Below are 261832 nucleotides of genomic sequence, written 5' to 3' on the forward strand. Positions count from 1 at the left end.
TATCAGTTAGCACACTTTACATACATCTGCTAATCTATCTTGATGTCCAGCCAGCTATAAAAATAGCATGCAGGGTTTTCTTTGTGCCAGTTTCCCATCAGCACTACACCCAATGAAGTTCATGGAGTTTAACCATTGACTTTACTGACAGTAGGATCAGGGCCATACACACAGATGTGTCTCTTTCCTCATTCTTGACCAGCAGCAGCAAGATTCTGACCACTACAGTTGACCATGTGGACCTATTCTTCTGAGGCAAATTTTCTTCTGGCATAGTTTTTCACATAGTAAATGAAACTAAGACCACTTTCTTTGAAGGCCCAATATCTAATTTGTAAGAATGAAGGAATTTGATTGCAGGCAGCTATGATAACAAAATGACACTAAACTATCCTGTGGGCACTGTGTAAGGAGCAGCTGAATGTTTACCTGATCTTTTTAGAAGCTCTCTCATCAGTTATATATAGAGCCCTACCAGTTTCACGGCTGTGAAACACGTGTCACAGACAATGATTCAATGAAATGAGCCCTTTCCCATGAAATCTGATCTCCCCTGTGCTGCTGGGAGCACTCCAGCCAAGGGGCTCCAAGCTGCCAGTCCCAGACAGGTTGGGGAGGGACAGGTCTTGTCCTTGCCCTGCACCGCTGCTCTCTCTGAGTGGGGGAGGGGAAAGAGATGAGACCCACCTCTGAGTGCCTCCCCCTTCTGCAGAAAGCTCTGGGGCTGGGCCTTGGGTTCCATTCTCAGCTCAGCCATTAACCTGCTATGTAACTTTAAGTCACTTAATCTCCACTGTCCCTCCCACTCCTTGGGTCACCTATTGTGAACTCTTCAGGGCAGAGATATTCTTTCAGCTACGTGTTTGTACAACACCTGGCACAATGGGATTCCCCACTCTCAGCCTGTGTCCATGCTAGACTTCTGCCAGCATAGTTAAGACAGTCAGGAGTGTGAAGAGGTATGCCCTCGTGTAAACAGAGTCATATCAGCAAAACTGCACTTTTACCCACATAGTTTGCTTTGTTCAGAGGTGGTGGAATAAGCTATACCAATAAAAGCACAGGTTTGCCAATATAAGCTGCCGCCACACCCCAAGCACTTTGCTGGTATTGAATATTGGTTTTTCTATACTAGCAAAGCACTCCTAGTGTACGCGTGGCTTCAGCAGAGGCCTGTAGGTGCTACCATAATAATAATTACTACAAATAAATCAAAATATTGCTTCCAGGAGCTGAGCCTCTCTGCCCCTTGTGCAATGCAGAGACCCCTAGCCATAACTGCTTTAAAGGGAAGACAGACAGCTGAATGATGGTGAGGATACTACAGCCACCTTTCCTCTCCCTAAGCCAAGTTGTGAGGTTTGCTATGGGCACACAGCAGAAGGGATCATTTGTTCCATACACTTAGGACATTTTCTACACAGCACCCACATTTCAAGTTTAAATACTCTAACATTTCTCTCTTTTTTTTCTATTTAATTAAATAAAGAGGGAGATTGTTTCTCAGTGAGAGAAGGACAGCATGGCCTGGAGCAGATGCTCTCCAAGCAGCCCTGTCAATACATTCAGCCCTGACTTGCAACAAACCTGCTTCACGTGTTTCTTTCCTTCCATTTGGCTTTTCCAGAAATTAATTGCAGAAAGAAATTGCAAAGATTATGAGAACATTGGTAAATGGAAAGCAAATGAACTCAAAAAACTTGAACAAAGGACTACACTCAGGAAATTTGTGGTTAAATCTGTAAAACTGAAGGCCAAAGTTATAACTAAACTAGATAAGTTAACAGAAGGTAGGTCCATCAATGGCTGTTAGCCAAGATGGCCAGGGATGCAACCCCATGTTGGAGGTTTAGTGTCCCTAAACCTCCAACTGCCAGAAGCTGGGACAGGACGACAGGGGATGGATCACTTGAAATTGTCCTGTTCTGTTCCTTCCCTCTGAAGCATCTGACACTGGCCACTATCAGAAAAAAAAAACCTGGGCTGGATGGACCATTCGTCTGATCCAGTATAGTCGTTCTTATATCATGACAACTCATATGCTCTTAAAGAGAGTCACTATCACTTTAGGATTTTTCCATTGCTCTGTTTTATGCACTGTGGAAGTGACAACTTGGTAGTTTACCGATGTCCTAGGTCAGGTGCTAATATTGCAGATGCTATTTAGAGCATCTTGTAGATCTACACATTCCTATACAATGGCCCTGCTATATCCTTATGTCCTTGAATAATTAGTTTTGTATAATAGCATGAAGGACCAAGTTTTGCAGCAGACCCCTGATTCCACAGGGAGTTCCCTGACTTCCACGACACTCCATAGGTTTAGGGTGTCCATGTGAGTAAATTCTGATGCAGCACCATAGCCCATGGTTGTAATTTGGCCAAGACACCAGGTCTCATAAATTGGTATCAGGTTGGAAGTTAACACATAGGGCATATATGCATAAGGTACCATGGTACGTATTTTATTTGACAGGATAATATTATAGCCGCTATCTCAGCAAAGCTAACCTTCCTTTGGTGATGTCAATGCAACTAAATGATTGGGCCCAGACCAAAAAGGTATTTAGGTTCCCAATACTCATTGATTTCAAGGGGAATTAGGAGCCTCAATATCTTTGTGGATCTGGGCCCTGCTGCCTTTTCACCACCGAGGGAGCTGAAGCTGTGAAGGCAAGGATCCCAGTGTTAATTAGGTAAAGTTTTTTGTGATTGGTGGGAGGATGAAATGAATACAAGGTCATTTGTTCCATTTATTGTTCCTTTTACACAATTTTAAATGTTTCTCTATTACTCAAAGGCCTGTAAGAGGGGGAACATTGTTATCTGGTTTATTCCAAGCAGACTCACAAGCAATAATCAGCAGGAGGAAAAGAAAGAAAACCCCATTGTCTAATTATTAAAGCCATTCACTAAGCTTGGAAGATGTCAGTTTTCTTAAATAACCTTCATTGTAACAGCAGTGCTATAATTAGGGGGTTCCTATAAGAATCAGAAAGGAAGACAATCACAGATGTTAGTGATAAAAAAATCCTAGGAGATTATCTAGTTCATCTACCAGATCTCCTCACGAAGGGCTTCAAACTGCCTAGAGCAGTGATTGGAATAGAGGAGTATACATACAGCAAGCAAAGAGGTATAGAAGCCAGAAGGACCCTGGCGAAGAGAAGAGAACATTCACTTGGAACCCAGTCAACCTCCCTGCCCCCTCCTCAACCACTGAAATCAATGGGTGGTTTTCCTTGGGCTCTAAAGAAAGCTGAATCTAGTCCAAAGAAACATTGGATCAAATTCACCACTGGTGAAAGAAGAAGCAATTCCACTGAACTCAAAGTGGCACCCGCTTACACCAGTGGTGGATTTCCCCCCGTTTTGGGAGCAAAGGAAAGAGAATCACATAACTAGTGAAAAAGGCAAAGATCATCACTACAGCATTCATCTTGGAGATAAGTCCCCACCTCTCACCAGCTCTTGGGATTTTATCGAGAGTGTGCTGATGTTTGGTGATTCTTAAAACCTCAGCTCCTGGAATCGTCACTGTGAGAGAATGTCAGTTTTCATTTTTAAAAAATAGATTGCTAGCCCTCATGGTTGCAAAGAGGAAAATATGAACCTTAAAGATTCCACCTTCAAAAGTGAAATACTAATTTGAGAGGTTTAATGAAGGGTCCTATTTTTAAGACATTCACATTTTTGGAGGGGCCTTAGTCATGATTTTTAAATGCTTGTGGTTTGCAATTCTGGTCCCCTTTGGCTGGATGCATTACCTGAGAAAATCTAATTTTTTACAGCATATAAGTAATCAATTGAATTAGAGAAGCACATTTTTTTTTAATTTCAAAAGGAAATTTAATCTAAATGAAACAAAAGTTTGTAATCCTATTTCCACACGATACTATGTCTATGAAGACTTCTGCTTCAAGTGAAGACCCCCTTTCCAGCACTCTGCACACTGGATTACAGTAATCTGTGTACTCTCAGAAGTGGAGATCCTCCCGATTTGCATTATAAAATACACCTGATCTTCTAAAGAATATACCCATGCAAATACATATTTAGGCCATTAAGGCATTAGACTGGGATTCAGGAGGTCTGGGTTCAGTTTCCAGCTCTGCCAAAGACTCCCTGTCTGACCTTGGCCAAGTGGATTCATTGAACAGGGATAATACTCCTGTCTGTATTTGTGCCTATCTTGTATTTTTAGATGAAGTTCTTGGAGGCGCAGGGGGGGAGGAGGAAGGAGTTTCTTACTATGTGTATGGACAGCACCCAGCACAACTGGCCTCTTCATATTCCCATAACACAAGTACTAAATATAAATTTGTGTGTCTCTGTTTATGAAAGTGTTTTATTCTTAGATCCAGAATCCAAGCTCCAGAGTCACAAATTACTTTCCAAAAGGAAAAAGAATCCCATGGAGGAAAGTAAATATTGACTTGAAGACATTTCATAAGAATTAACCATGATTTGGAATCATGTTTTTACAATGTCTCAGAACTTTGTTCTCTATCTTTGGAGCAAATGTTTACACAAATAATGATGATGATCTGAGAACAGCATAAAATGCTCCCAGTGTGATACTCCAGAAGCAGGAGGAACTTCTTCAGAGCATTTTTGTATGCACCTCCAACTTGGGAGGGTTTCTTTACACTTGAAACCGACTTATTTACGATTTAATGAAGATTCATTGTACACAAGGCAATATGAGGGAAAGTATTTAGTTTTTTAATTGGAAGATGACTTCTCTCTAAGCACCTGGGGCAGGATTCCATGCTGACTTTCTCAGAGAGGCAGTCCAGAAGACAGTGAAGGTAGATGTGGAGTTGCACCCTTCCGATCCTGCACTGCTCTAGGGGCTGGAGTGGCCTCTGGTATAACTTAGAGATGGGGTTGTCTGATGAGCAACTGAACTGCACAAGATTTCCACAGAACTTGCTCCCAACAAGCCCAGACCCCATTCCTGGCAAATTCCCCTACCCCAGGGCTTAAGAGGAATCCCCAAAGGTCAGCACAGAAAGGCTGAGCCAAGAGTTGAATGCTATCCAGTAGACCATCCTCCTTGGGCAGGGGCTAAAGCAAGGGCCTCAAACTCAAATGACCACGAGGGCCACATGAGGACTAGTACATTGGCCCGAGGGCCACACCACTGACCACCCCAGTCCCCCGCTGCCTCGGCCCTACCCCCCACTCCACCCCTTCTGTGAGGCCTCACCCCTGTCCCACCCCTTCCCTGCCCCCATTCCAACCCCTTCCCTGAAATTACTTTGAGGCAGGGGTGAAAGTAAGTTAGAGGACTTACCAGTACGCTGGAGTCCTGAGCAGGGGGCATGGCCTCAACCAGAAGAGGCCGGGCCTTACATCCCCGGGACCTTTAAATCTTGATTTAAAGGGCCAGGGCTCCAGCTGCAGTAGTGGCAGCTGGAAGCCCGGCGCCCTTTAAATCACTCCCGAACTACCAGCTGCGGAGGCGGCAGAGCCCCAGGCCCTTTAAATCACTGAGGAGCCCTGGGGGCTCCTGGCTGCCACCACTACCCCGGGGCTCTGGGCTCTGGCAGAGCTTTAAAGGGCCCGGGGCTCCACTGTGGTAGCAGCTGCCAGAGCCCCGAGCCCTTTAAATCCCCACCTGAGCCCTGATGCCTGAGCCCTGGGGTAGTGGCAGCCGGGCTCTGTCGGGGATTTAAAGGGCCCCAGGGCTCCAGCCGTCGCTACCACCTCAGCCCTTTAAATCCACTCCGGAGCCCCGCCGCCACTACCCCAGGGCTTTACATTGCTGTCTGGGAAAGCTGGTCCAGGTACAGCGCACCGGGGCGTACCAGCTTGCTTTCACCTCTGCTTTGAGGCCAACCAAATGATTACCACCACCAATTAAGTCACTTTCACAAGCTTGTGCAGCACTGGAGGCTCAGGCCTGCTGGTTTCAGTTACATGGGTGCAGTTCTCTCAGCATGTACCTCATCTACAGCAATATCCCAGCTCCAAGTGTATAGTTCTGAGCACACACTCTCCTAGCCACATACACCTCTTTACACCTAGATGCTGTGGCCAAGATTTTCCAAAGAATGCAAAATTGCAGGTTGCCTCAGCTAGGACCCCTTAAAGGAGGCTGATTTTCAGAGGATGAGGGCTCACTTTGAATACCAGGCCATTGTAAGCTGAGCACCCCACCAAAAAAAAATTACATTGAAAATCTTAGCCTGAGATATTAACAAGCAACTCAAAGGTGAGTTACGTTTATCGTATCTTACACACATGCATGATCCATCTTACCTGAGATGCAGTCATAGGCCAATGACAGAACACCTGCTCCTGACCAGTGCTGCCTGAAGATAATTAGCCTTCAATTTTCACTTGTTACATTTCCACCTGCCCCTTCTTGCAAATCTCAGAATTTGCAGTTTGTTCACATAGCTTGCTTTGAACCCTACCCACCTCCCACACTCACCAGGGAAAGCAATAATTCTGCTAAATAATTAACTCTTCACTTGCTAGCCTTTTCATTTGTGTCTCAGCCAGATTTAGACCACTACAGAACACAGCATGTTCAGAAGTAAGCATGCTGAAGGCACATGGAGCTTTTCCATGACCGTTTCATGATACTCCTTGGTGCCTTTGGAATGTACAGGGATACCTTCTGCATTACCAGAACATGCTATACTCTGTATCTCTTCAAAGTGGCAAATCAAGGGCTTCAGAGGTGCAAACACAACCATCATACAAATTACAAGTAATGCCACCTTGACAATGTAGAAAAATGAATTCATATTCATCTCTCTCAAAGTGGTAAAGACTATTGGGTCCACTATGCACTGTTTATAATATGCTACAGTGAAGGGTTTTTTTTTTATTATTTAAGACAATGATTACCTTGAGTTTGACAGTTTCTAACTTCATTAGAAGTCACAGATGCTGGCATCATTATTCTGATTAGTTACCTTGAATTGCTTTTTAAAAAGAGAATCATCATCAGAAGAAGGAAGTGGCTCTTTGTAGCAGAGCCAGATTTAGAAAACAAACTGGAGCATTAAATGGGGGTGGGGGGGAAGAGAGAGAGACGGGGCATCGGATGCTGGAGAGGAGATGATCCCACCTTCCTGAAACATGTTAAATAGAGGCTATTACATTGAAAGGCAGGAAATGGTGGAGCAGCTGGAGCAAATAACTGCTAATAGATGCTAATGCTTAGCAAGCCAAATGATCCTGTAGCTGCAGAGAAGGATTTATTTATGGTAAATTACCCCTCCTGCTTTCAAAGCCCTCCAACTGGCAGGTGGCTTTAGGGCCACAATAGCACGAGCTGGTGATGTGTGCAATTCGTGTGCATTCTGCCCACTAAGGATAAAGATGATTCTAAGCTTTGGCATTTGTTAATGTTTATGGGCTGACGCTTTGTCACCTGTGCCTCTGTAGTGAGGAATCAGGAAATCTGTGGAAAGCCAGGACAGAGTAATGTAGGAGGAGTGTGGATGCCTTCAGGGAGGCCAGGCAGTACACTGTGCTGTCAATAGCAAAGCCATTCTCCCCACCTTGGAGTTTAATTGCTTTTTCCTTGCACTCAAGGGCCCACTCGACCATGCTGTCTGGCTTCTTCCTGTAGTATGCTGTGGTACTGTCTCTGTAAAATTAGTCATGCACAAACCACCAGAGGGCCTCCCAATGTAAGGGGTCTCTCACATGATGCAGGCACACTCAGGGCCTGCAGGCTCAGAGGGCTGGGAAGTTAGAAGCGTAAATATCTTTGTGGATCTGGGTCAAGCACTGTATCTAATAAAGGGACTTGTGGTTTAAACTCCATATCCCTGGTCTCACTCTGGGTACCTGAAGTACAGAGGCAGCAGTGCACTCACAAAGACGATACTCTTGGCTGCATGAGTGTGCTAAAAGGCCGACCCTTCCACTCCACCAAAGTTGCTGGTGCGAGCCTGCCTCCGCTCTCCCCATTTGTCTCCTACTCTTACTCCCATGGATGGGATTTGGCTTAAGGACAGGCATGGAAGAAGGAAATGCAGGGAGGTCAATGCTGGCAGCTTTGGCAGAATGAAGAGGGTAGGGGATTATTCACATAAGGGATAAGTTACAGGCCAGAGCAGAGCTATGTAGGGTTTGAAAAGACTTGATTCTCATTGGTCTAAAGCTCATTTATGCCACCCTGGTGATTCAAAGTGTTTGTAAAGGCAAAACTGCCCACTGGTGAATACCCAACATAGAAGCTTCCTAGGATGGTCGTGACCAGGCATAGCCAGCTCTATGCCATTTTCCTCTCCCTTTGCACTCCCTGGGGACACATAAGACCTGAGTTCTCTTGTGCTCCTGCAACTGTGGGCTGCTGCAATGGTCCCAAAGGGCTTTAGACAGCTGAGTATAAATTATAGCTGCTCCAGTTTATGCCAGGGGCTTTGCTGGACCATTTCTGCACTACATGTAACTTGGCCTGAATGGAGAATTTGACTCAATAGTTTTAAACCGGAGGCAGGGGAAACAGTGAGCAGTATAGAGAAACAAAAAGGGTGTGCTCTGAGCATTGGGCATGGATTATAATCCTACTGGCCATTTTTTTATATGGGGCCCTAGTAGTGATGGTGGTAATTGACGTGGCAAATGAATATAGCATGGACCAGTGTTTGCATTGTTGGGAAAGAAAGGAAGGATCAGATTTTGCATAATTGTGGAAGAAGAAGCTGCAAGATTTGGACATAGAGGAGACAGAAAAAAGAAAAGGAGTACCCGTGGCACCTTAGAGACTAACAAATTTATTAGAGCATAAGCTTTCGTGAGCTACAGCTCACTTCATCGGATGCATTGAGAGTGTGTGGCACAGGCTGTCAGCATAGTCTGTGTGGTATGTAGATTGTAATGGATTTTTTACCTTCAGTCCTTTCGGTATGATGTCCATCTGTTTGCATTTGGAGAGGAAGATGATGTCTGTCTGTATCTGTGCGAGTTTTTTCATGAAGTTGACAGATTTCCACTCTATATGGCTAAATTCAGTGCCTTGCATAATGACAGGTTTCAGAGTAGCAGCCGTGTTAGTCTGTATTCGCAAAAAGAAAAGGAGTACCCGTGGCACCTTAGAGACTAACAAATTTATTTTTAAAAATAATGCATCCGATGAAGTGAGCTGTAGCTCACGAAAGCTTATGCTCTAATAAATTTGTTAGTCTCTAAGGTGCCACAGGTACTCCTTTTCTTTTTGCGAATACAGACTAACATGGCTGCTACTCTGAAACCTGTCATTATGCAGAGGAGACAGAGAATATGTCAAAAGCTGTGCATGGGCTAGCCTACCTGAGCTAGCTTGAATCCAGCTGGCCTGCCAAATGCTAGCAGTGAAGACAGCACAGCGTGGGCATCAGAGGAAGCTAGTGATCCATGTATGTACTCAGAGTCTGTGCCAGGCTTGTATTACCCACACTGTGCTGTCTTTGTCACTATTGTTAGCCATGGTAGCTGGATGCAAAGTTGGGTAGGCTAGCTGCTGCACAGTTTTGACTGGGTAGACATACCCAAAGATGACCGCTCGGTGGTGAGCCTGGGAAGGTAGTAGGTTTACCAAGTGTGACATGAAGGGGGATAGTGGAGAAGGTGCAGGAGACCATTAATTGGCCCAGCATAGCCACTTATTCATTCCTGTGGTAGGTATATATGCCACCCTGACAATGCAGTGGGGATGGGGGAGTTGTGTCAATACTTTAAGAGTGATCTAAAGAGGGAAAATAAAAAGTTATGACTGTAAGCACCTTTCATAGCTATTTATGTCACAATGAATTACAGTGATTGACTGTCCACCTGCTGGGTGTGAAATAAGAACTGTCGACCTTTAACCATAGCACTGATGTCATTGAGATTGAAATACACAGAAAAAATGTCCATAAAGACTGGAAACTCATTAAGCACAATGTTAAATAATGTGAACAACCATCCTACATGAGCTATGGCTTTGCCTCTCAGAGCATCCAATCAAAAAGCAATATAGCATTCAACCTCTGTTCTCTGGCCGGTAGCTCCTCTCCACATAGGTCTCATCCTCCATATGAAGAGAGATGAGAAAAACAGGAAGAGCTAAGTTCTTGACTCTTACTGTAGTTCTCCGAGAATACATTCCGATTCTGCACCCTGCAGCCCTCTGACACTGGGGCTAGCTCAGAGCACATTCAGCCCTCAGTGTAAGGGCTGCTCTAACTTACATCCGCCTACCCACAACTTCTGTGGAAGAGGCGACTCACTGCTGTGCAACCCTCTCAGCTGGTTATGGCGTAGCAGGCTCTTTCTCAAGTGGCCCCTGCTGATTGCTGCTTTTGCCTGGCAGTGTTCTTTCTTTTCTCCTGACTTGGCCCTCTGTAGATCACACTTTAGTCCAATCCCTTCTAGGATAAAAGAAAGTCCAACACAACCAAGCATCCAATCAGTCTATCACCCTCCATTCTGGGCCCAATGACCCATGCACCATTTTCCTCAGGGCTTCCAGTTGCCTATATCCTCTTCTCAGGGGTTTCATGCCACCCTACCAGAGGCTGGTAGGGGGTTCCCAGGGCTGCTATCTACACTGGGTTCTAGTCCTAGGACAGGAAGTCAAGATTCACTCTGCTTGTCTCCTTGCTACCACCTCCATGGGCTTCTTCCTATTAAAACCTTCCCTGGGTGTTCTCCTCACCTGGCAAGAGCCTTCCTGTTCCCTTCAGCTCCATTCATCTTTCATTATCAGGAGGTAACAGCAGAGTTTCTCCCTACAGCCCCTCTGCTCCAAACCCCCAGTCTCTCCCAGCTGGATTTCACCTTGAATTAGGCCTGGCCAACTCTCCAGGTGCAACCAGGTGGGTTAATTCACCTCTTTCACCGTGTGTGGTTAGGCATCCCATCACAGCCCCAAAGAGCTGTTCCAGCACTCAGTGATAGCCAGGGTCCAGTGGGACTCCAGCAAAACCTGTATGCCAATGGGTGCAGGAGATTAGGTGGCACAGAGTTTCAACAGCTCTATACCAGCCAGATATTCCCACTACATGGGTAAAATCCTGAGGGGGAGCCAGACCTAGGTTTCCAGTTGCTTTGCACCACTGGAGCAGACTCAGGAATAGGGTCCATACATTCTTAGGCCAGACTCCCATGGACCTAACATTTTAAGCTGTTAAACCCAGTAGAGTGCAACAAAAATTGGAAACCTATGGGTCAAGTATTGCTAGTGGGTCCAAAACGCAATCCCTTATTAGCCGCAAACGATGTACTTTCAAAAGGCAACTCCTTTTCAGCCACGTGGCTCACTTTTCATTTATTTTTAAACTGACTTAGTTTCAGCTCCCAGTGTTCAACTTCATTATCCTTCCTTAGCAGAAACCCCAATCATCTTTTATCAAACATATTCCAGAGAAGCAGCCTCAATAACCTTCCCATCAAGACATCTATTAATTCTAGCAATTTGTTTTCAGCCTCTACTAAACAGTGTTGTGGAATTAGTTTTCCCACTGAGCTCACATATACATCTGTAGTCCTCAATCAATTTCATTTTATTTTCTACCTCCTTAGTCAACCTATGTTAGATTTACATGTTTATTTTATTTTATTTTTGGCAGCTCCCGCTTATGTTCTGCCTCTACTCAAGTCACACAGTTGATATTTTCCTGTATTTCACACATCACATTTCTGTATCTCAGTTTAAATTACATCAATATTTTGTATACTGGTAGCACCTAAAAGTCCCCAAGCAAAATTTGACCCCGGTGCATTAAGCATTGTACAAAGAGAGCAATTAACAGTCCTTGCCTCAGAGAGCTTAGAATCCAACAGACATGTCAGATAAAATGTGGCAGGGGAAGTGGAGGCACTGAAAGGCAAAACCTCTTGCCAAGGGTTATACGTGGGAACAGAACTCATGTCTCCTGACTCACAGTCCACTGTCCCATCTGCTAGACCTATACACATCTATACACATCAAAAACCACATCATCATTAAGGCTACGATCTAGTCATGGGTATTTTTAGTAAAAGTCATGGACAGGTCATGGGCAATAAACAAAAATTCATGGCCCGTGACCTGTCCATGACTTTTACTATAAATACCCCTGACTAAATTTGGGGGGGTACTGCTGCTGCAGTGGGCATACCCCAGAGGGGGTTGCTGGGGAGGCGGGACCAGCAGGACCAGCTGCCGGGGGCCCTGGAGCTGCTGCAGTCACCCCGGGAACTGCCGCTCAGGTGGTCAGTAGGGCCAGCAGCCAGTGTGGCTGTCCACGGGGTCAGCTGCTTTGGTGGCTCTGGGATCAGCCACACTGGCTGCTGCAGAAGTCATGGAGGTCGCGGAAAGTCACAGAATCTGTGACTTCCATGACCTCCATGATAGACACAGAGCCTAATCATTATTAAGGCTGCAAAGTCAAGCACTGAAAAGTAAGGAAATACCAGAATTAAGGCAGCATGGGCAAATGATATTCCAGACATTGCCTTGGACCGAAATACGTTTTTAGTTTTTTGTTTCGGTGAAGGGGGATTCAGGAAAGATTACAACCCATATTCAATGGAGACCCCATCTGAAAGAAATCTTTCTTGAAACCCCTATTCTGGCCTTCAAACAACTCCCCAACCTCATCATCAGAAGCAAACTCCCCACAGACCAGGACATACCTACTCAAAAGCAGCAGCAGATCCTGTTAGCACAACAGATATAAAACCTGCAGACATCTCTCCACTGCTACAGTCAGGGCGGTCCCTATGTATATGCAGCATACACAGCTGCGTAGGGCACCATGAAATTTGGGGCACCAAATTGCCCCAGATTTTATGTTGCCCTAGGCAGCTGTGTGCTGCATACGTGGCAGCCCCAGCCCCAGCATATCCCTTGGCCGGCCCCTCCGTGGGCTGCGCCCACTGCAAGGGGCAGGTCCATCCCTAGAGGGGCGTGGGGCCCCAGACAACTCCCTCTGCCCCACCTCTTACCCCGCCCCGCTCCGCCCCAATTCCACCTCTTCCCCCAGCGACCCCGCACTCACCAGCAGTGACGGGAAGCAGAGCAACCCGACTCCAGCCCGCTCTACTCCGCCAGCTCCCAGCCACGTTGCTCCGCTTCCCGCTGCTACCAGTAGTGGGAAGGGGGGACCCCTTCCCCCAAGCCCCGTTCCCTGAGCGACATGGCTGAGGTTGGGGCAAGGGAAGCGGAACGGGCTGCTCCCAGCCCCCCACTAATCCCCTGGGCCACTCTGGGTCTGTGGGGTCCCCAAAAGTGCCCCCCCACAGCTCTTGCCTCCCAGATCCTGGGGGGGGAGGCCTGGGGCCCCACATAGCCCTCCCGTGGCGGGGGGGGGGGCTGCGTAGGGCACCCAAATGGCTAGGGACGGCCCTGGCTACAGTGAACAACACTCCACCACAACATACCTTTCAAGATCCATAGATCCTACACATGCCTATCACAACATGTGGCTTACCTCATCCAGTGTACTAAATGCTCCAACAACAACTAGGTGGGTGAAACCAGACAATCACTACACTTTCAAATGAACTCACACAGCAATGATAAAAGAAAAAAAAACACCCTATCACCTGTGAGTGAATACTTTTCACAAAGTGATCACTCTAAGTCCTCATTTTCAAAGGAAACCTGCACAAAACATTTTCAAAACACAAGACTGGGAGCTTAAATTCATAACTCTGCTAGACACTAAAAGTCATGGACTGAACAGAAATACTGGATTTATGGCTTATTACAACAGCAACCCACTTCCCCTCCTCCCCCTTTTTTTTTGTCCTATGACTGCAGAGGTAGTAATGAGTCACTCAACCTTGAATAGTCCCTTAGAATATGTGCTAACTACCTATGCTAAATGACAGGTTTCAGAGTAGCAGCCCTGTTAGTCTGTATTCGCAAAAAGAAAAGGAGTACTTGTGGCACCTTAGAGACTAACAAATTTATTAGAGCATAAGCTTTCATGAGCTACAGCTCCCAGCTTATGCTCTAATAAATTTGTTAGTCTCTAAGGTGCCACAAGTACTCCTTTTCTTTTTACCTATGCTAAACAATCTGTTCCACCTTGCATTTTCCTGTGATGCCTGGAGTACCTTTCCCAGAGCTGAAGGAGAGCTCTGTGTAGCTCAAAAGCTGGTCTCTCCCATCAACAGAAGTTGATCCAACAAAATATACTATCTTGCCCATGTTGTCTCACTAATTGTCCCAGTGGTGATTTGTGATAAGAGGCAGTGTAGCCTAGTCTTGATATTAGCATGTCTTCATTCAGAAATGCTGACCAAAATTGCGCTAATTCTCCTAGTAAACATATAGTTAGTATGTCTCTGGTTTATTCACCTATCAGAAGGGTTCATGTGAATCACTGGTAGAGGTATATAAGCCATATCCTCCCCTACCGTGTTCCATGTATATCAGAAATAAAGGGCCCGATTCACCATTGTCCTTCACCATGTACAGTAATTTGCATTAGCACATATTCAGCATGGATTGCTATTGCTCTGCAGTTGCTTTTCACACACATTTTGCACTGGAGTAAATGACTTCATGCAGAGGTAAGGAGCCAAAGCCCAGAAAACATGTGCTCCTGTAACTTCAGTGGTGTGGTGCCAGTTTATGTATGCTAAGGATCTGGCCCATCTCATGGCCCATCTCTATTATTGTGACTGACATACACATAGGGCCAGATCTCCAGCCGTTGTAAATCATTATTGCCCCACAGACTTCCACGGAGCCACAATGATTTATCTAGCTGAGACTTTAACAGCATCTATCTGATCCAGACATTTCAGGCCAGAGGTTAAACCCACTGGCATAAGTGCATTCAGAATCAGGCCCATAGCTTCCATATGGAAAAGTATTAGATACTATGTGAGCCATAAAAAATTCAAAATATGTTCAGCTAAACTGATGATCCTAATGCCCTTAAAGATCCCGAGGGCATTTATTTAGTAAGAAAGAATTACTGGAAGCAAAGGAAAGAAACATCTTTGAAATCACAGTACAAAATTCATCCAGAAAATTAGATCAACAGCTAAATGCACGGATGTGCAAATTCTCAAGTGGTCTACTTGATTACAAGTGTCAACAGCATCAAAGTTCAATAGACTATTAATATTTAGGCAGATTGCAAAAGTTCCAAGTATTCATTGCTGCAGCTGACTATATTAGGATGCCATGCCAAAAGCTGAACAATTGGAATCAGAGTACTTTAAACTTCGGGGGAGGGATAGTTCAGTGGTTTGAGCATTGGCCTTCTAAACCCAGGGTTGTGAGTTCAATCCTTGAGGGGGCCATGTGGGATTTGGGGCAAAAATTGGGGATTGGTCCTGCTTTGAGCAGTGGGGCAAAAATTGGGGATTGGTCCTTCTTTGAGCAGGGGGTTGAACTAAAAGACCTCCAGAGGTCCCTTCTAACCCTGGTATTCTAATGAAAGAGAAATGTTTCCAATGAATACAGAATACCTGTTCTGAAAAAGAAATAGTATTAAGACACAGAATCTCTGCATCAGTGGAGCTATATCAATTTAGGGGGGAGGGATAACTCAGTAGTTTGAGCTTTGGTCTGCTAAACCCAGACTTGTGAGTTCAATCCTTGAGGGGGCCATTTAGGGATCTGGGGCAAAAATTGGGGATTGGTCCTGCTCTGAGCAGGGCGTTGGACTAGATGACCTCCTGAGTTCCCTTCCAACCCTGATATTCTATAATTTCTATAAAAAAGGAATAAATAGGGAGATACACACACACACACACACAAATAAAATGATCCTGAAAAAGATAATCTTGGTAAATACTAGACCATTCCACTGGGTTCAACTGATATGAGACACAGAACTAATACTTTAAAAACCAAAGCAAATGCGTTAATCTCTCATCTGGCCCAGTGAAAGACACTACTCAGCACAGTGGCCACTCTGGATTTGATAACTCTAACGACTCAAAAATAAAAATGCGATCAAAGTATATGTTTGAAATACACACACTAAAATAAGAGGTGACATCTCAGCAGTTAGGCTTTCTTCAGCCTGCAGAAAAAAAATAGGAAAAGGTTAATTTCAAGGTTAGAACTAACCTTGTTCTATTTTTTTCCAAAGCCCAAAGCAAAGCTTATGGCCAACATGTCACCTCTAATCTTCTTTACTATCCACACTGTTGGTTTTGTATTAACCTTTTTTCTTAAGTTTTGCAGTCAGAATTCTAATGCAGAGTGGATTGTGTTACTGTGTTAAGCAGCTTTGACTTGATTTTTTTAATCATTAGTCAACCAGGCATAGAGAGTTGCAAATGTTAATGACAATATTTTCACCCACTTACCCACAAGTGATAAAGAAACAAACACAAATAAAAAACAGAGGGAATCACAGCAGATTTGCACTGATGAACCACTTCGGTCATTAGTGAAAAGCGGAGATTAGGACAGTATTGGAGAGAGTGGGCATGACTGTATTTCACAGGGAATAAATAACCTAGGGTACAGTAATTGTGGGCCATGTATCTGAAATGTAAATGCTGTACCACATAACTGCATTTTTCATATAGCTGTTCTTCAGTCTAAAGGAAACATCTGGAGATCAAAAAGTCCTTCAAGTTACAAATATACAAGGAAGGAGAATTGTTTTGGAACTTGATAACAAGTTGTTCATTGGTCATACATCTATTACAGTAAAGTTGCACCTTGTTGCTGATGGCTAAATTCAGAAGCCCTTACTCAGAAAACTCCCTCTGAATTCAAGATTGACCTTCTGTGGGATTTTCCTGAGTAGAGACTGATTAAATAGTAAGTAAAGATCTCAGGATTTGGCCTGGGAATTTACTATGCAATTGCAAACTTATTACAGTGCATACTACAGAGTTTACAGTCATTTTGCTACTGGTTAATAAGATGGATTGAACTTCAGCCCCCAACTCTAAGATTCAGAATAGATCCATTTATTATTAAATTAAGCTTCCCTCCTCAGCTGCCCCTCCTCCTTTCTTCCCTCACTGGTCCAAGACTGAGTTTATTCCAGTCATCTCAGCATATTTCACTCTCCACACCACTTTCCTACCTTCCCAAGAGGTTTTCTGCATTCAATAAGGATTTCCCCAGAGTCCAGGATTCTTTGGATGGGATGACTTTACAATGTGGCTATTTGAGAAACCTAGGGGATGTAAAAAGAACAGGAGTACTTGTAGCATGTTAGAGAGACTAACAAATTTATTTGAACATAAGCTTTCGTGGGCTAAAGCCCACTTCATCAGATGCATTCAGTGGAAAATACAGCGGGAAGATATATACATACATACATACACACAGAGAACATGAAAAAAATAGGGTTGCCATACCAACTCTAACGAAACTAATCAATTAAGGTGGGCTATTATCAGCAGGAGAAAAAAAATCGTTTATAGTGATAATCAGGATGGCCCATTTCAAACAGTTGATAAGAAGGTGTAACAGTATCTCCCCATGCTAATTTTCCCCCTACTGTTACTCATACCTTCTTGTCAACTGTTTGAATGGGCCATCCTGATTATCATTACTAAAGTTTTTTTCTCCTGATGATAATAGCCCACCTTAATCGATTAGTTTCGTTAAGTTGGTATTGCAACCTCATTTTTTTCATGTTCTCTGTATCTATCTATCTACCTACTGTATTTTTCACTGCATGCATCTGATGAAGTGGGCTTTAGCCCACAGAAGCTTATGCTCAAATAAATTTGTTAGTCTCTAAGGGTATGTCTTCACTATCTGCTGGATCGGCGGGCAGCGATCGATCCAGTGGGGTTTGATTTATCGCGTCTAGTCTAGATGCGATAAATCGACCCCTGAACGCTCTCCCGTCGACTCCTGTACTCCAGCGCCACGAGAGGCGCAGGCAGAGTCAACAGGGGAATGGCAGCAGTTGACTCATCGCGGTGAAGACACCACAGTAAGTTGATCTAAGTACGTTGACTTCAGCTACGTTATTCACATAGCTGAAGTTTCATAACTTAGATCGATTCCCCCCCCCCGGTAGACCAGGGCTAAGGTGCCACAAGTACTCTTCATTCGTTTTGTTGATACAGACTAACATGGCTACCACTCTGAAACCTAGGGGATGTAGGCATGCTGGGATTTTGGAAGCATTGGTGAATAGTTTATTGATGCTGAATGATTGCACCAGGGGTAGAAGATGGTGATGCCTGGAGGAGGCTCTTCCCAGACGGAAGTTTCGAAGGATGAATGAGGGTGCACAGCAGAGTCTGCCTGCACTAGAGTAGATCCATGAGAGTGTAGAGCAGGGAAGGATGTCTGCTGCATTGGGAGAAGATGGCCGGGTAGAGCAAGGTTTGTACTGTTGGGCAGAAGATGGTAGGTGAGAGCTATGTGTGGTATATGACTCTAGTACAGTACCTTAACTTCTGACCCAGCTGGCCAGTCTGTCCCTGCTCATGGCTGCAACCCATCTCTAAGTACATTGGAACAAATGTAGGAGCGCTTTAGTGAAGACCCTCCTACCCCAAGGGGACAGCTTCTCCTGTTGGCGTAGTTAATCCACCTCCCTGAGAGCTGTGTTGGCAGGAGAAGCTCTCCCATTGTCATAATGCTGTCTACACAGAGGGTTAGGTCAGTGTAACTATGTATCAGATTAGCAGCCGTGTTAGTCTGTATTCGCAAAAGGAAAAGGAGTCTTGTGGCACCTTAGAGACAATAAATTTGTTAGCTGCTAAGGTGCCACAAGTACTGCTTTTCTTTTTGTAACTATGTAGTTATACCAATATAGGTCTGTAGTGTAGACCTGGCCTAAGAACTGAAAGATTTCAGGAACTGTCCCACTGTATTTCACCTAAGGTTGCATATACACTCTGCATGTTCATGTTAGATATGTTGGTAAACCACTATGTCTGTTGCCTATGTCTGTTTTTTATATCATTCACAGACGTTCCCTCCACCACACCTCATTCATAATGCTGACATACAGAAAAGATAGAAGGTCAGCTTTTAAAAAGGCATTTGCCATTGAACCTTTAGGTATGGCAATATTGTCTTTAACATTCATCACGTCATTTTACATTATGTCATATGGCAGGGCATGCGGTGTCCTATGATGACTCTATACAATACAGCTCTAATGACATAATGCAATGTTTCACATTAGAAATGTACTGCAATACAGTGCAAAATGAGATAAATATTTAGAGATTCAAGCCATTGTCCACATTACTCTTCCTATGGTGGCCCACACAAGATGCAGACTGTACTGCAGATTATTTACTTCAGTCCTTTGCTAATTATTGTGTTTTATGAGGAAGTCAAGAAGAATTCTATTTTGCAAATGCTTCTCATGGCTCCCAGGCCAGGGTATATAAATATAGTCTGGAGACAAAAAACCTAGAGGGCAAAACTGTCAAAAGCAGCATCACTACACTGCTACTAATATAGCCATGCAAGGGGATTGCCCAGAAGCAAATCTGGGCTTCTGTGTGCTGCTGAAGGATTTTATCTTGTGCAATACAATTGAGTGAGAAAAATGATGAAGATCAGAAAAGAACAATATCTTTAGCTACCTAACATCATTCCCATCTTGTACAGAAACTGTTTCCTTGCTGTTCTCATGCAGTCCTCTGGCGAGGCTCTAGTTTGCAGTGGGTATGTGCAGAACTGCTGGTAGATCAGCATAAATGAGTTACTGCATCTCAAGACATAGCAGGCAGGATTCTCCTCTTACTTACAGGGGTGTAAATCAAAAATAGCTCTGTTGAGGTCAACACTACTCTGTTGAGGTACACTATGTGGGAGGAGACTCAGGCCCAGGGAATTCATCTGCCCACAATTAGTTTTACCACATATGCACCAGATAGATGCCACCAATGGATACAGTTGATATGAACCCTCTCTTCAGTGTCCCTGGAAGGACCTATTCAGCTAAAGGAGTTTCCTGGCAATGTAAGCTAAAGCTGCTCCTTTATATTTTTAGAAGGAAAAGGTTTTAAAGATTTCCTTAAAATTATTAGGGACTGGATGGCTCCAAGTCTTCATAACAGGCAACAAAATTCTTCAAACCTGTTAGAGCAGTGGTTCTCAAACTTTTTTTTTCGCGGACCACTTGAAAATTGCTGAGGGTCTCAGCAAACCACCTAATGATCTTTCCAAATGTTAGTTAACTATTGTAAAGCACTTTGGATAAATGCGCTATATCTAAAAAAAAAATTAATAAACATTATTTGTTCTACAAATAAAAGCACACAATTCAAATTTTAATATCAATAGTCTTACCTTTTTAATGCAATGGATGTGCCCTCTCTCCCACACTGTAGCAGCCCCTGAGCTGGGGCTAAGAAGGAGGGGGTCTCTCCCCCGCTACAGCAGCCACAGAGCTGAGGCTAGGAAGGAGGGCCATCTCTCCCTGGCAGCCCTGGATCTGGGGAAAAATCACCTCTTTCTCTGGCCACTGGAGCTCTGCACATCCCAAATTCCCCCCACCCCCTCTTCTCACCCCACTGCCCCCTCCCACCTACTCTTATTCCCCCCAAGGCCACCCACCACCTCATATGTGCATCTTCTCCAGGGTCTAGGCACCTAATTAGTGGAGCCATGCCTGTGCAACTCCACTAATGAGGTGGGTGGCCCTTCATTCTCTTGTGTGCAGCCGCCCAGGCACGCACCTTAGAGGGAACTTTCCGCGGACCATCTGAATGGAGCTCGTGGACCACAGTTTGAGATTCTGTGTTAGAGAATGGCTCAAGTTGAGGATAGGATGACAGTAACTGAAGTTCTCAACAATTAATGGATCTTCCAAGTGAAATGGATTGTTACAGTTCAATTAATAGCAGGCAGGTGTCTCCAACTAAAGACTAGCATTGAAACTGGCATTAAGTTGGCAGTTTCATTAAAGATACCAAGGCTCAAATAGAATTCTGTTTCCATGTCTCTCCCCCGAGAGGTGGGCACTCAACTCAGGGTGGAGGGATGGGGATGTTTAGACCACAGCAACCCATGGAAAGATGGTTCAATGGATAAATAAATGGCTTCAGTCTTCTAGTTTGTCAAACTAACACTTCCACCAATTTCATGATCTGTTTGAGGATTGCTGGGTTTCAACCACTATACTATTTAAAATACATATGAATGGAGGACAATTAGCTACAGCCTACAGCTAAAACTACATTGCACTGTAACCAAACAGGGCATATTTGCATTGAATACTCTCCTGAACCAACCATACAAATAGCCACAGCACACAATTCCTACAGCCTCTGTTTGTGAACCTCACAGAGGTAACAGTGTCACAATGAATACCTGAAGAAGCTACACTGAAAACATGCTTTTCACTGAGTTACAACCACATTGCACCAATTACCCACATTATGTCCCAAACTACCTGTTAAGATGCTGGACCAAAAGCAGCAGTGTGTCATTTATAACATTTACCTGGGTATCTACCATCTGATCAGCAATTTTCCTGTTTTCCTCATGGGAAATACGTAAAGAAAGCAAGCAGGGAGCTTGAATCCAACCTCCCTTCTGTCAGTGTAAATCAGAAATAACTCCCCTGAGCTCAGTGGAGTAAGGGAGTAGGGAGAGGAGAGCTAGGCCCAGGGTCAAAGAATTATTTTATCTGTACCGTGAGCCCTTTTATTTAGCTGCTGTATTATATGTCATCAAAAAACTTTGCTTGAGCCATTTTTTTTTGAAAAAAGAGGCAGTAGCTACAATGTCTTTGCCAGTCATGTCACAGCACAAACATCTTAAAGCTAGTATGAAGGGTTGCCTAGCAACAGCACTAAGCCTGCTGGGATGATCTTGCTCCTGATTCTAACTATTATGTTTTGGAGCCTAAGAATGCTTGTTCTTAATAATAAAGGACACCCTCCCAAGCATACTTTTACACTGTATGCTTTAATTACTGCTTTGCTGGTATAAAAGTCACTCCTTTTCAAAATGTATAACTATTTTGTCAGTGCTCTCAGGAGCAATGTCTAGTGATGGGCCCATGAAAATAACCAGACACCTCAAAATGATCGCTCTCAGTGATGTCATTGCTCCTCCTAAATCCAGATAAGAGTCACTGCTAACAATGAAGCCATTGCTGAGTGTAGCTTCCAAGACCACAGACAAGGGAACAATTAAATATAATCTTTACTTCTGCTTTCTAGAAAGCCAGTCCCAGTATATAGTATCAGACCTATGTCCTACATCTACTGTTTCAGCAGAACAGGGTAAATTATTATTAATTTATTTTTAAATCCTGACTCTCAGACTGCAAAGAACTAAAATGATCAGGCAGTGAACACTAAGGCCAGTCGACGGAGGAAGAACTACTCATATTAGTAAGGATTTCAGGATCTGGAGTATGCTCCTGCGTCCACTGAAGTCAATTGCAATTGCGTTGTCAGTAATATGGCATAGTGTTAGCAGCGTTACAATGAGCATGTGAAACAGTGAACGCATATTCAGATACAGAAAAATCAAACAAAAGGATTTAGCTCACATCTAAACAAGAGGTGGGGACAGAAATAGTCTTTATTCTTTAAGAATGAACAACATTGTTTCTGGCCTAGAAAGCTGTGTATTCAAGTTCCACTGTATTCTTATCAGGATATTACTCCAGATTCAATGGCACAAACACAGTGCCTTCATGAGGAAATTGCTGCTGAGCTGGAGGTATCACTGGGATGAGAAACTGACCACTTCTGCTTGTTTCTGCTGGGAGCTAACAATGCTGCGGACTTTGGGGGAAAATAGAAGACAGAGCTCGTCACAATTTTTCTATTACTGAAAGGTCAATGAAAAAGGTTAACATTTGGAATTTCAACAAAAAGTGCCAACAAAATATTGACCACATCTTTGCATCTTTTTTTGTTGCATGTTTTAGCCAGCTCTGCTAGGTAAAAAACCCAGTAATCATGGCCAACATTCCCCTGGAAAAGCTGCAATTCATTGTTTTGAGCAACCTTGCATATTAAACAGAATTTAGTACAAACCAATTCCCATCTCTGTGGAATAATAATGATAAAAACAATACAATGAGGCATTTGTGAGGATGATGAATTAGTGTCAGCACTGAATACTGGGATGTGGGTTGAGACTCCAGTTCACCACTGCAAGCTCAGCAGTGTATTAGGCAATGTCTTCACTATGAAAAGAGGTGCGTTTTTTACATCAAGACACCTAATGATGTAAAATCCTAACAGAAGGAAGGAACAAGTAGTTTTCCCCTTGACTAGCCACATCATGGGAAACCTTAGGAGGAGGGCATAAAGTTGACCTTGACTCCCTACCTCAGGTAAAATCTACCTGTACTTGTCTCCACTAGGATTTTACATCAAGATAGTTATCTTTATAGAAAGAAAACACACTTTTTTTTTCAGTGAAGAGAGTCTTGATGAGATTGACATTTTCAACTAGTCAAAGGGCTTGTCTATGCAGGGAAGTTAATTTGGATTCAGTTAGGGCATGAATTTAAAGCAGAACAGCTACCCCTGAGTAACTCCTTGTGCTGACACACTTATTCTGGAATAAAAGTGCCTTTTGTGTAGATTAAGCTAGTTCAGAATAAAGCACTCTGATTCTGAAATAAGAAAATCCACAAGGTTAGTCAGGGAGAGTTAACCAGGAATAGCTATTCTGTAATTACTCTCTATGTAGACAAGCCCTTAGTGATCTGTTACAGTACAACCTGAAAAGATCAGACAATTCTCCTCCCTAAGTATAGGATTCCAGTGTCTTTTTAAAGGCTTTTTAGTGTGGTCAGTAGATTACTCCTCAGTCATTGTGCTGGGTGAGTAGTCACCAGACAAGCAGATAAACCAGCACTATCTCTAGGAGATCAGACCATTTTGCTGAAGATAAGACAAGACTGTGTGCCTTTCAGCCTATAAAGGGAAGATGCTCACTATGGAAGCAGCTATGTTGAGGACGAGGCTTTGTGAAGCAGTCAAAGAAATGCTATCAGTACTTCACAGCACACTTTAGAACTCCTGCATTTGCCATGCAGTAGCTCATGGCTGCATATTGCCAGGTTTTCATAATTGGACATCTTTCAAAGGTTTGTACTTGCCACAGGGAGAAAGAGGCCTTCAGGGGTGCCCTCATGACAGAGAGGAAGGTAGTAAAGTTGCCAGGACTTACTGCTTATTGTCAAAATTGATGCTTATTTGGGGGTCACTTGAGAGCTTTACCGCCCCATCCATGGTTAGCATGACAACATTGCTGTCAGTGACTTCTATCAAGTTCTTTGGTGACCCCCCCAAAGAAAATGCACTGGAATTTGATGGAAGCTGGATTTGATTGACAGTTAAACTGTCTGCACTGATGTCATAGCTAGCATCCTGACAGGGATCTAAGTACCCAGTCTTGCAATATGCCAAGTGCCTTCAACTCCCACTGAAATCAAGGGAGCTGAGGCTGGTCACCAGCTTCTTGGAGGAGCTCAGCACCTTGCAGGACTGGATCCTAAAACAGTAACACAACTCCCATCCAGAGCCAAAGCCTGTTTGTCAAATTCAAAGAGAGAAGATGGGTGAGGTAGTATCTTTTATTGGACCACCTTCTGTTGGTGAGAAAGAAGCTTTCGAGCTTCCCAGACCTGAAGAAGAGCTCTGTGTAAGTATGAAAGCTTGTCTCTCTCATCAACAGAAGTTAGTCCAATAAAATATATTACCTCACTCACCTTGTCTCTCTAATATCCTGAAACCAACATGGCTACAACAACACTGCATACATTAAACTCAGTAGTCATTTGTGGTTTAGCTCTTCAGTGGGCTTTGGATCAGGCACATGAAGTGCTACTTATCATCCAACATGACTTGCCAATATGTAATTTGCAGATATCCAACCTGTAGGGTGCTCTGGTTCCATTTGGGGAATGATGAAATATGAGGCAGCTGCATCCTAACCAAAACACATTAAACCCTTTGCTGAGTGGTTCAAGTGGACACAGGTTTCTCATATGCAGCCTGACAGGTTTTTTGAACTACAGTCTCTACAAAGGAAACCATGAATCAGGAAACACAACCCCTTCAGAAAAATAGGGAACAAGGGTGCCAGAAATCAGATTGGAACCAACCAACCTCCTTCCACACTGTGTGCTGGTCTTACCTCACCTAGCGTCAAACTCTGCCATTGCCTCAGTTTCCCTAGCCTGGTTCACTAGTGCTTCCTCCGATGACCCTCTGTTAGGAGTAAGGCCCTGCAGCTGCACCTGATCAGTTTCCTGACAGCCTAATGAGCACAGTTAGACAGCCTGACAGAACAGCCCACCTGACTAACTGAGCAAGATAACAGGCTGGCTCTTAAGCACACCAGCAGCTCACTGGTTACTCAGAGTATTTGCCCATGGCTGCAATAGCTCCTGTGCCTGCTTGTGCCCAGCCCTGCCCCATTCCAGCTAACCACAGAATCATAGAACCATACCTCCTATAACCCCTGGCCAAGATCCAGGATTTGTTGTATCTAAGGCATCTAAGTAGCTTCCATGACTTCCCTAGGCCATCTGTTCTATTGTCACGAAGTTTTTCCTCAGATTTAATCTAAGCGCTGCTACTCTGTAGTTTGAACCCATTGCCTCTTGTCCTGCCCTCAGTTCTGATTCCTGAGTTCAGCTCTGACCCTGGTCTTCGGCATCTGGGCTCCAACCAGTAGGCATGACCACCCATGTCCCAGTTTCTGACATCTGCCACCTTCTGGTCTTTCAGCCACCTGTTCTTGCATGTGTTGATTCTCATGCCTTCTATCAACTTACCCCTCTAGCCACTCCATAAAGTCAATCCCCTTTCCAATGGTTAATGAAGTCCAATACCACAAATCTGATAGTTGGGTACTTCCCCCTAGGACTTCACTTGTCTGAACAGGATGCGCACTCGTTATGTTCTCGCCTTCAGTGCTAGGTAGTCCATTTGCCCTGTTGACCCAGGACCAGAGAAGCGAGACTTCCTCTCCTCCTTGCTCGGTGTCCCAGCCCAGACCCCTAAGCAAACATGTGTGTTAACTTCCTTCCACACTCATCCACAATATTCTGTCTAGGCTGCTTCTTTCTACAGATACAAAGGGAATTAGGAGACCCTGCTGAAGAGCATCAGAGCTCCTTCAGCCACCTTTGTATCATGGTGGAAGGCCTGGTGCATGTTCTCTCTCTCTCACAGGGGAAGAAAAAGACTGGTAAAGACTTCCCCTCTCCATGTTTTCTCAAAAGCATTAGTGGGACAGGTATTAAACATTCCCCTAATGGGAGCTCTGAGCCCACAGACCCTCTAAGATTTCCCAGGAAACAGGCCTTCTTCACAGACACACATTTGGCTCTGGAGTCCACTGTTCCTACTCCAGCATCCAGGGAACATGGCTCCTATTGGCAACTACCTCTCAAACCCCAATGAAATGATGGGGAAGGGAAATATTCCACAAGGGGGCGGGGTGGAATTTCTCACTGCATTAAGTCCCTCGCACACTCCCTGTGGGGCATGGGGTCAGTAAACGTGCATTGCACTTCTCCTATTACCTTCTCTCCTTCTTGCCCCTGGCCAACCCCCAAGAGGACTCTCTAGAGGGTTCAGAGCAGAGGCAGATGGTGCTCACAGAGATGGTTGATTTCCCTCTCTTCCCTTCATAAGCAAAGCGTGAGATCTGCACCTGGAGGGTCCCTTCACCTAAATCCCATGAGGCAATGGGACCTTACGTCCTGTAGAGGCAGGTTCTTAGGCATGAGAATTGCTTTCATGTGCTGGGTGGATATAAACCTGAGGAATGGTAAATAACCACTACACGCTGAGACAAAGATCAGAAGCCTCCTCAGATTTACACTTATAGCTGTTGACATGGCAAACTCAGAGTAGGGGAAAAGACAAGAACAGCATTTCAGTTAAAGGTGCCTTTTTGTTACAGCTGAGAAATTAATTGGTTTGGTGGTTAAACAAAACCAAACAAAAATCTGTAAAAAAAAAAAATTGTTTCAAGTCAAAGATTTTTTGTTTTTTTTTTCCTTGCCAAAACAAAAGCCACAAGAAACATTTCACCTGACCCAAAACAAGATTGGTGTTTGGTTGGTTGGTTTTTTTGCCCATTTCATTTTGTTTTCAGATGTTTTACTCTTTTGTTGTTTTGTTTTTAAAATAATCTAGCAAAATCCCAAAATGAAACATTTTGAAATAAAATGTCATAACATCTCCATTAGAAAAAGTTGAACCAAAATATTAAAAAAAAAATTCCCCCATATCTTTTTGGTCAAAACTATTTGTCGAATTCAACATGAATAGTTTTGGTCAACCAGAAATTGCATTTTTCAGTGACTAAACTATTTGGCTGAAAAATTTCACCCAGCTCTACTTTTTAAAATTGACCCGCTTTCTGCCTCCTGCCCCCAAGTCACTCTTATTCTTTCCCTTGTCCACTTCCAGTGTTTCTCTCAGCCTCTGGTGCCAACAGTAAGAAGAACTATTCAGTGGGACACAGGCAGAGTTATCCATTCCTATTCCTAGCCCTCTCCCTCCTCATTATCTGATCCTCGTACACATCCTGGTTTAAGCACTGAGGCAAGATGTCTTTCCAGTTTTGGAGATGCAGGTGGCAATATCGAGGCCTACATCCAAGTAGATTCCACTGTACAGGAGACTTCATTTAGAAACTGTTCCTCACCGGGAGATTTTTCATTCAGGTTAATTGTGGACAGCAGCATAGCAGCAGCACTGGCTGGTCCTGCAGCTCCCTCAGTTACAGTCTGTGCTGTCTTACTACTCAGTCATGAATTTTGAATGAAATCAACATTGGTTTCTGAAGGGCCAACTGGCTCCAAATATGGCTCCTCTAAATAACAGCAATCAATCAAAACAGAGGTGGGAGGGTTGGTTTGGGTTTTTGTCAGTTTTTCAATGAGGTATTAGAGAAACATACTGTTCATTAGTACTATACACTTGTAAGTGATGTCCTGAAAGGTGAACTGTTCCAAACAGGCCTACGTGTGTAAAGACAGATGAGTTACAGCTGCAGGAGGAGTGTCTGACAGATGTGAGATAGACCTATAGATTTTGTGGTGTACTCACACCTGAATGAGGTGTTGGAATACATTCCCTCAGTAAGCACTGCTTCAGCTTCCCTTAGGGAGTGTTCAGATCAATGGGAGGCCCATCTTGATAGCCCAGCATCACTAGCCTCTCTGTTTCTTTTTCTGTTTGTCTCTGTCAAAATGCAGCCTTCCCTTAAGTGGTATTTTTCAGACCTCCTAGTTCACACTGGGTGCAACTCCACCATGGTAACACAACGTTTCCCTGAGCGTAGACATGGCCCAAGAGGTGCGGCAGTGACAGAACGTGAACACAGAGGGCCAGATTCCGAGCCCTGTTAAAGTTACCTTGTACTCTGGCAGCCAAAGCGGCCTTGAAGCTGGCAGCATGAGCAGGATGGGTCTAGTATAGCGACTTCTACGTTGCCCCTTCCTGACTGCCCCTAGCAGTTCCTGACTGCCCCTATACCTAGCAGATATGACTGGGGAAAAAGGTGTCATGCCTGGCGTTTCCCCATGTGCTCGGGCAATCTCCAGCTGCCAGAACCACCCCTCTCCCCAGAGAACATAATTTAGAACTGCCCTGAAGACCAGATCAATGCGATTTAAAGCACTTATCCCACCCTGAGCTGAACTGGGAGCCAAATATCCATCCCAAGGACCTGACCCAAAGGTCATTTGTAGTGATGATGTAAACACTTGGAAACTGAGATGACACCAACTAATTTTGCATAGGAACAAAACTGCCATCTGATGTGAATAACTTTCAGTTACTACACCCTGGGATTTAATTCTGAACATTAGAAGTATAAGGCTTTACAGCCTATTTGCAATCTCCTCAACCATCCAGTCCACTGTAACCTTTATTTTCAGTCCTGAACAAATCAGGGCAAGCAATAATTACCCAAACTGATTTCCCTTTCCATCATCAAGTGGACTTTGTATTCTCCTTGGATACACACTGCTCCTAGAAAAGCTTATATACTCCTTACCTGAAGTAGATGCCCATTGGGCACACAACCCTTACCACAAGTGAATTAGTTATCCGTGCTGCATGTGTCACCAAAAAGAGTTCTTTTCTACATCAATTCCAAAGTAAGCTGGTGGACAAATTATCACTTTGAACAAATATTTCTATCCAGGCACAAAACATTGTGGAAAAAAGCAAACTTCCAATAAGTAGAAAATAGATGATTGTTGCAAAATGACAGCTTTCACACTGTTTTCCCAAAAAAGGATCCTTAGAGCTTATGTAGTATTAAATAAATTTGCCACTGGTTAAAAATGTAAATTCTTTAAATATATAAAAGCCTAATGAAAAGGCTAACATTTTCCTTTTCCTGCTTCCCACTTTCCCTTTTTATCTCCTTAGAAGAAGGCGTTGATTATAATTACAGTGGAGACTGAAATGTATGCTTGATTTTATATATATATATATATATATATATATATATATATATATATATATATGGGGGGTGAATTGTTTTCTAGCATCAAAAGGTTTTTTTTTTAAATGTACTGAATATATCTGGAATTTAAATGCACACAATTTAGACACACACAGACTTTGGAGATGAAGAAAAGGCTCCTTTGAGATTCCATCACCTCTTTCATGCTCTTGAGATGAAGACTAAAATAATCACATTAAGGGCCCAATCCTGCAGTCCCTGTGCCTACAAAGTTCCTATTTAAGCTGGCCTGCATGGGGACTGCTGTGGGTAATTTTCTGCTTTTCATTGTCATGAACTTGCCAGTTTGACTGCAGGGTGATCAGCTGGTTTCCAAGTGCTACAACGAATGCTCAGTCTCTTTATTACCCTGACAGCATTGTATGAGAGCCCAGCTATTAATGCACTTGCTGCACTGCAAACATCTGACTTGGTACAAGAGCAATTAATTTCTGGCTGAATACTCTTATACTTCCAAATCTAGATCTTATTTTTTTCCTAACATGTCTGATTCAGTTTGTTACTCATGAATGTGAGGCACTAGTAGTACTAGCACAGCCAGTCATTTATTTATGTGGAAGGTGGATTGAGTGGGATCAGCCAGGGAAAATTCAGCCTTCAAACTATCTTCTCCCTACATACAAGGCCTGATTCTCCACTGCCTTCCAGAGTCATGTACTCTGTATTATTCTGATGTTGTGAGAGTGTAGTGAATAGGGCACTGGATTAGGCACAGGAGGTCTGGGTTATGTTCCCAGCTCTACCTCCAAACATGCTGTATAACCTTGGAAGCATCACTTCACCTCTCAGGGCACGTCTCCCAGCCTGGATAGACAGACATGCACTAGCTCTGCTCCTGCTAGCATGCTAAAAATAGCAGTATGGCTGTTGTAGCATGGGCACATCTGTCTACACCGTCTGGGAGGCATGCTCCCAGCTGCACCATAGACATATCTTCAGAGTTTGTGCTGACACAAGGACAACATTCCACTCAAATGCCCCAAGAGGAAATCCCCCCTTTTCATTAGTATTTCTATGCAATGTATTCAGCCAGGAAAAAATGTAAGATGTTTCTGTGAAAATATGCATTTCTGGGAACAAACCTCAGTTATGACACTTACTGTTCCAATCTAGGGCTTATCCTCAGAATACAAAGTGCTAAATGTGGTTTTAAGTTATATACAAAAGAGGAGGATTAGGATGAAGACGCCAAAAAAAGTCTCTTGGAATTCTAACTGTACAAAACACCCCATTTTCAATTTACAAAAATTCTATTCACAGATCATACTACTACTTTTGATTATGCTTTATAATGCAGTGATTAATTACACTAGTTTATAATACAGCATCTATTACTAATTGCAGTGTGGTGTAATTAGACTGTGGTTATAATTTGATACCTATAATTACTACTAGTTCATATAACCAGACATTTAAGTGGATGAATGCATTATTTAGAAGTATTATTCCGTTTGTTTCATAATTAATATATTCTACTACAATTACTCAGTAATAATAATTGTTCACTATGGGGCTTCTTGCACATTACTATGAAGCGTCTGGTTCTGGCCACTGTCAAAGACTTGATACTAGATGGACCACTGATCTGGTAGAGCAGATCCAACATTCCTGTGCTGTACTTTTTGATAAGCATAGCTAGTACAAAATCCTATAACCAGACATTTAACTGCACTTATAGTTTGTGAGTATGGTGTCACTGCAGTATAACTACAGTGTAAATAGTATCCAATGTATTATACACTTGTGCCCCTGCTTTCGCTAGTGGTGGGCTCAAATCAGTTGCCTGGCTCCCAACACACCTCTACTCTGGAGAAGTTCAAATTCAGATTCAAGGTTAGGAGCTCAGGTCTTTCTTTAACCTTTTTATTCAAGCCAGTATGGCAAGAATGTTATTTTAATCTCTATCACACACTAGTCCACTTTTTCTGCAAAGCACTTCATCCAATTTCCTCTGTTTTAAATTATTATTCATTTTTAATCAGATGTATGAGAGCAAATAGTCCAACAATGAAAGACAAGGGTATTGACAACTTCAGCTATATGCACAGTTCTACCTCTTACAATTCATGGCAAAGGAACCTCAAATATTCAAAATGGATCTTGGCTCAGGTCTGAGGTGTGTAGATTTTAAACCTGCAGTGGTTTGGGTTCATTAGAAATGTTTTGCATCTGTGAACTGCACATTGATTTTTGTCTATAAGCATGTTGGGCTTATTTGGATGTCCGCAAACACTCTGAATTTACTGTTCACTCAACTTGGATTTTGACTGGAATAGGTCACCTGAGGGAAGTTACAGGGTATTTTCTAATACTTCTGGTTCTAGTGAACCCTGTAGAAACATATACCCACACATCCTAATGAAAACCCAGCCCTTAGATATTTCCGATGAGCTTCAACAACAGGAAAACCAAGTTCATGCAAACCCAAACTTTAATATTTTAGTGCCTGGTAACACAGAAAACACTTCTGTCATAAAAAATAGTAATTACAGTCATTTTGAACATTTGCCCAGCTCCATATATGTCCCTTCTGTATTAGGGAAAGGAAAATGCCAACTGAGGCAAAATATTCTATAAAATTAACCCAGATACTGGACAGGGATGAAGCATTATTCATTGGGAGATGAGACTACTGACTACACATCAATATTAAAGGGCCTCCTGCTGGAATAAAGGGGCACTACCACACCTGGGGATGAAACTTAGCTTGACAAACAGAGGCTCTTGGGTGGAAACTCTTGATAAAGGATTTTCAAAAAGAAAGAAGATAGTAATTTTATTACTACCTGACACTCTGAAATATTTTAGGAAGATTCTTTTAAAAAACAAACATTTTTAATTTATTTCCCATTAATTTAACTTGAAAATGGATTCTGAAAACATTGCATTGCACACTGAATTCCTTCTCAGTAAGTTCTGGAGTTTGGGCAAAGTAGCATGAAAAGCCAGGCATTGTGATCCTAGCACAACAAGGCATGATGCCAGAGGCATTTATGGAAGAGAGCCTCAAATTTCTACACCCTGGAGTAAAGTGTATATGTCATACAGGGCATGTTTACTTGCTGGCTGGGATGGAGCAGTGCAAGCTCCTAAAACTACACCTTACTTATCCTTGGAATAAAGCACACAAACTAAAAGTAAGACATCCTGACACATTTTTGGAAATTAAGGATTTCTGGGATACATTGAACAAAAGGCAATTTAGAAAATGCTCACCTTGCTGGCTGAGATATGACTTTAGAGAGGCAGAGTGTGATGGAGACACCTTCTGAAGTTGTGGGGGCAAAGAGATCTCAACTTGGAGCAGCTGACTCAGTGTTCTGCATGGCCCCATCCCGCATCTCATTGGTTCTGTGTCCACATGAAAGAATTAGAAATTTTAATATATTAGGCCACACTATCTAATTGCATCTATGATCTTCTTAGATGTGCTGTATGGGCCTGATTTTCAGATTGCAGGCACCAAAATCAATACACAGAAAGTATCATCACAATGCAAACTGCTGGGTTCTTAACACTTTTTGAAAGGCTGGCTGCAATACTGAGTGCTGAGCGCTTGTAAATTTGGCTTCAGTGCCAGCCTTGCAGCAAAATGGTTAGCAGCAGCAGGAGGATTCTATTGTATCCATCACTGCCCACATGTAGAAGTGGTCTGCAGTGCCTATTATCCTCTATCGCTGGCCTGGAGGTGTGACCATTCCTCACTAATCCAAACCAGGCATTTTGCATCTGCTGTTGGACTGAGGGTGCAAAGCTGGCTATGTGCATCTCTAACTGCTTGGTGCTGGGTCACACAAAGTACACAGAAGCGCACATTTTATGGGCGGGGGGTGAGGAAAGGCAAGTGTGCAGTTTGGAGCTGACTGGAATTTAAAATTTCAGTGATGTTTCTTGAAAATAATGTGGCACCTTAGAGACTAACAAATTTATTTGAGCATAAGCTTTTGTGAGCTACAGCTCACTTCATTGGATGCATCTGTAGCTCAAGAAAGCTTATGCTCAAATAAATTTTGGCAGGTTTCAGAGTAGCAGCCGTGTTAGTCTGTATTCGCAAAAAGAAAAGGAGTACTTGTGGCACCTTAGAGAGTAGCAAATTTATTTGACCATAAGCTTTCGTGAGCTACAGCTCACTTCATCGGATGCATTTGGTGGAAAATACAGTGGGGAGATTTATATACACACACAGAGAACATGAAACAATGGGTTTTATCCTTGCTTGTCACCATGAAAGGTTTTCATCCTTTCTCTCCCCCCCCCCGCTGCTGGTGATGGATCATCTTAAGTGATCACTCTCCTTACAGTGTGTATGATAAAACCCATTGTTTCATGTTCTCTGTGTGTGTATATAAATCTCCCCACTGTATTTTCCACCAAATGCATCCGATGAAGTGAGCTGTAGCTCACGAAAGCTTATGCTCAAATAAATTTGTTAGTCTCTAAGGTGCCACAAGGTACAGACTAACACGGCTGCTACTCTGAAACTTGAAAATAATGAAATCAACAATAAATGCAATTTATTATGGAAATCCCTGGGAGTTTAGCCTGAGTTTTAAAAAAAATACACACTGGAAAGAACTCTGCATTTGGTATTGTAATAAATAAGTGTCACATTGATTGAAATTAAACACGTGCTTAAGTGCTTCGCTGGATTGGGGGCAGAGTGTTCAACTCCATGAAGGATGATCTCATCCCAGTACAAAATTGGTTACAAAAACTACTCCAGTCACACAATGTCCAATATCAGACTGAATTTTTATTACTAGCCAATAATTGTATTGCTGGTATTCTCACAAAAGACCTATTGAAACCATATGGTTGGCTTTTCCCCCTTTTAATACACAAGATCCTAAGAAATTTTATCAGTATTGTTAGGGGCTAGGGAGAGGAGAGGAACAAATTGTATGCGAGTGAATGGGCTGAAGTGTCCTTGGAGCAATAAACTCAATCAAATTATAGCTTGCAGGTTCTGTACACTTTCATGCATGATGTCTGAATGAGCAGGCTTCTGTGTAGATTTAGAAGAATGGCAAGAGCTGCTCCTGTTTAGCTGCCAAACAAAGGTTACAACTAAACATCAATTTTTCCTCTTTCTGAAGGCGAAGAAATATAAAGATCCTCCAAGTCAAAGGAAAGTATAGATTATTTGTAACCAAGGCAAGGCAGAGTCAATGGAAGCTTTTTCTATGTAGCTCCTGTTCTATGGAATCCTGTCCAAGCACTGAGCAATCCCAACTTCCCACAGTCCCTTTTGTAGCATGCTAAATGTGTGTATGTGTGGGAGGGAAAATCTTGTAGATACAATCAAAGGTGTTGATTTTCAAGAAGTTCCCCCCCACCCTTCTTGATTTTATTTTGAAAATACTTTCTGCCACCCATTCACTGGTGTGTAGAGGACAGCAGTGGGCTCCCACAGAGACAGTTAGATGGAGACAATATTGAAAGATGATATGGAAGGGGGTGCAACTTTTATGTGGGTGCGGGTGACTGAGTGCCTGTGGGCTTGAGATAAATTTTAGCCCTCTGGAAGGACTCCCATTCATTTCACTGACTTCCAGGGGCTGTAGATCAGACCCTAGTAATCAAAAGGAAGCATGCACTGGCATAGCTTACTTGCTGGACTAGAAGATGATGTAAGATGTCCCAATTTACACTCCCTTAAATTCAGCTCTCAATTTGGCTCTATGTGTCCACTCTTCCAGTGTCTGTATTTGCTTCTTACCTTCTCTAGCTCTGGCTCTAATTCAGTAAAGCACATGTATCTGACTCCAACAGAACTTAAATGTGTGTATAAGTGCTTTGCTGAATAGGGATGCACAGGTAAGCATATGTTTGAGTGCTTTACACAAGTAGTACCCTAATGAGGAGCATATGAAAATAAATAGCTCAACACTTAAATGTGGCTTACAGTGAGAAGTAAAAATAGAGAACCGTATATGTAAACATGTATCTAAATAAAAAGTTTAAAGTCACCTAATGCATTTGATCAGGGCACATTTCCATTTAGCAAACACAAAAGGATGATGTAGCTCAAGAATGCTACATTTCATAGTAAACGGAGTAATATCCCCTTTACTGTTCAGCAACTATACACACACGTTCCACTGCAAAAAATGGCAGGCTTGTACTATAAGACAAAAAACAAAATTCCCAGTCTAAGGACTAAGATAAAAATAATCTTTATTTCTTTTAAGAAAAATCCAGTACAGTATTCCATGTGATTTCATTTCCTGTGAAATCAGCATTGTTAAAGCAGGAAATAAAAGGTTTTTCCATCATTGTAATGGAGGCTCTCTCCCCCAGGAGCACCCCCTGGTGGCCTTATGCAACACTGCAATTATGCCCAGGTCCCTTACCAATGAGGTCCTCTTGATCCAGAGTCAGGTCCTTAGGGTCTCTCCCTTTAGGGCAAGGTCACCACAGAGATCAAACCATAACAACCTTTCCTCAAAACAGGATATAATTCTTTTGATCTACAGCTTCTGCTGCTGCCTGGTAAAGTCTGTCCATTGGAAGGTGGCTTTGCTAATCTCTTCTCTTTCAGAGCCTTTCCCACCTAGGAATGCTCTTCCTTGGTTTCCTTTCCTGGTGAGTTCCCTCACCACCTCCCACTGAGAAGCTTTCGCCCTAGGAGCTCTCTGTGTCCTGGGGACTGTTCCTAGAGAACAGAGGCTCCTGGAGAGAGGGAGACCCCCACTGAGAGTAGCTTCATAGCCAACTTCACTGAGCATGTATAACCCTTTATAAACCCCAGCTCTTCCTTGACTAACTACTTCACAGTCACTCAGTGGGTTAACTACTTCCAGGTCAACCTGAGCTGCCTCATTGCCCCTTGTGGAGCATATCACAGTAGGCTGAGCTCCTGACCCCTTCAGAGGGCCAGCTTTACTCTGACAATCTTCTTTACCACTTTCTGTTTTGGGTTGAAAATTATGTTGCTTTTCAGCAAAGTGGCTGTCCTCTGAAGTAACCTCAGAAATACTAGTTGTGAGTTGAGAAATGGGGTGGGTGAGGTAATCTCTTGTCTTGGACCAACTTCTATTGGTGAAAGAGACAATCTGTCAAACTACACCCAGCTCTTCTTCAGATCTCTCTAATATCCTGGACCCAACACAACTACAACATCACTGCAAACAGTTTTGAGTTAAAGCTTTCTTGATTGCAAAGATTACTTGTGTAATCTATGGATCAAGTCCTGTCATCATTTTTTGGGGACGTGGAAGATCTTAAGAAGCTGATCCAATGCCTTTTGGATTCAACGAAGGACTCCCACGGACATCAATGGGCATTAGATCGGATTCTAAATGTAACAACTGCTTTTCAAAGGAAGAGGGTGAAGACTGCAGAGGCCATACAAGGAAAGTCAACACTCCATATCCCTCATTCTATATGGTGGTGAACAGGCGGCCTTTCCCATTTCCTCTGGTCAAAGATATTTAGACTGGTGGTAGTTGTAATTTTTTTAGGTTCAGCCTAAGTCAAAGGAGAGGACTATGGAAAGGAGACATATTTGAAGAATGATGGTTCCTGGATCTCTATGACCAGGGAGATTTACCAGAAAAACAAAACAAAAAAAAACACATGCTTATCCCTAGGTAAACCAACACCCTCGCCAAATTTTGAAAGCACTGGGCAGCTTAGAGCGTGTGCCTTAATTAGCCAGCCCCTCAGCATGGTGAAGGGAGGGACAGCTTGACAAGAACTGCCCACACATTCTAGGTCTTCAAACACAGAGCTCTGTGGAAAAATGCCAGCCAGCCAACTTTGAAGAGCCCATGCCCTGTGCCTTCCTGAACATGGCATCCTAAGCAGCCTCATGCATCTCTTCTACATGAAGGTTGCCCTAAAGAGTTGTGTGCACACCTGTCACTGTGGTTAATGCTGGATGTAATGCCCAGCCCCCTGGCTGAAAACAGCCTCCTCAGTAAGCACCATAGCTAGGTTTGCCAGCTGCTAAAAAGGCAGGTTTGGTTGTTTTATTTCAACCTGCTTAAATAATACGTAATCATACTGTAGATAAAGTGCAGGCAAGTTATTACTGTAGAGCAGCAGACAGTTCTCTTCCCTTCAGTAAGCCCTATGGAAGACAGGTCTAAGTATAGTGTGCATAGGTCAGTAATTTTCTTCAGCCAGACAATCAAACTGCTTCCAGCCACTTGGGCTCTGAACAGCTGTTCCCTAGCAACTGGGGAGTCAATCCAGGAATATATGCTGTGCTTGCCACTCTCTTCATGCAGCCCAGTCATGGACTCACAGGCTGTATGAGGGCAGAAGACTAGAGTGAGAAGAGTTCACATTCCCAGGAATAAAATATTCCAATGCTCTACTTCTGCTTAGAATTGAAGGTAGGGCATGCGTATCACATACAATTCCAATAGATGAGGATTATAACTGCATCCTCCTTAGGAAAGGTCATTTGACCATCTCTCTAGGCCAGATACCCAGCTGGCTAAAACAAAGCATCATTGGACCAGCTTCTTGGCCCAGTCTAAGGCTGCTTCGCTCTGTAACAGCCACCCTATGAGTGCTACTAGGGGGGAAATCCCTGAGTAGCACAGAATCAGCTGTGACAATTCTATGTCACAGTCGTCCCCCCGACTCCTCCCCACAGTCTGTACTAAATGAGGCTGGGGCCATTTCAGCTCTCAGCTGCCCAAGACCAGGGCCAGAAAGATGGCTTAGATCTTACTGGCTTTCCTCAGTGGCACTGAGCACAAGTTCAGTGAGGCTGAACAGTTGATCCATTCAATGGAGCTAAGGTAGTTTGCACCAGCTGAGAATCTGGCCTTTGATGTCCAAACTAGGCCCCAAAGCACTCAGCTGATCTTTCTACATGTACACATACAGTTACCTTCAACTTGCTCTACTTCTCCCCCACCCCCCAAAAAAGCTGGAGATAAGTTTGCCCTTAAAACAGCCCCATATAGCTCTGATACCCACTTCAGTTTGCTTTGGCAGTAGGGAACCCTGACTGGTCATTTTATAGAGGAGAGAAAAAACTTGAAACAAAAGAGTTAAACACAAATGCCTAGGAGATTATGGCAAAAAGCATCACTCAGCTAGTATGATACTGCAGTTTATCAGCTGATGTAAGTCAGCATGACTTAATTTACACCAGCTGTTGGACAATAATGCAAAACTGCTACAGTTTATAGCAGCATAGAAACCTATCTAATCGTCACTTCCCACCAGAGCAAACAGTAATGAAAGTGTAACTGGAAGACAGAGTGTATGTGTAGCCCCAGTCATATAGGTACAGAACCCCCCTCCTGCCTGCCTCTGCCAAAAAGAGTTATTGGTTTGGTATACTGACACATTAACAATATGATCAAGTATATTCTACTTCAGTATAATTTTATGCTAAACAGTTCCCCTGTACCAGTATACATGGCCATTTGAAGTCTTCATGGAATCTGAGAAAAATTATTAAAGATTATAGTTTTAAAATTTACAGACAATTGGAACAGCTGTACAAGTTGGCATTGTTTTTACATTCCTTATAGACACCATGTCTAGACTGGGCTCTTGTTCAATTCAAGATGATCTTGAAAGCCCTGAATATGGCTATGTATTATTTATATGCAAGTATCTAGCACACAGCTGATGTTGAACCTGGTTTTCAGGGACTGTATCTCACTCTGTAACCCTGATACCACTTAAGTTGGGTTGAGAGTCTCGTTATTAACTTGAACTCCTGCTGACCAACAGGTTTCTTCAGCTAGGGCACAGGCCTTTGGAATTGCCCCTCATGAAATCCAACACAGCCCATGTCCAGCAGTGGCCCTCGGAACAGGATGTAAGGTTCATTTATTTAATTACAAGTTTAACTGACTTGTTTGGTTCTTGGTTTCTGTTGTTTCAAGAAGAATATATAATTTTTGATCTTGGTAATTGTGGCTCTCTTTCCATGGTGAGAGCCACTATAGACATTAGTGGCATAATTTTCTGTTCTTGTTACAGTTGCTAATAAGTAACCTTATTTTATTTTTTCTCTCACATTCCAATTGTCATGACGAATATTTTGCCTAGAACTAAAAATGCATAATTTTGTTTGGCAATTTTAGATGCCATTTTTTCAGAAGTAGCTCTCCATCAAAATGTTGGTAAACTATTTTGACCAATACAAAGCTGATATTTAGTGCGGTTGACTTTGTAATGGATTCTAGCTCTTTAGTAAACCAGCAAATCATTTTGACAAAAGGCTTTCCATCAAACAAGCCATTTTCTAAGAGTTCAATATCATTATTTATGATACCTGCCTAGCAATACTCTTACAGTATTGACAATACCAGCAGGAGAGTATACACACAGACACACACACACACAGACACACACACTTGTTTACTTCATATCCAGGAAAATTCAGAAATAATTTCTTTTCAAATTGCTTATCATTTTTCCAGTATCATCCATCTGGAGAGAATTGGGAAAGTATAAAACATCGCTCAAGCTTTCAGTTTAATTGCCTTAGGAAACAAAACTAATGAAACAAGCATTGGAAATGTGTGGTGGGAAAATGAACATCTCTAGGTTTTAAAATAAGCTCTTAATATTTAAAAACAAACAAACAAACAAACAAACAAACAAACAAACAAACAAACAAACAAGGCACTACAGTCATGGTCCTTGCCACCAAGCTAGAAGGAAGCAAGCTAGAAGCAAAGCTTCTTTCTTTAGTTCAGTGTTTAACTTCAGTGGAACTATGGCAAATTTATACCAGCTGAGGAACTTTCCTTATACCTGAAGTGGGGACAGCAAGTCAGGGGGACAGAGAAAGGATCTGCCTGCGATAGCAAGAGAGGATGAGAAGGGTGGGAGAATATGTCCAACGTTTGTATCATTTATACACACATGCTTATTTTCATGGGCTTCTGGACCAAACTTCCAAGCCTTTTGAAGCTCTGACACATGGATGAGTCAGAAATGATTACTAGCCACCCTAGAAGCATTTAGTTTTTACACCTTAGAAAAACAGAGGGCAATGCTACATTGTAAAAGTGTTGTAAAAATTATTATCTCAAGAGAAAGAGGCTGCAATAAGCTTAGTACAATGATCGTTCAAATGGAAGCATTACATACATTAACTCTGTTTCACATAATAGTGGGTTTTTCCAGGGGATCTCAGGGGTTATCCTTTTTGAAGACTATTCTGATGAGAAGATCTGGAGTGTATACCAACATCCGTGCATGGACATACATCCATGCTAAAACTGTGCTCGGTTAATATGGACCTCCATGCCCTAGTATTCTGCTGTATGTCACTCCTCCCTTACCATCTATGGATGTAATGCTATCAGGTACAAGGGAACCAAAACAATCTTTGTTCTAATACAAAGAAAGATTCATTGTCCATAGCACCAAAAGAAAGGGTTATACAAGAATGGATAAACAAATGTCCAAGAGACCTGGAATTCCTGCTGAAATTCCAAAAGAACTTAGAAACATGACAAAAGAAAGATTCAAGGCACTAACTTACAGAGAAAACTTGGAAGAAACATGCCTTAATGATGGGAAAGATCCACATCCAGTTCCAGTCTCTTCTTCTGATTTCAGTATGTTGCCTTTGAGTTTCTAAGGTTATGTCTATAGCAAAGAAGATAGGGGGTGGGGGAGGGGGGCAGGTTTAACAAGGGCTTTTTGCTGAAAGCTGCTGCAGCAGCAAGAAAAAGAACATTTGTAGAGATATCCATAAAAACTGAGATTAACAAGAGAGCTGCCAGCATGGGAATCTTGTGACTTGAAGTCTTTCCTGCCATCCAACAACTGCTGCCACACCAATTCTGACTTTATTTACCTATATTTGGGTGCTTCTCCAGCATCCAGTAAGAGGTTCCAAATGTGGATGGTTGTTGGAGGAGAGGAGTGGGGACAGCTGCCAACCTAGGTATTTCCTGGATTTGCCTTACAAGGAAAAGGATGTGAGCAATATGTACCCAACTCCAATAGCATATAGGGTTTTGGGGTTTTTTGCATCACTACACTCCTGTATAACCAGCACAAGAAGAGTGGTGTTGGCAAGGGGAAATTTTTGCAGTGATCATTAGGACTGACCACGCTCCTTCTTGGCCAAAAAGCATCTGGAAGGTTGCGCTTTGGTTCCTCTGACTTTAGCTGCCTACCTGTCACAAGTGTTGTGTCAGTGACCAGCTAGCCTATTGGCAATTACCAACTGTCAATGGAAAGAATGTTGCCAAACCAATCACATTGTTTTAGTCAAACCCACTGTGCCTAGCATTTATAGCTGCCTTGATTTGCATGATACACACTACAGAATTCAGAGTAGAATTTACAAGCCTTAAAACAGTTACTTTACAACTGTGGACCTAGTTTACATTGTAGTCCATGGCCCAGCCATCCCATGCCCTACTTCCCAGTGGGAGGTCAGGATTCAGTTCCCCTTCAATCACTTATTCCTCCCACGGGAAAACCCCTTTTCACTTCAGGAGGCAGTGTGGTCTGGGATGAGGATTGTGTCTCATTAAGAGCGTGTAGAAGACATGGCATAATGAGCTTCTAGGCATTCCTGTAATAATAATTTTTGTTTCATTTGTGGACTTAGGATGAGGTTAAAGGAGAGATGGTTACAGGACACCTTGTGAAACAGGTGGTTAAAAACTTTGCAGAGTGTGCAATAAAACGTGCAGAATAAATAAAGCGCAAACATCCTTTTGAAAGGGCTTCTTGGCAACCCTGCTATTTTAGCTATCACACTTCTCCTCTGGAAAATGGAATCTGCTTGCCAGCAGAGCCAGCAGTAACGGAGGTAGGGAGAAAAAAAGGAAATATAGGATTAGAAAATGTATTTCTTTGCTTTTATGCTGCCACTTTGAATCCTCTCACAAATCCTGAAAGCTTGTCTTGCATGTAATGAACTGGATGGATGATAGTTCACCAAGAGTAATGCTTTGAGTCCTTTAAACACATTATTAACAGTTAATGATTTCTAATTAAGGTTGATGTAGCAATTAAATGATTGGCTCTCTTTCAAATAGCAAATCAGGATTTTTGCTTCTCTTCTCCATACGATCAACATAAATTTGGCATGTTGGTTGATGGCTTGACTATTGCGGTGGTAGTGAGAGCATTATTAATGTGCAAAATGGTTCATGGTAGAATCTTAAATTACAGCAGGGATGTATTGATTAAATGAAAATAATTGTTGTTGTTGAAAATGAGCAATGGTAGCTTTCTCGGAGACCTATCACGAGGTAGGTCATTTAATCTCCTGAAGCTAATTGCAATTTGAAGTCTTATTGATTGAGATTCTATACTTCAAATGGCAAAGAAATCATCTATTTGAAAAGGACTTGGAGATGCTGTGACTGTCCCTTAAAGTATAATCCAACTAAATTATACTTTAACTCAAGAATAGAAAATGCAAAATTTTAACAGCGAGGGTAATTATTAGAAAAGCTTAGCAAAGGATGTGGTAAATTCATTGTCATTTGGAGCCTCTAAATCAAGCCAGGATGTTTTTTCAAATATATGCTCTAGTCCAACCACAAGTTATTGAGTTTGATTTCAGAAACTGGGTGAAATCTTCTGTGTGTTTTATGCAGGAGGCCAGACCAGCTGAACATAATGGTCCCAGCTGGACATCTCTATGAACCTAAGAAAAATTACAATGGGGGGGGAGGAGAGAGAGAGAGAGAGAGAGGAAAAAAACCCCACTTTAAATGGTGCTGATGAGGACCAAATAGCTCACGGCTTATAAACACACTATACCTCAGACCATCCCACTGAGGAGGGCTGTGGCATCTCACTAAACAGATGGGAGACCTATTGTATTATTTCAATGGAATATATTGGACGAGAGAGTCAAAAAGTGTCAACATTAAATAGCGTTAAACAAGGTTCAGTGTTTGGCACACCGAAGCCTCAGCCTGCTTAGTACCATGGCAAATGCTAGTAAATACACAAAAGGAAAAACAGTTAAAACCTTTAAAAAGTATAAAGACTTACTTTCAAAACATCCCTTTTCTCTCTAGCTGGAGAGTTTTTAGAAGGAAAATCCCTATTTGACAGTCTTAGCTAGTAATAACTAACACTCTTTTTGGGGAAACAAGAGAAAAGGCTAGTTGAGATGGGCTGAGTCTTAGTTATTGCTCTTGCTGTCAATATGACCCTGTTTCCTAGAAGGCAAAAAAAAAGAGACACACAGAACAGCAAAGACAGAAAATGCAGCTTTTGTCTCTAGTGTTGACTTTCACTGCAGCCTCATTGCTAGAGAAACGCAGGCACAGCAGATGGTCTGATCAGTGACTCCTCGACCTGGCAACTTGTACCAGAATCGGGCTGTGATGAGCATTGCGGAAAGCCTGTGACCAGAAATGTAGCTAAGAAGCGGAGTTGCAAAATATGCAGTTTTGACTGGCTAAGCCAGACTCTTATTAGATAGCACTGGAAAAAGGAGAGAGAGAGAGGTAAGAGAAGACAAGGAAGGAAAAGGACACATTGTGGGAGGGCTCGGGGAAAAGACAGTCTCATGTCCCAGGTGGTGTTTGGGGTTTAGCTGGAGTCAATGGAGGTGATGGCATCTTGTGGGTCCCTATCTCTGGCCGAGTTTGGTCAGGATGATGAAGGCACAATGGGGTCACTGGGGATCCTGAGGTCCCAGAAGACGGTGGGGTGACAGCCATGATAGTAAAGTTTGCTTCTTCCCATTCTGGTCTTTCAGCATTTGGACCCCCCCCCCCCCCCCGCCCAAATTCTCTTTTTGAATAGCCCATCCCTTCCTTATTTTGTCCAAGGAGGTCTAATTTCCAGCACACCAGTGGTGGTTCACTGATTTCTGGTCTCACATTACTGTTTACCAGGCATCATCTGAACACAGTCCTGGAATTATATCAGTAGGCCTTTTTATTTAGCCTAATTCAGTCTGTCTTCCTTTTGCCCCTTTTCTCCATCAACATTTCTTATTAGAAGTTGTTGTGACATTTTATAAATGTTCTAGCAACTGAGCTCACATTTAAGGTAAGTTTGTAGGCCCAGTTATCGCAACAGACCTTACAGCCCTCTAAAAGGCTGCCACATTAATGCTGAGGTGATGCAGAATGTGGAGCTCTTCCATTTGAGTTAGAACTGATGTCATAGGGCACTGTAAGATGCCATCTTCTGGATGAGGAAAACCAAGCTCCTAATTACTTGAGGTCATCAAAGAACCACCACCACCAAGCTTTTAGCATTAGATCTCTAAGCATCTTAAAAGGATGGTCAGTGTCACTATCTCCATTTTACACATGGAGAAACTGAAGCACAGAGGGGAAATTGACGTGCCTAACATTTTCCAAGAACAGAACAGAACCCAGGTCTCTCAAGTGCAAGTCCAATACTTGAACCACTCACCTACGCTACCTCTCAGGCATAAGGACCATTTCACCCAACAGTGAAATACAGCCGTCTCTAGTATAGAGGGTGGGAGCAAAAGAAAAAAAACAAAAACCAACAACAGTGACAGCAACATTATTTGATCAAGTTCTCATGGACAAGGGAACAGTATCTTATCTAGTCATCGCTACAGTAGACAGACAAGATGAGGGGTAGAGCCAGACCTTGGCCTTACATCTCGCATTGCAAAACGTGCCAATGGATTGAAGATGTGGCTTTAGATCTCACATAAAAGATGGTGACATAGCAATTAAAGATACCTGTATATATATACTGCATGTGGGACGTAGAAATTACGTTTGGATTGCTGTATTATGGACATAGGAGTATCACCACAGTTTATCTACTGTCATGCATATGAAGATGGAACTGGATTGATGCACTCCAAAGAATGCCCGTGAGATAACTATATTATATTACTAGCCTCTCATGTGCCCTATTCCCCTTCACACCCAGGTAAATTTGGCACTGGTGAAAGGAGCCAGCTTGGCACATGATGGCTGAAATCATCCATGTGTGTGTAAAGGATAAAATCCCCACCCAACCCCAGAGTCTCAGCAAGAGGCCTATGCATTTAAGGCATCAGGGCTGAAGTGGTGAATTAGTCCCATATAGACCTTCTGCACCGAGTTGAATGTCAGCTAGAGTCTAGTCAGTGCTCTCTACAGCCATGACCCTCTGAGAATCTGATCCCCAATCAGACCTTTACTTTAACTTTGCAAGGGTTCTCATGCTTATCTTCCCATACAAGGCATCACATTCCCTCTCACCACTCATCAACTGGGAAAGTGTGGGAACAACAGTGTCCCACCAAGGATGCCCATGGCCCAGCACATCATGGTATCACATCCATCTTCACCAACTGCACTAGATGAAGGAAGACGTTAAAAAAATGACAAGAAGGAGTTTAAGGGTCAGATCCTCAGCTGATGTAAGTCACTTCATTGCTTTTACTGAAGGCCTGTGTCTGCAGACCTAGCTTTTAATGCTTCAAACTATAAAGAGGGGTCTAAATGCTGTACCTCTACTGCCAGATATTATCTGTCAGGGCAAGCACCCAAGATGTTTCAATTGGGCAAGCTAAGGCAAAAATAAATTAAAGATTGAGATTTTATTTCCATGAGTGACAGGTTATTCAAAGTGTCACAAAAAGTTCAATGTGAAAAAAGGCTTATCCAATTTGATTTCTTAGCTGGAGAGTAGGCCTCATTTGAAACTTAACCAATACAGGGTGTCTTACAAAAACAATGGTAATGCACTGGGCAGTGCATTCCATGAGGTATCTGTGCCTGCAAACCTCTTGCTGCTGAAGCGTTGTATATGCCCTGTAACAAGAATACAGTGACTGAAAATATGGGGCGGGGAGGGGAGGGAAATCAGGCTTAAAACCCTACTTTCTGATCCAACAGCAGGCATTCAGTCCCCAGATTCGCATCGTCTGCAGTTTGACTTCATGCTGCATTACCTCAAGCTGAATAAGCTGCGTCCCATAGCATTTCCAATCGTGCCATAGCAAAGTGACTGAGCAAACCAGTTCCAGTAAAACTGGCCCAAACTTTCCCTTTGTTCTCAAACTCAATTGACCCAGAAACTTGGAGATTCATAAAGATTTGGTTAACTTTTACGGGGGGGGGGGGAATATGAGGAGGAGGCAAATATGGAGTATTTAAATTCCATGCACCTCTTTACTTCCTGGTTTGACCTAGAAATGGGCCCTCTGAACAGGAATGAGTTCGCCCCTGAGAAGTGAAAAGGAGCAGGGAAGGAGATACTGCAAACAAATAGGAGCACCAGTAATATTGACAGGTTGGCACAGGGCATAGAGGCACTGCTGTTCTACAGGTGCAATGCTTTTGAGCTCCCCAGTGACCTTGTCTAGGGAACTAGGAGCAGCAGGTATAGAACAAGTTTCCTCCTATAACTCACATTCCACTGATGAAAAACATCCTTTGCAGATGGTCCCATGGAAAAGACTGTGGACAAACCACACATATTATAATGGAGTATGGAGATTACCATTGTGTCTAGAGGTTGCATTACGCTAAGCACTGTACAAACACAATCCCAAAGAGCTTGCAATCCAAGGCCCAGGTTGAGAGAAGCTCCTGCATGCCTGCACAGAGGAGGAGCAGGTAAGACATCTCCCACCGGCAAGGGCCACTCACAATAACACTGAGGAGTGCAGGGACTGTTTGCTCCTACTCTAAAAAGCGGGCAGGGAGGAGGTGGGGCTTCGCCCCTTCCTTCTCTTGGCTCCATCCAGTGACAGTAGGGCTGGTGGGCTGGGAGGGAGGAGCAGCAGTTTGCCAACCTAACGAGTTGAGCAGATTGCTCACCTTGTGCACAGAGCTGCCCTGAAGAGGTTGTGCCTGCTTGAGGCACAATTACTCCAGTGCTTCTCCTGGGACAGTTGGGCTTCACACAGCGTGGTGTCAGAACCCCTCAAGCTAGCACTAAGTCTTTGCATGGCAGATATGCTATAATACTGTATACAGATGAACCCCCATCAGAGAGACTGCTAAAGTAGTAGATAAAAAGGTATTAATCAGGTATTAATCTGACTATAAATGGAGGCTGCTTATTCATTCATCATTCTTGACCATCAGTTTCCGGCCCACATGCAGTTTACAATAATGCAGTTAAATCTACTGATCAGCCAATACAATCAAGCTTCTAATCAAGAGAGTAATCAGATTGCTCTTGAAATAGACAAACTTCATGTAAGAAATTAACAGGAGAACTTTGTATAGTTTAATCAAACTATGGCACTATTTAGATTTAATGAAAGCTAAAGTCTTTGTAAGTGAGCTTAGCAGACAAAGTCACATTCATTTCCTATTAAACATATGCAAAAAAGGAATTGCCACCCTTTGTGAATATAATAGTAAAACAAGCCAACAAACTCAGGACACTTGCAGTTGCAACATACTGAAACAAGTGACAAATGCACTTCTTAAAAATGCCTGCTGGTGTCAATGCTGCCTCAACTTTGACTCAACTTCTGAGTTAGCAGCAACATGTGCTTATTTCCGAGAAATGAGAACTTTTTACCCCAACTTAGTATTTGAAGGAGTTTATAAAACACAGAGAGTGGCATTGACATTCAATCTAACCAAAAGAATAGCTCCAATAACTGCTCATTTCACACACTGATCACTCATTCCACTTGATTGTTTGCTCCTGATAAACATGAAACAAATTCTACTCAGTGCAGCAATAGGTCTCAAACATTTTGTAGATATAAACAAAACAGAAATGTGATTTAAACAAAATAATGGCACATTTCAATAGCTTGGAAGGAGGACATTCCCAGAACACAGGGTCATCGTATGAAAACCAGAGTGTATATATACTTTTTTTTTTATGATTGGAGGCTGTTTGGAGGGGATGGATTGAGAGAGCAAGTCTCTGCACTTAATACTGTATGAAGGTATTGAGTGCCTGTGCCAGTGAGAAGAAAGCAGATGGATGAAGAGCAGCTGACATAAGGTGGGAGTGGTGACGGTAAGGAAAGAAAAACACTTCAAGGAGCTTCCTAACACACTGTCACCAGCATCGATCTAGGCAATGTGAAGCCTTGGGTTAGATGCACCAGGGCCTTACACTAGTCCTGAACCTCCAGATAGTAGCCCTTGCTATTTCTGCATTTATCTTTCTTCAGCTGGACAGGAGATTGCAGCTGTTCCTCTCAGGTGATGAGCTTCCCATTGAAAACCATGCTTTCAGCCCCTCCACATTCAATTACTGCATCTCACTTTCCCCGGGGCCTGAAGGAAAATGTAATTCAGAGCACCCAACAGCTGCCCTCAATTTATGAAGGCCATCATGAGCTTGTCACTCATTGCTCAGTGCATTCCACTCTCTCCTCATTCATCTCCAGACCCAATTCAAAACTCTAACCCTAATCTACTCAGCCAGGAACGAGCACAGACGTTGCCATCTCAGACACTACCTTCCCCTCAGTGACCACCAAGGTGGCTACTCCTCAAAGGATCATTGCAGCTCGGGCCACTCAGAATAAGGCTCCCATGGACCCAGGTTGGGTTGGTAGGATCCTGGCTATGGAAGGTCAGACTGAGCCCCAGCCTGAGCATATGCAGAACAAATTGCAAGATTCTCCTTTTGACAGGAGCCTTTCCTCCAGTAACAGCATCCTTCCTGCATTCCGTACGTGGGAGGGGGGACTGGGATTCTGCTGCGGGAGAGAGAGGCGATCTCTCCCTTGTACAAGTGATGTGAGGAGGATAGACACGGGTAAGATGGAAAACAAAGTGAGAAATACCTAAAAGCATCCACTTAAATGAATGGAGTGATTTTGTGGAAATTGAGCAGCATTCTTGGCATTTATCAAGGAGCCCATCTATTTATATGCCACTGAGAGAACGCTCATTGATTTTACTGAGATGAGCTTGGTAATGGGATCCAGAGCCTTTCCTCTCGATCACTGGTTCAATTGCAGGTCAGTAATTATCAAAAATTGTCTTCCGATGGCTGTTCAGCTGCTTGGATGAAATAAGTGTTCACTGGACACTGTTGCATCATGCTGAGCCTGCTCAGTGAATAAGCAGAAAATTGCAGTCTTTTGGGTAATCAGTCTGGGATTGTTCCACCAGCAGCAAAGTTCACTATTGAGAATAAAACTGAAATAAAGAGTCACCCCAGCATGCAGAATACCTACTAGCCTGGTATGTTATAGGGCTTACATGAATTCAGAGTATTTTGTCTGTCATTTTGTGGGCTACCCGGGGTCTCTGTTTCACATATTTAGGTAATGAAACTACAAGCCCTGAAGTTGTTTTGGTATAACGGGAAATACACCAGCCAGATAATTATATTTCCCATTACACTCAGCTAAGTATTGGTGTCCCTGGAAGGACACCCATGGTCTCAGAAAAGTTTGATGCAGAGGGTCAGTTCCTAGAGTGCAGCCGGACTGCGCCAAGCATTGATCAAGGATTGATTTCCGAAGAGTGCTTAAAGCTCACTTTTGCATTCCCCTGAACTTGATGCTGCCATTGTGTGCACCATGTTAGAATAATCTGAGGACTTCTCTAGGGAAGTGTTTCATAGGGGCATCTCAGGCATGCCCCTTTTCCTCTATTTATATCTGCTGGGAAAAAGGAAGAGAGAAATGGGGTGAAAAAATCCTAGATAGGCTCCCCATTAGAGGGGAATCCTCTAGTGATGTGGAGTTTAGGGCCAGATTACTCTGGCCTTGGGACTCAAGAGCACCTCCCCCACCCCAAAACATGACAGACTATGTTGTTTAGAGAGAATTCCCCTATTAATTACAATATGACACTTCTGATAATAAAGCCCCTATGACTAAGCCTACAATTCGGTTATGGATTCTGTGACTTTCTGGGGCCTCCGTGACTTCTTTTGGGGCAGGGCCGGAACAGGGGTTGGGTCAGTCCCTCTGGGGCTGGAGCAGCAGCAGTCAGACCCTGCTGCAGTAGCGGGGCTGGAGTAGCCTCAAGCCCCCTGCTCCCCATGGTATTTCTAATAAAAGTCAGGGACAAGTCTCAGGGCTTCCATGAATTTTTGCCCATGACCTGCCTGTGACTTTTACTAAAAATACCCATGACAGAAACGTAGCCTTACCTATGACAAAGGTATCTCTTAATTTAGTTCTGTGATAGATATCAGTTCTATGCCCAGTGTTAACATCTAGAGTAACAGGACTTGGACCTCTCTAGAGGGCAATGCTTCTAAGGTATCTGAAGATGTGTTAGGAATGCATCAAAACAATTTTTGTGACTTGGTTGTTACCTAGAGTTGCTTTTATACTGAAATATTCCCAATTAATAAAAGATTATTAAAGATAAGGGTGCAGTAAAACCCAATTTAGTTTTTGGTTCAAGCAGCTAGGTCAGTTACAGAAAAAATATATTTAATAGAGGACCACTAGCAACACTTTGAATGATAAACCAAACTTTATTCAAAAGGAAAATGATCAGTTATGCAAGCAAGCATGCAATTACCATTTACACAACACTACAATCACACTTACACTCAAAGATGAAATAGATAACTGATGGAGTGAAATGCACCTTATAATCCTGGAACCTAACAGTATCTTTTTGATGTTAATTGGAACTCTCCTGCAATTTAGCAGAACTATGCCATTTATAATAGGAGTAAACATTAAACTGCCCCTTATCAGAATTATATTTCTTCCAGCTCCTTACTAGCTCTTTATATTCCACATGTAAATTGACATCCCATATCCTCCCCATACAGTTAATATAGATAACATTTTAATAAAACATTTCATAATTCTTAAACACTCATTAAAAGCCCTGCAAAAGCCAGTTATAACCAAATCATAGGTTTCAGAGTAGCAGCCGTGTTAGTCTGTATCTGCAAAAAGAAAAGGAGGATTTGTGGCACCTTAGAGACGAACAAATTTATTTGAGCATAAGCTTTTGTGAGCTTCAGCTCACTTCATCAGATCATAGGGTATTCTATGGCTTAGTCCAGTCCTTGTTAACTTCAGTTTTCCCCATCTTATGGTCTCTCACTTAGCTCTAACTTTCTCACACTAGCAACCTCACTATCCCATATTCCTCTACAGTTAGGCTAACTGTAGGCCAAAACCTAATTTCTATTTAAAATTGGCTACAAGAGGTTCAGACACCATGCAAAGATACTAAAGACCACATTTCAATGTGATTTGGGTACCTAACTCCCTTTAGGCTCCTTTGAGAGTCCAGGTTTAGAGGGAGTCACACACCAGACACAAACAGTAATGAAGTCACATTGGCATTTATATTGCCTTTCATTCCAGGATATGTGACTAAGACAGAAATTTTGAGAAAGACCAGGGAATGACTGAAATGTAAATTTGTCATCCTGAAGGGTTCTTTTCAATAAATTAATTTCGCTTTATCATTTCTTTGTGGTTAATAAGGAGCAGATCCAATAACTAGGGCCCTACCAAATTCACAGTCCATTTTGGTAAATTTCACAGTCATAGGAGTTCATAAATTTCATAATTTGAGCTATTTAAGTCTGAAATTTTATGGGGTTGTAATTGTAGGTGTACGGACCCAAAAAGGAGTTGTGGGTTGGTTGCAACGTTATTGTAGGGGACGGGGGTTGTGATACTGCTCCCCTTACTTCTATGCTGCTTCTGGTGGCCGGGACAGCAGGTTTGTATAATTTTTGGTGGTGCCCAGGACAGGTCCAAGTTCCCACCCCCACATCTACCGTGTAAGCCGATATATATTTTTTAAAATAACAAAAAAATGTGAGGGCTCTGGGGTGGGGCTGGGGATGAGGGGTTTGGGAGGGGCTCAGGCAGAGGGTTGGAGTGTGGGGGTGATGGCTGCGGGGTGGGGCCAGGAATAAGGGGTTCATGGTCTGGTATTGCCATCCTTAGTTCTGCGCTGCTGCCTGCAGAGCTGGGCCCTCAGTCAGCAGCCGCTGCTCTCCAGCTGTCCAGCTCTGAAGGTAGCACAGAAGTAAGGGTGGCAATAACCTTGTGACCCTCTGCGCAACTCCCTTTTGAGTCAAGATCCGCCACTATGAGAAATGCTGATCTCCCCTGTGAAATCTGTATAGTATAGGGTAAAAGCACACAAAAGACCAGATTTCATTGGGGGGGAGGGAAGGAGAAAGAGAGACCAGATTTCACAGTCCATGACGCGTTTTTCATGGCTGTTAATTCGGTAGGACCCTACCAATAACAATGGAGACAACAAAGACACAAGAAACAGCAGCCATACGTTTCCTAAAGAATATCTGAGGCTTTGAGAGCATATGCAAGTCCGGCCTGATTTAGTCCTCCTGGCACTGAGGAATACTAAGCCTAATGTGCTGGATACACTTTGATGTCAACAAACTCGAGTAACGTTGTACTTCCAATATACTTTACGTTTCATTTTAGTGACATCCAGTGTCTGGTTAAATGGATCCTGCTTGTGGGATCCCTCAAGATATGGCAGATAAAGTTCAAACACTTTTTATACTTTGAGCTTTTAAAAAATGCTTTGCAAGATCCCTTAGTAACATAGCTTGAGATCAGAAGGAAAAGCAACAAACTAAAATGTTCAGAATTGGGAGCCTGAAGTTATATACTTAAATCCATATTTAGGGCCTTAAATAAATGGCCTGATTTTCAGAGTTGCTGAATACTCAGAGCTACCATTTAGTCACCTGGATTTGCAGAGTGCCAGGCCAATGTCTTACCCACAAGCCTGAGTTGTTTTTTTAGCTATTGTATAGTACAGTTTTTATTATATATGCTTATGTGCAGCTCAGGTTATGTTATAGTATTGGCTTGTTTTATATGTTCATGTCAGATATATATATACACATACATTTTTACTTCAGGGCTCCGATTTCAGTTTTCTGTAGCACATTCTGCTTATTGTACAGCACTATGCTGTCCAATGTCAGTATGTATAATAATAAACACCACAATCTATTTACCAGTGACAGCTCAACTGATGTTCAATTTCCATCACTCTGTGATGATGCGTTTTCCTTCCATTCTGTATCTGGGAAAATAGATATGGCGCAATGTCTTACATTTGATGCTTCACAAACATCTGCTTTGTCATCTTTTATTCTTCCACAAGTCCAGCTAATGACTTCTGGGATGTGAATTTCCAATACAAATGTAATTACTGAAAAAAATGCAAGATTTGCTTTAAAGAAAAAAAAAGTTTTATCAATATCTTACATTTTCAAAAACAAACACTGCCCAGATTTAGACAAATCTAGTTTTGACAAGGTCCCAAAATAACCCATGTCAGACTCAGAACTTACATCTACATAAAGAAGGTTAATGAACCAGGAAAACTGCAGTGCACAGGAAACAAATGACAAATATTGCTCTCAGCTCTTTCTTGTGAGAGTCAGTAGCTGTTGTACGAATGGAGTTCTAAAATAAATAGGACCACATATTTACTGCAGTTGGAACATTCCAAAATGCCAGAAAGTTGTCAATCTGCATGTTGGAGTCAATGTGCAACCTTGTCAAGAGAAATACAGGGTAGATTTGGAGCTTTAAATAGCTTCCATCTTTTACAGTTGTTTATAAGCAGTAATGAAAGGAAGGCCTCTTTATGATTGCAAATCAGGCTCTTTATTCAGAGCTGCACTGTAATTACCATTCCATGTGAAATTTGTAAGGAATACATATTTATGTCTCACAAAGACAAAATATCTTACTCAGAGGTGACAAAACAATTCAGATTAGTTAAAGATTTTCAGGGCCCTGTTCCAAGATTAAATTTGGAAACATTCGGAGATTGTGTGTGTGTGTGGTTTCCATCAAAAATTGATGACTGTAAATGATGCAATGCAGTGTTGATATTTATCCTAGAATATGGTGCACTGCTTGGGAAATGTGCTTATCTAATCAACCACAGAATTCCCAGGGCAAACTCGGAGGGCCTTATTCTGTTTTTAATTGTTATTTACTCAGAGGAATGACCTCACAATGTGTTTTATACAAATTAGCAATGAAACAGAACAGAATAGGGCACCAAAGACCTAATCCAATGCCTGTTCTAGTGGGAGGCATTCGGTTGACTTCAATAGGATTTGGATTAAGCCCCAATACAGGACTTCTGCTTACGGTATATTGCCTAGTGCATTGTCCAACCCAATTGTAAATGGCCAATGTGATGGACCTCCTACAATTTCCCTTGGGAGGCTATATCACAGTCCAATTTTGTTGGAAAGTTGCTGACATTTAGGAATTAAAAGATAAATTTGCTTAGTTTCATTCCATTACACCAGCCATACATACGCGGTGAGTTATATGAGCCCATGGTGCCCATGCTCCACCAATATTTAGGAACCTGGGCCCGGCTCCCTCAATGTTTGGGCTTACAGCGCTTTGGGGGGCCTGATGCTTCAAGGGGACACAGGGACCAGGGTGGCGTAGGGGATTAGCAGGAGGCCTGGCACCAGCAGCAGCAAGCGACCTGGCCCCAGCCCACCCCGCTCCCACTCCACCGGCTCCCGGTGTCACTCGCAGGAGGGGGAAGAAGCCAGAAAGAGGTGGGGCAGGAGTTTGTGGGGGAAGGGGCTTGGGATGGAATGGGGGTGGGGAGGGAGCAAAGCAGGGGCAGGCTGGGCTGGGTCGCTCGCTGCTGCTAAGCCCCCCCGCTAGCCCTCCAGGCCACCTTGGAACCCGAATCCCCTGAAGTGCAGGGCCCCCCAAAGCATGGGGCACTTGCTTGGACCCATTCTGAACACCACCACAACTTGACAAACCTGGAGCCCATGGAGCCATAGCCTGTGCTTGACCCTAAACAATTCATACATACCCCAGCCATCGCTGAAAAAACACAAGAGTCAGCAAAATGAGATACATAACATTCACTTCACTTATAATGGTGCTTTTGGAGCTAAACTGATCCATTGGGTCAGTCTTTGAAACATTTCAAGTTTGACCTAGCGAATCATAACAGCTTTCTCTGAGCTCCCTAACATCGCTGTCTCTAATGACTCTCTGTAAATCGCTATATTCCACTGGGTAATATCGATAGAAACATTTTAGCTTTCAGTTCATGCTAGCCATATAGCTGTGGTAAAGTCAATATTGGCGCTGAGTATGTACAATTAGTTACCGCATAAAAAATTTAGCTGCATTTCAGTGGTGCTTTATGAAGGGGTTACAGTAAGTGGGAATAGGGTGGCAGAGCTCCCCCTCTCCCTTACTTGAGGGAGTGTTCCCTACAACACCCCCTGCTCCTTGGCTGGTGCAGTGAGGGCTCTTGGTTCAAATCTACTTTCCTACCAGGTGTATGTATATGATCTTGCAATAAGAGTCCTCCTGCATGGAGTTCCACGGGTGTTCATGGGACTTGACATACGCACAGGGTCCACCAGTGTGGATCCAATTACAGCACTGGTGCCTTCACTTATAAAGTACTTAGGGATCATTTTGGATAAAACTGCATATATATGATGCACCTATGTTATTTTATATTCCCTATGAAGTATAGAGTTTCTGGGTGCTACAGTTAATTATGTTGAGACATTTAGCACATGTTCATTTTTGACTTATTTGGGGTGGGGAGGGGAAACATCTCCTATAGTCCTAATGAAGGCTTGACCCATTTGACATTCATCACCATTCTTGGTTTGAGCACACACAAGAACTAGCATTTTTTCTGAAGCTGCATGCTATGAAGCCTGAGTTTTAGAACAGGTGAGAAATACCAGACATTCCTCCACCACAATAGTAAGCACAGGTGTTTTCCAGGCAATGCTGATCACCTCACTAATACTTACAAATGCCTCTTTATTGATATGTTAAACACTCTTGAATGTGATAATATTATTGTGGCTTCAAAAATTAATTATGAAAACTACTGCTCCATAACTAAGATGGGTATTAGCTACATTCTGATACAGATCTTCTCCACTGTCATAGACAGCAGGAGGGAATGTGATGATAACAGGAGTATTTCTGCTTTGGAAAAATATCGCATTTTATTTATTTTTTTCCTCTTAACTAAGATCCTGGACTTGATATGCTGTTTAGTTGCAGAATGGAGCAGTTTCTTTGCAAAGAAGCTACATTCTTTATTCGCCTCTTCTATCTAAAGGAGAAAGTACCAGTGTTCTGCTCCACAGAAACGCTGCTAAAATTCTCTATCAGTTTAAAATAAAAGATTCAGAAGCAGTTTCCACCAAAGCTTAGCTGCTCTGAAGGACCTCCAAGAACACATTTTTTGTGCATGTTCATCATCTCTGTCCTTGGTATTTTTACTGGTTTTCGTAAACGTACAAGAATGATTTTATATGAGCGTGTCACCCTGTTCATGCTGAAAATGCCTCTTTAGCAAGGCCATGCCAATCTGATCCTGATGCCTCAATGAGTTGCTGGTGAACAATGATGGATTTTTTTTATACCACATGCTGTCAAGAAGAAAATCTGAACGTAACTCAAGCATGCAGTTTGAAATATGAGAAAGCCTGCTTGCTCTCCCCTCATTCCTGAGTCATTTGTTCAGTGGTAGAGCAAATGATTTTCTGCTGGTCTGTGCTGCCACCTAATGCTATGGAAAACATGCCTTTTGACAATACGGCTCACGCTAATACACCATACATCGGGCACGCAGGGCCGGATTTATACCTTGCACACCCCTAGGTACCCCCAGTAGCTGGGCAACCGGGGGGACCCCAGCTCCAAGCTCCCCCCCCACTCCCTGCAGGGGCTCAGAGCTCCAGGGACCCCACTCGCCACCCATGGTTCGGAGCTCCAGGGGCCCCCTGCCACCAAGCTGTGGGGGGGGCCCGCCACCCACAGCAGCTCAGAGCCTCCCACCAGCCAAGGGGGCTGGGAGCTGTGGGGTACCCCTGCTGCCCACAGCAACTCAGAGCTCTGGGGGCCCCCTGTGGCCTGCAGCAGCCGGGAGCTGTGAGGGACCCCTGCCAGTTTTAGGTGCCCCTCTGCACAGCCCCATCACCACAACTGTCCAGTGCCCCATCCAGACACCTGACTGGCCAGCACCCCACCACACAGACCTCCCCCACAACCCATCCAACTGCCCAACATCCCCCACCCTCTGACTGCCCAGAGACCCCCCACGAGCTCCTTAGCTGAACTCACTGGCTCCACTGGGAGGTGACCTTGTCAGCCGGGCTGTGTGGTGCAGTCTCCCCCTCAGCCAGCCTTGCCCCCGCCGGGACCAGCAAACTTCTAATGTTTAGGTGTCCCTAGAACATCGGTGCCCCTAGGCATGTTCCTACTCTGCCTAATTAGAAATCCGTCCTTGCGGACACGTGTAAGTACTAGAAATAATTGGTGATGGATTTGACTCCAGATTGACCCCTTTAAGCAGCAGGTGTGGAGAATGGCTATACACAGTTGCATAGGGATGTCAGGTTTAGACTGAGCTTAACCAACCATCAAGTGTCCCAGTTTCTCCCCAGAAATGGTGCTGAAAGGATATTGGTCTGGAGGAAATTTCAGTGTCTGCTTCACATGAGAATGGTAATCACTGGTGCACCCCATTCCACACCTGCCTGGAACGGTGTGTCACATCTCTCTTCTGTCAGAAGCTATATTAGTTTTCTTACAACAGATACAAAAAAAACTTCCCAAAAGATAGAAGAGAAGGTGGAGAAAGAAGTGGAGGAGTCTCTGATATGTACAGGGTTTGCCTGGAAATACCAGGAAGAAGGCTCAAGGGAGCTGCAGAGGGGTCCTACAGAGGTGACAACCCTGCCGACTCACTCCTGATTGACCTGGTTGCAAAGCCAGTCTCTGTGTTGGCCAGCCTGACTCCATGCTGGCCATAAGAACTAGCAAAAAAGGGGTCTGGGCTCTTAATCGTGCCCTAAAATTGACTGAGCCATTGACCTCTCTGCTGGGCCTGAGAAAGCTTCCCAGACTGCGTATGCTCATCTCCTGCATGTTCCCAAGAGACATCTGCTCCATTAGGACAGGTAGTTGTCATGGTAAACATGACATGGCTTTAAGGGGTTTCCATTATATGCAGGGCTTACAGTTTGGTTCAATGGCTCTCGGCACCACCACTATAAAAACTGTTCTAACACCCCTGGTTAACCCTTGAGGTGTCACCTACAGCAGAGAGTGGGAGGAGCCATTTTGAAGGACTGAGAGGCCTTAGAGTTCCTTGTGGGGGGGGAAGGGAGGGCGAAGGATATGGAAGGGAGTTGTGGTGATAGATGATGCTGTTGCCTTGGTAGCAACAGTTGCCATTTCACCTAGACAGATGTTTCTTGGGTTGGGTCCCTCAAGACAGGGACGGAGACACAGGAAACAGCTGCTGGTGAAATTGTAGCAGCTGCCAACACAGTTACTGCCATCACAACCTCCCTCCCCACTCACCAAACAAAACAAAACAAAACCCTTGAGGGTGAGCCCCTGCACTTTACTGGTGGGGGTGGGGAGGGGAGACAGGGTGGGCAGGGAGGCAATATTCACTGAGTGCATAGCAACTGAATTCATTCCCCATCTCTCCTCTAAAAAACACAAAAGTGGGGAGAGCCCAGGTTTTAAGCCACAGGACCCTCAACAGACTTAACTGGTGACATGACAAAAACTCATTGATCTAATTTATTCATCAGTCTTAATAGGAGTTATAAATGGGATAATGGCAGGTGTTCCCTATGCTCTGGAATGCATGTTTCTTGGAACTCCTGGTTTGGTTAGTCTGATTGTTTGCTAAATATCAAATGTAAAAATCATAGTTGCTTTTATCTGGCTGCCAGTTATGAGGTGTTGCTTAATACCTTTGCTACCAGATAGGTTACATTCTTGCTCCAATGTCTAGTTTTCACAATTGTTACTTCCTGAGACTCTTGCATTTTTTGCTGGCTAGGATCAATAATTTCCAATACAATACAATCTATTTTAGCATCCCGTCACTCTGCTGACCTTACTAACCCTCTTGGGCTTCAAAATCATTCCACTAAATAGACTAGAGTTTGAGATTCTACACTGCATTATGTGAAAGACAAAATATCACAGTGCAGGAATCAGGGTTTCTCATTTTCTTAACATTCACAACTCTCTTGAGAAGCAGTTAAAGGGACATGTAATTTTACAAAAAAAACCATACTAGTTTACAAAATACTTCCTCAGTTAATAACACCACTCTAGATCGTATGCTGTACCTGCCAATATTTAAACACTAAAATCCAGGGACAACTTCACAAGCAAACCTGCAGTCTGACTGTTGAAAGCACTGAAGATGAGATCAGTGTAAGCTTGTCTCTCTCACCAACAGAGTTGATCCAATAAAAGAGGTTACCTCACCCACCTTGTCTCTCTATTGAAAGCACCGGCATTCTGGTGAATTCTAGGTTGTTTGACATGGCTGTCTTAATTACTGAGCCCTTTGAACTAAAGCATGCAGACGTGGCAAAGGCTTACTCACAAGCTTAACTTTTAAAGACTTATGACTAGTTGTACTGAACCTAATGAAACTACTCATTTCCTGACCATTTATCCCATGTGTAAGTCTTTGTGTAAAGGGCTGTCCCCTTACTAATTGGCTGGGTCAGAGTGGGGCTCAGCTAAGGAGACAGCGGGGGCCCAAGCTGAGCTGGAGAGCAGAGCCGTGCCAGATCCAGAGAGGCCACAAAAGCAGCCCAGGAAGCAGCCCAGGAAGGTCAGAGTTGGAGCAGAGTCACAGAAGCCACCCAGGGAGAGTAGATCCTGTGCTGGGAGCCACAGAACCAGGTGTGGTGAGCAACTGGGGCCAGCCAAGGGGGGAACCTTGGGCAAAGGGCCCAGAGCAGAAAGACACCCCAGCAAGGGTCCTTGCAGGCCAGACTGGGAGAGGGATCTTAAACCAATGGTGGGGCGGGGGAGGGCTGATGCTGGGAAGAAGGGTCTTACCACCCAAAGCCCGGAGGTGTGTGGCCACCACCATTGCAAGTGTCCAACCTGCAGCATCCCTGCAGCATAGCCAGGGCCTGAGAAGGAGGCCTGGGACCTACAAGGAACAGACTGTGAACTGCCCTGACATTCCAGAGACACTGTTTGTGATGTTCCCTGCCACAGAGCAGGGTAATGTTTTCCTTTAACCTTTCCTTGTTCTTTTTTTAAATTAATTGTTTAATTAAACAACTTGTATTTGCTTTAAATTGCATGAAATGATCAGTCGGTAAGGGAAGTGCCCAGAGCAGAGAGAGTACCCCGGAGTGGGGACACCCTAGCCCCTGTCCTAGGTGACCACAGCAGGGTTGGGAGTTGAGCCCCTCCCTAGAATCCTGGGCCCAGCCTGGTTAGGGTTACGGGGACTCTGCCAGACAGGACAGTGGAAGGGGAGTCCTCAAGGGCAGGAAGGCCTCTGGATAAAGGAAGTGGGAGCGAGGACTCAGATCCTTTCACTAGCCCACTTCACTGGGGTGGTGAAAGTGGGTAGTGCAGAAGCCAGGAAAGTTCCCCACAATAGCGGGACCATTCCCCCGCTTACATTTGCGGGATCAGGGCCTAATGCCATTTTCAGGCTGTTGTTAACTATTTCCCCATCCCCTCACTCACTGAACCAAATCACCCCAACCCCTGCATTCTCTACCCCATTTACTGTACTGAGATGATCCATTGGTACATGCGGACATCTGTATGGCAAACCACATACATAATGCAAAAATACTGAGGGAGTGTAACAGGGTCAGTACCCACCTCTCGTAAATGCCCTTCTGGTTGGGTGTATCTGCGTTCTTTCATTTCTGGTGACCCCTTTCAGTGGTTTGCGGGGGAGAGGAAGGGGGTTCAACAACTCAGGCCTCTGGCTGAGTCACACACACTGTGAACAACAGACCCCTTCCAGGGTATATAGTCCACCAGAGCCTCTCTCTCTAGCCCCTCCCTAGGCTCAGTCTTTATGTAGTCCTGCCTGGTATAGGGCCATATCCCCAGGGCTTCCTCACTGGAAACACTATCTTTCTGCAACCCTCGCTGGGCTCAGTACCTACTCAGTCCCTGAAGCCAGCCAGCCAGCCAGCCAGGAGCTCCCTCAATGCTCCCCCAGTCCCTGCCAGAAAACTGTCTTTGGTCCTACTGCTCTTTCAGCCCAGCACCCAGCCCTTTCATCTCCAGCTCCTTTTATATGGCCCTCCTGGCCCCCTGATTGGCTTCCTCACAACCACTCTAGGGTGCTTGGAGGACCTCTCCACCTTACCTGGGATGCATGTGGCAGAACCCTGAGGCCTCCAGCAGGGGGCCTTTGGGCCTCGTCCACCCCAGCACAGGGAGGCCCAGATTAAGCCTAAGAATGGGAGAAACCAGAGAATTCAGCATTTGGGAACAGATCTGGATGGAGACCCTCTCTTCCCCAGCAGGTCCTCACTCCCCTTATATTTTGTTTCGTTGTTGGGGAGAGAGAAGCCCAGGGGTCAGTAGGCCCATTTACTCCTCCAGCAACTTGTAGCAGGCCTATTCCTCCTCCAACATTTTCATGGTGCATCTCCCTCTTCTCTTTTTTCCTTTTCTCTCTCCCACTGTGCCTTCCCAAGAGTCCCAACTTCTTCTTTCCATTCTTCTGTGGGATCTTCCCCTTCCCTGACCTTACCTCCCTTGGCATCCTCCTACCAATCAGTGCCTCATCTCTCTCCTTCCCCTTTGCCAAACAGGACGGCGGTGGCTGCTCATTAAGTCTGACCAATCCATTCAGGCAGCTGGTGGCTGTCTCCACCTGCTGCAGAAGCAGGGATGATGCAGTGAGCAGAGCAACTTCCACAGGAAGAGCAGCAAGATGCAGCATGGGGAGAAAGAAGAGAAGCAGACACAGGAGCAGCAGCCCCTAAAAGCTGGGAGGAGATGCAGGAAGAATACTGCCTCAAGACAGGTTAGCATCTCCATGGGACCCAGGCCAGAATTCTGGGGCTCAGGCAGGGATGGTTGGCAAATATGCCTTGGGTTATTAAAATGGAAAGTTTTTTTTAAAGTCCAGTTCGATGCCATTCATTCCTTGCTGTATTTCTCTCTGCTTAGACAATGAAAACAGAGCAGTCTACTTCCATTATCATCACTAGTCTGTTTCCCTTCGAGGTTTTCATGCATTAGCTCAATGCTGCAATGTTTGCAAATTCTGCAAGGGGCTATTTAAATCCAAGCAACAAAACCGATTCCATAGGAAAACAAACTAAAATTAAAAGAGAATTCATGGGCAGTTTTCTGTTGATGTTCAGATGTTTCTTTTTTCAAACCTAATTTCGGGAAGATATTTAAGCAGATTGAGCCCCCATTAAAAAGAATCACTATATTTCTATAAGGCACATTAAAAAACACTGCAGGAGCTCTTTGTGATGCTCTGCAGCAACAGAATGACCCACTAATCCCACAACTGAATTTGTTCCTACTAACAGCCCTTGTGCTGATTCACAGATGGGGTAAGTAAACCCCAAAGCAGCCGCATTGACTCCTGCCACATTAGAATAAGCTGCAGAATACAATGTTTTCCAAATGGAGAAGACTTTAGATAATGCAACTAATACAAGGCCATTTACATGGAATATAGGTCTGCTCTGATCACTAACCACCACCATTAAGCATGGCATCCACTGAATCACATGGAGGCACATGTGCAAAATCAGAACTAGAAGTAGGCGAGACAACAAAATAGAAGGTTAGCATTGTCTTGCCTTTTTCTAGGTCTGGTTTTGCACAAGGGCCTGCATATGATTCAGTGGATGCTGTGCTTACTGATGGTGGTTAGTGATCAGAGTAGAGCTATATTCAATACAAATGGCATGAACCCAAGCTGAAGCTGCCCCTAGGGTTGTCTGTGTGAATATGTGTAGCTTGCTCTTTTGAGCATGGCGTGCCACTAACTCTGCCTTCTTTGCAGACTGCTCACCCTTTGGGAGAGAAGGAAAGAGTGAGCCATCCATGCACAGGATAAGAGAACAGTGGGTGTTTTTTATTAAAATAATGATGGATTAACCCAGGCTTTTCACTAAAAGGTTATGATTTACAATAACATTTGGGAAAAGCTGCCAAACATGCAGCACAACTCTATAGTGAGTAAGAGCCTAGGAACGGATGGATAGATGGTTAACTACATTGACTAACTTAATATCCATTGGCAACTCTTAGAGGAAGGCAGGCCCAGTTATACTGTAACAAATCCATTCCTACAACCTGCTGGTCGTCACTATGCTGCACACTCCCTCCACAAGAGCAACAGGGATCTTCAGAAGGAGGGCAGAAGGAGACTCATCATTAGCCATTACAAGTTTAGGTCCTCTGACGTGCAGTAGAAGGCATACTTAGCCTGTACATTATGCATGATAATATCATGAGGAACAATTATTGGCTAGAACATGTCCCTGGCTTTTAAACCAGATTTTTGATCCTCCTATGAGAAAATGTATTAGATTTTGGTTTCTGTTAATAGGTGATGACAAACAAGCTCAAGTCCTTCTTTTCCATGGAATGGACAACCATTATGACAATGGTGGTGTCCACTAAGAGAGAAGGGCAGAGATGCAGAAAAAAAGGATGGAAGACCAAGAAGCAATGACTGTACTTAGTACCCAACCAGTATTACCACCTAGCAAAGAAGTGGAAATGGCAGGCCATATGACAGAGCAGTGAGTTTGTTGTAGGAATTTTAAGAGAAATCAAGGAGTGGTCACAGTCCATAGGGTAATTGGGGAAACTGACAAGGAGTGTTGGGGAAGGAAATCTTTAGGCACATCACCCATCCTCTTGCTTCAAATGTGGAGCCCAGCTGCTTGGTCCTTTTAGCTGTGGTAAATAGTTTATACTGGTTTATGTTTTCAACTTCATGAGGAAATGGGCTAGAGACTGACTTTTATTTGTAAATAACAGCATTTCTACTGCTAGCTCCCACATATCCGTGCAGACCACAGGCTTAGGAATGCCAACAGCTGGCTCAGCATCCATCCCTCAAAATGAGTCCCAACCAACCCCTTTTAAGGGTTCAAAGAACTATAACCAACACTGTTTTCTCTGTATTTTCATGCAGCTTAATGCTTCCATTTTCCAGCCAGGCCTGGAAGTGTAAGTGTCCATAAGCCACCAAAAAGGATGTTCCCATGAATTTCTGGTCCAGTCAGACCTTTTGGGCTTCGCAGAACATAACTATAAGGTTCAGGTAATCCTCTGACCATGTGGGTTATTATCCAACCCAAGCTTCCCACTCTTTTGACACTTGCCCATGGCAGAGTATATGTTCACAGAACATATCGACCTCTGAGGATGGGGAGCAGCTTATCTATCAGAACTTTTAATCAGCCTGACATGCAAAATTATCAGCTTGTGCTAAAGTATCATCTCAGTAGGAATGTGGGACAGTGACACAGGAAAAATTCTCAGGATAGAGGCAGTTATATTTGGAGTAGAAAGGATGATCGAGTGGATGGGGCACAAGACTGGGACTAAGGAGACCTGGACTCACCCACAGACTTTCTGGGTGAGTTTGGGCAAGTCAGTCAACCAATCATGTGTCTCATCTGTAAAAACACATACCTGACGGGGTGTTGTGAGGATAAAATACATCAGTGACTGTGATTATGAGGGCCATATAAATACCTAGTGAGAGACATTGATAGAAACTAAGGACACCAGATACAGTTTTGCCCGTTTCCTTTAATTTTAAAAAATGAATAAGGAGACAAAACTTTGTGCCATTCGAATACCAAATAGATTTTTTTGTGTGCGTAAAACAATACATAAACCTTGGTGGTTGTTCGGTTTCTGGGTTTTGTTTTGTTTTTTCCTCCATAATACAGCAAATACTCAGAAAAGGGCAATATTGTTTCTATTGCATATTAAAAAAAAAGTCATCCCTATGACATAATTCCTTTTTTTCCTTCATATTTTGTTTAAAAAAAAAGTTCACAAATACTAGTAGGAAATTTGCCCCTCACCCCTCCAAAAAAACAAACGAAACAAAAAAACCCCACCCCACACATCTTAAAAAACAAATCAGTAAATTGTTAAATGGGTCAGGTATTACAAGCACACATTTACAAGCACATCACATTAGTAACACTGTATAATGCTTTAGACCATGCCGAACCATATGTATGTGTATAAAGCTATTGGTGAAATGGTTCATAGCAGCAGAGTAGGAAGGTTCCACAGTACCTGTAGAGATATTTGGATGAGTATGACAGTCCAAAGTGGATTAACAAGCTAAAATGCATGGCTCACTTAGTCAACAGCCGTGAAATGTGCTTTGATTTAAATGGCTACCCTAAATTACCTGGAATTATCATCTCGTTTCTATGGGATGGACAGTTGGTGTAGTGGCTATTTTACAAACTGGCACATTTCAACAGTTACTCTTGCAAACTCACATAAGTAATCTTGACTTCCATGAGTAGTTCCATTGAAGTTATTGGGTCTCATGAGAGTAAGGACTCTTTACACAATTAAGGGTTTGCAGAGTCAGGCCCTAGCAAAGCAGTGGACTTGGGTTTCTACACCCTTCACCACTCATTAGGAAATGAGTAAAGACTAGACAGGATCATTTGGAGACACTAGATACAGAATGCCTTCCTAGGCAAGGTGGCCCACAGATTGAAAGGTGTTTTTGATGAGCTAGTTGTCTGGCCTCTTCAGTGGGGAAACAAGAATGAGGATCAGAGAAGGATGCTGGACAGACTGTGTTTCTCATGACCTGCGAGTACTGCAAAGAGGCACTAATTTCTGAACTCTGGGGTGTACATATTTCCAACATCAAGCAGTAGGATGGACACGCATCTCAATATTTTCTACAACTAGCTCTAGCTTCAATTTTAATTTTGATGACATTTCTCTTCAGTAAATATCACAGCCAAGGGTTTCAAAAGTAACTAGTGATTTTGGCCACCTCAATTTTTGTTTGCCCAGCTGGAGCTCCTTAAAGGAACCTGATTTTCACAAGATACATGCTCAGCACTCTCTGAAAGTTAGGCCCCTAGATGTCTCTATTGAGCACCCAAAAATTAAGGCATCCAAAGTCACCAGTCCCACAAAAAATTTTGGACTACAGTTTTAGGCCGATACAAGAACAGTTTTCTCTTCAATTCCCAGTCCCCCTGCCCCTGAATAAAAGGCCATTAAAGTATATAGATTACATAATCTGATTTGAGGATATATGATTCTATTGAATATCTTACAGGAGCTATACAAATTATCTTAAAATCACAATAAATGTCAAATCTATATTATACATCTCTATGTAATGTTAAGATGTACTAGAAACTATGAGTGAATCCACCCTTGTGCAGTGAGCTCACATGAAGCCTCTGTACCACTTGTCCCAGTTAAGCTTTCCCTAATAGTTCCCTGTGCTGGGCTTCCGAGCATGGGTGAATTTCAACCCTTCTGAGCAGGAGGTGCTGTGACATTGTTCTAATATTCTGTTATGCTGTTGCTTGCACATTAGGTGAGTCACGCCTATGTGAGACAGTAAACTCACCAATTTCCCACCCAGCCACTGAGTCAGATGTATCCTGTCAGGCTGAGGGGAGAGGGAAAAGAAATTGTATAGTAGTGGTGTTTGTAATATTGACAGAGGGAGAGAGCACAAGATTGTCTAGTGGTTTGATCTCGGGACTGTTAATTGGAAACCCCAGTGGCCCAATCATCATTTCAAAATGCAGTTCCTACTCCCTTTGTAGTTTTGGGCAAGTCACATCCCCTGTCTCAATTTCTTCATCTCAGAAAATATGTCCTATATAACTTACCTCACAGGGCTGTTGTGCAGGTAAGGAGCCAACTGCTCCAGTTGTATTCAGTACTGTTTCAAAAGTGCTTTGAAGATTAAAAGAGCCATATAAGTGCTCTATATTGTCATAATTTCTTTCTGGATTTCATTTGAAGGGGGAAATCTCTATGAAATGAGTTTCATTTCTCCTCAGATCCTGTCCAGCTAAGGAAACTGTCCTAGGGACTCCCTTTCTGTTTTGCAAGCAAAGACAAACACATTTCAGGGAATGGGAGAAGTACAACAAAATGTAGGGAATTTTAGCTAGCCAGAGACAACATGGAATAGCTTCAGATGTTCCAGGAAGCAGCATAGGTGAGATCAGACACCTCTCACTTCACAACAACACAATTCAGAGCTCTTTAAAAAATAGCCTTTAGATGTCTCCAGGAAAATAGTCATTCAAAGGAGGACTCATTCCACCACATTTCTATACCTGGCTGTGGTGAGAAGTTCAGGCAAGGGGGAAGACACCGATGAGGTGATATTTCCTTTCGGCTCCAGAAAGTGTACTCATCATGCAAGTAATGCTTTGCTAAGTACAAGGCCAGAGCCTGCAGTCCTGACTTGGACAACAGGACTGCAGGGTTCAGTTGCAGAGTTTCATTCACAAACTGCATGATCCAAGTCCCCTTGAAGATAATGGGAAAGACTCCCATTGACTTCAGTGGGCTTTGGGTCAATCCCACATTCAGATAGAAAGATGATGCAGCTGAGTTACTAGTCCCCCAAAACTCCCTCCAGTATAAACAAAAGGACATTGTGACCCCCTTTATAGACATACATTAGTAGCTGAAATGGTCTGAAATGCTTACAGATTAGAACAGATATATTTATACAATACCATGCTTTCCAAAAAATCCAAGTAGAAAAGTTTTACAGCACATTATACAGGTCCTTCTAACGTCTATAAAACATTTACTGAAATCACCAAATTACAAGTCATCACTAACATACAGTACTATGCTAGTTTTTTCTTTTATATAATCATTACTTATAATAATAATAATAATTAAAAATCATTTAAAACAAGTGTACAATGGTCATTTTAAAATTAACTGGTTAATACATTTTGTGCAAAACAAGCAGCCTCTATAATTAAGTGAAGCATGTATTTATTTATTTATTTATTTATTTATTTATTTATTTATACAAAAAATAACACACACAAAAAGAGAGTTCTTTCAGAAATGTGTCTCCTTTTCTGTGATGGCTGAAATGTTGCCATCGCCTTTCAGTTTGGCATCACAATCGTTTACTGTAGCAGCGTATGCCCCTGCTCCAAGCTTCCCTCTCATCTTCAGATCTGGGCAAGGTACGACCAGCTTCCTGAATTTCTGAAACATTGGAGAAAATGGAAGACATTATCTCTCTCTCTCTTAGATAGAAACACACACATATGCAGCCAGAATCATCATCATCTCCTCATAGCAGGAATGTCTATAGAATCTCTCTTCTCTGCAGACCCATTTCATTCCACTGGAACCCTGTGTGAACCACTTAATCGGTGTAACAAGCTACACATCACACCACCCACTTCCACAGCATTCCAATCCAAAGGCTCGAAGATGAAAGCAAACCCTCACGTGCTTGATCAAAAGCTTAGTTTCACAATAGATGCAGGGCAATATTCATTCCTCTGCAGAGGGTGAGCACAAAGACGAAGGCTCCACTTATGCAGGTGAATTTGATGCAGTCCAGCAAGATGCAGTGAGAAGAGTATTAGATCAGATCTGCAAGAGCTTTTCATAGGGGGTCTGAATATTGAACAGAAGCTACAGTTGCAAAATGTATCTGTGTTTACCTAAAAATATCCTTTCTTTAAGAAATAAGGTCCACAGATCGGTTACAATGGTACTTCAGCCTGCTTGCAGCTTTGGGACAGAGTCAGACCCGTCACTCCTTGGCAGCAAAGGAATGCCCTGCCTCCTAGATTGCCTCCAGGTGAGAGTTTCCATAGCCAAGATCATTCCAATCTGCTTTACTGAATTACTGATAATGCTAAATATACTTTGAGGAAAAGCACAACAATTTCTCCTAATGCAAAGCATGATAAGTCGCACCTAATGATATGTCAAATTCCATCTCTATTCTGAATGATCCATTTGTTTCAGGGTGGGCCAGATCAGTGGATTTTATTACTCAAAGAAAGGACATTTTTCAGGTTGGCATGGATACATTTTGCATGCTAAGATTCCCAGATCCATTACAATGCGATTTCATTAAATATGGCACCAGGAAGGGAAGCAGGATTATTCTATAAATATGGACATCTGAGACGAGAATGATTGTATATAACTCTCCTCCATCTTCCCCTGAGCACTAAGCTATGAGGAAGACTTCTGCCTCCAAAAAAAAAGGAAATAACGAAATGATATTGGCTAAGATTGGATGACCAATACACAGAATTCAGTGAAACGATGACCATCTAATAGATTTCAGTACAGAAGACATGACTTCTTTGCCTTGAGATTGTCAGTGCTCTTAATGACTGGATTTTTATGCTTAACCAAAGAAAGAATATTTCTTGAATTCACTTAGGAAATGAATGCTACGATAGCTACGAAGACTAGCTGTCTGAATTAAAGAACAATGCTGGGACAGTCTTGTTAGAGACAACTCCCAACTTCAAATTAAAAAAAGTAGCCATCGGGAGTCTACTCTAATGGATAGGAAGTATAACACCACCTTCTGCTCGGTAAAATCTGGATAGTGCTGTAAGGAGTAGAATGGGGTTCCATGATAGTGCTCTATGATCTTGTTAGAATAAGGCTGATGCTGTAAGGAAGCATTTAATGTGGGATTGGTACAGAGCTACCTTTTCTTGAACATACTGAGAACATTATTCAACAGAGACTTGACTCTTTTGCTTGGACACTCTTATAGACCCACAATAAAGCCCTCCTAGGGGAACTCAAGGCTCCATTTCATTGATTTAACATGGTAGTAAACTATGGACTTTGCACCAGCCATTAGAATCGGTTCTATTTGTTGCCTTCTCTTTGGGGTGCACAACAGCAATAATCCCGTTATCCAAGTGTACGTTGTAAAGCTGTCTGGTCCAGGAAAGAGCATTGGGTTTTGCAAAAGTACACCTTCTCTGCTAGACAGAAACATCCAACGATCCAATGCTAGGTTAATCAGGCCTGAAAGTCATAGCCTCCGCAGCCAGTATAACTCTTTGTAAGTATCACTGCCACTCGCTCCCATCTTTTGGATTCTCCTGGGCAGTCATGGAAAAGGTGTGAAGACATATAGCAGGGACTTTGCCCAGCTTTGCAAATGTCACCTCACATCTTGTGTCCTGACACAGAGAGGCCACAGGACACTTAATTTGCTGTTCCAGATGCAGAGAGGTCAAACACCAGCCCACCAAACTGACTTACAAAGAGTGAGATGTTTCTGGGTGTAGCAGTCACTCTGTTAAACTGACTTCTGCCATATAAGTCTTGGTGTTAATCTTCCCCTTGATGGGCAGTGCACACAGAGATAAGAAACTACTCCCCGCAAACAGGAAAATTTCTCTCTGGGGTAGAGCTGATTATGGTCTTCCCAGTTATTATGAAAATCCTCTCAAACGTGTTGACTGTCATGACCAGAATAGGCCTGTTACCCCTGGACGGAGCCGTGATTTCAGACCTCAGTTAATCATTGCCTTCTAGCTGGTGGATGCTTTGCTCCCTCTTCCTAGTACCCGTTCCCAAAACTGAATTGGGAAGATCCCTTAAAAAAAGTAAAAATCTGATTGTCTGCATTCTCCATTTGTGGGATGGGAGAATATACAGCTGGAGCTGGATCTTTGCCAACAGATGAGATGGAGTCAGATGGCAAGGTGAAACTCAGATTTACAGTATAGGTATCATATGAACCCTGAAATTCTGAAGCATGCTTATGTATGAGAACAGAATTCTCCAATTCAGTCCAATGATGGTAAATGGAAATTCTTTGAAGACTAACCTCCATGAGGAAGTTATTTAGATGTTTTAGATCAGGTCATTTTCTGCTTGTCTCTGATTCTCTGAGGCTAGATATAGGATCAGGAATGGGTTGCAATGTTCTGTTCTGAAGTAGACGATAGATGATTTCATTCATGGTGTCTCCTGTCCATGGGTTGCTGAAACTGGGACTGGGGCAAAGTGGTTCCTGAAATTCTTGCGCAGCTCCGTAGGATAAGCTCTATGGACCAGGTCCGTATTTGATCAAAGGTATAAGTAACCCTTTTGCTCTCAGACTGAGAGAGACTCCCAATTGATGCCTGGCTAACTCAACACAGCCGGTTCAGAGACATGCTGACCCTGACAGACTAAGGCAACAGAAGGTCGCTGCTGACCCTGTGCTTGTTCTAGCTACCACTTGCAAAGAAGTAGTTCATGGACTGCTTCAACTTGCCATACAACCTGTATATTCCTTTCTGTAGTCTCAGGCAAGAGTCAGGAGTGTAAGTTGACTTTTCTGATTATTCTGAATAGCCTCAGATCTCTATAAAGTTTCTCATTGTATCAGTAAAATAGCTGTGAGTCTGATCCCAAGGAACAAAGCCCCACACATGTGAATGAAACTGACTTGAATCCACTTCCCCCACCTTTCAAGGGAGAAGCCCTAAAGCATACAGTTTTTAGGTTGCAAGGGATCATGCTTGTAGTACTGGCTGCCCATGTTAGCACTGCTTGGGAAACTTAGAGTGTCCAAAGACCATTCATATTTGTTGTTTATTTCTCATTCTTGGTCTGATGCCCCCAGAGAGTTTTCATGCCGAAAGAAGGGGACTAGACTTGACTCCCTGTGAACTACTATATCGTGAGGCCACTCTTTCAGATAACAATCTCCCCTAGTTAGAACCACCAAGTCCATGATTACCAGGAAAACTAACCACATCAATCTGTGATAGTAAATTTTGACTGGCACACACTAAGGAATCATCGGGGCTTACAAAATGGTGGCCAGGGTAGAAAGAATCCCCTTACTGCCTCCTGGTTCTTCCACCTCCAGGTTGCTATCCCTCTCATCAGTCTATAGCGACATGCTGGGGAGGGAGAAGTAGAGGTGGAGGCAACCTACAACACAGGCTGGGAACAATAATCTCGACATTAGGGCCTGGTTATCCAGAGTAGCAGCTGGGCATTATAGCCCAACAATGGTGACTGCAGCAGCAGCTGGGGATGACAGCCTTAAACTTTCCCAGTCTTTCAGATGTGGCAGGAAATGCCTATTCCATTAGTCTACCCTCTTAGGGGGCATGGAGGGACATATAGCCAGTGATGAGCTGCCAAAATCTTAACAAGTGGTTCCCTCCTCACCCCACAAGGGGATCATTGCCCATCCCCACCCCCCCCGGGACTCCTGCCCCATCCAACCCCCCGCGTTCCTTGATGCCCCCCCAGGATCCCTGCCCAATCTACCCCCTCCCCTGTCCCCTGACTACCCCTAGAACCGGGCAGGAGGGTCTCGTGGGCCACCGTAGTGGGTGCCCACCCCACCCTAAGAGCCAGAGGGACCTGCCGGGGGGTGAGGTGGGGAGTCCTGGTGATGCTTACCTGGGGCAGCTCCCAGGAAGCATCCGGCAGGTCCCTCTGGCTCGTAGGGGTGGGGGAGCATAGCTGGGCGTGGGAGCAGGGGGAGCAGCCACTCCCCCCACTGATCACATCAAAAGTGGTGCCTTAGGCGCCGACTCCCTGGGTGCTCCAGGGCTGGAGCACCCACGGGGAAAATTTGGTGGGTGCAGAGCACCCACCACCCGATCCCAGCTCACCTCTGCTCCACCTCCGCCTCCTCCCCTGAACACCCCACCCCGCTCTGCTTCTCCGTGACCCCTGCCCCGGTTTCCTGCGAATCAGCTGTTCAGCGGGAAGCCCGGGAGGGCTGAGAAGCAGGTGGCAGCTTCCCACTCAGGCCGAGGGGGGCGGAGGTGAGCTGGGGCGGGGAAGCTTGGGGGGCGCGGAGAAGCAGGGCAGGGTGGTGTGTTCAGGGAAGGAGGCGGAGCGGAGGTGAGCGGGGGCCGCGGGTGGAGTGGGGCAGAGCGGGGAGCTGCCGGTGGATGCTCTGCACCCACCAAATTTTCCCCTTGGGTGCTCAGTCGGCGCCTAAGGCTCCACTTTTGGCCGGTTGTTAAATTTAGAAGCCCTTTTAGAACCCGTTGTCCCTCACGGAACAACCGGTTCTAAAAGGGCTTCTAAATTTAAGAACCGGTTCCAGTGAACCGGTGGGAACTGGCTCCAGCTCACCACTGCATTCAGCTTTGTCTCAGGCAGGAGCACACTTCTGAAGTGCCATTTACAATACACAGAGCACTCTTCTCTGAAAGCGTCTGATCTTCTTTTGTTCTTTCTTTGAATGTATATTACAGTCTGATTCTCTAATGCCGATGTGCATTATTGGTCTTCCTCCTCTACAGAGGAAAACTTCCCTTTGGAGGACTTGGAAGGGTGTGAACACCCTGAGGAATCAGCACAAGTATAGGGCCTGCTTTATTCTGCATGAATCTGCTGTGCTGCCCTCCGTGCGGGTGAGCAGGGAACTGAGCGCCGAGGATTATCCCCAGGCTGAGGCCAAGGGGTCCTCAGCTGGACTGGGCTGTGAGGGAACTGCTCTCTGCCCACAGAGCCAGCCAAGCTGCCCTAGTAGAGACACAATACAATAGGGAGCAGGAAACACACACTGTTCCTTTTGTCACTGGCTTTTTTCAGCATCACTCTGTCTCTAAAGCCCGCAAGGGCACAAATACTGCAATATACTGCAAATACTCAGAGGGGGAGGCGGAGCTGACAGGATCATCTCCCTAAAACCAAATGCAGCCTCAGACACAGCTGGGAATTAGATAGACACATTACTGAGCTGATTTATTAGTATAAAAACATGAAATAAAGTTTGGGATTTCCTTTAGATAAGCTCTGCAGCAGGAAGGGCTCAGTAAGCCACCAGCTGCTGTGGAGGGAGAGAAAACTGGAGGGAACTTCAGGGGATGGGCATAACCCTGGAGCCAGTGACCACCAAATATATTTCTGCCCCCAGCCTGCGAACAGGTGGACATACCATTGTGATGGATCTGTGGACGAAGAAGAATGCTCCTTTTTTGTCTGAGCTGTGGTTAGTCATCAGAAGAGAAGGGTTCATGCTCCTTTACTCACTTCTGCATCAATAAATGTCATTCCAAAAATATGTCTCACCTCTAGAGTGGTTCCCTCTGTCTTCCACAACTTAATGCAGATCCACAAAGGAATACAAACCATGGATGAGAGGGCCATCATCCAGCCTATCCCATAACCCCAGTCTGGGTACGTATACACGTTGTTGTATTTCAAAGGCTTATATTTCACCAAGAAAAAGATGAAGATTCCCTGAAATAAGGTGAGAAATATATTAACTATGTTTAAAGCCACACTGTCTAGGGAAAAAAATAAAATTACTGCACAGGCAGTCTACTGTCCTCCGGTAATCTGAAGTAGTGTAAGCTTTGAAGTCAGAGAGAGACAGACACCAATATCCTTTTTTTATGTCCATCTCAAATAATTTACATCTCAGTTCCTTCCATAGAAGCGAGCCACCTTTCAAGTTTAAATCCTATTTAACTTTCACTTGACAATAAAACTTGCACTTTGATGGCAAAGCATAACTGCAGAGCAAAGATTAAGTTTTGGGTCTGGTAATCTAGGTGTGTTAGGAGAAATGAGCAAGATGGTTTCAAATCTATCACTATTAGAAAATAGGGGCTACATTATTGGTCTTGAGCCAGTCTCTACATTTGCACCCACAGTTTTGCATGTGAAATCTTTTGCATGTGAAAAAGCTCATATTTGTATGCACAAATCTCAGATGTCCAAATGAGGAGTTTGCTTTTTCCTGTTACAGGAAGCATTAGAATTATGTGCACAGGGAAAATTAAGTTAACATTGATTCTTACCAAATCTACTGTAAGCTTCTTCAATTAAAATATATGCCAAATGCCATGATGATTACTTTTCTATTTTTGTAATTCATTAGCCTCAAACATATGGAAAAATAATCTGCAGAAAACCTACGTATTCCCAACCAAATTTATTCAGATTAATACTTACAGCACAAATACCAGGAGTTAGGACCATCCAACACCATTTAATTAATGACAATGGTCTGTACCCAATCATATCTTCAATGTTATCATAAAAGCGATTGCTGCCTGCCCAAAAAAAAAAAATCAAACCAAAACTGAATATAGAATGTTTCTGTGAGCAATTGCAAAGACTAGGATTATTTAGCCTGGAAATGAGAAGAGTTAGAAGGGACATGTCTGTGATGAGGCCCTTCCCGGGATGGACATACATCACGCTCAATGTGCTCCCTGAATACTAGGACACCAAGGCTGGAAAGGAAAGGCAGGGCCGGGGATATGCATCTGCCCAGTGGGAAATAAGGACCAACCAGCTGCCAAATCCTAATGGCTTCTGGTCAGTATCAATCTGAGCAGGGCCCATTTAAGACATAGAGGCTGCAGCCTCATGCCTTAGGCCCCTGGTCCTGGGGACGTGTGACATCAGAACCTCAGCTTTCATTTTACAAAAGTACATTTCTAGCCCTTGTCACTGCAAAGAGAAGCTTAAGAAGGTGGCTTCTGTGTAACCAAGGCAACCATGGTTGCCTGAGTCTGCAGACAGCCAGAAACAAGAGCTGGGACCCTGCTATTGACACTTCTGCCTCTCTGGCCAGGGAGTGAGGGGGACCCCCGCTTCCACTCCTGGAACCCCAGAGGGAAAGAAAGCCCTGCCCCTGCTCCTGCCTCTTTGGACGGGAGAGGTCCCCTCCTTCCACTGCCACTCCTAATGGGAGGTGGAGCCATGATACAAGGGCAGAGCCATGGAGGCCCCTGTCATGGTGTGACAAGGGCCATATGTCACTTTAAATCTGGTCCTAAAACTAAGGTCATAAGTGTATGACTTCCATAAACACACAATAATGTAGCAGTCTTCAGTAACTCACCATAAACCCAGCCTATGCAGATGCATTCAAATATAGCCACAAAAAGAAGGCACATTCCACTGGCTGCATAGGAGTCAAACAGCTGGAAAACGTACATTCCACCCTTAAACACAAAAGACAGAAAAGGGAAACCAAAATAGACTGTGGAGGTCTGTTGGGAATATTTCAAAGCACAAATATTATTTTAATTGCACAGTCATTCTCGTTCAGTAATGAGGGATGATAATTTGTCAGTGATTTGTTATTGTGAAGGCTCTTTTTTCCTACTCCCTTAGCCTGTTAAATACTGCACATTTGCATTAAGATAGTAAATGTCTTGGGAGCGGAAGGGAGACGGGAACAAGGCCCATCTGAATTAATGTCGTGTTCTAGCTGAACTTAGAATAACAGAGCATGACATTTCATCCTTTTCTGAAATGTTCTTCGCATTCAATCCTATTTTCAACTTCACTGTTACAGCACCAACATTCAAATGACTGAAAATGCTTATGATCTCCCAAGTCCTGCACAAAAATGTGCAGATTTCTTCAAATGTCTGTTACACTACTATGTAAAAAGCATTAGCTAAATCCTGAGAAAGCTCACAGAACAGTAACTCCTATGGAACATGGTCTCATAATCAGGTGCACCCACTTACACAAGGTTTGCATTTAGTTCAAGATCTTTTAGATGCTTTGCTCATCTAAGTCTTTATCATGTAACAACGATCAATTAATTAATGGTAATTTACTGGTAGGCTTTTGTTTAATTTCTTTCCCTTTCAGATGAAAAGCTGCTTTTCTAATGGTTTTAAAATAGAGCTCCCTAAATAATATGAACATTCCAGAAATAGAGCGTGACAGGCAAACAGCGTCCTAGTTCAGCAAAATCTTCATCATCTACAAAGCACAAGCCAATAGAAGTCAGCTTTTTCTGGGCTTTGGTGGCATGCAAGCAAGGCTTAATTTGTGCCAGAGCCAAACCCTGGCACCTCTATGCTTGACACTTCATAGCCCCGACACCTCTGGGTTTGCTGCATCAGTTATAAATGTAGAAGAATTGCTTGAGCCCCAGCACCTCTTTCATTACAAATTAAGCACTGCATACAATCCATGCATAACATCCTTTTAAATGGTCCTCCCTGATTACCTGAAGTATGCAGTACAACTGTGCCAAGCTAACATGGCACAAAGAAGTAAAATTCACTAGCCTACCTGTAATTTTTCCTTCTCTGAAGTGGTCACCTTGTGCTCCATGATCCCTTACAACTAAGCTATTCCTTCTCATCCTCCCAGAACAAAGGCTCTTTTGTTTTTTGTAACCTCCTCTCTCTACTATTGCTGGGAGAATATTTTTTGGCAAATATTTTTGCTGAAAAATACATTTTTGAGGCTGCAAAACTATTTGTGAATTCGGGTTGAATTCAACGAAGTGGAAATTAGGGCTATTAAGTGATTTAAAAAATTAATCATGATTAATCGCACTGTTTAAACAATAAAATACCATTTATTTAAATGTTTTTGGATGTTTTCCACATTTTCAAATATATTGATTTCAATTACAACACAAAACACCGTGTACAATGCTCACTTTATATTTATTTTTGATGACACATATTTGTGCTATAAAAAACAAAAGAAATTGTATTTTTCAATTCACCTCATACAAATACTGTAGTACAATCTTTATCATGAAAGTTGAACTTACAAATGTATAATTATGTACAAAAATATGCATTCAAAAATAAAACAAAGTAAAAATTTAGAGCCTACAAGTCCACTCAGTCCTACTTCTTGTTCAGTCAGTCACTCAGACAAATACGTTTGTTTTCATTTGCAGGCGGTAATGCTGCCCGCTTCTTGTTAACAATGTCACCTGAAAGTGGGAATAGGTGTTCACATGGCACTGTTGTAGCCAGTGTTGCAAGATATTTACGTCAGATGGGTAAAGATACATATGCCCCATATGGCTTCAGCCACCATTCTAGAGGAAATGCATCCATGCTGATGATGGGTTCTGCTCAATAATGATCCAGAGCAGTGCAGACTGACAGATGTTCACTTTCATCATCTGAGTCAGATGCAACCAACAGAAGGTTGATTTTCCTTTTTGGTGGTTCAGGTTCTGTAGTTTCCATATTGGAGTATTGCTCTTTTATGACCTGGTCTACACTACGAGTTTATGTCGGATTTAGCAGCGTTAATTCCGAATTAACCCTGCACCCACACAATGAAGCCATTTTTTCGACATAAAGGGCTCTTAAAACCAATTTCTGTACTCCTCCCCAACGTGGGGATTAGTGCTGAAATCGACATAGCCGTTTTGAATTAGGGTTAGTGTAGACGCAATTCGAAGGTATTGGCCTCCGGGAGCTATCCCACAGTGCACCATTGTGACCGCTCTGGACAGCACTCTGAACTTGGATGCACTGGCCAAGTGTACAGGAAAAGCCCTGAGAACTTTTGGATCTCATTTCCTGTTTGACCAGACGAGCTCATCAGCACAGGTGACCATGCAGTCCCAGAATTGAAAAAGAGCTCCAGCATGGACTGAATGGGAGGTACTGGATCTGTTTGCTGTATGGGGAGAGGAATCCATGCTATCAGAGTTACGTTCCATAAGACAAAATGCCAAAACATTTCAAAAAAATCTCCGAGGCCATGAGGGACAGAGGCTACATCAGGGACACAACACAGTGCCGCATGAAACTTAAGGAGCTCAGACAAGCGTACCAGAAAACCAAAGAATCAAACGGATGCTCCGGGACAGAGCCCCAGACATGCTGCTTCTATGCAGAGCTACATGCAATTCTAGGGGGGGCCGCCACCGCTAGCCCACCCCTGTCCGTGGACTCTGACGATGGGATACTCTCCGCCATGGTTGAGGATTTTGCAGATGGGGAAGATGAGGAGGAGGATGAGCTTGGGGAGAGCACACAGCACACCGTTCTCCCCGACAACCAGGATCTTTTTATCACCCTGACTGAAATATCCTCCCAAACCAACGAAGCCAGAGAAGGGACCTCTGGTGAGTGTACCTTTTAAAATATATTACATGTTATAAAAGCAAGTGTTTTTTAATGATTAAGTATCCCTGAGGACTTGGGATGCATTCATGGCCAGTACTGCTACTGGAAAAGCCTGTTAACGTGTCTGGGGATGGAGCAGAAATCCTCCAGGGACATCTCCATGAAGCTCTCCTGGAGGTACTCTAAAAGCCTTTGCAGAAGGTTTCTGGGGAGAGCAGCCTTATTCCATCCTCCATGGTAGGACACTTTACCACGCCATGCTAGTAGCAAGTAATCTGGTATCATTGCATGACAAAGCCTGGCAGCGTATGGCCCCGGTGTTTGCTGGCATTCAAGCAACATCTGTTCTTTGTCTCTGTGTTATCCTCAGGAGAGTGATATTATTCATGGTAACCTGGTTGAAATAGGGGAATTTGATTAAGGGGACATTCAGAGGTGGCCGTTCCTACTGGGCTGTTTGCCTGTGGCTGAAAAGAAATCCTCCCTGCAGTTAGCCACGCGGTGTGGGGGGGGGACCATTGGAGCTGAGCTGTTCGCGTTTGGCTAGCAGGGATCTTCCCTGATACCAGCCAGGCGGTTGGGGGAGGGCAAAAGTGATCATTCCAGAGAATTGGATGGGGGGAGGGGGTTAGTTTGGTTTTTGCTGCTGCACGTTAACAGGAAAACTGCAGCAATAAATGGCCAACTCAATGGGCTTTGCTTGGTATGGGAAAAGAGGGGGCTGCTGTTATGAAAGTTGCAGAAGCTGAAAGACTATGGCTTACCATGGTCACCTGCAAGCCGAATTCTGTTGCCCGGCACTGTGTGTGTGATCTGCAACACCAAAGCCGCAGGCACTCAATATAAGATGCAAAATGCGACCTTGTACCAAAATCACATTTGCTAATGTGAATAGTGTTGTTCATCGTGAAAGAGTATAGCCATTGTTCTGTAAAATGTATCTTTTTAAATACTTCACTCCCTTTTTTTCCTCCAGCAGCTGCAAATATTTCAAGCCTCCCTCCTCCGTCCCAGAGGCTATCTCTGATAAGGTGGTGAAAAAACCATACGTGTGATGAAATGTTCTCTGAGCTCATGCAGTCGTCCAACACTGACAGAGCTGTGTGGAGGGACACAATAGCAGAGTACAGGACAGTGGCCGATGAACATGAGGAGAGGTGGCGGCAGGAAGATCAGAGGAGGCATGAGGAAACGCTGAGGATACTGCGGGATCAAACGGACATGCTCTGACGTCTGGTGGAGGTTCATGAATGGCAGCAGGATCACTGACTGCCGCGGCAGCCCCTGCTTAACCGCCCTCCCTCCTCCCCAAGTTCCATAGCCTCCTCACCCAGACGCCCAAGAACATGGGGTGGGAGGCTCCGGGCACCCAGCTACTCCACCCCAGTGGACAGCCCAAGCAACAGAAGGCTGGCATTCAACAAGTTTTAAAGTGGCCTTTTCCTTCCCTCCAACCCTCCTCCCACACCCCACCCGGGCTACCTTGTGAGTTATCTCCCTACTTTTATAATCAATTAAGAAAGAATACATGTTTTTTAAATGATAGTGACTTTATTTCCTTTGCAAGCAAGCTGTGATCGAAAGCGGGAGGGCGGGTGGCTTACAGGGAATTAGAGTAAACCAAGGGGGCGGGTTTTCATCAAGGAGAAACAAACAGAAGTGTCACACAGTACTCTGGCCAGTCATGAAACTGGTTTTCAAAGCTTCTCTGATGCACACCGCTTCCTGCTGTGTTCTTCTAACTGCCCTGGTGTCTGGCTGCGCGTATTCAGCAGCCAGGCGATTTGCATCAACCTCCCACCCCACCATAAACGTCTCCCCCTTACTCTCACAGAGCACACAACAAGCAGCAATAACAATAGGAATATTGGTTTCACTGAGGTCTGAGCGAATCAGTAAACTGTGCCAGCGACCCTTTAAATGTCCAAATGCACATTCTACCACCATTCTGCACTTGCTCAGCCTATAGTTGAACAGCTCCTGACTACTGTCCAGGGTGCCTGTGTATGGCTTCATGAGCCATGGCATTAAGGGGTAGGCTGGGTCCCCAAGGATAACTATAGGCATTTCAATATCCCCAACAGTTATTTTCTGGTCTGGGAAGTAAATCCCTTCCTGCAGCTGTTTAAACAGACCAGAGTTCCTGAAGATGCGAGCGTCATGAATCTTTTCCGGCCATCCCACATTGATGTTGGTGAAATGTCCCTTGTGATCCACCAGTGCTTGCAGCACCATTGAAAAGTACCCCTTGCGGTTTGTGTACTGGCTGCCCTGGTGGTCCGGTCCCAAGATAGGGATATGCGTTCCGTCTATGGCCCCACCACAGTTAGGGAATCCCATTGCAGCAAAGCCATCCACTATGACCTGCACATTTCCCAGGCTCACTACCCTTGATACCAGCAGATCTTTGATTGCGTTGGCTACTTGCATCACAGCAGCCCTCACAGTAGATTTGCCCACTCCAAATTGATTACCGACTGACCAACAGCTGTCTGGCATTGCAAGCTTCCACAGGGTTATTACCACTCGCTTCTCAACTGTGAGGGCTGCTCTCATCTTGATATTCTTGCACTTCAGGGCAGGGGAAAGCAAGTCACAAAGTTCCATGAAAATGCCCTTACGCATGTGAAATTCGGAGCCACTGGGAATCATTCCAGACCTGCAACCCTATGCGGTCCCACCATTCTGTGCTTGTTTCCCGAGCCCAGAATCGGCATTCCACGGCATGAGCCTGCCCCATTAACACCATGATCTCCAAATTGCGGGGGAACGCGGTTTTAGAGAAAAGTGTGTTCAGTCCTCATCACCGTGCTGCCGTCGCCTCCTTGCCTGGTTTTGCAGGTGCTGGTTCTGCATACACATTAATGCGCGAGGTGTTTACAATGGTCATAACTGCTGTGGTGAGCTGAACAGGCTCCATGCTTGCTGTGCTATGGCGTCTGCTCCTGCTTGGGCAATCCCAGGAAAAGGGCGCGAAACGATTGTTTGCCGTTGCTCTGTCAGAGGGAGGGGTGACTGACAACATGGCTTACAGGGTTGGCTTACAGAGAATTAAAATCAACGAAGGGGATGGCTTTGCGAGAATCAGAATGGCCCCCTCAAGGATAGAACTCAAAACCTCAAGGATAGAACTCAAAACTGGGTTTAGCAGGCCATTGATTTCACAGAGGGAGGGTGGAGAAAATAAATACAAAACAAATCTGGTCTATTTCTTGTTTTGATCCACTTCATCTATCTTTATACATCTTGCTGGCAGCAGACTGTGCAGTACGACCGCTAGCCATCATCATCTCCTGGGTGCTCGGCAGAAGACGGTCCAGTATGACTGCTGGCCATCATCTTCTGCTGGCTGCAGATTAAAAGACAGTGCACTGCCAGTAGGACTGAATCGCCATGAGACAAAACTTAAAAGGGAAATGACTGGGCTGACATGTTTGCCCAGGCGCCCCTGACCTCATCGACGTCGGTTAAAAGAGCACCCTGGACTACATCGATGACGGCTACAGTCATACTGCACTGTCTGCTGCCAAAAGGCAATAAAATGTTGCTGTGTAGGAATGCAGTATTATGTCTGCCAGCACCCAGGAGACAGATGGTGATGGTTAGCTGAGCGGGCTCCATGCTTGCTGTCGTATGGTGTCTGCACAGGTAACTCAAGAAAAAAGGCACAAAACAATTGTCTGCCCTTGCTTTCACAGAGGGAGGGAGGGAGGGAAGGGGAGCCTGACGATATGTACCTAGAACCACCAGCGACAATGCTTTAGCCCCATCAGGCACTGGGATTTCTACCCAGAATTCAAATGGGTGGCGGAGACTGCGGGAACGGTGGGATAGCTACCCACAGTGCAACGCTCCGGAAGTCGACGGTTGCCTCAGTACTGTGGACACACTCCGCCGACTACATGCACTTAGAGCATTTGTGTGGGGACACACACAATCGACTGTATAAAAACGCTTTCTACAAAACCGATTTCTATAAATTCGACCTAATTTCATAGTGTAGACAAGGCCTAAGACTTCTGAAAGCATGCTCCACACCTTGTCGCACTCAGATTTTGGAAGGCACTTCAGATTCTTAAACCTTGGGTCGAGTGCTGAAGCTATCTTTAGATATTTCACATTGGTACCTTCGTTGTGTTTTGTCAAATCTGCAGAGAAAGTGTTCTTAAAATGAACAATATATGCTGGGTCATCATCCAAGACTGCTATAACATGACATATATGGCAGAATGCGGGTAAAACAGAGCAGGAGACATACTATTCTCCTCCAAGGAGTTCAGTTACAAATATAATTAACACATTATTTTTTTTGTGAGTGTCATCAGCATGGAAGCATGTCTTCTGGAATAATGGCAGAAGCATGAATGGGCATACGAATGTTTAGCATATTTGCCATATAAATACCTTGCAATGACTGTTACAAAAGTGCCATGCGAATGTCTGTTTTCACTTTCAGGTGACACTGTAAATAAGAAGCAAGCAGCATTATCTCTCGTAAATGTAAACAAACTTGTTTGTCTTAGTGATTGGCTGAACAAGAAGTAGAACTGAGTGGATTTGTAGGTTGTAAAGTTTTACATTGTTTTGTTTTTGAGTGCAGTTATATAACAAAAAAATCTACATTTGTAAGTTGCACTTTCAGTACTTGAATGAGGTGAATTGAAAAATACTATTTCTTTTGTTTTATCATTTTTATAGGGCAAATATTTGTAATAAAATAATAATACAAAGTGAGCACTGTACACTTTGTATTCTGTGTTGTCACTGAAATCAATATATTTGAAAATGTAGAAAAACATCCAAAATATTTAATACATTTTAATAGGCATTCTATTGTTTAACAGTGCAATTAAAATAGATTAATTGTGATTAATTTTTTTGAGTTAATCATGTGATTTAACTACGATTAATCGACAGCCCTAGTAGAAACATTTCATTTTGGCCAGTTTCATGAAACAGCATTCCATTTTGAAATTTTTCCAATTAAATACACACACCCAGGAAAGACACCCAAAAATGACCAAACTGAAACAAAAAACTCAAAAAGAAAATTGCTTTGAATCAATCATAAAGTTTCTGTCCATTGAAAATGATTTTTCAGGATGGGGGTGCGGGTGGGGAAGAGAGTTTCACTTTCACAAAAACAAAAATTAAAAATCAATTTTATGAATTGCCATCTTAGGTTTCGAAAGGTGATAGAAGCTGCTGTAATATGCAAGCTCCATATGTCCTTTAGGACTAACCCAGGCTCAGCTGCTGGGGATCCCTTGCTTATGCTTAGAAATCTTGCCCTCCCAAAGTCAAGCAGCATAGAGCTACAGTTTCTCCTTGTTGGGGACTTTTATTCCCTTCCCCTAGAGCGCAAGCTGATGGAATGAGTCCATATGCACATCTCCTCTTCATCGGTGTTGGGGTCTATGGGGGGCAATCAACAAAATCTTTGTTCTTTGATGTTTCACAATAGCTCATTTGGTTTCAGTGAGCCTTATTGTGGGAAGGGCCTAATACCTTCAGTGTTTTACATGAGTTAATGCTTCTTTCCTGTTTGGCGAATTACCGTTACAGAGGTTTACAAGGCAAACACTAAGGCCAGGTCTACAAACTTCCACCGGTAGAACTACATTGCTCACAGATGTGAAAAATCTACATCTCTGAGTGACGCAGTTATAGTGACCTAATCCCCAGTGTAGACAGTGCTACGTCGACGGGAGGGTTTTCCCCATGAAAACAGCTACTGCCTCTCACAGAGGTAGATATACTATGCTGGTGGGAGAAGCTCTCCTCTCAACCTAGTAGCATCTTCACTGAAGTGCTACAGCAGCACACCTGCACCAGTTTAAGAATAGACCTACCCTTAATATAACCTTATAACACATGGTACTGATGTTATGAGTGAGATCAATATATGTAGCATCCTACAAACATTTCATAAAATCTAAACACTAAACACATTCTTATAAACTTAACATCTGTTTTAAACAGTGCTAACACATAGGTGAGCCAGAATAATTTTCAGCTATATATTGGCCAGTGTTCACGTTAGTCCTCAGGCCTTGGCATCAGCTGGGACCTGGTCTGCCAGTGTCACAGTACTTACTAAAGGAAAACATATTTATAGAAAGTATGGGGAAGACTCCTCTGTATATTTAAATAAGCAGTATCAGAGATTACCTGAAGCATCAAATCATTCTACTACTCTTCTGACCATATCTCTGCAGAGACACAGCTTTAAAGAATTGGGAAATGTGAAAATGCTGTAAAGAAGGACTAGATATTGAAAGAATATTCTATAAGGTCTCTAACACAGAGTTGGACCTTCAGGAAGCTTGAATTCAAGACCCACTCAAAAGTTCAGTTAAGAGAAACTCCAACACATCCCTAGTTCTCAGACAAAATGGGTTTCCTGATCTTTTAAGAACACCATTAGGACCACGTTCTCAGAATCCTCTGAAATGCCCAGATTTGTGGATAGTTTCTAGATTTGAGCAATAAGTCCACAAGTTCTGCTGATTATTCATCCTCTACAAGGCAAAACCCCTCAGGTTCCTTGCCAAAAGTCTCAGATACTGTAGGTCGGCAGTTTGAGAGGATCCTGGCATAGGCATTTCTCAATGACTAGGAGATTCAGTGATGCTGAACTGACAGCATTAGGCATTCGAGAGACTATGGGTGCCTGGGCCACTACATTTCTTCTAACTGCTTGAGAATGTAGCATCTTAAATGCCCTATGTTGTGAGTTCTTTGCAGCAGAGTCTGTCCTTGAGCAGGGCTTAGAAAGCACCCCAGAGGCAGTGGGTACTACTGTAAACCTCCAACATAAACCATGAATAATCCACAAAACTTCCCACTCCAGAAGCAAGTGAATTTCACTTGATTAATTTAGGAGTTTTAATTTGTACTTTCTTCTTGTAGCATGGAGCTGCCAGTATGCCATGGAGGTCCAATCATTGTTTTTCACGCCACTGGCAGCCAAATCCAGAAGGAATCTTAAAGGATAGAGAGAGAATCACCTTCTTAACTACTTACAACTCTAGTAAGTTTTAGTGATGAGCTTCCTCAGATAACCATTTGATTAGAATTGAATGGGGTCTTTCTGAGCTCCCTCGGAGGTGCACTGATTCTGGAAAATCCACTAATAAATCAAGATAATATGTAGAGTATAGAGGTGCATCACCACTATGGAATAGTTTCCACAACCAGTCACTATCATACAAAGTATTAGAGTCCCTGGCGGACAAATACTTGGTGCTCCCAGAAGAAATACACATTGTGAAATCTTTTTTGGGGCAACTGGACTAGAACCAGGAATGTCTGGCAGAATGCCCAACGGTGGGCCAGATCCTGAGAGAGTACTAAGGATTTCCTTTCTGTAAACAGATGAAGACAAGGGAGTCAAGCAGTTGGAAGGTTTGATCAGTATATGCAGATAATATCTCATATGAGTGGGCTATCAACAAGTCCTCTGTTACTTTCCTGTCACAGACTGGCCATCAGAGATACCAGCAGACTCGTAAGAAAGCAAGGCACAGGAGAAACTACAAAGAGCATTGTCTGGAATTGCTAACTGGTCCACAATATTGAGAAGTGCAGGAATATTGTGACCAGCTTCCCTGTAGAACGATGAAATCTCTTTATCAGTAAGGACTGGACCCTATGCAGAAATGGGCTTGCACATGGTCAGTCCTTGCCTGCTTGCTGGTCCCAAAGAAGAAGGGGTGACAGAATGGAGGAAGATGAGAAATTTGGAAATTTCTGAGAAGACTCTCCCAGATAGTTCTGAGCATCCAACTGTCTGATGAGGATTTTTTATTTTCATTTGGAAGGCTTGAAAACTTTGGCAGGAAACTCTGTTCGAAGGGGAAAATGGTAAAAACTCAAGTAGTTCTCCCCGTTCTGTTTTTCTTTTTTGGTCATGGCACCAAAGACTTGGATTAACCATCTCAGAAACAGTAGCACAACCTTCGATCTCGGGGGCTACCCAGCCTCACAGTCATAAATATTCTGCTACTTCTTCAACTAAAAATTTTGCTACTGCCCCAGTCTCTGATCTGCCCCTTGAAGAAACAGGGAAGTGCCTTTTTGTTGAAAAAAACCCATATGTTTATAGATGTCATAGATTCATAGATACTAAGGTCAGAAGGGACCATTCTGATCATCTAGTCCGACCTCCTGCACAGCGCAGGCCACAGAATCTCACCCACCCTCTCCTACAAAAAACCTCACCTATGTCTGAGCTATTGAAGTCCTCAAATCATGGTTTAAAGACTTCAAGGAGCAGAGAAGCCTCCCTCAAGTCACCCATGCTACAGAGGAAGGCAAAAAACCTTCAGGGCCTCTCCAATCTGCCCTGGAGGAAAATTCCTTCCCGACCCCAAATATGGCGATCAGCTAAACCCTGAGCATATGGGCAAGATTCACCAGCCAGATACCCAGGAAAGAATTTTCTGTAGTAACTCAGATCTCATCCATCTAATATGTCATCTCAGGGGATTTGGCCTATTTACCCTGAATATTTAAAGATCAATTACTTACCAAAATCCCATTATCCCATCTCCTCCATAAACTTATCGAGTAGAATCTTAAAACCCAGAAAGATCTTTTGCCCCCACTGCTTCCCTTGGAAGGCTATTCCAAAACTTCACCCCTCTGATGGTTAGAAACCTTCGTCTAATTTCAAGTCTAAACTTCCTGGTGGCCAGTTTATATCCATTTGTTCTTGTGTTCACATTGGTGCTGAGCTGAAATAATTCCTCTCCTTCTCCTGTATTTATCCCTCTGATATATTTAGAGAGAGCAATCATATCTCCCCTCAACCTTCTTTTAGTTAGGCTACACAAGCCAAGCTCCTTAAGTCTCCTTTCATAAGACAAGTTTTCCATTCCTCGGATCATCCTAGTAGCCCTTCTCTGTACCTGCTCCAGTTTGAATTCATACTTTTTAAACGTGGGAGACCAGAACTGCATACAGTATTCTAGGTGAGGTCTCACCAGTGCCTTGTATAATGGTACTAAAACCTCCTTATCCCTACTGGAAATGCCTCTCCTGATGCATCCCAAAACCACATTAGCTTTTTTCACAGCCATATCACATTGGCAGCTCATTGTCATCCTATGATCAACCAATACTCCAAGGTCCTTCTCCTCTTCCATTACTTCTAATTGATGCGTCCCCAACTTATAACTAAAATTCTTGTTATTAATCCCTAAATGCATAACCTTACACTTCTCACTATTAAATTTCATCCTATTACTATTACTCCAGTTTACAAGGTCATCCAGATCCTCCTGTATAATATCCCGATCCTTCTCTGAATTGGCAATACCTCCCAGCTTTGTATCATCTGCAAACTTTATTAGCACACTCCCACTTTTTGTGCCAAGGTCAGTAATAAAAAGATTAAATAAGATTGGTCCCAAAACCGATCCCTGAGGAACTCCACTGGTAACCTCCCTCCAACCTGACAGTTCGCCTTTCAGTAGGACCCGTTGTAGTCTCCCCTTTTACCAATTCCTTATCTACCTTTTGATGTTCATATTGATCCCCATCTTCTCCAATTTAACTAACAATTCCCCATGTGGCACGGTATCAAATGCCTTACTGAAATCTAGGTAAATTAGATCCACTGCATTTCCTTTATCTAAAAAATCTGTTACTGTTACTATGTCAGGGATAAGGAGGAGGGAAGAGCAATACTAGGCATAAGCATTCAGGCTTGAAGCTCCTTGCTCAGACAATAATACTTTGTGGGCTTTAAAGTCTTGCTGAAGAAGTTTTAGAGCTATGTCACAAAACTATGCCCTCTCTTTCCTTCATGCTGACAGTTTGGTGCAGGATCACTGCCATTCTGATTGTCCTTTGGTGCTGGCAGGTCTATGGTGCGAGCAGCTAGATACTTCCTGCAATGTTGCTTGGGTGAAAGTTGCAGCCATATCTGGGATTTGTGTGTGTATGTGAGGTGGGGTGGGAGGGAATATTCCAAAATCCCCTGGTCATAAGCAACAAAGATAATCTACATCAATGAATTCAGGCCAGCAATGGCCACTGCAAAACAAGCTTTTGCTTGGCGGGTTAGCTCCCGAGGCTGTCTGGAGGGCTGCTCCATTCCAAATCCCCCAGCATCTAGAAACTGAGAGTAAAATTCACTCTTGAGCAATGAATTCACTCTTGAGCATTAATTTCCAAATCACCCATTTAAAAGGTGCTCAGGCTTTGTGCCTGCTCTCTGCACAGGGGTGAAAGATAAGCTGGATGGGATGCTTGAGAGACTGCTTCGCTATCAGGCTCTGCCTGAGAATCCAGCACAACAGCACCACATGGTGCTCCTCGCTACACCGTGCAGACAAACTCCCAGACAGTGACCGCAAGCTTGCAGCTGCCTGTCTGCTCATTCTGCTTCTTCCCCAGTGCAGCAGAGATTCCTATAACCCTGCACACAACGAAGAGATGTGTGAAAATGCTGCCATCTCCAGCCATGAGAAGGGGAGCCAGTGAGAGGTGGATTGCTTAACCTGGCAAACTAGAGAGGCACTACAAGTCAGCCCCAAGCAGCTGACCTGGCCCGCAGCTCTAACAAATCAGACAACCCGGTTGGGTGCTTCCTGACTCCCAGGCCCTAGGAGAGGAAATCTGGGGCTAGTACGTGTGAGGAAGAGACAAAATTGGGGTTAGAACTGGTCATGGAGGAAGAGGGGACACGTGCAATTGCGGAGCAGGTGCCATAAGGAAGAATGGGTGCATGTTTAAGTCGCTGCCCTGAAGCTCAGGTGATGTGGATTCAATGCCTGGCTCCACTACAGACTTCCTGTGACCTTGAGCAAGTCACCTGAAGAAGGAAGCTGGAGAACCACTGCTCAGTGTGCTTCCCAAGGGTCCGTGGAGGTATTCTGGATGGCTACGTTGTCTGTGAGCCACAATCCAGCCCATCATCTGCCTTACACTGTATGCATGCTTATAGGGAAGTGAAACTAAGGAACTAAACAGTCCTCTGAAAATTTATAAATTGTCTGGAAGTTATTTAGTGCCAAAAGAAATGAGAAACAGGAGTGATAATCAGCAGTGGCATCATGGGCTTTAATGCACTGAGAACTCAGAATGAGCAGACTGACTTGACAGCCTGGATTCTCTCCACGCACCAAGGATTTACTCTGTGATGTGAATTTATCTGGTTACCTTTAGCTTTTGCTGAAGGTACCTTGTGGAGTCACTCAAGTCAAGCATCAAAAAAGCCAAAGTGGACTAGAGCTCTAAAGTACACGCCTCCCAAACTAAATATGTCAGCTGATATCAGAATGAGGGGCAACTTCCCCAAAAAGTGTACACTTGAACAGAGGCATTTAAACAGAGGCATTTAAACAACAGCAAAAATAATCCTTAACTGGTCACTACAGGGACTTTGTATTAGAGAATAATAAAACAAATTTTTAAAAATCACTTTTTTTCCAGCTATATTAAGCTAAAAATTCCCTGACACATGGAACCATTAATTAGCCTAATAGCAGTAATTTGATTCAGTATGTTCTTCAAGTGTTGACATGCTGAGGCACAAACTCTGGATATCTGTTCCCTAACAAACTTGTCATTATCTGTAGATAATGGCCAATTTCTAAAGCACTCTCACTTTGTTATACTTCCAAAGAAACTGAAAGGCTAAGAAATGGTGATTGATGGCCTCTCTCCTGATATTTGCAACATTCTAAATCACATAATACATTAACGAACCTCTACTGTATATGCATAACTGCTCTTGGGTAGCTATTAATTTGTATTTTATTGGCTGCCTGTACTCAATATTTTCACTGTATTTATAATTAGTTACAATACAGATAAGCTAGGCCACATTGTAACTGAAGTGATCAAATAATGGTTTTACAGTAAAGCATCATGATTAATGCTGACATTCCAGTTGATCGGTTGAAAGTTTGCCAGAGGAATCGGATTAAGATAACCATTTCTAGTCAGATACAAAGGCAAATACTATTTTTTCCTTGGTTTACTGAGCATCATGAACTTTCCCAGTAGTTAGTAGGAGTTCTTATTAATACACCTGCTTTGAGTTCATTAGACAGCAACCATAGAAACAGTTTTACTAGCTGGTGACCTACTGAAGAACTGAGTGGTATGTCTACACTGTAATTGGAGGTGTGATTACAGCTCACATAGGCATACCTGCACTAGCTTTAATCTAGCTAGCAGAGCTAAAAATAGCAGCGAAGACCAGGCGGCACAGACTGTGGCATGGGTCAGCAACACAAATATGTACCCAGGCCTCCAGGCAGCTCACACTGAAGCCTGTGCTACCATGTCTTTACTGCTGTTGTTTGCCATGCTAGCTAGAGTAAAGCTCGCATGCATATGCCTACCTGAGCTACAATCACACTTTTGACTTAAGCGTAGACATGCCTAGGGAGTCACTCAAGTCAAGCATCAAAAAAGCCATCTACTTTCTCCCAGTTCAAACATAACTTTACTTCCTGGAATGCCTTCAGGCTGTATTAGCAACATCAATGGATGCATTAGAAATGCCTAGATAGCCAGATTAAACAGACTAGATAAATCAAAACAAATGCACACACAAAGAGTGGTGCCAACCAACATCCTTTAGGGATGGAAGTGATAGTATCCCTGGATCTGATCCAAAGCTCAGTGTAGTCAATGGGAAAGCTCCCATTGTGGGCTTTGGAGTGGGCACCATCTGAAAAACACATAGTTATTGTTTCTGTGCATTGATTTGGCCATGAGAACACTGAAATAATACATAAAGAGAACAAATATATCATTGCACAATCCAGAGCTACCTGTAAACCAGAGGCTCTTATATGTACAAAGGCTGCAGCTCACCTCCTGACAACCACACCTCCTTGGAGGAGAGTCAAGAGCAAGAAAAGGGCTCATCCCCTAGCCACAGCCATGCAACTGCATCTCATCTCTGGGTCAGGGTCATTGCTTGGTACTATTTCTGCGAGTGGTGTGTAACAGCGATGAAGACCTAGTGGCACAGTCTCCGGCATGGGTCAGCAATGCAAATATGTGCCCAGGTGGAACTCCTGCTTCGGGGAAGGAAGAGGATTAGGGAGGAGAGGAATGCTCGGCCTGACAGTGTACGGGTTAAAAGACAGTGAGACCTTCTGTGTAAAAGAACTCACTGTCAGAGACTGTGAATCGAAGTAGGTTTTTAAAAACCCCAAACCCTTTCACTTTTCCCAAGATTTATTTATTGCTGTTATCTTGACCAGCCAGACAGTAGATCTATATCATCTATATTCACTAAAGTAATAGCCATGACAAGCAAGAACACATTTACTATATGGTCAGTACCTGATTTGAGTGATGCCTTGAAGATATTTTTAATGTCAACAGGTTCCTTTAGCAGAACTTCAAAATGGCAAAACCAATTTGCAGCACATGGGGAATTCTGATCTGACTGAACAGGTGCTTAGAGCTGCATACCCAGGCCACAGTCCAACAAAGCACTGAGGCACATAGTGAACTTTAAGGACGTGAGTAGTCCCACTGATTTACAAGGGACTATACATGTGCTTAAATAAAGCATATGCTTAAGCTACCACTAATTTTGTTTTTAGTTTTTCTCAGTTATATACACCACTGCTCTTATTCCCAAGAAGGTGGCTGGCTTTTCCTGGCTGCTAGTAACAAATACCCTCATATCTGATTGGTTCGCCCCAGAGTGATTGGGGAGGTGTAGAATAGATGGCCTTCCAATGGCTATGCATCACTGATTACAATATTTGCTGAGCTCCAGGTGCAGTTAAAGATTTGAACAAAAGTTAAGAACAGTCTCTTAAACAGTTTGTACTCATTTGATCAACATTACAGTTTTTGTTCATCTCAAGTGCTCATGCCTGGAGTATGTCATGGTTAAAAATAGCCAACTTGTTTCCTTGGCTGTACCTTTGAAATGAAACAAAGGGCATCTTACCTCTGTTAACATTATTAGGCCAACGAAGTATGACACAATCGAAAGAGCAAGAATCAACAGTTCCCTTCTGTATCCTCTTCGGAAAATCTTTGGGTACATATCCACCACAGCTGTCACAAGGCTTTCAACACACACAAACTGAAACAAATAACAAAAAACCCAAATAAGATACATATCTCTTCTACTCGGGGGAATTGGATTTGCTAAAAAGCCCTTCAAGTTCCCTCCTATATTCTCATCAAAGAGAGAGACTGAAAAATCCCTGAGGATACTGTTTAAAGTGAAGAACAAAATTTCAGAGTCAAAAAGTCCAAACCTATGGATTTCAAGGCCAAAGCCAAATTCCAAAAAGTAAAAACTATCATAATCTCAGAGTGAAATTCATTGTGGAGCACAGGCCCAGCACAATATTTAAGTCTTTAAAATATGTGCTTAAATGGGACTTAAATGGTGCCCCGAAGTTGAGATGAGTGTACATGAGTAATTGCACTCTCAGTGCACTGTGGAACTGTCACTTAAAAGAATAATAAGCAGCACTTAAGCAGCACTGTAATCTTCAAAGTGTTAAGATATTTATCTTCAATAGCCTGCAGAGGTTGGTAAGTGTGTTTCTCTCCATTTTTACAGATGAAATAAAACTAAGCAGACTGATTAAGTGTCCCAGCATAGGCCAGACAATGTGTCACTGAAAGACCTGACAGCAGAACTCAGAAGTTCATAATTTCCAGTCCCTTTTGCGTTCTGCTACATCAAGTTGTGTCTTGGAAATGTGTAGACCTTATAAAACACTAATTTTAATGATCTGAAGTGCAGTACAAAACATAACACCACACAGGTTCACTGTACAGCGTACAATCATACTTATTTCCTGAATCACACATGCAGATTACTTAGATACTATGACAGGTTTCAGAGTGGCAGCCATGTTAGTCTATATCAGCAAAAACAACAAGAAGTCCTTGTGGCACCTTAGAGATTAACAAATTTATTTGGCATAAGCTTTTGTGGGCTAAAACCCATTTAATCAGATGCATGGAGTGAAAAATACAGTAAGCAGTATATATATTACAGCACATCAAAAGATGGGAGTTGCCTTACCAAGTGGGGGGGTCAGTGCCAACGAGGCCAATTCAATTAAGGTTGAAGTTAAGGTTGCCTACTCTCAACAGTTGACAAGAAGGGGTGAATATCAAGAGGGGTGACTATCCGGTTTGGAAAATTACTTTTGTAGTGCTAACAAGGTCAATGCAATGAAGGTAGACATCGAATGACATCAATGAAGTTCCAACAGTTGACAAGAAGATGTAAGTATCAGCAAAGGGAAAATTACTTTTTGTAGTGATCCATCCACTTCCAGACTTTAGTCAGGCCTAATTTGATGGTGTCCCATTTGCAAATTAATTCCAGTTCTGCAGTTTCTCATTGGAATCTGGTTTTGAAGTTTTTTTGTTGAAGAATTGCCACTTTTAAGTCTGTTATTGAGTGTCCCGGGAGACTGAAGTGCTCTCCTACTGGTTTTTGAATGTTACAATCCTTGATGTCTGATTTGTGTTCATTTTCTTTTGCATAAGGACTGTCCGGTTTGGCCAATGTACATGGCAGAGGGGCATTGAGACAATCATTACTGTACAATATGTCTGGTGAAGCAACTCTTGTGCAATTTTTCTATAATTACATAGACTTGGGCAATGACTATAGTGCTGTCACTTTGCTGCATTACCTATTTACATTTTTCTTGCCATCATATCTTGAAATATGAAGGTATAGCATAAGCACTTTCATCTTCAGTATCTTCTCAGTGATCAAAATTGCTTGCATGTTGGTTTGAAAAGAAACACATACCTTTGTCATTGTTTTACAATTAGTGGACTTGAACAGTATTGTAAATTCTAATTGAATGTTGATGAAATTGCATACCATCCTGACATTAATATTAAAAGCAGAATTCAGATGAATCATTGCTTACAATTAATAATAAAGGAATCTTCAATATTGTACAGGTTTGCTTTTTTAAAAAAAAAATCAAATAAGAAACTTGAAATAGAGGCTTTAAACAGGGCCAGATCCTCATCAGGTACAAAGTGGCATAGCTCCCTTGACTTTAAAGAAGCTATGCAGCTATACATATGCTGAGAATCTGACCCATTTCTTTTAAGTGATATTTGATTCATACCTGACTATCTAATCCAAGGAATATTAGCATCATGAAAAACAAAGCTGCCCATAGAGGAGAAAGAGGCATCATGGTGACAGCTTTTGGGTAGGCAATGAATGCAAGTCCCGGTCCTGAAAAGGAAGCAAAGAAATGCAACTGCTTATACTTTAACATTCCTCATGTGATAAATCAGATGTGAAGAGCTAAATAAAAGAGAGCATGCTAGACTTCAATTAAAAATGCACTGCTATAAATGCTTTAGCAACTGTTGGATGTGGGGGGACGTATTCTCCACCAGCCTTATACCAGGCACAGATTACTTCCCTTGAAATGTCAGCTCAGCTGTGCCAGATGGCTCATTGCAGGGGCAGAATGAAGGCTCCCCCCACTTCCTGCCCACATGTGCAGCGCTAGGGTGAAGGGGTTGTGGTTCTATGGAGACAGCTCTGTTCCTTGCACCCTCTGGCTCCCCTGTGCAGGCGAACAGCCAGGGTCACCATTTGGTCATAGCGATTCTGTGATAACCCTGCTCAGCATTAAAAGAACAATTTGTCTGAAACTGTACCAAGTGGCACTGTGGCAAGTGTTAAGAACTGCATGTTGGAAGCCATTTGCAGCACACAGCAAGCACAACTTCTATTGGTCCCGCAAAACCTACGAACACTGCTGTATAGTCTTGAGTGCCATCTGCTGGCACATTATGTATTAAGTAACCTATATACAGACACCTTTTTTATAGAACAGGCTTGAACAGCAATGATCCCTTCTCCAGCCTAGCTAAATGTCCACCTGCTCTTTCCCTCATCTTGTTTTTCACCAACGTCTCGACATTTCCTTCTGCTCAGTCTATCTCTTGTCCTCACCCTTCCGCTATTGCAGTCTCTTGTCTCATTAAACTATTCACCCATTCACTCTTGCCCCATTAAACCACAGACACAAAGCTAGTGCAGCACTTATGCATTCCTGCAATGACAGCAGAAATAGTGCTGCTATAATCAGACCATAAGCATACTACAGCTATTTCACTTAATATGGTATTTTACAAGCCCCTGTAATTTCCAGTGGCATTTCTATTCTGTTAGCCTTGCACTATCTAGTTTAGTCATTCTAAACCAGTCATCTTAGGGGAAAAATAACATATATTTGCCATAGCAATATCAGTGAATGTTACTAGCTATACAGGTTTCTTGTTATACTTGACCCAGTTCCTTAAATTCATTTTCCGTCCATTTCTCCTTCTGATCAATCTATCATTAGACCATTTCTCCTCCGGGACAGACCCAATATTCACACTGTTCTGACTGAGTGCTAAGTGATCCTTAGAGAGTCCGTGGCTTTCCAGACCTAGAACAAGAAATACTACACTGCCAGTCTCAGTTGAGATTCCTCCTACAAGTTAAGCCCAAGCAACAATACTTGTGAAATGGAGAGAGAGAATCATCCAGTAATCTTGACAATCTCATGGGCTCAGCATAGTAAACAAAGATGCTCTTCTCTGGATGGTATAGACATCAAGCAAATCCCCTAACTGCATATTTCCTGGTGGATGATCATTGATAGCATTAAGAGATACAATCAACTGTTAGAAATATAGAGCCAGATCCTCAGCAGGTATAAATCATAGAATCACAGAAATGTAGGGGCTGGAAGGGACCATGAGGGATCAACTAGTCTATCCCCTTGTGGTAAGGCAGAACCAAGTATACTAGATCATCCCTGACAGATGTTTATCTAACCTGTTCTTAACAGCCTCCAAAGATAGGAATTACACAGCCTCCTTTGGAAGCCTGTTCCAGTGCTTAACTATCCTTATAGTTAGAAATTTGTTCTTAATATCTAAAATCAATCTACTTCACTGCAGATTAAGCTTATTACTTCTTGTCCTACCTTAAGTGGGCTTGAAGAACAATTGATCCCCATCCTCTTTATAACAGCTCTTAACATATTTGAAGACAATTATTACGTCCCAACTCAGTCATCTTTACTCAAGACTAAACATGCCTGTTTTTTTTAAATCTTTCCTAATAGGTGAGGTTTCCTGAACTTTTTATCATTTTTTTCCTCTCCTCTGGACTCTCTCCCATTTGTCCACATCTTTCCTGAAGTATGGTGCCCAGACCAAACACAGTGCTCCAGCTGAGGCCTCACCAGTGCTGAATAGAGTAGAATTACCTCCTGTGGCTTACATACATCACTCCTCTTAATGTGCCCCAGAATGATATTAGCCTTTTTAACAACTGCATCATTTAACATTGTTGATTCATATCCAATTTGTAACCCACAGATCCTTTTCAGCAGTACCATTGCCTCACCAGTTAATCCCCATTTTGTAGTGGTGCATTTTATTTTTTTCTTCCTAAGAGTAGCACTTTGCACTTACCTTTATTGAATTTCATCTTGTTGATTTCAGACTAATTCTCCAGTTTGTCAAGGTGGTTTTGAATTCTAATCCTGTCCTTCAAAGTGCTTGCAACCCCTCCCAGCTTGGGTCAGCCTCAAAAATGTGAAGCATACTTTCCATTCCATTATCCAAGTCGTTCATGAAAATATTGGATAGTACCAGACCCAGGACAGACCCAGGTGGGACTCCACTAGATATATCCCACCCCCCAATAACTACTCTTTGAATATGGTCTTTCAAGAAGTTGTGCACCGACCATATAGTAATTTTTATCTATACCACATTTCTCTAGTTTGCTTATGAGAACTTCATGGTATCAATCAATTTGTTCAGCAGGACTTCAGTGGACCTACAAAGATTTGCACCAGTTGAGGATCTGGCTTGTGGCTCTTTTGATAATGATAAAACTGATTCTTTTACCAAAAGAAGCAAACAATTCAGTGTATTTTGGTCCATCTAATTTACAAGAAATCTGAATGATTTCTTACATGGAAAGTTTGTGAGAATTATCTCATCTATATAGCTCAACCGGGGTAGGACAAAAGTAGACAGGATGGGAGGCCAGAGTGGGTTATGGAGATAATGTACTGGAAATTCCCATGATAATCCTTGGCTGTCCAATTATAACAACTTGCTGGCACAATGTAGCCAGGATTTGGCCTCTTAACTTCCTGGATTTTGCTGCTTCTTATGATAATTTTAATGTTATTCACACATAGATATGTGACCACAAAAGTATTACATTGATACCAGTGCACATTTTACAAGCAGTCATTCTAATTAGTAGCATAGCTGTTAAATAACAGCAACTTTCTAAACTTTACACAATGCAGCCTTGATCAATGTTAACCTATCTAATAACTGGAGAGCAAGAGAGTATCCCGACAAACTTTATGAACACTAACAATTATGCATATTTTGTATACCCACATGAAATCTTCTTATGAAACTTACCTGATTCTGCAACTTCTGCTATGGGCACCCCTTGTTCATAAGCCATGAAACCAAGGACTGAAAAGATGGCAAAACCAGCAACAAAGCTTGTGCCACTGTTCAAGCAGCAGAGCATAATGCAGTCCCTGAAAAATAAGCCAAAACCCTTCATTTTATCGTTAGTGGCTGGGTTTTTTTTTTTAAACCAGACTTCACAGTAAAACAAACATAACCCCAAACTCCACAGATACATCATTAATCTCTAATCCTGCAAATACTTATGCATGTGAATAATCTTATGCCCAAGAATAGTCCCACTGATAAATTTTCTCATGTGTATAACTGTCAGCAGGATGATGGCTTCCAACTCTTGTTGTAATTGTAGCTGGTTAAATATGAAGTCTGTTGTTCCTACCCCATTCTTTTTGTTTCTTTTTTTTTTTCAATAAAACTGTAAAAAGATGTAGAAGAAATGGACACCTCAAAAGGTTTGGATGACAATTTACTTCATTAGCTTTATATTTTATTCCAGAGGATCCCAAAGCCCTTTATAAATTATACATGTACAGCAGTCACTTGCCACCAAAAAGAAGCCATACTGGGGTGAAAATGACAGAGGCATAAATGCCGAGTGAAAAATATAGCAAAGGACTCTGGAGTAAAGCCCTAGCCTTACAAAATGTGCCATGAGATCTTCAATGGTGTAAACATGACATCAGTCAGTATTTCAGTATATAAAGAAAATAATTATTCCTGTCCAATGACTGTTTGGTGACTTTCCTAAAATGACACTTGTGGCCAGGTCCCCAGTGGATCAGCAATAGAACTATGCCAATTTACACCAGCTGAGAATCTGGCCTCCAGTCTGTTTCAGAATCAAATCTAAAAAATTTTTAGAAAAGCCTCAGAAAAGTCTAGGGATGGAATGAGCCTAGAGAGTGATCTGTTCTCTCACACCCTACATGTGATCCCTACACCCTACATGTGATCCCTCCATATCAGAGTTGAGGTTTTTAATGGGGTTGTGTGGGGAAATATTTCACTAACATGTGAAATGTCACAATAGTAAACCATATTTAAAAGAGAGAAAATCCTTTGGGAAAATGTGTTATATTTATAGATTCATAGATACTAAGGTCAGAAGGGACCATTCTGATCATCTAGTCCGACCTCCTGCACAGTGCAGGCCACAGAATCTCACCCACCCTCTCCTACGAAAAACCTCACCTACGTCTGAGCTATTGAAGTCCTCAAATCATGGTTTAAAGACTTCAAGGAGCAGAGAAGCCTCCCTCAAGTCACCCATGCCCCATGCTACAGAGGAAGGCGAAAAACCTCCAGGGCTTCTCCAATCTGCCCTGGAGTAAAATTCCTTCCCGACCCCAAATATGGCGATCAGCTAAACCCTGAGCATATGGGCAAGATTCACCAGCCAGATATTATAGAAAATTCTTTCCTGGGTAACTCGGATCCCATCCATCTAATATCCCATCTCAGAGGATTAGGCCTATTTACCCTGAATATTTAAAGATCAATTACTTACCAAAATCCCATTATCCTATCATACCATCTCCTCCATAAACTTATCGAGTAGAATCTTAAAACCAGATAGATCTTTTGCCCCCACTGCTTCCCTTGGAAGGCTATTCCAAAACTTCACTCCTCTGATGGTTAGAAACCTTCATCTAATTTCAAGTCTAAACTTCCTGGTGGCCAGTTTATATCCATTTGTTCTTGTGTCCACATCGGTGCTGAGCTGAAATAATTCCTCTCCCTCTCCTGTATTTATCCCTCTGATATATTTAGAGAGAGCAATCATATCTCCCCTCAACCTTCTTTTAGTTAGGCTAAACAAGCCAAGCTCCTTAAGTCTCCTTTCATAAGACAAGTTTTCTATTCCTCGGATCATCCTAGTAGCCCTTCTCTGAACCTGCTCCAGTTTGAATTCATCCTTTTTAAACATGGGAGACCAGAACTGCACACAGTATTCTAGGTGAGGTCTCACCAGTGCCTTGTATAACGGTACTAAAACCTCCTTATCCCTACTGGAAATGCCTTTCCTGATGCATCCCAAAACCGCATTAGCTTTTTTTACAGCCATATCACATTGGCAGCTCATTGTCATCCTATGATCAACCAATACTCCAAGGTCCTTCTCCTCTTCCGTTACTTCTAATTGATGCGTCCCCAACTTATAACTAAAATTCTTGTTATTAATCCCTAAATGCATAACCTTACACTTCTCACTATTAAATTTCATCCTATTACTATTACTCCAGTTTACAAGGTCATCCAGATCCTCCTGTATAATATCCCGATCCTTCTCTGAATTGGCAATACCTCCCAGCTTTGTATCATCTGCAAACTTTATTAGCACACTCCCACTTTTTGTGCCAAGGTCAGTAATAAAAAGATTAAATAAGATTGGTCCCAAAACCGATCCCTGAGGAACTCCACTGGTAACCTCCCTCCAACCTGACAGTTCGCCTTTCAGTAGGACCCGTTGCAGTCTCCCCTTTAACCAATTCCTTATCCACCTTTTGATGTTCATATTGATCCCCATCTTCTCCAATTTAACTAATAATTCCCCATGTGGCACGGTATCAAATGCCTTACTGAAATCTAGGTAAATTAGATCCACTGCATTTCCTTTATCTAAAAAATCTGTTACTTTTTCAAAAAAGGAGATCAGGTTGGTTTGGCACGATCTACCTTTTGTAAAACCATGTTGTATTTTGTCCCATTTACGATTGACTTCAATGTCCTTAACTAATTTCTCCTTCAAAATTTTTTCCAGGATCTTGCATACTATAGATGTCAAACTAACTGGCCTGTAGTTACCCCGATCACTTTTTTTCCCTTTCTTAAAAATAGGAACTATATTAGCAATTCTCCAATCATTCGGTACAACTCCTGAGTTTACAGATTCATTACAAATTCTTGCTAATGGGCTTGCAATTTCAGGTGCCAATTCCTTTAATATTCTTGGATGAAGATTATCTGGGCCCCCCGATTTAGTCCCATTAAGCTGTTTCAGTTTCGCTTCTACCTCAGATACGGTAATATCTACCTCCATATCCTCATTCCCATTTGTCATGCTACCATTATCCCTAAGATCCTCTTTAGCCTTATTAAAGACTGAGGCAAAGTATTTGTTTAGATATTGGGCCATGCCTAGATTATCTTTAACCTCCACTCCATCCTCAGTGTTTAGCAGCCCCACTTCTTCTTTCTTAGTTTTCTTCTTATTTATATGTCTATAGAACCTTTTACTATTGGTTTTAATTCCCTTTGCAAGGTCCAACTCAACTCGACTTTTAGCCTGTCTCACTTTATTCCTACATGTTCTGACCTCAATTAGGTAGCTTTCCTTGCTGATCCCTCCCATCTTCCACTCCCTGTATGCTTTCTGCTTCTTCTTAATCACCTCTCTGAGATGCTTGCTCATCCAGCTTGGTCTACAACTCCTTCCTATGAATTTTTTCCCCTTTCTTGGGATACAGGCTTCCGATAGCTTCTGCAGCTTTGATTTAAAGTAATCCCAGGCCTCCTCTACCTTTAGAGCCATAAGTTCTTCAGTCCAATCCACTTCCCTAACTAATTTCCTTAATTTTTGAAAGTCAGCCCTTTTGAAATCAAAAACTCTAGTTGCAGATTTATTTTTGTTAATCCTTCCGTTCAGTTTGAACTGAATTAGCTCATGATCACTTGAGCCAAGATTGTTCCCTACGACCATTTCTTCTATGAGTTCCTCGCTACTCACCAAAATTAAATCTAAAATGGCATCCCCTCTAGTCGGTTCAGCAACTACTTGATGAAGGAATCCATCAGCTATCGCATCTAGGAAAATCTGAGCCCTATTATTATTACTAGCACTAGTCCTCCAGTCTATATCTGGGAAGTTAAAGTCTCCCATGATCACACAGTTTCCATTAGTATTTACTTTATTAAAAACATTAAAAGGGCTCTATCCATATCCAAATTAGATCCCGGAGATCTATAGCACACCCCAAGCACTATCGTAGGAGAGGCTTTACTAGTTATCTTCCCCAATGTAATTTTTGCCCAGATGGACTCTGTCTTATCCATTGCGTCGCTTCTTATTTCTTTACATTCTACCTCATCATTGATATACAATGCTACTCCACCATCTTTACCTTTGTTTCTGTCTTTCCTAAACAGCACATACCTGTAGTCCAGTCATTCCACCATGTTTCTGTTATCCCTATAATATCTGGTTTCACTTCCTGCACCAGTAGCTCTAGTTCCTCCATTTTGTTACCTAGGCTCCTCGCATTGGTGTACAAACATCTTAATTTTTGCTGTTTGGCCTCGCTCACATTTTGTACCCTATTAGGCACAGTCATTCTATATTTGCTCAAAGCTCAGCTGAGAAACCTTGTTCACCCTATTTTCAGATAGCACTTTAGCTTTGATGAGTGCTAAGGCAGATATGACTTATGACATCCACTCTCTTAAGAGCCATTTGCTGTGAGAAATGGTTATGTAGTTGAGAATCTACTAGCCTAAGATTTATGACTGAAAGTGAATTAAGATCCTCAAAGATCGATGCACACCCGGCAAGCCAGAATCTCTGCCAGACCTCTGCCTTAGCCTGATTTTCTCAGCAGTATAGGGATCTGAGAAGCAGGCCTTCTATAAGCACAGATGACCCGGATAAATGTCTAAAAGGTTTCATTTCTGCATAATTAATGCCACACATCTTTCTCACAGTTTCATGGGGTCTTCCTGAAACCATTGAAGTAATTAGTATATGTCCTCCAAGCCCTGGAGTTTATTTAATCATATACAACAAATTTATCAAAACTTATTTGCCAATCTCTCTAAAACTTATATGCCAATCTCTCTTCTTTCCTTTTTCTCAAAGATTTTTATCCTACCATCATACCTCACTGATCAGTCTTCAAGTTTATGGTTACCTTGATAACCTCTCCATATTTTCTGATGTCTGTTTCATAGACTGTCCTGTATTTAATTGCAGCAATAGCCTGACTTGGGGTGAGGGATGTGACTGCCCCTTGCCCAGCGTGGGGCAGGAGCAGTGATTGCGGGAAGGGGGGCCCCCTGTGCTGGTGGAGGGTCCCTAAGTGCTTAGGTATTCCATATGAGCCATAAATCTCAAAGCATGGTACAAAGGTGAATAAATATTAGCGTTCCCATTTTAGAGATGGGAAAACAGAAGCACAGAGAGGATGGCTTGTCCAACATCACACCACAAGTCTATGTCAGAGCTAGGAATAGAACCCAGCTGCCCTGGCCCCCCATCTGAGTCTATCTCCACTGGGCAACACTGCCTTTCATGTCTGGCCTCTCTAACACCATCTTGACATCAGGCTGAGTGGACTTTTTTCAAATTGTTTCTGACAATCACTTGAATTCTACCTTGTTATTCATTTATTTTTAATATCGTATACATGCCTGTGTTTATAGAAAGCCATCCAGTCATACATTGTGAATGGTGGTATTATGCCCCCAGGTACTGGCTCAGAAAATCAGTAATTACCACTGGAACTGTTTGATACTTTTCAAAGAAATCAAAGAAGGAATACACTGAAAAGCAGTTTCTCTCAGCTTCCGTCTCCAGGGTGGGAGCACTGTGTACTGTGCATACTTGGAAGTGTGCAGACTGAAGAGGCACTTCACAAGCAATTCTTATCAGTTTACTCAGACACTGAGTTGATCACTCTGGAGAGAGCCCAATCTAGGCTCTCTCACCTGGAGAGAAAAGGCAACTCAGTGCACTGCCTTTGGTGGGGGATGGAAGAAATAAAGATGATATTTGGGGGAATTCCTCCAAGAGGAATTTCTCCAAAAGGGAAAAAAAAATTAATTTATTTAATTAACAAGAAGTACTTGGAATACATTTCTCAAAATATATTTCATCTTCAAGACTAAAGAACACTTTTGCACTTGGATTATTATTGTTTTTTATATATCCTAAGAAGTCATAAGTATTTGTGGTGCTTTACATACAAACAAGAAACAGAATGGGCTAGATCCTCAGTGATGGAAATCAATTTTCACCAGATTGAAATGTAAAGTTCCATCAGCTGTGGATCTGGGCCAAGGTACCAAATGGAGGGCTTTCCACTTCTTCTTCATCTGGATCATAACTTGTACTATGTTTAATACAGCCCACAGAACTACCATAAAACAAAACACACACCTATCTTTAATCAATGCACATCTTCCCTGAATCTAAAAAATGAGAAAAGAGCTAGTTGGACACTCAACCTAGTTAGTAAGCCTGATTGTCTATACATTGGATGGGGCAGTGAGTTATATGGGCCCATGGTGCCCAGACTCCAGCAATTCAGGGCCCAGAGGCCCGGCTCCACCAATGTTCGGGGCCGGGTCTCTCCCCCAGCCCCTTCTGCTGCCCCACGTGTGCCTCCCAGGGCCCTGTTCCTGCCTCTCCCCTGCAGCACCATGCTGTCTCCACTCTGCTAGCTCCTGGAATCAACTGCTGCTGCAGGGTCCTAGTGCCCTGCATTCCATAGTGGCAGGGCAGGCTGCCCTTACCCTGCCCTTCCCCCTCGGACCTTCCCTTTTCCGGAGGGACCCTCCACCAGCACAGGGGGCCCCCCTTCCCGCAATCACTGCTCCTGCCCCACGCTGGGCAAGGGGCAGTCACATCCCTCACCCCAAGTCAGGCTACAGTGAGGGGCAGCAGCAGGGGAGGAGGCCCCATGTGATGACAGCCCTCCCCCCACCAGCACCCACCACAGGGGAGGCGAGGGGGCTTCCTGGACCTGAGAGGGGCCCTCAGAGCATGTGCAGTGACAGTGGTGGGGGTGAATGTGCTGCTGGGGGGAGCGGGGGGCCCTCCCCCCCAGTAGAGCTCACTGCTGCCGGTGGGGAGAGGGCTGGGGAGAGTCCTTCCCTCTGGCCCCAGCCCTGGGGGCAGCCAGCCTGCACCCCAAACTCATCCCCAGCCCTGCCCCACCCCCAAGCCTGCACCCCCAGCCAGAGCCCTCATCTCCGCTGCACCCTAACCCTCTGCCCCAGCCCTGAGCCCCCTCCTGCATCATCAACCCCTCATCCCTAGCCCCACCTTACAGCCCTCACTCCTGCACCCCCCCACCCCCAAACTCCATCCCAGAGCCTGCACCCCTCATCTCCTCCTACACCCCCTTCCCACACACCCTCTCCTGCCCCCAAACTCCGTCCCAGAGCCTGCGCCTCTCATCCCCTGCTCCAGCCCAGGGTCTGCACCCCAGACCTCCCACCCAAACTCCCTCCCAGAGCCTTAGGCAGGTGGGGAGCAGAGTTTGGGGGGGGGGCGGGTTCTGGGCACCACCAAAATTTCTACAAACCGGCCACCCTTGACATTGGAAACATTAACCTTCGGGTTTGTGTTTAGATTTAATCTATCTATGCTTTCCTACCAAGCCTATCATCGTAGTATCTGACCACCTTTTACTGAGTGTCTCAGGCACATTTGACCATATTTGGGAAACAAACAGTCATTCTGAAGAATTCCCTGAATTAAAGTTGCAAATCTAAGTCTTTTTACATTTTTACTTAACATAAACAGATGCTGCCATATCCAGGTGTACAAAACTCTTAGGACTGAGCGGAGATATTAAGTAGCTTATGTGACATGGACAGAGGGGGTGAGTGGATCAAAGAGACATGAAAAAAAACCCAAAGCTACATATATCCCATTTCCTCAGCTCTACAGGAGCACTGTCCAAACACAGCAGATGTATTTGTTCTGATTCACAGTTACATTGCTCAAGTTTTGTGCCACTGTAACTACACTGAAATCAATGGCATTATACTGAAGTACAACTGAAGCAACACAGCATGAATATTACACTGACCTAAAGGACTCAAACCCCAAAACCTTCTGCATCCTCAAGCCTCATAACTTTCTGGGTGCGAGTGGCTCCCTGCCAAGATCTGCTCACCCTCATGCTATCAGCCTTGACCCACGAGATCCCTCCATTGAGCAGGAATCCATAATTAAGGAATCCCATGATAGCTAAGATGGGGTAACTGAGTGTATATATGTCCCCCTGGGCCTCCAAGGACTATAGCCTATAGCATGTCATGATTCCCCTCGGCAGGACATTTTGGCCACTTTAAAACTCAGCACCTCATCTCGTGTGTTTTCTGGTGGCCTTTCATGTTGGCCACAGTGCAGGCCTATGTGGCTTCTAGCAACTTGTGTGGCCACTCCAAGGTGCCACACAAAAAACCCCTTGGACTCCTGCAACCCCTTGAGACTCCACCTGGCCGCTGGACAGTCATTGCCTTAGATTTAGTAGTAGAACTACCCAAGTCCAGTGGTTTCATGACCATTCTGACAGTAGTGGACCACCTCACAAAGATGGCACACTTCATCTCCTGCATTGGCCTACCCTCCACCTTGCTCTGGGTGGATGAATTGGTCTGCCTCCATGGCCTCCCAGAGCTCATTGCCTCCAGCCCCAGTGCACAATTTATCCCATTTCTGGTGAGAAACTCTTCAGATTGTAGGTATCTGTTCCTGCCTCTTCTCCGTCTAATACCCTCAGACAAATGGTCAGACAGAGAGAACCAACCTATTCCCGGAGCACTATATTTGATGCTACATAAACTTCCACCAGAATGACTGATCCTTGCTGCTATCTCATGTAGAGTTTGTGCACAATAACACAGAACATGCGTCTATGGGGCAAAGCCCGTTTTTTTAAAACTACGGCTTCCACCCTCAGTCCTACCCAGAGCTACCCACAACCCATCAGCCTTGGACTGGATAAAACAGGGACATCAAAACCAAGATGACCTAAAAGTTCACCTGGAGGATGCCCAGAAGAGCTACAAACAATATGTGGATTGCCAACAACAGGAGAGTCTGGTTCTTGATGAAAAACCTACATACGAACAGGTTACCTCATAAATTGATTACCAGTTCCTTAGCCCCTACCAAGTTTGCCAGCAAATTAACCCACTCACCTTTGAACTAGCCTTGCCCCATTCTCACTGAACACACCTAGTTTTCTACATATCACTCCTGAAGCCACACATTCAGGAACCATTCTCTCACCGCACTGATACATAAGAACAGCCATCCTGGGTCAGACCAAAGGTCCATCTAACCCACTGTCCTTGTCTTCTGACAGTGGCTAATGCCAGGTGCTTCAGAGGGAATGAACAGAACAGGTAATCATCAAGTGATCCATCCTCTGTCGCCCATTCCCAGCTTCTGCCAAACAGAGGCTAGGGACACCATCCCAGTCCATCCCGCCTAATAACCATTGATGGATTAACGGCCCTATCCCTCACGAACTTATCTAGTTCTTTTTGAAGCCTGTTATAGTCTTTGCCTTCACAACACCCTCTGGGAAGGAGTTCACAATCTTATTAATCTCTCCTCATATGGTAGCCGTCCCCCTAATAATTTTTTGTTGTCCTTTTCTGTCCTTTCCAATTCCAATATATCTTTTTTGAGATGGGGCGACCACATCTGCACGCAGCATTCAAGATGTGGGTGTACCATGGATTTATACAGAGGCAATATTATATTTTCTGTTTTATTATCTATCCTTTTCTTAATTATTCCCAACATTCTGTTTGCTTTTTTGACTGCTGCTGCACGTTGAGTGGATATTTTCAGAGAACTATCCACAATGACTCCAAGGTCTCTTTCTTGAGTAGTAACAGCTAATTTAGACCCCATCATTTTATATGCATAGTTGGGATTACATTTTCCAATGTGCATTACTTTGCATTTATTTACATTGAATTTCATCTGCCATTTTATTGCCCAGTCACCCGGTTTTGTGAGATCCCTTTGTAATTCTTAGCAGTCTGTTTTGGACTTAACTGTCTTGAGTAATTTTGTATTGTCTGCAAATTTTGCCACCTCACTGTTTACCCCTTTTTCCAGATCATTTATGAATATGTTGAACAGCACTGGTCTCAGTACAGATCCTTGGTGGACACCACCATTAACCTCTCTCCATTGTGAAAACTGACCATTTATTCCTACCCTTTTTTCCCTGGGAGACAGGCCAGTCCTTGCTTACAGACAGCCCCCCAATCTGAAGCAAATACTCACCAGCAACCACACACCACACAACAGAACCACTAACCCAGGAACCTATCCTTGCAACAAAGCCCGTTGCCAACTCTGTCCACATATCTATTCAGGGGATACCATCATAGGGCCTAATCACATCAGCCACACTATCAGAGGCTCGTTCACCTGCGCATCTACCAATGTGATATATGCCATCATGTGCCAGCAATGCCCCTCTGCCATGTACATTGGCCAAACTGGACAGTCTCTACGTAAAAGAATGAATGGACACAAATCAGATGTCAAGAATTATAACATTCAAAAACCACTTGGAGAACACTCCAATCTCTCTGGTCACTCGATTACAGACCTAAGAGTGGCTATCCTTCAACAAAAAAGCTTCAAAAACAGACTCCAACGAGAGACTGCTGAATTGGAATTAATTTGCAAACTGGATACAATTAACTTAGGCTTGAATAGAGACTGGGAATGGATGAGTCATTACACAAAGTAAAACTATTTCCCCATGGTATTTCTCCCCCCTCACCCCACCCCCCACTGTTCCTCAGATATTCTTGTTAACTGCTGGAAATAGCTTACCTTGCTTGTCACCATGAAAGGTTTTCCTCCTTCCCCCCCTCCCCCCTGCTGCTGGTGATGGCTTATCTTAAGTGATCACTCTCCTTACAGTGTGTATGATAAACCCATTGTTTCATGTTCTCTGTGTATGTATATAAATCTCCCCTCTGTTTTTTCCACCAAATGCATCCGATGAAGTGAGCTGTAGCTCATGAAAGCTTATGCTCTAATAAATTTGTTAGTCTCTAAGGTGCCACAAGTACTCCTTTTCTTTTTGTCTTTTAACCATTACTGATACATGAGAGGACTGTCCCTCTTATCCCATAGCTGCTTACTTTGCTTAAGAGCCTTTGGTGAAATACCTTGTCAAAAGCTTTCTGAGTCCAAATACACTATATCCCCTTGTCCACATGTTTGTTGACTCCCTCAAAGAATTATAATAGATTGGTGAGATATGATTTCCCTTTACAGAAGCAGTGTTGGCTCTTCCCCCAACAAATCATGTTAATCTATGTGTCTGATAATTCTGTTATTTATTATAGTTTCAAAGGGTATGGAACAGTCTTCAGATGAGGAGAGATTAAAAACACTGGAACTTTTCAGCTTGGAAAAGAGATGACTAAGGCAGGATATGATAGAGGTCTGGAAAATCATGAATGGTGTGGAAAAAGTAAATAAGGAAGTGTAATTAATAGGCAGCAAGTTTAAAACAAACAAAAGGAAGTACTTCTTCACACAATGCAGTCAACCTGTGAAACTCATTGCCAGGCAAAAACTATAAAGGGATTCAAAACAAATCAGATACGTTCATGGAGGATAGGTCCATCAATGGCTATTAGGCAAGATGATCAGGGATGCAACCCCATGAGGTGGGTGTCCTTAGCCTCTGACTGCCAGAAGCTGGGAGTGGGCAACAGGGGATGTACCACTTGATTGCCTTCTTCTGTTCACTCCCTCTGAAGCATCTGGCATTGGCCACAGTTGGAAGACAGGATACTGGACTAGATGGACCATTGGTCTGAAACAGTATGGCTGTTCTGATATTCGGAAGGGCTACAGTCCTGGACAAAGAAAAGGAGTACTTGTGGCACCTTAGAGACTAACAAATTTATTAGAGCATAAGCTTTCGTGAGCTACAGCTCACTTCATCGGATGCATTTGGTGGAAAAAACAGAGGGGAGATTTATATACACACACAGAGAACATGAAACAATGGGTTTATCATACACACTGTAAGGAGAGTGATCACTTAAGATAAGCCATCACCAGCAGCAGGGGGGGAAAGGAGGAAAACCTTTCATGGTGACAAGCAAGGTAGGCTAATTCCAGCAGTTAACAAGAATATCAGAGGAACAGTGGGGGGTGGGATGGGGGGGAGAAATAACGTGGGGAAATAGTTTTACTTTGTGTAATGACTCATCTATTCCCAGTCTCTATTCAAGCCTAAGTTAATTGTATCCAGTTTGCAAATTAATTCCAATTCAGCAGTCTCTCGTTGGAGTCTGTTTTTGAAGCTTTTTTGTTGAAGGATAGCCACTCTTAGGTCTGTAATCGAGTGACCAGAGAGATTGGAGAGTTCTCCAACTGGTTTTTGAATGTTATAATTCTTGATGTCTGATTTGTGTCCATTCATTCTTTTACGTAGAGACTGTCCAGTTTGGCCAATGTACATGGCAGAGGGGCATTGCTGGCACATGATGGCATATATCAAATTGGTAGATGCGCAGGTGAACGAGCCTCTGATAGTGTGGCTGATGTGATTAGGCCCTATGATGGTATCCCCTGAATAGATATGTGGACAGAGTTGGCAACGGGCTTTGTTGCAAGGATAGGTTCCTGGGTTAGTGGTTCTGTTGTGTGGTGTGTGGTTGCTGGTGAGTATTTGCTTCAGATTGGGGGGCTGTCTGTAAGCAAGGACTGGCCTGTCTCCCAAGATCTGTGAGAGTGATGGGTCATCCTTCAGGATAGGTTGTAGATCCTTGATGATGCGTTGGAGAGGTTTTAGTTGGGGGCAGAAGGTGATGGCTAGTGGCGTTCTGTTATTTTCTTTGTTGGGCCTGTCCTGTAGTAGGTGACTTCTGGGTACTCTTCTGGCTCTGCCAATCTGTTTCTTCACTTCAGTAGGTGGGTATTGTAGTTGTAGGAATGCATGATAGAGATCTTGTAGGTGTTTGTCTGTCTGAGGGGTTGGAGCAAATGCGGTTATATCGCAGAGCTTGGCTGTAGACAATGGATCGAGTGGTATGATCTGGATGAAAGCTACAGGCATGTAGGTAGGAATGTATGTAGGTCAGTAGGTTTCCGATATAGGGTGGTGTTTATGTGACCATCGCTTATTAGCACCGTAGTGTCCAGGAAGTGGATCTCTTGTGTGGACTGGTCCAGGCTGAGGTTGATGGTGGGATGGAAATTGTTGAAATCATGGTGGAATTCCTCAAGGGCTTCTTTTCCATGGGTCCAAATGATGAAGATGTCATCAATGTAGCGCAAGTAGAGTAGGGGCATTAGGGGACGAGAGCTGAGGAAGCATTGTTCTAAGTCAGCCATAAAAATGTTGGCATACTGTGGGGCCATGCGGGTACCCATCGCAGTGCCGCTGATTTGAAGGTATACATTATCCCCAAATGTGAAATAGTTATGGGTGAGGACAAAGTCACAAAGTTCAGCCACCAGGTTAGCCTTGACAGTATCGGGGATACCGTTTCTGACGGCTTGTAGTCCATCTTTGTGTGGAATGTTGGTGTAGAGGGCTTGTACATCCATAGTGGCTAGGATGGTGTTTTTAGGAAGATCACCAATGGACTGTAGTTTCCTCAGGAAGTCAGTGGTGTCTCGAAGATAGGTGGGAGTGCTGGTAACGAAGGGCCTGAGGAGGGAGTCTACATAGCCAGACAATCCTGCTGGCAGGGTGCCAATGCCTGAGATGATGGGGCGTCCAGGATTTCCAGGTTTATGGATCTTGGGTAGCAGATAGAATACCCCAGGTTTGGGTTCTAGGGGTGTGTCTGTGCGGATTTGTTCGTGCTTTTTCAGGGAGTTTCTTGAGCAAATGCTGTAGTTTCTTTTGGTAACTCTCAGTGGGATCAGAGGGTAATGGCTTGTAGAAAGTGGTGTTGGAGAGCTGCCTAGTAGCCTCTTGTTCATACTCCGAGCTATTCATGATGACGACAGCACCTCCTTTGTCAGCCTTTTTGATTATGATGTCAGAGTTGTTTCTGAGGCTGTGGATGGCACTGTGTTCTGCATGGCTGAGGTTATGAGGTAAGCGATGCTGCTTTTCCACAATTTCAGCTCGTGCACGTCGGCGGAAGCACTCTATGTAGAAATCCAGGCTGCTGTTTCGACCTTCAGGAGGAGTCCACCCAGAATCCTTCTTTTTGTAGTGTTGGTAGGAAGGTCTCTGTGGGTTAATATGTTGGTCAGAGGTGTGTTGGAAATATTCCTTGAATCTGAGACGTCGAAAATAGGATTCTAGGTCACCACAGAACTGTACATGTTCGTGGGGGTGGAGGGGTAAAAGGAGAGGCCCCGGGATAGGACAGATTCTTCTGCTGGGCTAAGATATAGTTGGATAGATTAACAATATTGCTGCGTGGGTTACGGGAACCATTGTTGTGGCCCCTTGTGGCATGTAGTAGTTTAGATAGCTTAGTGTCCTTTTTCTTTTGTAGAGAAGCAAAATGTGTGTTGTAAATGGCTTGTCTAGTTTTTGTAAAGTCCAGCCACGAGGAAGTTTGTGTGGAAGATTGGTTCTTTATGAGAGTATCCAGTTTTGAGAACTCATTCTTAATCTTTCCCTGTTTGCTGTAGAGGATGTTGCTCAGGTGGTTCCGCAGTTTCTTTGACAGTGTGTGGCACAAGCTGTCAGCATAGTCTGTGTGGTATGTAGATTGTAATGGATTTTTTACCTTCAGTCCTTTCGGTATGATGTCCATCTGTTTTCATTTGGAGAGTGCTCCTGTGATCTGATGGAGAATATTCACACTCCTGATCTGGTAAATGCCTTCCACAAAAAACACCCTGGAGAACCTGGCTCACTAGTGCCAGAGGGAATGTTAGGGGAGGGGGTGATGTGAGGGATTGTAGGTCTCAAACGTGGGCCCACAGGTCCCCAGGCAGTGCTCAGACCACAGCCACCACCCAGCTACTCATCCGAATGATGGGACTAGGAGGCCAGTGAAGCTCCAGCTTGCAAAGGGCTGCACCCATAAAGCTGGAAATCCACACCCAATTGGCTGGAAAGCTCTACGTAAACCAGAAAGAGGTACAGGAAGTTGTCTGAGCAACTAGAGGAATCCCTGGCTGGCTGCTATTATGGACACTGCCTACTTGTCTGACTCCTGAGCCCTGCCTCACAGCGTGTTCCTGATTCCTGTCCTCCTTATCCCAGGCCCTGGTGTGTTCCCGGTTCCTGCATTACTCCAGGTCCTACACCCTCTCCCTGATGCTGAATCCAGCTCTGACCTTCAGCTTGGCATCTGGCTCTGGTTCAAGGCTCCTGACTCTAACCATTAGGCATCACCACCGAAGCTCCAGTCCCTTCACCCAGTACTGGAGCTTCCAGCCCCCAGCACTAGTTAGGTCAGTCCCTCTTTTTCCAATTGACTAAGTTCCCCTTGTGGCAGCTGGGGAATAACTTAAGGCACAGGACTGCCCAAGCTATACCTCCATGCCCTCTTTCTCCACCTGCTCCCGCCATGTCCTGGTACATCCTCTGTACCAGGGACTCTTGTAGGAGGAAGAAGGGTAGGGGCCAGGGCTGCTCTGCACCTGGTCAGGTAGGCCTCTGTACTGGGGTCATCCCCATGAAGCTGTTTTTGGGCTGTTGTGCACCAACATAACTGTCACAAAGTAGTAGCAGGGCAACCATGAATTGTGTTAACCCTTTGTTCATCAGAGACCCAGTAAATTCTCCTGCCCCGGTGTAACCGTAAATTTGAATTTTCAGCCTCATGCAAATGAGTTTTGAGAACTCCAACAGTCTCCTTAATTCCTTCCTCCTTTTCCTCCAAAGAAATCAATAGAAATTTAAAATTTGAATGCTCAATGACTTTTGTTTTTGGCCTGGAATTAGTATTTGTGCAGCCAACAAATTTTAAAACAAGCATACACTGGAAGCAAGTTTATCTAATTCTTCCTTCAATTTTTTATCCGTGTCTTTGCCTGGAAGGCATCAGTGCTCCACTGAAATCAAAAGGGATTTTAAATGAAAAGAAACTGTCAAATTTATATGCAAGCTTCAAATTATCCCAAATGAGAGTGTTTTAAATCATCTGAATAATTCAAGGCATGCACCTATCAGCTACTCCACACACTGAAGGATGGAGAGTGCTGCTAAGCATTCTCTTGGCCCTTATCTGAAGAGGTCCACTGAATCCTACATGGAGTCCCGAGAGTTCCCCATTATCTCCACTCATCTCTTTGCCTTTGAAGAGCACAGATGCCACCCACCATCCTTCCACTTGTCAACAGGCAGGGTCTATTTGAAACTGGTAAGTACCACTCATAATCTCCCCATTGCTACTGTGCAGTCATTTACCCCTGGGCAAAGTGGGTGTAAAATGCTACCTTGTCATGACAGTGACACCACACACCCAGTGGTTCCCCAGCAATAGTATGCTAAGGCACACAGGGCTTGTCTATACTTTTTGGGGGAATGCAAGAGGGTTACACCAGTTAGGTGCATTAGTGTTAACCTCTAATTTAGACATGATGTACCAATGTAAAATGTGTCATGCCACAGGGCGGCTTACTCCAGTGCAAAGGGGCTGGATGGATGAGGCCACACAATCATAAATAGGGCTGCAGATTTATCATTACAGTTTTTAAAATAAAAAATCATGGTGCAGCCATTGTAAATTTAGTAAAAGTCACGGGTTTAGTGACCACGCCATAATTTTTTATTAAAAAATCCCCTAACAATTCTAGGGGGCACCGACTCTGCAAAGCAACCCTAATCCCAGCCTGGTGGGGAGAGGAGATGGAGGGAGGGGGGCGAAGAGCAAACCTTCCCCACATTCAACCCAGGCAGCAGTGGCTCCTGGGGCTGGGCCCTGGGGTTGTGAGGGAACTCGCAAGCTCTCACTTTGGGTCCCACCATCCCTTCGTCATACATGGCACTGCAACCCCACACACCTGGTCACAATATCTGAAGCAGAAAGCTGGACCCAGTCCCACAGGAGCCGCCACTGTGCGGGGAGTCACAGACACAAAATAGTCACAGATAAACAGGATTATGCTACCCATGATTTTTTCCTGACATGAGAAACCTGCATCCTTAATTGCAAGGCATTTTTCCTAGAAGCTAGTTGCTAGGGACACTGCAAAATTATGGGCCACCTCTACAGGTACAGAGCAGGTGTAGGGAAAATGGTCCAATTCCCCACTTTCTCACTGCCAGGGTCAGGGGTTGTTAAAGTGAAGCCTGCCCGTGAGAAGGTGAGAATTGATTGGGATAACTTAGCCTACTAGACATTCAAGACCCTAATAAGAAACCACAGTGTAGGAGCATGATTCTCCCCTCATTTACACACCATTAGCTTCACTGAGGTTACTCCTGATTAACTCCTGTGTAAATTAATGGATGATCAGGCCATCAGTTATTTTATCACTGTACTAATATAAATTATAATACCAAATTTGTTGGGATTATAAAACTCCATTTCTTATTCAAAAGGCTACTGGCAGTGGTTATCCAGGTTCCCCAAGATAGACAAATCACAGTTAGATTTCAGAGTAGCAGCCGTGTTAGTCTGTATTTGCAAAAAGAAAAGGAGTACTTGTGGCATCTTAGAGACTAACAAATTTATTTGAGCATAAGCTTTCGTGAGCATCCGATGAAGTGAGCTGTAGCTCACGAAAGCTTATGCTCAAATAAATTTGTTAGTCTCTAAGGTGCCACAAGTACTCCTTTTCTTTTCACAGTTAGATTGTGAGATATGGGCTCTTCCTCCCATTGGCTACTTCCTTTCTGACCTCCAGAGATTATCTTTATGAATCACGTGTTTCATACTAAAAATGTATAGGAACAGAAAAATACCCCTGATTGGTACAGATAGGCATGGATCACACACATTCATGGCTGTAAATTCAATGGATCCTTAATGATGTAACAGTTCTATGCTGCATTTCCAAACCATACCCAGGGCCATTTCACACTTTAGCCCTTTTCTTTTCACAAATAGTCTTCTTTGCCACTACCGTAGTAACCTTTCAAACGATGTTGATTTCTGTTTAACTTTTGAGCGTGTTCAATCGATCAATAACCCACTCTAAACAATGAGGCAATAAACTGAGGGAAAATGGTGTATATTAGAAATGATGGAGTAATCTGCCTCTAGAAACCTTTCTATGCTGTTAAATCTAAAGCAAAGTGTAGTAGTTCTAACTGTGCTGAATTATGAGCATTTCCTCAAGACAAAATTTTGTATTGAAGAACATTTCATTTTGCAATGCAAGTGCATTATAGGAATTACTCTCTTCTGCTGAAGAGTTAAATAAACTGCTCTGCTCTGCCAGTCACAGAGGCAAAAAGACTTAAGGATGGGTAACAAAGTTCCCACTCTGGGGACCTGTTTCTGGAAGCTAAGCGTTCTGTAGTTTGTACTCAGTTTGTAAATTTTAAAGAAGTACCAAGAATGGATTTGTGTGGTATGACAAAGTGCCTCCTGTACCTTGGTGGGTCTTGCGCTTATTGGCGGATTTGTTCGCCTCGGAGATTCATGGCAGCCCTCTGTTTGGCTGTTTTCGTGAACCCACAGTCCAGGTCAACTCCTCCTGTGTCTGACCAGGAGTTGGGGGGATGGAGGAACCCGGGCCCGCCCTCTACTCCAGGTTCCAGCCCAGAGCCCTGTGGAATGCAGCTGTCTACAGTGGCTCCTGTAACAGCTGCGTGACAGCTACAACTCCCTGGGCTACTTCTCCATGGCCTCCTCCCAGCACCTTCTTTATTCTCACCACAGGACCTTCCTCCTGATGTCTGAGAATGCTTGTACTTCTCAGTCTTCCAGCAGTATGCCTTCTCACTCTCAGCTTCTTGCACCTCTTGTTCCCAGCTCCTCGCACACACACCACAAACTGAAGTGAGCTCCTTTTTAAATGCAGGTGCCCTGATTAGCGTGCCTTAATTGATTCTAGCAGCTTCTTGATTGGCTGCAGGTGTTCTAATCAGCCTGTCTGCCTTAATTGTTTCCAGAAAGTTCCTGATTGTTCTGGAACCTTCCCTGTTACCTTACCCAGGGGAAAAAGGGACCTACTTAGCATGGGGCTAATATATCTGCCTTCTATCACTCTCCTGTAGCCATCTGGCCCGACCCTGTCACAGTGGGTATGGAAGCCAGTAACCATGAATGAGGCTAACAAAAAGTGATGCAGACCCTCAGAGCTGAAGGAAGGAAGGATGGCCCACTGGTTGCTAAGCTAGGACTCAGGAGACTGGGGCTCAATTCCCTGCTCTGACATAGCCCTCTAGTACGAGCATGGACAAGCCACCTACCATCTCTATTCCTCAGCTGTCCATCTGGAAATCAGGGATAGCAGTACTTTCCTACCTGATAGGCTGTTGTAAGGATGAATCCATTAAAGATTGTGAGGTGCTCAGATATTACAGCATGGGGGGCCATAAAGTCCCATAGGTAGAACTATATTATAACTGCACTACAGTTTTAAAATCAGGGGCAGCAGAATTGGGATGGCCGGGAAGGCTAGCACCTCCACAATGGAAAGACTGTGGGAGCTCTGCCCCCATGTAAACTTGCACATACCTGGGGAGTGGGGGGAACAGAGCAGAACTCAGAGGGGCTTGAGCAGGTATTGCGGGGGCTGGGAAGCAGGGAGCAGGACCTGGAGGGCTGAAATGGGCCTGGAAGCAGGTAGGAACCCCAGGACCATCCTTCCCAGCCTGGAGCCGGTTGCCTCCTTCCCCCGTGGAGTCTCAGTGCCTCCTCTCACTCCCCCTCCTATCCCTCCCCCGCCCCATTCGCAGGGAGCTGCTGTGCCCCCCACCCCTATTTAAAATTGTGGATTTGTTTAATGTGGCAAAAACCTTATTCTCTTTCTTTATATGTGGTTTGGATATTGTCATCATTGTGATGTGAATCTTTGCACTTCCAGCAGGCACCAAAATGTAGACAGAAGCAGGAGGATGCTGGCTGTATCCCCGACCACCTGAGGTGGAGCTGCAGAATCCATTGGCCAATGGCAGCCCTCCTTGGGTCCACAGTCTGCTCTTGGTCACAAGCAGTGTCTCTGTGAGGTATTGGGATTGACTAGTGAGTAGTAGGACACCAGCCATACCGGGTAGAAGAGAATTATTAATAATTATTGGTATTACCATAGTGCCTAGGAGCCACAGTTGTGGATCAGGACCCTGCTGTGCTAGGCATTGTACAAACACAGAACAAAAGAGTTCACCATCTAAGTATGAGGCAAGAGACAACAGCTGGAAACAGACAGACAGACGGGGGAATGCAAGGAAACAATGAGACCATATTGGTCAGCAGGCTAGGCAGTGGTCTCAGCACAACAGCAGCCTACCCACTGACCAGTTTTCTGTAGACATCACAGCACAGGAGAGTTTTAAGGATGGATTTGAAGAATTTGTTGTTGTTGATAATTATGTTGCTTTTCCTCATTGGCAACTGCCCTTCACAATGCCAGTGAATTGATTTCTTTTGCTGGTATACCTACAGATTTTTCTGTCTTGTTTCTAGTAAAGAAGATGCCATTTAAAATGATATCACTTTTCAACTGGGTGTCTCTTCTCTCTCATTTCATTATTTTACACTGCAACGCTCCCTCAGAAAAGAGAGAATCCTACAATAAAATGTGTTGCAAAAAAAAAATCTGTCAGCACATCTTGTTCCTGGGCTTTGCACTGGCATGGAGGAAATCAGTGGTTTGATATTGTAATATGCTGTCTAGAGCATACTTGTGCCACTGCCCTCTATTGGATAGAATAAGTACTGTTTAATGACATATCATAGGCTCTTTACGTTCTTCATTAGCTCAGGTGATAGTGGTCTGTGCTTTTGAATATCACTGATTGAAAGCTAAGTCAAACCCACTGGACAGCAATGTGATATGCAGGGTTTCTTCACTCCATCATAGGCGTTCATTTCTCTTTTATCACCACAAAATAAATCATGTGTAATTGGCCACATTCATACTTTTTCCTGAATCAGGACCAACTGAACTTGAAGTCACACAGTGTAAGGTGTATACGAAGCCATAGCCTCTAATTCTTAAGCAAATGCTTTCTATATTGTCTTCCTCTCTCTAACCTTTGGAATGGATCTGTCCTTCAACCAGGGACGAATTTAATTTTAATCTTCAAACCATTACCCCTTTTAAGTCATCCATTGACCACCACAGGAAGAACCTACCTCCATGGAGGGCTGTACACTGGTCCAGGTGCCATAAGTAATGTGCTGTGGTTGTTCATGAGTATTAACATTTTGTGATTTCTCTTGAAGAGTCATAATTAGCCTATGTAAATAAAGAGTCCAGAGTCCAAATAAAAGAGCCTCCAGTGTGATTTCAGTCTCTTTACCCTACTATCATCAAATTCCACTATTTCAGAGACATTGAGGAGCAACTAGTGTGCTGGAGACCTTACTGCCCTCAGAGTGAGCCTTTATCCATTCTCTTAGCCTTTATCGAGCACCGTACAGTACTGGATTACAAAACTACAGTGAGTGCTACTGCAGCCATTGAGGCTGTGACTGAAGTAGTTTTTATAAGAAATGTCGCAGGACAGAATGAAAAAGAAAAAGCTGTACTTTGTTTGGCCAAAGCATTACTCCACACTACTGAGAAAACAATTTCATCACCCACAATTTTCCACTGGGGACATTATGTTGATTTTGAAGATACCTGGCCAGACCCTCAGCTGATGCAAATCAATGTCATTCCAAACCTTCAATGGAACTACACCAATTTATACCAGCAAAGGGTCTGGCCCAGAGAGCAGAGTGGATAACAACCTTTGTTGCCTAAAAGCTGTGAGCAATCTCACATGTTTGCAAGGCAATTTACCTCAAGTCTCTTTTGGGTAATTTAGCATACATTCAATTTGTACAAAAGCGGGTCTGCCTTTTATTCTCTAAGCATCCACATTTCTCTAATGATCTTTTCTCTCCCACTCTCTTATATTGGTGGCCGTGCAGGGCAGCGTTTCTCTCATAAAAAGGCATGGCAGGACTGAGCGGGCCCAGCATGTGCTTTCTAGAACTGCCTCCAGTACTTTCCTTCAAGGTTTGTTCATGCACTGTAATCTAGGATTCAAATTCTCCAGGGTTTTGTTGTTGTTGATAATTATGTGGCTTTTGCATCATATCATCATTAATTGTCTTTATGAGTATTAAAAAGGCCCTTAAGTTCTCATTCTGAATATCTCTTCAGCAATAGCACATTTATAGTTTAATGTAATGCTGTATAGTAAAAGCTGTTGAATCACACACAGACTAGTCCGGGATCAGTTCTGGGACTGATCCAGAAACCTGACTGGGTTCAGCTATGTAAAGTTACAAATTAGCCACCCAACACAAAACCAATGGCCCCCTGTTTACTATATAAATGCAAATAAGTGAATTAAGGAATTTTTCTTTTCATTGCTCTAGGTGTATAAACCAAAGTGGGAAAAGTAAGAGTTTATATTAGGAAAAGCCAATTAGACTGCATTTTAGATGCTAGTATATGGAGCTAAGATATTGTTGCATTCTCTCTCTGTAATATTGTGGTTTGGTGCATTGAGAAAACCACTTTAGTGATGTTCCTTGAATTAACTGTCTAATTACACATGAATAGTTCATGATTGGGGAAACAGTTTAAAAAGTTGAGTTCAGAAATATGACACGTATCTTGATCTGTGTTTGAAAAGTGACTGTCCCACCAGGGCATTGGAACAATTTGCATAGTGGGGGTGCTGGAAGCCATTGAACAAAACTGTAAACCCTGTATGTGAGGGAAACCATGTATTTGATTGTTTTTAATACTTCAAGCCAGGGAGTCCTGCCACACCTCCAGCACCCGTAATTCCAGCACTCCTGTGGCCCACTGAGGGTGTGATAGGTGGTGTGCAGGGGCGTGCACAAGAACGGGCAAGCAGGGGCATGTCTCCCTCCCCCGATAATCAGCGAGGGCACAGAAGTCCTCCAGTTTGGGGTCGCAGCAGGGAGATTGAGCTCCTCCAGCCTTGGGGCACGGCGGGGGCACAAAATGTGCCCCTCTAAGAGTGGTCAAATGTTTATTCCTGCACACACCCCTGGTGGTGGGTGTGTGAGAGAGAGAGAGAGAGAGAGAGAGAGAGAGAGAGAGAGAGAGACTAGAGCTGGTTAAACAGAGTCAATTGCATCATTATTTTGAAGAACTTCACAATAATTTTCAAATAAAGTATTTGTAATTTTTTCTTCATTTTCTCCCAGTTTACAGACTAATTCACACATATTCCTGAATATAGGTTCACTTGGGGATTTCTTTGTCAGTCATTTTTCTTATTATTTGCACCAGTTTGTGTGTAACACGCATTGATATTAAAGCCCTGATCCAGGCAAGTGTCCTTGCTCAAGACAGAATGTCAGCACATGGTTAACTTAAAGCATGTACTTAAATTCCATGTAAGGCTATTATTTTAGGTTACACCATATGCTAGGCAGAGCACATTAAAAGGAATGAATCTCTCACTAATATATAATATTTTTTTGCTTCTCATTACTACTCAGAGAAAAAGGGCAAGCACCTACGCTCCTCTCTTTGGGGCTGATCCTGCACCCCAGTGAAATCAATGGAATTTTGCACAGGCTCAAGTACCACGTGGGCACATATCTACCTTTGGCACTGATTCAGGAAAGCACTTAAGCATGCGCTTAAGCCCCATTGAAGTCAACAGCAAAACTCCCATTGATTTAAAAAAAGAATACCACTCACGAAAGCTTATGCTCAAATAAATTTGTTAGTCTCTAAGGTGCCACAAATACTCCTTTTCTTTTTGCGAATACAGACTAACACGGCTGCTACTCTGAAAAGTGACATATTAGGCACTTTTATTGTGCTTTACCTAGTATCCAGTACAACTTCAAGAAGAACAGCATCCAAAGAGTAAGCCAAGCTCACTTGTTTTAATGGGAGTTTTTTAAAAAGCAGATATATGTATAAAATATTTCAGTATGGCTTTTACAATGCTTTAAAATAGAATTAGACCAATAAGGGTACGAGCTCCAATACTTTCATGGGATGACTGAGGCTGTGCAATGCCCACTGGTGTCCATAAGAGTCACACAATTCAGACCTCCATGCACATGACTTGAAAAACAGACACCCGCTTTCCCCCAGACTATTCTTCTCCAAATAAGGTCTTGATTCAACAAACATTCATGCATGTGCTTAACTATATTCATGAGAAGATTTCCACTGTTGCCAGTGGGGCTACACATACAAATGAAGCTAAGTGCATAGGTGTTTGCAGGATTGAGGCCTACATTAAAAGCAAATGTGTTACCTGTAGCAGTTGTTATTGTAGTTGTTGTAACTCCCCAGGGCTGTCAAGCATCCCAAGCAGATGGCATAAGAAAAAAATATCTGCGTGCCAGCATCCACCCAGACCTGCAGGCAGAAACCAAAGGCGTTATCAAAGGGAAAGAAGGAACCATCGTTGTTTGTGCTTTCAGCTTGTTTATTTTCTCACAGGCAACTACACAAGGTAACTGTAAATATCTGTCAAACTTTGTTTAAATTCAAAAAAACATGGGCTTGATTCTCCTTTTAAACCCACGGGTGCAAATCAGGACTAATTCAACAGAAGTCAAATGGACTTCACAAGTGTCTAACGATGTAAGTAAGAGGATACTTTGGCTTTGTGCGGCAGACCCTCAGCAAGTTCAAATCCTCACTGCTTCATTGAAGTCAACGGAGGTGTGACAACTTATATCAGTTGAGGGTCTGTCCCCTGGCCTTCTCCTATGGGATAGCTAGGGACTTTTTTAAAAAAATCATTTGAGATTAATTAAATACATACCCAAAATGCACATCATGCACAGATTCATGCAAATTGAACAATAAGTCGGGGAAAAAGCAGGCAAATAATTATGATGTGTCATTTGTATTGAAGCTGCACCTGGAAACCCCAGTCATGGATCAGGACCCCACTTTGCTAGGTGCTGCACAATCACAGAACAGACAGATAGCACCTGCCCCAAAGTAGCTTTAAATGGCTAGCTTGGCAACTCAGAAATTGGAGCACTCGCGAACATAGGAGGCTGTGTGATTCAATGAATAGGGCAATGGGCTAAGAGTTCAGAGAGCTGGGTTTATGCCTGAATCTGCCACCAGCTTGCTATGTAACCTTGGAAAATCATGTGACTTGGGCAACTCTATGCCTCAGTTTCACCATTTGGGGATAATGAGATTTGCTTGACATTGATGGATGAATGAAAAGCGCTATATAAGAGATAAATATTATTATTATTATTATTACTATATTTTAAAAATCATTTCTATTACAAGTGTGGCACTGGTTAGAGATAACTCATTTGCCACTTTGCCTCTCAAGAATAATGTTACATCTCAAACTCATGCAAGTCATTGCCATTTAATCACAAGACAACAATCTTAACTCTGACCCAAAGTGATGATATTCTTTCACCAATAATCTCAAAATATAAACAGAACGTAAAAACTTTTTTGGAAACAAAAATCATAACAGTTATTTATTCATACATACCGCCTTTGGTTGTATATGAACTTCCTTGGTTGTAGATATACACATTACTTAATACCTGATAAAAGTAATTTCTTTATTATGTGGGCAGTGTAAGATTTATCGTGTTCTGAACTATCCATTTCCTTGCTTCTGAGTGCTTGGGTTTTGTAAATGATGTAAACAGGTGAGAATATTTAGCCTTAACTGATTCTTGAAATTATTTTTATTTGTTGTTTGTGGAATTTTTAATCCTTCATTCATCTTTTTCTTTATATCACTAACTCCTAACTCCCCAGTGACAGCTACCCATTCCATGGGATAGAATGCTCAGGCTCAATACATGCAATAATCAGACTAGTCAGAAGTGTGGATTGTGGAGGTGGTGGGGGGGAGCGGTTTCCCTTCATGTTTCTCTGTAAGGACAAAGCAACCAGGCAATTCAACTTAAATTTATGTACAGATCTTGCTGAGCACAACCTTTTCACCTTGGGGATACTCCAAGTATTCCAAATATTAATTAGATGCAGGAATTGTTCATATCCAAGGTCAGCAAGATTGCCAAAGGAATAATTGTTAGGACTTGGAAATCAGCGAACAACATTAACATCACTGGATGGTGAGAGAAGTTACATATACAGGGTTAAAACTGTAGCCCATGTGGGCAGTTTTGTTTAACCACTACCAATGTGATCTGGATTTGCTCTGGTGACTTATAAATGAAAGCCTACCTATCCTGGGCCAGTTCCTTAGCACAGCACAATTCTTGAGAGGAGTTAAAGGTGGCCTTTACATTTTCCCTATTCTGCGCTGTACATACATGCTGGGCGGCTGTCATAAATGATGCAGTCTTCAAATGGCCCCCAGAGGCTGAAATGGCAATCAGAGATCAGTGGCAGGTAGGGGAGTCCTGGTCATTTGTCAGTTGTGGTGGAGCACTGCAGGCCCTGTTATTCTGGTTCTACATTTGCAGGGAATCCTCCTGTGGCCAGCTGTAAGTCTAGAATTTTCCAGCAGAGCTACACAAAGGAGCCACACCACCAGATCTTGGCTCCTGTGTCCAACCCAATGAAGTACGCTGCACACTTGGGAGTTAGTGTTTTATATGACTTCTGTGAGGACTTTTAATCACAACAATTGAAGTGTTTTGCAGAGAAGGAACCTGACTAAAATCAAGATAATATAATGTTGACTGTTATGTTTTGGGGGCTGTAAGGTTGAGGCAAGAAGGGATTCAGATAACACTCAAAGATTTCTTGTATGGACCAAGCCAATCACAGTAACAGAGCCAGTGCTAGGTATAAACAGACTAAGCAATTCCTTAGGGCCCTGAGCAGCTCTTGGGGGCCCCCTATTAATTATTAGTAGGTATTGTGTGGAGGAAGATGCCAAAAATATTCCTGCTTAGGGCCCCCAATGGGCTAGCACTGCCTCTTCATAGTAATCAAAGGCACAGAAATACATAAACATACAAGGGATATATTTATTTGACACATGACTGAGGAAGGCTTTGGTTTCTGGAGTTGCTGGAAGTTGGAAGTGTTTCTGTTTAGGAACGGCATTAGGGTCACATTTGATTTGCATCAGTGGTTTAAATGGTTTCATTGCTGTCATGCTGAATAAGATACAGCTGATTACATCTCAACATTTCACCACTTGGTAGGGAAAAACTGCACAGGGAAAGCCTTTTGACAGACAGGCTATTTAATGAAATTGGAAGCTCCCAGAAAGCTGAAAGTAACATAAGTCAACTGAAAGAGAACGAGTTTCTTAAGTCTAAACAAAACCCAGGAAACTGGATCAGTAGATGTAGAATCTGACCATTACCATTTGCCCCTGTTTTAGTTGTTGCACAATATTGCTCAGTAAAGGGCCAAATGCAGGCCCAACATTACACAACCTTCAATGAATATAACCCTTCCTGAGGGCTCACGTCAACACCACAGCAGCCTGACTGTTCCTGAGGAAGGCCAGCCCTGATGTGAAAGAGGGACAGATAGACACGTAATATGAAGTCAGGACCACAGAGCTGCTTGGGAAGTGAAGTAGGGAGAACATCCCTCTTGAGATAAAGTTATGGCTCCAGGCCTGGTTAGAATACACAGCTCTGAGAGACATCATGCCCCAGGCCAAGGCCTGGCCCTGAAATGGTGGGGGGGTTTCCTTTGTAGCAGCTTCAGCCCTGTTTTCTAAAATGGCACAATATAGACAGTGATAGCTAACATTGAGTCAACATTGAAATATTTGGGAACACTTTAAATGGAGTATCCTGTATAAGCCAGACACTGTGAACTCTGTAGAAAGCTTGACCTAAATTCTAGGTTAAGGCCCCTTGGGTTTTGCAGACCTCCGGTGTAAGACTGCAAATTCTATAGTGATTCCAGGTAATTTTTTTAAATGAGCTTTTTATTGATTTAAATATTAAATTGAATAACATAATCAATGCAGTTTCCCTTCACTTATACAATTTAATATTAAATTTAATTTGATTTATGCTGTGCATAAATCTGCTGTGTTCAATGTATTGCAGAAAGTGCACTGAAAATGCATAACTGCATTGTAGAACTTGCTGATGGGGAAATGGGCGGCTTAGTAATGTAGCCAGGGCTTCTGACACCTAGGAATATGAGATAGGTAGACTGGAGTTGTGGATTAAGGCTCAGACCAGCAGTGAAAGATTTAACAATGTCACCATTGAAAATTGCCATAATTAGGTTTCAGAGCCAACAGCCTTTGAAATGAATGGGCACTCTCAGAGCAGACTCAGGAAGGCAACACTACATCACTTCACACTTGGTTCACTTTTTAAGGTTATCTCTGTGACTGTAAAGTTAAAAACCTTAATTATTTTACATGTAAGGGATGGCTTCTGTGTCAGACTCTGCAGTCATAAAATCACAGAAAACACAAGGCCTTGTCTAAAAGGAACTGATGAAGATTTCATAACAGTTAGCATATAACTGGATACAAGTCTGTTATTAAAAATCTACTCAACTGGTTTTAACACCTGGGTAACAGATACCCTTATTGCATTCTTAACCTCAGGAAACATGCTTTATTCTAAATACTGGTAATATTAGCACTTGGAAGAATGTATTGTAGAACCTACAGTAATGTGATAACAATTTATAATAATGTAAATAAATAATGAAGACTCTAAAAAGCCATTAAATGCGTGAACAAATTCCAATAGCCTGCACTTTATACCATTAACCATCAACAGCTGTATCACATGCCACAAACAGTAGCAGTCATTACAAAGTCAACATTTACCTACAGTTACCATGTAATTGTAACCCAGTATTTTCCCCTTCACTGAGAATAGCAAATACTGCAACATCTTAGAGATCACAGTGTGATAACTGTAAGAAAATATTAACAATTTGATGGCAAGCACTAGACGTGCCTAAAAAAGGCCCGTGGCTTTCATTAGCTGTAACCTAATCCATTCCAGTATTCCTGTTAGTCTCTTCAATATCTCTCAAGCACATCTGGATTGTCCCTTCATTCCCAAATTGCTTTTCTGAACTTCACTGAAACTTCCCCAAATCTCTCGGAAGCTTCTTTTATTTTCTGAAATGTTTTTCAATCCTTTAAGATAAAAATATTCCTCAGATTTTCCAATTCATTTTATCAGTTGACTCAAATCTCCTCCTTCTCATCTCTGATACTTGACCAGCCCACTAGCTGCTCCCCTGCACAATTCTAGCTCTTTACAACATTCCAACAGCTCTCTTGGCTTCATCCATGGCTCTGCCATAATACAGGCCACAGAACTCCCCCAGAGTAATTTCTAGAGCAGATCTTTTAGAAAAACATCCACTTTTGATTTTAAAATTATCAGATATGGAAAATCAACTATGACCCTTCATAAATTATTCCAATAGTTCATTACGCTCACCGTTAAAAATGTCAGGTTTCAGAGTAGCAGCCGTGTTAGTCTGTATTTGCAAAAAGAAAAGGAGTACTTGTGGCACCTTAGAGACTAACAAATTTATTAGAGCATAAGCTTTCGTGAGCTACAGCTCACTGCATCCGATGAAGTGAGCTGTAGCTCACGAAAGCTTATGCTCTAATAAATTTGTTAGTCTCTAAGGTGCCACAAGAACTCCTTTTTGTTAAAAATGTATGTCTTATTTTCAGTCTGAATTTGTCTAGCTTCAACTTCTAGTCATTGATCAAGTTCTATCTTTCTCTGCTAGACTGAAGAGCCCAATAGTAAATATTCATTCTACATGTAAGAACTTACAGGCTGTAATCAAGTCACCTCTTAACCTTCTCTTTGTTAAACTAAATAGATTGAGCTCCTTAGGTCTATCACTATGAGGCATGTTTTCTAATCCTTTAAGCATTCTCATGGCTCTCTTCTGAACCTTCTCCAATTTATCAGAATCCTCCTTGATTGTGGACATCAGAACTAGACGGTACTCCAGCAACAGTTGCACCTGTGCCAAATAAAGATGTAAAATAACCTCTTTACTCTTATAGACTGCATTATCCTCTTTGGCCATAACACTGCACAGGAAAGTCATGCTCAGCTGATTATCCACCACAACCCCCAAATCTTTTTCAGAGTTATTGCTTCCCAGGAGAGAGACCTCCATTGTGTTAGTATAACTTACATTCTTTGTTTCTACATGTATATATTTACATTTAGCCATATTAAAATGCATATTGTTTGCTTGCACCCAGCTTACCACTTCCCCCAGTTTTTGGCAGCCTGGTGTTTCATCTGAAAACTTTATCAGTGATGATTTTATGTCTTCTTCCAGGTCATTAATGTTAATGTTAAATAGCATAGGGCCAAGAATCAATCCTTGCGGGACTCCACTGGAAACACTCCCTTTTGATGATTCCGTTTACAGTTATGTTTTGAGACCTATCAGTTAGCCAGCTTTTAATCCACTTAACGTGTGCCACGTTAATTTTATATCATTCTAGTTTTTTAATCAAAGTGTGCAATACCTAGTCAAATATCTCACAGAAGTCCAAGTATATTTCACTTACACTATTACCTTTTATCAACCAAACTTGTAATCTCATCAAAAAAAGATATCCAGTTAATTTGATAGCATCTATTTTCCACAAACCCACTCTGATGGTCATTAATTATATTAACCTCCTTTAATTCTTTATTAATCAGGTCCCCTGTCAGCCACTCCATTATCTCACCCAGGATCAATGTCAGCCTGACAGGCCTATAATTACCCAGATCATCCTGTTTACTCTTTAAATTTTGGCAGAGTTAACTCTAGTTATAACTCGAGTGTTACCCCTAATTCGACTCTCCACTACACAGACAAATCTTTAGCTCAAGTTAAGTGGTTCTTTTAGACTGAGCTAGCTAGCTCATTGGAGGGTAGGGGGTGAGGGGATTTTGAAGCTCCAATGCTGCTGATGTTCCAGCTAGCAACTTAGTGGAGAAGCAAGAGTTTGAGTTACCACAACTCAGCAGCAGCTAAGCCAATCACTCTGTGTATCTTCAGTGTTGTATTGAAGTGTGGGCCCTTTCACTAGAGCTTGGCTAACTTGAAGCCAGTAACTCAACTGTACTAACATGAGCTAATTGTTGCAGTGAAGACAAGCCCTTGGATACAATTTCAGTTTATGACCTTAACTCTCCAGACTCCCTCACAACACACTTAGGGTATGTCTAACACGGCAGTAAAAGACCCACAGAATGGCCACAGCTGGTCCAGGTCAGCTGACTTGGGTTTGGGGGGGCTACAAATTGCAGTGTAGACATTCAGGCTCAAGCTGGAGCCAGGCCCTAAAACCCATAAGGATGGAGGGTCTCAGAGCCTGGACTCCAACCTGAGACCGAATGTCTACACTGCAATTTTTAGCCCCATTCTGTTCATTCTCTCTGAAGCATCTGGCACTGGCCACAGCTAGATGGACCATTGGTCTGACCCAGCATGACCATTCTTAGGTTCTTTTGTTCTGATTAGAGCACGAAGAAGGAAATTCTTCTTTTTTCTATCTGTCTCCCTACTCTACATTAGCCCTAAGGCTATCTACTGGCATGTGATGCATTCTGCAGATGAGACAAGAACAACCCGAGCATTAATTACAAAGAGCTGGCTGGCACACAGGTGTTTGAGCTTGTATTTGCCAGATAGCCATCCGGCAGCAATATTGCCCAAAGCTGTGGAGAGAGAGAGAGAAAGAGAGAGAGAGAGAGAGAGTATACAATGCTTTATTCCCAAAGTGAGGTGAACACACCCCTTAGAGCAACTAGATGCAGCAAATTCTTTTTGTACAGTATCTCACATGAGAATCACGTTAATATTTTGCCACAATTTGGTGTCAAAAACGTGGTTCGCTCATGTTTTAGAAATAAGCATTGGATATTATAATGTTCCCTGAATTTTGGATGGTTAACTTGAAACACATGGGGTCTGATCTGCAGAAGTGCTGAGCGCTAACAGCTGCATCTGAAGTCAATGGGAGCTGGGCTTTTAACAAAGGAAGTACTATAAAATGCTAAGTTCTATGAAAAATCAGGCCACAGGCATCTCAAAATGGGGAGCCAAAATTAGTGGACATTTTTTACCTTAACCTCTCTCTGCCTCAGTTATTCATCTATGAAATGGTGATAGTACCACCTGCTTACCTCACCTGGGTGCTGGAATATAAATGAATATCTGTGAAGCACTTAGATACTATAGTGATAAGTGTCAGAGAAAAGCCCAGAAGAAAATTAATAATTCTGTCTTCAGAGCAGAGTTTGAATGGTGTACAGTAAATAAAGCCTGGGACCATGCATTGAACTATGTGGATAAAACAAAATATTGAATAGCTGCTCAATCAGTGAGCATCATCCAGCCTGTGCACTGAATGCGGCAGGGATCCAGTGGAAAAATTAGTGTGTAAGTGCGTAATTACAGACTGTATCACAATGCATGGTCAGTTGCCAAATTAACATTGCACAGGTAACTTTAAGTCTGACATTTCCTAACTTTTGAGTGCTTGACTTTGGAACCTTAATTACTTTTAATGTTATTTGTGTGTAAAAATGTTGAGAATGAAAGTCTCACATTTTACTCAGTCTGTGTATTTCTATAATCATTGCTATCTCAAGTTCATTCATTTTAACAGCTTTTGGGGCAGTACATCTATTCACAGAACTACGGGTGATACTTCCCAGCACTTACCACTGCTGTACAAGAGATGGCACCATGCGGCGCACATTGAGAGAATAGTTTAATGGAAGGGAAGGCACAAAAATCAGAATTTTCACTGAAAATGTGCCAGTGTTTCTAAATCCACATCCTTTCTTTAGATCAATTAACATTATTATTGAACGCTAACATTACCTAATCAAATTACATGAATAATTGTACTAGATCTGGGAAAAATGTTGCCTTTCACCTCTTCTTCCAAGGGCCTCTTCCAAAAGGTCAAGGTTCTTTCTCGTATCCTCTTTCAGCACTTGTGGGGGAGTTGCAGTTTTTTATAGCCCACTTCCCTGGAAAAGGGGCTCCAGCCCCATCTACTAAATGAAGGCAGGGTCGCTTGGGATTTGCTTCCCCCATCACCTCTCTGGAGGGGAGGGAAGGCCTTTTTGTTCCTGATGGTCCCTGCAGCTGCTGAACTTCCTCTTTCTGCTCTCTGTGGGAAGTTGTGGACACTCCCACTGTACATGATTTCGACATTTTCAGACTACTGTCTGAATGCTGGCTGTCTTTTGAAGCCGTAAATAAACCAAAAGGGTGTCCTTTGGCTTTTCCAGCACTGCATACAGCAAGAACTATTATTCAATTACAGTGTTTCAGAGTAGCAGCCATGTTAGTCTGTATTCGCAAAAAAGAAAAGGAGTATTTGTGGCACCTTAGAGACTAACAAATTTATTTGAGCATAAGCTTTCATGAGCTACTCACTTCATCAATTACAGTGGACTCCTACTGTGACCATATAAAAACCTGTCTGTCTAGTTATTATTGCCTCTGGAACTTCTATGAGCTTTTACATTTGTTACCTATAGCCACCCGGAACTCAAAAGATGTAACACTATTTCAAACCTTTGACAAGAAAGAAAAATCAGAGAAGTTTGTTTCAAGCTGATCTTTATGACTAAAATAAAAGGTATGCAATTAACCAAGTGGCAAATGATCATATGAAAACTTTCACCATTCCATTTCAGCTGAAATTTTGGATGGTTTCTTATTTTTCACATCAGAGCGCATAAAAGTGCAAATGATACCTCCATTCAGAATTCTTTTTTCAGAACATTTGGAGCAGAAGTGTCAGTGGCCCATTGCCTGGCTGTTAAAAATCTGGTTCCTGTAAACGGTGTTTATGGTATGTCCAAAGCAGGGTAAACACACCTCACAGACTCCACTGGCTGAATATGTGATTCAACAAACCCAGGAAAAAGAAAAGAACTGGTTGACCCCTCATGTATCGTCTCTTTCCGCTTGTGCACTTGATTACATGCAAGGACAGACATCAGTCTCCTTTGAGAGGTATTGGTTTCCTGATTTAATTTCCTAATTCTGGTGCCCAACAGTGTTAGGAGAGGCATAAGAACATGACCAGAAGAGAATATGATTTTTGGAAACTATGTGCTCAGTTTGGCAATACAGTGAATGTTGCTGATGAACTGCTCCAATCCCCATTCCACCCCTATTTCCCTGTGCAAATTTCTATTCCTGAACCCACCCCATTTGCAATGTTTCATGAATATGGTAACAGTAATCTGAGAACTGGTTCATATGTCTCTTCTGATTGTGCCATGAATTGCCTCCCCCCTTTTCTCCTCAAGTCAACAGATGAGAACACCACCAAATACAATGCCAGTGTATTTTTAAATAAGAAGGTGTAAGGAGAAAAGGAAAGATATGGTGGCATTTATACCAAACAAATGGGCAGAAACATCATTGGCATCAGGTTCAGAGGAGCAAGCAGTGTTTAGACAAGAAAATATTTGCCTAATTGCACACAGAGAACAGCAGCAGGAGGAGTGAATACAACAGCAGCAAGGTTAGGCTAATTTACCCCAAGCAGGACTGCACTGCTGTTAATGGAATCATTACTGAAACAAGACCTAGGCACTGCGAAAACAACAGCTTCAGCAAGTGCAGTTTTGTATGTATGCTGCCTTCTGAATTTGTAAACTCTCAGTATTTGGACAATACATATATGCAAAACTCAACACATCCTTAAGTATGGAGCCATGACCAGCACCTCCATTATATGCCATGGAAGTTCTACACTTGAAGGTATCTTCCACTCTATAAAGTATAATTAGTGGTATACTTACAAAACTTAACATATATGTGTGTGGGTCAGCGTGAAGGTTGTTTATGAAATGTGGAAGAAGAATGTTTACATGTTTTTGACCAAATGTACAGACTGCAAGGGTAATGAACTATTAATGTAATTACCTTACCTAGGCCTTTCCTTCTTATTACTCCGTAGGGTTTATTTGATTTTTTGTATTGTAATGTTTGTGTTACACAGTTTACATAAGGGTTATATTAATCGCTGGAGTGACCTTAACAAAAAGTTAACACAACTTTTTGTGTGGAAATTTCTTATTTCTGCACGCGCGTACAGACACACACAGTACCTGGAAACCTTAAGGGGATTTAAAAAGAAAAGGAATTAAATAGCTGAGCTCTGTTGGAGTGCAGGAGGGCCTTGAAAGGTTTTAATTCCCTCTTCCCTACTGTTTTTAAATTTGGAAGAGTTATGAGTTCTTTCCCCACATCAGATCAAAATTTCCAGACTCCTCTCTCCTCCAAGATTTCAGAAAACTGCAAGGGAGAAGTAGCAGAAAACACTCCCCTTTCTTCTGACCTCCACGGGAGAAGGGACTTTCTGGTCTCTCTCTTTTGCAAAGTTTTAGACATCAAAGTGTTGTCATCTAAAGTTCTAAATGTTCTGTGGAACATTTTAACCATCAATCTATGGTTTGACTTCCGTGATATCAGTAGAAACAGTTAAGACAAACAATGGTCTTAACTAATTTATTTTTTACTTCTTGAATGTTCTAACTAGTCTACCATATATAGCTGATGTAAGGAGCATGTCTAAGGCCCCAATTCAGCAAGGTATTTAAACATGTTTGTAACTTTAGATACTTGAGTAATCTCATTGATTTCATGTGCTTAAAGTTACACATGTGCTTAAGTAATTTACAGAATCAGGCCCACAACATGGAGATTGGAACATTTTGAGTTTTTGCATTGTGCAGGAGAAGGATCTGTAAAAGTATTAGAACAGGATGATCAAATTTCCAAAAGTGGTCCTTTTTTCTTTTGGGTTTTCTCACTTTGCAAAGTATAGTTAGAAAGTTTAGCACCTTCCACCTGGTACAAAGAAAAATCATCATCACATTTCAAATTACATTAGAGCAGCATGATAATTTGCAGAGTAAGAGTTGACACAGGAGCCATAATTTAACATCCATCAACTGTGTTTATTTCATACATTATTAGAACAGAGTCAAAAAATACTGTAACTATTTTACTATAAAACAAAATTTCTATATTTTTAAGGTTGCTTTGTTTGTCTTACTTGATCTTTTCCATTTTGTAAAGATAACAGCATGAGCTATAAGGAACTATAAAAATTGAAGGCCCTGGTCTTGCATGTGTCCTATTGAAGTCATTGGTATCGCGCCCTTTCTTAACATTAAGCACAGCATGAATGTTTGCAGGATCAGAGCCTAAATATGTACCCAAAAATATATATTTGAGAAAGAGGCACATTTTTTTCATCCTTAACAAAGGGACTGAAAACCCACTTCAAATGCAATGCTCAAAGCGTCCTTAACTATGGAGCCATTAACAATGACTCCATAATAAGGTACTTAGTCTTAGAATATGGAAGAACTCACAACCATTTCTAGTTAAACACAGAACTGGCTCTATACAACATAATGTTCCAAATGCTAAAAGTCCTTTATTATCCATCTTCTTATCAGAGAATGAGCAATCTTTTTATAGTTTTCTTTTAATATAAATGATACATTATTCTGATGAGTCTTTGTATTATTTACATTTTAAAGAGCACTTTTCCTTTGACTAAAAAATCTGAATAATAAAAAAAGTCTTTACTGTCAGGGTCTGAGAAAGAAAAATTCAAGGTGAAGGAACAAAGCAGCCATAGATTACTGGAATAGTAAGAGTGCCTGAATGAAACTACGTATTGTAAAAGAGGTGTTACAATTCTGCTGGAGCACAGCCAGTTTCAGTTCCATGCACCTTGAAAGGTTTAGCTTTCATGCTTAGCTAACTCATACAACATGGGGAGAGATTGGAAAGATGTGAAAATTCCTTTCAACTGTAGAACAGTGTGAGATTTCAAGCTCTAAAATTATTAAGTCATCTTCTAAAAACTGAGTGCTTTGCAGTAATAAGCATGGGGGCAGTGGTTTAGTTCATTGGTGTTGTCACCACCTATTGTAACCCTGCTAAACCACATCAGAATCTAAAGTATTGTATGTGATATAAACAAATGAGAGGTAGTGCGATTAAGTAGCAATCATGGGAGACAGCAATAATGTGATCTAAACAAGCAGATAAAGGTTTGACAGGTAGGAAAAAGGATTTGGTACAGGGAAGGAGGATAATGTACCTGAAACAAAAAGACAGAACCATGGAAGATGGAAAAGGCAAGAGGAGGAGAAAGAGAATTACATAATCCTACCCTGTGCTTTTAGGGTGAAAAACAAACTGCCCTCTCCCCACCAAAACAAATACAGGGGCCCAGAGAGCACAGAGACAGCATTATGGAAGTGGAGAGAGAACGTGTGGAGAGTGAGAGCCAAGGCCCAGAATGCTGTCAGTAGAAGCTGGAACCTCAGATTAACAAAATAACCAACCTGCACATCTTTATGGCAATTTAGGTTTTGGATATGGCTAATCCTGACCAGGTGGAAGCAAGGAGCCCAAAAGCCTTTTGAAAAGGACGTCACAGTCACCTCAAAGGGAGCAGGAGGGAGGTGGGACCTTCTTTGCCAAGCAGAGGAGTGGAGCCAAAGTAGCAGGAAGTGTATATTGCACCTGTTGGAAATGATGTTGCAGATACTGCTCTGGACGTGCTTCCCTCCTCTCCTCACCGCCTCCACCAGCATTCTAAGTCAGTCTGAGACTGGCCCTGGGGGCCTGCAAACAACCTCAGTACCCCTCTGCCCTCAGTCAGAATAGAGTCCTGAGTGGTTTTGCACAGATACAAGTCTCTTCTTTAGAAGTCCTGAAATACGTATTTGGAAAAAACATGATGAACTTTCTGCAGTTTCCTATATCTTTGGGAAACTGCTGAAGTCTCCAGCTCCTCCCATCCTTTACTTAGAGCCAGTTTGGGTATATTCTACTCTATCCATTGGGGATGCAGCCAAAGCCTGCTGCTGATTTCACTGTCATTTACTAGGTAGCCATTTACCAGGTTTGACAAAAACGGGAACTGAAGTTGAAAACCAAGGTGACCTTGCTGTTGTAACGCTGCAGAAAAACACCTGGTGCTCAGGCTGTCTGAACACATGTAATTCAGTGGAGAGTCTGACAGAGAAGGAGAAGTTACTGTGATATTTTTGGGCTATGTTTCAAAGTTTATTTTAACACATATTCATACATGCATAAATATACATACACTGTGGGTATATCAGCTCTGCAATCACTGTGTGGGATTGCAGCTCATGTGGACACACCTGAGCTAGCTTTAATCTAGTTAGAACGGATACTGAGCAGTGGAGCACCCGGAACCCTGAGTACTTTACTCGGGCAGTTAGTTTGTGTTGAACCCGCGCTGCTGTGGCTTCACTGCTCTGGTACCCAAGCGAGCTAGGCTAAAGGTAGCTCAGCTTTGTCTATATCAGCTGCATTCGCACCCAGTGATGGCTGGATCTCTAAGTAATTCACAAACATTGTTTCTCACTGCTCTTCTTTCATGCTCTTTTTTTTTGGCCATATTATGTAATTAGTTTCTAATAGTTGGCTCTTTTGCACTCTAGTAACATGGGCTGACCTCCACTAGACAAAAGCTATCATGGCTTGTTTGTTTACAAGATCAGCTTTTCCAAGTCTCAGTGTTAGAACATAAGAAGTGAAAGTCTGGTGCATTAAAGAAAAATGGCAGTACTTTGTTTAACCCAACAGGTTCAAGAAAATTAACAAGGACACCAGCAACAAAAGACTATAATGCTCAATTTAAGGTAACAAGCAGATATGCTGATCTTTCTCGGAGCCTTTTTAAAAATTTCCCCTTATTACCTTTCTATCCTTTATCATCACCTGTATAGCCTGAGATTTTGTCTACATATTCATCATCATGATGGAAGGCACATGTATAAAATATAAAATAATCATTAGTGCACAGTCAAGCATGCTACTGCAGATATAATTCAAATTCAAGCAATTTTGGTGGGCTCATTCATGGAGAATATTTGTCCAAATTACAAAGCTACCCATACAAGTTGGCAAAACATGGTATAATTAGTAGTCTCTTCTCAAGGGACACCTAGGATCAGAAGTGGAGGGCTGTTCTAGGGCCAGACTGAAGTGCATTGGAATTGTTGGTTGTAAACTCCACCATTACCACGGTGTGTTGGATGTTTGTACAGACACTTTTTGCACTAGCTCACATTTCACCCATCAGTCCCATGCTTTCAGAAGCAGAATCCTGGTGCTCATGACCAGAGAAAAAGTGGAAATAATAAGAAATTAAAACTTGCCACATTTCCATGTTCAGACCTGAGCCAAGCTGAGTTTCAGATACTTTGGGATTCTATTTGCATAGGTCTCATAAAAATGCAGTGCTGACGTCTATTGACATCCTATTTGCCAGTCTGAATGTGAAAACTAAACCAGTTTTTCTTTCTTTTTCATTCTTCTTCTTTGTACCTGGGACATCTCCACTGAGATCAACTGACATTCTACCTTCAGTTACAGCCAAGCAATCCACTGAAATTATTTGAAATTCTGCCCTCAGCTGTACCTATGCAACCAAACTGAATTAAAATTATTTAAACTGAAAGTACTGTTCTGTTCTCAAAAATAACTATTTAAAAGTAGGGCCTTATTTCTCAACAGAGTCCAGCTTTCAGATTCCAGGATGAGTTTCCAGGGTGGCAGCTATGGGTTAAGCACCCCACCCCGCAACAATCTTTCTACTAGTAAACTAAGTAGATTTTATTTGGAAGACAAAATGAGCCCATGATGCAATTTTTCATATCACTTTTCAGAGTAAAATGGCACTTTAATTAAAGGTTTCAGAGTAGCAGCCGTGTTAGTCTGTATTCGCAAAAAGGAAAGGAGTACTTGTGGCACCTTAGAGACTAACAAATTTATTTGAGCATAAGCTTTCGTGAGCTACAGCTCACTTCATCGGATGAATTCAGTGAATGCATCCGATGAAGTGAGCTGTAGCTCACGAAAGCTTATGCTCAAATAAATTTGTTAGTTTCTAAGGTGCCACAAGTACTCTTTTACTTTAATTAAAGGCTCCTATCTAAAATTCTGGGAACTTACACATATTTCATAATAAAACACCACTGCACTGACATGCACAAGTAAACCCCCAGCCTACTACAACAAAAAAATTCTTCTGCTTCGATCCACTTATGCCCCATTGAACGGACCAATCTAAGACAAGCTTGGGAACCAGGCCTTGCAATGTGCTCCAAGGTCATCAGATCAGCGTTCTGTTGGGCCTGTTGTGGAAGTGTGGCACATGTGGTGTAAATCAAAGGCCCTTCATTTAACTGCCCTGCCACCACCAAACCCCCTCTGCAGGACTATCATCTCAAAGCACTTCAGCACCATGCAAGAGAGGTTAGCTAGGACCCAAATGACTTTATAGGTGGAAAGTAACACTTTAAGCTTCACACAGAAGCTGGGGATGGAATTAACACTGGGCCCTCAGTAGCAGCCATGCAATCACAGTTGAATCAATGGAATTATGAAGGAGTAGCTCAGGGCGAAGTTTGGCTCATCAACTTCAAACAGAGTAATGAAATTATCAGATCCAAATGCGCTTCCACCAACCATGTTTCCAAACATAAATAAACTCATTTCATCCCCCCACCAAAACAATTCATGGCTTTTTAAACACATATATTGTCTTGTTACCCTTTTAACTTGCCAGGAGGACTCACTAAATTGGAAAATAAAACAAGACAAGATATGAACTGTGTATTGTGGATAAACGGCAGGAAAAGTGCTGAGTTTTGGATACAGGACTAAGTTTACTTCCTAAGTTTACTACCCAGAGGTTTTTAAACAACACAGCGTCTGTAAGCAGAGCCTTCATTAGAGAGCAAAACAGAACTTAAATGGCCAGGCAGAAAATGGCTGAATTAAGCTCTTTCTTTTCTCCCTCTTTAATGGGAGTGATTGTCAAAAGATTAAAAGTAGGTTAGGAGAATAATAAAACAGCTATGTTTCTAGTGTCTACCTGACAACAGCTTTTGTACAAGTGAATAATTACATGAAAATTACTTCCTTTCCACCTCTCTTTGGGATTTCTGTGGGTTGCTAGGCAGTCACTCTCCTACCTTCTGCTAATGTTACTTGCAGACGCTGATGAATACAGTATATTCATTCTGCGAAAGGGGAGCTGAGGGGGAGAAAGACCTAAATACTCAAGGTTTTGTTTATTCATTGCTGCCTTCAGAGGCCAACACTATAGTTCAGATTACTTTACACATATTTAAATGCTAATTTGCTCAGGCATGATTGGTGGCAAAGTACCTCCCCTTAAATGGAGCAGACTCTTTTTCTGGTATAGACTTCATAGTAGTAGTATGTTTTTGTGGTGCCAACCAGTGTTGAAAGTCAGCTGCTGGAGCTCAGAACACCAAAGTTATTTCTGGAATTAACAGGAAGGACTCTTTTATTTACTCTGACTGCCTCTCATGCCCAAGGCCCTGGGGAACCTGGAGAAATTACGACCTATCGTGAAATGTATTGAGATTTCTATTAGAACTACCCAGGTCAAGTCTCAGTGGGCCTTGGCATAATTCCAAAGCTGCCCATCAAAATGCTGTCCTACTGGTTAGCCTGTAAAAATAGGGTCCACAAGGGTTTATAGGGCAGCTTCATTAAAACAATAATATCTAAAATCACCTTTCTTATCGTGATATTCATTGGGATCACTAAGGTTACAGAGATTTCATTTTGGACCGATAGTGTGGCTGTTTAAGGGGTTGTAAACCAAGGGTGAATATTCTGATCTCAAGAGTGCTGGCTCTGCAGTCTTTGGTCTCCAAGCCCTGATTGCAGGTTTCAGTGCTTTAAGTTCATTTCATTTGATTATGGACCTGCTGGTTGGCATCCCCCACTTCTAGTTATCTCATCAGGGCACAACAGGAGCTGGCAGAAAACCTCCAGGCTTTGAATTCTATAATCAGATCAAGCATACCCTGAGCACAAGATTAAAGTTTGCAGAACTGGCATTCCCAGTTAAAAGATCCTCCAATGATCCAAAGGTTTAGGGCATCCTCCAGTTGTAGCCAATGATTTTAGTTTATTGTTCATTTATTGCATGGTTATGATTAACTAATATGTTATGTTATATGTAATCATTGTATGCTAAATAGAGTTAAATTGTAGAATTATAGACAGAGCCATCCCTTGGGTATGGCAAATTGGGGCGACTGCTCCGGGCCTCGCGCTTTTGGGAGCCCTGTGGGCCAGTGCAATTGGCTGTTGTTGGTCCCAGAAGTGACAGGTCGGTCCTGGAAGTGATGGATTTGTCACTTCCGCCCCAAGTCCCGCACCTCCCTAGGGACAGCCCTGATTACAGAAGTATAAGACTGATTAGTATGGAGAGGGAATAATCATGTATTAGGTATCTAAGTAGGGTTGAAATGCAAGGCCTGTAGGGTGAGACCTGGAAGATTTTAACTTAGCTATTTTAGGCCTTGGAGCTAAGAAATGCTGACATAAATAAGTGACAGAAGAACAAACCAATGCCCTAAGATTATGGGAAAAGAGGTGCCATGGGGTAATATTGCAAAGAATTAGCCAGAAGATTAATATTAAGTCATAAAAATGCTGTAAAGGCACATCTGTTTCTAACATGTGCCTTAACCACATAATACAGGCTGTGCGTCAATGCTAATGAGAGTAAAGAGAGCCTACACAACCTGTAGAAATCAGGGTCCCTTAAGTTTCATGGGGACATCAGGCCAAGAAAGAGAAAAAGAGGGTTGACACTTTTATGGACATGCACAGAATGTAGGTATAGACAGAATCACATTATAAAAAGATGGTGGCCAGAGCGGGAAAATTGAACTCCCTCTGGGAAACTCCAGCAGGAACCATCCCTCTACTGATGTTCAATCCATGAGAGACCCATCAGACCCTAACGCTATGGTTAAGGATGTGAGTATAACTATATCTGCAACTTGTGCATAGATCTTTATAGAATTTCTATATGCTTGGATAATCATATCTTTAATTGTAACTTTAATAAATCTTGTAAAATAGACTAGACTTTGTACTTGTGAATGTATGTGTGGTCACTACCCTTGGTCTGTATGTGTTCCTAGAGACTCTAAATCTAAAGCAAGTAGCAGAGGTGACTTTCATTCTGTTAAGCTTGAAACTGTAGCAGCCAGAGCTGAACCCATGGGGGTTTAATACCACATTACAAAATTCACTTTAAATAAAATAAAAGGCTACACAGTCCTGCAGATAACTGAGTTGTTAAAGTATTTTGCAACAGATCATGCTGTTGCCAGTTTCTTGTGCTGCTAGCCCCATACAGGACAACCCCCACATTCGTCCAGTTACTCAACTGCACAATTCCTGCAGAACTCAACACCACTAAAAGACATCTCCCTTCAACTGTGTAATTTCTTAAAGTTAGTGATGGGCGAATTTAAGTAACATTATCCTGAATTAACTTTCACCCACGCTTTGAAGCATACAAAATTCAAACATTTTTAGAGCTGCAGGGAACTTCATTTATCTACCCCAATCTCACACCCACCACTGGGAAGTTGAAAAGCCCAGAGGTTTGGGGAATCCATCCCAAGGTCCATTCATGAACTCCTATTGTGGAGCCTGGCACTTCTGGAAGCCTCTCTGTTGGGCTGCAATTGCTGCCCAATCCAAACAACATAGCACACAGTGCACTGTATGACTATAGCTCCACCTGTGTAGTCAATACCAGTTTAGTATCAGCGGGTTTAATACAGAAACAACCATACGTGCTGGGCCCTTCTGTTTCTGACAGGGGAAACACACATTGAGCTTCCTCCCTCCACCAACAATAAGAAATATATGCTCTCAGGGGCCAAGCTCTGACTATGTTATTCCATAGATCAGGGGTTTCTTGCACCCTCCCCGAAACAACTGATTCTGACCAGTGTCAGACACAGAACACTGGAGTAGATGGGTCATTGGTCTGACCCAGTATGGCAGCCCCTTTATTCCTAAAGTGACTTGTTGGTGTTGTAGTGTGGAATCTCCATGGAGGGAACCAAGATATAGTGGAAGGGTGTCACAAACTATTGGGTGCTTATCCTAACAGAACCAAATTCTTGACCATGACTATGTCAATGCTTGGAGCTAGGGGTGAGATTCCCAGTTTGCATAGACACACTCAAGCTAGCTCTCATCCAGCTAGTGCCCTAAAACAGTAGTGTAGCCAGGATAGCATGAGCAGCAGTGCCATGCCAAGTACAAACCACCTGAACCCCACAGGCACACACTATGAAAGGATAGCCCATGTTACCCCAGCTACCCTACTATTTTAGCCTGCTACCTCACAGAGTTAGCACAAGTATGTCTATGCAAGCTAGGAATCAAACCTCAGCTTCAACTGTGGACATACCTCAAATCAATACACTAGCTTTTCAACTTCCTTGCCATTTCACATTTCTAAACATCTCCTAGGGAAAACACCCTTCTCAGCAATGGGAAACCGATCTCAATACAAGGCTTCATCGTCATACACAGTATTTATAGACAATGGTCATATAATTGGCTAGAATGCATATGGAGGTAAGTTGCCTCATATGCAATGCGGATGCAGATTTTCCCAGTAAATATATATTTTAAAATCAGGGTGGGCTCCGACCCTGCATTGCTTGATTTTTTTTTTTTCTGGCACATAAGCTCACTAGATGGGAGCTATGTCTGATCGTATGGTCTCCTGGGGAACCTTTAAGACCCATGATTTACTCTTATGAAAATATTTACGCCCTTATGTTAAATGAACTGAAAATGCAAGAGTCATTGGGTGGCTGTAGCAGAACTTAGAAAGGTATCGCAATGAAGTGAAACAAAAATCCATTTCTTTTCTTTGGAAAGAAACATTCTAGATTTTCAGTCAATGAGGAATGTTCTTAGATGAGAGTGTGTTGATGACAGAGGGATATATCATTGGTACCAAACCCTTGTGAAGCATTGGGCCTTTACTGAGAATCAGTTCCTTTCACTGCATCATCCAAAACTTTATAGCTTTGTTCAGTTCAGATCACCAGAAACAATCTAATTAATTCCTCTGGGATAAGAATGAGACCAGTTTAGCTCTACATTCATTTATGGCAAGTATTCAGCCAATCTGCTTTGACAGGCAACTGACCTTCATGGGACATTTTCTAGCTGCCTGAAGAAACCTTAAAGAAATACTGTAAGAAAGACAAAGCCCTTACTTATTCGGTAGCAGCTTTCTATTGTTTGCTTATTTGGTTGATTTCAGTAAATGCACTATTTGGGCTGGCAAAGGTTAAGGGAACTGACGGGCGCATGAAATTGAAAACCAGCTGCATCATAGGCTTTTCCATCAATCATCTTCAAAGCAGAGCTGTTGGACAGATAGCAACAGTGCCTGAGGTCAGCCCTCCTTTGACTTCCTCTGCCTGAGCACTTTCAGCTGATTAACAATGGTTCATCTTACAGCATTACAGCCAAGCTGCTGGATTCCTCTTCTAGAGCATCCATCCATCCTGCCTATGATGTTGTGTACCTCTGTTGAAGTGTGGCCCGATGCCATCATGCAGGGGGCGGGGTTCCCTTGTACGCTTGAATGATGTAACATGTCAGACACGTGGTGTTGGCAGATATTGAATCCTCTTGGCTCTGTACATGATGTAAAAACACTCCAAAGTTTGCAGCTGACCTTTCCTCTTCCTCCTCTCCATTTGAGGAGTATCTTCAGTGCCCTTCACATGTTACCTTTATGTCAATCTTTAACTTTTAGATTATTGACATTTGGGCAGAGAGAGGATAACACAATTTCCTGTGAACAACAGGTATTTATTTTAGAAAGAAATGCAGGACCCGTTCTTAACATGGATTTGTTGTGTAGCATTCCTCCTCTAGAGAAAAGACCCATAGCTCTAATGTTCTTCTTGTGGAGGAGACAGTTATCAGGAAGTATGTCATAGGAGGGCTGGCCCTTTAATGGGAGTTAGGTCCAGCCTCACTGATCAGCTACCTACAAGCTGAGACTGATTAAGTGATTACAAAAAACAGTGAGTGGAAAGGAGAGTTGTAGGAGGAAGGTTCTGTAGGAAGGGGAGAAATGCAAGGGGAAAGGTCTCTGGGCCTTGGCAGACCATCCCAGGTCATGGAAAAGACTGGGTTTCCATGGGGAATTTATGTTGAACTGTTTTGTGTTTGAAGAATAAACTGTGCTCTGAAGGAAGGGCTTGAAAAGACTCTGGGTGCAGCATGAGTCCTTCCAGGGGTCAGGGCTGGGGAAACAGGCCAGCAGATGAACAAAGACAATTTAAATTAAAATGGTACAGAGTTGAGAACCTCAGACAGCTGTGAAACAAGGTTTAGTTTCCAAAATGGGTTCTTATCTTGGCTATGTCAGACAACTTCAAGGTTTGCGTTTATTGATCTGGAAATGTACTTTTTATATGCATGATATTTCTCAGTTCCTGTGTATACTGTGAGGCCTGTGACCAGCCACTGGAGTTTCAGTATCCTTATGCTCAGCAAAAAGAAAAGGAGTACCCGTGGCACCTTAGAGACTAACAAATTTATTAGAGCATAAGCTTTCGTGAGCCACAGCTCACTTCATCGGATGCATTTGGTGGAAAAAGCAGAGGAGAGATTTATATACACACACACACACACAGAGAACATGAAACAATGGGTTTATCATACACACTGTAAGGAGAGTGATCACTTAAGATAAGCCATCACCAGCAGCAGGGGGGGGAAAGGAGGAAAACCTTTCATGGTGACAAGCAAGGTAGGCTAATTCCAGCAGTTAACAAGAATATCAGAGGAACAGTGGGGGGTGGGGTGGGAGGGAGAAATACCATGGGGAAATAGTTTTACTTTGTGTAATGACTCATCCATTCCCAGTCTCTATTCAAGCCTAAGTTAATTGTATCCAGTTTGCAAATTAATTCCAATTCAGCAGTCTCACGTTGGAGTCTGTTTTTGAAGCTTTTTTGTTGAAGTATAGCCACTCTTAGGTCTGTGATCGAGTGACCAGAGAGATTGAAGTGTTCTCCAACTGGTTTTTGAATGTTATAATTCTTGACGTCTGATTTGTGTCCATTCATTCTTTTACGTAGAGACTGTCCAGTTTGGCCAATGTACATGGCAGAGGGGCATTGCTGGCACATGATGGTATATATCACATTGGTAGATGCGCAGGTGAACGAGCCTCTGATAGTGTGGCTGATGTGATTAGGCCCTATGATGGTATCCCCTGAATAGATATGTGGACAGAGTTGGCAACGGGCTTTGTTGCAAGGATAGGTTCCTGGGTTAGTGGTTCTGTTGTGTGGTGTGTGGTTGCTGGTGAGTATTTGCTTCAGATTGGGGGGCTGTCTGTAAGCAAGGACTGGTCTGTCTCCCAAGATCTGTGAGAGTGATGGGTCATCCTTCAGGATAGGTTGTAGATCCTTGATGATGCGTTGGAGAGGTTTTAGTTGGGGGCTGAAGGTGATGGCTAGTGGCGTTCTGTTGTTTTCTTTGTTGGGCCTGTCCTGTAGTAGGTGACTTCTGGGTACTCTTCTGGCTCTATCAATCTGTTTCTTCACTTCAGCAGGTGGGTATTGTAGTTGTAGGAATGCATGATAGAGATCTTGTAGGTGTTTGTCTCTATCTGAGGGGTTGGAGCAAATGCGGTTATATCGTAGCGCTTGGCTGTAGACAATGGATCGAGTGGTATGATCTGGATGAAAGCTAGAGGCATGTAGGTAGGAATAGCGGTCAGTAGGTTTCCGATATAGGGTGGTGTTTATGTGACCATCGCTTATTAGCACCGTAATGTCCAGGAAGTGGATCTCTTGTGTGGACTGGTTCAGGCTGAGGTTGATGGTGGGATGGAAATTGTTGAAATCATGGTGGAATTCCTCAAGAGCTTCTTTTCCATGGGTCCAGATGATGAAGATGTCATCAATGTAGCGCAAATAGAATAGGGGCATTAGGGGACGAGAGCTGAGGAAGCGTTGTTCTAAGTCAGCCATAAAAATGTTGGCATACTGTGGGGCCATGCGGGTACCCATCGCAGTGCCGCTGATTTGAAGGTATACATTGTCACCAAATGTGAAATAGTTATGGGTCAGGACAAAGTCACAAAGTTCAGCCACCAGGTTAGCCGTGACAGTATCGGGGATACTGTTCCTGACGGCTTGTAGTCCATCTTTGTGTGGAATGTTGGTGTAGAGGGCTTCTACATCCATAGTGGCTAGGATGGTGTTTTTAGGAAGATCACCAATGGACTGTAGTTTCCTCAGGAAGTCAGTGGTGTCTCGAAGATAGCTGGGAGTGCTGGTAACGAAGGGCCTGAGGAGGGAGTCTACATAGCCAGACAATCCTGCTGTCAGGATGCCAATGCCTGATGTACCACCCTGGCTGAACACTAGGTTACTGTGACTCCTAACCAAAATTAGTTGTACTGCCTTTTGTATGCAACAACATGCAAACACGGCCTATTTTATTTTATATGCTAAAACAGTGTTTCCCAAACTGGGGACGCCACTTGTTCAGGGAAAGCCCCTGGCGGGCCGGGCTGGTTTGTTTACCTGCCGCATCCACAGGTTCGGCCGATCGCGGCTCGCACTGGCCTTGGTTCGTTATGCCCAGCCAATGGCAGCTGCAGGAAGCGGCACAGGCCAAGGGACGTACTGGCCGCCACTTCCTGCAGCCCCCATTGGCCGGGCACAGCGAACCGTGGCCAGTGGGCGCTGTGATCAGCCGAACCCGCGGATGTGGCAGGTAAACAAACTGGCCCGGCCCGCTGGGCGCTTTCCCTGAACAAGCGGGGTCCCAAGTTTCAGAAACACTGTGCTAGAAGGTTTCTTTCAGGCCAACGTGGTGGAGATCTGATAGAGTACCTTCCTTTCCTTAGCTTGTCCCCTTCAAAGGCCACGTGATCAAATACACAGATGCCAGTTGTGATGTAATACTGATGAAGCAGATCCTTCTTTGGTGACAGTTTTAGAGGATGTCCCAGTGGCATTTTGATTATGCTAAAGAAGCCTGGCCTTCTTGGCCATTATGACTGGTGCCTTTTCTTGAAGATTCTTCATCAACATCCTTGCTGTTCGAGGGGACAGTAGAAATATATAAAGGAGCACATCCAGCCATGGCTGCAAATCATTTAAAAAATGCAAGTATATAACTCATGCATTATAATTCAAATGAAAAAAATAAAAATCATTAGTCCCAGAAATTAAGTTGAACTTGTACATAAAAAACTTGCTAATTAACCCAAATGCTTAAATACTCCTGCTTAGTTTAGGAAGTTTTCCTTTTTAGGATGCCTAAAATCTCCAGAATTCAAAACAGAAATAAAGCTGAGATACAATAGCACAAAGGTCTGATTTATAGTTCACTAATTTGAATACAGGCCTATGCACAGACTGAATACAATTTCCCACAGAATGGTTTTTATAAATTTCTTCAGTTAGCAACATACCATAGGAACTTTGACTAAAACAAAATGTGAATGGGAATAGATATATGTAGGAAAACATATGGTACTTACTGATGTTACTAGAGCATTACAGAAGTACTTGCACTGGAAACCTATTTCTAAGAATCAAACTTACTGAATCAGGTAACTAACAGTACCATATTTAGTATGTTTCCAGCAAAAATTAACACATAGTATGTGTTACTATTTGGCAAATAATTTTGAACAACAAATTATTTGCTCCTCTATGAAAATTATATTAATGGAAAATAACACTTTGCTCCTTGTTTCACCTAACAATGAAAAACTAAAATTGTGTACACTTGACCAGGAAGGGCATGTCTACGCTGGAATAAAAAAATCTGTGAGGGGGAGGGTCTCAGAGCTTTGGCTCCAGTGCACGACTGAATGTCTACACTGCAATTTTATAGCCCTGCAGCCCAAGCCTGGTGAGCCCAAGTCAGCAAAGCCAGGCCAGCTATGGCTGTGCTGCAGGTCTTTTATCAAAGTGTAGATGTATCCAAAGATGATATCCAAACTAAACTATTTGTATTTAGTCAGATGTGAATTATGAGGGCAGAAACATAGAAGACCTGTTCCATTTGTATTGTTCAGATGATAAGCTCTTAGGTTCATTAGAAATGCTGCACGCTATATTAACTTTTTTGGGGGTTAGTTTTTTTTAACCACATAATTGCCTAAAATTTAGGGTAAAATTTTCAAACGCTCCCAAGTGACTTAGGAACCAAGTTCTATTTTCCAAAGCGAGTTTGGCGCTTATGCTCCTAAGTCCCTTTGACTTTCAATAGGACCTATATCCTAAGGCCCAGATTTGCAAAGGTCTTTACGTGTTGCTCCACTCAGTATCGCAACACCTACCTGACTAAGGAGGCAACACCTAACTCTCATTTTTAAGTGACTTAAGCCCTTAGAAGCCTAAGACTCACTGAATTTGAATGTGCCTAAGTAACTTTTGAAAATGAGTGTTAGGTGTTGCAATACTGAGTGGCGCAACACCTACAGATCTTTAAAAACCTGGGTCTTGGTGCCTAAATCACTTTGAAAGGGGACTGTGGTTCCTAAGTCACTGAGGCCCTTTTGAAAATTCTACCCAAGTCATCTCCAAAATCCTTAATGTTCTATATCGGTTACAATGTGAAAGCTTTTCTGTGTGCTTTCTGCTCCAATTAAGGGCACAACCCTGAAGCCCTAATAAATGAATTGACCTATGAATATGAATAAACCTAAATCAGGTGACTAGTTCCACTGAAGTCAACACTAACATTAGCCAATGGGACTCCTTGTGCGATGAAGGCTTACTGGGAGTAAGTGTTGCAGGATAAGCCCTAAAGATGTAATACCTCTTTTAAAGAAATCGTAGCTAAAAGATTAAGGAGAACAAAGGAAACAATTCAGAGCTGGCTCCAAAACCCATTGAAGTCAATGGAAAGGCTCCCATTGATTTCAATGAGCTTTGGATCAGGACCTTTGAAAGGTGGGTGTGCTATCCCTATCAGTGAGCTTTTAAAATATCATTTTGCATTTTGTTTTAAGTAATGCAGCATTTTACAGGAATGGCCAAAAACACTACCATCCTTTTACCGCCACGTCTGGGGCTATTAACTGATGCACTACAGTAAGGACGAAATTCTGGCCCCTTGGAATCAATGGAAGTTTTGCCATTGTCTTTAATTGGGCTAGGATCTCACCTGAGTAATTTTGACAGAGTTAAAATTTTCTGAAAGGAGAATATATTTAAGAAGCTTGCTCATGTTTTCCCCTTTCCCCCACCAGAGAATGTCTGCTTCCTGAAACTGAGAGATATTTAATGAGGAGCTTCTCGACTTTTTACAGCCTTCTAGCAAGTTGTAGCAAAGTCAGCAGTGGAATTCTTTCTGGGTTAGGATCTTTGTTGCAACATGACTCAGCATTGAGGACAGCTGGACTTTGGGCAATCCAGGGCTCAGACTGGTATGCAAAAAATATTTGAAAGGGGAAATATACAAATTAATGTGGCACTTGGTAAATTATGTGCTGGACTACATCCCTATGCAAAGTAATAAGGAACCAATCATTTTGGAATTCGAGCATGTCAGATGAATCTTGGCATCGCGTCTGAGAAGGAATATCATTCTGTCTTTGGTAAATGTATTTTCCAAATTCCAGTTCCACGTAGTGAGTGAAAATCGGAGCAGGCCATGCACATGCTCACACAAATTTACTGTATCCTGGCTCATTTCAGAATCCAGTACAAAATCTTCCTAACCTAAAATCTTCCAAGATGTAATGAACTGGCAGGAGGTGTGACACACTCTTAACAGTAGCACATGTACTGGGATAATCCTACCAAACGTTAACACCCTGTAACGGAAAGAGATAGAAGGCCAGATTCTGATCTCACCTATCTTGGAGTACATCTGGAGAAACTCTATTGAAGTCAGAGTTAACTCCATATTTACATCATTGTAACTGACATCAGAATCTGGCCTATACAACCTATTTGTAACTCAGACCTTCAGGCCTGAGAGAATAGGTATAATAAACCTTATCCAAGCATACCTACGATCAGAAGTCTGCCTTTGGATGCATTCAGAGAAACCCTGTTGACTTCTGAGGGAAGAATATTGCCGTTAGGTGTAGTACTTGTGTCAAAGGACACCTGGTCGTACTCTCTCTACATGTGCAATAGTCTGATGTTCCTAAAACGGAGGGGTCATTACTGCCTTAGCTGATGCATGCACCATTTTTGTGTCTAAATTTATCCATCCACAAACCATGAATTATTTGGGGAAGTAGTAAAGGGAGAAGTTGAGACAGACAGACAGACAAAGAGAGAAATGATGGACAGGGGATGAAACAGCTCTCTTAGAAAGGGTTCTCCTTGATCATTTCATGTTTGTTGTTGTTTTTCCTACAGTCAGAAAACTACATGGAATACTGATGAGGGAATAACTAGACCAGCCTGTGATGATTGTTTTTGGGTTAAACATTTGATTCACATTTTCTCAGATTAGGGCACATGAGATTACCCACCTAGCTGCAGCTATTTTGGGGAGTACAGTCTACTGGAAAATAGAAACCACTCTCTTTTCTCGGTAATGGTTATCTATGGCTTCAGTTTCTAGTCACACAGCCTTCCTTTCCAATGACTACTGTCTTCTTAGCAAGTGATTATAAGTAAGCTAGTGTCGGTCTCCATTGACTATGCATGGAAAGTGGAAAGAATGGCAGTTATCACAGCATGATTTTCTGGTTTTCTAACTCACCGCTCGGCCATTCTCCAGTAATTGCCAAAGGCATAAAAGCCCAAAGGCAAATTAAGCAGAAGCCTAGAGTGCTGACTCCCCAAGAAGTAATGAACAGATTTCCACTTTTAGATTACACAGGCTTACTGCCAAGGGTGGGCACCTTGCAACTGGGTTCGGGCCCAGCTGCTGGAATTAGGCCATCGGCAGCTGCAGTTCAAAAATTCTGAAACCACTTGAGTTTATTGTAGAATTAACAGAGTACAGTTCAGCACTTTCATTTCAGTTCAATCTCCTTGAAAACTCCTGCACCAGCTGTATTTGAAGAAAATAAGTATAAGTATGTGGATAGTTTTGGACCCAATCCTGCCCTCTTGATTTCAGTAGGAGCACACCTTGAATTTTACATACGCTATGTTTGGAGGGTGTAAGTGATGCTTAGGCTTGAGCTGACCCATTGCACAGAGGTGTATTTCCCATGATAAGTGACTATTTCAGCTTAGAGAGTACAAAAGGACCAGTCTATAGTTCATCCTTTACATATAGTACAAGAGGCCTGTGTTTTTAGAGCTGTGGGAACAAGGTTCTTATCCTGGCTCCATAAGTGTATGTGGTTTATTATGGAGAGATGGTGGTCTCCACCTATTTAAAGATGCAACCATTGCAAGGCTGATTCTGCTGCCTTCTGTACTTCTCAGTTCTCAGACTTTCACATGTTCAGGGCTAAGTCTCATTGGCAACTCGATTTTCTGTATATTTGGATTAAATTCAGCGTGTAGTATTTGAAATGAAAGTACTTTAAAGTGCCTTTGCTAAAGTAAGTATTGCAAAGCACCCAGTGCTGTTTCATGTCACTCTGTCTGCTCAATGAAATCACTGCGTTTAAAATATTAGGAGATTTTGCTATTGGCTTACGGAAGAGGTAGTTTTTAAATGTTTAAGAAGTTGCTATTATTTCAAAACTAGCTACAACTTGTGTTCAGTTAAGTCCTCGGAAACAAAAATAAAGAGCTTATTGTTATCTATGAGCTCTAGCTCAGCCTGCTGAAAGGAAATTCCAGAGTCTGGTGAATGATGACGACTCCTGTATTCACCCCAGAATGCCCCTTTGATCTAGATCAAAACTGTTAACCAAACCCTGAGATGCTAAACCTGTGTTTTATCCTCTAGACCACAGTGCCTCTGGTAAAACTGCCTCAAGTCTTGGCACTTAAGCGAACTGTAAAATCGGGCTAACAATACTTACCTATCTTTATAAAGTGCTTTGAGATTCACAAATGTAAAATGACAGGTTTCAGAGTAGCAGCTATGTTAATCTGTATTCGCAAAAAGAAAAGGAGTACTTGTGGCACCTTAGAAACTAACAAATTTATTTGAGCATAAGCTTTTGTGAGCTACAGCTCACTTCATTGGATGCATTCTCATGTATACATCGGATGCATCCGATGAAATGGGCTGTAGCTCACGAAAGCTTATGCTCAAATAAATTTGTTAGTCTCTAAGGTGCCACAAATCCTCCTTTTCTTTTTACAAATATAAAAAGCACTCTAACTGCAAAGCATTATGATTTGCCATTATTTTCAGATAAAATATGCCTCAGTTACTCTAAGTTGAGTGTTTGGCCCGGGTTTACTTGTTTGGCCTTGGCTGTAAATCCCAGAAAGCTGTGTTCCAGTTTTGGGTCTAGTACTGTACTTATTTTGCTATGACTTGTTGGTACCTGTTAATAACAATCAGAGTGAAAGTAGGCTATGCATATGCACAGCTAATTTAGCTATGGAATGAACATGTGCATCTTATCAGGTGTGCATTGAATGGGGCATGATTCTGAGGACCCATTATGAGCTCGGCCAATGCCTCTCACTCCTGTTTAATATAATGTATACATACCCATCCTTTTGATTCAAAGTTAAAACCTCTGGGTCATACCTTAGCTGGTTTAAACTGGCATAGTTCTACTAAAGTTATTGGATTTACACCAGCTGAGGATCTGGCCCAGTGTCAAAAGAAAATATGAAAAATGTAATACAAACAAGCAAACAAACAAAATTAGAAATCCAAAACCAAAAACTTGTTTCATAAACCAGTCGAGGACAAGTCACAACATATTTACATATCACAATTACAGAAGCAAGCACGCTGATAGTTAAGGAAATTATAAGTTTTTACACAGACCACATAATAAACCTAAACATAATACTTATCAGTTGTAATATAACCACCTTAAATCAGACCCAAAATAAATACGCATCTTACAAGAGTAATCTCAAAATATAAACACAACACGGAATCCTTGTGAAAAATAAATGCAAAAAGTTACATTGCTATATAGGCAATGCTCTCACATGTTAATACCCCAACATGGAAGTCCACATAGATATGTAATTTATTATAACGTAATATTGTTTAAGGCCCTTCATTCAGCAAAGCACTTAAGCACATGAATAATCTCTTCTGTATTCAGCAAAGTACATAAGAACATGCTTAACTTTAAGCATGTGAGTAACACTACTGATTTCAACTGGGACATCTCAATATTTGAAAGATTGGTCCTGCAAAGTACCGAGTACTCCAGCTCCAAACCAGAAAACACTTAAACACATGTTTAACTTTAAGCACATGAGCAGTACCAATAAGTCCTCTAGTCAACTGGACAACTTGTGTGCCTAAAGTTAAACATGTGTAAAGTCCTTGCAGATTGTGGCCATATACTTTTCCTATTACACTGCTTCTTCTTCTTCTTCTTCTTCTTTTCATCATTTAATATTTATATTACCCCTCAGAAGCCCCATTCAGAATGGGCCAGGTGCTGTACAAATACATAAAGATACAGTCTTTCTCCCAGAGAACTAATAATCCTTATAACATTATTCTCCAGAAACAGCATTTAATTATTTTACCAAAAAAATCCTATTTTCAATTGATTAAAATATTAACTGAGATTTCCCATTTAACATAACTGAGTTTATACAACAAAAATCATGGAGGCAAATTGACATTAGAACATGGTAATGGAATCAATTTAAAATCATAACTATAATTGTAGATATAATATACATTACAACTTTATTTTGGATAGATGAACTATATCATTAACTAATGAAATAAGTTAAATAATAAACTAGGATTACTGGCTTTATCCATGGCATATCAGATTCATTTCTAATCCTCGCACAAAAAACACCGGTATTTCCAATCACCTCCTTCTGATTACCATCTTGCCTTTACCCCTTCAGTTTGGAGCCAGTTTTTCTACATAGCCCAGAAAAGTTCTCTCAGGGAGCATGCACTTTCAGCAGCTGTTCCCTGGCTCCTCACCATCTGGTGTCCATCTGCTGCGTGGACATGTGCACAGTGGAGTGAGATGGCTGTGCAGGAGGAACTGAAGTTGCCTTCCCCCACTGCAGCTTTTATTGACCTTTTGTGCTATCGACATACATAGAACAGCAGAAAACAAACAGGGTTAGTTTATGAGACATCACCAGAGACTAAAGATGGGTGATGCACATTTAGCAGCTAAAATAATCATATTCTCATTGACAGAGTGGGAGAAATTGCTCCCTCCCCCTTCATTTTAAGTGGTTTCTTGTAGCATGTGTTAACTCCTTATGCTGTGACACTCTGGCTACCTTTTCCAGACCTGAAGAAGAGCTTGGTGAAGCTCAAAAGCTTGTTTCTCCCACCAACAGACATTGGTCCAGTAAAAGAAATTACCTCATCCTCCCTGTGTCTCACCTATCCTGGGACCAACACAACTACAACAACACTGCAAACAACATATTGTCATAGGATAGTTAATTGTGTATCTGGTTCCTCATCATAGAATCAGGGATTGCTGCTGTTAGAAGACTTTTGTCTTGTCATCTAGACTGCATACCAGCAAAGCACTTAAGCATGTGTTTAAAGTTAAGCATATGAGCAATTCCCTTAAATTCCATCAAATTCAATGCAATTTAAGCACGTGCTTAGAGTTAAGCACATAGTCATGCGCTTTGCTGAATAGGAATGGATTTTGCTGAACTGGGACCATATTTCCTAAGAATTTTCTTCTTCCTGATGCTTGATTTAAAGGCATTTCGTACACTTCATTCTAAAACAGGAAAGCAACTTTACATATAACTCCTTAGAAATGTACTAGACTATTGCAAAAAGAGTTAGAAGATACAGTGGATTTTCAGCAAATATTAAATAAAGTTCCACGTCTGAGATTTTAATAACTTGGAGCTTTTGGGCCATGGAAATGTATGACACTGGGATCTTTTGAAAACTGTGAAAATAAAGTCAAGTCTATTTGTGAATGGTGTTTTGGAATTGGCTAACACAACTTACAGGAATTAGATTCTGGTACTCTGATTTTTGTGATTTATACACTTGACTTTGTAAATGATGGTCAAGAGTTCAGTCAATTTTTTTCATGTATTATAAATATATGAGCTAATCTAACAGAACAAGTCAGTGATACAAGAAGCATCAGTAAGTTGAAAGGAACCATTGGGATGACAATCAAGGAGAAGACAAGAAATGAAAGGCAAATAAAATCTCTTCTGCATAGTTGAAGCATCCCCAGTCCCAACCTCTGTGGATGCCCCTTCACTATAAAAAGCACACACAAAATGAGTTTAAACAACACTGCATTTGTACTTCCCATGTATGAATTAGCAGAATAGGTTGCATCTTACTTGTCTTTCTTAGACACAATACTTTAAAATGAATCATCAAGCCTGGGAAGTACACATAAGAATCCCTTAAAGCTGCTTTGCACTATAGCTTGGGAACACCAACATTGCTAGTAGATCAGTCATTAATGAATAGTTTTAGGTTATAGAGCATATACACATAGCAGATCTACTAATTAGACAACTGTACACTATACCCCTTTACTCTGTTCAGTTACAACCTGCTCTTACCTAGTCAGAGCACATCTCAGAACTGTACAGTTATTTCCAGATACGTCCAGATGCCTAAGCCCCAAATCGATGTATGAACCAGGGAAAGATAGTCATTCCTCCACCTAACTTGTCTGTGGGGCCTGATCTGGCAAGTACACTCAGACCATGCCTTCTGGATTGGGCCCCTTCAGATGAGTTTACACAAAATGGCTGGGAGGAGAGGGTTGAGAGGGGGAGGAGGAGCTCCCTCAAAACTTTTAGCCCAGTGGTTAGGGTACTCACCTGGAATGTGGGAGACCCCTGATTCAATTCTTCCCTCCACCTGAGGGAGAAAAGGGATTTGAACAGGTGAGTGTCATAACAACTGGGCTATGGGGTATTCTGATGTGTGTGGTGGGGGCTACCTAGGTCTCTCCTGTTGAAGATGTTCCACTCTGTATAAATAATAAGCAAAATTCATTACAGCAGGGGGACTGGATCCTGGTTCTCCCACATGAGTGCTCTAACTACCAGGTTACAGAGTCATTCACATGCTTGCTTATGCGCTCCTCCCCACCCTTCCCCCTGGTCCAATCTATGAAATTATGACTGGTGTGGAGAAAGTAAATAAAGATGTGTTATTTACTCCTTAGAACACAAGAACTAGGGGTCACCACATGAAATTAATAGGCAGCAGGTTTAAAACAAACAAAGGAAGTATTTCTTCATACAACGCACAGTCAACCTGTGGAACTCTTTGTCAGAGTATGTTGTGAAGGCCAAGACTATAACAGAGTTCAAAGAAGAACTAGATAAATTCATGGAGGATAGGTCCCTCAGTGGCTATTGCCAGGATGGGCAGGGATGGTCTCCCTAGCCTCCGTTTGCCAGAAGCTGGGAATGGGTGACAGAGAATGGATCACTTGATGGTTACCAGTTCTGTTCATTTCCTCTGAAGCAACTGGCACTGGCCACTGTCAGAAGACAGGATACTGGGCTAGATGGACCTTTGGTCTGACCCAGTATGGCCGTTCCTATGTTCTCAGTAATCACACTATTAATCCTGGCTATTTTATTATTAAAGAAAGAAAAAAATTAAAAACCAGCAAAAATGACAGAGTGCAAGTGATAAACTGGTGACTTCCATTATAATCTCTTCTGTATGTCTCTCTGCGGAGAACTTTTAACTGAGATTACACCCTGGAGAGTGAAATGCCTTAGGCGAGGAGGGGACACGTTTCACTTAGAAAGTTAAGATCAGAGTAGATTATTTCCCAAAATTTTTGTGAATTCAGTGTTAGTGTTTTATTGGATACTCAAAACTGTTTATGTATGGGCAAAATAATTTAAGGGCAAGTGAAGCCTGTCTAGTTAATAATAACCTAAGCTGTTTGTGATTGGGCAAAGGAAACAATCTTAACTAAACCCTATGAAATTGAAGAAAATATTTAAATTAGTAACTGAAAAGTCGTCATTTAAGGAGCTTTCTTAAAACAGACCAATTATGAGTATTTAGAATCTTAAATCAAATTAAATCATGTTATTTCTCTATTTACCAATGTTTAGTCCCAGTCTCCCCACCAGGAATACATAGCCTAACCTATTTGATGATTAATAGGAGAAGTGGTTAGTAATTTAAGTTACAACAGCATTTTCATATCCCAATAAAACCATTAAAAGCATGTACAGCTAATCCCTTGTCAGCGACTTAGTTAACTTTCTCTCACCAATCCATGTTGGAATTTTGGGAACATTTTGCTGAGGTTAGTTTTTTCCTGTTTTTCTTATCTGTCTATGGCAGCTTGCTTGTAGATATGGACAAGATGCATTGTAGAGTGCTTGCTGTCGAAACAGAGTAGCAGGGTGTGTGTGTGTGTGTGTGTGTGTGTATGTGTGTGTGTGTGTAGGGAGTACTCACTTCAGAATCTTTTATACACTTCTCATTCCTGTTTTCATGAAATTATAGGAAAATACACCTCTCTCAGGCTTGTTTAGATTCAAGTTAGTTGCAATCACTCTCATTGACTCCATGCCTTCATGGGTAGTCCTTAGCAGTCTCTTCATCTCATGAATATGTAGTTTATTAATGAATAAGCAACATTTTTTTTATCACCTTTGTTCTTCTTTGTGGCAGGAAAACTGAATTAGAGTTAAAACTAGCTTTGAAAGTTTTTTTTTCTTTCTTCAGTCTATTCTTGGAGATATTCTTTCAATTTTACTGGAGTTTGAAATGAAATGAAATTCTGTTTTCAAAAAGACCAAGCACTCCTGTTCTTTATAAAAAAAATAATTAGTTCTCAAGACAGTTCTTTAAAATTAAATAACTTTTAGAAAGTCTTGTAGCTTAAGTTGTTGACATGACAATATTTGGAATAACAATTTTTCTTGTCTTCCTGAATTGGGTGAGGATTTGCTTGTGCACTTCTAGTAATTAATTCCCCATTAATATAAATATTATATACTTAAATGGCTTCATATATTAATAATTAGATTAGCAAGGTAATTATATTCCATGTTGGTAGATAAAGCATTTTACCATTTACATAGAAATGATTTTTTAAGTTATATTAGGAGCTTTGCATTTAGCTAACATATTTGCAAGTATGCATTTCACAAAGGTGTGTGTAGTTTCAACACTGAAGAAATCAACAACATTTTAAAACATTTCCAACTATACGTTCTTCTTGGAATGTTCAAAAACACAAGCAGAGATTTTCCTTTAAAAAAGGGGGTTGTTATGGCCACTTGACAACCTACATTTATGGCTCTGATAACACACCCTACATTCCTTTTTACAATTAGACCTCAACCTAAAATATCAATGTTTTACATGGTTTGTCTTCTTGATGTTTGCTTGTCCTTGGCAAGGAGAAGAAACCTCCTGGTACATCTTTGATTAGTTTTAATATTTTGTAACCTAACTAGCTAAACATATGTATTGTTGGATTTCCAAGCAGCCTGGCTATCACATGCTTATAAAAATAAGTCATAATAATTGCTTTCATATAATTTTTCATCAATATTGAGGTGTCTCCCTAAAGGTCAGCGAGCAAGCATGACTCTGTTGCCTGGTAGTTAGACCACTCACCAGGGAAGTGGGAGACCCAGGATCCGGTCTCCCTGCTCCAATGAATTTAATTATTTATCCGGAGTGGAGCAACTTCAACAGGAAAAACAGAGAGCCCTGACATCAGAACATCCTATAGCCTAGTGTCTAGCACATGCATCTGAGAAGAGACAGATCCCTCTCAGATGGAGGAGGGATTTGAATTGGGTATCTCCCACATCCCAGTGAGTACCTTAACCACTGGGCTAAAAGTTAGGGAGCTCCTCTCCCTCCTGCAAAAATGGTGGGTGTCTATCACCAAAAGAGGGTTTGCAGCTGAGAATCCCAAGCCATGGGAGGAGCCTCACTGCAGCCTGGATGGGACTTGGTTAGGACACACCCCTTGCCTTGGCACGTCCCACTGTGTAGCTTAGGCAGGAAGCCTCCTAGCTTGCTGGCTTTTGTGAATCCCGTTCTCAGGCACCTAACTCTTCCCACTCATTGTATAGGGAGCTGAGGTGCTGAACTCAGGCTTTGTGAATCCCAGGGATTTTCTAGGTGCCTGAAAGTTAGGTGTGGTGATATTAAGCATCACCATGCCCTAGTTTCCTTGCTCCTCCCAATGGATTAGTGAATGAGCGATTGCTGTGTTCATTGAATTATGTTTTCCAGGTACTTCTGCAGTTTTTATCCCTCCCTCTCCTCTCTTCCAATCTGCTAAGCCTCAAATAATAAATCAGTTGTTTGGATTGTTATTTCATTTCCAGTTGTGGGCAAGAGGGTACGTGGGATTCTGGAGCAGCAAGGTTGGGCTTTCTAGGGAAAAACTGCCATTGAAAGCCACAGTTTTAGAGAACTCTACAATGAGGCTATGTAGTCTGGGACCTGAATTCTATTAGCCGCTCTGCAAACTGAGTTGCTCTGTGTTCTGGGGTGAGTCCAATCCATGGGGTAAATTAGTGTAGCCTGAGGATGCACCATTTTTACAGCTGGTTTTGTGCTACCAGAGTGATGCAAGCATGGATCTGACCCACCATCTCAGAAAAAGCAGAGGGAGGCACTGCTCATTTGCTCCCCTTGCAATTTGCTGTTTCCTTATACCATCATCAGTGCCAGGGGACAAGTGTGCAATGTCTCTGATGTACAGTGCCTCCCTCGGTTTTTTCTGGGTTGATGAAGCTTATGCATCATCCCAAGCTCCAGGTCATACATCAAGAAGGACACAATCTTGCCCTATGGTTCTTAGTATATTATAGATGAGAATTTAAAACAAACCCTAGATATCAGTAGTACAATATTTGTTTTCCAAATTAACTTCTCAAAAACTAATATATTACAGCGAAGAGACAAGCTTCCCCTGCAGCTATAAACCTCATTTGCTTTATGACTTTTTTTAATGCATTTATTTATGAGAGTCACCCTGGGAACTGATGCTGCTATCTGTTGTATCAGATGGGCCTTTTCTGGAACTGGATTTCAGTGTTAGAATTTATAGCTTCTCACCAAGTAATCTGGGAACTGTCAGGCAGATTCTCAGTCACTTGCTATGACTGAGCAGAATTCCAGATAACCCAGAATACGTTATTCTTAAAAAAATTACATTCAAGAGCTGGGACTGATTGCACAAGCCATTGCTCTGGGCTTGCTATGACAATGTCCCAGATTCCTGGCACATAACTTGGCTTTAGAGGACAGTGTTCATTAGTGATCAGGTGCAGTCTTAGCTGCACTGGAATAGCCAATGCTCTGCTCATTGTATGCCCCTCCCCTCTCACTCCCTGTCCATCTCCTGCCCTACCTACTTACTCCTACATGCCTGAATCCAAGATCTGAGCAGTCCACACAAGGGTCTTGTTCCTCTTTGCATCTCTGCATGGGCCTATAGTGCAAGTTACAATCTAAATCACTGATAGAAGGTCAAAAATAGAGGACACTTGAGTCTTTCAGCCTACCCATGACATCACTTCCATGAATGCATTAAACAACTGTAGCAATGGTGTCTCTATCTTGCTATCTTGTAAATCTATTCTGCTACTCAGTTGCTACGATGACTAAGAATTTCTTCTTTCTATATAGCCTAATTTGTCCCTTCCTCCCCACGTGCAACCAGCCCCTGGGTCTAAGAATGTTGATTTACAGTATTTGTACTAGTTTACTCAAGGGATATTCATAGTGCCAAAAGAAAAAAAAGGCATTAGTGTATTACTACTTGGGATGAGTGAATTGGTTGAAATGAGGTAACCTGATCCAAATCTTCACTCCAAACACATATTAAACCATTTACAGTGGGGTACAAAGTATACCATTTTCAGTGATCACATTCCTCTTCACAACTGGTTCTGAACATAACTGGAAGTATCAAAATACTCAGCCGAGGGCTGCTGTCATACTCTTTTCCAAACTGGAATCTGGAAGTATCTTAAGATTTTCTGACCCTGTTTTGCAGACTCAAGGGGTAGCTAGATAGTTTGGAGAGGTTCAAATTAGCTTCTAAACTTCTGTATGCACAACTCTTTTAAATTAATCTGTCCCTGATTATTTCACTGGTTAGTACATCAGGCCCCTTTTAAGAGTTAGTGCTGCCTGCTACTGTCATTTAAAACAATAATCAATGACAGAGTACGCTGTGAAAAAGTACTTAAAAATAGGCTTCAGAGTAGCAGCCGTGTTAATCTGTATTTGCAAAAAGAAAAGGAGTACTTGTGGCACCTTAGAGACTAACAAATTTATTTGAGCATAAGCTTTGGTGAGCTACAGCTCACTTCATCGGATGCATTCAGTGGAAAATATATATGTATATAAATCTCCCCACTGTAATTGCCACTGAATGCATCCAATGAAGTGAGCTGTAGCTCATGAAAGCTTATGCTAAAATAAATTCGTTAGTCTCTAAGGTGCCACAAGTACTCCTTTTCTTTTTACTTAAAAATAATCACTGTTGGACTGGTCATTGCATCAGTGCAGCTGTGGTCTAATGCAGTGGTTCCCAAGCTCGTTCCGCCACTTGTGCAGGAAAAGCTCCTGGTGGGCTGGTCCGGTTTATTTACCTGCTGCATCCGCAGGTTCGGCCGATCACGGCTCCCAGTGGCCGCGGTTTGCTGTGCCAGCCGCCGCTTCCAGCAGCTCCCATTGGCCTGGAGCAGCGAACTGCGGCCACTGGGAGCCGTGATCGGCCGAACCTGCGGACGCAGCCGGTAAACAAAGCTGCCCAGCCCACCAGGGGCTTTCCCTGAACAAGCGACGGAACAAGTTTGGGAACCACTAGTCTAATGGATCAGGCAAAGAGCTAGGAGTCAGATGACCTAACTTCTATTCATGGTTTTGCCACTGATTAACTCTATGACCTTGGGCAAGTCACCTTGACTTCTCTGTGACTTTGTTCCCTCATCTGCAAAATGGGTAATTTACACAGGCAGGTAAGTATGGTTAAGATCTACAGGTGAGCTGAGCTATATAAATGCAAAGTATCAGCATTATTATTATTAGTGGTCTATAAGCATTGCAAAGGGATGTGCTGCACACCTCAAAACATTCAGGAAAATAAATATTGGCTAATTTTCCCTATGTTTATTTATATAGTATTGAGACTGTGGTGAAGATCAAAATATAGCAGAGATCATTTTAGCTTGTAATTCCCAGTCGATTATAAAAAAAAAATCATATTACCTCTCTTCTATTTCTCCTCCCTTGCTCCAAGAGGTGTTTTGTGTAATGCACTGCAGATATATGGCAGAAGTAAATTACTACCCCCAGCATGCTGACTCAGATGATCTTCTTGACACATTGTGGGGCGGAGCCAAGACTCCACCCATTCCCATTAATGCCCCAACCACCCAACGGAAGGCAAGGGCTGTGGAAATAAGCAGGTTCACAAAGCCTCTCACTTCCTCATCCCTACACTCAAATGAACTCCCTCCACTGATGCAACAAAGCTGGCAGGAAATTCAAACAGCTCTATGCAGAGGAGATGATAAAAAAGCATTAGAATGAAAATTAAGGGATTGATATGTGTATTGCAGCACCTGGATTTCTTGGTGCCAAACAGAGTGGTGTGAATCTTGTATGAATTCACATGGATTGGGACCAGTATTTCCTTTTGTGTTGATGTGTAATGCAATGGTGAGTGTGTTACAGGTCCTCCTCCATGCCAATCCATGGAACATATGAGTTGTTACAGCCCACAGCTACAGCCGTGGCTCATGGTTTTAGCTCTGAGGGCCCCCAGCTCAATCCCTGGTATGTCAGCCAAGAGAGTGGCGGTCACATATACATTCTCCATTTTTTTATTTGAAATTCCAGGTTTAAATTGGCAGAGAAATATAAAGGCAAAGCCCAGTCAAAAGCATCAGGGACTCGATTCTGCCAATTCTTACAGATTAAGCTGCTATTCCTTGGTCCCAAGGCTAGTTTTACTTCATAACAGTGTGGCAATATAAGTTTCACATGGTTTCAATATAAAAATGAATAATCAATCAGGTCAGTTTCCCTCTGAACTCTGGTCAGGTTCCTTGGAATGGTTCATGAACCTTTAGATGATCCCCTGCAAATTTCACATGGATTTTTAGTATCCAATAGGCTAATTTCAGATAGCCTAATTTACACAGAGTAGCATCTTCCTCCACAAGTAGTTCCATGTACTTCCGTGGGAATAATTGCTGATTAGAGAACCATTCAATAAGGGTATCTGAATTTGGCCCATATGATCATTTCACTCAGCTTTAGTGGTAATCATCAGTGCATTTTTGCACTCATTGCTTAGTACATCATGGGCTCATGGTTTATAGGCAGAAATACAGTTGGCAAGCCAGTCTGCTTCAATTATTTAAACAAGAGAATCCAGAATAATGACACTACAGTATCAGATAAATGGTCAGCAACTGAAAGTAAGTATTCAAGATAACTAGCATCGAAACATGCTCAATTGCAAATGTGTCTTGCCCCTTCCTATTTGCTCTCTCCAATCTGGATGATGACTGACAATTGCTGCCATTTTTGGTGATGGAAGGGGAAGCCTGTTTTCACATTCACACGAGGGCTGACTGCCAGTGACGTAATGCTCCCCATTTGCCTTTCCTTCTTTCTCTCTCTTTTTCAGCCTTCCTTTACAATCAAAACACACATATGAATATTTATATAAATATATAGATATATAAACTGGGTAAGAAAAGGACGGGGTGGGAAAGTAACAGCATTCTGCATGCACCCCTGCTTCTATGTTCCTATTAGCAAAGAGCGCAGCAGTGAAGCATGCAACTGCAGACAGGTTGCTCTGGCAGTGGAATGCAGCAACCATAGTATGTATATTTAAATACTTGTTTTGCAATTTGGCATCTGACCATGCTAAGTAAAGGTTAGTTCTGGCTGGAAATTTTCTGATGAAACGTGTTTTTGTCAGAATATGCAGATCTGTCACAACCGAAACTGTTTGTGGAAAAGGGGCAGATTTTAAAATAGTTCTGATGCAGAAAATAGTTTTGAAATTGTCTAAAAGTCCCGTTTTGACATTTTCAAATATTAAGCCTTTTGCTTTCCAGTTTGAAATTACTTTTTGTTTTGACATTTTAATTTATAAAATAAAAAATATAATTTTTAATTTATGCCATAAAAAGGTTAAACATTTTAAAGAGTTGAAATTGAACAAAATATTCATTCCTAAATTCTCCAAATGAAAATTTTTATTACTATTATTATTATTGGTTCAAGGAATTTTTTTGAGATTTTAATTTTTCATCGAAATTTGGGACAAATGTTGAAAACTATTTCCCACCCAGCTCTAGAGAGGTAAATGATATAACCCTTTGTCCTTCACAAGTAAAGCTCAGATTTTCTGCACACCATGATCCATTCATCTAACACAGTAATCTTTTCATTCCTTTCTGTGGCATTTCCTGAAGCATTAACAAAAAAACTATCATCAAATTCTAAAGTACCTATTCATCTCCTGTGTTTCTCTTTTGTTCTTTAACACCTATATGCCTGCTCCAGCCACGGCTCACAGGCTGCATTCCCTATTCTTACTGCCCTTATTCTCAATGTGCTCAAGAGTTTCCAACTTGTTTAACTTCCATGCCTCACCTGGCATTACTTTATATCCAGTCTGACTGGTTTTGAAAGTAAGTTTCATTTTATCTACAGCTTTTGCCTTGATAAATGCAGGTCCAAGAGAGTTTCTACTTTCAGAGAAACTGAAAAGCTGGACTCTGAGAAGTGACAGCAATTCTTCATATCTCCCTGACAGTTCTTGTTTATCTATGCACAAAATGGCATTGTTTGCTTATCTCTCATTTTTTTCAGGTGCAACCATTGAAACGATTTTGAAAAATCTCTCCCTGTTACTGCAATATTTTGACCTAATTCAGTTTCATGTCTCCCTCTAGTGGCTTGTCCCATTGAGTACACAGCCTATTACTACCTCCAACTGTTGAAGCTTCTTGTTAGCTCAAATAATAGATGTTTGTGGTTTTGTTGCTGCATCTTCAGGGTTCAGTCCCTGCGTTCAACTGTGGGATCTACACTTTGTGTGAATGAGGCCACGATTCAATACATTATGTTTTGCATGAAGAAGAATCAGATTTGTACATTGGAAGAAAAATCAATGTCATTCATTCATGCAAATTTATACAACAATAAATAATGAGTTAGCTTTATAGAGCTTTATAGCTTTATCCCATAAACTCTCGAATATACTTAAAAATTCTTTACAATTGGATGTAATAATTAGTACCATATACAAATACTAAACTGTAATAAACGTGTACATTAAAACACAAGGGTATTTAATTCGCAAAAGAATTCTACTTCAGCACTAACTGGGTATTGGAGGGACCATAAATCTGCTCACAGGCCTGCTGTGGGGGCTTCTTCCTTAGGGAAGCTGGGAACAATCTGCCCCAGGTCTATTTGTTCTATGACCTGTCCTTTGAGCATGAAAATTCTGTAGCATCATAGTTTGTTCTGTTGTGTGGTTTAAAGCACAAATAATTTGTAATACTAGGGATAAAACATGGGAGAATGAATGGTTTTGCATTACCCAGATTATGCACAAATGTAATGTAGGACAAACTGCACCATAAACTTCCAACAGGCTGTTCAGTTCTTATCTCATAGTAAAAGTCTGACATCAGTGGAGTGGCAGATGTATAATTGAGAGCAGAATTTGGTTCAATAATGTCAATTCTTTTGTAATTACGATTTTTAAAAGAGCAGTTCCATGTTAAGTAGTATTGAGCAGCCTATACACATTTGTATCAGCACATTTTGGGGGGCGGGGGAAGAGATTTAGCTTCCAGGTTAACATGAAGCAATATTGCTTTGCAGGGGTGTTGAAGCTGTGATGATCCCAGGCTGTTAGAGACACAGGATGGGTAAGGTAATAGCTTTTCTTGGAAGCTCAAAAGCTTGTCTCTTTCACCAATAGACGTTACTCCAATAAAAGATATTACCTCACTCACCTTGTCTATCACAAACAAGTGTTGTTGTTTGGACAAATACAAGTGTTTTCATGGGCAAATTTGGAGATACATATTTAGGTATCTAGCGGAGGCCCTCTGAAACTCTTACTGCTTGTGTCCTTGCACAAGTTTCCAACATTTCTATTCTCCCTCCTAGAATTTACAGTGTCTCAAAATTTGCTTGGATGTAAAACATGCTGCTAGAGCAGCCCTGCCTAGGATGTCTCCTCCTGAGCCAGCATGCATTTCAACAGATGTGCCTGCCTCATTCCCCTTCTGTTGGTCCAGGAAAGGAACCATGTCTCAGTGTCTGACACAAAGCCTGCCTCTGGGCATAATTTGTTCATGTACATCAGTCCAGTAGTTCCCCCCAAATCGTCAGAATAAAACCATTCTTGACAAAGCCAGAGTAAACATATAAAGGTACAGCAGGTTTTTCCCATTCCCATCTCCAGGGACATCATCCCCAGCTCACCCATCCTGCAGTCAACAACAGCACTGTGTTGTCAGGTCCTCTGGCCCCTGATCCAGGGCCCCACTCTCACTGGTCACTGGCAGGCCCCGACTCCCTGCCTGCCAGTGACCAGTCTTCTCACAGACCTTTACAGGAGTCTTTTCCCTGAGGGCTCCTCCCCTCATTCCTCTAGGTCCCTGCCTGGGAATCCTACCCCTGCTGAGAGGGATTCGCCCTCTGCAACAACTCTTTTGCTTCTAGGCTCAGCTTCCTCTGCCCAAGCCAGACCATCCCTTTTTCCTAGGGGCCCTTGCCTGAGATTCTCACTTGTCAGGAATCCCCAGCTTTGGTCAGCTCTGCCCAACAGCTTTCCTCCAAGCACCTCTTGGGTGGTGCACAGTTACTGCTCTCCTTCCAAACTCAGCTCTCTCCCCAGCAACTCCTGCCAGCTCTTCCTTGCTGCTTTCCTGCCTCTCTCCAAGTCCTCCCAGGCACTGACTCTCCAGTATCAGGCAGCTTTCACCTATCCATCTCCTGCTTCTCACAGGCTTTGACTCACCCAGTCACCTCCTCTCTGTGGCCCAGGTGCCATCACTTAAGCCCAGTTGGGAGTCAACTGACCAGTCATAGGTATACTGGCCTCTTCCCCCTTAAAGAGCCAGTGTCACCCTATGACCACCCCCAATGAGGCAAAGAATACAGGAAATACAAGAAACTGGTCAAATAGAGTAGAAACTCAGAGTTATGAACACCAGAGTTACAAACTGATCGGTCCACCACACACCTCATCAGGAACCGGAAGTACACAATCAGGCAGCAGCAGAGACAAAAGAAAAAAGAAAAAGGAACTATGGTACAGTACTGCATTAAACGTAAAGTACTAAAAAAATAAAGGGAAAATTTTAAAAAAATATCTGACAAGATAAGGAAACTTTCTGTGCTTGTTTCATTTAAATTAAACTAATTAAAATCAGCATTTTTCTTCCACATGGTGAAGATTCAAAGCTGTATTAAGTTAATGTTAGTAGTAAACTTTTGAAAGAATAACCATAGTGTTTGGTTCAGAGTTACGAACATTTCAGAGTTATGAACAACCTCCATTCCCGATGTGTTGGTAACTCTGAGGTTCTACTGTAAACAAAACATACATATTTAGTGAGAAATGGGATCCAATACGGCAGTAGCAGTATACCAGAGCAGAATATTGTCCTCTTCTCTTCACTATTTTTTTCCATTTAAATCTTTGAAAAATTGGCTGCATAAACTTATGCAACCAGCATTAATGCAGTAAACAGCAAAGGTGTAGCTGACTCTGGCAGCGTTAGAAGGCTCAAATTTTCAGGTAGGTGACCTCTTTTCAAACCAGGCTTCCAAGGAGTTATGTCCACCCTTTTCTTCAGAACTAAGGATCTTTTCTTACCACTTCGAAGGACGTGTTCAGTAAAAGGTTGATCAATTTATTCTTTATTGTGCAAGTTTCTCTCTTTTAATATCCCAGATGATTAAGCACCACAGCAACTGGATATTTTGGAGGGGGTCTCCCCTTTAAAAACTTCATTTTAAAGCATAGAGGATTTTGAGTCCTTCCCATCAGTACTCTCTCTTTGTAGGAAAGGAGGAGGTTGAGAATACATTCCAATCAATTGTCCTTCACTTGTCAAGTTAGGATCCACTCATGCCCCATTGCTAACCTTGGCAGCATATGGTGAGGACTCAGAGACAGGAAATTTTTAGGCATAGAGGTGCCATCATCAAGAGCATCAGCATGGGTAAATATATACAAATGTTATAATTCTTGACATCTGATTTGTGTCCATTTATTCTTTTACGTAGAGACTGTCCAGTTTGACCAATGTACATGGCAGAGGGGCATTGTTGGCACATTTTGGCATATATCACATTAGTAGATGTGCAGGTGAATGAGCCTCTGATAGTGTGGCTGGTGTGATTAGGCCCTAGGATGGTGTCCCCTGAATAGATATGTGGACAGAGTTGGCAATGGGCTTTGTTGCAAGGATAGGTTCCTGGGTTAGTATTTTTGTTGTGTGGTGTGTGGTTGCTGGTGAGTATTTGCTGCAGGTTCGGGGGCTGTCTGTAAGCAAGGACTGGCCTGTCTCCCAAGATCTGTGAGAGTGATGGATTGTCCTTCAGGATAGGTTGTAGATCCTTGATGATGTGTTGGAGAGGTTTTAGTTGGGGGCTGAAGATGATGGCTAGTGGCGTTTTGTTATTTTCTTTGTTGGGCCTGTCCTGTAATAGGTGACTTCTGGGTCTTCCCCCCCCCCCCCCCCCGCACCTCCGCTCTCCTGCTGGTAATAGGTCACCTTAAGTGATCACTCTCCTTACAGTGTGTATGGTAACACCCATTGTTTCAGGTTCTCTATGTATATAAATCTCCCCACTGTATTTTCCACTGAATACATCCGATGAAGTGAGCTGTAGCTCACAAAAGCTTATGCTCAAATAAATTTGTTAGTCTCTAAGGTGCCACAAGTACTCCTTTTCTTTTCATACAAAGAGAGACTCTTTTTCTTTCTGGTAAACATTATATAAAAGGTGCATTACCTTTCCTACACAGTTTCTTGCTAAAACCAAACAGAGCCACATCTATAGTCATCTGGAAATACATATTAAAATGTAACATTATTCATTTACTCCCACCCTTAAAGCTAGAAGAGAATTTTGTTATTTGCTTCTATCATTAAAAACATATCTTATATTCAGCCTCAAGATGGCAATGCAATTGTAATAGTTGCTTGCTTCCAGAGCTGAGAGTTGAATCTCATCAGGTATTTTTTCCACTGCTAGAGATAAATATCAAGAACGGTGTTATTGCTGTAAATATTGTAGCTAAAACATGGCAGCATTTAAAAATCTGGAAGTTAACTGCTAAAGGAAAGTAAATAAATACTAAACTATCCTCCCAGTTTGTACAATACATGATTTATTCCAATAACATAATAGCTCTGTACATTTACACAAGATCCTAAAACCTGTCATACACCCTGTCTATAGTAAGTATAATTAGATAACAATCATTAACAACTTTGCTGAATCATATTTTCTTTAAGTATTGCTTGTGCAGAAGTTTTTAGGTATACAGACATTTAAAGAAGTAATGATATGCTATTTTTGACAGAGGGAGAGTACAAAGTTTTTTTTATCAGGATAATAAGATAATAACCTGTTTCAGAGTAGCAGCCGTGTTAGTCTGTATCCACAAAAATACATAACTCTCATTATAGTGTGCATGGTAACACCCAGTGTTTCATGTTCTCTGGGTATATAAAATCATCCTACTGTATTTTCCACTGCATGCATCCGATGAAGTGGGCTGTAGCCCACGAAAGCTTATGCTCAAATAAATTTGTTAGTCTCTAAGGTGCCACAAGTACTCCTGTTCTTTTTGAAGATAATAACCTGAAACTCAAAAACTATTGGACCAATTTCCTAATGAAGCACTGGAGATTTAAAGCAAAAACATCATGCTTATCTTTCACATATACAGTATTTATGTCAAATTTTCTTCCACTTGAACATTTGCTTTGCCTGAAGAGTAAGGTATTATTCTTATTTATGACTGTTCACTGAGTATCAAAACATATAGCTAAATAAAGACCTGGTCCCAGCTCTGAACAGTAGGGACACGGGCGACAAATGGGAGAAACATGAGATCATGAGTTATCTTTGTACTCATCACACATCTAGTTGCAGGTTTTGTTAAGGTTGTGTGTGCATGTGTATGTTATGTTACTTTGGTATTAGTTAATTGCTGTGAACTCATATCTTGGTGGTTACATTTTATATACCACGTGTTTGTGTGTGCCCATATGGATAGACATGTACACATGTAGATATATACAGTAGAACCTCAGAGTTACGAGCAACAGAATTACAAACTGACCAGTCAACCACACACCTCATTTGGAACTGGAAGTATGCAATCAGGCAGCAGATACAAAAAAAAAAAAGAAGCAAATACTATATAGTACATTACTGTGTTAAACATAAACTACTACTAAAATATAATGGGAAAGTTTTAAAAAGATTTGACAAGGTTAGGAAACTGCTTCTATGAATGTTTCATTTAAATTAAAATGATTAAAAGCAGCATTTTTCTTCCGCATAGTAAAGTTTCAAAGCTGTATTAAGTGAATGTGCAGTTGTAAACTTTTGAAAGAACCACCATAACATTCTGTTCAGAGTTACAAACAACCTCCATTCCCGTGGGGTTCATAACTCTGAGGTTCTGCTGTATTCGCTTACATATACATACATACATGTTGTGAATTATATTTTTTACTTGTGAATATATTTTTACACATTCCCTCCAATCCACCCAAATATTTATTGTGATTTTTTTTTAAATTTCTGGACTAAGTGAATTTCCCCTTCTCTTTCATTCCTGTCACCGCCTCCCTCCATACTCTGGACTTTTCTGTCAATCTCACCTTCTGATATTGCCAAGTACAGTCCTTCTGGGTCAGCCCCACCACCAGGCTCCCAGACACATTTTACAACAAATAATCCACTTGCTATTCACTGGTGTTGTAGCATCCATCAGTTTTACCTGTCTACTTTGCATTCCTATGTCTTCCTTGTTCATTCTGCTGCTCTTTACAGAGTATGAGAAGGTGCAGAGGCTTTGATGCTCTGCTCTTCAGAAGGCCCATGGAGCAGAGCAGCAGTGGGGCAGAAAAAAATACCAATGAAAGTCAACTTGGGGCATTGGGAGCTATTAGCCCCCTTCCCCTCACCACATGGCCCCCTCTTATCAAACATGAGACTGAGACAATGGCTGTTCATTCTATAAACACCTCTGTTTTATTGCAAGATCTATAACTTCCCATCACTCAAGAAACATCAGATGGATTTTAAAACTCATTCTAGCTGCACTGAGACAGATCAGGTCCTGTAAATGTATCTAAACTGACACCTGTCCTCTTCCTAAATACTTTGCCCTGCCGTTCATTTATTTTCATATGCATGACATTTACATGTATTTAAATGCGAGGGAAATTACAAACTGCATTCCCTCCCCATGGACAAGTATAATAATGCATGATACACTCCCAAATCAAGGGTTAATTAAATTTGTTCAGTGTTGTAGGACACATTTATTGTTCAGAGACGGTTATGTGACTCTAGATATGCTGACATACTCCTCCCTAAAGATACTGTTCTCAGCTAATTTCTATAATGAATATTTTCATAAAAATAGTAATAGCAATTAGAATGAATAAAACAGCAGGTGGACAGCCAATAATTAACATACAAGTATACAGTAAACAAGTGGTGTTTGTTTTTCTCTGCTTCTCTTATGTTAGGAATCATCAGCTTTAGTGCTAATGTAAATTGCTAGGGTAAAATGTGTGTAATAAGATAGGTTTCAGAGTAGCAGCCATGTTAGTCTGTATTCGCAAAAAGAAAAGGAGTACTTGTGGCACCTTAGAGACTAGCAAATTTATTTGAGCATAAGCTTTCGTGAGCTACAGCTCACTTCATCGGCAAGCTTATGCTCAAATAAATTTGTTAGTCTCAAAGGTGCCACAAGTACTCCTTTTCTTTTTGTAATAAGATAAAGGACCAAATGGAGCCAAGCAATCTTGGGTTCTAATCCCAGCACTGACACTAACTCCCTCCATGGCCTAATTTTTCAAAAGTGGCTAGTGATTTTCAGTGGCCAAACTGAGATTATTTAAAGGGCTCTGATTCTCAGAGAGTAGGTGTTGAGCTTCAGACTTCAAGCAGACTACTTCTACGCTTAATGTTAAGTGCATCAGGGCCAAAGTGCTCAGTATCATGTTGGCCTGCACCCTGTTCCCTCTTCTACTTTAGCTAGAACTCCTCCTTGCAATTCTTGTCCATAATTGATATAGAGTCAGAACATGTGTGGATGGTCACCAATATACATTTTGTTACTGATGCTTTTACATATAGGAGATACAGAGTTTTAAAAAAAGTTTGGGACTCTGATCTACTGCTTCTCAAAACAAAGGCTTCACTAAGTACCAATTCTTGTTCAATATAGCAGGGCCTACGGTTTCATTTAATTACACATACCCTGCCCATGGAGCACAGCTTACTACCTAACTGAAAGAAAAATTAATGGGAAGAGTACCATTTTGTGCCTATTAAGGCATTGAGTCTATCGTTATTGTCAGTGATCGCTGTCTGAATATAACAGTGCACGTTTGGTGACTTAATGGCTGTTGGGATCAGTAATGGACTGCAAAACTTTTTCCCAGTGTTGCCAGCCACTACTAGAAGTGGGTTTCAGAGTAGCAGCCATGTTAGTCTCTATTCGCAAAAAGAAAAAGAGTACTTGTGGCACCTTAGAGACTAACAAATTTATTTGAGCATAAGCTTTCGTGAGCTACAGCTGTAGTGAAGTGAGCTGTAGCTCACGAAAGCTTATGCTCAGATAAATTTGTTAGTCTCTAAGGTGCCACAAGTACTCCTTTTCTTTTTACTAGAAGCAGTATCCAAAGTTGTCTGACAGCTGGTGGAATGAGCTGATAGTCTCAGTCCAGTTCCCAGTGTCCGGGTCTATAGCCTCTACCACAGTTGTCACCTTTTCTGGCAGATTCAGCAGAGAGTTTTCAGACCGAATTGATAACACAGACCAAACTACCCTCTTCTTTCCTAGAAGCAACCCCTCCAACTCAAGAATTAAGGGCTTGTCTACAGTTAATATGCTACAGTGGCACAGCTGCACCGCTGTAGCACTTCAGCGTAGACACTAACTACATTGACAAGAGGGGGTTCTACCATCGGCAAAGGTAATCCACCTCCCCAAGAGGCAGCAGCTAGGTGTTCGGAAGAATTCTTCTGTCAGCCTAGTGCTACCTACATAGGGATTTAGGCTGACCTAACTATGTTGCTCAGGGAGTGGATTTTTCACACCCCTGGCCACTGTAGTTAAACCAACCTAATTTTCTAGTGTAGGCCAGGCCTCAGACACATTAGCAGGAGACTGTGAAGCAGTTAATAGAGAACTGACACCCCCAGGGCTTTCACGGCAGCCCTTCACATTGACACTCAAAATTCATCTTACTGGTGTTTATTTAAGATGGTTAATCAGAAACTGCAACTATTTGAAACCTGAGATAGAGACCTCCCCTCCCACACCTTTAATACAGCCATTTAGATCAAGCCCCAGCACTAGTTCATGGAACAGAGAACCCATATTTTGGATCTGTTAGAAGCTCTGCTGTTTACATCTGCTTGTCTCTTTCTAAAGAAACACCTGAGCAACTGGACAACAAAGCCAAGGAATGCTCAGGGACAACAGATAATTAAATGGCCATAAATTTCATTAATGCAGAGTTAACATTGCCCTGTGCTGGCTAGTGGCCTTCCAGCATGTGGAGAGTGGCTAAACTTACACCTCTGAAAACAGGAAATACAGAGTTAAGCTACATACCACCCACCCCACAATGCAACCTGATCTCCTCCCCCTAGAGCTGGCAATAGCTACTGGAATGGTTCAGTAATGGGGAGGAGATGCCATAATAAGTAGACAGGAGGAAGTTCTGAGGGTATGTGCTGTTGCTTGAGTTGTGCTCCACAGATTTGAATTCCATCATTTATCTGCATGCACTCCAGCTGCGCTCACTGTGTTAGGTGCAGCTGTACTGAATGGTGGAGGGATTAAATGGAGCAGCTTGGCAGATCAGTGACTGTAATATGAGGCGAGATGCATTTGTACCTTGTGGGATCAAGTGTGTGTCATTTGAAGACTGAGTTTTGTAGATCATCTCCACAGAGGTGTAAACAAGTGTTCTCTCACTGTGGGGATTGTCAGCTGTCTGGTGGCATACAGGACAGTGGTCTCCAGGGCTTAGTGAGGCAATGTCTCAGAAGGCATCTATAAGGGTAGAGTGCTAGTGTGTGTATAACTGGCATACTGAGGATTGCTCAAAGAGGGCAGAATTAAGGTTGCGATGTGGGCGTGGCTTGTACCTTAACATGTCATTTCCTGGTTTTGAGGAATATAAGTTTAGCCACTCTACATCCTGGAAGACCACTAGCCACCACTGGGAAACCTTCACTCTGTGTTAATTATGTTTCTGAGCCCTTAATTTCCTTGCTATTTAAAAAAAAATGATTTCTCAGCATCCCCATTTTCCACAGTCCAATTCTCCCACTCTTCGGCCTCTGGCTCCTTGGCAACAATTCAGCTAGCTACAGAATGCACTGGCTGCACGTTATCCTGCCCCTTCATCATCTTCTCGTCTCCCCTCTCTCTGTGCAGCACAGCCTGCTTCTCCCTCCCCAACCATCCTTGGCACTGAGACGTAGGCATCAGCATGAGACCTGCAGGTGGAGGAGCAGGGTAGAGGATGCAGGAACAGTGCAGGGATTAGTATGGAGACAGAGAGGACATTTTGTGCCATGGAGGACAGATGTGGGAGGAGGCATGGGAGGAAGGATGGCTCAGTGGTTAGCGCTTGGGACTGGGGAGATCTGGGTTCAATTCGCTGTTCCATGACTGACTTCCTCTGTGACTTTGGGCAAGTCACTTAGCTCTTCTTGCCCCAGTTTCCCATCTGTAAAATGGGAATGTACTATCCTAATTTCCTAGTGCAGACCAGGCCTCAGAGAGATGTAGAGTGGTCCATTCATTTGTTCAATGAGATGTTCTCAGGTAAATGAGAACACCCCATGGAAATGAATGCTGCCTGAAACAATACCTCTGAGAGGTGTGACCTGCTCCATTCATCTCAGTGGACATTCTCATCCTCCTCTTCCCAGTGCCCTGTGGTATACGTCAGACATGCCCATTCTCAGCTCCTCAGCACACTGTTTTTGGTTTATACACCAAGCATGCTGTTCTCAGCTCCCCATCCTGATTGGCAGGATCTCACAGATCATGGCATACAGGAGCCAGAAAGAGGGGCTTAGACTACTCTCCCGCAAGGGTCAGCCCTTCCTGCAAGACCCCAGCTCACATGGGGGATAGAGAGAGGGGCTCAGACTGCCCCTCCAAGAGAATCAGGGCCCCCAAGATCTTGGCACACACTCAGGGGTCAGAGAGAAGGGCTCATCAGACCCCCCCCTCAATATCCCAGCACAAATGTGGGAGGGGATAATGTGGGGCTGACAGGCCCTTGTGTTCCCCAACTCAGCCAGCCATTCACCACATATTCCCCTGTCCAGTATCTCCTCCCTCCTCATAATCTCTCCTTGCCACAACGGAAAACCTCTTCTATTTCTCCCACTTCTCCACCCCCCTAATCCTCCCTCCCCTCTCTTCACTCTCGTAACCCTCATACTCCCAGCGCTGCTCCCATCCCCACCTGTCCCTCACTGCTCCCATCATCACATATTCCCTAGCTCTGCACCAAACAAGTTATAAGAATCTAAAAAAGTTCTGAGCCCCTCATGCTAGGGGGCTGCCTATCAGGAATGCCTTGACTATTAGCACACTCAGGTCCATTGCTCAGGAAACACAATTACATTATCCTAATTTTTTTATCTTTCCTCTAGTTAATCAATGCTAGTAGATTAATCCACATTTTGCACTTGTCTTTACTGAATTTCATCTTTTAGATCAATTCTCCAATTCTCCAAGATCATTCTGAATTCTAATCCTATCCTCCAAAGTGCTTGCAACTCCTGCCAGATTCATGTCCTCTGCAAATTTTACAAGCATACTCTCTGCTCTCTCATCCAAGTAATTAATGAGGTCAATGTAGAGTGACTGAGATCAGAGTTTGAGTCCCAGATGTGCACACAGAAAAACTGATTTGATAAAATGCTGGATTCTTTTCAGAGGACAGTATCCCAGGAACTCCTTGCTCAAATGACCTCAGATTGGGCCCACAAACAATACCCAGCACCTTGATGAGGCACAGGAAATTGAAGGACAATCCAAATAAGTATTTAGAATATCTAGAGTCATCCTTTAAACCGAAAGTGCATCTGAATCTTAAGTGAGCTGTAGCTCACGAAAGCTTATGCTCTAATAAATTTGTTAGTCTCTAAGGTGCCACAAGTACTCCTTTTCTTTTTGCGAATACAGACTAACACGGCTGCTACTCTAAAGCAGAGCTGGCACTCTGCTATGACAATGTAAAAGTGTATAAGCTTTACAGATAGAAGGAACAAAAGCTGGCATTTTCAGAGCATGAGGACCCAGCCATATTGAAAAGATAGAATATAAAAATGAGGTAGAGAACTCAGCACTTGAAAGCTCAGAGGAACTGAAAAGACAGATGAATTGCTGCTTAGAAAGCTATAACAAACCATGGAATGCAAATCACACAAAGACAAAAGATGCAAGAACTTCAAACTAAACTGTGCCTTGAAGAGAAACTTAATTTATTTAATCCACAGTAAACATACTTGGCACTGTGGTTCAAATACTGCTCTCCTAACACAGAAACACAGTAGTCTCCCTGGAACGGTACTTAAGCAGACCTCCAGCTGAAGAGGAAAACAACCTTTACAAGCACACATGCATTATATTTGGAAATTATGGAGTAAATCCAAATAAACAAGAGTAAAGACAAAAACTGGAAGCACAAATGTGAAGTTTAGTCCCATCGATTTCCTCTTGCTCCTTTGAAAAAGATTCCATAATTATCTAGTTTATGGCATTTTGTTTCACAATGCAAGAATTTCATACGTTGCAAACATTCATTAATTATACATTTCCATTAATATGCATAGTGTCAGCATCTCTCCTATTTGACTACTAAAAAGGCTGCAACAAAGCAGCACTTCCGAACAGGATGACACTCCAAATTCCATTTTAAACACTCCATCCTAGAACTGACCGGAGGACAACAATTCCATCCATGACAACTTTCAAGATTTCTGTTTTTGTTCTGTATTAGAAAGGAAACAAAACCTTTCAAATGCTTTTGTGAAATGGAATTATGTCAAAACATCTGGTTTTGGCTTGAAAGTTGGGCTTTCACTTTGGGTCTCTCTCTTGGGAAGTGGCCAGAGATTTCCATGAAGACCCCAGAAACCTTCCCCATCCCAGTCGATACTTCTCTGGGAAACGTTCTGGCTTTGACAAAACAACATATTTCATTAAAAAACTATGTTGTCAAAAACTTCCAACCCACTCCACTCCGTTACACCATCTTACCATATTTCTCATTAGATCTCAGTTTCAACTTCGCCCTTTTCTCCTAATCTATAAGAGGGGCAGGGGCTGCATTTTTAAAATAATGCGGGATGAAGCGTAGATATAGATTGATTGCGATCACTTTGCAGTGGGGGGAAAGTTCACCTGTGAAAGTGTAAAACTGAATACTCCCCTCCCAAGTTATTCTAAACATAGCCTAGATACACACAGCAGAGTGGGAGGCAGACTACTGGGCCACACGTGTCTTTTAAGAAGGTTCCCTGTGTTTCAAAGGATTCCTGAAAACCATAACACCATGTGTGCCCAGCAATCACCATGGCAACAGTGGGTTTCTTTACAAATGGAAATGATATAGCAAATAGGCATGTAAAAACCCCTTGTAAACTGACAAACAAGCTACTCTTGCCCTGGGTTAAAAGAGCTCGCATACACCCTCTTTCTATTAATTTTTCCATGAATAAACAAGGGATGGGGGACGTGTGTTCACAGTGGCATGTGAGAAATCCACGTACATGCACAAATCTTGTTAACAGGCCTCCCATGCACCCCCTGGAAAACAGAAGCAGCAATGTTTAAGCAGCATGCCTGCCCCCTCTCCTCACTAGATTTGTGCAGCCCTGGAGGTTGGTAACTCTGGCTCCCTGAGGAATTCAACACTGGGGGAAAGTCACTGTGATGTATTGCAGGAGAAGAATGCAAAATGTGCACTCATTATTAAGACTCTTTGAATAACATCAGTTGTCAAAAATATTCAGGAAGGCAGAACAATGCTAATCAAAGCTGGACAAAGCAAACTTTTCAAGTTCTCAGATAAACATTTGACAGTCAGATTTGTGAACTGACTTTCAATTGAGCAAGCTTACTAAAGTCATTGCAATATATGGGTGGAGAACAACTCAAAGAACAAGGAGACCAGAACTTCATGGGACCCTAATAGTTTTCTCAGTTAGTCCACCCTCCTTTATTGGACAAATAGGGGTGTCAGATTTTATTTCCATTGCTCTCCCTTCACTTCCCAATCACTTCTGCTTAGAATAGCAATAAGCGTCTACGTTTCAGTAACAAGAAGTTCAAAATCAGCAAATTGATCTCTTTTTCCAAATGTCTTTAAATGTGATTGTCCCATTCTAGTTGTAAGTTCTTACCTAGCCATACTATTTCATTAGGATGATCTTTACATGATTCAGTAGCTTCAGAAGCTACATGGAAATAACTTGAAGGCTCGTTGTGTTGTCATGTCAAAACATACTTTTGCTGAAAATGTTTTACAGTTCACCGGACAGAGGGGAGTACTTCAAAAAATGAATGTTGACAAATAGTACCAAACCTCTTTTTCAACTCCATTACATCTTTGGATCCATCTAATGTCATAACCACCTCCAGGAGTAACATAGTCTAATGTTTATTATGCTGTCAACCCCGGTAAGTGAAGCGCTGTCTGGAACCTGTCAGCTATGTAGAGCTGTGTCATTTTCTCTCTTAGATACCAGGCAAATGACATTCATAATTGTTATGTTCCACTAATCTGTCATTGAGGTCTCAGTTTAACTCAGCATTTATATGATGATCTCTGCTTTGGAAGGGACTCAAAAGACACACTCTCTTCTTTCTAGAATGTATTGCTGCTTTAAAATGTTTAGAGATTTTTCATTCTTCTATGCCATTTTATTTGCAAAGATACCAAATACGTCAACCCATTTTTATTGTTTTTTAATTTTTAAAAAGAGAAGCGGATTATCTAAACGATTCCACGGAGATTTATTATTTGGAATACACACTAATGGTGCACAATGTCAAAAATGCTTAGTCTTTGTCAAACTCTGCTCCCATTGATTTCAATGGAGGCAGAATTAGGCCAGTGTTGAACACTTTTGAAAATCCAACTGTGACATGCTAAGGTACCACTAAAATGAACATAAACAAACAACCCCTCTACCCCTCCACACACACAACTACAGTATACTAAAACTACTACAAATAATAATTTTTAATGCCGTTAGGAATTTCAAATTGAAACGCATCTATATACAATCTGCTATATTTTTGTGTATTCCAACTTTGAATGCAATGAAAAATTGGAAGCACCAAAGATTTCCATCTCAGAGACACAATGAACACAGAGCAAGTTTTGAACGTTAGTTATTTGATCCTACCTGTGGGTCAGACAATCGGGATAGGTCAGGATACAAGTAGAATTTTATTCCTTCAGAAGCCCCTGGTAATGTTACTCCTCGAACCAGAAGAATCAATAGCATGACATATGGGAATGTAGCTGTTACATATACCACCTAGTGAAAAGAAGTAAAACATCAGAAAATGTTTTTATTTTTCAAGCAAAAACAAGAAGAAGGTGGTGGTGTTTCTCTGGTAGTAATCCAGATATAAATACTCGCACAATCTTATGCACCCCCTGAGCGATACTTTGAGAGCTAATACCCTTACTGGTCTTCTGCAGAGGGAAGAATTTCATCCCCAAGCATATTCCTTCTTCAAGAATTTAGGCTTGGCAGGAAAATAGGCAAACACTTAATCACAAATAGAGCTGGGTGAATAATGGATTTTTCAGTTCACTGGCAATTCTTGGGGGTGGGATGGAATAGAAAAAAAATTCATTTGGAGTCAAACAGATTTTTGTTTGTTTGTTTGTCTGAAAATTTGGAAAAAGCAAAGAGTTGAAAAAATTATTTCAGGTCAAACAAAATGTTTTGTTTCAATTTTGAACATTTAAAAACATTATTGACTTTTTAAAAAATACTATTAAAGGACATTTTGAAACAGAAAGTCAATTTTTGTACTGACAATATTGAAATAAAACATTTCGATTTTTTCATCTTTTTTTAGCGTTTTTCTTTGTTTGTTTTACTGAAATATTTTGGTGATTTTGCAAACTGTTGCTGAATCTGCCTTTTTCGAGAAAAAAAATGGTCAAAAAATTTCACCCAACTTCCAGTCACAAACAGGTTGGGACAGTCTCTCCAAGTAACAGGTTTCAGAGTAGCAGCCGTGTTAGTCTGTATTCGCAAAAAGAGAAGGAGTACTTGTGGCACCTTAGAGACTAACAAATTTATTAGAGCATAAGCTTTCATGAGCTATAGCTCACTTCATCGGATGCATTTGGTGGAAAAAACAGAGGAGAGATTTATATACACACACACAGAGAACATGAAACAATGGGTTTATCATACACACTGTAAGGAGCGTGATCACTTAAGATAAGCCATCACCAGCAGCAGGGGGGGGAAAAGGAGGAAAACCTTTCATGGTGACAAGCAAGGTAGGCTAATTCCAGCAGTTAACAAGAATATCTGAGGTTTCAGAGTAGCAGCCGTGTTAGTCTGTATTCTCAAAAAGAAAAGGAGTACTTGTGGCACCTTAGAGACTAACAAATTTATTAGAGCATAAGCTTTCGTGAGCTACAGCTCACTTCATCGGATGCATTTGGTGGCCACCAAATGCATCCGATGAAGTGAGCTGTAGCTCACGAAAGCTTATGCTCTAATAAATTTGTTAGTCTCTAAGGTGCCACAAGTACTCCTTTTCTTTTTAAGAATATCTGAGGAACAGTGGGGGGTGGGTAGGCTTGAATAGAGACTGGGAATGGATGAGTCATTACACAAAGTAAAACTATTTCCCCATGGTATTTCTCCCCCCCACCGCACCCCCCACTGTTCCTCAGATATTCTTGTTAACTGCTGGAATTAGCCTACCTTGCTTGTCACCATGAAAGGTTTTCCTCCTTCCCCCCCTCCCCCCCGCTGCTGGTGATGGCTTATCTTAAGTGATCACTCTCCTTACAGTGTGTATGATAAACCCATTGTTTCATGTTCTCTGTGTGTGTGTATATAAATCTCTCCTCTGTTTTTTCCACCAAATGCATCCGATGAAGTGAGCTGTAGCTCACGAAAGCTTATGCTCTAATAAATTTGTTAGTCTCTAAGGTGCCACAAGTACTCCTTTTCTCTCCAAGTAAGTTACTGTGGTTCACTACAGAACAATTAAACAAGATGTTTACTCTTATTACTGGTACTAAATGTGTTTGGAAAAGTGAGAAAATAGTATATCCAAAGGAAGAAAATGTGGATTCTCCCCTCCCCCGCACCTCTCTCTCTTCAAGAGTCCTATACAGTCTGGGGTTTTTTGCAATAAATTACTGAACACAGATCATGAGAAACCACAAACCATACAAGTAGCTGATTAATAGGTAAAACAGGTATAATATTTTCCTGTGAACAATCAAGTCTCTAAAACCCACTTCTTCAAACAAACCTACTGTGGTAGGAATTTGCCTGCCCCATAGCAACTCTCCTTCCCCTGGCCATCTGGGGCTCTCCAGGAATTCTCTGCCTCAGTTACCTTCCCAGAGATGCATCTCCTCAACTCTCCACTCACTGGTCTGTGAGAAAGATGTGACTCGCCCTCTGGCCAAATTACAAATGAAACTTGACACTCTCTTCCTCCTCAATAAACCCACACCTTCTCTCTGCTAACCTGCCATCCTGGGCAGCATTTTGGCTTGTATTTGTTTGTTTTGTTCCGTTTAGATGATAGGATCTTTGGGCATGGAAAGTATCTTATGTCTGTAAAGCACTATGTATATTTGCACAGCAACACATGTTTTATAACAATATCATCCCAAGCTTTTGCTTTGAGATTTGAAGAATTCTGTGTAATCCTCCTACAAAAGCTAAAGTTAAGAACAAATTTATAAATGAAGCTGCCAGGACACAGAAATACCTCCAGTCCTGAGCTTTAAGGCAATGCGATAAGCTATACAATGAGACAAGCTCAGCATCACTCCCTGTGATGTGCACGGGGAAGCTCCAGCACCGTCATAGAAATGTAGAAATGTATGGCTGGAAGGGACCTTCAAAAGTCTCAGTCTTCAGAAGTCTCTCACCTCAGTCTTCTCCTTTCTCAAGACAAGACTAAACATGCACAGTTTTTTAAAAAGAACTTTTCCAAGTAGGTCAGGTTATCTAAACCTTTCATTATTTTTGTTGCTCTCTTTTAGACTTTCTCCAATTTATCCACCTCTTTCCTAAAGTCTGGCACCCAGAACTGGACACAGTCCTCCAGCTGAGGCCATCTTCCTGCCGTCTCATCCACTTTCCCTTAGACTCCTCTCCATGGCTCCAGGGTCTGCACTGTGACACAGGACGGAGGCTGAGCAAGCCAAAGAGAAGGACTGGGAAGAGCAGCACTGGGGGCATGGGGCACACATGTTGCCTGTCTCTAGTCCCATGGATAGCTGTATTATCTTCTCCATGAAAAGAAAAGGAGTACTTGTGGCACCTTAGAGACTAACAAATTTATTTGAACATAAGCTTTCATGAGCATGAAAGCTTATGTTCAAATAAATTTGTTAGTCTCTAAGGTGCCACAAGTACTCCTTTTCTTTTTGCAAATACAGACTAACACGGCTGCTACTCTGAAACTTCTCAATGAAGTCACAGTTAGAGGTCTTGGGGGTGATGGCTGGAGGGTGTCCAACAGAGCTACACTGCCAGATGGGAGAAGGCAACGAGGGCCAGAGCCTGTGTGGAGGCACAGGGCCTCTGCTTGAATGGTCTAGGCCTCCTGAGGATTGCTTAGGATCTCTCAGATTTGAGACAGAGAACTGCAGCCTTTTCAATTTGGGGGTGGGTTCTCCAAGAGGGGATGATTCCCTCTGCAGGAGGGGACGATCTGGGCCAACAATGGCTGTTTAATTGTTTAATCAGGATGTCAGGCTAATAAATTCCTCTTAAACAGGCATGGCCCAAGGTCTGATCAAAGCACTAGGAGACAGGGAATCCTAAATTCTAATCCCAGCATTGACACTAACTCGCTCTGTTGCAGTAAATTACTAAGGCATAGATTTTGAGATGCGACTAGTGATTTTATTGCCTCGGTCTTGGGGTGCTCACACCGAGACAGAATGGGCCTAGTTTTCAGAAAGTGCTGAGCATCCAACCCCTAAAAATCAGTCTGCTTCCATGTGTCTCAGATTGGGCATCCAAAAACGGAGTTACTTAAAATCACTAATCCTGTTTGAAAATGTAGGCCATATCTTCTGCCTCAATTTCCTCTCTGTGAAATGGAGATGACACTAATACCCCCCTGCTCTTTAGAGGAATGCATGGATTAATTAAGGATTCAATAAAAATGGAAAGCCTTGTTCACGTGCTAAGTATGGTTACTGTTCACTATTGATGGAGAAGCCATCTCCTAGGACCAAGTGATTCAACGTTCACTAACCTGGTACTTCAAAGGGAAAAAATTCTATACAGCTGGTTTTTCATAATGAGGCTGACAAATAAAAGGAATAAAAGGAAATAAGGATGAAATGCAGTGAATGAGACTGATCCTGCAGCTCTCTCCTGACTTCAGTGCTCAGTGCATGGAGAGGCTACAGGATCTAGCCCAACAAGGTTTCTGTGCTTTTTTGTTTATTCATTTCTGCAATTTCAGTCTCTGTGCACTGCATTCCCTTCCCTCCCCTCTCCTAAAATTAATGGCTGCTGTTAATACCAATAGTCACTTAATCAGGTCAAATGGCTGACGCTGGGGTCACTGTACCTGAATTGAAAGAGTAACATTTTCTTGCATCCTGCTTCATTATGTCATATTACTTCACAATCTGTCATCTCACGCAGCCTGCCATTACACCATGTCATTTTACATCAGCATGCAGACTGCCCTTTCAGACACATAGATATTCTTCCCAGAGTGCACCAGCCTAACTTTGTACACACACAGTTTTCCACGAGGATGTAATTACAGCTCTGATAAATCTGAGCTGCAAGGAGGAGGAGAAGGAGCCATAGAAATTCATACTTTCACAGGCAAGGGAGGAGAGAAGAGAAGATCAGCCAAGGATACTTCTGCATAACAGCAGTGCAGTTATCACTCCCCCATACAGACATCCTGGCATGGAGAGTGAAACCCCAGAGAATTGCCTTGCCCTGCCCAGAAATGCCCTCACTGGGGTCTCTGGCATTGCTGAAGGTATTGGAAACCTCACCCCCAGCTCCTTGATTTTCAGTCCCTAAGAGCCAAAATACGGCTGGTACCTGTGCAGCAGCATTAAGGAAGGGAGGGCTCTCTGAGGTCTCTCCTCCCCCTACTACTGCCTTGCAGGGAGCAAGGTACGTAGCACATCATTTCTACCACAAGCCTATGAATCCAATCCAAACCACAGGTAAGAGGATAAAGAAGAGGAGTGCTGATAAGAGCAAGGCCTATGGACAGGTGGGAAGGATCTGAGGTGTTTACAGGCTGTGGCAGCCCTTTGAGCCAGTTGGTATTGCTATTAAAATAAAAACAAGGGCGACTTTGGCGCTCAAAGCGATGGAACTGCTGGATTTCTGTGCTCTTTTTGAGCTGAAATGGCCAGTGAAAGATGCTGGATTTGTGATATGCTGAAATGGGGACTGGGATAGGAACCCCCCAAACTTAGTTCCATTATAGGCTGTCGTCAGATTTTCAGCTTGCATCTCCATGCCTGCTGAGCCCCTCGACTCCTTGGGGTTCCTGTTTTGGAATTCTCGTTATGTTCTTGTTTATCATGCTATTCAACACCCAGGGAAGTGACAGGAGGTGGCTTTAGAAATCAAAGTGTTGTTATTATTATCATCACATCTATAGGCATTAAAAGTTTGCCTGAAGTTGTTTTCTTTTCTTTCAATATGTCAAACCAATCTGAATGTAAATGTGAACACAACTGTTTCTAATTACGTTGAACCCTGTTTTAATTGACTTTAATTGCTTGGTGTGTTAATTAGCATGTCGATGCTCGGAATGCTTTTTCCAGCTCTCAGTGATGTCGGAGCCATGCTGGTGTCTGAGCACTTGGGAGCAAACTAAACGTTTCTGACACACCTGTGTCGGCACCAAGTTCTTTTATTACAATATGACAAAAAGCCAGATTGACAAAGGTATTGAGGTACCCAAAGATGCAGTTAGGCACCAACTGGGATTTTTAAAAGCTCTTATGCAGGTTGGGCACCTAACGCCCATTGAAAATCAGTGGAAATCAGGCTGCGTCTACACACCTCCGCAGTGCAGACTACAGGGTGTGTGTGTGTGTGTGTGTGTATATGTGTGAACTGCTGGGTGCACCAGCAAGCTGCGCTGTAACTCCCCTGCACGCAGGGCTGGATTTACACCTGACGTGCCCTCTCCATCCCCAGCCCACAGCTGACCTTCGTGTTTTCTGTAAAACATGAAACTTTTAACCCACTTTTAACTGTTAGGCGCCCCCTAGGCACATGCCTACTGTGCCCAATTGGAGATCCAGCCCTGCCAGTGTGGGCACTGCTGGTGTGAACTCAAAAGTACCTCATTTGTGTTAACATAGTCCTCTGGAATAGCTACCTTGTTGCACCAGCGCATGTCCACATGGGGCATGCGCTGCAATTTACACCCCCGCAGTGTGCACTGCAGGGCCATGTAGACAAGCCCTTAAACTCATAAGTGCCAATATCTCATTTGAAAATGTGTCTTGGGTTCCTAAATTGCATAGGGCTAGATTTTTAAAGGTATTTATGCATCTAAAGACTTCAATGGTAGTTAGATACACAAAACCACATTTTTTAAAGGTATGTAGGAGCCTACTGGAATTTCCAGAAGCGTCTGGGTGCCCAACACCCATTGAACTCAATGCTTTTTAGGCACTTGCAAGCTTTTGAAAATTCCACAAGGCACCTATCTGCACCTTTAGGCACCTAAATACCTTTGAAAATCTGGTCCTCAGCGACTCAGAAAATTTTGCCCTAAGTGAAAAGCTAGTCTTTAGGATGGCCAGATGAACAACCACCGCACACAGATTGTGATGCAGCAGGTTCAACTTGTGAGAGATGGCAATAGGTAAAACTAACCCCAGGAGGAAACATAGATTATATCATTAACCTGTTGAGAGAGAGGAAGAAGCACTTAGCACAATGAATTTAGCCACACAGCCAGAAAAGTTAAAAATAGACTGCTCAGGCCGCAGCTACAACAGAACATGTCAGCTTGATGTTCACATGCTCCATCACAACAACTTCTATCAGGATGAATCTTAAATAGGGAACCGACTGCAGTGAACTTTAATCCTTTGCTTCGCTCTTGCTGTGACCACAGTTGAACTGCCCTTTGGTGGGGAAGGAAGAATTTTCATACACTGGCGAGTTTCATTACCTCTTGTCACCACAAGATAATACAATTACGTTCCTATGATGTCAATTACATTAAAACTTCAGATGGTTCCAATTGCTTCCTGTGTAGATACTTACTGGCCATCACTGCAGGTTGGATGGTACAGAACACAAAACAATATGCCAGATCGTGGGAAATGAGATTGTCTGAACTGTGTTCTATGTTTTATTTACACTGTAATACAAGGTTTTTTACAAAATGAAAGTGTTCAAGTTCGCTTAGGCCCAGATTTTTAAACTTATTTAGGTATTGCTGCCTGCAGCATTGCAATACCTAACTGATTCAGGTGCCTATATCTCATTGTCAGGGCAAGCACCCCCATCAATATTCCTCAACCCGGCTTTTGAGAGATGCACTTTTACGGGCAATGTAATGGTTCAGGCTCCCTGTCTACTGCGTCCTTCCCCCCCTCCTGCAAATGCCAAAGAGGGGTGCCAGTTAGTGCTCTTTGTGGTGTACCGTAGACACCTCTCCTCTTATACTTGGATTGACACTACTAACGTATTTCACACCGACTACTGAACAGTCAGCAACTGGTAATGACCTTCAGCGCTTGTCTACACAGGGAAATGGACCAGCAGAACTATAGGGGTACAATTATACCCCTAGAATTATACCCAGTATAAGTCACTGTGTGGACACACTATTCCAGAATGAAAGTGATTTTATTTATTTATTTTTGCATAACTTCTGTTGCACAAAAATAGTCACTTTTATTCCAGAATAGAGTGTCCATACAAGGAGTTATACCAGCATAACTCTAGGGGTATACTTATACCACTAGAATTCTACTGGTCAATTTCCCCATGTGGACAAGCCCTAAGGCACTACCAGACTGGGCTAGATTTACACTAAGAACCTACAAGAGAAGGGTCCAGATCTCATTATCAATTCCTGCACCATCCTGTCCCCCCCAACCCAAACTTATTTATTTTATAAATTCAAACTCCTTTCCAAACCATTTACTGTTGCAGATAATCATACCATACTGTGACATAGTGCAAGACTTTTCCCTTTCCAATATCTACATGTGCAGCAAAACTGCCAGTCTTGAATATGACGACATTTGAAAGGGGTTTTTTTGCTTATTGGGAAATCACACACAAAAATGGAGAGAATCAGCCAAACACCTAACTTCACTATTTGCATTCTCTATGTTGCAGTTTTATTCACCATCATCTGCTTTTATCTGGGTATGTTTATCCACAGAGAGCAATCTGCTCCAGAATTGTGTTGTGAACCATTCTTAATCAGACTGCTTACAAATGTAGATTTTTTTTCTTCCTAAAGTCTGATGAGTCATACATGATTGCAAACAGTTTCTCTTGGAGTAGAATGCAGTACAAATACCAAGCAGGTAAGAAAAGTGGCAGTAATGGGCTCAGAGAGAGGAAGATTATACATCAGAGATGAGGAAAATTCACTTTGAGTTCAAGATGGTGAGCTAGAAAATAAAGGCCAGCAAAGGACATTCACTGAAATTACATAAGAAACTTGTTAACTGTGCAGTGTTCAGAAAAAGCAAAAACTTTCTATGTGTGCCATGACATCATGAGAGAAAGATGCACACATGCTAATGCTGCACTATGCATGGATTATTGGCTGTGAGGCCACAGTGTCTCTCAGAAGTTACAGGAGGTGAACAGGGAAACCACGGTGGAAGATTTTGGTGAGTGCTGCTGACCAGGGCTGGTTCTAGAAGAGGGCAAGAGTGGCAGTCACCCTGGGCACTAACTTCCAGGGGGCATCATGTCACTTGTGCTGCTCAGGTGGGTGCTCATTTGGTTTGCTTGGCTGCTTGGGGTTGGGGGTCCATCCTGGATGGCAAAATGGCTAGAGATACTCTTGCTGATGACAGAGACTCTGATCCTTCACCAAAAATCTTGTGGGCACTGGGAGTCTGCCAGCACAATCCCGGCTGCAGATCCTAGGTTAAAACTGGAATGGTATGAAAAGGCACTAGGGGAGGACAGTAACTAGGCACTGGAGCTAGAACCCAGCCAACAACATGTAGTGAATTATGTATTTGACCAATTAACTTGTTTTGTATTCATGAATTTTTTATAAACAGCATACAAGTTCACCAAATGTATATTACTATAAATTATTTCCCAAATAATTTCTGCCTACTGGTTTGTCTGTAGATTGTCCACAGGCTGCTAAAATCATGATCAAATGTCTTTCTAAAAGATGTGAAACTGTAAGTATTTGATATTCAAGCTATGGTGGTCAGTTTTGATTGACCCCATAGATCACATAGTGTATTCCTAACTGGAAGAATCAATTGTCCATAGCAAAAACTTGCATTTACAAATTCAGACTTAATTTTGTATGTATATTCTTCAACAGTTGGTTAAAATTCACTGTTTTGACAAAGATTCCTGCCACCAAACTTGTTCACTAGAATATACTCAAAAAGCAAACATAAAAAAGGACACACACATGGTTAGAGAGGTATCAGAGTAGCAGCCGTGTTAGTCTGTATTTGCAAAAAGAAAAGGAGTACTTGTGGCACCTTTCACTGCAAACTTGAACAAACATATCTGACTTTTTTTTGTGTGCAGTGTTTGCCTCACCTTTTAATCATAGCATTTCCTCCCTAATAAAGAAAAAAGTTGAAAGGAGATGATGAGATTCTAATGAGGATCAGTTCATGCATTATTCATGCCTCAATAATATCCAATATATTAAATGTTCTACTATGGATTTTCCATATTTAAAAGAAAGGAAAGCTACACACATTTTTACTATTATGTCATGGTAACATGAAAAAAAAAATCCATGACATAAGAAAACAGAAATGTTGGCAAAATGAGACACTTTTTCTAGGTTGCTGCTACCAAAGATGCTGATAAAATAATTTTCAATTGTTTATTAAGGCCCAAATGTATGTCGTGCATGCAAAAACGCATCTGTATAAACTACATGAATAATTAATCGCACACACAACTGTGACAATTGTGATAATTGTGCAGGTAAATAGCCAATTATATATCTAACTGGCCATTTGCATGCACAATTAACACAATAAATGAAGAACCACAACAAATGTGCACTCAGATTACACTCATGCATTTTGCAAATGCAATTTTGAGCATGCAGTTCTAAAAAAAACTGGGCAGAAAAATGTAGCTCAACTGGAGCCTTGAAGCTCAGATCTGAATCTACTGTAGTTTCAAACTTTCCTCTAGTTCTGGGGTGTTCATAGGTCATGTTCCATTTGGGTTCAATAAAGAAATAGATCTCTGTAAACTCAGAGTAGCTGGAAAGCAGACCCAGGGCACTTCTGTGGGCTGAATTCAAATTAAAACAGCCACCTAAGTGAGGCTGCTCACTATAAGTGGAGTAGGTTCCACAGGAGACAGGTAACTACACAAACCTACTCTACCTAGAGGACAATGTTATAGGCCAGCATTAACTCCTGGGGAACTTGTTCCCCAATTTTACACAGGGGTTAGCCAGTAGATCTACATAGTAACAGACCTACTAGCCATATCCCCAAAACATTCATGTAGTCATATGGATGGAGTCTGCTCTGAAAGACTTCGGACTTCTCCATGCTGGATCCGGTGTACTTTCTCACCCTTTCAGTGGTACCACACTGCATCGGTTTCCTACCAGGCCGTACATACCCAAAGAGGAGAATTGGTAGATTATCCCCTAGATGATAAATATTTCGGGAGGTAACTCAGGAACAAAATATGTTGCCCTTGATCCCTTACCCAACGAGTGGCATTGACCCTGCATATACCTTGTATATTATTAGCACAAGTGCTCCAGTCTTTACTGATTTACAGGTCTTCATTGGCTTCTGCTGGCGCAGGTCCTAGCTGAAGACCGGTGGTGAAAGGTCTGCCCGGAGTGGGGTGGGGAAAGTCAAAACAGTGCAAGGTCCCCAGAACGCATAGTTGACCTCAGATTATCAGCACAGCACCAAAATGGCCAGAAGGATTCCTGACTGAGAAATTAAGGGATATGCGCTGACCCTGAGCGTGCCCCAGGCAACCTCATCTGTTTCAGTGAAGCCCCAACAGTGACATATATCTGTCAGAATCTCTGGGGAGGGCATCAGGCCATACACCAGGTGGGAGCTGCCCTGTGACGCAAGTCTTCAGTACTGCACAGGGTGCAACTTCCATCTCCACACACATGCCAGCAGGAATCAATGAAGTGCTCCCCAGTCCCCAGTCCTTAAAATTATATTTTGAAAAAGTGGCATTTAATGGACACGCACCTCAGGAACCACTGTCATCAAAGAGAGCCAGTGAATACAAGAGGCATGCGTGCAGCTGATTGCAAACACTAATCTGCCCCAGAGGGAATTACTAATTTGTTAAACTATTGTGCTCTCGCAAATGGCATGTGCTCTTAATGCAAAACCTGTGGTGCAAAAGAACATCTGTGGTGTAACATTTCTAATTTCAAAATGGAAGATGGATGTGGCCTCTAGCAAGAGGAGCCATCACATGTTGGCAGGCAGGTGCAGATCTATCACTGTAAATAAAAAGTAAATCACGCCACTGTAAGCTCATTAGTAGCCCTGGCACCCACAAGGGTTTTAACCTGGAAGGGCTACTCACTTAAATTAAAAATGATCTCCCCCATAAATGAGAGTGTGGATGTTTTACTGTAGAGTGGCACGTGAAATGCTATTCATAGGTGCCCTACAGATGCAATTTATTGCATTTCCTAAAATCTACTGTACAAAGAGAGGAAATGCCAACTACTATAGTTATGGGCATGGAAGAGGAGGATGGGTATGAACGGAGATGCAACAACAGCAAGTTTCATCTGCTATCTTGGAAAAGCTTAATAATTCAAGCAAAACTGAAATTTCTAAATATGGAGAACCCCCATCAAGCAGGAAATCATCACAGCCCCAAATACCTCAAAATCAAATGCTGCTACTTAAGCAAGTAAAAGTCAACTTGAAATCCAAGGAATGAATTTTAAATATCAGTTGGTACTAATAAATCAGTTGACTGTTGTTTTTTAAATGGTCTTTAAGGGTCTTTAAAAAGTAGAAGCTCTTCTAAACCAAAGCTGTTACTAGGCCAAAAGCTTCCAGGATTTCCAGATGCTGAGCTCAGTTACACCTATGCAGAGGGACAAGTATCTAGCCTAGACAGCTTTTAACAGGGGTTGTGGTTCTGGACAGGGCTGGTAAAGAACAACCCCAGCTATCTCCACTAGTTTGACTTTCAGCTAGAATTTACAATGGGCCAAACTCATCCCTCAATATCACCAAGCAAATTTTCAGTCTTCAGTGGGGTTACACAGATGAATATGAGAGACGAATTATGCAGCATGTGACTTTGCTTTCTAAAGGCCAATTTTACCTGATGTGCACATGCAGCCCTCACTGAACTCCCCTGAAGGCAAAGCTCTGCCCTGGCTGTCCTAGCTGGAAGCAGGTTTAAAACACCCTGAACAGATTCTCTCTTCACAGAATCACAGAGTTGGAAGGGACCTCAGGAGGTCATCTAGTCCAACCCCCTGCTTAAAGCAGGACTATTCCCCAATTTTTGCCCCAGATTCCTAAATGGCCCCCTCAAGGATTGAACTCACAATCTAGGTTTAGCAGGCCAATGCTCAAACCACTGAGCTATCCCTCCCCCCCAAAGGTACATTTGCCTCCCCGTCAGGGAATTGAACCCGTCTCCTCCGTGACAGGCGGGAATACTAACCACTATACTAATGAGGAATTTGCTAAATTGTGCCCTACAAATTATGCTCCTCTTCCTTTGATTAGGTAGCACTAAAGGGAACTGCTTGTATCTCCTCAACCAGCATAGAGCACTTCCCCCCGCCTCCAGCATGGGGATGTTTGGGGAGGTATCACAGCCAGAGCTGCTGTGGCTCCAGCTATTCCCAAAAGGTGGAGGGTCTCTTGGGGGTCATTGCCAACATTACCAGGCTATGCTAAACTAGTCAGGGGCTTTAACTAAGGTGGAGTCAGTAAGCCACAACAGTTTTCCCCTTCACCCTACCTCTATGCCAAGCAGGCCCTGGTTACAGCCAGTTTATTTTTGAATGAGAGTGGTACTTAGTTAGCAGAACACATAAATATGTTTTTGTCCCAGTATATAATTTTCATATTTTTGGTCTAAATACAAATATTAAAAGCATGAACCATCAACATTTAAAGGGAATTTTCTTTGCAATTCTGCATCTGCCACAATCCCATGTTCAGCCTCTCTCTATATAGTCCATCAATCTTCTAAGCAATCAGACTGACATCCAGTGGTCAGTGTTAAAGTTTCAGCACTCAAAAGCCATTACCACTATTCTGTGAGATACCACGGCGTTTCTTAATACTTTAGAATAGGAAATATCTCACAAGCTGCTGTGCAGTGAGTGCTGGTAAAGGGTAATATTTTAATGTCACCCTCTGTAGATAACACAGACATCACTGCAGTATCTCAGAAATCCACTCCCTCTTTGCATTTTCTGCGATCATGAAATGGGGTTGTGTGTTGAGATAACTCATGCTTTTACATCATAATATACAATCTATCTTTTATTATTTAAAGAAAGGGCATTCACTTGTCTACCCAAAGGAGGAAATGAAATTGGTCTTGTTTCTTCCCCTTAGGAATCCAGGTTCTTTTCACCTGTTCACTGTTGTGAGATGTATTTACTGTAAAATGTTTGCAATCACAAGTGTATCTTCAATAGCTTCACCACTTAAAATATAAACAAATATCCTCCATCTCCCTCCTTCCTTTGCATTTCAATTCCCTGCATCTATTACATTAACCATAGTATTCTTGTGGATCACACCTTTATTATATCAGTGGACTGCCTGAAAAGTACCTCCACTAGTACAGCAGTTGTTCCCAACTGCTCAATCACCTATGCCCTGGTTGCTGAACTTCCCAAACTGAGTGAAGGGCTAGTAAGATGCAGAGTAAATATGAGGGAAAGGAAGGTCTTGTGGTTAAGGCATTGGGCCAGAATTCAATCTGGTTTCAGCTCCCAGCTCTGCCAAAGATTTTCTGTTCACCCTTGGGCAACTCACTTAATCTCTTTGTGCCTTAGTTCCCCTGGAGATGACACTGCTCCCATCTTCTGTCTGTTTGGCTCATTTAGATCGTAAACTCTTTGGGTCACACACAGACTCACACTACATATCTACATAGCAGCTTGCACAAAAGGGCTCTCTCTGATCTTGATTGGAGGCTCTAGGCAGTAGAAGCATAATAAATAATAACACTGTATAGCATTGAATGTCTGCTACTTCAGATAACAATGAACGTACCTGCCACCCACAGGAAATGTGGACATTTTACCCCAACTTCAAGAAGTATTAAGTTATGTCTCACTTTGTGTGATCCACTGAAACAGTGATCCATTGAAACCATGTGCGCCCCTGTAAAGTGACATATGGCATGATCATATATGCTTAGGACCTGCTGTCGATTTTTCAACGTAGGTATTTTCCAAGTGCTCAGTAGAAGGGAGTAGTAGGTGTTTTGTGGCCACCACACCACTCTGGGAGTGCCAAATATTTAGAGTAACCAATGTAGCAATGGAAGCTCCAGCACTGAAGCTGTCTTTGTAGCTCAGGTAGAAAGGTATGTCATTATGCTTTCACAGCTCTTTACACTGGTTTTGTATTGCTTCCATTGTAGCGGACTTCAGTGAGATATACAGAATTAAGGTTTGTAAATCTCACAAGAGCAACACTGTGGACAAAATAACCAATACAAAGAAATCCAGTACTCTGCAGAAAAAGCTAATGGACTGGCCTGTAGGACTAAAGGATTTGAGCATCGTTCCCACCAGGGAACTTTGATGTATTTCTAATCCATATGTAGGGTACTCAGATACTAGGAGGATGGATATCATAGAAATCCCTGTAATAATGCTAATAATGGTCCACATCTTCAGCAAATGGAGATATGCCAATTTATACCAGGTGAGGCGCTGGCCACCCTGTATATTCACAGGCTCATTTGAAGTAATTTATTTCACCTGACCAAAGGAAAATCAAATAGAAGTATCTTTAAGAGAATCCAAACAATAAATGGCATGCTGATGTGAGCATTCCTGAGGTTTATATTCCAATCTTGGTACATAACATTTTACATTCAGAACTTCTAGGGAGAATTCTTACTGCTTCTATTAAAAATGGGTCTAATATTCCTAATATGTAAACTAAAGTCTATAGGAGGCATATACTCAAGGGTGCTGCATGTGCGGAACAAGGCTGTTGATTGGCCTAACTCTGCAATCTTCGTTTTAACAATATTGGCTTCATAGAACCTAACAGAGAGTTACCCAGCAGAAATATAAGTTGTACTTCACCCGCCAAGCCCCACAAAATAACCACCACCAACAATGCTTTAGCACCTGAAATGCCATGCTACCTACAGATCGCATGTGCCCCCTTAAAGACCTATTGTCTTGTTTTGTAGCTTGGCTCCCATCTTCCGTCTGACATTTTTCTATTCGGTTTTCTGTTTGCATGTGTTTATTTGTGGGGGAGGGGTGTGGAGTAATTGATTGGGGAGGAACATGCTAACTACAAAGAAATAATATGAGAAAGAAATGGAGTGAAGCAATTCAAACATTAAAATCTTGTTTGCTGGCTTGATGTTTATTTTTTAAACAAATGTTAAAGTGTCTGAAAGTTTTATAGAAAGTCAGGTCCAGGCACAAGTTCATTTATGGTACCTTTACTAAAACAATATGCTTTTCCTTGAGACAGATGTCTGATTTTATTTCATTGCATTTGTCTACATCTTAATATTTTCAGAAAATACTTTTCATTTTGTTTTAATAGTTGAGTTGTTTCTATTTCATGCCCTGGCTTGGTACATTGCATTACACCTTTCCCCCAGCCTTCTTACATGGCCCTGGATGCCAAGCTATCCTCCTGTCACAATTAGAGTATGATACACTCTCACTGACTTCAATGAACTTGGAGTAGGCTCTTATCTAATATAAGACTATGTACATACTGCAATTACGTCGGTATAAATTATTCGCTCAGGGATGTGAATTAGCCACCCCCGAGTGACATAATTTATGCCAACTTAAGTGCCAGTGTGGACAGTGCTATTTGGGTAGTAGAAGCTACCACTGCTCATATGGGCTGGATTAATTAAGCCAACGGGAGAGCTCTCTCTTGTTGGCTTAGAGCAGTCCCAGTAGAGATCCTACAGTAGCGCAGCTACACCGATGCAGCGGTGACACTGTAAGCTCTCTAGTGTAGCAACAGCCTTAGGCTTGGTCCACACTTAAAAGTCAGGTTGACAGGTTCCTTGGGTCAGGGCTGTGAAAAAACCACACTGCTGACTGACACAGGTATGCTGACCTAACTCCCAGTGTAGATGCAGATATGTTGGTAGAATAATGAATTCTTCCATCCACATAGCTACTGTATGTATTTTACTGAAAAAAAACCTCTTCCATCTGTGTAGGCTGCATCTACACTTCAGGACCAAGCTGGCATAGCTACAGAGAAGTAGCTATGCTGGTATAGTCTCTGAAGTGTCAAAATACTCTAAGCCACAGTTCCTAGTAAAGATGGACCTCTGCTACTGAAAGCTAATGGCAAACAAATGAAACAGGTATTGCATTATCTTGATTTAATATTACAATTTAAAGCTGTCCACAATCAACAACCACAATTTGTGAAAAATGCTCGCCAGCATTGTATACAGATCTCCTTAGCTAACAGCTTAGAAATGTCCTTAAATGCTCAGAGCTGCACAGGGGAGGGGGGGAAAAATCTCAGTAGCTGTTTTAAAACTTCACACAGAGGCAGATGGAAAGCAGAAACTCTGCATGCATCTCATGTACGTTCTACTTTCCTACTTTGAATACAGAGATCAATCTTGGACTGAGTGCTAAAGCCTCACATGAAGAGCTATTCTTTGCTACTACTTCAGGCTGAAACAAAAGACACTTCAGGAGATATAATCATTGATGCCTAGTTCCTTTTCCTGGGCCCTTACAATGGGCCCCAGTTTTGTTTTGTTTTTTGCACACATCTTTCTCTTTTATTTTCTTCTTCTGTCCCTTTACTCTTTCTTTCTGCCTCATTGAATCCATTAGAGTCTTTATATAGTCTGCTATTGAAAAATACATGTTCTGTGTGGGACTACTGACTGAGTCTTAACAGCTGGCAAGCAGAGCTTAACTCCTTCTGATGGGAGGGCAGCTGACTGACGGGTAAAAGGTATGGAGAGCTATTTCTGACCTTTATGTTTTAGCACACACAAGATATGTTGCTAAAGAGTCTTCAGGGAGAGCCTAGCGGATATTAGACTCAGAGGAAGGCAGTGCACAGAGTTTAGTTAAATACTTTGCTCCTAGCAAATTTGTATTAACTTTTCAGTTTTCTTCTTGTTTTGGCTGTATTCTGGTCTCTCTTACACAATTATAAATCAGCAGTCACTCCACTGAAGTCAATGGAGTCAGAGCAGTGTAAAGCTGATGTGAGATCAGAACTGGGTCACTGTAGTCTCAAACCGAAAGCCTTTCTCACAGCAGGATACCATGGCCAACAATTTCAAAGACACTAAAATATGGGGCAGAGGAAAGTCACCGCAGTCTGCCACCAACCTTTCTAATGGGGCCAAGATAGCCCTGCACCCAACTTAAGAGGATTCATTCCCCTGCAGTAAATTAGAGGCCAGATTATGGCCTTATGTAGATATAGATACAGTTGGGCAGAAGGTAAAAGGCACCTTCCTCTCCTTGCACAGCCCACTCCAATCACAGCACCCTAGACAAGGTGCTGACATGATGGAGCTACGATCCTGACTGGCATAAAGAATGAAATCAGCATGCAAATAGGGAGTATGCTGGACAACATAAAGGGTTGTAATAGTGGACGTTCTCCCATGTGTGCTGGGAAGCTGTATAAAGGCTGTTCCTTAAAAGAACACTAATACAGATCTAGATTCTGCCCAGGGAGATCCATTTCAAGATCTGAGCCCAAGGGAATAGCAAGTGGAAATTATGTGAAAGCTAAGCTTTCAGATCTTCCAGTGCTGAATGCCTAGCACAAGAAATCAAAAATGTCACATTTGCCTCTGAAAACAATGTCACTTGTTTGAAAAAGTAAAGCAAAAGGAGAGAGACAAGAAAATGATTTTTCTTCCCCTAGCACTGTGTCCTCTGTTCTACTCGTCCAACCTGGATAATCAAATAATTTGACAGGAAGAACAGAAAGATGCCCATAAATCACCTCACACTATCCAGCTGTGCTTGTGAGTGAGGAAGGGGAGAGGTTATGGAGAGGACTGGAAGGAATTTGTTGAATTCTGTAGCTAAGGATGGCTTTATACTCTGCCAATGCTGGGTCTGACAGCTTAAATATTGCCTTTTAAAGTTGACAGGTACGGATAAACTGCTCGTCTAAATTCATGGATTTCCCTTGACAAGAAAACAAAACTTTAACCAGATCTAGTGGAGTTTCAACTTCATTTGTCTAATGATCTGTGAGTCTTTTAAGGTTTGGAGTTTAATTTATTGGGATAAGCACTTGAAAACTCAGATGCTCATCAAGTATGTATCTTAACTATCTAGGTCTGTTGGGTCTGTTACCCTGGACTGAAAAATCTACCTAGGACCAGATCATACAAATCAGTGGGACTTCTTGAGGCGTAAGATATTATTTAGCCTGAGTAAAAGCGCAATGATCTGGCCGCTAGAAAGTGTGAATTTCACCAAGTCTGACCTGAAACCATTAATCTGAACAAGGCCACTTAAGGGATTCATGAATCTTTACCCTTATCTGAGCTTCATGTTGTGACAAACCCCCCAAGCCAGGTGCCATTAGGAAGTTTTATTGCCTCAAACCAAGTTTATCAACCCCAGTCAAGCAGAACACAACAAGCTTCAGTCACAGCCATTAATCTGAGGAGCTGCTTCAGGAGACCTGAGTTGAATGTCACAGGTTTAGCTATTTATGCATATAGAAAGCAGTAGGGAAAGTCTGCACTTTAAGGAAAAAATGCCAAATTCTGCCCTCACTTTCAACCCAATAACCAATGTTCTTACTGTAGATAAAAGTGTAACATAGTTCCTTTACGGGACAAGGAAGTCTTTTGCCCTGTTAAGGTTTCTATACCTTTTTCAGTAATGCCATGGTAGGAAGTAGAATACAAGAATGACTAATAAAGGTCAAAAATAAACAATTCAGCAGTTCTCCTGTCCTTAAGTTTTGTGTGGTAAGTGCACTGCAGAGTAAGCCTCTAAGGGATCTTATTAAAATGAGTTGCAAACAATTATGTTAACCAAGCAGGATCCTTTTTAGAACTGTAATACAAAATAGGAAGGTAATGATAATTAGGGAAAATGTGTCATAAATATTTAATCAGAAGATATATGTGTAATAATTATCTATTCTATTATTCCATGTTTTGACTCATGGGACTTTCTTAATCAATCCACTCACACATTCTACGGTAATATGAAGATCGTATCTATCTAGTTGTTAGCTGGCTCCCATCACTAAGTATCTGAGTGCATCAATTGTATACAGTAACACCAGAGAATCTCACAGGAAGCATTATGTTTCACCAGTGTTGATGATGAAGGTTTTTCCTGTAGACATTTGCTGTCTGCTGAAGAGGTGATTTTCGCTGCCCTTTCTTGGGATAGCATAACATTTCTATTTTTATTTAGTTTAGTTCCTCATAGTCAACCCCGCTGAGTTTTGTAATCTACTACCTCTTTCTTCTATTTGTTATGGTGGATGATCATACCACTGCATGGATTAAGGTAGCGTTTAACGTCAGGTAACTCAAAACAAGCGGTGGGAGAACCTCAAAAGATTCTCAGGTTAAGTACAGTCTAGATAAGCAGCTAAATGTTCAGATGGTTATTCAAACCACTCCAATATCTAAAATAGGGCTGATGAACTCATAGGAACAAGCTCTTTTGGGAGATTTCTGTATCTTCCAGCTGGTCCCTGAACTTCCATAAGAGGTTTTCACAAAGTGCTGTACTTTGCCAGTTCCAGTCCTGGTCAGAACCGAGAGGTGCAGGGGAAATGCAAACCAAAGAAGGATAACTTTCCATTTGGATTTGACTCAAGTTTTGGGCAAAGGAATGGGAGAGGTGGTATTTTATTTGATTTGAATAATTGAATCCATCCAAACTCATGGGTCACAATCCCGGTGGTTATGTGAGTATTGTGATACTCAGAGCATTAACTCACCCTCAGATTTCAGTGTTGCACGATAATACATTTTTAATTTAACACTTATTGGGAAATTCTGACTCTTTGCTAAATCATACATGGCAAAAATACAACCCATAATTTTGCAGACAGATATCATGTGTTTTTGTTGTTTTAAAACTCATTAAAAAAGGTTTCTCTGCCCAAAAGCAGTTTTCCACCCACCATCAAGATTTCTCCAGACAAGTACCATTAAGACATATCATAATGGACTGTGTCAATCATATCCCAATTTGCTCTATGAAGCACATCAAGAGAGCAAATCAGCATGAATACGAGATTATAATGCATTTATTTACTGCTTTGTAGAGGGCAGGGGTGTGTTGGTTGTTTGCTTTTAGCAATTTAATATTTATCTGATCATGTAGTTTATTGCCTTTTCATTGGTGAGTCCAGTAATTAAAATGATCAACCATAAACCAAAAGCAAACACTGAGCCATTAGCCAACCCAGCAACAAGGAAATTGATATGGAATTAATATCTGCAACAAAGATCCTCCATCTTCAAAGCCTTGTCTTCTGGGATAACTAGCTACAGTACTGCCTTATAAGCCTGATCTGAAGGTCATTGATATGAATGGGAGTCTTCAATGGACTTTGGATCAGGCCATCAGGTTTCATCAGAAGTATTCCAAGGACAGTTGCTAGAGATGAAATGGCTCATCTATCTTGGCTCCTTGCAGCAAACAGGAAAGATTCTACAATATCCCATAAATTGATCTTGCATGTGACTGAGGGATACTAATTGCATTAATTACTTGAAGAGCTAAATTGTGTCTAATCCTCACCATCTAAACAGAGTCCTTTTATCCAAGCCTACTGCTCCTTGTTGTAATAGATTCACTTTTAAATAGTCCTTTTCCTCCTGGTCTATTATTGCTTTTCAAATATCAGGACAGGGTATTATACATAAGAATGCAAAGCTGGAGGGGTATCTCAGTGCTCTACAGTTCAGGCTTGAAAAACAACGAATGCCTGGAACCAGATTAATTTTTGCAGCACTGCTTCAGCCCTTTCTCATTACAAGCTCACATATAGCGTAGAGAAGAGGGGCTCTTTATAGGGCATTAAAAACGGTGGCATATTTTAGAAGATGATGGGTATGTCCAAATGCCTTTGCCCAAATCTTCTTACTTCCCGCGTGGTTATACACGAGGCTGCACACTTGCTGACTATTGCTTCCCCACCCCCAAATGGGTGTATCTCAGCGGTGCTGTATGATGAATAAGCACTCTAGCAATGCAATATATTATTACTAATATGTCTTATTAATGGTAAGGTTCCTTGAAGTTTCTCCAGCTGCATTCACAGAATCCTATATGTTAGGAATAGGAAGCATTATTCTAATAATCAACTCTTTGCTGAAAGCAGGAAGGATACAGCCTTGCTCTCACAAAGGGTATGTCTACACTTAAAATGCTACAGCAGCACAGCTGTAGCGCTTCAGTGTAGACACGACTTACATCAATGGGCTCTCTGATTACTGTACATAATCCATCTCCCCGAGAGTCAAAAGCTAGGTTGACGGAAGAATTCTGCCATCAACCTAGTGCTGTCTACATGAGGAGTTAGGTCAGTATAGTTATGTCTCTCAGGGGTGTGGATTTTTCACACTTTTGTGAGATATACCTTTACCAATGTAACTGCCTAGTTTAGACCAGCCCAAAGAGATTAAGTTAGGACTCAAGTGAGAAACATGGTTCTTTCACATCTCTCTACATAGCAAAATTTGCAGATGACGAAACTTATTTAGGATAGTTAGGACCAGAAAGGAGACAAACAACAGAGACATGATAAAAGTACATAAAATATTGAATGCTGTAGAGAAGATAGATTGGAAGCTTCGGATCTCCTTCTCATAGTACTAGAGCAAGGAAATGTCCAATTAAATGAAAAGATGGGAAACTCAAAACTGATTAAAGTGGATATTTTTTTCTCCTAACATGTAACTAGACTGTGGAAATCACTGCCACAGGAAGCCATTGAGGCCAAGAACTTAGCAAGATTCAAAAAGGAATTTATAGGAATAACAAGAATATCCAGAATCATCATTATTAATGAATACAAACATTTTGGAAAAAATACTACACCAATCTCTAACTACTAGAGACCAGAGTAAAACCTAATTTGGAAGGCAGATTACCCCAAATTTGCCTACTGCCGGTTCTTACACTTTCATCAGAAACATCTGGTGGTGAACACTGTTGAATAGAGATTACTGGACTAGACGGATCTCAGATCTGACCCAGTGTGGCAATTCCTATGTTTCTAGTGTGTTGTTATATTGTCACCTTTAGCTCCTTTTGGTCTTGTTCTATTCACTGCATTATTAATCTGTAAAGTATGTAAGCAAGTAGTCAAATAACAGCAAGCTGATCTAAAGGTAAATTATCAGTGAGCCAGATCCTCAGTGAGGTTAAAGAGACATAGCTCCATTGATGTCAATCCTAGCTGGTTGAAAAGTTTTCAACAAATTTTCCCATTAAAACTGTAGTTTCATCAAAATAGAAATGTTGTGTGGGAATGTTGCTATTTTAATGAAATTTTGAATGGAAAAAAGACAAGATGTTTAGTTTCAAGAATGCTGCAAATGTTTCATTTCAACTGTATCGTTTTGACTTTTATAATGTAATATTAACATAAATATTTTAATATCTTTATATTACAGCTGTCCAGAAGATGACAATTCCTTTTTGTGACAACTTTCAAGGATTCAGAATTGGTTTTCATTCCATATGGAACACAACCAAAACCTTTTGAACATTTTCATGAAACAGAATTATGTAAAAACATGACTTTTTGGATCCAAAAGGTAGGTTTTCACCCTCTCACCCCTTCTCCCTTTCGCTCCACAACCAGAGAGTCCATCCTGAACCTCAAAAATCCTTCTGTTGAAAACTTTGTTGAAACTCATACATCTCCCTGAGACTTTTCAACTTTGATGAAGCAGCATATTTCATCAAAAATGTTCCAACCAGATCTAATTCATAAATATTAAATATATTAATATAATATAAACATCAAAATGAATCAAAATGTTTAAATGGTCTCAAACTGAAATGGTTTTGAATTTTCATCTTGTGGGAAACTTTAAAATTTCAGCATTTTTTTGGTTCTAATTCAGAACGATCTTTCCCCCCCACCCCAAAATGTTGGCATTTTACCACAGAATGGAAATTCCAATTCCCAGCCAGCTCTGCTGTCAGGGAAGCTACACTGATCTACACCAGCTGAGACTCAGGCCCATAATGTAGTTATCTAATACTTAGTAAATATGGTGGTAGGGAAGTGACTGCTGTTTTATTTGAGGGCAGGAGTGGTAGTATGAAAGAACTGTACATTCCGAAGCTATACCTAAGATGTACTTTTAAAAAAAATACAAGTCTTGTTTTGCTTTAGAGATGACTGTTATTAGTGACAGAACTTGGGAGTGTCCTAAATTTTCCCAGCACATTTGGATAAAAATGAGCACACACGATGTGTAAGCCAATGTCAATGACTAAAAATGGAAGATCTTTCAAAGAAACTTAAAACACCATTATAATAGGAATAAAAACTGTAACATACCCAGAAACCACTATGTCATCCCTAATCTACAGCATCATAATGAAGTGCTTACAGCAACACAGTATTGTGGTGTACCAACTTAGCCAACCAGTCAGTGGAGGCAGCGAGAAGACATGCATTCCCACAGTCCTCTGTTAGAAGAAAGAACAATAATTCTCAGAGGGCTGACATCCTTCAGCCACCCCAGAAAGGGTAGTTCCTCTTACAGAGCAAAAATGCATCAGTTACCTAGAGAAGACACTGGAAAAGAGTCTCCGGTAAAGGGCCTAATTATTAATCAGAACTAACCCACTGAAAACTCATGAGGTGAAATACTTCCATTACGAGTAAGAGCAGCAGCAATGGAGGGAAAGGGGCAGTGCTGCCTGTGAGCTACATCCCACAGACATTCTGCCCGTATAGGCTCCTACATTGGCAGGCTCCTACAGTGCCTTACTGCCCATTTCACAGGTAGCAGTGAGCACCACAAACTACAGCAAATGCACTGGGGAACAGAGGATCTGAACCCACCCTACAGCCACCAGAACGTACCTGCCTGTGGCAGCGATGTATCAGCCTGGCAGTAGATGCCCCCAAACCTAGTGTTCCTGAGGAAATTATAGTTCTAACCTGCTGCTGCTTAAATGGAAAGAGTCCCAAAAACACAGTCCATTGTTATCATAACAGAGCAACAAAAGACACTGTTTTACCATAAAGCGAGAGCTGGACTTTTGATATTATTCATTAAATTTTCATATGTATCTACATATGCAGCTGCCTAGTTGTTTGTTAACTATTTGAGCACAAAAATGCTGTACATAACCTAAGTGTTGTGAGTCTGTAATGAGCCTTTTCCTCCTAATTCCTAGAGAATTCCAGCTTCAACTTTTTTTGGTTTCAGGCAGAGATTTCTAAAACCATATAGGGGATTTGGATGCTCAATTCCCATCAAACCCCCTCTCTTCCCCCGGCATTCAATATCTTTGTAATGGCTTGGCTATTTGCTTAATTAACAGGTTACCAAATATTTCAGCTGAATAGAAAAAAAATGACTTTCTATCGGGCTGTCATCAAAATGTCCCTCCCACAGCCACCTTCATGCTGAACACGCTTATCAAAATGTCACCTAAATAAAACAATTCCTTCCTTCTGCATATTAGTGTCTCTTCTTCCTTTGTAACTGCGCTCTGGTATGCGCCATGGTATTAAAACAGCTTTCTTGTCTATCAGCTAGACTAATCATTTTCACAGGTTAAGTCAGAGATCCATTTCTGGAGAAATAGAGGAAGCTAAAGGAACATGCCCTAGTACATGTATGAAAAACAATAGAAAGCAGAGATGTAAAAGACCTGCTGTCTGAGGTCACCCAAGCCTTCTGCCTGCCAGTCCCTGCCTGTTCCCTATAGTATAATCAAAAGTGTTTTGCATAGTCACACAAAATAACTCCCCATTGATAGGGCTTTCACCTTCTCCTTATGGGGTGATTGCTCTGCAATCTAATAGATCTGATTATCAGGACATTTCTCCTGTCAGTCAACAAACTCACCTTTGCTCAATTTCATCCCATTCATTGTGCCCCCCTAAACCATTCCTGTACCTCTTGGTGTACATGCCTCAAATACACATGGACATTTATTGCTTCATTCCTCCCTCCACCATCCCACCCCCACCACCACCTCTCCACACTTTTAGTTCAGTTCTTTTCATCTTCTCTCTAAAACCAGGCCTTCCAGACCCTTAATAGTTTTGTCTTCTTTCTATGAATCCTCTCCCGTTCCTCAATATCTTTCTGTTACTGAAGTATTCCATGCACTATTCCATGTGCAATCTCACCAGTGCCAGATGGCTTCCCTAGTCTGTGAAGCGATGTCTCCGTTGCATATTTAGCAGAGACTTGTTCTGGCTTATAAGGCACAATATGGTATTGCAAGTTCTCATCTAATTGGTTACCCATCATCACCCTTCGGTCTTTTCCAGTAAGACTACTTTCAACATTTCTTCCTCCCACTTGATATCTGTCTTGGGGATTGTGATTTCCAGAGGTGTTGGTTTTCACTTTTCCACATGAATTCCATTTTGTTATATGCTGCCTATGTTTCTAAATTCTGTAGGTATTTTTGTTTTATTTCCCTGTCATCACTGATGCTTGCAACACCTTCCAATTTAAGACCAAATTCACATTTTGGATGCTGTATGCCCATCCCCCTATTAAAATTCACCCAAGCCTTGCAACTGAGGTTCAGAATTTGGCATTGGTCTCATCTGTGAATTTAACATAGCAAAGGTCTATATAGTCTGATATGGAATACAGTGTTCAGGAGAAAACATAGCTTGTACTTTCTCACCCAAAACAGAACTGGCAAAATGCAAGGGGCCTGATTCTCCATTGCCTGCAACTTGTATAGACATTTACACCAGTGCAAGGTGGATGTAAAATGCTCCCTGAAACAGGGTAGGTCACTTCCTGAGTGCCCCATCCTGGCATAGGGTGGCTCTGTGGTATTCTGCCTCCATTTCCTTTTCACTCACACTCCTCAGTAACTTCCACAAAAGCGTGTGTCCAATAACACCCCCCTTCTTGTGGCTTGATCTATTTACATAACATAAACTGAAAAACAAAGTCTCTTTTACCCCAGTCTCATGCTGGGCAGAGCCCCTCCACCCTGAGATCCATCTAACTATTCTCCCAGCACTTCTGAGCCTGGAGTTTGGCCTTCTGAGCCTTCTGTTCAGGCCTCCTTCCCCATTGGTGTCTTCACCTTGCTCACCCAGGGACCTGCAGGAGCCATTTTACTCTCTACAATGTTTACATCTGGCAGCAACCATCTGCAGCATCTCCTCTCTCCAAGTCACTTCCTTATCTACTGCAGGCTTGATTGGGTCACCTGACCCACTGGTCACATGACCTTCATTCTCCTCACCTATATTTGTCACAGGTAGACTGAGACCCCTCTCTCCTTATGGGTCTGGCTCCACTGTGACACTACTGTTCTGATTTGGTAGCGTATTACACCCACTTTGCACAGGTTTAAATGACATCACACAGCTTAAGGTAAGAGAGAATCAAGCCCCACACATTTACAGGTTTCCTTTTCGGAGTAGGAAAGTCTTCTCATTTTCCTCCTCTTCAAGCTAAGTACTCTTAGTTTTCACATGTATTCTGAGACTACATGTCTTGTAGTGCCTCAGAGGACACAGAGCATTTTCAGTCTTACCTTTCCAGTTGACTTTGTTCCTTTCCAAATGCAAAAGTAGCAGATAGTCCAAGCAGCGAGGAGACACAATGCCAATTCCCAGCGGAGATTCCCAATATGTTCAATTCCATCGGATATGGCTAACACCCTGCGTCTACAAAAAATTGTGATAGTGAAATGCTAGAATATTAGCAAAACTACAAACAAAATAATTATACAGCATATGGGTAAAAGGAAGGCTGCTTTAATTGGACACAGAACTGGCGACTGCCTACTGAGAATGCACCATGCTGAGAAAGAAGGGCTTAGAAGTAGTAAGTGCAATGTGATTCCTACCTCTCATTGCTGCTGTTATTATTATATGTATTACAGTAGCACCAAGAGGCCCCAACCGAGACCAAGCCCTATTGTCTCAGGCACTGTACAAACATAGCAATAGAGAGCTTATGCCCATAACAGCTTCCAATCTAAATAGTCAATTCAGACAAAGGGTGGGAGAAAGGCACATTTTCGTTTTCCACATTTGTAGATGGGTAACTGAAAGAAAGCTAGTGGCTTGCTCAAGTTCATACAGCAAATCTGTGGCAAAGCCACAAATAGAATCCAAGTTTCCTGAATCTGCACTACTTTAGCCACAGGACCAAGCTCCCCGACTTTAGAATTATTTTCTTGTCTTGGGCAGGCAGCTGCCATTTTTAAGTGCTCTGATTTTTAGTAGGAAACAATAATGGAATCACAAATCATGCCAATTCTCTGTTTGCCAGCCCCCTCCCCCACCCCATACCCTGTAAATAAAACATAACACCCTGTGATACATTGAATAAAGAGGTTACGAGTAGGAACAAGAATTTTTTTCTGCACAAGTGATCCATTTCATGAATCCCTTTAAGGGATTTCATCTCCTTTTCAAATTAAGAGAGCATCTATGGGGAATTAAAAGACATTTCTAAACGAAGTTGAATTTACCAGAGCAGTGAAGGCTAACTCTGTCAGTGTCTGAAGTCAGCAGTTGAGGTTGATTTAAAATGGCATTTTGTATTAATTACATATCCATAGATACCAAAGTGCTTAGTGAACTCTAAACTGCTTCTAGCAAGTAATTAGCCATGTGCCCAATGGCATACTGCAGAATAATTACTCTCAACCACTTAGGTCCCTTTTCACCCTTTCATTAAGCTTCCATCGATTCTGGTCACAGAAACAACATGGGGTTCTGCAGCTTGGCATATGTGATGTAAAACTGGAGTGATACAAGAGTATCAGGCCCAGGGAGATCAATCCTTATTCACATTAAATCTGCCAAGTGGGAAAGAATGGACAAGTTCATTTTTCCTTCTTTGTATACCTTTCATCTCCTGTCTTAAAACTTCTATGCATTTATTGAACAAAGCTTCCTTGGGGATCTGCACTCAGTGTTATCTGCAATCTTAGAGACGTTCACTAACCTACCTCTCAGTGGCACTGTGAAGATTAATTAATTTAAAGTTCATAAGTACTCTCATTTCCTGTGGTTAAAGACACTAGATTCAATGTATCATTATTAATTTTTTTCTACTATCTGTCTATGCCTAATGCCGACAGGTCCTGGTCATTGGCAGCTGAGATCGAAGCTTGGACCTCTGGAGCTTAGTGAATGAGTCTCTAATGCATGAGCTAAAAGTCACATGGCTCTTAGCTAAGGCTGGAGCAGACTCAGCAATTGCTAGCTGGGCTAAGTGCCATCTAGAGGGGGACAAAGTGCCACACAAGCCGGCATGGGTTACATATGTGCACTCAGATGACTTTGGATATGCTTCCCTAAAGCCAAATATTTTACATTATATAACGTTATTGCTTTTTTAAAAAAAATCTATATTAAAAACCTTCATTCTGCTCCCTGGTGCATCCAACCCAGTACTGAATGAGGCAAAGGTCTTGGAGGAGGTAAACCTGTGATCATGTAATTAAGGACTGTATCATAATGCATATGAACAAACAAGATGAATTACGGTTGTACAGACAAATAAATAATGTTTAACAGTTTTATTTTTAATATAATTTCCTATTTTTAAAGGAAAAAAGTAAAAAAAAAAAAGAAAGACTTTTTGTACAACTAATGACTTCTGCATATGCATCAGCAAGGTTTGAACCCTGACTATTCACCACCATTGCACAGACTGCTACAATTTTAACTGAAGGACTACATACATTAGCTGAGAGCAGGAGAGGCTGTTATCCCAGAGAGATGACTCACTTATGCCATGCACTGCCTCCAGGTGGTGGTTGGAGAAAGCCTGACCCAGCTCTCTCTCTTTTCCCCCCAAAATATGTAGGCTCCTTCCCCATGTGGTACCTCTGCCCCCCTTCCCACCGCCACCCTTAGAGGTGGGAGACAAGATGTTGGAGCCAGGTATTTGGTCAGGTGCTCTGGTTGAGAAGACAAAAACCTGTCCAAGCTCTCACCCATCCCACCCCTCACACCGTTGCAACAGCTGCTTCTGCAGCTTGCACGTGTTCCAAGTTCAGTGTTATACTGCTGTTACTGCTGCTGCTGCTTTGATGGAGTTTCTTAGAATGTTCCTGTTTAGTTATTTTGGTGCACTAACAAAATTTTCCTCAGAAACCCAAGAGAGAGAAGGGAAATGGTAATTTTTAACCGTTTTTTAATTCAGCAAAGCCTGGATGGAGTCTTATGGGTCAAAGAAAAGTAAGGACTTTGCTAGGGCTTTCTTCCTGCTGAATTTCAAAGTCCTGCTGAAAACAAAGGAGATGTTAGAGCTTCTCAAAAAATTGCAAGAATCTTTCATAATGGGAAGTATTAGCAGGGGTGAAAGCAATATTAAATTCTTACCAGTATGGAGGCCAAAGGGCGGGGCCTCGGGCAGAAGGGGCAGGGCTTGGGGGGGGGTCAGCCTGTGGCTCTGGCAGCAATTTAAAAGGGTCCAGGGTTCTGGCCACTGCCACGATAGCAGGAGCCGGAAGCCCCGGGCCCTTTTAAATCACTGGACCTGGTGCAGCTGCACCCTCCCCCCCAGTCAGTGGCCCAGGGGGCAAGAGGGAGAAAAAGTGGCAATGACGTTGAAGTGCTGCATTGCTGTCCATTGTGCCTCCCCCGGTGGCCCTCCCCCGTACTGGTCCACTTTCACCCCTGAGTGTTAGGCTATCAAAACAGGGGTCACTACCAGCTCACTCTCTCTCTCAAACAAAGCAGTACTCGATGAAGGATGTGTTTCAGTCAAAAAGGGAAGGATGAAGTCAAGAGCAAGAACAGAGGAAAGGTTTTGAATTTATCAGCACACTGGAACTGAAAATGAGGCCAGTGCTCCCTGGTCTAGAGCAAAGTCTATGTTCTGATTAAAGGCCATTTAAAGTATCCAGTTCTCAACTGCACAGGAACAGCAGTGGTGCGTGCTGCATTAGGTTCAGTATGACTTCCAGCCTTGTCTCCTAATCCTCCTCTAAAAAAATCCCCATAACAACAACCCAGAAGTGTGACCTTAAAAATCAATGCACCATTTTATAGGTAGCCAAGTGGAAGATGGGTATAACATGATCACAATTGCCCAAACAATGATCAAACATCTGCTGCCTTCTGGCATACTTCATGCTATGAATAAACATGCAGAAATCATTCTAAAAGGGAACACAGCCTCATGATCAAGGAGGCTTCTGTTGCCGTTCTGGGGTTTCACATGACATATAAGAGCAAGACCTAAAAAAGTTGTGCAAATGAGGGGAGAAGCCTCCAAAGTATATTTGACATATTCCTTTTCCTGAAAAGGGATAGGCCATAGTGATACTAAACATTCTTAACTTTGCTCATTGCCTTCATCCAGAGCGCCCTCATATCAACAATCCCTATCCCTCCAGCTAGACTGCTGTTTTCCCAGGGTTGAAGAGGAAGTAGCTCTGACACATCTAGCTGGTAATATCAATCAAACATTCCTCCAGAACAGATACTGAATTTCCAGTGTCCTAAGGGCAAGAGCTACACAGCACACGGACACTGCTCTGCCATGTGTTTAAAAATGATCTAGCCAAGGAGCCTACTCTGCATGCATACTACTGACTAACATGGAAGATGGGTTAGTTCCTTGAGAAATGGTGTGTTATGACACATAGTTGAACCTCACCCGCAACATTCTGGTTATGACTGGAATTCACTGCAGGACAATTCCAGAGCCCCAGATTTGCTTGGACCAGCCTTGGATGAAACAAAGAATAATCTGTGTAATCATGCTACTGCAAGGACTCTTCCTCCACATCTATCGCAATTATCCTTATGTATCATTTGTGTTGTGGAAGAACCTAGGGACAGTCATAGACCAGGACCCCACTCTGTTAGGCACTGTACAAACATGTAACAAAAGGCATTTACAAGCTAACTGATCTCAAGCTTTCATTTCTCACAACTTTTTCAAATTTAGTAAAAACATTATTGAAAAATAAATTTGACAGGACTCAATAGCCTGGGCTTGATCTTGCTGTGGTTGCATGTGTCCATGCTCATTGTAGTCTGTTGGAGACCTATGGACCAATTTCAAACATGATGTGGGAGAAAACCACAACTGGAACTACTAGAGTTGCTATCTCTGACTCTAAGTCTGAATTTGGCATTATTAGGTGAGTTTAATCCTACAAATTTTGCTTTTTTGAGTTTTTCTCAAAACAGAAAATCCAGATCTCAAATTTATCAATTTGAACAACAAATCAAAGCAATTCCTCAAAATTAAATTGCTCTTTAGCTCTGAAGTTTTTTTTTAGCATCTATTTAAATTAATGATACCTATTCTGTATTTCCATGGCCAAACATTCACATGCTAGAAGGTGATTTCTTATTGCACACAAAATCCCTGGTCATGAAATGCAGAGGCGATGCTAGCCCCTTGGGGACACTAAGCAGGAATGTCCCCTTATCCCTCACCCACACCCTAAAAATACTAATTGCATTGTTTCCACAAACCAAAAGATATACCAACCCAACACATACTAATACACTTGCTAACAAGTCCACATTAAAACAGATGAACAGTATTTTGGGGGCAATATTAAATTGGGAGCCACTTCAGCTGCTTTGCTGTGCTTATGCCTAACATAACCACTGTTGAAATAACTGCTGCACTGAGGGAAGGATTTTCAAAAGTAGCTAGTTTTGGGTCCTCAACCTGACACACTTTAAAGGGGTTGTTTTCAGAGGGTAGGTGCTCAGCACTTTCTGAATATTGCGTCCCTGTAAGGTGTCTCAATTTGAGCCCCCCAAAACTGAGGTATCTAAAAATCACTTAATCACTATCAGACATTTGCAAAGAAGAGTCTGGAGAATATTTATGGCACCAGTGTGATTAGCCATGCTGCTCCCATTTTAAAAAGACAAATGGTGCCAATCAATTTGAGTTACTAGCATTTAAATGAGTATTCAAAGCTTTTCCAGTTACACAAAATCTTTGCTTTGTCTGTTCTTTGTTTAAACAAAACAAAGATTTTTTTCCCCTTAGGAAGCCATGAGCAACAAGCACAGAACATATGATTAAGCCACGAAGTACAATGTATGCAAAGAATACATGGGAGAAAGTCAGAGAAAGCCTCGCACAAGGTCTAGACATGATTCTCTCACCAGGCACAACACAGCTTCCCCTAGTTCCAGCTCCTTAGCTCTCCTGCTGAGACTCTGGCTTAAATAATGGCAGCAAAGCACAGCTTTCGAAAGAAGGAAAGCATTCAGGACTGAAAACTGTCCTGGTAAAATTTCAATTCAGTCTAGCTGCCACCTTTGGCTAGATCTGCTCATATTCTTGTATTTTGCAGATTACATCACTAAAAAAGAGGAAGTATTTTATGTCCGCTAAAAATACATATTGGCTTGATTCTCCACTGCATCTAAGCAGAGCTCGTGCAGTGAACAGGGGGGCTGCCACAGTTCCTTTATTATTAATTATTAGTAGTATTAATCATCTGTGTTAACATAGCACCTAGGAGCCCCAGTAGTGGACCAGGACCCCATTGTTCTAAACACTGTGACAAAGAACAAAAAGGAAGTCCCTGCGGCCTGTCCCAAGTTTCTGACCCCAGTGTGAGTTAAAACTGCAGCGGATCCTGGGTAAATCCTCTGGGACCTTATGCAGCCAGCAGAGAATCAGACATGATGGGATCTAACTCTGCCACATCCGCTTGTCTCCTCTGAAATATCCCCTCCACTCCTCTTTCCTCCCCAACATGCTGCTTGGGTTCTTATTTGAATGGAGGGGTGAGGCTGCAGTAGGAGAGATTGGAGTAGGTTGACTGAGCCAGCACTGTGCCAGGAAAGGTTCCCCCTAAACGGGGAGATTCACTAGGCATTTTAAGTTCACTTTGCTCCATGCAAGTAAGAGCGGGATACTAACTTACATGCTTGTCATTCCAGTTGACTGGCACCAGGCATACACCATGTACAAAGTAAAGCTGGAGGACCAGAGATGCTATAGAATAGCAGTATGCTATAGAATAACACCATGAACTCTTTGCTGGATTCTGGTACTTGAAGCTGATGTTACTTTGGCATCATGGTATCCAAACACTCAACGTCTGAATCTGCCACACTTTGCCACATTTAAGTACCTACGTTCTCAAATAGTCCCCTTGTGTCTGTGGAGTAATATACTACTGTAAGACTCAGAGACACAGAGGTTTAATACACAGGGACCTGGAACACAATAGGGGTAGAATCACCTACAGAAGTATGTACAGCCCTATCTAAACTCAAATTGGGTTCCATCCAGTACAGTCTCCCTAAACAGCACAGCCTCCTTATTTTGTGGTCCATGTCAAGACCTTGAAAATCCATAGCAAGGCATGGCCAGACCAGTTCTTAGAAAAAAAAAAACAACATCCCACCATTCACTCCAACCAAGTCAACCAGGCTAGAACTCTGCCAGCAATTACAAAGTACAAACACAGCTAGAGAGAGCCTGGCTTTGATCCCAGCGTGCAAAACCTTGTAGCCAAGGATAGAAACTAGTGGAGGATATACTGATACACTGTTATCCATTTGAAAGTTGTAGGTGCAGTGTAACAGAGTAAAGCAAGATAGTCTGTTTCAGTGCTTTGTGCTATAATGGAGCAGCAAGAAATTTCGGCAAATTGAACTTGGTGATGCAGTATGGCTATTGCAACTTCTCATATTCCTATCTAACCATCTTTGCTATTTTTCTCTATATGCTCTCTTTCCTTTGATGTTTATTATCTTTTGTGAAATTAAACAACCAGTGAGATACAGGAGATACCCATTAGACTTACACCTGGTAAGAAACACAACAGTTTTGTGATGATCCCTTTAGACAGTAATTATACACTTACTGAAAATGTCTTTAGGGTTTTTGTGTGGGTTTTTTTTTTTGAGGGGTCGGGGTGGAAGCTACCTTACATCTAGTAAATCAGCAAAGAAAACCACAAAGAGAAAAAAGAATGTTCCAGTGCTAGAACTGGCAGAGATGGGAGGATAGGTGATTATGTGCTAACCCCACTCTTCACAGCTGAAAAATAACCTCTTCATCCCAATTTGAGCACTGTGATTTTGAAAGATGGATAATGTGTTTACTTCAGCTTCCAGGAGTGCACTTCTTTGGGGCACTATATTTCTCAGGAACACTGCATTTTCCTGGGAAAGGGATTCTTCAGTAAAGCTTTCTAATGTGCAGGAGATGGAACTTGAATAGCGGAGATGTAACTGCTGCCAACATATTGTGGAAAGGAATGTCCCAGGCCACTTATTGCATTATTTCATGGTTTGGAAAAGCTGAGAAATAGATTCAATCTATTTGGGAAAACCCCTTAGTGTCTACTCACTGCTTTAGAACAGTTTAAAAGGTGCTTTTCCTTTACAAGTAATTGGGGCAGGAGGCTTCTTGGGTTCACTTACTTATCTGTATCTCTTCACCCAGGAACACAGCAATAATTTTATATTCATTCACAGCCAAGTTCTCCAGAGCCCAGCCCAGCTTACTGCTCTGGGAGTTGAGGTTAAAGAAAATCTACCCAGCAGGCCTGTCATAGGGTTGTTGCCTGAAGGGCACTCCCTCATGGCATAAGGTGGCCATGCTTTGGTTTCCTCCCATGGGGTGCATCCCCTTGATCTTCTCCTCATGCCTAGGCGTTGGTGATGGGGATTGGGTGATGCTAAGGGACTAATAAAAGTCCAAACAAACAAAAGGTTCTTCTTCCCCACTGGTGTTACTCTGTAGTTCCTTTGGTGCTCAGTTCTTGGCCCCTTCTGGGCTACCTTAAACTCCTGCCCTGCTCCATTACTGAGCATCGGCTTCCAGGCATCCCTCTCACAGTCTTACCACTTACTAAAGCCCCCTGCGCTTGGCCCCTACCCCCAGGCCCTGCAGAATTCTCCCTTGCTCTTTTAGCTAAGCATTGCTTCACAGGGCTTTCCTCCTTCCTGCAGGCCCTTTTCACAGCAGGTTGCCACTGCCTCCCACCCAAGGGATTTTAGCAGCTTCTCCGAGGAACCTTCCTGCCTTACCTCATGGCCACCCACAGAAGCCCAACCTGCTTCCTGTAGCTCCTCTCCCTCACTGGGTTCTTGCAGCCCTTTTTTATGAGCCCCAACTGTTCATCAGGCTAACACGTGACCCCATGAGACCCCCGCAGGCTGGGAAGCAGCTAATTAAAGCACAGTGGGGATGGCCCCTTTTCTCCTTAAAGGGCCAGTCACCCTGTGACAAGGCCTTGGAGCAAGAGTGGTCCCAGCCTTTGCCTGCCGTGTCCCTAACCTTACTGAGAAGCAGCAGCATGCAGGGAGCCACAATGGAATTGGATGTTACTCTCCACCGACAATGCTCAGCACCTTGTGTAGCCTGCCCCAATTCAGCAGAACAATACCAGTCCCTCTGTGCCCATGCAGGATTTTCTCCCTAATGATATGTACTTTGCTAATTCCATCTCTCACACTCTCTCTCTCCAGAGTCTAGGTACTTTGTTATTGTTTATTTATAATACATCTCACATTATTTTGAGTACAGCATGTAAAAATGCACTTCTGGTCCATGTGTGCATGTTTCTCCTTGCCATCTACAAGATTTTAATCTGTCAAGTCCCTAACTTCAGATGTCACACAAATGGCTGTAATTTCTCATTCAGCTTTCTAATTAGTCAGCAAGACTCCTCCTTAGCTGGAAGGCCCAGTGTTAAACCAGAGAAAGAGACCTGGATGGTTCCAGGAATTCCAAACACACTGAAAGTCCAACAGAAACATTTGTCAACAACACACCAGCGAGTAAAGTGACATTTGTCGCATTACACAGCAACCAAGCAGACACTTATCTCACACAGGGTTCTTGGGCCAGGTTATTGACAGAAGAGGGCTCAGCCTCCTCCACAATCACAGACCAGGTTTATAAACAACGCACATTGTAAGAATATTGCCTCAGCATTTGCACTTTCTGACCTTCTCACAAAAAGAAACAGAGGCCCCCTTGACATTGCCCCTCCTCTGCTCCCAGGTGCACCACCAATGTGAACAATCTCTGCTTGTGTTTCCACTACCTTTTTGGAGCAATTGTTTTGAAAGGGTAATTTCACCATTGCTGAATTGTCAGATTCCAGGATTTGTAACTCTTTAAATGGGAAATGGCATTCATGCTCTAGATATTAATCAGGATGTTAAAAAATACTTAAAATTAGGGGTCAGATTCTCCATTGCCCAGCACCTTGGATAGTCACATGAGCCAGTCCACATGTATGTAAAGTGGATGTCAAATGATAATAACAGGAAACGGTAGCAATTTACACTCACTTTGCACTGGAAAAGGCACAGGTCGATGAAGAATCTGGCCAAGGCATGCAAATGCTGTTACAAAAATAATACACCTTCAACAGTAATAGTCCAGATCACTGTATCTACTGGAACCTGTACTATTGGGAGCCATTGCTAGCCTCTACTATATTAAAAATAGCAATTTAGTTCAAAATTGAAAAGATTCTGCCATTCTCACTCACAATGAGTTAGTGCTTTATGGTGTGGATGGTCACAAAGGGATTACTCATATGTTAAGGTGCTACTCAACATAAATAAGGATGGCAGATTATAACTCCAACACAGTTCATTTCTATTCATGTAAAACTCAGTGAATCAAGGAAAAGGACAGTTTTTCAAGTTATATTTTACTCAGCGATAACTTCTGAAAATGTACCAGTGATTGCTTACCTTTCCATTGGCTTGGCTTTGTCTGCAATGTACACAGCTTTGTAGTGGTTTATAATTACTAGGATTTTACAAACATACAATCTGTGAGCCCTTGATTTCTCTTTAGTCTAGCATATTAGGCTGCTCCAAATGAGCTCATAAGATCATCATAGACAAAATTAGGAGTGAGGAGAGGAATAAGAATAGATGATTCGAAGAAGGAAGTGATGTTTTTCGTTCTGGCCCTGAATAGGGTGAGACAAGAAAAAAAGTAGGTCTTCGTAGTTCATTTACATAGATTTGTATAATTTTGTAAGGTACTCTGGTACCACACTGATGAGCACAGTACATATATCTAGCTAGATTGCCAAACCTCCCTTCAGCCTGTTGCCGGACCACAGACTGGATCATTTTCCAGAACTTCCTCCATAAGCCTGCTGCCATGGACTGCTTACTATCAGTGAACTCTGCACCACCAGAAATTGACTGCTACTATTACAGAGATCCCAGCTGGTCTGATGAGCTGGATTTCTTGCTTCAGTTATGAACCTTGGTCTAACTCTTGCATTAATTGATTCTAATATCAGAAGTACACAGTGTATGCTTTTCCTGTTACGTGGTTCAGCTGCCAAAAATATTACCTTCCTCCCATTGGTTCAAAACCATAGGACCATATTTCCAGCACAGTGCTTGGAGGTATTAATAGACAAGTTAAAATGAGTGGGCTGTCTAATAAAAATAAAACATAGATACAACACACAGGCTTTATCCCCTTTGTGCCAAAATACTGCAAAGAGGATGGAGAGCTGTCCTAAAAAGGCAGCTGGGGATTACCCTGATTACTTCAATCTCTCTGGTCACTCAATAACAGACCTCAAAGGGGCAATTCCTCAACAAAAAAAATCAAAAACAGACTCCAGAGTGAAGCTGCAGAACTGGAATTAATTTGCAAACTAGATACCAACAGATTAGGCCTGAATAAAGACTGGGAGTGGCTGGGTCATTACAAAACCTAAACTTAATTTCCCCAATACTAATTTCTTCCGACTGTTACTCACACCTTCTTGTCAACTGTCTGTAATTGGCCACTCTCTTACCACTTCAAACGTTATTTCTCCTCCCTTGGTAGCCTGCTGTTTATTGAATTATCTTGTTAGACTGACCTAACACTTGGTAAAACAACCCACATCCTTTCATGTATTTATACCTGCTCCTGTATCTTTTATTTCATACATCTGATGAAGTGGGTTCTAGCCCATGAAAGTTTATGCCCAAATAAATTTGTTAGTCTCTAAGGTGCCACAAGGACTCCTTTTTTTTTTTTTTGCTGATACAGACTAACATGGATACCACTGAAACCTGAAAAGGAATAGAATCCTTTGAGAAGTTCCTTCTCTAATCTTGTAAAACTAATCTTGTAGTAATAATACTAAAGTAAAAATGGAATAAAGTAAAATAGACAATGAAATGCAAACATTATTTAACATTGTGATATTGCAACGAGTGCTCAGCAAGCACTGAAATAACCCATCCGCAGGAGAAATGTGGACCACCAACAGCCTATTTGTCTGCTGATGAAAGTCCATGGCAAAGCTTCCACTGGATTCATGGGCAGCAGAATCAGGTCCCAAATACGCATACTTGGTATGAATAACAGATTTTCAAAAGTACCTAAGAAGGGTATGTGCCAAACTCCCACTGATAGTCAATGGAAATTGAGTAGCTAGCACCCTTTGGTTCTTTCGAAAATGGACAGGTAAAGGATCTGAAATCCATGGAATGTACATGCTTCCTTTAGAATGCTCATTCCCTTTTACTTCTTCAGAATTCCGCTAGAATGTGAAAGTTCTGCAAGTTCTGTGCTGTGCTGCTGAGGGAATCTACACATTCAGAGGCTTACAAGAGTACTCCCAAATAGACTATGCCAGTTATCAGTGGTACCCTCCAAATGTCCATACTCCATGACCACTAAATGGGCTAATGTATGGTACTTATTAGAAATGGATCAGGACCTACAAATAAAATTCCATCCAAAATGTATGAATTCTCTTTTGGAAAGCCACTTAGCTGTACAATTCTTTCCAAAGTGAGAGACAGAGCACGAGCCCTAGGGGTGGTGTTAGTGGGAGGCAGTCACTTGGCTACAGCATCGTGTACAGCTCTGAAAAATTTACCTCAATGCATATTTCTGTGACTTATCCATGTTATTTGAATATTATGAAATACTCCAAACCAGGCTACCCTTCCCATCAGTCAGTACATCTTGTTTTCCCTCTGCAGCCCTGTTATGATGGAGTTTGGCATATGGATGTTTTTATTTTTCATTTTACAGCATTTAAAACCTTAAAGATAAGATTAATCTTCACTTCAGTGCATCTTATCGACACTTGCTGAAATGCCAAGCCTTCTTATTCAAGTCTATGTCTCATTAAAATCAGCACTTTATTTACTTGGATGCCATTCTACATGACTTCATTAGACTTGCTTTAACAGTGTGTATTAGAGTTGGGCTAGAGCTAGTCTCTATTCTCAGACCCTCCTTGAGCTTGGGGAAGGATCAGAAAAACAAAACCCAGATCTGCCCAGAAGATCCTGAAAGTTTATACAGACAGATAAGATCACAGAATATCAGGGTTGGAAGGGACCTCAAGAGGTCATCTAGTCCAACCCCCTGCTCAAAGCAGGACCAATCCCCAATTTTTGGCCCCCTCAAGGATTGAACTTGCAACCCTGGGTTTAGCAGACCCATGCAGGCCAATGCCCCCCAAGATATACAGATGCAGAAGCAATCCAGACAAAATGGGGAGGAGACACAGCAGGCATGGAGATCAATGCTGAAGTTTACTCAAAGAAATACATCTTTAGAAGGCTTTGCAAAAGAAGCAGGAGGATTTAGAGAGCTGCTTCAAGTGCAGTGCTGGCATGAAGGAGACAAAGGGAGTGGCCAGGAAAAAAGACTGTGAGCAACACAGAGAACCAAAGGGAAAGGTAGTGGAAATGAAAGTAGAAATATACATGGGCACATATAGATATGATTGAAGCATTAGCTGCCATTGATTTGCTCCTGATCCATCCAGTCTGGTTTCCATCCTCTTTAATCTATACTCACCAAGGTCATAGTAACTTCTTCCTGGCCAAGTCTCCAAGCCTCATCTTCCTTCATTTCTCTGCAGCATATGACTTTTCTCCCACTCATTGACTTCCTGTGGACTCTTGGTTCTCTCCCAATATCTCCTATGGCTCTCTCAGCATTTTTGACAACAGTTCTTCTTCCTCCCCATGTCCCTTTCTGAAGAATCTCTCAGTGCTTAAATCCCCTCCTTTTCACCTTTTCTCTAGGTGATCTAAGTTACCCCAGGGCCACTCTGGAGCAGCCCAGAATTGGGACAGCACAAAGGTGTCTTAAAGCAACCTGACCCCTCTCTTTGGCAGGCTGCAAGTTTTGTGCTGTGCCTCTGAGGGAATCTACACCACCTCACCCCAGGTGCCCCTCTGCTCAGGAATGATTCCACATAGTGGGGAACATAGGCCAGAGCAGAAACCTCTGAACTGGGCCAATGAGAGTCTATAACTTTCTAAAACAATATCTCCCAGGGAGCCATCAAGCAGTGTGCTGCAGCCTCCTACAATAACCACACATTAATGATAGCTTTTTATCTTTTGCCAGCATAGCACACCAATGTGAAAAGCATGCTGTGATTGGCCAAGAATCTCTCTCTCTTCAAATCCATCATACCAGCATGTCCTGCCTGCACTCAGAAAAGTTCTAACAAAGAAAGTCAAACAAACAAATTACAAACAGAAGGTGATGGGTCAAACTTTAGCACAGGGGCAATGGCATACTTCTCAACCCCTGGACTCCGCAAGGAGGGGCCAGTGACCCTCAAAATAAGCAATGAGGGACAGTACTCTTTGAAATGAGGGGCACAGAAAAGGACATCCAATTTTTTATTGTACACACTGTTTTATTAAAACCATTTATGTGCAAGCATGTAAATAGCCTGGAATTTATCATATGAAACTAAACAATGATTCTGTGTATTTAAAGCATTCTTTATGTAGAAAGTCTCTATTTACAGTAAAATAAAAATTCCATTTACTGTAATGCTCATTGTTGTGTTTTGTGTCAGAGACCCCATCTCCCCTCCCGCAATAGACCTCCCCACTGCTGCAGCCTGACCTAGTCCCCAGCAGCCTCCATGTGCTTTCTCAGCTGCAAACTGCCCCAGAAGGAAGCAGGGTGGAGGCACTGTTGCATGCAGCAGGGGAGGAGAAGGTATCCACCACTGCTGCCGACAGTGATTGTGTCCAGGTGCCAAAGTGGGATTTTGCTAAGGCAATGAGAGACCTCTGGACAACTGTAAAACCTGGGGCCAGATGTGGGATGTCCCACACCATACAGGACACTTGAGAGGTAGTGTCCCTGCAGAGGCAGGAATGAAGAAGAGCTGAGAGGCAAGAAGAGAAAAAAGAAAACCAGAAATGTTATCCCTAGTCCAGTGGATTAACCATAAAGCCGGGATCTGGGAAGTTTGGAGTTCTGTCCCCACTTCTGCTACCAACTGCTTTTAATGAAAGATCAGACTTCTGTAGCACTTTGCTCACCTTTTACAACACCACTGAACATTATACAAACATCATTCAACCCTTCTGCTTCAGTATTCCCATTTGTAAACTGGGTACAATATTGAACAAGGGTGAAATCTAAAGACATACAACTCATATTATGTCCACAACTATGTAGGTTGGTATTATTAGCCTTATTTTACCACCTTGGAACCTGAATCTCAGAAAGGGTCCATCTCCATGGTCCCATTGCAGTCTGGCAGCTCAGGGAAGGATAGTCACTAAAACTCAATCTGTCTTTCAGGATCATCCCACCCAACCACCACAGCCCTGCAGCAGAAAAGCACGTTTTGAATTGTGATGTAGAACAACAGCACACACTCCCACAGACCAAACGTATTTTCCCTTTGTTTCCATGAAGTTGGATTAAGTCACTCTCACCTGAACATGTTGAGGTAAGACCAGGGATAAGCAACGAGAAGCAGCCAGTAAGAGTCTTGATAGGAGGTGTGAGTAGCTACTTAAGGAGGGTAATAACTAGTAAAGGGCCTCAGATTCAGGAGGAACAATGTGGATTCTGTCCCAGCCATGGAACAATGGACCAGCTCTTTGCTGTCTCACAGATATTCGAGGGGTTGTGGGAGTTTGATAATCCAGTATACCTTTGTTTTGTAGACCTGGAGAAGGCATATGACTGTGTTTCTCAACATATTTTGTGGGAAGTGCTGTGGAAGTAGGACTTGCCAGTGCCACATTTGTGTGCTATCCAGTCCCTCTATTCTCAGAGTGAGAGTTGAGTTTGTATTCTTAGCATTAAGTCGAGCTTGTGCAAGGTGAGCATTGGACTCCGCCACAGGTCCCCACTCCTGTTAATGATTTTCATGGACAGGATATCAAGGAGCAGCCAAGCTGTGCATCCAGTAGAGGGACTTGTTGGTGGCATCTCCGCTGTTTGCAGCTGATGTTGTCCTTGCTTCTTCAAACTGTGATCTCTGACGCTCACTTGAATGTTTCACTGCTGAATGTGAAGCAGTTGGGATGAGAATCAGCCCCTCCAAATCAGAGGTCATTGCCCTCTCCTGGAAGAAAGTGGACTGTTCTCTCCAGGTGTGTGGGGGGGAGCAGCTGCCCTTTGTGAACGAGTTCAAGTATCTAGGGGTCTTGTTCATGAGTGATGGCAAGCGTGAGCGTGAGGTCAACTGACAGATTGGTGTGGGAGCGATTCAGGCACTGTACCGATCTGTGGTGGTAAAGTGGGAGCTGAGTTCTCAGATGAAACTCTCTGTTTATAGGTCATTCTACGTCCCAGCCTCACGTATGATCATGAACTTTGGGTAATGACCGAAAGGATGAGATCACAGGTACAAGCGGCCAAAATGAGGTTTCTCTGCAGGGTGGCTGGGCTTAGTCTCTGAGATAGGGTGAGGAGCTCGGCTATGCAGGAGGGCCTCGGAGTATAGCCATTATTCCTCCAGATCAAGAGGAGCCAGCTGAGGTGGTTTTGGCACCTGATAAGGATGCCCCCTGTAAGGCTTCTGTTGGAACTCTACCAGGCACATCCCACTGGGCAGAGGCCCTGAGGCCAACCCAGCACACCCTGGAGGGATTATATCTCCCGGATGGCCTAGCAACACTGGGGAATCCCCCAGGAGGACCTGAAACCTGTTGTAGAGGAAAGGGAGGTCTGATTCTCCCTACTCTTCATGCTGCCACCGCGATCCTCACCAGGAAAAGCGTCATAAAGGAAAAAGAAGAAGAAGGGTCTGAGAGTGTTGTCAAAAGATATGGGGGAGAGAAATGGGCCTGATTTTGTTTACACTTATATTGATGTAAATCAGTTAAGTAAATGGAGATACACCAATAAAATAGGTGTAAGCAAGAGGATAATTAGAATTCATGTTATGGCTTGTTGTTTATATTGGTGCATTAGGTATCTCCAAATGGGTTTTCTCTCCACATATTCATCTGTTTTTATAATTGAGAAGACATAGGACTGAAACCTAAGCATGAGTGCTGTAAATTAATATTACCCCTCTGTTTCCAAATCAAATGGCACTTGCTCTCACCCCACTGAAATATTTAAGACAGCTTGTTAAAATTTAAAAATGTTAAAACTTTTTTATTTCCTTCCACATTGAAGGGTACATGCAACGTTTTCCCCAAGTAGCAGAACTTAAGAGGTGACAACTGCACAATGCAGAGAGCTCTCCAGGAATGAGGGGGTAGAAAGCTCTTCTGCTCTACTTGCAATATTCCTGTAGATTACACCAGGAAAACTGGTTGTTACAAACATCTGGTCAATACAACACATAAATCAAGGTGGATCAAGCTTTCAAAATGTTACAGAACTGTTGCCTGAAAAAAAAAGGACTGTTCAGCATTTGTTGGTTACTTCTTCTGCCCATGCTGAGCTGCTCAAACTGACTCAGAACGATATCCTGACAATTATTCCAATTAATTTCCTGGATCAACCAACACAGAAGTTATACTTGGGAAATACTCTTTATGAAAATATCAGCCTCATCACTACAGCTCAGTTGTGACTCTTGTCTTTGCCTGCACTTTTTCAAAAGCCACAAAGAAAATATCAAGATTATTTAATAACATAGGACTTTTTTATTTTATGCAATGAAACAAATTATGCTAAGGACAGGTGTGATGAATGAAGGGGGGTAGCGCCTTTTATGGACACCCAACCAGCCAGTTAGCTATAAAGTCCCTCTTGGTGGCTGTTCTCTGCTTGCTTTACATGTACAAGGTTAACAAAGTCCCCCAGGTAAAAAAGAAAGGGGGGGGCACCTGACCAAAAGAGCCAATGGGAAGGCTAGAACTTTTTAAAATTGGGAAAGAAGCTTTCCCTTTGTGTCTGTGGTTGTTCTCCGGAGAGCGGAGACACAGAGCAGCAATGCTGTATGCAGCTTTAAGCCTAATATGATCATAAATCATCAGATCATACCTAGAACTACTTATCTGGAACTCCCAAATGTGTAAGTAGATCAGAAATGTTTAGAAAGATTCGATTAGGGTTATTTCTGTTTATTTCTTATGGCTAATGAACTCCTCTGTGCTTAATCAAGATGTTTTTGTTTGTTTGTAACCTTTAAACTGAACCCACAAGAAAGCTATTTTGGGTGCTTAATTTTTGGAATTGCTCTTTTAAACTTTAGCAAAAGACTAAGTTCCAGATGTACTTTCTTTCTTTTTTGTTTTTAATAAAATTTATCTTTTTTAAGAACAGGATTAAATTTTTGGTGTCCTAAGAGGTTTGTGCATGTTGTTTGATTAGCTGGTAGCAACACCTAATTTCCTTTGTTTTCTTTCTCAGCTCTTCCCCGGAGAGGTGTGTGTGAAAGGGCTTGAGCATACCCCACAGGAAGGAATTCCCAAGTGCTCCTTCCTGGGTCCAAGGGGGTTTTTTGCATTTGGGTGGTGGCAGCATTTACCAAGCCATAGTTGGAGAAAAGCTGTAACCTTGGTTGTTTAATACAAGCCTATAATGGCAAGTATTAATTTTTCAAATCATTGAGGGCCCCCACCTTCTGCACTCGAAGTGCCAGAGTGGGGAATCAGCCTTGACAACAGGTATGTTTTGAATGTGACTGTGGTGCCTAATGTTGATTGCAAAGTTAGTTGGGGACACCGCTAGTCAATCCTACCTGATTGTGTCATTCCTGAATCTGTTAATTTCAAGCAAGTGAGCAAAACTCAGTAGATGCCCCTGACACATTTCTGGGTTAATTGTAAGTATCAGATTTAATGACGTACAATTCCACCCACAAGTTTAAGGCATTCCAAAGATCTTTAAAACCCATTCCACAGTAATTCATGTCACTTGTACTGCACTACTACTCACTTGCGTGGGACACCAAAGGAGAAAAACCATTTACAGGAGGGGAACAATCTAGCACAAATTATTAAATGTTACTTTTCAGCTTGTCCTATGCAAAAGGCAATGACCCATTCTTTTCTTAAAGAACTAAGACAGCCTCAGTGTGATCTACTAACAGGAGAAGTGTTGGCTTTGGGCAGCACTTAATCAAAGCAGCACACCTTGCAGAATACATACAGTTATTAGGTTCTCAGAAACAAAGTACAGAAAAATTCATCAATTTTAGAAGCTTTAGCACTTTGGTTAGATGCAGGTGTTAGAAAGAACATGATCAGGATGCATAACAAGGGTAGGGACTATCTCTTCATATGTGTTTGTGCAGCACCAAGCAGAATGGGACCCTCTCTTAGTTGAGGTCTCTAAGCATTATTGTAATATAAATAATATTAATCCTATATGGAACTGATCCAATGCCCACTGATGTCAATGGAAACACCCCATTGCCTTAATTGTGATGTGGGTCAAGCCTTGACTGAGCTATTAATCAGCCAAATCTTGTTGTGGCGAGGGTTAAGGTTTGTGATTCCCCGATCTTTCAAGGATTGCTTTAAAATTTCCTAGGTGCACACAAACTGCTTCTGAAGAACATTCCTTTTGTCAGGATGTCTAAAGATCTGTTTAGAGAAGACAGGAGATATATACAGTCTCAGTACGTTCAGTTCACAGCAGTAACTGGCACTCAATAATATTATTGAGAGATAGGTGGAAAGCCATATAATTTAGGTATGTCCATCACACTTTATCAATACAAAAAACATTAGCCAGTTGTTTCTAAAATTCTCAGTTTTATCACTATTTTGTTGTTCTGCTCTCTCTACATGTGATCGAATTATTACTGAGTAATTATATGCTCACAAGCACTTTACCTTGCTTGCAAATGAAAATAAAATAATTCTATTAAAATATGGCATCATGTGACTTAACTTTTGTTGTCAAAAATTTACAATTTTTGCCAAGATCAAAGGCTCAACTTTCCCCATACTTCGCCATGGCAACCACCCAGGCACTGTGAATTCCAATCAGAGATTACAAATAATTAAGGCTACCAGTCAGTCATGGATTCTATAATAGTATGTGACCTCCGCAACTTCCGTCTCAGGAGGCGGGGCTCCAGCTTCAGAGATTTATTGTTTATGCCCGCATCCTGTCCATGACTTTTACTAAAAATACCCAGGATAAATCTTAGCCTTACAAATAATGAATAGTCAAAGTGAATATTTTTTGAACTACATCTGGACTGAAATATTATTGCATGAAGTATTTGTGACATAGTTTTGAATAAATAAGAAAGAAGTACAACTCAAAGTCTGTGAATCATTCGCAATCAGAAAAAGGAGCTAAATTTGCTGATTTATTAAGTATCAATAGATTGGTCTACTCTAGCAAAGAGTCCAAGCTGCTAACAATACCTGGAAATTGGCATTTCTACATATTATAGGCAAGTCTGGTAGCACCAACTATTATTTAGGTTGCCCATAACTTCCCATAATAAGACCCTGTTTTCAGTTGCTTATACCTTTGCCAAAGTTTAACCATTTGGATTGAAATTTTCCACACCCACTGTCTGACTCAGGCTAAGATTTTATGGAATGTTTCAGTCAAAACAGTTTAGACATTTCTGAGAGAGAGGCTACGAAAATATAGTTGTTTTGCAATGTTAAAAAAAATCTGGTTTTTTTTAAGACGACTCCATGATTTGGAGCAGGGAGTTCAAATTTGGCAAGGTGGGGAGCCTTTGTGTCAGAGATGTGCCTTTTGCCATCTTTGTGAAAATCCACTCCAATTTGGGCAAATTATAAGCTGTTGAAAAACTGAAAGTCACACATGCTCAATAGAGACCTCTTAGTGTTTAACAGCTAAAATCGCTGAAGATTCTATTTTCACTGAGCATGTTCCATCCTGTCACAGCTCCTACATGCTACTGAGGGAGGGCAAGGAATGGATTGGGACAGGAAGCCTGGTGAGCCTGGGACTTGAGGGGAGGGAGAGAGGGACTGTGAGCTGGGGGCTTGGAAGTGAGGGTAGCAGAGGCTGCAGCTCTGGCTGGGCAAGGAGATGGGCAGACAGTGGGTGTAGTGAAGGAGAGGCTGGGACTAGGAGACAGTATGGGGGTAGGAAACGGGGAGGAGGAGGAGAGAGAAAGAGCTGATGAGGAGCCAGGGTGCGTGGGAGTGGAGTGGGGGGAGAACTGGGATTGGCTGGGCAAAGAGAATGCAACAAGGAACCAGGGAAGGGGGATCCTAGGACAAGGAGCAGGGGCGGGGATAGGAGGAAGACTAAGATGAATAGGAGCCTGGGACGTAGAGCCAGTAAGGGGGAAAGGGAGCAGGGTAGAAGAAATGACCTGAGGGATAGACCAGAGAGAAAGGGAGAGTCAGATCAGATGAGTAGCAAAGAGAAAAGCACTGGGACTGTCTAGACAAGGAGACTGGGAGTGGTGGCAGGAGAGACTGGAACTTGGATAGGGAAACCTAAGGAGGAAACTAGGACTAACTGGGCAAGCAGATTAGGATGAGAAGCTTGAGAAGTGGAGACTGGAACTGGGTAAGCAAGGAGAACGGGACTGGTATGAGGAGCCAGGGATGGGTAAGAGAAAGGACTGGGACAAAATGGATAGGATGGAGCAAAAGGGATTAAGCTTGAGGATAATGGGTAGACGACTCTGTGCACACTCCCCACCAGAGCCTGAAATGAAAGCCGAGAGTGCTGAATCTTATCACTCCTCTGCTGTCAGCAAATCTCTCTGAAACCCACTGGCAAAGTGTCCCATCACCGTCTAGTGCTGGTCCACATAAAGAAGTCAATCCACTATCAGTTACTCTATTAGCTCAAGAGGCAGAGGTCTTGTGAAGGATCTTAAGGTTGCACCCCTCCTGATGAACCATGTTGGAGTCAATATGATGCCACATGATGGAATTTCTGCTTTTTCAGTTTGCTTTTTTAAAAACCTAGGAAATTACATATGAAAACACTATATTAAAAGAACATCAAGGTTGCAAAGTCAAGTACCCAAAAGTTTTTCCTCATTTTTCCACAGAATCCTGCCTCTTTCAGTGCACAGGATCGTCCTTCTCTGGGAATGAACCCAGCCTATGTAGTGAAGGAAAGAGTTAGATGACCTGCTCCATTTGGGGTAGGAGTTGGAAGGTGTGAAATGCATGAGGAGGGGGATTGCAGCAAAAGACATGATGGCCTTATGATCAAGACAATTGTATGCTTTCCTGGGAAACTGAATTCTATCCCTGCCTCTGCCCAAGTGTTCCTGTGTGATGCTAGGCAAGTCACTTAAACCCAGCTTTTCACACATGGTCACTAATTGTGTTTCTTATTTTCTGGGTGCCAACTTGAAACCTTGGGGTCTGCTTTGCAGGAGTACTGAGCGTTCACAGCTGCACCTGAAGTGAATGGGAGCTGTGTCTGAACACAAAATGCTAAATAATGCTGAGTACTCAGAAGAATCAAATCATAGACACTTCAAATAGTGCACCCCAAATCAGTGAATACTTCCGACTGTAATCTCCATATGTAATCAAACCAGATGAAGAATTCATGTGAATAAAAACAAAAGACCGTTTTCAAATGGTCTCCTGTGAACTGGACAGAAACCAGAGAGTCTGGCACAGCATAATGTTCTCCTCAAGACATGCACAGCTAGTCCTAGTCCCGAGAGGTGCTGAATGCCCCGGGCACTCAGCACCTCAGGATCAGGCCCAAACTTGCTAATGACTTTTCATAGGATTGCAATGCAACTCCTGCCACTATTTGCACCCTGAAAGGAACAGGAAAAGCCTTTTTTTTTTTTTACTTTGTGAGGAGTTTTTGTGTTTTTTTAACTTTTACCAAGAGCAGCTCCTTTTCTTTCCCCTTGACAAAAAAAGGTTTTTTCTCACTAGGCTTGACTTGAAAATGCTGAGGATGTGCCACCCCCTCCAGAGAATGACAGGCTAACAACCAGGCCTTCTTTGGCTCAGGTCTGGGTTGTTACTCAGCCAATAAAGGAAACTATTGAGGTGGAATCAACCTCAGTACCACGGGACTTGTCTGCACAGCACTCTTCCCAGGGACCTGACGCTCTAGTTCCAGACCATGGTAACAGACAGGAGCAGTGGAAATGGTACCCATAGGCTCCCTGTACTCTCCCATATGTTTGCCAGGAGATTTCCTGGCCTGCTGGGATTGAGCAAGCAAACTGAATCCCCTCTCAGTTTCTGAATCTCACCTGCTCCATCCTCCCAGGCTGATCCAGTGTCTCCTGTGGGCCTTTCACCTCTATTACTACCTGAACCTTTACCAGCATGAGCATCCAACTGAATGAAGAGCAGATGCCAGAAACCCCACAAGTCACTACCTCAGAGATGTAAGAAAACAAGTAATCTCTGGAGCACCTTGACTGGGATACCTAACCCTTTGAAAGAAACACCTACGCTTCAAAGTAAACTGGGCATGCTCCGAACATCTTTCACAGCCCAATGCTGGAGTTTAATGGGGATCAGGTCCCTGAATTTGGACTGAGTCAACTACCCAGCTTGGAGGAATGCCAATTCTGATGACATGTAAAACATATTGCGGCATTATCTAGGCCATGGTTCACAAGGTACTTCAAAATGGTGAGAATATAAAGCCCTCCTCAAACTCCTAGACGCTCCCAGTTCTGCAGCTCTGACCTCCTTGGTCAAAGTTACAGTGAGAAAGCTACAAATGCAGGTGAAATCTCAAAATCAATACCAGGGATGGTCACCTTTGGCCTAGCAGAAAAGGGGACATAAGATCAAAGCTCCCAGATTCAGAGTCATTTCTCCACTGCCTGGCCTGCTACATCTCCAACAGGATCACACCCTCTTGGCTAAGTGAGCATAGAGAAGCAGCAATCAGTTACTGGCTCACAAACCAAGATGTTAACTCGCACAGTCCTTTGAAGTTTAATGCCACGTCACAGCATGGATCATCATCAGCAGGGATTGAACCTGAGACCTATGGTTCCAAAAGCAGAAGCCTCTACTGCCTGAGCAAAGAGACCCCTCTCTACCAGCCATGCCTGCAGCAGGCTTATTAACCTCTCTCTGTGTCCCACCCATCACCAGAGGGGAACAGGGTGCTATACTGAGTTACACAAAGCAGATATCCCCCACCACTGCCACCACCGTCACTATCAGAAGTAGAGAGTCTGTACCTGACAGAATGGTAGGCAGACACAGGGTTTATTCTCAACTCTGGGAGAGGTTAACTTCATCACTGTATGAGTCAGAGCTGCTACTGGAATGTTTCCTTCCCATTCCACTGCTGGGTATTCCCTCTATCACCAATACAGTTAGATGGAGTTACTCCTGGGCTCTGAAGCAGGAGATCTGGGAATGCCCAAGGCTGTATTTGCGATTCTCAAACCCACTGAAGATTCCTATCCATTTCCAGCCTCAAAGCCATATGCTATCTAACAAAGATCCAGGCTTCTGATATGGATGGGCGTTTTCTTTGCAAAACCAGAAGCAAAGCCTTCCCCAGCACTCCCAAGGATCCAAAGCACAAACACATCCTAGGATTCTTGTGCACACGGTATATTTGATACACCTATTCAAAGCCAAGTCCAACTTCAGCCCCTGTTACTAATATCCACTGATATTTGATGCAGCTATGTTCTGCTTTTCAATATATAGCAACTTGTGTACCCTTTATAAATATTAGCTTGAATATTTTTAGCTTAAGTATCTTAGACCCATAACAGTAATTTGAGTAATATACAGCATTATGCAAATATGAATCTCTATAACTGTAACTTTTCAAGCCAGATAATTTTTTTCTTACATAAACCCTTGTTAGTATAGAGAACAACAAAAACATTGTAGTAAGGAGATCTACTTAACAAAGGATAGTTTTTTAAGGATGACCATTAGAGCATCTACCTGTGAGTTGAAAATTATATTTATCTCTGTTTTCTCTCTTCCCCACATCTATACATTTGTCTACTTCCCCTTGCATGCTGCTCCGCGAATACATAACACCCTAATTCCTTCTCTTGGAAAATCACATGTGCTGAACACGGCTTGAACCTGCACCATTAAAGGTAATGGGAGTTTTCCCATTGACTTGAATGGGCACAGGTTCAAACTCCATAGGAGAGGGGCAGGGCACAGAAAACTTGCTTATTACTGTCTTACTGAAAAAGGTCCTGCATATTATTAGTTATTTAAAAAGAGAAGATTGTTTAGGAGACGATATCTGGATAAGGAATCTCTATCTTCTAAAGTTCTACTTTGAAACCAGCCTGAATCAGTATAGACCAAAGGTACCAGCTGATAGCGACTCTACATGAGTTGGAAATGCACACGGCAAGAAAGCAGCATCATTGTGACTATTATTTGACACCCTTGTTGACAGTCTAAATCAGGACTGGATGATTATAGACTGAACAACCCTCATTCCAAGAGGTGGCTTCTCCAGAACACAATGAAGCATTTGGATGAGCCAACGTATATTTATTATTTGTATTGCGACAGCAACTAGGAGCTCCCAACATGGACCAGGACCTCACTGTGCTAGGTGTTGTGCAAACACAGAACAAAAAGCCAGTGATTTACCCATGCTGTAGCTGTTAAGAGCAGGACTACAGCCCCCGAGCAATCTAGACAACTCCTTTTATAAGCACAAGATATTTACAAAGCAAATCGGTACTGCGTAAACAATACCTCTGGTTAAGTACAATTACATTTCTGGTATGAGTCACAGGACACCTATCTGTACAATTTCACTAAACTTGTAATGGATTTACTACTTATTAACTACTATTCTCTTTGCAAACTGCACTGCGATTTTGTATTTATAGATCACTAGGTCATTCTATATGCATGTAATTAAATGCCTGAGACACAAAGCACATAACGGAATTGTAACCATCTGGTTATTCTAAATCTAATAACAGTCCAGCCATTAGAAAATAACCACAATTCTTTGGCTTTTTTTAAACAAATATATTCCTAAATTTATTGGTTGGTTTATTTTTTACCCAGTTCCGGATCATGTCTCTGCTAAATTCTGAAACCATGCAATGCTTCACCTACTTAAATTTTAACTAGACAAACATCTTCCTCAGCAGGATTATAGCCTGTTCAGACTCCAACGGAGAAAGCTATGCCACATCAGTTTTACTTGGCCAGGGAAAACATGTAACAGTTTAATTTTATTAAGCTCTTTTGGCTAGTAAACTGTTAGCATTATCAGCATCTTATCTACACACCACAACAGAGGAAAAGCAGCTCTACAGAAGTAACAAAAGGTTACTTAACAGATGTGGTAGCTCACAGAAAGCATGGAGGTTACTTTGGAACTATTTATCTGATGTCACAAATCAAGTATGGGTTTACTACAATAGGGAGATTAGGTAATTAGGAACCTTCTTCTAAAATAATATTTTAATTATGCCGTCATATGTTTTTGCTTTAAAAACTTTTGAGCATGCAGTTAAACTTATGTGCACCCCTTCCAATTTCATAATTGGTCTCTAACTCTCACCTAAAGCCACAGACCCAAATCTCTCCAAACTTCAGAATATTCAAAATCCATTGTGACTCAGGTCCATGTTAAGCTGTATTATCATATTTATCTTTATGTTTAGGAGGCAAAGAACAGAATAACAATGTCTGCATTTCTGTCATATTCGCAAGGGAGCACTGTCTTTAAGCAGTCCAAAACAGGGCATTTCATAACAAAATGTAACCACAGGGATATAAGCCACAAATCTGTTTTAAGGCCTTTTATACTGATATAATGAAACTTGCCAATTTGTATTGATAATTGAGTGACCCATTGTGTATTGCTGAACTTTGAAATTAATGAGCAAGCAAATGGAAAAACAAGGCTAATGTATTACAAATCATACTTTATTCATTTACTACGATAATTGTACAATTTACTTTTAATTATCCTACACTACTAGTAAATGTACCATAATGCTTTTTGCAAAAATAATGAAGCCAAGACTTCTCCTCATTACTCTACTATGAAATCTTTCCTGAGAAGTGGGTAGGTGGCTGTATTTTGACATACGGTATAAAGTAGGTGGATTAGTGAGATTCTAGTGGAAAAGACTACTCATCTTTTCTTAAATAAACTCTTGAAAGCATGGAGAATTACTCAAGCACTGAAGGAGATCTAATTATCAAAGAATAGTTTTGAAGGATGGCCACTGTATCTCTGGTCAGGGTGTCCAACAGATGAACCGTCCTTTCACAGCTTGGCTGGTATTATTTCCACTAACCACCCACTGACTAGTGTCCCGTATGTACCATCCTCCTGTATCCACCCCCTCTCTCAGCCTGCAACACTTCTCAGTTTCACATTCCACCTGCCTTGACAAAAAGTAGGGGGCAGGTGTATTTGTACTGATGTGACTGTGGTACCTCAAGGGTGCAGTAGTCATATACAGCAATTGAAATGAACCTCTACGACAAATACCACATACTTAGACAATAGCTCCTGCCACGGAAAGCTCAGATAATTCACCATGGTGTGGTTAATTGAGCTCAAGCTAAAGACAATGGCACATGCTGACATGAAGGTAAATTATGTCAATGCAGAGCTCTCTCTTGGGAGCTGGTCCTAATACATAGCCTAATAAATACTTTCCATGCCTAAGTGCTGTGATTAAGTCTCCATACATTGAACAGTTTCAGAATCAGGTCTTGTCTGCAGATTACTGTGATTAGAACATGCCATTAAAATACTTAGTAATGTTAAATAGTGACATTGTTTTAAAAACAATGCTTTCAATCTTTGCATGTCCTAATGTACACTATCTTCCACAGAACAAATGTACAATTATATATACCCTTTGTTAAATTAACCATTACTGAAAAATAATCAATTTAATACAATTCAAAGTAAAAAAATCACTAAAAGAAGCCTTCAGTTTGCCAAGAGATATTCACTATCACTATGTTAGCAAGTAAATCAGAATCATGGAGATACAAGACACTCAAACCATTCCTATTATTATTAGGGATGAGTAAATAATCGTAAGACTCTTCATTGTAAAATAATGAAAGACAATAGCTAAAATACCAATTGTCATGCCAGCTTCCTAGAGATCCCCTGACCCGCTTACTTAACGCTCCAGTAAAGGATGTGCATTTTAAGTAGAGCCACACATTAATTTATTTTTTATTGTTATCAGCTAGATTCTGTACTGCACATTACTGGAAAAATGTGAGGATTCTTCCCATGAAATTGTGGTATAGTAAAACAGGGAGTGTCCTGGTAATGAGAAAGCTTTCACACCAAGTACCTACACAAGAGAAGCACCAAAAAGAGGATAGATGTTTAGAAATTCAATCATCCTGCCTAGCATACTCAGAGGAGGAGGGCTCCCTAGCTGGCAAGAAAGAATCTCTAGCCAGGTCCTTAGAATATTAACCAGATTTTGAACAAGTAATGTATGGCGTAGTATGTTAACCGACCATTGCAACTTTGCCTTTATGAAAAGCTTGTAGCAGTTATCTCAAAAAATGTAAACTGGGCATCTCTTACAAGAAAAAGATGCAGTGAAGAACTAGATAACAAATTTTTTAAATCACCCGCTCTCTCCCCCATCTTCTAGCAAATATGGGTTTGATACTACTCTCTCTGAAGTCAGTGACAAAACTCCCATGCACTGTAGAGGCGCAGGATTGAGCCCTATGTCAAAATAATGTCTCCCTAGGAAACAGAAAATGTTATTCACAGAACAGAAAGTCTCCTTTCCATTATCCTATAGCAAGTTAAACTCTTACTCTGACCTTCTTGCTATATGTGAGTTTCCAGTTGAGCTTTTCACATCGCTAAGGACTGCAGGCAGGCGTGCTGGAACAATTTGTATCGTGGGGGTGCTGAGAGACATTGAATCAAACTGTAAACCCTGTATATAATGGCAACCACTTCAAGACAGGGGATGCTGCCACACCCCCAGCACCAGCACCTATGGCTGTGGGAGTCAGACTTAGCTGTGCATGGTCAAAAATACTGGAAGGTAATCAATACTTGAATGGAAAGGAAAGTTTATGTACACTTACTCCCAGAATTCCATGACTGGAGACGTGGCATTTTGTAAAGAGAGTTGACTGCAGTTGCTCATATTAAGTTTCTGAAATTCCACACAGTTTTCTATAAAAGAACAAAAAAAAGTTTGCTATGATATCTGCAATACACTTGTCTGCTTAGAGTATGTTCATCATGTAATGCCACCAGTCTAACTGAACTGACCCTTAGCAAACAAAGGCTTCCCCGGCATTTGAAAATAGTATGGAATTGTCAGTTCTGTTACAGTGTACTTTGGTCATTGAGTCACACAGACTCATCCCAGGAAGATATTCCTGCACAGCATGTTACATTCACCTACTGTACTTTTTGAATGAAAAACAACAATTGCAAGAGCCAATGCAGTGTTTGAGGCAGAAGAAGCTTTGAATTGGTTGATTGCTAGGGAGTTAAAACATACAGCCAGCTCCAACTGGCTAACTAAGGTTCAAATCCCAATGCCAACAGTTGGCTCAGGAATTACTTTCTGCCAGCAACATATGTCCACTGGCCTTAATGTGGCAAGTGAGAAAGTTACTCTCTGGTGCCCTGTTAGGGGGAAAAAAGATGACGAGATCAAAGCATCTCAGCATTATTGAGCTGACACATACTATTCGAACAATGATCAGTACTGGCTAGGTGTCACTGTCTGGAGGAGAAAAAGGACACTGAAGCCTACCACCACTAGTGGGCTTGATCATGGATTCTTAACACATCTGAATGGACTTCAGAGAGTGTTTTGGGTGTGCATGGAATGCAGGTTTGGGCCCAATGGAAGTGAGTCAAAGCCATAAAGCCACAGTAGGGTGTAAGGATAGGGTGAGGGCAAACAGTAATATAAGGGGTGAAATGGGAAAAAAATCAATGGCATGAAAACTACAACCAATACACTGTATGAGAGGATGAAAGTATTAGTGGGCATTCAGTTCCACAAACCATTATGATCTTCATTTCAAGTGAAATGCAGAACTTAAACATTCAGATTGATAAAGGAATATCCATGTTAGGATAAACCTTCCATATACAGGGCCCTATCCTGCAAACCCTCACTCACACAACAGCAGTCAATCACACAAATAGTCCTATTTGTGCAGCTAAGGGTTTGCATAATGGGCCCAGGTACAGTCAGAAAATACAATACAACAAAGTTATAGATCTCTGAATAAAAAGTTCAGATACAAAGATCCTTACTCAATTTTTCCCTCAGTATTTAAGCAGGCAAGACACACACTGGTTTCACTGGGGGTTTGTCTGAATAAGGACTGATGAAAAACTGAGAGTCATATTGTGCCATCAGTTTTTAAGCTGAATTCTCTGAGTGTAAAAAAGTGAAAGTACGATACAGTCCTGAGTCGCGATCCCAAGATTTAGCCTTTAGCATCTTTCAGAATTAAGAAAAGCTAGGGCTTCTGATCCTATACAGTATCATTACATTTTGACAAGAACAAATGTCTATACAATGATGAGAAAAAAACAAACAACAAAAACAAGCCACCACAAAAGCATGAGCAAGGTTCTACACCAGGACTCTTCAGTAAATGCTGGTAAATATTGTGGGCCAAATTCTCTTTGCTGTGTGATTTTCACATGTCCATTGATTTCAATGGAACTAAGCCAATTTCTACTAGCAAAAAATTTGGCCCCCACAGTTTAATTTAGCAATCAAGTACTTGTAAGTATTTCTAGAACTATTAAGTTTGCTGGGGACATACCTGTATTCCATTCATGTCCACAAGTGGCCCAAGGGAGCTCTGTGGTAAAGCAGTTAAATAGATAGAAGATAGCCCATGCTAAAATGATGATGTAATAGACATTTAAATGTGCTTCAATAACTTGAGTAGCATATCCAATACCTGGAGAAAAAAATAGAGAAAAGAAACTAATTACAGAAACCATTTGCTTTTCAAACCAAGACCATACTTTTTTCTGCATATCTTAACATTATTTTTGCTGAAACATATAATGCATTAAAAAAAACAAAGAACTGGTTGTTACCTTCGAACAGCGGGCAAACTTTTCTCCAACATGTAATACCTCCTTCACTAGTAAACTGTCCCAGGGCAGTCTCCAGGAAAAATACTGGTATTCCACAGCAAATAAAGAAAACCACATATGGAATGAGGAAAGCACCTACAAGCAAAAATCAATGGGGAGCTGGTTAGAGAAAACAAAGATCCTTGAAAGAAAAGTGAAAAATTTGCTTTCCTTAACAAAGGAAGGATCCTACTAACCCTGACTCCTTTGAGTAGTACCACTGAAGCCAATGGAGGAAGCACAACTCATGGGAGAAAGGGTCAGGCCCTAAATTCTGAAACTTAAATTTCTATGTGTCGGTCTATTCACTTTACTCCTACAGTATTGTCTAGAAGGCAAGACACCTGCATCCAATTTCCAGCTTAGCCTCACACTTCTTGTATGATCATGGGCAAGTCACTTATCCACCTTGTGCCTCAGTTCTCCATCTGTAAAATGGGAATAATACTTCCCTGCCTCATCAGGGTATTGTGAAGATAAAATCCATTAAGAATTGTGAGGCACTAGGTACTATATGAGAATCATATAGATAGACAGAGAACCAATGGGACTATTCACAGGATTTAGCCTTTGATCAGAAGAAAATATACACCAGAAATTAAAAATTTTAACTTCACACACTAGAAAAATAACAAAGCATCCATGCTCTTTCTGAGCTTCCCACAGGAAAAATTAAATATGAAATATGTAATATATAAGTACAGTATAGTGCCAAAGAGTTGTACAGTAGCAAATACCATTCTTTCCTTTATTGACTAAGGTATAGCAGAAATAGTACATAACTGTAATTTAAAATTTGAAAACAAACACTCCTTTAATGTTTAGTCATATTGTAAAATATTTACATTCAACACCTGCAAAAATGGAGTAATAAATATTATCAGACTGGGTTATATATTAACAGAGGTGAGAAAGGATAACTGTGTTAGGTCAAATTCTGATCTCAGTTGCATTTGGTCCAATCCCCATAGATTTTATTGAGAACAGAACCCATGTAGCTAAAAACAAGATGAAGCTTTTTCACTGCAAAGAGAGCAAGTGAGAAGAGAAGACGCAGAAAAAGAGTTCCATCCAGCACACTACTCTGCTAATGAGACCAGGGGTGAGTTATAGCACACAAAGATTGCAGGTTTAGACCCAAGCAAGGGAAGAAGGAAATACATCTGGAGGAGGAAGAGATACCAAAGATGGCTAATAAACACAGTGTTGGATTAGACGATTCATACTCAAACCAGGTGAACTAATGCTCATAAAGGACCTAATTTTCTACCACCTTTACTCACATGGTGTAGTGCTTGTGAAAAGTTCCATTGACTTCAGGAGGGCTACTGGCAGAATAAGGCACTATTCACCATGAGTTCGGAAGGCAGAATCCAGGTCTCAGCATATTGCCTGAGGTTCCTGAATATACAACCCTGGCATATTTTAATTGAAGCTTCATTTAAGACTAAATGAAATAATTAAACCAGCACGAGGTCCATTTCAAAGTGACAAAGTTAAATTCACAGTCGCATTCCCTTTTTTAATTCAGTATGTATTTTAAAATATTGCCACCCACAGCACGCACTACTACACCTCTCCTACACACTGCAGAGCTTTAGTGGCAATGACATCTCCCCGAATCAGCTCTCTGAAAATGCAAGTATCTTTACTGACTAGCCTTTTTAGACTCTCTGTCCAATAATATGCGCTTACTTTCTGAATCTTCACAGCCAACCAAATGTTTCTGAACTTTGTTTCAGGACAACTTTTTAGTTGTATAAATAATCAAAGATTCTGTGTTTTAATCATAAAAAAAAGCAGAGGAAATTACAATGTTGAATTATGTTTCACTCACTTGGATCTAGAACAGGAGATAAAACAAAGTATGCTTGCTTTTCAGAAGTATAGCATTGCATCACGTGGACCTGCAATTTCAATCTGCAGACCCATAACTAAAGAGAGGTCTCTTCAGGGACCATTTCCTCTCCCAACCTCTAATGCATGGTTTCTCCAAATACTTAATTCTGCAGATCCCTCCAGTAAAACCTCCACAGTTTGAGAATTGCTGGTCTGGTCAAATCCTGCTTGGCCTACTCGAATGCATAGTCCTGATGACTTTAGCATAAGTACCTGTTTAAGTCAGGAGTGTGAGATTTGACTCTCTGGGACTGATTCTCCTCTCACTTACACCAGTTTTATGCTGATCCGACTCCACTGACTTCAACAGATTTACACCAGTGTAACTGAGAGAAGTACCATGCTTTCTACTCTCCACATAAACATAAACAATAACTGATCTAAAATTATAAAAGGCAATTTATCTTACTGGACAATCAACTATTACCAATAAGCCACATTCTTATAAACAAACTGAGATAATTAAAACTGCTCTTTCACAAATCTTGACCTGCATTTTACACATAGATGCATGTTTAAACCAAACCAAATTTTGATCTCAGTTCCAGCATCGCACCTACGCTCAGTGGGGTTGCACAAAGAGCTGAGAGCAGACTGGGTGAAATCCTGGTCCCACTGAAGGTAACAAAATGTTGCCATTGGCATCAATGGTGCCAGGATTTTGTCAAATTTTTTCATTACATTCTGTCTTTAGGATGCTGGAGTTTATTATTTATTTTAAATGTGTTTCCATCTAATTACACAGCAAACACAACTGAAGTATTTTCAATGTGACGCTAACATTGGTTAAAATGGCAATTTCACATTTCGACTAGCTAGAATATGCAGATATACTACACATTTAAGTAACAAGTAGATAAAGGGTACCACGGGAATAAGGGCGTGTTCAAAATGTTATTTCTCAAAGTTTTCTTCCACCTTCTCAGAAAAACCCTTGGGACAATTCTTACCAATTAGCATCAAATATGTTCTGCATTCCAGATTGTTATCTCTCTATAACAAAAGCACTCCCAGAAATCAACATGCACCATCTTAAGAACAGCAGAGCTATTTTTATCTCATTTTTGCCAAAGTGCGGGAATAAAAGGAACTAAAGCCACATTATAAAACAAACACACCTACTGCTACACAGTAGTCTTCAGAAATGTACCAAACAAACATGGGTCAGGATTATCCCTGGTGTTACTCAGTGGAGTGACAATGGAGATAAATTTGGCATTGTTGGCAGAGAAAACCTACTGATGAATAGGTCTTTTTATGCATGTGTACATATCAGCTACCAAGCACATTGCTTTCTTCCTAAGCTATCTGCTTTTACTACTGTTTTAGGCCTGAATTGGAAGAGTTTCTGTATCCAGCTGACCATATTCCGAAACTATTTTTTATTTTGATTAATCTTTGTTCCACTGGTAGCTATAGCACAGACGTAGTGTTTATTCATAACTATATTATATCCTATGTGTTTCATACAAACTATAAATAATACCTAAAATATGCTATATTTTGCATAACCCGAACTTGTGCTTTTCTCCCTTAAGTAACATTCTATTATTGTCTTCCACAACTTCATGTATCTAATGTTATTTCTAATATTTAATAAAAAGTGACTAGTATCCTTTCTGTAACTAACAAATTCAATGTCCTTTCCTGCCCTGTCTGGGGAGAAAATAAGCGAACAAACTTGGGTGCAATTGATTTAAAGGAACTCTGATTTAACACAGAACAAACCAATGATGCAGGTATGATAAGAAAACAATCCTCCTAGAAGTTCAGTCCTTGATTGCCATGTAGCCATTATAAAAAAAAACAAACAAACCAATTGTACTTTGCTAAGTACCTTGTTTTGGAAAATAAACAATTACTTTATATTGTAGCTTTTCCTAATAGGATTTTTTTGTTCTTGTTTTGTTTAGTTTTTGAGAGAATAAGCATGTGTATATGTTTACATGCACAAAAACATATAGTATGTAGTCCCATTTTAATAGTGTACTAGTCTCTTTTTCATGAGATGTTTCTACTAAAATGGGACCATTTGGGTGCAAATAGTTTTGAGTCACATTGGCCATTTTTGTACAATGTGGTTTCCACTTAATTTCACAAGATTTTGTAAGTGCATTACTGTCTTCACATAAACATGACATTTCTTAGAGGCAAAAAACTTGCAAAAGGAAACTGCAAAACATTTTGCAAAATATAAGTAAAATGTTCCATAATTTTACACAGCCACACAATCCTTAATGCCTCCATAGCAGCGTGAGCACTGAAGTCCTCTTATAAACACCCATTTTTTACAACCAATGCAAGAAGTCACCTCAAAGCATTTGTTTACTGTTTATTTACCATGTGTTTATGATGAGCTGTGAATCTACATGTGATGCCATCTTACCTCCTCCATTCTTGTAGCAAAGATATGGGAATCTCCACACATTTCCCAACCCAATAATCTCCCCTGCCACAGAAAGCACAAATTCAACCTTATTGTTCCAGTGGCCTCTTTCGTGCACTTTCTTATCATTGCTGTGGACCAGGTTGGTACTTGAGGCTTCAGGGTCCAAAGCATCTTCTGGCTTGCCATTAATTATGGGAATAGTCTTTTCGGCGGTCATGACTCTGTGCAGCCTGGGGGGGGAAAGGATAAGAAAAAAGTATGGATTTTTTAAATCACTTTCACAAAACAACAAATGACCACTCACAAATCCCTCATCTGATCTTTGGCTTTGCATGTCCTATAAATAGACAGGGGTTTGCTAGAAGGTGCTAAAAATGAAGGAGATGCCAACTTTGCTAGATCAGACAAGTTCCTCCTACTCCAAAAAGGTGGTGGTGTGGGATCATTTAGGTGCAGTAGGAGAATTAAAGACCCCCATACGGCCCCCTTTCAGAAATCCCTCCCCCTGCTAGGATCCCAGCTCTGCAAACCTCTCAGCCACCACCGAGACCAGCCCAAGCACATCTGACCGGCAGCCTCATACACCTTCCAGCTCCACACAGATACAAGGGGGAAGGGGAAGAATGGTTCCTGGGCTCCCCGGAAGAGCAGGCGCCCCTACTACTCACCCAGGACTCTGCGTGTTCTGATGCGAGAGGGGCAGGGTCGCTGGGGCTCGGCTGGGCTCTGAGCGGATCCCCGTGGGCTGCCACTGTCCGCCCTGTTGCACTGGAGCCGAGAAGCTGCAGGCGCCCGGCGGCGGCGCAGGGTGCAAGGAGGACAGGCAGGGGCGCCTTATCCTCTCTCCGTCAGCTGCTGCCCGGTTCCCCGGCTGCAGGGGATGGGACGCTCCCTGCTACCCACGCGGCGGAGGAGAATTTGCAACTGCTCAGCCTTTCCCGGAGCGATGGTGTAACACCCGCCTCCCCCCTCCACCCAGTGCCGTCTGCCCACCGCCTCCTCCGCCCTGCATCGCATCTGGAGCATCCCAGCCCGCTCGCTCCCCCGCCCCCTGCCACTGACCATCAGCCCCCCGCCCCCTTTCTAGCTGTGTGCGTCGGGCGGGGGGTGTTTCCGAGCTCTCCAGGCAGGGCAGGTAGCCTGCACCCAGCCCCAAGGAGCAGCCTGGGAGAGGAGGGAGCTGTGAGCAGGTAGGGGAAGGGGAGCTCACGGCAAGCTTCCAGCTGTGCTTGTCAGGGGAGAGCCGGGGTGTTGCTGGCAGCAGTGGGAAGAGCTGTAGCCCACAGCCAAACCCAGTTCTGGAAGGGCTCAGAACCCCAAGCTTTGCAGCAGCCGCTGTTTATTATTAATCAATTACTACTTGGGTGAAGGGAGCACCAGGTAGGCCCCCATCCTACCCAGTGGGGTCCCCCACAGTTAGCAGGCATCCTCCGCTCTTTAGAGTCTTTCCGTCCCTGGGCAGTTGGTATCCAGTGCTGCCCTCATCTCTTTCTGATCCCCCCCCACACACACACACCATTCCTGTCACCCCTTATGCCTGGCACAGCCTCCATCTGACTGGGCAGCAGATGCTGGTCCTGTTCCTTTTCAAAATCTCTCTTCACAACTCATTCCTCAAGGGCACAGCTTCCATCACTGCTAAGCTGTGCTCCAGCTCAGGGCGATGGTCCCACCCCTGCCTCTGATCTTTCTTTATGCACCTTTTATTAATACCCAAATCTAACAAAGAATCATAGAATTGTACGACTGGAGGGACCTCAAGAGGTCATCTACTCCAGTCTTCTGCACTCATGGCAGGACTAAGTATTATCTAGACCATCCCTTCCAGGTGTTTGTCTAACCTTGTCTTAAAAATCTCCAATGATGGAGATTCCACAGCCTCCCTAGGCAATTTATTCCAGTGCTTAACCACCCTGACAGTTAGGAAGTTTTTCCGAACGTCCAACCTAAACCACCCTTGCTGCAATTTAAGGCCATTGTTTCTTGTCCCATCCTCAGAGGTTAAGAAAAACAATTTTTCTCCCTCCTCTTTGTATCAACCTTTTATGTACTTAAAAGCTGTTATCATGTCTTGTCTCAGTCTTCTCTTTTCCAGACTAAACAAACCCAATTTTTTCAATCTTCCCACATAGGTCATGTTTTCTAGAACTTTATCATTTTTGTTGCTCTTCTCTGGACTTTCTCCAATTTGTCCACATCATTCCTGAAATGTGGCTCCCAGAACTGGACACAATACTCCAGCTGAGGCCTAATCAGCACAGAGTAGAGTGGAAGAATTGCTTTTACCACACTCCTGCTAATACATCCCAGAATGATGTTTGCTTTTTTTGCAACAGTGTTACACTGTTGACTCATATTTATCTTGTAATCCACTATGACCCCCAGATCCCTTCCATGGTACTCCTTCCTAGGCAGTCATTTCCCATTTTGTATTTGTGCAACAGATTACTCCATTTAGGAAGGAACACTTTGCATTTCTCCTTATTGAATTTCATCCCATTTACTTCAGACCATTTCTCCAGTTTGTCCTGATCATTTTGAATTATAATCCTATCTTCCAAAGCACTTGTAACCCCTCCCAGCTTGGTATTGTTCACAAACTTTATAAGTGTACTCTCTATGCCATTATTTAAATCATTGATGAAGATATTGAACAAAAGCGGACCCAGAACTGATCCCTGTGGGACCCCACTCATTATGCCCTTCCAGCATGACAGTGAACCACTGATAACTACTCTCTGGGAACATTTTTCCAACCAGTTATGCACCCACCTTATAGTATCTCCATCTAGATTGCATTTCCCTAGTCTGTTTATGCGAAGGTCATGTGAGACAGTATCAAAAGCTTTACTAAAGTCAAGATATACCACATCTACCACTTCCCCTACATCCATGAGGCTTGTTATCCTGTCAAAGAAAGCTATCAGGTTGCTTTGACATGACTTGTTCTTGACAAATCCATGCTGACTGTTACTTATCACCTTTATTATCTTCTAGATGTTTGCAAATTTATTGCTTAATTATTTGCTCCATTATCTTTCTGGATACAGAAGTTAAGCTGACTGGTCTGTAATTCCCCAGGTTGTCCTTATTTCCCGTTTTATAGATGGGTACTATATTTGCCCTGTTCCAATCTTCTGGAATCTCTCTCGTCTTCCATGACTTTTCAAAGATAATTGCTAATGGTTCTGATATCTCCTCAGTCAGCTCCTTGAGTATTCTAGATGCATTTTATCAGGCCCTGGTGACTTGAAGACATCTAATTTGTTTAAATAATTTTTAACTTGTTCTTTCCCTATTTTAGCTTCTGATCCTACCTCATTTTCACTGGCATTCACTATGTTAGACATCCTATTACCACCAACATTCTTGGTGAAAGCTGAAGTCGTCATTAAGCACCTCTGCCATTTCCACATTTTCTGTTATTGTTTCCCCCCCCCATTGAGTAATGGGCCTATCCTGCCATTGGTCTTCCTCTTGCTTCTAATGTATTTGTAGAATGTTTTTTGTTACCTTTTATGTCTCTAGTTGTATCTCATTCTTTGCCTTGGCCTTTCTAATTTTGTCCCTACATACTCCTCCCTTATTCCCTGCCTGTTTCCTGAACAAGCTGTACCCTTCTATGCCAATATTCCAGTCATGTGTATTATCCCACCAAGTCTCTGTGATGCCAACTATGTCATAGTTGTGTTTATTTACTAGCATTTTGAGTTCTTCCTGCTTATTCCCCATACTTCTTGCAATAGTATATAGACAGACAAATAAGGTACTGATCTGATTCCCCCATCCCCCAGTTCTGTCTTGTCTCTCCCTTATCCCTACTATAACAGCCCATGCTCCCCCCAGATTCTGACCCTTTTCTCAGGTCTCCATGTTTTTGATTTACCTATGAGCTTTGGTCACCTGCCCCCTTAGAACCTAGTTTAAAGCCCTCCTCACTAGGTTAGGCAGTCTGTATCCACATATGCGCTCTTCCCCTTCCTCGATAGGTGGACCCAATCTCTGCTTAGCAGACCTTCTCCTGGAATAGCATCTGATGGTCAAGGAAGCCAAAGCCCGCCTGGCCGACACCATCTTCGCAGCCAGGCATTCACCTCCAGGATACATCTGTCTCTGCCTGGGGCCCTACCCTTGATTAGAAGGATCAAAGAGAACACAATCTGCGCTCCCAACTCCTTCACCTGTACTCCCAGAGCCCTGTAGTCACTTCTGATCTGCTGAAGGTCATACCTTACAGTATCATTACTGCCCACGTGGATGAATAGCATGGGGTAGTAGTCAGAAGATTGGAAGATCCTTGACAATCCCTCCATAATGTCTCAGATACGGGCCCCTGGCAAGCAGCATACCTCCCGGGATGCCATGTCAGGGTGACAGATGGGTGCCTCCATCCCCCTCTGAAGAGAGTCACTAACCACCACTACCCCACGTTTCCTCCTGGGAGTGGTGGCTGCGATCCTCCCAGTCTTGGGGGTACTTGGCTTCTCCTCATTGCTTGTTGCCAGGGCAGCATATCGGTTTTCCATCACCATTGTGGGTAGGTTGGGAGTAGGGATGGAGCACTGCCTACTGCCAGAAATAATCAGCAGCCTGTGTCTTCTCTGTGAGAAAGCCATATCCTCCTCCCCCTGGTGGTGTGACAGCAGTCCTATGATAGCTTCCTCAGCTTTGGCTGTCTCCATATGAATGCTCTCAAAGACTTCCTTGTGGGCACAGATGCTCCTCAGCCTAGCCACCTTCTCTGGTAGCTCTCCCACCTGCTTCCGAGTGATTCCACCAGCAGGCATATTTCACACTGGATGATCCCCACAGCCTCCCAGCCTGAATTTCTGTGAGTGGGAAATCTAGGCCACAGTCTCTGCAAATCCACACCAGGATCTGGGTAGAAGCATCCATTGTTAGGTTGTCTTTCTGGATACAGGCGTAGGTGGAGGAGACAGGAGCAGCGTTGGCACTGGCGATGCAGCCCTTCCTAACCACAGCGATTTTATTATGTCTCCCTCCTACAGACTCCCTCCCAAAGTCCCCTGTTTGCGGTCCCCACTTTGCTAGCTCTCCTTGGTTGCTTAGCCTCTGTCTTTTAAGGCCATCTATCCTAGGTCAGCCCCACCCCCTCATTAATCGCACATGGGGAGGGTGATCACAAGGCTGATTGAGGCTGATCAAAGATGATCAAGGATAATCCAGGGAGCAAAGGCTCAAACAGTCCCCCCGACACACAATCCCAACTGACTCTGTAACTGAAATAACCTGAAAGAGAAAGAAAAACACGAATAGCCAAACAAACTCACTCACCCCAAGATTAGTACTCACACCTTGTTCGTTCATCAGAGGGATCTCCTTCTCCCACTCTCAAACTCCCCTGTTTGCAGTCCCCTTGTCACTCATGATGGCCCATGAGTTCTATTCTCCTCCCTCCTGTCTCTCATACTCTAGGGACGACTGAATTCAATGCCCATGAAAGATACCAGATTTGCAGCATGAGGGAACAAAGTTTTCTATTTATCCATAGAACAGACACTGCATGGAGAGCTGCACTGCAAGCTCCTCCACCCTGCCATGCCAATGTGCCTAACCTGGAGGGGCCACCTTCAGGGATATAAAGGCAGTGTAGTTTCCAGTCAGGCCTTGGACTCCCTATTGGCACTGTTCCAATTAGGGTCAACTATGATGTGGACAGTATGGGCGGCTGGTGACCCAGTTGTTGGAGGAGGCTAGCCCCCGACCCCTCCCCTTGTGCCTGAGGCATCTTCCCCTCCCCCTCTGCCCCCTCACCCCCTTCTCTTCTGCCCTTCCTACCTACCAGGAGCTCAGAGCACCCATCATGGCTCCCGGCCCCAGCACCGGGCAGCTAGTGGACAAGGCCCCAGCCCTGGTGCACCAGGCGGTCCGAGCGGGCAGCACAGCCCCAGCACCAGATACCAGACAGATTGGGCCCGGGAAGACCACTGGAAACTGCAGGAGGGAGCCTGGCTTGGGGATGGGCATGAGATGCTGTGAGTGTTTGCTCACGACTGAAGTGGTTAAGATTTGAGCTGGTGACCTCACAATGGTAGGTGTTGTACCCCATTCCTGAGCTCCTGAGCCATTCAGTCCCCTATTATTTTCAGGGTTCAAAAAGGGAGTTAAACAGCTTGCCCCCATGAATGCTGTAGTACAGGCACAGTTTTGTATTTGCAATGCAAGGCTTCCCACATTTTTTAATTGATTTTTTCACTCTGCCCTTTTTTGAAAACTTCATCTGAGTGGGGGAAAAACTGTCTCTGGAATGTAAGTTGCAGCTCACTTCCTCTACTAACCCAGAATTACAGCTCACTCTCCTCATCATGAATTCATGCCCAAGTCCAGCAGGAGCTTTGCACATGGCATGCAATCACAGCTGAACTCACCAACTCGATGAGAGTAAATCTTGCAACAGAGCTGTACCATAAGACAGGAGATGGGTGTTCAAGGTTTGATTTATCTTACGATCTTGCTTGCTTGTAGCAAGATGATCATCTACACTAAAAAGATTCACAAAAAAGAAAAGGAGTACTTGTGGCACCTTAGAGACTAACAAATTTATTTCTCTCTAAATTTATTTAGTCTCTAAGGTGCCACAAGTACTCCTTTTCTTTTTTGTGAATACAGACTAACACGGCTGCTACTCCGAAAACTAAAAAGATTAAAACTGCATTTTTCATGCAATGGCAGATCCTGGACCCAGCACATTCCCTGAATAGCCTGGCTGTACCTTGGGGAAGACTGGAGGAGGATAATTCCTCCTGCCCGCTCTCTGCTCCATGGCTACTAGCTGAGCAGCAAGGCAGCAGCAGCCTTCACAGCTGTTGTTACTTCCAACCTCCTCTCCAGAGGGAAAAGGGCCAGTGGATTCACTTAAGGCCATTGTTTAAAATGATGCATCGAAACAGGAGTTCCAATTCCATCCTATCACTACCAAGGAAACCACGCCAAAGCCTGTATGCGGAGAACAGATATTTCTCTTACCCAGACAAGATTCCCACATGCCAAAAATTTTTAAAACAATATACATGAGAGGATAACATGCCCCAAGCATGCTGGGAAAGAGCCACAGAGAACACAGCATTCACACAGAGTCTTGCCATGGAGTTAAAACAGACAGCATTGTCCTGGAGCAGAGCACACCACACCCAGACTGTCCTGTGACAGCTGGAACTCACTGTTCTTCCTGATTTAGAGTAGCAGTGTTATTCTGTATTTGCAAAAAAGAAAAAGAGGACTTATGGCACCTTAGAGACTTACAAATTTATTTGAGCATAAGCTTTCGTGAGCTACAGCTCACTTCATCGGATGCATTCAGTGGAAAATACAGTGGGGAGATTTATATACACAGAGAACATGAAACAATGGGTACTACCATACACACTGTAACCAGAGTGATCACTTAAGGTGAGCTATTACCAGCAGGAGAGCGGGGAAAAAAACCTTTTGTAGTGATAATCAAGGTGGGCCATTTCCAGCAGTTGACAAGAACGTCTGAAGAACAGTGGCGGGGGGCGGGGGGGAATAAACATGGGGAAATAGTTTTACTTTGTGTATGACACCATCCACTCCCAGTCTCTATTCAAGCCTAAGTTAATTGTATCCAGTTTGTAAATTAATTCCAATTCAGCAGTCTCTCCTTGGAGTCTGTTTTTGAAGCTTTTTTTGTTGAAGGATAGCCACCCTCAGGTCTGTAATCGAGTGACCGGAGAGATTGAAGTGTTCTCCGACTGGTTTTTGAATGTTATAATTCTTGACGTCTGATTTGTGTCCATTTATTCTTTTACGTAGAGACTGTCCAGTTTCACCAATGTACATGGCAGAGGGGCATTGCTGGCACATGATGGTATATATCACATTGGTAAATGCGCAGGTGAACAAGCCTCTGATAGTGTGGCTGATGTGATTAGGCCCTATGATGGTGTCCCCTGAATAGACATGTGGACGCAGTTGGCAACGGGCTTTGTTGCAAGGATAGGTTCCTGGGTTAGTGGTTCTGTTGTGTGGTTGCTAGTATTTGCTTCAGGTTGGGGGGCTGTCTGTAAGCAAGGACTGGCCTGTCTCCCAAGATCTGTGAGAGTGATGGGTCATCCTTCAGAATAGGTTGTAGATCTTTGATGATGCGTTGGAGAGGTTTTAGTTGGGGGCTGAAGGTGATGGCTAGTGGCGTTCTGTTATTTTCTTTGTTGGGCCTGTCCTGTAGTAGGTGACTTCTGGATACTCTTCTGTCAATCTGGGTAGGCTCTGTCAATCTGTTTCTTCACTTCAGCAGGTGGGTATTGTAGTTGTAAGAATGCTTGATAGAGATCTTGTAGGTGTTTGTCTCTGTCTGAGGGGTTGGAGCAAATGCGGTTGTATCGTAGAGCTAGGCTGTAGACAATGGATCGTTTTGTGGGTCTGGATGAAACTGGAGGCATGTAGGTAGGAATAGCGGTCAATAGGTTTCCAGTATAGGGTGGTGTTTATGTGACCATCGCTTATTAATACTGTAGTGTCCAGGAAGTGGATCTCTTGTGTGGACTGGTCCAGGCTGAGGTTGATGGTGGGATGGAAATTGTTGAAATCATGGTGGAATTCCTCAAGGGCTTCTTTTCCATGGGTCCAGATGATGAAGATGTCATCAATGTAGCACAAGCAGAGTAGGGGCACTAGGGGACGAGAGCTGAGGAAGCATTGTTCTAAGTCAGCCATAAAAATGTTGGCATACTGTGGGGCCATGTGGGTACCCATCGCAGTGCCGCTGATTTGAAGGTGTACATTGTCCCCAAATGTGAAATAGTTATGGGTGAGGACAAAGTCACAAAGTTCAGCCACCAGGTTAGCCGTGACATTATCGGGGATACTGTTCCTGACGGCTTGTAGTCCATCTTTGTGTGGAATGTTGGTGTAGAGGGCTTCTACATCCATAGTGGCTAGGATGGTGTTTTTAGGAAGATCACCAATGGACTGTAGTTTCCTCAGGAAGTCAGTGGTGCCTCGAAGATAGCTGGGAGTGCTGGTAATGTAGGGCCTGAGGAGGGAGTCTACATAGCCAGACAATCCTGCTGTCAGGGTGCCAATGCCTGAGATGATGGGGCATCCAGGATTTCCAGGTTTATGGATCTTGGGTAGCAGATAGAATACCCCAGGTTGGGGTTCCAGGGGTGTGTCTCTGCAGACTTGTTCTTGTGCTTTTTCAGGGAGTTTCTTGAACAAATGCTGTAGTTTCTTTTGGTAACCCTCCATGGGATCAGAAGGTAATGGCTTGTAGAAAATGGTGTTGGAGAGCTGCCTAGCAGCCTCTTGTTCATATTCCGACCTATTCATGATGACGACAGTACCTCCTTTGTCAGCCTTTTTGATTATGATGTCAGGATTTTTTCTGAGGCTGTGGATGGCATTGTGTTCTGCACTGCTGAGGTTAAGGGGCAAGTGATGCTGCTTTTCCACAATTTCAGCCCATGCAAGTTGACGGAAGCACACTATGTAGAAGTCCAGTCTGTTGTTTCGACCTTCAGGAGGAGTCCACCCAAAATCTTTCTTTTTGTCGTCTTGGTAGGAAGATCTCTGTGGGTTAGTATGTTGTTCAGAGGTGTGTTGGAAATATTCCTTGTGTCGGAGGCATTGAAAATAGGATTCTAGGTCACCACAGAACTGTATCATGTTCATGGGGATGGAGGAGAAGAAGGAGAGGCCACGAGATAGGAGAGATTCTTCTGCTGGGCTAAGAGTATAGTTGGATAGATTAACAATATTGCTGGGTGGGTTAAGGGAACCACTGTTGTGGCTCCTTGTGGCATGTAGTAGTTTAGATAGTTTAGTGTCCTTTTTCTTTTGTAGAGAAACAAAGTGTGTGTTGTAAATAGCTTGTCTAGTTTTTGTAAAGTCCAGCCACGAGGAAGTTTGTGTGGAAGATTGGTTCTTTATGAGAGTATCCAGTTTTGAGAGCTTATTCTTAATCTTTCCCTGTTTGCTGTAGAGGATGTTGATCAGGTGGTTCCACAGTTTCTTTGAGAGCGTGTGGCACAAGCTGTCAGCATAGTCTGTGTGGTATGTAGATTGTAATGGATTTTTTACCTTCAGTCCTTTTGGTATGATGTCCATCTGTTTGCATTTGGAAAGAAAGATGATGTCTGTCTGTATCTGTACGAGTTTTTTCATGAAGTTGATAGATTTCCACTCCATTCTTCCTGTTGTGCATAATGGACAATTCTGTCACCTGCTCCCCACCCTGGACACACACGCACTTCATGTGAACCGTGAGGCAATCTCTCTCACCTCAGTGCACTGCCCCTACATGTGGGAGAAGGCATATTTTAAAATTGCTCAAGGCAGTTTTACATTTTGCTTCCCTTGTACACCGTGGATACACACATTTTTGCAGCATTTTTGGGGGTGTGGTAGGGAGGCAACACAGCTTCTTTCATGCTTCCATTGCCAGCACACTGCACAGTACTATGTTCCTAGGAAAGAGAGTAGAGACCTCGCCCTGCACTGTGCACACTCCTACCTGTAAACTTTTTTACTTCTGCTAGACAGGATCTATGAGATGAGACAATCTATCCCTGTGCAAAGGAGTATTCTCATTACGAATAGTCCCAGGGTGAGCAGCATTTCAGTCTGGAGAGATTTTCATGTGTCAGCGTGGCTGTCTCCAGAGACAGATTAGTGGTCAGTCATACAATTTTAGAATTGAAGGGACTTGGCCTATTTGGGACAAATTCTGCTTCCTATTACACCAGTGCAACCCTATTGGCTTCAGTGAAATCCCATTATCACTATATAACTGAAAAAAAAACCCTAGCCAATTCTAAAAGATTCATTTTAGACTTGGTGTCAGCAAAATTGTCCAAAGACCCAGTGCAAAGATCTTGCAAGATCAAGCTTTTAGTGCGTAAATGGCTACTCAACAGTAAGGAAAAGCAGAAGAAGAATTTCATTCATGATACTGATCTGACAAATTACACGGGATCAAAAGTCTGAGGCAATTTCAGAGTGTATGCTACAATGTGATTGAGCTTCTTTGGCAAGACCATCACAGATTGTATTTAAGACAAACAGCAATAACCTGTCTGACTCGTGTCCAAGCAATTTGGCACAATGGAAAATAAGAGGATTTATTCATTGCAGTGGATAACAGCCATTTTAAATTAAGCACCAATTGATTGTCAAAGCTCTATTTCCAGAGGCTTAAAGCTATTGTTGTAGATAGGTATCTTTTCCATCTCTAACCCATTCATCACAATGGCAGACACACTCAGTCTAGAGTTCTAGAAAGCCAGGAAAATCTCTATTTCATCTTTTGTTGTTTTCCTGTGGGCTCCTACAGCCTAAAAGATTCCCCCTTTTCTTCCTATCTCACACTTTCCACCCTCAAGGCCTTGCCTCATTTTCACCATCACATCACCTGAGCAGGACTAAATGCAACTCCATTATTAGCATGTCAGCCTGACTCCGCAGCCGGCAAAAGGAGCCTGTGTTGACTCCATAGCACCCCTCTTCTCGGCGTTAGGCCTGATTCCTATGTATGGCTGCTCAGTAACATCCTGTGCTACAAAGCAGGCACATTTTTCCAATGTTAAAAATACTAACATGTTGGAATAGCCATTTCTATTTTAATTCACTTAAGCAATGTTAATAAATCATAAAAAAAAACCCCACACAAGGTTCTTTATATTTCCCTTTGCTTCCTTACAAAGATGAGAGCCCTGTCCAGTGTTTTTCATGGGGGTCCTGCTCTGCAGACTGAGAGAGGGTGTGGGGTAGGATTGCCATATTACAAGGGACATCCCTTATATTAATAGAAAATTGCCTCTCCTGTACTAAATCAGCACGGGATGCTTTTTATCCTGTATTTCAACATATTATAATTATTATCAGTATGCAAAGCCAGTTTCATTACCTTATCTTCCAATGATAGAAAGTTTGTAAAATTAGATGATGTAGTAATGCACAATTGGTCCCATGATTTACTAAACCAATGTACTTACACTGCAGGCCCCTAAGCACTGCCCAAAAAGCACTGAAACACATTTACCTAAAAGACCACACTCTAAAAGATCAACAACAAAAAAATCCAGTAGTCAAGGGTGTCCACACAGATAGGGTGATAAAGGGCAAAAGGCAATTTGGTGTGGGAAGGGAAGGAAATAGCTATCCAAGTAAGCAATTATGATCAAAAGTAGAAAGCACCCTTGACATAAAAATATTTTAAAATGTTTTTTTAAAGGAACAGAGAAAGATGGATTTCAGGGGAAATGGGTTCTATCCTCTAGATCCCTTCCACAGCAAAGGCCCTGCCTCCTACTCACATAGGATGTGATGCAGTGATGGGAACTTTCAGCAACGAGTGGGGTCAGATATGCATCAGGCCAAGTTTAAGAAAGATGTCTCAAGCATAGCCAGAGCCTATACCATTCAAAAATCAATAGGGCATCTCAAAAATCAATGGGCAGCCAAGAACACATGGTAGGCCTCCTATGGAAACTGTAATTCAAGCTGGTGGGGCACATGTGCTGCAGAAGGTGCCAGCAATGGAGAAGTCCAGCTGCAAGGGAATTTCAACAATCCAGCCCTGTGCTCACATGGGGGAAATGTTGCTGCTGTGAGATTTTGATGCACCAAATATGAGTGCAGCCTGGTTCCAATGGAAAAAGAAAGAAACACTATTGAACCATGTCCAGCCTAGGGGGCTTTGCGTAGGAAGGGTGAGCTTCAGCGTGGTGTCTGGAGACCTCTTCTGACTTTGTATTGGCTAATGAGTCCCTTCCGTAAGTGATGAAACAAAGAAAGAGAGAGCATCCTCATGACAAAGAGCTTTACCCAGCAGCAATATTTCCATTTCCCCAGGCTTAGCTCAGGGTAAAGTAGCTCCCATGCACCCAGCTAGCAATATTGTTCAAACTTTCCTCCAGAGCAAAGGCTGAACTTGCACTGCCCATGCAGAGATAGAGAGTTATGTAGTATCAACGTGCTGAGCCCGTGTTTGCTACAAGGTCTCATGTGAGAGTTGGACAACCTGGGGAAAAGGATAAATCTTTGAGGAAAGCTGCAGTTCAAATCCTCTGCACATATTCTCAGCCAGCTGCAGATTTCAGAATTTTTAGTATTGCTGATGCTGCAAGAAGGCAGAAGAGTGAAGGCCAGAATGCAGTGTGCTCTCGGCAGGAATGGAAGGTCCCAAATCCTACAGCAATGTCTCTTTCCTACTGCATGGGAGGGAGCAGGGAAACAGAAGAGATTCTTGGTGCAGCATAGGATTGGGATCTATGTGGGCAGAGAGTTAGAGCATGGTGAGTGGATCAACTCATTGCAGAGGAACCACTGACTTCAAATGCGGGGAGTGGACTTGGTGGGCTTCAGCATCTGCAGTAACCCATGGATCATAGCTCACTGCTGAAGTTCTCAGTGCCCTACTTCCTGGTGTGGAGGGGAAGGCAGTTCCTCTATGCAAAGCCCATTTACTCGGGCTTCATGCTGATTTTCATAACTCAGGTTGAGTTTGTAATACTGGAAGTTTAAAAAAAATCTTCTTCTGGTTTGCAACCTGAGCTACTTAATGATATTGAAAGAAAGTAAACACAGAAGTAGTTATACACACACAATCATTTTTCTGAACATCACTGAACTTTAAATCAGTTTTTCCTAAAATTTAGAAAACTCAAATGTCATTTCAAATATTTAAAAATGTGTAACTAGTCTTAATATAGGTTTCAGAGTAGCAGCCGTGTTAGTCTGTATTCGCAAAAAGAAAAGGAGTACTTGTGGCACCTTATAGACTAACAAATTTATTAGAGCATAAGCTTTCATGAGCATCCGATGAAGTGAGCTGTAGTTCACGAAAGCTTATGCTCTAATAAATTTGTTAGTCTCTAAGGTGCCACAAGTACTCCTTTTCTTTTTAGTCTTAATATACTATGCTTATCTAACATTAATTACTAGCCCTGATACAGTATTGATTATGCATATATCTTAAAGGGGTTTACCAAGATGGGTAATTATCACCCTCATTTTTCTAGCTGGGTAAACCAAGACACAGGGGGGATTAAGTGACATGTTCAAGGTCACACAGTAAGTGAATGGCAAAACTTGGAACAGAACCCAGTTTTTCTGTCTCCCATTCCAGTTCTTGATCCACTGGGTGATAGCATCCAGTTAACTGCCTCCTAATTAAAGTGGCAGTAATATGTCACCCCAGTATTGTATTATTTTGTATATGATTTGGGATCAAAGGTGTAATGTCCAGCAGGATACAATTTTCAGACAGCAAATCTTCCAATACATGAAGTCTGATCAACACACCAAGTCCAGTGAAAAAGAGCTGGACATAACCCTCTTCATCACTTAATATCACCAGACCAAAGATCACCAGAACAGTGCTACACAACAGTGTGAGGATCTCCCTCTTTCTATTGCAGGAGCTAAGTGCCTATCCAGCACTCCCCGCCCAGACACAAAAGATCCTGCCTGAGTCTTGAATATGAAATCCCTCCACCACTGCCCTAGGAACGGTACAAATACATCCTAAGGGACAGTCTCTTTGCCCCCCGCTCCCCATGCTTACTGTCTAAATAAAGAAATGTTGGGAGGACAGACAGAGGCACAGAGAAGTGCCTGACATCATAGAGCAGCTTGGTGGCAGTGCTGGGAAGAGAACCCGCCTACCTGAGTCTAGACCAGTTATACCAGTGGTTCCCAAACTGGGGTTCGTGAAATGTTCTCGGGAAAAAATTCCCTAATGGTGGACAGAGCTGTCTCTAGGGACCCTGGGGCCAGCAGCCCAGAGCCTCTGGACTTCCAAGACCTAAGCAGATCAAGGCTAGCATATCTATCACACTGAGGAGATTTAAACTTCAAGACTCCTTATAAGAAATGCAAAGAAGGTGGATATTTTTTGCTGTTTTTACAGTGACGATGAAGAACAAGTTTAAGCTTTGTTTTAATGTGTGTGATTTGCCTGGACTGCTCAAGACCTGAATGCTTGTGTAGGAGGAATTCTTGGTTTATGTTGACTTTTTAAATCCCTGCATGCTGTTTCACATCTGATACTCCTTGATGAAACCTAGGAGCCTTGTCGTATAACAGGCTCATTCAAAGTGATACCAGCAACGGAAGTGAGATCTCAGAAGAGTGTTGCTGTTTTCATAATGTAATAAAGTTACTGTCATGATAAATAATAATAATACATAGTAATCAGCACATCATAAAAACCAATTTTATATTTCCAAGATCACTGCCTTTCTAATTTATACTCAGGTAAAGGAGAAAATCCCTGGAAATATTCATTTTTAGGAGGAGGTTCACGAGACTTGACATTTTAGTGAAAGGGGTTCGCGGGTTCTTAAAGTTTGGGAACCACTGGTCTAGACCATTCTGCCTTCTCGTTATGCATAGCAATGTAGTTGATACTTAGGAGACAGGATGCATCCTGGCATACTTCCACTCAAAAAACCAAAAGACATCTAGAGAAAGTTGCTACCATAGAGGCTCTGCTATTTAAGTACTACTCAGAAACCATAGCTTTCTATCAGTAATCTGTGAAAATATGATCAACTCCTCAACTAGCATTTCTGATACATACATACATATAAATTCCATCCCCCCTCCCCCCCACACACAGTAAAGGCATTAGTTCTTCAGTCTGTGACAGTAATTTTGCCCTCTAAATGTTTGTTAATCACTCTGTTTATGCAATCCTTGTGTCTAAATTCAAACCATTTTTGGTGGATATGCTTCAGTTTTGGCCATGCTGGAGAAGAAGCATTCGATGCTGAAGTGACAGTGGTTGGAAGAAAAGGTGAGGCACTTTAGTGCTAGTACATTCAGAAATACCTAGTCCATCTTTAATGGGATTGGTTTTTATCACTCTAGGATACTGCTGGTATTCATTACAGTGATGAATACTAAATTCCTACAGAATGCAAGCTGGCTTGATGTGCCTAAACAGACACTCTGCTACTGCATCAGCTCCTTTATATATGTTACAGGTGACACCTCAGAACAAGTCCACAAATAGGCCTTTCTTCTGCTGTCTCTTGGAGCATTGCTAATTAAGAATTAATTGCCTTCAATAAGATTCCAGCAGATCAGGGAATATGATATTGTGGATGCTTCTGCCAAATTTCACTCCTGTATATTGCTAGTGAAAAGTATGGAAGAGGGGTTTGGTTGTTTTTTGTTTGTTTTATAGTTGTGTTGACTAAATTTAACTATATTCCCCATATTTAGATTTTTAAAGTGACTTTAGTACTGGATCACAAACTCCCTTTATTAAAACATTTTCTTAACAGTTGACTCAGCACTGCTTCAATACCTGTAAATTTATATTCAGTGATGCAAGGAATAACAAGTGCTTTAGCTAATAGACCTGAAAAACATGAGTTGAATTTTATTAAAAAAAACAGAACAAAACAACTACATTATTCTGCTGTAATGGTTCACCCTCCAACGCCCTACAATATCAACATCCCTGTGTTTTGGGTGATAAACAATATAGAGCATACTGGAATTTTACAATGTGTCATCCTCGTTAAAAATATCATTGTGTGTACAGCCTCAGGTGTGAACTTCTTTGTGTCTATCATATTTCAAACACTTTTAACATGTAGCAGCATGTGATGTGTATGGGATGGAGGCACTAAATTACCATCGACGGAGGCAGTAGTTGCTACTTACTAACTTCGACTCTGCTGAGATCAGTTGGAGAGCTGAAAGAAGAAGATACATTTCTAAAGTGGATCATGAATAAGAATACCAGAAACATGTATAATTTGCTGTAGGTTGGACAGCTATTTTTCCCCATATCAAGTTAAAGCTAAAAAGGAAAATTAATAATTGAAGTACATTGTAGCAAACAGCACAGATTATCCTTCAGTTTATAAAGCTCTGAGCTGCTAGCAGAACAAAAAGCAGCAGGTACAGATGCCTACTTTGATGGCACATATTTCAAAAACCAATTACTGATGAGTGTGGTGGGAAGATAAGAGAAGACACACATGCCCAATTTGCTGTCCTCGCTGTCCAGCAATGGATGGTGTCTACTTGATTGTCAGGTCAGAGGAACATGAGTCACAACAAACAAATTTGCTGGCAAAATCTTATGGGGGGAAAAAAACCTCTCAGAAACTCCTGTTAATGGTTTGAACTCTGAATTGTCAGAAAGCACATGATTATTATTCAGAACATTGTAGAATATGTCCAATATACCATTCCCATGTAGAAAAGGTCCTACGAATAGCAAAGTTGGAATTGTTCCTGATGTCAATGGGATTTAGGCTCCTAAGTGCCTAAATCCCTTTTGAAAATGAGTCTTAGGCATTGCAACGCTGAGCCCAGCAATGCCTAAATGCCATTAAAAATCTGGCCCGAACACTTTTAGAATTATAGAAGTCTAATCATCCCTGGAAATTGTCTGTGATACTAAAAGAAAGTCATTTCCATGATGGGCCAATGTGTATTTTTTTTTATTTTTTGCAAGAGAAATCAACATTGCAGAGGAAAGTTAAAGATAAATAAATCTAGGGGGACACTGAGAAAAGGCAAGTCAGAGAATAGGTAGACTTTTGCAGTAAATAACATAAAAGGTGCAAGGTTAGGAATGTCATGTAAGGTACAGGTAATGGCAAATGCCCCAGGGCTCAATTTGTGCATGTTGTTTAATATTCAGCCCTGGTGTAATTCCATTGGCTTCAGGTGAGCCTATACCAGGGATGAATTTAGCCCATTGGCTTGGAAGGAAGGAAGATGGTTTAACTGGGGTTAAGAATTGTCATTCTGATGATTTATGGTAGGTACAATGTCCTGGGTATCAATTTTTAAAAGACTCCATTGGAAGTCCTAATTTCAGCTTTGCAGATTACTTTTTGTGAATGTTTTATAGCTAGAAGAGCTACTCCTGCACCCTGATTAGAACTGTGTTTAAACTAGCAAAGTCATGAAGCAAAGATGAACCCTGGCACCAATAGGATTCATTACCAGATGTCATACTTGGTACTTATCCCAACGAAGGGGCAATGAAGAGGTATTTATAGTGTAACAGTATCCATGTAAATGAATTTGAAGAAAAGCAGTGGTACAATTATAAGTAAAAGTTATTAATCAGCACCAGGATTTATTAATGTAAGTTTAGTGCCCATAGTATTTTACACTGTAAAGTCAGTGTCATCACCAATTACTGATGTTAAACACAAATTATGTTTAAAGGAGGAGAAAAGACCCATTGAGAAGAAGAATTTAATTGACCTGAGGTTTCAGCCAGAATTTACCTATTTGTTTAGTGTATTACAGGATCCAGTATAGTTTTGTACTTGCAGTTTTCACCCAGTGCATCATTTTGGGGCCAGTCCTGAAGCTTCTCAGCACACAGACCTCTCCTAATAATATCTATAAATATCTATAAGTGGAGGGTTTGCAGATTTGGACCATAAGGGTAAAGTTTTCAGTGGGATTTAGGAGCCTATATGGCTTAGGCACTTAAGTGCCTAAGGGGGAACTTTTCAAAGGTACAAATGGCAATTAGGTGACTAGCTCCCTTTGACTTTCAAGGAGCATTAGGTGCCTCACTGACATTTGTGCTTCTGAAAAAACATTCCCTCAGGTTACTTAATGACTTTGAAAATTTTATCTGAAGTGTTTTCTTCTCATCAGCAAAGGGTTTCCTTTGGAGGAAGAAGCAGGTCCTCCTTATTTCTCTTTTAAAGTCCTGATTTGCAGAGGTGCGGAGCACCTGTTTTTCCCACTGATTTATCATTAGTATAATTATTTAATCACGTTGATTACAATACTGGCAGGACGTGCCAATCAGAGGACACCATTGCACTGGGCAATGCAGCAAGACAAAGTAAGAATCAGTCCCTTCTCTGAAGAGCTCACAGTCTAGGTTAAAACACAAAAAGCACATGTAACATAAGATCGAGAGAGAAGAGAAGGAAGACAAGGATAGCAGTGACGGAACCAGGTGAGTCACATAGACTAGCTGTGTGCACAATCTCAAGGGATTTTTTAAGGTCTAAATAAACAATGAATATTAATGATTTCAACAATCCCTGCTAAGCACTTGCCTGGTTATCATCATATAGCTTCAGTATCTGAAAATCAAGGGTGAAATCCTGACCCCACTGAAATCACTGGCAAGGACTTTACTTCAGGTTCTTAAGCGAAACCTGTTATTCATACTGTGAAATATTAAGAATGGCTCTAGAATGATTAGTCTGGAGTTTCTGAACCCATTAGCACTTATTCCAAAGTTTAGTAACTGCACAGAAGATGTTTCAGAGTTTAGAAGCCAGGAAAGTCTGGAGTTAACTAATATGGGGCTTAGAAACTTCACACCGACTACTACAGAGTTTACAGCCACTTTCACAGTCAATCCAGTTTTAGACCTTTATAACTTCTAAACTCTATACTGGTGACTTTGAAAATTAAAAGTTCTGTTGTGTTAGGCACAGACTGCAGCTTTGCATATTGTAATAGGCCATAGTGGCCAGTAGCTTAACCTATGGTCATTGAAAGCAGGTTCAAGTTAGAGCAGTTTAGCAGGAAGAGGAAGGTCATTGATTAACCTCATATATTCCCCAGATTCATCTCTGCTGGCATAAAACCAAGCGTACAAAATTTCAGACCAAAGTGAACTGTAACAAAGTTGGAGGGGGCTTCAAGATCAGGCTGAGAAAGCAAACATTTTCACAACTTTAATTTTGGAGACACTACAATAGCTCCATATCCATCACTGCTTTTATCTTTCCATCCAAAATGAAATGACCTCTGTGTGTGCTAAGGTTCCATTAGCCCAGGATGGAAGTACTTTGGGGACCTGAGTCACATGCTTGTGAGCATGTATTGTTTCCAAGCCAAACCCAGATTAGCCCTTGGAGGTTGATTGTCATTTCACTGGGGTTGAAATTCAAACCCTGTAGAGGGCCATATTTTGAGGACTTAAGTAAAGAATAAACCACATGGTGACCCTCTGCAAAGGAGGAGAGAATTTCACTCTTGTGCATTAATTGGGTCTGTTCATAGAACCAAGCATCAAAGATGTCACAGCCTGAATGTCTCTCTCACCATTCAAAAAATTTTCAGTATAGTGTCAAAAGTCTTAAGTGTTACTAAACCCAGTGTATAGAAGGTCAAGAGGATTCTAAATTCTTGGTCTCCAGGA

General features: G+C 42.3%; 1 protein-coding gene and 1 long non-coding RNA gene across 2 annotated transcripts; one reads left to right on the forward strand and one right to left on the reverse strand.

Annotated features, from left to right (window-relative positions):
* Positions 1-64791: 64791 nt before the first annotated feature.
* On the reverse strand, positions 64792-242900 carry SLC6A11 (solute carrier family 6 member 11). Its single transcript, XM_038410956.2, has 15 exons — positions 242364-242900; positions 241693-241925; positions 237369-237503; positions 237086-237226; positions 235370-235460; positions 206755-206887; positions 179769-179903; positions 122404-122507; positions 98321-98445; positions 94984-95096; positions 92811-92948; positions 75868-75970; positions 74970-75070; positions 74082-74252; positions 64792-68255 (listed from the first exon to the last, which is right to left on the reverse strand). Exons 2-15 carry the CDS (start codon positions 241910-241912, stop codon positions 68103-68105), a joined length of 1863 nt encoding a protein of 620 aa, XP_038266884.1. The 5' UTR covers positions 241913-241925; positions 242364-242900; the 3' UTR covers positions 64792-68102.
* On the forward strand, positions 222375-223799 carry LOC122461035. The gene is made up of 2 exons (XR_006282723.1): positions 222375-222550; positions 223584-223799. It is a non-coding gene; the product is annotated as an uncharacterized LOC122461035 (long non-coding RNA).
* Positions 242901-261832: the final 18932 nt, after the last annotated feature.

Source organism: Dermochelys coriacea, chromosome 7, assembly GCF_009764565.3.
Source record: "Dermochelys coriacea isolate rDerCor1 chromosome 7, rDerCor1.pri.v4, whole genome shotgun sequence".
NCBI classification, from domain to species: Eukaryota; Metazoa; Chordata; order Testudines; family Dermochelyidae; genus Dermochelys; species Dermochelys coriacea.

Bases quoted from the DNA above. Each gene is read 5' to 3' on its own strand.
- SLC6A11 (XM_038410956.2), bottom strand. From the start codon at position 241,912: ATGACCGCCGAAAAGACTATTCCCATAATTAATGGCAAGCCAGAAGAT. The intron at 206,888-235,369 runs GTAAGTGTACAT...AATTTTTTGTAG, and splicing joins CCAGTCATGGAATTCTGGGA to ACGCAGGGTGTTAGCCATAT. The intron at 75,971-92,810 runs GTAAGATGCCCT...TTTGTGTTTAAG, and splicing joins GCCTAATAATGTTAACAGAG to GGTGGAATGTACGTTTTCCA.